The 260,702-nt window shown below is 45.2% G+C and overlaps 7 protein-coding genes across 12 annotated transcripts; 5 read left to right on the top strand and 2 right to left on the bottom strand.

The window, feature by feature from the left end:
- Positions 1-26,243: 26,243 nt before the first annotated feature.
- On the top strand, positions 26,244-113,898 carry LOC136746497 (connector enhancer of kinase suppressor of ras 2). 4 transcript variants are annotated; one of them, XM_066699030.1, is made up of 22 exons: positions 26,244-26,837; positions 53,259-53,422; positions 58,200-58,402; positions 64,084-64,171; positions 67,243-67,284; positions 69,178-69,297; positions 70,729-70,788; positions 72,647-72,715; positions 76,704-76,850; positions 82,760-82,893; positions 83,273-83,484; positions 87,168-87,257; positions 88,891-89,105; positions 96,412-96,460; positions 97,158-97,330; positions 98,411-98,484; positions 99,235-99,306; positions 101,207-101,274; positions 102,207-102,307; positions 105,533-106,073; positions 111,577-111,776; positions 113,501-113,898. In XM_066699030.1, the coding sequence occupies exons 1-22, from the start codon at positions 26,774-26,776 to the stop codon at positions 113,714-113,716; spliced, it is 3,102 nt and encodes a 1,033-aa protein (XP_066555127.1). In that variant the 5' UTR covers positions 26,244-26,773; the 3' UTR covers positions 113,717-113,898. The 4 variants fall into 4 exon arrangements, with proteins under 4 accessions (XP_066555127.1, XP_066555125.1, XP_066555126.1 ...); XM_066699028.1 differs by having other exon boundaries at positions 82,760-82,911; XM_066699029.1 differs by having other exon boundaries at positions 64,066-64,171.
- A 3,609-nt stretch (positions 113,899-117,507) lies between these two features.
- On the bottom strand, positions 117,508-121,411 carry klhl34 (kelch-like family member 34). Its single transcript, XM_066699026.1, has one exon. It carries the CDS (start codon positions 121,049-121,051, stop codon positions 119,303-119,305), a length of 1,749 nt encoding a protein of 582 aa, XP_066555123.1. The 5' UTR covers positions 121,052-121,411; the 3' UTR covers positions 117,508-119,302.
- Positions 121,412-124,781: 3,370 nt separating this feature from the next.
- On the bottom strand, positions 124,782-140,433 carry smpx (small muscle protein X-linked). Of its 3 annotated transcripts, XM_066699024.1 has the most exons (6): positions 140,297-140,433; positions 139,220-139,312; positions 134,281-134,343; positions 131,372-131,458; positions 128,156-128,298; positions 124,782-127,323 (listed from the first exon to the last, which is right to left on the bottom strand). In XM_066699024.1, the coding sequence occupies exons 3-5, from the start codon at positions 134,317-134,319 to the stop codon at positions 128,164-128,166; spliced, it is 261 nt and encodes an 86-aa protein (XP_066555121.1). In that variant the 5' UTR covers positions 134,320-134,343; positions 139,220-139,312; positions 140,297-140,433; the 3' UTR covers positions 124,782-127,323; positions 128,156-128,163. The 3 variants fall into 3 exon arrangements, with proteins under 3 accessions (XP_066555121.1, XP_066555119.1, XP_066555120.1); XM_066699022.1 differs by lacking the exons at positions 139,220-139,312; positions 140,297-140,433 and adding an exon at positions 137,738-137,882; XM_066699023.1 differs by lacking the exons at positions 139,220-139,312; positions 140,297-140,433 and adding an exon at positions 137,790-137,874.
- Positions 140,434-140,543: 110 nt separating this feature from the next.
- mbtps2 (membrane-bound transcription factor peptidase, site 2) lies at positions 140,544-151,789 on the top strand. The gene is made up of 11 exons (XM_066699021.1): positions 140,544-140,767; positions 141,427-141,575; positions 142,178-142,316; positions 142,789-142,892; positions 143,359-143,486; positions 144,071-144,189; positions 147,990-148,170; positions 148,341-148,435; positions 148,913-149,108; positions 149,373-149,448; positions 149,742-151,789. The coding sequence occupies exons 1-11, from the start codon at positions 140,693-140,695 to the stop codon at positions 149,962-149,964; spliced, it is 1,485 nt and encodes a 494-aa protein (XP_066555118.1). The 5' UTR covers positions 140,544-140,692; the 3' UTR covers positions 149,965-151,789.
- Positions 151,790-153,109: 1,320 nt separating this feature from the next.
- sms (spermine synthase) lies at positions 153,110-168,507 on the top strand. The gene is made up of 11 exons (XM_066699020.1): positions 153,110-153,355; positions 157,092-157,212; positions 160,143-160,230; positions 161,009-161,073; positions 161,227-161,402; positions 162,796-162,952; positions 163,280-163,367; positions 163,516-163,630; positions 163,996-164,075; positions 164,961-165,076; positions 165,893-168,507. Exons 1-11 carry the CDS (start codon positions 153,133-153,135, stop codon positions 165,921-165,923), a joined length of 1,260 nt encoding a protein of 419 aa, XP_066555117.1. The 5' UTR covers positions 153,110-153,132; the 3' UTR covers positions 165,924-168,507.
- Positions 168,508-172,879: 4,372 nt separating this feature from the next.
- phex (phosphate regulating endopeptidase homolog, X-linked) lies at positions 172,880-187,644 on the top strand. The gene is made up of 22 exons (XM_066699019.1): positions 172,880-173,202; positions 175,447-175,512; positions 175,887-176,048; positions 177,012-177,095; positions 177,302-177,528; positions 177,717-177,785; positions 178,066-178,182; positions 178,592-178,675; positions 179,009-179,154; positions 180,241-180,334; positions 180,680-180,808; positions 181,640-181,741; positions 181,979-182,056; positions 182,164-182,267; positions 183,210-183,268; positions 183,861-183,915; positions 184,333-184,400; positions 184,647-184,777; positions 185,730-185,795; positions 186,188-186,292; positions 186,707-186,783; positions 187,169-187,644. The coding sequence occupies exons 1-22, from the start codon at positions 173,079-173,081 to the stop codon at positions 187,269-187,271; spliced, it is 2,250 nt and encodes a 749-aa protein (XP_066555116.1). The 5' UTR covers positions 172,880-173,078; the 3' UTR covers positions 187,272-187,644.
- A 51,378-nt stretch (positions 187,645-239,022) lies between these two features.
- Positions 239,023-255,715, top strand: ptchd1 (patched domain containing 1). Its single transcript, XM_066699018.1, has 3 exons — positions 239,023-240,901; positions 246,213-246,873; positions 252,925-255,715. The coding sequence occupies exons 1-3, from the start codon at positions 240,473-240,475 to the stop codon at positions 254,571-254,573; spliced, it is 2,739 nt and encodes a 912-aa protein (XP_066555115.1). The 5' UTR covers positions 239,023-240,472; the 3' UTR covers positions 254,574-255,715.
- The last annotated feature ends 4,987 nt before the right edge of the window (positions 255,716-260,702 follow it).

Below are 260,702 nucleotides of genomic sequence, written 5' to 3'. Positions count from 1 at the left end.
GGAGGGTTGACTCCAGTGCACAGAGGACCAGGTCTTGACTGGGGCATTGCTGTGGCCTGTGCTGGGACTTCATGTGTACAATCAGACATTAATTAATTAATTAATTAATTAATTCAGTTAAACCTCGATTCATTTCAGAAGGGCACACATGTACACACTCGATGTATATATGATATTAATGTATGTATGTGTGTTTGCATGTAGGGTGACAGGCCTGCTTGGACCTGGATGCCCCCCAGCTGCTGCCATCACGAGGAGAGAGAGAGAGAGGGCCGGTCTGTGAACTTGTGGGGGTGGGACCCCTATTATAATCCCCTACCATTATACTAGGGGTCCCGCCCCCGCAAGTTCACGGACCAGCCCTCTCTCTCTCTCTCTCTCTCTCTCTATCCTTGTGATGGCAGCAGCTGGGGGGCCTCCTTTAAGTGTCTTAAAGCCCAAGAGCCAGGAGGATCAATGAGTACGAAGGGCCCCTGTCACGGTCCTCAGCTGGTACTCCGGAAACAAAATCACCCTGGTTACGAGCATCGTGACTTTTTCTTCTCTTTCTTTCTGTCCCTTGTGTTGCTTGGTTTTGTCTTGTCCTATTTTGTGTGCATCTGTGACTTTAAAGTCCTGCACTCACAGACCGGCTGGTGTCCCTGCCGGTACTCGTGGTCCAGCCCACTGGTTTGTGGGAGCCACCATGAAGCAGCCAAGGGGGCTTATGTAATGCTAATTGTTCAGCATGTGGGATAATGACACCGCGTTCCTCCCGGACCGGAGAGCCCCGCTCGCCGCGAGTGCCTTTCTCTGGCAGCAGCTTGCGTAACACACTTGACCTTTCAGCACGCAGAGCTGTACATGTGCAAATCGGGGCCTGACGGGGGAATCTGTTGCCTTTAAATAAGAGGGTAGTTCTCTGCCTGGGTGGGGGGGGTGGGGGGAGTGGGGGAAGGGAATGGCCATGGTGAGGCGCACTGAACGCTGTGAGTCTTCAGAGGGAAGGAGAGGAATGAGAGCAGGCTGCTGTGGACAGGAGGATGCTCTGCTCTGCCCCGGCTGCGTGTCTCGATGAGGTTGAAGCTTGGTCTGCCATCCTGCTGGACCCAGGTCCCTGTCTGGACACGTCACACAGCAGGGCAGCCACACACACAGGCAGAGAGCCGACAGCTGTGGCCCGGTTATAATAACCCACAACAACAACAAAATACTGCAAAACAAACTGTGTAATAAGGAGAAATGGGTCAGAGGAGGCTGGCTGGCAGGCAGGCAGGCAGGCAGCAGGCCGGGCCCGGTGGTGCTCCTGGAGGGTTGTCTTACTTGGACAGGGACAGCACCCCTACTTCTCCTCACCACACCCCCAATCCCTCTTGGGCAGGATGGAGTCCTGGAATGACTGTGGGTGCTTCCCCCCTGCCTCCATAACACTGGGGCGGTTCTCTTGCACTGAGACCTTTTTCCTTGTTAGAAGCAACCCCCTTCCTGTGGCACCCTGCCCTGTTACCTTCCCACCCTCTCCTTCCCCTGCCCAGGTCGGCACCACATGAGTTAAAGCAGCACTGAATGTGGTCCTGATGTTTGGACCCTATGAGACACTGGGCATGCATGGCCTGTCCACTTTCAGTGCCTTCATAAGGACTTCAGAGAACTGCCTGTGCTGGACTGGAGTGCACTGTCTAATCCTGATCTGTGTGTGTGTGTCAGCGTCAGCGTCTGTGTGTGGGTGGGTGAGTGAGTCTGTAAGTGAACGCTGAACTCCTCTCTCTGTTTTCCTCTGCTCTTTCATTTACTCAGTTAAATCGTAGGCTGGAAACTGTTACCTAATTTATATTATCTGATTTTGAAATGTATAACTAACAAACAAACAAACTAACTAACTAACTAACTAAATAAATAACTAAATACATACATACATACATACATACATACATACATACATACATACATACATACATACATAAAATACAAATTCAATGTTTAAAATATAAAAAGCAGACAACAAATGCACACAATAATTTAAATGTACAGATACAATGTTATTGTGATCAATCAATCAATCAATCAATCAATTTTTATTTGTAAAAGCCCTTCGCAGGGTAGCCACAGAGCACTTTACAGACTGGTAAACATACAACAAACGTACAGCAAAATAAAATCCATAAATACAATAAAATAAAATATAGACCTGTAAACATTTTACATGATCTAGAATAAAGTGAGTGAACATTTAAGTAAATAAACCATTTAGGCACGGAGGAGAGAAAAACTAAAAAACTGCTATGGATGGCATGTAGGAGAAAATGAATCTCTGGGGGTCCACGGCTTAGGGCCTAGGCCTAATGGTTGCCTCCCCTCCAGGCAGTATAGTTATTACAGCAGCAAGGAGATCAGAAAGTTCTTTATCAGTGCAGATGCTCATCTGTTTACTAGTATAGGGGTACAGAGCGGGAGACGCATTCCCATCACACCTGAGTAACAGACCAGAAATCACTGCCGTGTGTGTGTGCGTGTGTGCGTGCGTGCGTGCGTGCGTGCGTGCGTGCGTGTCATTTCAAAATAATAACAGTAAGAATAATTTAAAAAAAGTTCAAATCTTCAAAGAAAATCAATGTTTCTCATATCAGGGTCATGTCTGTTGGGGGCCCTGGGAGAGAGGGAGCGTGCTGTGCGCTGTGTTGTGCGCAGTGACATCACGCCCCGTGGCCTATTTCTGCAGGAGCCTGGAACAGAACGCCCCGCTCTGTCCCTGGTTATTCTGGGCATTGCCGTCATTAGTCAATCCCGTGTTCATCTGGGTGACACCTTTATTCGAGGGCGACTGGTATTGATAGCAGGCACTAGGGACGACGGGAGGAAGATACAAGGGGTACATGCAGCTGGGTACAGCCTGCGATGCTCAGTGACTGCATCTCCCCAGGACCAGGAAGTGGATCATTGTGCCTGCTGGTGCTGCACTGTGTCTGGCACAATCCTCGCCACAGCACTTACTGCTCCAATTCTGTTGACTTTGCGCGCTGATATCTCTCAGCAGCCTGATACAAGGACAAACGCATCTGTGGAATATTAGATATGTTCTCAAGATATGAATTGTATTCATGGATATATTGATACATATTTAAATGTATAGATTAATATATCAAAATACAGTAGACAGGTATGTGTGCTTATGTGTACACGAGTATATTGTGTATATGTGTGTGCTTGTGCAGGCGTGTGCGTCTGTGTGAGAGACTGAGTCAACCTCCAACCTCCCACAGTTTCCCGTTGTTCTGCGTGTGGCTCTGTGGTGCCGGGGCCTGCGTCCTCTCAGTGAGAGCAGGAGTAGCTGTGAGCCGACGCTTACGCGCGGGGCTGAGAGTGCTGTGATTTACCTGCGGGCCATAAGCTGCTCTATACAATTTGTCAGAAAAACAGCATTTCCCGGATTCATTGCATTTTTTTATTGCATCACAATGAGCGTCGTGCCCTTGAAGCAGAGAGATTAAGTTTCTGTATACGCACATGTGGAGCCCCGGTACTGGCCTGCCTCTCGGCTTTCTGCTTTTAAATCCTCCCTCAGAGCTGCCTTGGGGGCCGGAAACATTCAATTAATTTGTTTCTCCTGCTCTTTTCTCCTGGTGTGGGCATTTGCCTGATAGTGTCTCCCTGAGGTCTGCTCTGCCCGTCTTGTTACGTCCCAGTGGGGTTAGAAACGCCAGGCTCATTCCCCACATGGCCTGGGCGTTCTCACTGGAATGTCGAAGAGTGTGTGCGTGTGCGCAGACGGTGCTGGGCAGCAGACTCAGACCAGTGGGGCGGTGGGCTGGCAGCAGCATGGCTCGGCTCCAGGCTGCACCAGGGCACCGAGCTGCCGGAAGGGCGGGGCGGGGGATTAGCCATCTGCTCTGCGGATATTTAAGATATCCAGGCTCTCGGCCACCGCCCACGGCCCTGGCCCCGCTCCCCCTGCCATCTCGGCCGCCTGTCCCTTCGTTCGGTCGCTCTGCGTCTTCTCTCTGTGCGGACCGGCCCTTGTAGTGGGCAGCTCTCTCTGCGCGGACCTTGCACTCATGAGTTTTCATTGCGTGCTGAAAAACTACAATTTTATTTATTTGTTAATTTATTAATGTGCTTTTAATTTGTTTATTGCAGTCGATCATTTACAATACACTGCTGAATCGAGATACAGTACCCAACACAGAAGTGTTTGAAAATCTGGAGGGAAGTCTTGAATTCATCCATTCTGTCCTGTAACTGGACCAGTCCAGTAGCCAATTGAGCTGGCAGGGTCTGGCGGTGACTCTGTCAGGGCTGGCCAGGGGACGAGACGAAAGCTCACAGCCCGTCCCCCACAAGTATAAACACACCTGGAGGTTCTGCTTGCCCTGTTCCAGATCCCATTAGGATGTCTGCTAATTGCTTATTAAACCGCATCGTTTTACGAGAATTCCCATCGTATCTAATGAGATGCTTCACTCCCTTGACTGCAATAAGTGCATAAATTGACTCCTTTACAAAGAACATTTCCAACTCCCTCCCTCCCTCTTTCTCAAACACACACTCACAAACACACACACTCTCACACTCACAAACACTCTCACCCACACTCACACACACACACACACACACACACACACACACTTATACACTCACACTCACACACACACACACACAACTCTGCTGATTAGGAGAAGTGCTCCAATTAAGGTTAATGCAACTTGGCACAAGGGTCTTCTTGTTAAGAGACTCTATTCTGCTGTGCTTCTGTTTTTAACAATGAGAATCTGTTCTGCTTCACAAGCCAGGGGACAACAGCGTGTCAGGAATGCATTGATTTCAAATTGATCTTGAGGATGTTTGATTTATAACGCGGGACCCTAATTGTGATTCTGTGTGGGATCTGCAGGAGCGGTATTGATATAAAAATTGAGGGCTGGAATCTTAGTCCACCTCCCTCTGTCTCTCTAATTGGCTCCTTCGTAAAGAGAGAGGGGGCAAAGCATTCTGCCCAGACTTTATTAACCCTGAGACACTAGTCAGGAATCTCAGAGGAGAGGATTTAATCATGATTTCTGGTAGTATTGTGATGGCTCAGTCAGAATACATAGACACACACCCACATTCACTCTGGCACACACACACAAACATGGATAGCAATACATATAGTCATGTACGCTGTAACCACACACACATTCTCCTGTCCCCTATGACACGCCTTGTATCATAAGCTACTTGGCTATTGCTATTGCCTACTGTAGCCCTTGTCTAAGGGAAGAGACTAAAAACGAAATTAATTAAAATACACCAATGCATAAATATCTGTTTAATTTTTCCTCACAAACATTTTCGCAGCTATACCCACATCTCTGAGCACAGTACAGAAGGCGTCTCCAGCTCTGGCACAGTACAGAGAGAGAGAGAGAGAGAGTTCTACAGATACACCTGCAGTATATGCTACACACACACACATGCACACGCACACTCACCACATCCCAAATTATATTGATGTAATGTAGTTTTTGTGGATATTGCAACTGGCATTTTGCACACACACACACACCTGTGACAAACATGCACAATGGCACGCTGCTTGGTTGGTTGAACTTCACGTGTATGTCTGTCTTTTTTGTCTCTTAAAGCCTAATGTTCTTTAATGAGATTAGAGCCCTGGAAGTTTAACCTTCTCATATTTTCCCAAGCGCCTTATTATTAGCTTTGTCTCTTTTGTACGAGCTGAGATTTTAATCTATGAATGAAACAACGAGGAGATGGTTACGGGTGTTGAAGCTGAGGAGACGGTCCACATGGACAATCAGACTACATCTATACCTGTCCTTCTCGGCTACGGTTGCTGCTTTTTGAACACAAACTGGACATACAGTTAGGTCCATAAATATTTGGACAGTGACACAATTTTCATCAATTTGGCTCTGTACGCCACCACAATGCATTTGAAAGGAAATTAAACAATCAACATGTGCTTTAAGTGTAGACTTTCATCTTTAATTTTGAGGGTAGTTACATCCAAATTGGGTGAACGGTGTAGGAATTACACCCATTTTTATATGTGGTCTCCCCAATTTTAGGGGCTCAAAAGTATTTGGACAAACTAACATCATCATGAATTAAATTGTGAGTTCCAATACTTAGTTGCAATCCTTTGGAGTCAATGACTGCCTGAAGTCTGGAACCCATAGACATCACCAGATGCTGGGTTTCTTCCCTGGTGATGCTCTGCCAGGCCTGCACTGCAGCTGTCTTTAGTTCCTGCTTGTATTTGGGGCATTTTGCCTTCAGTTTTGTCTTCAGCAAGTGAAATGCTGCTCAAAGGGATTCAGGTCAGGTGATTGACTTGGCCATTGCAGAACTTTCCACTTCTTCGCCTTAGAAAGTCTTGGGTTGCTTTCACAGTATGCTTCGGGTCATTGTCCATAGCATTTGGCTAAATCTGAGCAGATAATATAACAGTCACATCATCAATAAATACAAGGGAACCAGTTCCCTTGGCAGCCATACATGTCCATGCCATAACACTACCTCCACCATGCTTCACAGATGAGGTGGTATGCTTCAGATCATGAGCAGTTCTTTCCCTTCTCCATACTCTTCTCTTCCCATCATTCTGGTAGTTGATCGTTGGCTCATCTGCCCATAGGATGTTGTTCCAGAACTGTACACGGTTCTTTAGATGTTTTTTGGCAAACTCTAATCTGGTTTCCATTTAGTGGTAAACCCTCTGTATTTACTCTGGTGAAGTCTTCTCTTGATTGTTGACTTTGACACAGATATGCCTCCCTCCTGGAGGTTGTTCTTTATCTGGCCAACTGTTGTGAAGGGGTTTTTCTTCACCAGGGAAAGAATTCTTCTGTCATCCACCACAGTTGTTTTCCATGGCCTTCCAGGCCTTTTGGTGATCCTGAGCTCACCAGTGCATTCAGAATGTACCACTGATTTGGCCACACCTAATGATTTTGCTATCTCTCTGATTGGTTTGTTTTGATTTCTAAGGCAAAATTGAAGTCAAAACACCCCAAGAACAAGCAGGAACTAAAGACAGCTGCAGTGCAGGCCTGGCAGAGCATCACCAGGGAAGAAACCCAGCATCTGGTGATGTCTATCGATTCCAGACTTCAGGCAGTCATTGGGGGGGGCCACATATAAAAATAGGTGTAATTCCTACACCATTCACCCAATTTCAACTACTACATTAAGATGAAAGTCTACACTTAAAGCACATATTGATTGTTTCCTTTCAAATGCATTGTGGTGGCGTACACAGCCAAAATGATCACAATTGTGTCACTGTCTAAATATTTGTGGACCTAACTGTAGTTCCGACATAGACTGATGCTTTAAATGCCCTCTCCCGACCCCTGTTCCTTTTAGTTCCACACATTCCTCTCAAAGATAGAGGGTTGAAAACTGCCCTCACATTATTCATTCTTATTCTAGGTGTTGTCGCATTTACTTAAATGATCAGTTTTGAAGTAATCCAACCCACTATTTCCGGTTGTACCTGGCATTTGATTTTGCAGCTGTCAGGAGTTGTTTGTATGTCAATGCCAAATCCTGAAATTCCTCACAAGAAACTTTGAAATCCAATCTGACGCTAATTTCCGATTTGACCAGGTTTGATGACATTCGATTTGATAGATACCTGACATTTGAAGTTCGATGATAGCTAGCAGGCGTGCCGTATTCTCAGAGGATTAACATAGAACAACACAAAAACAAATCCCCAGATCAGATTGTTTAATGAATTAAGCTATTTATTAGTAATATACTGGTAGAAATCTCACGGTTTGGGATTTGCATATGAGCTTTGGGCTTTCCTTATTGGTTCCTGGACACAGAAGCAGAAGACTGGACTGTGGGGGTAAAGATTTGAGTTGAACAATGTGGTTTCCATGACAACGCGACTGTCTTCACGAGACTGAGCACTCTGCGATAACCGTGAATAAGATCTGAACCCCCCTATACTGCCCAGGACCAGGCTGTCTTACCCCTGGGGTGCCTAATATCTGACTATAATGATGAGAACCATCATTAGAAATAAACCTTAGAAAACCTTAGGACTAGGAGTAATGACAGCGGAGATTCCGAAATTCAGAACATGCTGCACCCATGACTCCCTAATGCAGATCTGAACAGGGCTGCGCGTGTCTCTATCACTTTTCTCTCTTCTCTTTCCCCCCACAGTTTAAACCCAATGCATTTGATAACCGCTGTGGCCTGAACGCTGACACACACAACCACAACCTCTGTAACACTAGTGTTAGAGGAATCGCAGGGCTGTATCGTTTATTGATGTCACTGTTTGCACTTCATCAGTGGAACACAGTACAACACTGTGTTCCCCTTCAGCCTCCCTCCCTGTTCCCCGCACCTGGGCAGACGCAGTTTTCTTCAGGGACTAAATGATTAATGATGTGCGCTTCCTCAAATGCATATAAAAGCAGCATGCAGGAGCTCTCCGATGAAGCCCTCTGAAACCTTCACACCGCACAGCACTTCCTGGCTCGATAAGGAAAGCTCTTTTAAATTACTGTTTAAAACCTAATTGAGCACATTTAAAATAGAGGCTGTGTGGCTCATTAATGCAGCAGCCCATGAAGCGCAATTAATGACAAGGCGCGTGAAGGAGGTGCCGGTGCAATGTAAACAAATGACAGGCAATCAGAGGCACAGATGCAACGGGCAAGGTGCCAACCTGCTCCACGAGAGTCTAACGATGAGATTATAGATGTAGTGGAGGCCCCTCAGCTGTCTGAATTGAGCGTGAAGATAACTTGATCCACAGCAAATTTTGTTGTTGTTTTGTTTCGTGCTTTAATTCTCTTCCACCATTTAAAAAGTTCTGCAGGCTAATGTCACTCGCCTGAGATCAGATCCCAGAGCCCATAGTGATTGCAGGTGATAAAGGCATTGAAGCTGTTAGCCGAGTTGTAAAAATGACAGAAAACACTGTTCCTACATCAGTTGCCAACTGCTTACCTGAGATCTGGCTCCTTCTCCTTTTATATCATCTCTACTTTAATTTCCTCTCCATCTTTCTTTTTCTCTCTCTCGTCAGCCTGCAGTCCTCTTTCACCGTCCCTGCTTCGGTAATCTGTGATGAAATCATCAGCCACTGCTATCTGTGCTCCGACCAAATTTGATTGATTTTATTTCAATATGGGTTTGATTGTGTGTTCTGTTTCTGCGTTTGTTTGTGAAACTCTTCATCAAACAATGCACCGTCCCCCATTCAGAGAAACACACAGAAAAATCAAATCCAGCATTGTACTCCATGCTGACCGCTGGCAGGAAGGAAGGTCCTGTGTCGAAGTTGGACCATGAGGCCAGCTGTGGCTTTGTGAACTGACACTGAAAGGCCTGCTTTCTGTCTGTGGTGTCTCTATATCTTGAACCTGAGGCTCAGGGTACAATTTAATTATAACAGAAGGAATCGATAGACAATCTCTGAAAGTCAGTTCAAGACCGTGATCTTGGAAAAGCCTGTTGTTCAGGATATGTGTGTGTCTTCTCTGTCATGGTATTCATGAATCATCTAAGCCATGTGTTCAAAGGTTATAGGAGTCAAACAGCTTGGCTGAGGCCATAATAAAAAGATGAATTTGCCTGTTGAACTGGGGAAGCAAGGAAGTATTTGTGTCATCTTAGGGTGATTAAATGATGTTTAGTTAAAGCTCCTTGTCGCTTTAAATGTACATATATATATATATATATATATATATATATATATATATATATATCAGGAGAGCCAACATGCACAGGTAATACTATCATTATAAAGTGTATGACAAGTGAAAACCACAAAACAAACAAAAACTTTTCTGGCTGAATCAAGAGAACTGGTTTCTGGCTCAGCTTAGTCCCACCAAGATTATTTTTTTGTATTTGCTTGTTTTATTAGTTTATGACTTGGCAGCAACATTGCCAGAGTATTTTATCCCTTAATCACACTTAAACACATTATCCCCACTGATCTTCGCACACTTCTCAGTTTGGCACATCTGTTGCCCAGTGGAGTTAACACAACTATTTATTTATTTATGTTTCTTGCATTTGAGAGAAAAAGTGAATCTGCAGCAGTTGGCTGCCCTACCTTGCCAGAAAGCAATGCCCCGTCAGGTGCACGGGCAACATTACAGCTGGACAGGGGAGCTGTGAGCGGAGGCACACCTGTGCAGTGGACACAGGGGACCACCAGACCAGCAGAGGCTGGGAAAACAGGCTTAGAGAACCTCAGTTTATTAACTCGAGAAGGTCACAGGCCTGGACTGGCAGGACTTCATTCAACAAGTCTCTTTTTCTTTCTTTTTCCATCCAAGGCAAGTGAAAAAGAAAGATGTTCAGGAGCCTCTTTTGCTATTGTGAATGTCCCCACTTTTCCCCTGAGGAACTGGACTCTATTTGGTGGTCTCGTGGTGCTTAAAGTGTGCCGGCCTGGCCTCTCTCTCTGCGTGTCCTCGGTAGTAGAAATTATTCACTGAAGAGCACTCCATTGCCTCGTCCTTGGGCAGCTTTCCACCTGAGCCAGGCGTGTCCTGTTCCACTCCATTTCATCTCCCTCGGTTCTGATTCTTTCCATTCCATCGTACTCCATTCCCCACCGCACGTCTGTGATCCAGTACTCCCCGATCATTTCAGCACTCGTCACATGCAGGTTAATATACAATAAAACCAATACAAGTGGATAAATACAGGCATAAATGAATAATACAATATAAAGGCAATTGCTGGCTGGGTAGAAGCCTGCTAGTGGAATGTGATCGTATGGATCGGGGGCTCCAGGTTTTCCCTGCCTCCCTGCAGTGCCGCTCCCATTGACGATGCTATGCGTGCTCATGCTGCGGAGAGCTGCTGCAGCAGGTGAGAGCCTGGGGAGACTGCCTTATTAAAACAGCGCCGTCTGGAAATCAGCCATCTAGGTGTTAAACTGACAGATCTTCTTAGCTCAGTGGTTCCCCATAATGTATCCATTAAAAAACACACAATCCAATTTTAGACTTGCAGAAATTAATTAAAGAGTGCTTCACATTATTTAATTCAATCAAATCACCATTTGAGGTCTTTGAAGTGTATCTTGGGCAAGTTTCTTTCTTTTTATAACAGCCACCATGAAACCCCGCTCTTATTTTCTCTCTCGCCGTGTCTCTCTTTCTCTGAGTTAAATCTCCTGTGATCTCAGCAAGACATCCCTCGATAGGCAAATGCTTAAGCTCGATCACACAGAATCAGCACAGAACAGAGAGCTGCAGAGATAGAGGAAGAGGCTCCTGTGCAAGTGGACCGTGGCTGACCGTGACCCCTGCGAAGGGCGTCCCCTGGGAAACCCCATTAATTAGGACTGACTGAGCAGCTGCTGTTTTCACACAGTAAACCTGGAGCTAAAACAACACTTGCATGACGCATAATTATATTGGTTGTATACAGCGCTGGAGACACTGAGAAATGTACCGCTGGTTACATATTTGTTGGGAGGGCAACCTAGAAAGAGACATCAACTCTCAGGAACATGATGTAGTTGACAGTGTATTCAACAGCAATGCACTGCAGACATATAGATTTCCTCATACTAAGGCACTCAACGATCTCCCCTCATACTGATTTATGACATTTATAATCCTCTTGTCGTGAGGCATTTCTTGTCAAGTTTGTTCTCAAGACTTCACAGTTTGTTTCCTCCCTCATTGACCCTCGTGTCGCCTGCCAGCTCTCTCTCTCCCCTTTCCTCCCACTCCCTCTCTATCTCCCTCCCTCTCTCGGGGTTCATTATGCTGTTTTAAAGTGCTTAGGATTTGATGTGCTCTGTGTACCAGAGCGGTTCCGTCACTTTTGTTCCTTTGATAAAATTTCTCAAGAACCTAATGGTCCTACTGGGACTTTTTCTGTCTTTTTCTGGAGAACCACCTGAAGCTGTTGTTCTTTCTTCCTCTGTGCAAATTTATATTTTATGCAAGTCACTCTGGGGGAAGAATCACTTTTAACAAGTAACCTACAAACCTGAATTACAATCTGAAATTCTTTTCACAGCATGCTGAAATTGAGCTTTTTTTCATTGATGTATTTTGCCGCTGTACTACTGGTGCATGGTCTCAACATTTAAATCTTGCCCAGTGTTCTCTAGGGGCAAATTTTATAAACAGAAATCCAACTTTAAAAACTAGTTTCAACTGACATCATGATATGTTATTAAATATTCATTTAAAGTCTCTAAAAAACTGCCAAATTCACTGATGATATGTGGTCTGGCTGGGATGAAGCAGATGAGTGCTTAAAACAGATGGGTGGTTTTAAACCCTACACTTTCTGACCAAGAAATATGGAAAATCTATTTCATTTGGACTGTGATTACTTTGTCCCATTCTTCCTAATTAATAGGGTGGCATATACAATAAATGGATAACTGGTTATGGAAAAATTAAGATAAATACATTTCCTTAGAGGTATAATAAAAAATGTATATGCATTACAATGTTATAAACACATGTAATTAGCATGTTACAACACTGTATCGCTTGAGTAGCTTGTGTTAATAATCTAGGTGTAATGTATTTATACTAAATTAAGCACATTTACAGGCAAAGGGACCTGTTAGTGCAGGATGCCTCTTGAACCAGCAGCAGTCCTCAAACCCCCTCTGCTGAGCAGAAAGGGATCCCTGTTAGCTCTTTATAAGAAATGGCAGTTCATCATCAATTCATGCTAATCATGTGAATTACTGTGGATTAGGTCATTATTGCCTCTACGTCAGTTTGAAATTTCGGCACTGGTATGCCACAACAGAGATCAGTCAGAAAATAGAGCAGGTTGATACCTGTGCAGCTCTATACCTTATCACACACACATGAGAGAGAAAGAGAGAGAGAGAGAGAATCAATACGAAATCGATCTTTCATTTGTTCTCTGTACCTTTGTTTTCCTGCACTGCAGGTTTCTATTTTTGTGACGGTTACATAAAAACCTCAATTTCTGGACTTAATCACCCACAACTGCAACAATTATTCTCAACACACTGCCCACCTTACAGAAACAAACAAATCAATAAATTAAAGGGAAAATAAACAAGGGGCAAATGTGATTCTGTTGAGCAGATTTTCTTTAAAAACAAAACATCAAGCCACTATGAAATATAACTTTACAGAGAAGGAAAGAAGGGAGAAAATAGGTGAAAGTACAGATTTGTGTTTCAGTGTTTCTGGTAATGTAAGTGAAAGCTGCTGATGGTCCTGGGGTCTATCTTATAACCCAGGGACTTAGCAGAAACTGTCATTGCCCAGCCTGCCCCCAATTATACCATATCCTGTGAGACTCTTGACACAGCTGAGCAGTGCAGGGAGGAGGGAGGTGACAGATTGAGCTGTGACGACAGTGTCTCAGTTTTATTTGCTGTAAGACCCGGCAGCCTGCAGATGAGTAGGAAGTTTGGCTCTCTGAGAGAGCTTTCAAGATGTGGCTGCTTAGGAAGGGGGGGTGGTGTAGGGTAAACTTTACAAAAACTTTCTAAATGATAGTTCCCGTTAAAAAGAAAACAACAATGAATAAGTAAATAGATAAAGAAACTAACTGAAAGGCTATAAGGTGATTGTGTTTTTATCTTTCTTGTGCCCTTCCTGTTTAAAGGGAATCATGTTGCCCCAACGCAGTGAAGCTGAAGTGAAGGTGAAGCTGAGCAGTGGTGCCAAGGTTTTCTCAGGTTTTCCAGAGCTCTGAATATCTCCCGGCTGTGTGCAGTTATTTCACCGTGGCCGAAACCAGAATTATTTCTACTTTGCTTTTTCAGTTTTCTCAGTGGATGTTTTTACAGTTGTAGAATGCTATAGGCCCATTGCCGTCATAAATCACGATGCTTAACTGTGTATAAGGAGACAATGGGCCAATGAATGTGTAATATGACAGATCAATTATCCCTTTAATTATTCAGGGCCAAGAATGCATAGACAAGTTAACATAAGTATAGGAAAACTAGCAAAACTAGTCCTGCATTGTGCTTTCTTTCTGTTGAATGATTTTATATATATATATATATGGTGGTACCATGGCGGATTGGACCTGATCTCAGATGGGGACTTAGGAGGCATAAAGGCAGGTTACAATTCAAATAAATGATTCTATTATATACAGTGCACCATGCTCAAAATCAACAGACAGACAGACAGACAGAAACTCCAAAACAAAACCCTAGCTCATCTCAAGCCTAAACTAAACACGTTGAGACAGTTGATCTACTTATATAACTAAGCAAAACACATATAAGACAAACCACTACCATACAAAGTCCATGATCCAAAGTTGTGGTCATGTTCCTTAAACAAATTCCCATATTCCATAATCAAGCCTTCTGTCTTAAAGAAGCAAACAAAATGTTGAATACAATTTAGAATACAATCCAATCTGCAATGAAAAGACAGACAAGAAAACAAGTTGGCATGGGTTACTCACAGAGCCCAGCCGGACACACTCACTCCCACTCTACCACTCCTACTCTGTGAAGCACACCCTTATGCTGGTTTACTGCAGTAAACCGTGGTACACACAGTAAAGTGTTGGACAGCAAAAGGGAGAGCTGGTAAAGCACAGAGAGGTGAAGTGTAGTGAATCAGGATACCAACCACAGAAAACTGTGGATGCTGCTGTGCACGCCCACAGCAAAAACATGGGTAAAGCACAGGAATGCTGCCGAATCACCGTGCCAGTTACTGTGGTAAACTATCATTGGGGACAGCACTCTCACTGATGGATGGGCTGCAGCAGATCTCCTCAGCACTGAGGAACAGGCCCCGGAGCCAGCGCACTCTTCAGCAGGAAGCCTGTCTCAACACATTTGTCATCTCTCCTGTCGCAAGCCTTTCTCGAGATGCTGCTGTTTGTGTTGGCAGGGCTTTTGATAGGTTTTTATTGTGTTTGTTTTTTCTCCTTCCAGAGTCTTTGGCTGAGTATGCAAGACAATGCCAATTACATGTGAATCTGACTAACTGAATTCAAAGTTCTTTCCATGTCATATCGTGGACAGTTACATTTGTTTTAACACAATATTTAAACAAACGCAGATATTTGTTAACAGCCTCAGCCTGACACCTCTAAAGCTCCACAGCTCATCTGTAGCCATCAGAGAGGCAGAGAGGCACGCTGTGTCTAAACACTGATCTGTATTTGAAGCCGGAAGAGCAGTGCAGGAGGAACATGCACAGACGGTCCTTTCTCCAAAACCAATTTTTTGTCTTGATATTTCTCAGCTCACATTTTCTCCTCCCCTAGGAGTAAGGAGGCCTTGCCAAATCTGATCGTGTCCTTTTTAAGCTGGCAATCCAATGGCTTCGATACACATTGAGCCTTCCATACAACACAATGCAAAGAGCTTTGTCTCTGCTCCTCCTGAGGGATTTACAGCTCCTCATTTGCCTTTTTTTTTTCTATTTTCTGCCATGCAGTCTTAACTGCCAAGAAGTTGAGACTGTCCATCAACGAGGCAGGGAGCGGGGTGTGCTGTGTGAATGTGTGGATTTGGGCTCTCTACCCACTGGGCTTGTGTTTCCTCATCCTTGTTGAGGAGGGAACCACCCCCCAATCTGAACCAGTCAGGGAATTAAAGGCTAGGGGGGGGGGGGGGGGCGTGGCGTGGCGCCCTATGAGAAGTGGATAGTGTGGCGGGAGGAAGGGACTGGGGGGAGGTGTAGGAATGCAGTTCACACGACAGGAGAGGCAGAGATCTATGGGATATATCCTCCTTTTGTACAGAGTTTAACTAGCTGATCAGCTGACGGTTCTGTCTGTAGAAAGATATTTGTGCGCAATGAGGAGAGCAGGAGTGTAAACTGTAATTCTCTGCTCTAGAGCAGACGCTACAACTTTGAAACTATGTAATTACATAAAAACTGTGTAACTGAAAGCATTAAAGCATTTGGATTTCCCAAACAATCACTGGCAGCATTTCTAACACATGCTGGAATCAGCCACCATCTTAATTACTACAGCTCCTCTAATTACTCTCTGGGTCTTAATAGGATGCAATTAAATCAGGACATGATTCCCACACTTGAGCACACTGTAAAAGCCAAGATTTGCTTTATCCCCCAAACTTCCTTCCTGAACAAATTGAATTTCCATGCTGTTACTTATTAGAAGAGAATAACTCTATTCCTTGTGTCTGCTGCAGAACCGAGTGAAAATTTGTCTCCTTGATTGATACAATTTTAAACCTGCCATTACTGGGGCTGGATAAAAATGGCCAGTGTTGTCACTGAAATTGGTTTTAAATTTACCATCCTAATTCCCGTGTGATTGATCTGAGATGTGAAGACATTACTCTGTGCAGCGTTTGGGACTGGCTTTCCCAGGACTGATTTACTGCAGCCATCATTCTCAGAGAAGAGAAGGCCTCTGGTTCACCAGCAGAATCACTCTGTCTCTGTGCAACTAGGGCTGGCTCCTTCTTATTTATTTTTTGTTTTGTTACTTGAGCAGTAAAAATGTCCAGCCCCCTGTAGTGGGTCCTGGGATTATAAAATAAAAATGAAATGAAATAGGGATGTTGATTTTATTATGAAATCAATCAGATTTATATTGAATCTGCCATTTCCCCTGATGGAGGCTTCTTCACATTTATGGGATGGATTGAACATTGGGGGGGCTTAATTGTCACTAAACAGCGTAACATAACACTAACATAACCCACCCTCTTGCTGCATAACAAATTGTATAATAACGGTGCCCTCCAAAACATCTGCATAGTCTGCTAGTATGGATGCCAAGGTCAGGAGAGAGGACTTCTGCATGTTCCACCTGTTGCATTAGCCCAGCGCAGCAACATGGAAACTCTTTTAACTCCCAGAGCAAACGCCTTGGAAGGACTTCTAAACTCCAGAAGCACACTGCCAGCTACGAGTCTCGTACATTCAACACTCAACCGACGTCCTCTGATATAAGACAATCGAGCTAAAGTGACAGAAATGACACACTGATCACACTCGGGAGGCTCATGGGACATTTTGAGCTGCTTCTTTGCGAGCTCATGACATTTCCTTTATATATTACTCTTTTAAAAATTGTTTGGCATGTTTGCAGTTGTAGTGAACAAAGTCTCTTGCACCCTTTAAATCCTTCTCTGACTCTGAAGTGTTAATAGCCAGAGCGTGCGTCCCTGCCACCAGTCAGCCCTCGCCTTGCAGAGCATAGCATAGCAGAGCAGAGGAGGTCTTGGCCAGGAAATAAGACACTTCCGTGCTGTTTACTGACTCAAAACAAGTCTTTAATTTCCCCATCTCTATCCCCCCGAGGCTTCCTCAGACCCACCTGAGGAGCTTAGGCAGCATCGCTGATCGATGGAGCTGCTGCAGCAACCATTCGAATTAGCCACAACCGCCTCTCCTGTGAAATTGCATTCATTTTTCAAGTGACAAAAGCAAATATATATATATATATATGGTATTCCCCTCCAAGTGAAAATAGCAGGTTTAAAAGCAATAGGAAAAGGAGAAGAAGGCAATTCACATTTTTGCAGCACCAGGTCGAAATTCGAAGGTGGAGCATGTGCATTTGCTGGTGTTACATGTATGTCTTGAAAAGATGGTGAATTACAGGTTGCACTTCTCCAGGGGGAGAAGGCAGTCTCCTCTAATCTCCCATTAGTGATCTCACTCCTGGGCTGAGCTGTGGAGGCGGTGGTCAATCCTCGGGCTGATCCCTGTGTTTGGTGTTTGCAAGCCCCACATTTTGCTCAAGTGAAAAGCCCAGCAAATTAGCCAAGCTCGTTAACGTTTTGTACTCCCCTGCCTTCGACGTGAAACAATTAGCCTGTCTCCCGAGCAGCTCCTGTCAGTCCACTGGGAGGCGAGGGATTGCTGGGAGACCTCAGCCTGGTCCTCTCCGGATGGGAGACTGTGCCGGAGCCATAAGGACGGAGCCTGCTGGTGTATTGCTGTGGTCCATAGCACCAGAACCGCAGGCATGCAGTTTTCTGGGCCATGTGGGGAACATAGAGGTCACCACACGGCCACTGCTTTAATCCCACAGCATACACCTAGCATAAAACCAGGTGTTTCTCATTTATGTGTTGAATGGATAACATGGAATCCTCCAACAAATATTGATGCATCTAACTAGGCCAGCAGTTTAGTCAACTCTTCTGCTGCACTCTGTGGCAATTCCTTATGAAGGGCGCTATATGGAGAAAAACATGATTGATTGCTTGAATGGTAGGTACAGGCACAGCTGACCTTTGTTCTTAGGGGTGCTGCCTGAGAAAAAATACTCTGACTTGTGCATGTCAGGAATACCCTCAATGCCCTCCCTTTCCTTCTCTTGAATTTACAGGGAAGAAGGGGAGAAGGAATGGGATCATGCTGGGGAATTAAAGACAAACTAATCTACCGGGTATTTAACACTGCCAGACATCTTGGATCACTTCATCACTGTAGATGAAGTGGGAACCATTGGCTACAGCTGTGTCTTCACAGAGCAAACAGTAAACAACACACTAGGATGACAAAACAAGTGTCCCTAGCACGAGGATATATTTTTACTGTACATTTGTAAAGTTCAAAAAACTAATTCTGGAAACAAACACAAGTTCAGATTTGAGTTCTGTTCTCTGCCTGCCCTTAATTCAAATGTGCCACGTTTGTCCCCAAGTGTAAATTACTTTGTCAAAGACAGTTGATATTTCTTCGCTTTTTTAGCAGTTGTTAACCACAGTCCTCTTAACCCACTTACATAAAAAAACAACTGGCGCTCCCGCTGCATGAATCAGAGATGGAGAGCTATTTTCGAGATACCAGATTAGGCCAACACACCAAGCTAAATGCATGTCAGCCACAATTCTTTATTAAGAATTAGGTCACATTGGTCCACAGCTTATTTTGTCAGTTGCTGAAGGCAGCTAGTTTATTTTTTAATAGTCCAATATGGCTTAGAATATCTGTGCTTTAAAATGACAATATATGCATCAGAAGGGCTTGGGTACAATCTGACTACAAGCAAATTTAAGATGTATAATATAATATTAATTAGAAAGCAAATTTTACCTAAATACAAATGTAAATCAATAATGGTTTTTCTTCATAACACAGTAGGCTGCTTTTCCTGTAATCGGTTACTGAACAAACACAAACTGCCGATATAAGGCAAACAGTGAGTCCAGAGAACAGGACATCTTGCGGGCATCTTGCATTGAGACCCATCTGCTACACCCATAAAGTATGGATGGGCTGGCTGGGTGTCATGGTTGGAATAAGGGTGCCGTTTAGAATATGTGAGCATAAGGGATAGGAGGACCAATCTGTAGTACAGGGGGAGTAAATCCCAAAACTCAAAGACTTGGGTTCTCACAGACTTTAAGACTTTAATTAGCTGCTGAGACATACCTGGAATAAACTTTGTATCCTAATAAGCCAAATCCACACCCCCTTCAACACTGGAGGACTGACATCACCAGCCTCTGGTAGTGCCCTACAATGGACTCTGTTTCTTAGCAGACAATTACAATTGTTATGATATACTACATTATATTTATTAGTAACAACAGCAGTGGCCACATCTAGGATCAAACCCACAACCCTCTGCTCTAGAGTCCAGAGCCCTAACCACTACCCCACACTACTGCCAGTGAGTCTACTCACTGCCTCTGCTTCACAGTATGCAGCGTTTGCACGTATTATGTCATCTTTCATGGTGAAGTACAGTAGAGGAATCTTGACTGGAGCCCAATTTAAAGTAGCAGAGAGCTGTTCTTGCTTTTTGCTGAGTGCTGAGTACTTTTAGGCTCTGATATAAATGCTAGTCTTTTATGCAGAACTATCATGTTCAGCAGTCGATGAAGCACCTAACATTTTCTGAAATGCAAGATGCGTAATTGCTACCTAAGACGTCAGGGTGGATAATAAGCGAGCTATTCCTAGAGCTGATTTTTTTTTCTTTTTTTGGGCAGGCAGCCAAAAAATGATAAGATTTCTTTTTCTTTTTTGCTCTTACTCGTCTCCTATAGAAAAAGCTTTCAGTTTCTCCCTGAAACGTTATGCGATGCTTTATTCTGTGGGTTACAGTTTTTCACATGCCTCCTCTCAGTCCTGTGATGTCCCTTTCACCTGAAGAGGACTGGCCCCAGGAGAGGCCCTCACACTGGACATTGAGCACTGGGCATCAGACAGGTTTTTCAAAGGGGCTCAGGTGAAATGTAACCTTGTTGGATGTGAATGCGTAATGAATTCGGCCACTGGATGAAATGAGAACAAGTGTACGGTGATGATGATGATGGTGATGGATCTTCCTTTTATAATTTTTTACAAAGAAACAACATTAAAGAGGCATTCCCTGAAGTCTTATGATGATAATCCTTGATAATTGTTATTTATATGGGAAAATTTAATTCTCAGAAATACATTTCTCAGCAGTTAAATTCTCAGAATTACCCTCATATTTTCTTAGGGACCAGTCTTCTCATTGTGTCAGGACTGCACTGTTTCAAAGGAGACTGTGAAGAAAAAGAGAAAAAATGTGAAGCAACATTAATAAAGAAACTGGAGCACTGTGTGTTTTGGGCTTCATATATAAACGCTGAATGTTTACAGCCCCCGCTTTCACAATCCAAATGCACTCTTAAGCTTGGGATGTTCAGGCAGTTGGCATGGAAACGGCATCACAGAGTGAAGGGCAGCCCTTCCGTGGGTTCACATTTCCAAAAATACGCGTAAAGCAGCCGGATTTAACAGCACACCTCGCTAAAAATGGCACCAGAGCACCACTGTAGGGGCTACTTGTCAGTGTAACGCAGCACAGTGTTACTCAATGCTCTGACTCAGTGATGGAAAACAATGAAAGCTTTGAATAACTGAGCCACAGACATCGATCTGCTCTTCACTGGCTCACCAGTGCCAGCAGGCCCTCTGCCCTGTGCCCTGAGCCCTGAGCCCTGAGCCCTGAGCCCTGTGTCCTGTGTTTGCACCACATTGCATTGCACTTCACTGTGTTTGCCTTGCATTGATTCGTTTTGCTCCACAGGCAAACTAGTCTGTAGTCAAGTGGCTGTTTATCACTGATAAACGCAGTCAGGATTTATCTTATCCACCTTATATTCCTCACCTTGCTTTTATCTTTTTTTGTTTTCATGCATTTTAAGATCTCTGCATATTCCATCTGCATGGCAAGACAGTATGAAAAGTCATGCAACTAAAATACAGACTGGGTGGGGCTCCCATCTGAGCTCTTATCAACCCAGTCAATGAATCGTCAACCTCATTGCTCTAAATGAACATGGTTTCCAAGTCTTCAGCAAATGGACAACTTGTAAGACCCACGCAAGACCAGGAAAGAGCATAATTTCTGAACGCTGCTTTGAGAATCCTATAGCAGCTTTAAGCCTGGACCTGTTGCCTAGTCTTTCACAAAGCAGCAGAATGCAAAACCTCTGCCAGGCCAATACTCCCAAGCAGGTGTGTCCCCTTGTCCTTTCAATCCAAAAGAAAGGTCAGTGCTGCTAAAGATCACCAAGCGAGAGTGTCAACCTACATGTGAAGGTGTCCACATTGTTCTGCATTAGCATCCCACCACAAGACCCTGGTGGTTCGATTCCCTCTTATCAGCTGCTAGATCTTAATTTAATTAAAGACCAGCTCTGGTGCTGGAGCACTGGGACTGATCTTTCATGTGGATAGAGGCTGGGATGATATTAAAGTGTCTGCTGCTGATGGCATTCCCGATACAGTATATGAAATGGTTTAGAAAAAAAAGTGAAAAATGCTCATTCACAACCAGAGGCAGGAAAGGATAAAAAATGACTTTCACTCATTCCCCAGTTCTCCAGTGCAAATATAATTTTACTACCTACTAAATCTGTTGAAGGCGTCACTCCAAAGTACCTCATTAGATAGACTTGATAATTCATGCAGGATTGTTTGTTTTTTCTGTCAGCCACTCACAGAAGTACATTTGCACGTATTATCGCATGTTTCTGTACACTTTGCTGCTGCAGCGTTAACTTCCAGCCCTGGTGTGAGTGTCTTGCACACTCGCTCCCTTCAAATGGTAAAACATCCAGCTGGTGTGACATCTGGTCCCGTACACAGCAACCTAACAAGCAGTGATTCACACCTTTTTGTTTATGAAGTGAAAATCAGTGTGTTTCTGCAGTTTTTCAGGAATTGTCAACTTTTGTGAGAGTACAATTACGCCAGCATTATTTATATATATATATATATATATATATATACACTCACCTAAAGGATTATTAGGAACACCTGTTCAATTTCTCATTAATGCAATTATCTAACCAACCAATCACATGGCAGTTGCTTCAATGCATTTAGGGGTGTGGTCCTGGTCAAGACAATCTCCTGAACTCCAAACTGAATGTCTGAATGGGAAAGAAAGGTGATTTAAGCAATTTTGAGCGTGGCATGGTTGTTGGTGCCAGACGGGCCGGTCTGAGTATTTCACAATCTGCTCAGTTACTGGGAATTTCACGCACAACCATTTCTAGGGTTTACAAAGAATGGTGTGAAAAGGGAAAAACATCCAGTATGCGGCAGTCCTGTGGGCGAAAATGCCTTGTTGATGCTAGAGGTCAGAGGAGAATGGGCCGACTGATTCAAGCTGATAGAAGAGCAACTTTGACTGAAATAACCACTCGTTACAACCGAGGTATGCAGCAAAGCATTTGTGAAGCCACAACACGTACAACCTTGAGGCGGATGGGCTACAACAGCAGAAGACCCCACCGGGTACCACTCATCTCCACTACAAAGAGGCTACAATTTGCACAAGCTCACCAAAATTGGACAGTTGAAGACTGGAAAAATGTTGCCTGGTCTGATGAGTCTCGATTTCTGTTGAGACATTCAGATGGTAGAGTCAGAATTTGGCGTAAACAGAATGAGAACATGGATCCATCATGCCTTGTTACCACTGTGCAGGCTGGTGGTGGTGGTGTAATGGTGTGGGGGATGTTTTCTTGGCACACTTTAGGCCCCTTAATGTTTTTTTTGTAGGGTACAAGGGTCACCTTTGTGAAGATGTGAACATAAAAATAAAGAACGAGAGGAGGCCATTCGACCCATGGTGCTCGTTTGGTGTCCATTAATAACTAAGTGATCCAAGGATGCTATCCAGTCTATTTTTAAATTTTCCCAAATTTTCAGCATCTACCACATCATTGGGGAGTTTGTTCAGATTGTGACGCCTCTCTGTGTGAAGAAGTGTCTCCTGTTTTCTGTTTTGAAGCCCAATTTCCATTAGTGTCCCTGGGTCTGTGTGTCCCTGCTGATCTGGAAAAGCTCCTCTGGTTTGATGTGGTCGATGCCTTTCATGATTTTAAAGACTTGGATCAAGTCCCCACGTAGTCTCCTCTGTTCCAGGGTGAAAAGGTTCAGTTCCCTCAGTCTCTCAGTAGGACTTTCCCTTCAGACCTGGAATAAGTCTGGTTGCTCTCCTCTGAACTGCCTCTAGAGCAGCGATATCTTTCTTGAAGTGTGGAGCCCAGAACTGTCCACAGTATCCAGATGAGCTCTAACTAGTGCATTGTACAGTCTGAACATCACTGCCCTTGTGCTCAATTCTACACTTTTGACAATATACCCTAACATTGTGTTTGCCTTTTTTATTGCTTCCCCACATTGTTTGGATGGAGAAAGTGAGGAGTCCACGTAGACTCCTAGGTCTTTCTCATGCGTTACTTCCTCTAGTTCTATTCCCCCCATAATGTAATTATAGTGGACATTTTTGTTACCTGCATGTATTACATTGAATTTCATCTGCCAGGTGTCGGCCCACGACTGAATATTATCTAAGTCCCTTTGAATAGCCTGTGCTGCCGAGATTGTATCTGCTGAGCCACCTATTTTAGTATCATCTGCATATTTGACAAGTTTGCTAACTATCCCAGAGTCCAGATCATTAATGTGGAAATGTACTGGAAGGATGCGATGAGGAACTTACCTGTAACAGTTAACTGCATCTCATCCTGTGATGCTGGGATCATATTGGTCACAATTCTTAACACACAGCAGCTGTACTATTGTGGAAGGCAAAGAGTCCCGCAGCCCTCATAGTGAATCATATTCCACTGGTGCTCTAGATGTGTCTCTGTCTCCAGTTCCTTGTTAGGTGGGACAGGTGTTTGCACAGGGATATCGGCAGGCAGCCTGGCCCCTGGCTGCTCCGGCCTGCTTTAGAGAAATGACTTGACAGACGTGCGTGTGTGTCCTTGTGCGTGTGCGTGTCACTTTAAATATCAATTACGACACGCCCGCCGCTCTGTGTCTCTCCACTCCTGTAATCTGTGCTCGAACGCCGACACCTAACCTTGTGGAGCACAAAAGCATCCATCTCTGCCGGCGTGCTGCAGCTCAAGGCTGACTCTGTATGAGGTCTGTTGTCTCCCAGGCAGGAGTCACATTCAGTGATTCACGTCTGCCAAGGCTAGCCCATACAGAGACGCCCACGGTCTTTCTCTGCTCTGCAATGTCCGGCCTCGGCACAATGATAAAGGTCTTCTTTGTGCTATTGGCTTTATTGAAGAACGTTAGGTTGCGAATAGAGGATACCACCCAAACACTGCAAGGTCACGCATGAGCCTTTTGGGTTCTGACAAAAAAGAGACTGAGTCACTGTAATTGTCACTGTATATACCCAGCAGGGGAGGGCTGCTTGAATGACAGAGTACAGTGGCCTATAGGCAGCTTTGTTAGATAACTTCAGTTCACAGATCCCATGGTAACGACATAAGTCCCTCCCTCTCTGGGTAGTATCCTCTTTCTCAGATACCAGGGTTAATCTGTTAGGGCAGGAGTGGTCTTGGGGCTCTGCGGAGATGAGACCATGGCTGTAATGATGGAGTCCAACAGAGGAACGGCCACCAGACCTGCCTCCTGCGTTCCCTGTATGCGGCAGAAAGCCTCACTGCCGCACAGGGGTTTAGGGGGGCAGGGGAGGATGCCAGGTGACCCCAGGATGCCTGAACCTCGACCAAGAAGTCGGGCAGCAGGAGGAAGGCCCATGGAGGCTGCTGTGGGGCCTTGGGTCCTCAGCGCACTGAACAAGGACCAGGAATTCCCTGGTGCATTGGGAGGAGGAGGAGGAGGAAGGTCATCTCCCACTGTGGCAGACATGGCTGAGGCAGGCCTTTCCTACTCCGCTCTCTCGATTGCCTGTAGCGCCTCTGAGCTGGAGCCCTGAAGGGTGGTGCGTCGACGCTTCGATGGATATGAGCGGGACTGGCACTCGTGGCAGCTCAAGCTCCACTGTGGCTGGTGCAGGCGGAGGGAGGGGGAATGGTGTAGCTCGGGCCACTGCCTGGAGGTGAAGGAGCTTGATCACCTGGTCCATCCTGTCGTTCAGGCCGACCATGGCAGCATCGCGGGCCGGAGAGGTGGGGACTGCTTGAGTGACGGAGTACAGTGGTCTATAGGCAGCTCAGGTAGATAACTTCCATTCACAGATCCCGTGGTAACGACAGAGGCCCTTCCCCCTTTGGGTAGTATCCTCAATTCCAAAGATGTCATATCTGCGTTTCACTGTGTGTCACTGTGTGTTTGTGTCTGTGTGCCTGTATGGGAATGTATGTGCCAATTCAAAATAAAAAGCATGTGGATATATGGAGGCTGGACAGCTCAGATGGTTTGATCCTGGTTCTTATTATAAGGATTCGGACCCGATTCCCTGCCATAGTGACAGCCCATGCTTTTCTCATAGCCATAGGACTTGTCTGTCTTCATTCATTATCTGCATGATTACACCATGATTACAATTACCAATAATAACATTCATAATAATAAAAAACATAATCCTGAGAAAACAATTCGCAGTTCTTTGCATGCGCACAGTGTTTGCTTGACAAAATGGAAAGATTAAATCGGGCTTTAATTCAAAAGGGACCATTCTTGTATTGTAACTTAAAACTAAGGACACGCACAGAATTCTGAATTCGGATATTCCCAACAGACAGTAGGTTCATGTCAAATAGTAAACGCATCATTACAAAGTCGTAAGGGGGGAAACTCATACTCAAGAGAAATGGAAATGAGAACAATTTGGGCATTAACGGTGCTGGTTAACTGAATTCAGTCTGCGTTGTTTTGATTTAACCCCCCCACGCAGATGGACGGAAGATGCATTGCAATAGTGGGTACTGTACTCCGAAGATGCACGAAATGTGATCTGCTGCTACGCTCCCCATCTCCACTAGGGTGCGTTCTACTGACGGAGAAGAGGGAGGGAGAGAGAGAGAGAGAGGGAGAGGGGATGAGCTGAGGAAACGCAAGCAGTGTGTAACAGGAGAGAGAGAGGGAGGCAGGCAAGCAGGCATGTCAGCGGATAGCGAGCGGTGAGCGGCGTGCATCAACGTCAGTGCATTCAGCGGCAGTAACAGCGATGCGCTCCTCCAAGAATCAACATATGGCATTCATTCCTCTGTGCTTCTGAGACATCCCTAAAACCAGGCTGATCACATACGGGAGGAGGGGTAGAGGGGCCGAGAGAGAGAGAAAAAGACACACAGAGGGAGGCAGACAGGGGGAGGACTGCCTGGAATAATAAGAGAGCTGCCCGGGCTGAGTGCCGCTGGAGACGGGCTGTGCGCCGCGGCGAGATGCGCGCAACTGACCGCAGCGCTTCTGCACAGAAACCCGGTGGAGAGGAGGAGTAAAGCCTGCGCTGCGCACACCACAGCAAAACTACACTTTACAACAGACCAGCAAAACCAGCGGCAACAGCAGCTTAAAGTGGCGACTTGAAGCTACACATCGGAACAGTGGGGTTGGGGGTTTTTAGACGTTTTTCTTGCCCCTTTTGTCCGGCGAAAACTGCCCAAACTTTCCCAATGGCACTGATTATGGAACCTGTTAGCAAATGGACCCCGAGTCAAGTAGTCGATTGGATGAAAGGTAACGTTTTTCTTTATGATCTCTCACCAGAATAAGTGCTACTATTAATATGAATACTAATTACACATGCACGCACATATGGCACAGCAGTGTTGCGCTGAGATTTGCAGTATGTGGGTGTTCAAGTGAAGGTATCTCTATACAATCGGTTTGCTGAGTATCAGTGGTGTATATTGATGGGGAAATGTATTGTGTTGTTCTATGTGCTTTAACGCTATTCATATGAATCATGAGTTATTATAATAATTATTATTAATAATAATATTGGGTATGAATTGTGTCTCAGAAAAAGCAGGTATTGCTTTTATGGGCGAGTAGCCTAGGTTTTTCATCACTGCCTGTGTCACCTGCTTAATCTAGGAACAGGTGTTTATAAATGCGCAATAAATAAATAAATTAATGTTACACATCACCAAGATGCGTTGTCTACGTATCATTTCATGTAGCCTTTGCGTTGTAATTGTAATAGTGGGTTGCCCACGCATGCTGCCTCTATCTGTTATATTCGTACACATCTAAATCATTTTCTTTCCCTCCCTCTCTTTTCTTAGTTAAATGCTATCGATTGTCTAATTGACTAACTCTATCATAATTGCATCTCTTATATTTGCTTAATCAATCGTCCGTTGATCATACATTAAGACTGGCAAAGTGCCCACTGGCACCTTATCGCCTACAGGTGTGCAGGGAAGCTGCTGGAGGCTCTACAGAGTAAAGCACAGCCGCCAGTGGACGTCGAGTGGCATTAGTCGAGCGAGCAGCCGAGAGCAGATCCGGTCAGCCGGCCGGTACAGGTCCAGTGCCCTTGCGCAGGTGATGGAGAGCTCGGTGGCTCGTCGTGCGTAATCGCGGTGCTGTGACCCCCAAGGAAGCAGGAGAGCGGGGTGTTGTTGTGCGGATGCAGGAAGGGCGGATTGTGCGTGCTTTAAGGGAGATACGAACACACACATGAATGAAGTACAAAGTTACACTATACAAAGTGATAAACTAAAGCATAGTTTGCAGGACAGGACTCGTGACAGCGGGGGCTGCGCGGCGGGAGGTGCAGACGCGCTCGGACCACTGGCGCCCCTGGGGAGGCGTGAGAGGCGCTATATTCCCCAGAGCAGAGGCAGGCTGGATCTCACAGTGACAGTGGACGGTGTTCAGATATTTGTTACAAATAAAATACAAAAATACGCACCTCTTTCATAAAAAAGGTACTAGTTGTACTAGATACTAGAGCAGTTATAATTACAGAAGTTTACAGATAATTAGTCTGTTGTTTCAGCTCTGTTTAATAGCAAAATGGCTGACTTTCTGAGCCTGTTAACTTAGGAGGTTGTACTAGTTTTGAATTAAATTCTCTCTATTTTCATCTTGTTCAAATGATAAACAAATAAAACCCATATAAACATTGCACCATCACATCATGATCATTCATTGCCTTTAAAAAACTTGCCCAATGATATAATGCTGGCGTCAGAGAGAGACTGTGTGGCTGATAGAAGACAACTCCAGCCCCCCCCCACCCCCGTTTACAATTGTCAGATGTGTGATTAGCTATTAGAGCTACTTCAGTATAATGTCCTTGCCTGTGTGTGTACTCATCCCCAGTACAGCTCTTTGGAGAGAGAGAGAGAGAGAGAGAGAGAGAGAGAGAGCGCAGTGGTTTACCTGGAAGAGATCTGTACGAGTGGGTGCCCACAATGTAAGTAGGTTTGGTAAACAGACCCCGCTCTGCTGTGGGAGTGGGAGGGGGCGTGGGAATTCCCACACATGTGACACTCAAGCCTACTCTCTGAAAGATCCTGGCTGAGGCTGCAGGGAGACAGTGCGATGTGGTTGTGTCCACCTCCGGAGGTAATGAGATTACAGCTGTGGTGGACCAGGTTATACTTTTGACCTTCTGTGAAAAGTACACACACACACACACTGACACAAAATCACCCCACTCCTCGAATCACCGGTTTGATGGGTCTGCGTGGGAAGCATGTGTTGGAATGGGTGCGGGCACAAAGGATTCTTGGGAAACCCTAGACGAGCCCCCAAAGCCTTTGTTGTACCTTGGGCAAGGGTTTACATGGCGGGAGCTGTAGTTCTTTCACAGTCTGTCTGTCAGTAGTGGGGTCACATCATGTGTGTGGCCCTTTCTTGCCTTTGTTGCTGCTGGTGTTTGTTCTTTCTGAGTCTGTGACTGTCAGCTGGGATGGGCCTGCCCAGAGTATAGCAAGAGCAGTGCACTGTGAAACATGGGACACGGTGGACTCCCAGCACAGAGGAGTCTCTGCAGTGCAGGTGCACGGGGGGAGGCAGGGAGTGATGCAGTGCGAGTGATGTAGGAGATTCTTTCAAAATCCGAGGTGATTCTGTTCATTTGTCTGATTTGATTTATTTTTCACCGTGTTGAATCCTTAGCTGGCACTGGCGTGCAGCGAAAGTGCTCAGTGTGCGTAAGGACAGACAAACAACTCGCTGGTGTCCGAACGCAGAAGGAAGTCTGTCCTGGCAGTGGCAAAGGTTGCAAAAACACACAAAAAACCCCACAGAGATGCAGATGGTAAGTTTTTGACTCAGTGGCCGATGAAAATGGATATACACTGAGCATTTGAGTTGCCATTGAGTGGGAAGCCAAGAGGTCAGATTAAGAGTTGTTGGGCTTTATGAAACAATGTCACGTACAGCACAGTGCGAGCAGATAACAGCACCAGTCGCAGACATGGCCTAATGGCAGCCCTTGCCTGGTGGAGACCTGCAGAGATCCGAATCCCACAGCACAGCGTTTAATGAGTCTCCATGCACAGTCTTCTGGGAGGATTTATGTAACAGGGAGTTCTATTCTGAGTCTGTCTGCACTCCCGCTCTGTGCTCCAGAGGAGGGTGGGGGGGGAAATGACAGTCCTGCCCACGGCTCAGCTCTAGGTGTAGCTTCCAGTTCTTACTGTTAATGACTGTCAAGACTGTTACACAGAACCGCAGCCGAAATATTTGCTGTGCAATCTGTCAGGAACGTAAAGACAATGTTTGCAATTTAAGAACGTTAAACTTTCTGTAGGAGAAAAAAAAAAACGGATCTTGTTCAATTAAATTCTCCAGATGACAAGACAGAGAGAGTGTCGGAGCTCTGCTTCTGCGATGAATAAGAACTTGTGGGGGATAAAATCAAATAAAAAACACAGTGTTCTGTTTCCTTAGCGCCCACTTCTTGAACATGTCTGAATGTTGAGCCAGGAAATGGCTTATGAAGCAGAGTGATAAAAGAGGACAGGACTGCACATCCCACATGACTTTTCACACCAGTCGCCTGGTGACGCAGTCTGTCACAGAGCTGGGCCCTATTACTGGCACTCAGGGCTGTCTTATTAAAATGACCAGCCTTGACAGAGAGATCTAGTGTGTGTGTGACATCCCGCCACTTTGAGGTGTGGACCCCCGGTCTTGTGCGTGAAGAAGGGCCTGAGGCATACGCTCGGGCAGCAGGCTGATGTTTAGGGTCACTGGACAGTTGAGAGGAAAAATGAACATGCCCCCTGTATTTGGGGGAGCCTGTTTTAATAAGACAAAACTCTCTTCAACATCGCTGTCTTTTCTTTTTAAATGTCATAGTATTCAAACAATGCCTGTTATTGCTCCTATCATCCTGCAGTTTGTTTTCACTGGTATTAAAGATGCCATGTTCAGTGTCTCCCCTCTGTGGATGCAAGGCCAAATATTATTTTATTGGCATTAGCTTCTCATTTGGACACTCATCCGTCTTCCTTAAAGGCAGAAATAAACCCACCTGGCAGATGGAGATTTATGTTTGGTCGCCTCAGTCAACCCAGGGTTTTGTCAACTTCGAGGTCCCATATCAGGGAAGGTAATGCCAGTGTACAGTGTGGTACTAATTCATCTGCTGCTTTGTGATATTGTTGACTCAGTGTGTGTAATTTATGCTTCACTTGCAATATTTTTTCATAAACAGAAACAAATAAAGAAATCTGTCGGTAACTCATGCTAGAAATTCATCCTCGATTCTGGAATGATTTTCGTTTTGCATGTTGGCTGAATTTCTCATCAGAATTGGATTGTTTCTTTCATGTATTTTGATAGGTTTCACGCGCTTTGAATCCATGGTGCTGAAAAGCACAAAAAAACATCAATGGAGCTGAAAAGCACAAAAAAACTACTACGACTACTAATAATTAAAATAACTAAAAACAACTGATTGCATTGTTTAAGCAGTATCATATTAACCTTTAAGATTTTACTCCTGGTTCAATCTGCAGTGGAGTTGTTTTTGCAGATCTGTTGACTCACTAATTGGAGATGTGATTGAGGAGGCAGGCAGTAATGGGCTGGCAGTCCTTTGATAGTACTAGCATCCCATTCCACCAAGCTTCCCTCTTCCTGCTGGACTGTTACACTGATAAAGCATTCATGTGCTGTGGGCTGGAAGAGGCTAGTGGAAAGAGTTGAATCCACTGTAAGTACAGTGCTGGAAAGCTTTCTGTTAACATCTACAGTCCTCAGAACATGCCCTTTTTATTGTATAGTATTCTAATGTAGGTTTGTCAAACTCTCTCATGTTTCCTTTTCCTATTTTTATTTGGAACATTACTTTTGGGAAAGCAAGGTGATAGCACAGTTAATTTTCCATTAGGGATAACTGTTATTAGGGATTTTAGCTTTGCAGGAGTTGTGTTTGTCTGTTCTCAAGGGCTTGGGGTGATACAGTTCATAAAGTACCATATGAGTCTGTCTTGGAATGGCTAATAAAAGGTGCGTGCATGCGTGCGTGTGTATGTGTGTGGGTGCGTCTTCGTGTATGTTTTGTGCATGTGTGTTTGTGTGTGAGTGTGTGTTCTGGTTCCGCAAGGGATGTGGACATCATTGAGTGTAGCTCGGATGAAAAGCCAGGCCATTGGTACAGGCCTTATGCTAGCCTGTTAAGCCGACATAAAGTGGGCAGTGTGGCTGTCCTGACACATGTATGAATAATGGAATTTCCCTCAGAAGGGTGCCTGTTCCCCCGGCGACACGCAGAACGTGCGGAGTAGATTATCTTGGGGCCCCCTGGAGAGAATACCTGTCCGCTGCCTGTGAAGTGGATGGAAAACGTGTTTTCCTGTGAGACTGAGCAGCGTCTCTGCAGCTGTTGGCACTCGGCGGTATTGAATTTAACAACTCTTAAAAGCATGCCTTTGTTCAAGAGCCGAGCCTTAATGGAACTGGAAGTGTGTTCTCGGCTCCGTCTTGCCGCGCTCAAGTCTCGCTCGTTTGGAACGGTGATTAAAATTCATGGGGGTTTCGCTGAAATGGCGGTTTCTGAAGCTCTTGATGCTCGTGGGGACTAATGAACGCTGCACTTGTCACTGATGCAACTGAGAGGCAAGCGTGGCCCCCTGACTCAAAAAGCAGGTCAAGTCGTGCACACTAAAGTGTGTCCGTTCTGAGCAGTGCACTTGTCTCATAGTGCTTTACTACAGTGGGGGATGCAAGGAGCATAACGTAGCTTTTTCAATTAAGTACTGTAATGAAAATTCACACTCATGTTTTATTCACTATTAAAAAATAACAACAGAGAAACAAAACATAACAGAAATTTAATATATGGCGCATTGAAATGGAATTCTCTCCATGTCATATTTTCTTTTTTCACAATGTGTGGCAGTTATTCAGAGCTCAGTACATTCAGTGGAACCTGGATATTTATCTCTCCCCTCTCTCTCTCTCTCTCTCTCTCTCTCTCTCTCTCTCTCTCTCTCTCTCTCTGTGTGTCTCTCCCTGTCTCTCTCTCTCTGCTCCCTGCTCCCTGCGAGTGTGCTGTGTTTACCCTGACCTGTTCAGGAGAGCAGGGCTGTGAACAAGGCCATCAAGCTCCCTGTTAAGAGGGATAAGGGTCATGACCTTTTGAGCTAATGTTTTGAAGTTGCCAATCTGGCCGTGACCCCTCGCGACCCTCACGTTTGTTCGGTTGCAACTTAATCCTGAGTCACCGCAGAACGGTGGTCTGCAGCTGCCAGCGTGAGAAGCTGCGGTGGCTATATTTCACTTCCTCCCATCTTTGTTATGCTAAAGGATGATCTTCTGCAAAAGGGATAAACTTTTAATTACACAGCCGTATTATGAACACATGGGGTCACTCTGTAGTGCTGCCAGTTGAGTAGCTCAAGTGTGTGTCACTGCGCTTTGGTATCGTATAGTGGGGCTTGCTTTGTGGGCAGAAGGTTTCCGGTGGCTTGTGCACCTGACCTTTCTTTCCCACAAAGCAGAGAGAGACAGTGTGAGGAGAACGAGTTAAAGAGCTTGTTGACCCCTCCCTTCCCTGCCTCCCCCTCCCCCCCCCCCAGGGTCAGATGTGTGCCAGTGTGAAGGAAGATACAAAAAACTGCCACAGAAAACCCAACAGCAAGTCAATGACTATCCTGAGTCTGAGCTCCAGATGTCTGTGCAGTTGGGGACAGAGACTTCGGCAGCACAGCTGTTGCTATAATTGGGCATTTTCCCACACAGATCTGAGCAGGGTAGTCCTAGGCCAGGCGTTCTGGCAGCTTGGGCATGTGACGGGCGAGACGCTGCCCACGGCCTCTGACAGCATGTTGCTGCACTTCTCGACTGACGGACTCTCAGCCCTGTGAGGCGCTAACTCTACGAGCGAGCCAATGGACAGCTGTCTCACTAACTGGATGGCCATCGAAGAGTCACACTTTACCCTGCAGTATGGTAGAGCACGCTGCCACAAGGCTTGTCATGCAGTGCAACACTGCAGGAAGCACGTGAAGGACAAGGCCATGAAGTACTCTGCGAACAACTGTTTTTGTATTATTATAATTTTTCTTCTTGACCGCTGCCCCAGTGCCTTTGATCATTTATTCACACACCCTTATAGGTGTTGTTTAATTCCAGAAGCTGCTGACAGACCAGACTACAGAACCTGTCTGGCCATGCCGTCATCTGCAGGGAGGAGATGTCAACCAGTGGGACAACCACACACCATTAGAAATGCTCAGAGTGTGTGTGTCTCGCTGGTGCATGCAGCCGGGCGGCGGTGTCAGTGGGGGTGTGGAGAGGGGAGGTCGGTGTGTTGTTGCTGATGATGCCCATACAGTGGAGCTCTTTTGGTGTCCTCCTCTGGGACTGCCATTGTTGCCAGGGTGTCTCTGGTCCGGGTCGAGCTAGAAATCAGCGCATCAGTGCCCTAGTTAGCCCGCCCTGTCAAGTGCGGTTAGACCACTGTGGCCGCGTCTGAGGCGCAGCCGGGTGTCGGAGCCTGGCCTTCAGGGAGCAGGAGGCAGAGCGGCAGCGTGGCGAGGCTTTCGTTTGCTCGGTTCCTCTGATTAAAAGGTGACATGCCGTTGACATCTCGGCGTGTGGATTTTCAGCAAGGCGGCACGTGATCGCCTGCCAGCAGACAGAGGCTCTCCCGGGAAGGGGCAGCTTTCCCTGCTAAATGACTGACAGGCCGACTGAGTGCCTGCAGCAACCCCCCCCCCCCTCGCGTACGCCGTGGATGAGAAGCCCTGCGCCAAGCAGCCATTTACCTGGATGGTGTAAACAGTTGGATGCTGGTTTCCATGTCTGTTTAGCTGCTCTCAAGTCCAGCTACATGCGTTACGTTTTGCTTCAGTCTTTTTGAATGTGTTTAATATTTGATAAACTGCGTTGTATGTTACAAACGTCCCTGCATCCTGTCAGGCCTCGTGCGTAGCAACCCTAGCAAGCTTCATCCACTGGGGATTCTGTAATTGCTGCTGTTTTTTGCTGGACTGCGCAACTTATTTCATATTCGGTTTCCTCTAACGCAACCTTTTAATGTATTTGTTGCTGAATGTAAGCGGTCGTGGACAAAGCCATCAGCCAGATAAATAATAAATATGCGGTGAAACCGAAGTAGTGTCGCTCTCTCCGTGTCCTGGAATACCCTGCCATGCCAAACACGGGGGACTTTGGGTCGGGATGACGTTCCCATTTGCACTGCTTCAGTCGTCGTGGCTGTTGTTGACTTCCGCATTAGAAATGTTGCATTCCCACCGTGCAGAACATCAGTGTTCATTAGGTACGCTCGTAAATATGCAGACTGGTAAATTAGGATTGAAAGGCTGGTTGATTGTGCTCTGAATTTGATCATTTTTGGTTGAGCACAGTAGATTGGCGCAACTCCATTTTTTTTTTTTTAATATTATTTTAGAATTAAAAAATACACGTGAAATCGCCTTTTAGATGGAGCTTGCTGTGACTCGGCACTCTTCAAAATAAACTCATAATTGCAGCTATTGTGTTTTGCTGAGTATTATGTAATGTGATTCTGGGGGCATTTGGATGTTCTTAGAAGATTGGTTTCCTCCCCTGATAAATTTTAAATTTCACAAGAGCTCTAAAGCTTCATTATTATCTCACATATCAACATAGGATGTTTCAAGATATGGTCCTTAGTTATAATGAGGTGACCTTGTTTCACTTCACTTGGATTGCAGAGTTTCCTTCTACATACTGTAGCATGTAAAAATCACTGATTTGACTTGCTTTATATGTCTCTCTCTCTCTCTCTCTCTCTCTCCCTCTCGCTCTCTCTCAAGCAGCTTTACTTTTAATCAAAAGCTGTTTGGGCTCAGGGTTTTTTAAAAGAACTTGTGAAAGGAAAACCCTTGGTAGATTTAAGTTCTTTCCTTTATGAATATCCCCAGGTCTCAATCTTTCACTTATGGTGGGGAGACAGTGCTCTTGGCGATGTTGGGATGTGTGCTTTGTTCCTCACTGTAGCCGTGGGATTTGCAGAGTTTCTCCCTGGAGTACAAGGTGGTGAGGTCTGGGGCGTGAGCTTGCTCTGTGCTGTGTGTGTGTGTGTGTGTGTGTGTGTGTGTGTGTGTGCGTGCGTGCGTGTGCGTGGGTGCGTGCGTGGAGGAACAGTTTGTTGTGGGTTGTGGTTCTGTGTTAAGTACAGCTGTGCCATGTGGGGTTCGTGAGTTCTCTCGGACTCGGAGGAATGCTGCATAGCTGTGGGTGAGGAAGGATGCTAGACACAGCTCTGCATGTCTGAATGAGAACAACAGACAGTGATCAATCAAGCTGATAGACTTGCACCACATCACGAGTCAATAAACTTTATAAATCATTATAAAGCAATCTGCATCTTCCACTTTTTGCAGTTTTGATCTATTTGAGTTAAAACGGACATATTCTCCTTTTTTACAATTAATCTTTTAGGTCTGGATTATTAAAATGCAACAGTTCAATTCGTAGAAAACTAAAGTAGTAGACTTGTTTCTGCCAGTAGTTGATATTTCTAAGTTAGTAGCTGTTGAAAGAGGTTAAATAAATAAATACACAGACACGCTGCACTGAATGTGACGGGGTGTGTCTCTGTCGCCAGTGTGCTCTAACCGCAGGGAGGTCTGTGAGAAGGGGAATCTACTGTGACATCACAGGGTGGAGATCTTCTTTCCACAAATACTGCCGTGCCTGCGCTCTGCCTCTGTGCCTTCACCCTGCCCTCCCCTCTCACTGTTGCCACTCCCTGCCTGTGAGGATGCAGGGAAAATAGGTTTTGTTGATGGATCTCAAGTTTTAACAGTTAAGAAAGCAGCAACTTTGAGATCCATGCAGTAGTTTCTTGTTTTCTTTGTGTACACCGCATTCTGTTTGCTTTGCATTGTCTACTTATTTTAAACGGAATTGAAGACAAAGTCAGCGTGGGCGTGTGCTCCCGTCAGGAAATGGGACCTTACCTAGGCACCAAAGGGGGTTTCTAGTTTGCTTGGGTCTCATTCAGAGTCTGTATGAGCTTCATGTTCTCATTTGAAACCATTGCACTGTCCCTGGCCCTCTTGTGTATTTATTTAAATGTATATTTAATTATTTGTTTAATGTGCCCACTCCACTGGTAGCTTGGTCTGCTCAGTGCATTGTGTGAGTTTTAACGCGGACTCCTACAGCTCTTACTGCAAGCTGCCTGCTATCCCACCTCACTGTCCCGAGGCTTATCCACTCTGTGGCTGTGGCTGTGGTTGGCCGTGGGAATGTGCGGCCTGTGAAGGGAATGAGGATTTGTTGGGTAGCCATTGCACGGTTATCAAATACATTGAAATTGTCATTATTATTGTTAGCCCAAGGGATGATGCGTTCCTACTGTCCTGTCTTACTGAACACCAAACCTGTAGAACCCCGTTTAGGCCCCCATTCATAGTCTAGGGCTCTGGCTGAGTGAGCTGCTTTGCTTGCACATGGGCAGCTCCAGGCAGAATGCTGCAGCCTGGTTACTGGGGCACGCGGGCGAGCATCTCTCTAATGCAGTGTGTCAGCCACGCTCGCTCCATGCACAGAGAGCAGCAGAGTGTGTGTGTGTGTGTGTGTGTGTGAGTGAGAGAGAGATAGAAAGTGTGTGTGTGTGTGTGTGAAGGGGTCCCATGGCGATTTAATATGCCAACCATAATGGGGCTCTGGTTTCCTGGCTCTGAGTGTTTCTCTCTCCAAAACCACAGGGATTAAATCTCTGTTTTCTGGCCACGTTCGACACAGGTTAATAAATTGGTGGTCTGAACCTCTGTGCTTGGCTTTCCATGCTCTGGGTGTGATTGACTCGGATAGAAAGCCTACCCTCATCCTTTGAGGCCTTGGAGGTCTGATGGTTAGGTTGCTGTGTTCTCACTGGTTTTGTGGGGATGTCAGGAAGATGCCTTTTCCCCCCACCTGGTGCACCTGGAGCCCAGTCGGGATCTCTGATGAGAGCAGGGAAGTGGAACTGGAATGCTGGGTCTCTGGGAATCCCACTGGAGACTTAGTTAAATGTTCTGGGTGACTGAGAGGGACCACTGTTACAGGCACACAAGGAAACCCACTATGCTGCTGCGAAAAACAGACTGCCACAAAAAACAAGAGAGAGAGTGAGAGCGAGTCTCCGCATCTTCTTTTTGTGTCTGATTCCACCCTGCCTGCGGTTCTGCAGTTATAAATCTGCGCTCACTGAGATTGTGAACCCAAGGAGATGGCGCAGGGGACAGCGGGGGGCCTCCCAGTCTGTGAGCTGTCAGTCAGATCTGCAGCTCAGATGGAGAGGTTGCGGTGTTGCCTTTGTTAATAAGAAAATTGAAACTAAAATGTATTTTTTCCCTCTTTTCATTGGGTTTCCCATAATTCTCCACTACTTATTTTTTCTTTTGCTCTGGCGTCCCGACAGGAAATCTTTAAAGGACAGATCCTGGCTCTGTGACTCATCTGGTTGGGTTAATGCTTTCTTAATGTTATGTCATGTTATCTCTGTTTTAAATTCAGTCAAACAATTTATTGCAGCGATTGAACATTATAAACAAGAGCTTCTATTTTTGCCCTCTGTTATCTGATATTAAATCCATTCATTAACTTCAGCGCTCGTTTCAGATTAGGACCGCCCCTCCCTTAGATGTTTGTCTGAGTAAATGCCCAGTCTGCTGATGCCAGAACAATGAAGTGGTTTTGCTCTTCTGTATTCAAAGTATTTCATGCCGGTCTCCAGGGCTTTCTGCACAGCCTGGTCTGTGTATATCTCTTACTCATGAAACATTAATGGCATATTTTGAGTGACAATTGGCAGGGTGAGGCAGACCCGGTGAAGTGTCCTCAAGTATTTCACTTCCAAAGCTGACTGGTTGTGTTAGGCTAAGCTTTTCAACTTCCTAACATAAATGAATGAATAGTATAGGGGTGTGTGTTTTCTGCTTATTGTGCCTTGGACTGCGCCCCAAGGAGTCTTGTTAACCGTGTAGGTGCAAGCGGACATCCTGTTAGCTTCACAGGGTTTTGATAATTGATTTCTCCGGTCAGTCCCGGGGTGACTCTGTGTCTCAGTCTCTCAGTTGCCTGGTCATGTCCTCGTGTGTGCATTTTCTGCATTCCCCCAGTTAAGATGGCTGGAATTTATTTTAGCCTTGACATGAGTGCTTCTTTTTTAGTTGTGAGGTGTTTTTCAAAACATGTTTGACATATAGACTGTATGTAAAACGCACATTATTTACAGTTTATTTTCCAATATAAATGTATACTGCTGAATAATCTGGGCTTAAACAGAGGATAAGATCCCGCATGTTTCCTGACCAGGCCTCTCAGTTCTGTACTGGCCCACCAGCAATCTAATCTCTCAGGAGAGCCCGTCTGCTGCCAGCGTCTCTCCCCGAGATCGAGGCGAGTAACAGATGTTTCATAAGCCAGCTGCTTCTCTGTTGCACTTGAACATGAGAGATCATAATGCGCCATGCGTGCTTCTCCGTGCTCAGTCATGATCCCTGAAGGCCGGGGGCCACGGCCTGGCGGCACATCCATGGCGCGATGCGTGTGCAGGGAAAGGAAGCAGCACTGCCATCTGCCCATGGCATCCTAACTGAGCTCTCGCTTCTGAACATCAAGGTGCCGTGGATTCGGTTTCCACAAAATCAAACACAAAACTTGTGTATATATATAAAACATAAGGCGGAATTTAAAGTAGAGTCTGCTTTCTAGTTCTCAGTGTCTGACCAGACAGACACACAATAAATAACACATACACTAGTGTTAGTTTGGATATATATAGTTTCATGGGAAGAAACATTTTGTGGTCATTTGCTTAAAGTCTTCGTTCATTTTTTTTTGGTGTGAATCAGAATAATTGCGTCACCGGATTATTCATCAATGCTTTCGTATACAAATGTTCAGTTTGTTAACACAGATACAGTACCCTCGTGTGTGTGTGTGCCCATGTATGTGTCTCTGTGTCTCTGCGGGGCTGTGGAGCGTTTACATGAGAGGAAATTTTACCAGTACTGTAAACAGGGGCCTGCAGGTCAGTGTGCAGCGTACTGTGCTGCTTTCTCCTGCAGTCCACAGCACAGCACCCACAGCTGCCCGGCCCCCTGCCCCCCTGCCCCTCTGGTCGGCTTGCAGCTTTGCTGTCACACCGCGCTGAGACTGTCCAGCGTGGGTGTCTGGTTGGCTTTCTGTGATTTTCATTCTGTGGTAAGTAGGAGTGCTTAGAGTGAGTCATAGCTGAGTCACAGATCTGAAACCCAAGAGCAAATTCACTTTCGAAGCGTTAATTTGAAATTTCAAGGGCTGCCCATAGCTACTATCCAAGAGATGTTTATTCTTTATTTTACTTCTGCTTTCCTTTTTTTTTTTTTTTGGTAATGCATCAGTGGTTGACGGGGGCTTGGGCTTTCTTCATTTGAGGGCTTTTCTTGGCTCACATCATATATGTATATATATAAATTAATCTATATTAGTGGTTTATTAGCATATTAATTACATGGGCAAAGGATGAAGCACATTCTCAGTTTTGCATTGGAATAATGAACTAGATATGTGTTCTGTGTGGAACACCACTGGAATTCCGAGTTCTGGTCCCCAATTAGAATGCAATAGACTCGCCTACGGTGTCAGACCAAGATCCCATTGGGAACAACTGTGAGCTTGAAGCCCAGTGACTTATTCACAAAGCCCAGATTTCCCCCCTCGCGTTATCTGTAACCGGTCTTTTTTTCTGTAAATGCAGCAATTTATTTCTACCCTCTGTTGTGGGGTAGACGGGGGGTGGACGAATTTAGGGAGGAAGGGAGGGGGGTGATTCAATTCTGCAGACAAACCCCCAGTTCAGGCTTCTTCAATTCGCTGAATGCTGTGCATCATGCAGGGCTTGGGTGCTGCGGACCTAGCAGACACCGCTGTAGATTCCACTCCGTTCATGTATTATTTATTGATCTATTTAAATGAAATATGTGGAGTAATATAACAGGAAAATTATTTTCTGATTTCGTTACAGGATGGGAGAGAATTCATTACCGTGATTTTAGGCTTCAAAGGTGGTGGGGAGGGAAGGGGAGGGGGCAGCTCATTTGTAGTGTTTTGGGCACTTGTTTGTTTTCCTTATTCCTTAATTGGGGCCCTTTGAAGTTTCTGGATTCAGTCTAAATGCCCGTGTAACTGCAATAGTCTGTAAAAGTTTTCACAATTAAGTTTACGTTTCTGTATATCTTGATTAAGGAGACGTATCCAAGCTGTCATTTTAACTTCGTGAAAGGAGCATCGCTGGGTGTGGCACCGCTTGCGTTTCAACAAACACGCAGAGAGGCCACTTTTCACGCATCTATTCCTTGATATTTCCTTCCAAACACACGTGTTTTCTGCACATCTGGCAGCCAGAGTGACTGTCGAGTCATGGGCACACTGGTGAAGCACCAGTAAGAAACCTCGATTAAGAAGTCACTGAAGCAGGCACAAAAAATAGAAAGAAATTGTGATCGAAAGCCCAATGATTAAAAAACGGGGCCCTGTATTGCAATAAAGGGACGCACAGAACATTACAATTTAAAATAAATGAAGTAGGGGAAACCAAGTAATGGCTGTTTAAAAATTCAAAAGCCCCTGGCTGCGCCCTTCTAGCGTTGTGGCAGCGCGGAGTGAGGGAATCCCGATCAAATCAAACCCACAGCACCCCCACACCCCAGTGAGAAGCTTTCATCACTGTGGCACTAATGAGATGTTTATTGCACAGGAACAAGACTTGTGTACAAGTGCCCGTGAAACACAAATACACAAATAAACAACAATCAAATCGATTTTCTGACTTACCAGGCATTGGATTATTATTATTTATTATTATTGTTGTTTTTGTAGTTATTATTATGATAATTATGATTATTGTTGTTGTTGTTTATTAGAATCGAAAACATTTTCAGAAATATGTACTGGGCAGGAAGCTGCACTCCAGCAGCAATCTCACATTGCCATGGTCTCAACCTGTTCACAGTAGTGCACTTTTCCTACATTTTCCCCTTCCTGAACGGTGCCTGAAGGAGCAGGTTCTTTACGGCAGCTGCACTGATTACCCCAGCAATAGCAGGCAGACAGAGATACTATAAAGGAGCAGTGCCGGGTCACGGTGGTCTGCTGGCTGCACAGTGGGGCTGAGAGCTCCCTGTGCATCAGGAAAGAGCTCCTTACGTATTACTGCCCCCCATCTCTCTAGCAGCTTTGTATAATATGATACATTGGCCTGCTGGTGGTTGAGATCAGCCCACAGATCAGCTGCTGTACTGCACCACAGCTAAACTCAAAGATTAACTGCTGTTTGTACGTTTTTTATTATTCTGCTCCTTTTGTCTACTGCAGTGCTGTCATATAACAACATAAAAAAGAAAAATCAATCCGTGCATTTTGCTTATTCACTTTTTTCCCTCATTTGATTCCTTGTTTTCGCGTGGTCTAAAAGGATTTAATCCGCAGAGGGATTCTTCTCACAGACAGAATGGATGGACTGTGGATTCATTCTAAGTACTTCAAAACTTTTTATTAAATAAAGAAATAATAATTGACGAAAGCAGCCTTGATTTATACTAAACCTGCTCCCCCACCTCCATGTTCCATTCCCACTGATTTCATCCCAAAACAACAAACGTGCCTCTTTATTGAGCAGCGGTCATGTCAGACAGTGACCGATGTGCTTTTCTTTTTCCTTAAGGTTAAAGACTCTTGGAAGTAAATGTGCCTGTAATTCTATGTTTTGCCGCCCTGCTGGCTAAACTAGCTGCCAGGATGATGAAGTAACCTGAAAGCCGATTTTTCTTTCCCACTATTAATCTATTGTGTGAGTGAGTGTTGTTTTGGGGGGGTTGGTTTGATCAGAGGTTGAGATAAAACAAGCGCGTTTAGGCGTGATGAAGACTTTCCTCGCCGCGCTGTGGGAAGTAAACAGAGTGCAGTGAAGGATGAATATCTCAAAGAAGTTTAATCCATCATTTGATTCAGACCTGTCTGGACCGCTTTACCTCAAAGCAAACTGGCATTAAAACAAAGCGCGTGGACAACAAGAGCCATAAACCCGAGCTAAATCGGTCTCTGTCGTTCTCTGTTTATTTCTAATGACTTGACAAAAGCAAGTCGATATCAAGATGAGCAGCCTTTTGTGTGCGTCCATATCTCAGGAAGGAGGAAGTGACCAACAGGAGAGAAAGATCTGATTAAAAAGAAAAAGATGTATTGGCGCGCTATGCTGTAACCTCACATGCTTTTGTATATGTTAAAATTTCCTTCTATTGAGGAGTGAAGAGGCTCAGAGCAGATCCCTGTGCTCTCCTTGTGCTCTGGTCGAGGCTGAATGGAGTCCAAGGACAGCCGACCCTTTGTGCAGGCCTGTGTATCAAACGGCCGTCCCGCTAAGGCTGCCCGAATCACAGCGTGTCCATTCAGAGCACGGTCTGCGTCAGCGGAGGATCGCGGTGCACAAGCTCATGCAGGAGCTCGCTGGCTATTGTATTGGATTGATTGATTGGTTGATTTGATTGATTCGTTAGCCGTTCTGTCTTTAGTTTGTAGTTTTAGCGTAACAGGGCTGCACAAAGGCAGGAATGCTAACCCAGGCCTGAGAGTTTCGCTCTGCACTCCCAGCATTCACCAGCAGCTCTGGGCAGATGGATGAGGAAAAGTTGTCCCTGTGAATGTGTTGTGTGGGGGGGGCGAACAAGTTATAACGCTGCCTTCTAAGCAAAGCAATTAATTCGTTTTCTGGAAGTGTTTTTTTTTGTTTGTTAACTTGCTTCCTCCCCATGTAATTTATGCTGCGTGGGCAGCAGACCAGACCGAACATTGATGCCTGCATCCTTTGAGGCGCTTAAGCTGTAATTTCAAATTTCATTAATGCTGGCGGTCCGTCCATCACTCACCGGGCACAGAGAACGGGGTGGCTTCGTTTTTCTTCCTGTTGACCCTTTTTCTTAATGCAGTGCATTCATGCATTGTTAAAAGGTGCCATTTATATTTGTTTTTACACAGTTTGCCTCATCACTGACCAGCAAGTGACAAGGAAAGGTGCTTTCAAGGAACCAGTGGCCAGCTGCAGAAAAGTAGTTTGAGTTCAGTTTGCTCTGTGTTTTCCTTTTTCTAAAGGAAAACCAAATTATAGTTTCATGCAATTGGCTACTAGGACACTGTGTGTGTGAGAGAGTTTGTGTGTGAGTGACTATATGTGTGGGAGAGTGAGTGTGTGTGTGAGAGAGAGAGAGAGAGAGAGAGAGAGAGAGAGAGTGTGTAGTGTGAGAGAGAGAGTGTGTGTGTGTGTGTGTGTGTGTGAGAGAGTGTGCCTGTGTTAGAGAGTGTGTAGTGTGTGTGAGATTGAGTGTGTGTGTGCATGGATGAGAGTGAGAGAGATTGTGTGTATGTATCTGTGTGTGTGTACATACATGTGTGAGAGTGAAGCAGTGTGGGTGCATGATTGTGTGAGTGTGTGTGTGTTGCCTGGGGTGCTGGGCGGGTCAGTGAGGAAGTTGGATGAGACAATAGCAACTCAGAATTGCCCTTTCACAGTGCCATCTCTGTACCCTGGGAGTTTGCCTTTCAGAGGCTGGACAGTGATGGATGAGGCAGATTAGCATAGTCCGCTGTCTTCTGAATAGAGACCGGCTCTGTCTCCCTGGGGAAGCTGCCAAATAATTCACTTTGGAGAATATGACCGCATCCTGAGTAATTAAGATGCAGTTATTACTGCGATTATTTATCAATTTGTTTGCTTATTTCCCTAATGAAAACATGCTCCCCTGTTTCTCTGTGGTGATTTTTAAAAATGCGAACACTTGGCCTAAAACATGACAGGGTGGCAGGGGCGGGGTGCAGGTGGCAGTGCTGTGACGTGGGTGGGTGGTGGGGCAGGTGGCGGTGCTGTTGTGAGGGTGGGCGGCAACAATGGTGCTGTGGTTCTTTTCAATGTGATCCACGCTCTGCTGCACTGTGGCACCCAGGACAGTCTGCGCAGGGAAAAACACAAGCAAATGTAATATTTCTACACATTGTGTAGATTAGCACTGGAATCGAGAAGCATTCATTCTTTTCACGTTTAAAAATAAAGATAATAATAATAATAATAATAATAATAATAATAATAATAATAATATAAATGGATAAATGAATAAATGAAATCTGTTCTTGCCTAATTCCACCAGTATAACTCATTGTAGTGCACATTTATGTGTAATGCACCCTCCCACACACGCACACACCCAAACAAACACACTTGTGCATCTCTCAGTGTATCTGTACTGGTCGGAGTGTGTCTATGGATGGCCAGTGCCCTGTTGCTGCTGCTGCTGGCTGGGCTGGGCTTCCTCCCGCGTGTTTGCCAGCCATGCTGGGGTGCTGTGAGAAGAGTGCGTGGGAGCCTGGGCCCGCGCTGAAGAGTGTAGTTCTCATTCTGCTGACGAAGCGTTCGTTCTGCTGCATCGGAGCGGGCAGGCTGCTGTTCACAGTTTCTATGGTGACAAGTGATGTGGTGTTGAATCGGCAAGCAGTGTTATTGTCCTTTTATGGGTGTGAGGAATTTTTAATTTGTATTTATTTATATATATCTATTTTAAATAGCTCCTCCCCTCCCCCCCTGGCAGATGAGAGAAGGTTGGTGGCAACTGTGAGACCCAGACCCCCTCACCCTCTTTCATTGAGTCCAGTATCAGCAACTGTTCTGACTTCTGTGGTGGCCGGCGCTGTCACAAAGAGCTGTGGGGTGAACTGTGAATGTCCCCTTCTTTCACAAAGGCCAATACATCTGTTTCTTAGTTCTTATTATGCTGTGTCATACTGTGCTGTGCTGTACTGTGCTGTGCTGTGCTGTGCTGTGCTGTGCTGTGCTGTACTGTGCTGTGCTGTACTGTGCTGTGCTGTGCTGTGCTGTGCTGTGCTGTACTGTGCTGTGCTGTACTGTGCTGTGCTGTGCTGTGCTGTGCTGTGCTGTGTCGTACTGTGCTGTGCTGTGCTGTGTCGTACTGTGCTGTGCTGTGCTGTGTCGTACTGTGCTGTGCTGTGCTGTGCTGTGCTGTGCTGTGCTGTGCTGTGCTGTGCTGTGCTGTGCTGTGCTGTACTGTGCTGTGCTGTACTGTGCTGTGCTGTGCTGTGCTGTGCTGTACTGTGCTGTGTCGTACTGTGCTGTGCTGTGCTGTGTCGTACTGTGCTGTGCTGTGCTGTGCTGTGCTGTGCTGTGCTGTGTCGTACTGTGCTGTGCTGTGCTGTGCTGTGCTGTGCTGTGCTGTGCTGTGTCGTACTGTGCTGTGCTGTGCTGTGCTGTGCTGTGTCGTACTGTGCTGTGCTGTGCTGTGTCGTACTGTGCTGTGCTGTGCTGTGCTGTGCTGTGCTGTGCTGTGTCGTACTGTGCTGTGCTGTGCTGTGCTGTGCTGTGCTGTGCTGTGCTGTGTCGTACTGTGCTGTGCTGTGCTGTGCTGTGCTGTGCTGTGTCGTACTGTGCTCTACTGTACTGTGCTGTGCTGTGCTGTGCTGTGCTGTGCTGTGCTGTGTCGTACTGTGCTGTGCTGTGCTGTGTCGTACTGTGCTGTGCTGTGCTGTGCTGTGCTGTGTCGTACTGTGCTGTGCTGTGCTGTGCTGTGCTGTGTCGTACTGTGCTGTACTGTACTGTGCTGTGCTGTACTGTACTGTACTGTGCTGTGCTGTGCTGTGCTGTGCTGTGCTGTGCTGTGCTGTGTCGTACTGTGCTGTGCTGTGTCGTACTGTGCTGTGCTGTGCTGTACTGTGCTGTGCTGTGCTGTGTCGTACTGTGCTGTGCTGTGCTGTGCTGTGCTGTACTGTGCTGTGCTGTGCTGTGTCGTACTGTGCTGTGTCGTACTGTGCTGTGCTGTGCTGTGCTGTACTGTGCTGTGCTGTGCTGTGTCGTACTGTGCTGTGCTGTGCTGTGCTGTGCTGTGCTGTGCTGTGCTGTGTCGTACTGTGCTGTGTCGTACTGTGCTGTGCTGTGCTGTGCTGTACTGTGCTGTGCTGTGCTGTGTCGTACTGTGCTGTGCTGTGCTGTGCTGTGCTGTGCTGTGCTGTGCAGACTGGGCTGCAGGTAAAGAGTCCTCCTGCCCTGAACTGCTGCCGTGTTGAGTGTCCCAGACTGTGGAGGAAGGACACCCTGTGTCAAGCCTGGGAACAGCGTGTGTAACCAGCTCCTCTCTCAGCTGCAAGGGTGTCCAGTGAGAGGGCTGACACCGCGGGCTGGCAACTGCTTCCCCTCTTTGCAGTAAAGCTTCATTAAAAATAATGCACAATTAATGCCTCTCTCAGTAGTGGCTCCATAATCGTGTTCAATCCGTAACTAAGCCTCAAGTCTGATTGTTGAAGTAATTCTGAGTGGACCAGCTCCACTGCATACAGAACAGCAAGCTGGTTTTTCTCTTTTGTTTTTTCTCTCTCTCCGGAAACAAAACAGAACAGACCCCTGGTTGAAATCACAGGGTTGTGTTCACAGAAGCGTGTTCCTCCCTCCTCCAGAGTCTGCCACATGTGTTTCGACAAAGGAAAAAAACAACAACAATACTCAACAGAAATAAATCTCTAACGCTCTGAAACAAAACTAAAAAACACATATTCAAACGACTCAGAGGAGCTCGCAAATCAGCCCCCTGGAAGATTTTGGCAACAATGGACAACTGTGCTGTGTCGTCATTGTGTTGTGACTGCGATGGCCATGTGACTGCAATGCCCCATCCTCTCCTGAGACACCAGTGCCTGTTTCCAGACTGATCTGAGTTGGGCAGCATGAACACTGAATACAGCAGCGGTGCTGTTATTGCTGTGTGTGAATCCACGACTGTGTGTGATCAGGAACACATCCTTGCGTTGCTGTAGCCTCACTAACCCAAATCCTCCTCGCCCAGCTCTGCACCGCAAGCGGCACAACACGACCCCTCACTTCTCCCTGTTCTGTGCCTATTTAAAGCCTTGCACACTAAAATTAGCTCTTTTATTTTCTTGTTCTTCTTCTCCTCTGACTGGCGTACTCCTGGGTTTTCCGTTTCCCCAGCGCTGCAAAGCTCGTGATAAAGTGCCCGGGCTAATTGCTGGGCGCCAGGGCTGTCACAGAGCCAGCCCCAGCCCGGAGCCCGCCTGTGTGCGGAGTGCTGGCTTGCCAGACACTGACTGATGGTATTTGCACAGCTGCTCCGGGTCAGTCACCATACCTCTTGCAGCCTGCTGGGAACAATGAGCGCGGTCTGCTGCAGCCTCCAGTCTTCCACGGCTGTGAACTTGGCGGTGTGAGGCCGGGCTGCGGCTCGGGTCCTTTCTCACGCTCGCCTCCCTGTTTGACTAATTCCACTGTTCTGCTGAGAGGGGCTGAGCCTGGGGGGGCAGGGCTTTTAAGAGGAGAGTAAAAGCTTGCAGAGTGATTGAAAGGCAAGGGCGGTGGGGGTTTGCTTGTGTGTCGTACTCTCAAAACACATTCTGTGCATTTAAAAACACTAGACACAAAACAACAGGAAACCTTACGGTAAATTATAATTATTCCTGTCTGGGATACGGCATCCACCGGAGTTTGTGCAAGGACCTCAGTTTGTCCCATCTTTGCAGAGGGCTCGTAGCCCTGTGTCGCTTAACTAAGTGAGCTAGTGCTGGCAACAACAGATACTGACAGCCAAGCGCGTGTACTGAGGAACGTCGCATTAAAAATGAATGTGCACATATTCACCGCTACTAAAATATTTATGGCAAAATGCATGTTCTCTCCATGTGGGGTTAAAAGCTCAAACTGTAATCAAACTATAGAAATGTGGCTCTTTCTACGTTGTTTGAGAGTGTGCTTCTCTGCAGTCTGTGCCGCCTCTACAAACTGAATCCTCAAATGTTTCTACGGTAAAGAGGCAGAATAAGGGAGTGCAGAATCAGTATGCCACCCATATTATTATTTCTATTCCATTTGTTTCTGAAATATAGCGTGTACTCCCGGCCAAATATAAATAAATATCCAGTCTATTCAAACTTTCCATGTGCAGTTTTATGGCCTAACAAGATCTGACTCGGTTTCTGAACCTGGGTGTTTCCCTCTCTCTCTCTTTCTAACTGTTGAAGTGTGCGCGTGTGTGTGTGTATGTGTACGCACATACAGGTCACAGGTGGTGCTCTGGCAGGATCAGAGCAGTGCTGGCGAGCGGCTCGGCTGCTTTGCGCACGGTCTTGCTTGTCATTGACCCCCAGGAGAGGGGGCTCCAGAGCGGGAGGCCAAATGGTGAGCTGTGAACAACGCTAATTCATCACAAGGGAATCTTCGCAGCCTTGATGTTGCGAGGACTGGGCTGTAGGTTTGGTGAAAGTGCTGTGATTAAAGGTAGATAGGAAAAGAAAAAGGAGAACAAAGCTCTCCTGCCCATTGTAAAGAGCAGGGATTATCGGGGGAGAGCTGGTGTATAGTTTCCCTCTCTCCTGTGCTGTGAGCCATCGCTGCTTCTGTAGCCTTGACGTTTGCTTTTCAGCATCTGCACAATGCTATTCAGAACATCAATAATCATAAAGGCACATTCTGCGGTCACCTATTTTATGTTCTATCAATAATCCGAGGAGTGTTGTTAGTCTCCGGGGAGGAAATAAACAAACTTTTCTCTCTCTCTCTCGCTTTACAGTCGGCAATTGCAGTGAGGGCAGTCTGATGTTTGCGGTTGTTTTATAATCGTTTTCGTTTTGCACAGTGGGAAATCTTGTTCTTGATTATATGTGAGATTGTGCCTCAACAGGTTCTTGGGTTTGCAGCAGGTGCCCCGGTCTTCTCTGTAGCTCTGTGTTTTCTGAGGCAATGATAAGAAAATGCCGGGCCAGTTAGAGGGATGGGCTGACTGAAGAGCAGGGGAAGGAAATAAAAATATGAGAGGACGAAACCTTTTCTCTTTGGTTCTCAAGGTCGAGTGTTGAGCACTTCACCAGCTGAAGAACTGAAAAGCAAACATAAACAGAAGAGCAGGGCTGCCCACTCCCACTCAAGGGCGGGAGACACAGCACGGCCTGTAATGGCCCTGGGAGAACACGCACCTAGACTGCCTTAGCTCCCAAACACCTCTCTGGAGATACGGATTTCCTTTCCACGCAGCTGTGTGTGAGGAAGGGGTTGTGAGTAGCGACCAGCTCGAGGACCGGCGACACAGTTATGTGAGTGCACCTGTTTTATGGAGGATTGCAGAAAAATGTCAACGCTGACGTCATTCCACAGTCCTCAGTGCAATGTAAATTTATATGTACTCTATATTATTTATATATTGAAGTACAGCGTTTTATACTGTAAACCCTTCCTTCCCTGAGGGCTCTTTCCTTACATTACTATTCTCATGGTGACTCGGTGTACATGCGGTTTGCAGATTGTTGTTCAGTATGATCCTCTTGAACTAGGCTGTGGAGAACAGTTTCCTCTTGTGCAAACCCCTAGATCGGTTTGAAGCCAGGGCAGGTGTTTCAGACTCGGGACATTCCTAGGAGCATTGCGTTTCTGCTCTCTTCCAGACGCTCTGTTTGCCTTGCAGTTGGCGGAGTTCAGACAGGAGTCACGGCGACTTGCATGCTTCCCAGTGGTTGTGGCCCGATGACACACATTCCAGAACGGGCCTGCCAAGGGCGGGGCAGCTGCCATGGGCAGGGTCAGCTACTGCCGAGGGAGGCCTTCATATCCCAACTGTGCTGCTAGGGGAGGTTTATGTTTGCCCTGACACCATATGCAGGATTTAAATTTTGATATGAATATACAGCATCGGACATAGACACCAGTTACTGTAAATCCACACAGATATTTCTCGATGTTGGCAGCAGCAGCATCAATAGAGAGAGAGAGCAGAGAGCTGAGGGGTAGGTCCTAGTGTGGGACAGGACACCCCCAGACAAAGGGCTTTGATGAACAACCTTCGGGTGGTATGGCGCTAAGAAGTGCTGAAAGCTTACCAAGGCTGCACCGAAGTGCTGTAGATTTGCAGTTGTAGCTTCAGTAATGTATTTGGTCATGGGGCAGCCTGTCACCAAAAGTCAGCACTTCTGCGGCTCTGAAATGGTCAGGATTTATTTCCTCGATCATGCTAATCTAGCGTGTGAGATGATCCCGGCTCTGTGGCTGTGATTTCTGCTGGGGGAGGCAACTATAGCCTTATCAGCACAGGCTCCTGTCCTCTCTGCCGCCCCTCCTTTTGGCAGGCCCTGCTGCTATGGGTGGAGGAGGTCCAGCACACTGAGGGTGAGTCTAGCTGCCCGTGACCCCAGGTCACACTGCTCAGTGCTGTGTGAACCAAAGTGGGCCGTACACTTCACACGGCGGTGACAGATTTCTCTTCAGCTGGATGTCCAGTGGAGTGGAGCATGAAAATCTGACAATGTAAGGGGGTCTCCTGACAGAGATTCACAGGGAGGGTTAATGTTGGGTTCATGAAACCTCCAATGCTGGGCGCAGTGTTAGGAACCTGCTCTGAAGGACTCTAATGCATTTCATCTGTAAATGCGTTTGTGATCTGCACTAACATGATTTTAAATCCCCCTTTTCATCCACTGCACTCCTAACCTACCAGCAATAAAGTACCATGGTTTTATAGTGCTGCTCCGCTTAACTAGAAAAAAATACACGCTAAGAATAGGGATTGATTGATGATGGAGTGTATTAAACAAGTAGAACTACTTATCTGCCTAAACAGTGATTCCACATTGACATCAATGAGCAGCAACACAATTGTCTAGTTTGGAGAAGTAAAACAGAATAAGTTCAGGGTGGATCAGCCACAACACAGGAAAACCCCACCTGTGTGAAAGGTGCTTTTTTACACAGCAGTTGCTGGCAAATCTCAATTGTCTGTGAAACTGCCAGTTTGAATCAGGATTCTCTGCAGGAAATGATGTAATGTTCTGCAAGGACTAAAATAAGACCTCAGCCAGGCGGCCCAGTGTGGCAGGCTGTGCGCCGCCTCGAGGGGGACTGTGTGCTCAGTGCAACGTGCGCACACTCGCAGATGGAGACTCGGTACGGAGGGGCAGCAGGGTGGTTGTAGAGGTTGGTGCTGGAACAGTACATTCATCTTCCTGTCCTCTTGGCTTTGGAAGGCTCGTCCCGATAGGCTTCAGTAGAGCACAGAGCAGGACCTTATCCCTGTGAGGTCTGTTACTCCTAAACCCAGACACAGCGACTCACTGGAAGAAAAACAAAACAGAATAAATTACGTTTCATTTTTGCGCCTTGGTGATTATGTGTCAAAATGTACTCGGCAGTCCCTGTTTCTTTTCTGTGAGTCGGTGGCTCGTCCCCTCCGTGGTCGCCTGTCCTTGCCCACTGCTGTAATCTGACCTCAGCGCGGGGCCCCCGGAGGATATCGTGACGGGGGCCAATTAGGTTTCCACTGTCCTGAACCTCAGTGGTACAGGGTGGCTGGCAGGGGCTGCACCACAGTCGTGCGCCTCGCTGTCTTGTGTAGGAAGTTCACCCTGTTTTTTTCCGACATGTCATCCATCCCTTATGGCAGCAGCTCCTGCCCAGACAAACGAAACGGGAGCACAAAGATATCCAATCAGTTCTTCTTTCAGGACTATTTCCAGCTGAGCGTACAACTGAGATGAGTAAAGATGGCGCCTCCTAGATCCTTTACTGGATATTGTGTGACACTTGTTCTTTGTTTTTTTGTGTTTTTTTTTAAACACAAATGAGTAACTTAGTCTTCCCAGCCCTACAGGAGGAATTGATGTAATTGAGATTAGTATTATAGGCTGCCTGTGTGCTGTCCCGTTGTGTGACTAGCGTGCATCAGTCCTTTCGATGGATTGCATGGATGGGCTCTGGCACTGGCACCTCTGTGTTTTTCCTCCAAAGTGCATTCGAATCTCAGGGTGAGATCAGGTCTGCCTCTGTTGGTCTATCACTGTCTTTTAGAACAGGCAGAGAGAGAGACAGACGTTCTCCGGGATTGTAACAGCAGTAAGCGGTGAAACCTGAGTAAACGCAAGCTGTGTGGAATTATCCCCCCTCCGAACACGAGGACATCAAAGCATTCTCTGCCACTTAGGAACCGGCTTTCTTTGCATCCTGTGGAGCAGTGCTGGGATCACACTCTGTGGAGAGGGAGAGGTGTTCTGTGTAGAGGCGCACAATGCTCCTCTCAGCAGTCTAGCACAGAGGGCCCCCAATCAGGCGAACCCGAACAAAAAGAAAGTAAAAGAGAGAAACACTTTACACCGTTATTGTATTTTTTGCACCTGTTTGCATCAGATACCTCTCTGAGGAATGCTGCATTAAATTAAAAGCAAAGCTGTCTCTCTGGGGACAGCGGTGGAACATTTGTGGTGAATGTACTGTGAATTGTTTTCTTATTGTGCCAGTGGATTCATCTGTAGAACATTAATTATTATTGTTTGTTAGCCAGCGTTTGAAGTTGTCCTTTCCAGGGTCACTGGTATGATTTATAATTAAACAGCTATATGATGTCTTCAGAAGCAGAAAAGTCCTCTTAAATTAGGATCTCAAGACAGCACCATGCTATCGTGCCTGAGGACTTTTTAGGAACTGGTGCGCCTCCTACTAACACACTCTGGGGAAATCTGCAGAAACACGACCAGTAATAATAATAGTAGTAATAGTCTTTCAAAGAATTAAGTATCCAGCCAGGCTTTTTCTCATGTGCATTGCTGCTGAGGGGGCGTGGCTGGTGTGGAGTGGCCCCGCCTCAGCTCCTGAGTGACACGTCTGTGTTGGCTTGTCTTTGGCAGGGCTGGATGACTGTCTGCAGCAGTACATCAAGAACTTTGAGCGGGAGAAGATCAGTGGTGACCAGCTGCTGCGCATCACACACCAGGAGCTGGAGGACCTGGGCGTGTCCAGGATCGGACACCAAGAGCTCATCTTGGAGGCTGTGGACCTGCTCTGTGCCCTGGTGAGCTGGTCAGCACACTGTCACCACACTGACATACGCACACTCTCACTGTCTCTGCACTGCCACTGAACTCACATACTGACACTCTCACTGTACTTCACATTAACACACTGACAATGTCACTGCATGGACACTGAATTAACACACTGACAGTGTCACTGCATGGACACTCCATTAACACACTGAAAATGTCACACAATGACACTGCATTGACACACTGACAGTGTCTGTGCACAGACACTGCATTGACACACTGACGCTGTGCAGAAACAGATCTGTGAAAGTCTAATTGTATGCTTCACAGGTGAAAAGAAAAGACAAACCAAAGGTGAAACCAGACAGTTGCTGATTCAAATGTGTTATAGTTCAAATTCTCTCTGTCCTTGGTGGGACCAACATCTAGCGTGCTCTGGTTGCCATGTGGTTTCCCTTAAGTCTTCAAACACTCTCCTGTCGTCACCAAGAGCATTAAACGACGCTCTCTGTTACCTGTGAATCTGTCGTGTGTGTGTTTGCATCCTCACAACCCAGCATGAAGCCAGCTCTCAGTGAGTCTGTCAGTCTCCTTTCTGGTCAGTACTGTGCACAACTCATCGCAGCCACTACAGGCCTGTAACAGAGGTGGCAGGCAGCAAGGGGCTCGGCACAGCACCGCAGGGTTTTATCAGTATGAAAAAAATACAAATGTAATGGTGCCACAGCAGTGCAGTGCGCAACACACTGAGAAGCACACTGAGACACTTGTTTAGCCTGGGGGAGCAGGAAATAAGTTTTTTAATGAATGAGGCAGCAGTTTTAGTGACACTCACAGCGATTCCTCAACATCAAAGGGGGCCATTAAATGAGCGATCCATACTGAACTGGATCCACACCAGACTGGAGGATCGATCACACTCATCAGGTTCCCATTAGACAGGCATCCATTCCTATCCGGGCCCAGGCGGTCTGGGCAGACGAGGGGACCTTTGCCCAACGAGGTTTTTTCCCCCCATACGAAAACCTCCTCCAAAGATAACATCTGCTTACCCGCGGCTGTATCTGCCAGGCTGGCCGAGAGGCTGCAGTCCGCCGACACACAACCGCTGACGTCTCTGCTGGAGCTCTGCTTTCTTCACTGTAGCTTCCACGCTGCCACCGCCCCCCTCTCCCTCGGTGGCGGTGACATCACGCTGCCTAACCAGGGTTTGTGAAAAATCCAAATTTGTTTCTATAAGCAATGACGTCAAACTGAAAAGCAATTAAAAAAAAGCAAAAACCCTGGTAATCTCCTGCGGGTATTATATTGAGTTTATGTAAACGAACGTGTTGTTGTTCATATAGGATTATTATTTTTTTTTATACACGTAGGAACCAGAGGACCGCTTTCAATAACGCCGGGTTTTACAAATAGTGCTGGTCTGGCCCTTGTGTTCAGGGATTATGCACAACATGTCAGTCTTGGTGGTTCAGATACAAAACTGAAAATACATCCTGTAGAGAAAAGAAAAAACACAGCTGTGAATCGAAACAAGAGGAAATATCTATTGGTAGACTAGATCAACCTTTACATGCTGCACACCAGCGTGTCTGTCCCGGGCCCAGGCCTCATCATTCAGCTCTTCTGCAGTCGTGCAACATCTGGCCAGAAGAGAGGATAGTGTGTAGGTGATGCTGGGTGGCAGCAGCAGTGGTTTCTGCAGGGACCCTCGTGTGACACAATGGCGCTGAGGTCTCCCTCCAGCCCACGGCCCTCCCAGGTGTGATGTGCAGCCCCAGCCATGAGCCGGAGAATTGGGCAGCCGTGAGAAGACGTGTTTGTGCCTCATGGTCCTGGCTCTCCTCTTACCCAGGCTTCCTCAGTGCTGCAGCTCGGCGTGTTGGATTTTATTCCAGGAGCATTTAGGGCTTTTTTAAAATTTCTTCTCACTTGTTTCAGGTTTCCCTTTATCAGGAGACATAACATGCTAGAATCCATTTAGTTAAAGAAAACCCCAACAGGTGTCTCATACACACACACACGCTTACACACACACACACACACACACAGTCTCTCATACACACACACACACACACACACACACACAGTCTCTCACACACATAGAGAGTCCTGCACACACACACACGTGAGAGACAGCCAAGGGTGTGTGTGCCCAGGCATATGAGAAGTGTGTGAGTCGATGAGTGTAGCAGAAGTAGGCACCCTACCCCACCTCTGGGCACATACAGAACCCCAGCCCACTAATGCCTCGCTGTAGTTTTAAAGAGGGGGTGGCGGTGACAATATCCTCTCCAGGGACTCGCTCGCTCGCTCCTCGCAGGAAGTGTTCGCTCGGCCGCAGGACCCTCACAGTAACACCTGCGATGTTCAGCGCTGCGGGGCTGCGGAGACGGTTGCCGTGGAAACCAGAAGAGAAAAGAAAGAAAGAAACTTGGCCCGAGCAATTATGTGTGCGTGATCGGAGGGAGAGAAAACAGTGAAACTAGCCCACCGGCCAGTGTTGTTCGTGCCCAGGTTTCCAGAAGCCTTCATTTACATCTGCATGGTGTTAGCAGTGAGGTGCAATGGGTCACACACGCCTAACAAAATCGGTCTAGGACTGTGGCACAGGGATCGCTGTCTGCTGATGTGATGTTTGCTTCTCTTGCGTCTCAGTGGGACTCCGCAGGTCTCTGATCCCTCTTACAGGGGAGAAATGCCTACATCAGCACTGCAGGACTTATAGCACATCTCTGTATTTTCTCTGAGATGCTGATATTTGTGTGCCTATAAAACATAAAAGCCAAGTTTGTTTGTTTTTTATACCAGTTTTGTTCTTCAAGGCGTGGGTTTCCATTTCATTGACAGACAGAAGCCTAAAGCATTTTTTCTTTTCTGCCATTTGAAGAAAAAGAGAACAAGGGGCTTTAAAATTACGAAAAGAAGATTTGCAAGGGAGTGCAGCAGACACATCTCGCGTCGCGACTCCACAGTGCCAGGGCTGTGTCTCTTCCTGTGCCCCCCCATCGGCTGAGAACGTGGCATCGTCATCCCCTGGCACCACTGTCCCCAAACACAGGGGTCATTCACAGCAGCGCTGGCTGTGTCATCAGGCCTCACTTCTGTCAGCAGTGACCAGTGGCTTGATCCAGGGCTGGCACAGAGAGCCCACGGGGCAGCGGGTTGATCCAGGTTGCAGGTGATACAAGCTGCAGGGCTGAAACTTGAAATTAATAATAACTCTACACTTTCAGCATTGCTCTGTGAGGACAGGGGGCAGGGTTGGGGGGCTGCAGGAATTATGCAATAGCACGGGCCTAAGATGAGAACGCTGGCACGTGTGTAAGAGCTGGTCCTCGATGGATGTGCAGTTTAATCGCCAGCCATCAGGGCAGCTCAGTGCTCATATGGTGGTTTAATTCAGGAGCCAGATATTTATGTGGCTTTTAAACTTGAGAGGTGGGTAATTACATAATTTCCAATCTGTTAATTCAGTCCAGATGATTTATCTTTCTTATTACTTCTTCGTGTTTTTGTTTTTTTTGGTTGTTTCTTTTTCGATTTTGCTCTGTGTTTTTTCCCTGAGCTTTCCCTATCAGCCCAGTGGCAGAACTGCCGATGATTGTGTATGCTTTATTTAATTCTGTATTCATATTATATTTAAAGAGACCTAATCCACATGAGCTGCTCCTGCCGGCAGTGTGACTCAACTCAATCATCCTGTCTGCCCAAATATATATATATATATATATATATATATATATAGTTATTTATATACAAACTATTTGTCTGTGTATATAGGACATCATTTAAATATAGATCATGTTATTTTGCTTGAGAGATATTATATGAATGCACTTTATAAGCTGTGTATGTTAGGATGGTCAGACTTGGATCAGTCTCCACCAAAGCCCGGTCTGTGTTTCTCGGCTGACCGCGGTGCCGGCTGGGTCTGTGCGGTCTCAGAGCCGGGGGAGCTGTGGGCTCACTGTGCCTCCCCAGTCCTGCATGGCCTGGCGGCTCTGAATACCCGAATCTTCCGCCTGCTGCACTATTAGAATACAGTGACCTCATTTCTACAGTTGACAGGAGCAGCGCCCGCCGTCTTAGTTTATCGGCGCTTCACGCTGTGTTGCTGTAATTTAAGCACCTGAAGGTTTGTGTATACATGTGTGCACTGAGCCTCGGAGAGCTCGGCAGGATTGCACCGTGGTGTCGGCTGCAAATGATGACATCCTACTCTTTTTATTTAATTGTTTTTTTTATGGGATATATATATCTATATTTGCAAGCCAGCTTTACTAATAAAGATACATTGCACCCTGGGAGTATTCACATGATACTGTAAGGTCTCCCAGAGTATTTTCCAGATTAATCCTCCCACCTGGTGTGAGTTGTGGGCATTGGAAAGATCAGTGTTATATATAATACCACCCCTACAAGCAGGTTTCTAGTTGAAAATGTTCTGTGCCGAGCAGTCAGAAGGTTTTGCATGTTTTTTTGCTTGGCAATTATTTCCCCAGGCTCGCCTCTACAGCGTTGATTGCAGTGAAAGCAGCCTTGTATGTTTCAGAAACCTGCCACGGGTCCACAGGCGCAACGCAATAGCACATTGAAGAACATGAAGCGCCACTGAAAACTGACAGGCTGTTATCTGGGATCTGCTGTTACTGACCCTTCACTTGCCAGCACCCAGACAAGCTGAGTAACTTGGCCAAAACAAAAACGACAAAACACTGGTGTTTTAAATGTTGCCTGGGTTGGATGTGACTAAATGAGTGTCAAAGCTGAGATTTACCGTGCCCTCTGTCTCCTTTGCAGAACTACGGTCTGGAGACGGAGAACCTGAAGACCCTGTCCCACAAGCTCAACGCCTCGGCCAAGAACCTGCAGAACTTCATCACGGGCCGGCGGCGGAGCGGCCACTACGATGGCAGAACAACCAGGAAGCTGCCCAATGACTTCTTGACCTCGGTGGTGGACCTCATTGGGGCAGCCAAGAGCCTCCTGGCGTGGTTGGATAGGTAAGTCTTGCAAAGTGCTGCCCTGCCCAGTTCTGCCCTGCCACGCACTGTCCTGCCACGCACCGCACTCTCCTGCCCTGTCCTGCCACACACTGCATTGTCCTGCCTGCGTTACACTCACCCGCCCCACGGTCTCCAGCGCGTGTGCCTCAGAGTTCAATGTGTTCAGGCTGCTTTGTGTGAGAACTGAAAGGTGCAGGACTGCCAGTGAGTCTGTTCTGCCCAGTGGAGAACAACAGCCACTCCTTGTCATCCTTTACTTGATGATTTACAGCATTTTTACCTAAAAAGTCTGTCCTCGTCATCTGCAGCTGATTTCAGAGAGAGAGAGGAGAGGGAGAGAGAGGGATGCATATTGCACTTAAAGACAGAAAGAGAGGTCCTCATCCAGTGACAACACAATTTAATCAGTAGGAGCACCATTAATAATCACATTTCTTATAATCTAATGTTACTTATAATTAGATTTCTCTGCGGCCCATTCAATCTGGCACAGACTCGTCCTAATGCCTAATGCCCATTTCCTTCTCCTGTGTGCTTCACCCCGGCCCATTGTCTCAGTGAAGCATTTTCATTGCCTCCCCCGTGAGCCGCAGCCCCAGTTTATATTGCACAGTTGACCTTGTGCTGTCCTCCCTCTGGTGAAGGGCTTCCCTGATTTAGACGCACTATTTCAGCAGCCTTAAGACTCTCTCCCCTTTTATTTTTTTCTCTCTCTTTCTCCACTTGCTATTTAATTCATTTAATCCCAGATAATGATCACAGATTCTTAGGCTAGTGTAATGTCTTACCTGTAATATCCCTGCTCAGGAGCTTACGGAGTCTAGAGTTGTGCGTTGGGTGTTTTGAAGTTGTGTTTGATTGATCTCCCATGTTGTTTCTGTTGAGCAGTGAGAGGCAGGACCCACACTGTGATAATCAATGGTTTGTACTGACTGGATCTTCAGTGGCTCGGGTTCTAGTCACTGGGCTGGTCAGGATACACACTTGTCATATCCAGGTAAACACAGTTTCTAGGGGTTTGGGAGTGTTACACTGAGCGACAAAATTGTAACATTTATAGCTACCTTTGAATTAAAACTTAGTTTTAGTTTTGATTGGAGTGATTGATTTAAATTGATTTCTTTAAAAATAAATGTTTTTCCTTGAAAGGCTCACGCACTCAAGCTGAAACCTTGCTCTTCAGCAGTGTAGCAGACTCCACGATAGATTTGTGATGTTTGCTTTAGTGAGACAGAGAACGAGGAAGCCAGGGGGGTAAAGTGTGTCTCTGTGAGTACAGACAGGCAGCAGCGGTGTGCGTGTGTGTGTGCGTGTGTGTGTGTATGTGTGTGTGCGTGCGTGTCCACTTAGACACTACGAGGCCCCAGTGTAGATTCTTGAGTCGAGTCTGAAGAGCCGTGTTGTATTTACTTCCTTACATAACCTCCTGTGAGCCATAGGACAGCAGACAAAACATGACTAAAATGTTATGTAACTTCTTTAGTGTTGGAAAGCACTCTGGTGGCTTGTGATGGATCCCAGCCCCAGTTCGTACCTTGCCCACATGCCAGCGCCACAGCCAGCCTGTCAGTGTTTTTGTCTGTTAAGATCATTAACATCTCTGAATCACAAACGCAGACGTGCCGCTACATTCCCCGCTGTAAATGCTATGCAGATCTCGTTGTATAACACAGTATAGGCAAGGACTGTGAACCAATGCCCACGGCCGGCTGTGGGAACATATCAGCCTTCTTTGACCTTCTTGTAAGAAAGGCACACTGAATGGCTGATTCACTTTCGGAGATGAAGCAGAAACGTAAATGCAGAAGCTTGCATGGGGCTTTGCAAGAGCAAAGATTACAGAAAGCTCTTTTCTGTTCCAGGGCATTGTGCAGTGTGCCTCTTACTTTGAATGACAGGTTTTGTCATTTAAAGAAAATGACTAAAACGGAAGAATAATAAAACAAACAGGGCCGGGATGGTAAGAGGTGGTTTTCCAAGAGTGTGAAGGCTGTGGTCGCCCTGACAGAGACGGGAGAGGAGGCGGGTCAGCCGTCAAAGCCTGGGCTTTAGGAATGACTGTCTTTTGACAGTTTAATTGAAGAATGTGGTGGCATCCAGTGCACTGAAGTCCTCTTAATGTGTTCCGCAAATTTGAGATACACAAGCGGATGCTCTTAACGACCTCCCTACCTCCCTCCGCTCCCTGCCTCTCTGCCAGTCCCTCCCCTCTTTCTCTCTCTGAAACTGTGTGTAATTTTCATTACGCATGGCCCTCTACACACACTTTTCTACTGTATTAAAAGCTTTATTAGGAGATGCATCCTGGAGTACATTGACATGGCTGAAGCAGCTACAGTGTCTTTAGTCCCTCCTATATTACTTTTAAAAAACACCCAAGTGTGTGTGTGTGTGTATGTGTTTGTATGTACGTGTGTGCATGTGTGAAAGTGTGTGTATATGTAAATGTATGTATATATGTCTCTCTGTATGTGTATCTGTGTGTGTGTATATACATTTCAGAACCTCTGCTCAATTCATAAATTAGTTGCTGAGCCAAATTTGCATCCTGTCTGATCTCTCCAAAGGCTCTCCCAGCCCCGATCGCAGGACACGGGCTGTCAGTTTCGCTCCAGTCAGGCAGAGGACTTGCACAGGAAGGCAAGTCCCAGGGCAGCTGAATATATGGGGCAGGATTAGGAGCTTCAGATACCACATAGAAATATTAAGGACAAATAGAAAATTCAAATGGCAATAAGTGTATTAATGTGCTCCCCCGGCACACTCCCTAAACTGCGCTGGTGCCTCCCCACGCTGGCCTCATAGCAAGTGCCAACAAGCTGGCCACAAATGTAACTGGGTCGGACCCGGACGGACCCGCCTCTCCTATTGATTATACTGGAGCCAGTCAGAACCGGCCCGGGGTGCCAGTGGACTGTGAGACTTTCCAAAGGGGCCAAAAGCAGACCTGGAATACGGCTTTGTTTGCTCCTGGCCATGCACAGGCATAAAACTTTTAATGGGCTTAACCTAACCTAATTGCTCTTCGGGTCCTGCAGGATCCAACACAATTAAGTGCAGAGAAGCCGACGCTGGTGAGAAAGAAGAGGCAACGTGAAGGATTTATTATGTTTTCTTGTAACCGCATAAAACCGCATCTGTTTTATGGATGCATTTTAATAACCAGTAACTTAGCTGGGGATTTGCCATCCAAAGTCTCCCTTTTTGTACTGATCAAAAGGACAACAACAAGAAAAAGATCAATTGGTTATTTTTTTGGTGATGGCCTTGATGGCAGTCTGGTTTCTCTGCTCCCGTGGTGCGTTACTTCAGACTGGGGGTGGGAGAGGGTGGGCCTGGGACAGGTTCACGGCATGCATCTCTCAATGACCCTTAAATCAGAGTGTCCCCGGACTTGGGTTTGAAGACCCGTCTCAAGGAACCCTCAAGATCTGTTCGGGTTGTCCCTGTAAAGGCCTGGCAATAGATGCCTTTGTGAAAGAAAAGCAACCCTCTGTACACTTCACATGCACTGGGAAGTCTGCTAGAACTACCTCTGATGTACTTTTAATTTTATTCAACCAATCTGAGGCATGCTTGATTTACTATTTTTGGTACTTTTAGTATACCTTCAGAAAGCAGACTTCAATTTCAGGAGTTCACAGAGTGTTCTTCAGTGTCGCCCTGGGTAAGGGTGTCTGCTAAGAACTAAATAATAATAATCAACATCTATTTACTCTCAATATACTCACCAGCATTGTACATGCATTGCGTATAAGGATGTTAAATTACCTTACCGTAAGTACAAGTACAAGATAGGCACATTTAATGAAGAATGAAAAATCTGCCCTTTGTATTATACTGGATTTATTGGTACTAGCCGTGCGCAATTGTAATTTGGGTGTTATATTGTAATTGACATATTTGCGTTGGTTCAGTTGTCAGTCGAATCTAGAGAAGGGGTCTCCACCGCAGGAGTTATGGAGAACACAGATGCGGCTTATTTTTAAATTGTGCTGTATATATATTATGTTATTTTATGTTTTTTTTTGTTTTACTGCATTACATGCATTTCTGTTGTTGTTTCTCGTGCTACTGGTGGTTATATCTGCGAGCGGCCGTGTGCCCCTGCTTATAAATATTGCTCCGAAGACAAAGAGGTGGAGGAGTTGCCTGGTAATTATACAGGGGAGATTCTCTGGGTGAGTGACTGACAGCAAGTTGGGATCTGCATGCATGTAAGAATGCATTACAATGTATTATTGTCCAAAATAACACTTAATTTTCCCATCAGAATGATTATGCATGCTACACTTTAGGTGACAGAGAGCATATGATTCACACCGCCCAAATTAAAAACACATACTTTACTCTGTCTCGCTTTCTACTTCGTGATTCACCTCTAAGTTATTGTTTCTGCCCCTCATATTCTGTATAAATAATACTGTTTAATCTGGAATTGTGAAGACTGTATTCCCTTGTGAGAGATATAATAGCTTGCTTACAGTGACTTTGTCAATGTCCCCGAGGCGTTGAGGAAGAACGAGGAGTTCTTGCTGCCTGCTACTGTTACTATGCTTGTGTGTGAGAGAGAAAGAGTCCCCCACACAGGGAGCACGGAGCTGGTTCTGCGTCCCTGTGATGCCAGCTAATAACGTTAGCTGTTTTCTAAGTGATATCCTGCTTTAAAACTAAGCAGAAAAATAAAAGGGCAAAAAACAAACACTAAGTCCTATTATCACATGAATAAAATCAACTATAAAGTCACTGAGCACAGCATGATATGATTCTTAGGAAACAGCAGGAAAGATGCACCAGTGAACAGCGAAATGGGTCGAGTGAATCCATTGGTGAGTGAGAACATTGGGGTTCGCTTTGATTTGATGTATTATCATCTTGGAAAGTAAAACTGGGGAACTGTGCAGAAGACTGAATGTTCCTCAAGCAGCTTTCCACCCTGGATGCCAATGGCCTACATTTCCTAACTCGGAGCTGAGATAGCATGAAGGTTAAAAAATAGAGGGGGAAAATGAAATTAATTGAAATCCTGATGTAAAAATATACAGCCTCTCTTGGCCTGGGTGGCAGTTATGTTAAGTCTGGTCTTCGGAGGAATGTGTGTGTGTAATATTTAAAATAGCTTTAGTATTTTTTTCTTCACCTCCAAGCAGACGCGATCCTTGAGCAAGCTCTGTCAGCTGTGCCTGTTCAAAGGGTGTTGTGTCAGGCTGTCAGTGTCAGCAGGTCATCATCAGACACACCCTTACAGCTCTGGCCTAGAGTCCCAGAGTGTGCCAGCTGCCCTCTGGGTACACCCTTGCTCTGGCCCTGGAAAACACCCTCTGTCTTTTGCATTTCCTTTTCTTCAAGTGTTAGGGAGAAGAAGAAGAATAAGAAGAAGAATGTTCTGGAGAATTTCAAGCAAATAAAGTGTCGCGTCAGTCATAGCTGCTTTGACTGGGTGAATTTACAGGTGCTACGTCCAAACAACTGGAGACACGTTCAGGCTGGTTTGCCAGGATGTTCTTTTTGTTTTATTCTATTATTATTTTGGACGTATTTCCGTACAGGTCTCTCTGTCATGCCCAGTGCGGCGATCCTTCCTAGAACAGGCCCCTCGATCTCTGTCGTTGTCTAGTCTTCTCGGCCCGAATAAGAATTTTCTAATGGTTTAATTCCAGGTGCTACTTCTTTTTCAGGTCTCCCTTCGCAGCCGTGACTGATTATTCTGTAACAAGGAACAACGTGATCCAGCTGTGCCTGGAGCTCACGACCATCGTACAACAGGTATTGTCCTGCCTCAGCCTCGCACCTTGTTGAACACCCCCCCCACAAAAAGAGTATTTACATGCTGTATACCCCTCCTCCACACTGGGGATGGCGCTGTGTGGGAATAAATATTTCAACTCCAGTCAATTAGAAAACAACTACGTTTTCTAATACTGTATTCCATATAAAATTGTAATCTTCCTTTTAAGTTTCAGGAGGGCATTTTCAGATGTCCACTAGGGGCTGCTCATTGCCTCATTAAAACCAGGGAGGCCAGGTTCTGATGTTTCACTCCCGATTCCTTTGTTTTCTAGTTTGTAGCATAGATTAAAGTCCTGGTCAAGGGAAATAAACTCTTCCAACTAATTAGATTCCAACACATAAAATAAAAATAAACAATACAATCAATATGTGTCACATCCTGCTGAGTACTGGTGTTAGAAACAAGTAAATAATCATAAAATAATCGACGACGAGAGCCTGTTGGAGCTCCGGGCCCAGCGCTGGTTATCCCTCCTCTCGTTTTCCTTTCTATAGACACATCCGAAAGGAGCAGCAGAAAATCATTAAAAATAATTAGGAGGATAACAACAGATTTATCAAGGACAAAGACTTAATGTGTTTAAACTGTCATGACAGGTAATTCCCCCCCCCAAGTGCATCTCAGTCATTTTCTCAATCAGCAGGGAGTCTGTCACTCTCCCATGTGGGATTTCTGGGATATCATTGTGCCATTAGCATCCGGGATCTGCTCTGTGTCCAAACAGAATTAGGTCAGCAGTACATTGCTGAAGTAGGGGAAGTATTGGGAACAGGAGGGTAGATTTTCTAACAGGAATCTCTCTCTTTCTCTCTCTCATTTGAAAGGAAACGTTTTTCATTTGTATTTTTTTTTTTTAACAATGGGTAGATTGCAGAGGTTTAAAAATAGCATCCTCAGCCAGACCTTGTGTGTCTTGGTGTTCTTGCTACAGGTGTAGGTGGGATTGTCAGAGCTAGGAAGCTTAAGGAAAATTTCCTCAGCACATAACAAAGGATTTGAATTTTGATGCCAACCAAGCAGCAGTAAATACATGCAGGGAGATATTCTGGGTTTGAATCCTCAGATAAGTGACAGGCACCTCTATAACACAGAGACAACCTGCAGCAGGAATTAAACGCCTCAACTGTGAGGAGAGCTGGCTGGCTTTCTTCTGTGTGTGTGACCTCAATATAATTAAAACACAAACACACGCGCGCACACACACTCAAGGAAAGATCTGTGTCCTCCTGGTCTACAGAGAGACTTGCCTGGCTCTTCTCCCTTATAGCCCAGCTAAGTACAGCATTTCTCTGCTTTTTTTTCTTTCTTTCATTGTTTTTCTTTTTAAGAGCCATAAATACAGATGCCTGTAATTACACTGGCAAGCCTGCAGCGTGACGAGGCCTGCAGGTCCAGTCGGTCATTATTGTTATTCTTAATCACAGAGCCACGGAGTGGACCCTGGCAAGGCCGCTGCTCTGAAATAGCTTTATGGAAGTTCACTGAGGGCGGAGCTCCAGCAGCCTCTGTGTATCTGGTACAGAGAGGGGCGAAATACAGACACCCCAGCATTGCTGCACAGCACCTTTTCTAGGTCATCTTCTTCAACACATTTTTATGCTTTTTTTTGTCTTGATTTAATGACATTCTCTGTAGTTTTGCTATTGAGAGGGAATTGCATTCCCCACGTCCCTTATTCCCTTATTACACCTCTTGAAACGTTCCCTTCTCTTTTCTTTCTTTTTTTTTTTTTTAATGGGCCTATTTTTTTCTAAGAAATATAATCTGAGAGTGAGGATTCGATGTCCCTGTGGCTTCCTTCTCGCTTTCTGGAGCTCAGTTGTGGCTGCTATATATAGTATGTCCATCCCTGCGCTTCCTGCCCCCCGGCCGCAGGGCGTCACGCAGGGCTCGGGTCCCCTTTCCCACTGTCCTCTGAGAAGGTGGCCAGAAAACTCTCTCGCCACTTATTCAGCCTGTGGCGACCTGGAGGCTGTTCTTTGAAAGGGAATCATTGCATCATGTCCAGCAGTGATAAAATAAGTGAATAAGCAAGTAATAAAACTACATATCCATGATATGATAGTTATAATAATAATAATAATAATAATAATAATAGAGCATGCATGAGTGCAGCTGTGTGGGAGAGGGTGAGAGATCCCCCCGAATCGTATCCCTGGGCTGCAACTGCCTGAGTGGAGCTCTGCGCGGCACTGAGGTCGCAGGTCACTCAATCCTGACTCATCCGTGGCTGGGCGGCTCACGACTCGCTCCCTTTTATTCAGGTGCTTAGTCACACCACAGTGTTGCGGAGAGAAAAAACACCACCGGGGAACTAAGCCTTTGACAACACAGAGGCTCGCCAGCCATGTGAGGTATAATTCAACAGGTCCTCGTCCTTGCCACGCTGCTCTCTGTAGAGCACCGCCTCCTCTGTGGCATGAGTGTGTCAGCTCCGGTGTGTGATGGGAATGGGTGTCAGTGTGGCATTATTTTGTGTTTCATTAAAAGTGTGTTCAGGACAGTTTAATAAATGGTTAAAAAAACACATACAATGTGCAGTTTAACCCCTCCGTGGCTGCTCTCCTCCAAGTCTAAACTAACCACCAAATTTCTGAAAAAGCGTGAAGCTGCCATCCGGGGGACGACACGTCAGGTCTGGCATTGTTCTCTGCGTGTGGCGTCCATGACATCTTTGTGCTTTATTGGTGTGCTTTGTAAAAAGGGAGAATTAAATTAGACAAAGGAAGTGCTTTGAAAGGCAGCCTGAAGGTGTGCGTTTGTGGGGGAGTGGGCGTGCGGTTCCAGCAGGCCTGGTGACTCAGACTTTGTCACTCCTCTTACAAAACCCACCGGCGCTCGCAAACCCTCTTGTAAGTCATCGCCGCACGTGTTGTGGGGCAACAGCTTTTACACTAATGATAATCGGTGGGGGGGTGCAGGTTCAAAGAATGGCTATTGAGGTGCTGAATCAGATGTTTTTGCAATACATATATCTATTTTTCTATGTATTTGCCCTTGTGTGTGTGTGTATATCCATATATCTTTTCATGCTTCTGTCTTGCAGGACTGTACTGTCTACGAGACAGAGAATAAGATCCTTCATGTGGTAAGTGCTCCTGTCAGGCCCGACTGTTAGCACACAAAGAGAAGCAGTTAATCCAAGAGAGGAAAGCTGGATTCAAGGCCCAAACCCAGCTGTCTGAAATTCCAGCAATAGCTTCAGCCATGGAGAGCAGAGGGCCTGTAAATCCATGAAACTCCTTGGGTTCCATCATGTCTGATGATTGTATATGTAATTTAAATAACAAACAGACACACAAAGACTGACATGCACACGAAGTGCCGGGGAACACGTGGACGTGTGTAATGTGTGTCTGGGACATGCCTTGTCGTTTTGTTTGGTTTTGTGAAAGAGACGCACTGAGCATTTGAATTAATCTGCGGCCAGGCTGTGAATGTGCTGTTAAACACAATGTATAGCTCAAGGCTGGCTATTCCTCAGAGTTATGCATAACACCCTGAGCGGCGCACGACACTGTTGCGTAACCCTCATAAAATGTCAATATTTACACGGGCTGTAATTGATTGAGATTATGAAAGCTCTTAAACCCTACTCTTCGTAATAAATCTGGGTTTATTTGGCAGATAGGTCAGGCTGGTCAATAGCCTGTTATAAATAGACCATCCAGAATGACTCTGACATTGCATCTGAAGTGCCTGTTGGAGACATGCGCGCTGATCACTGTCAATAGGTGCACCGTCCTGTGACACAGAAAATGAAACTCAACCCAAAGCAACGCATGTCAAACATCTTACCTCCTGGTCTGTTCATTATTAATCCCAAAGAAATCAAAATATATAGATGAAATAAATGAATATATATATAAATAAGCACAATGAATATCACAGATCTGTCTATAAATACCTTCAAATGTTTGCCTTTCATTTATGAGCTTATTCTTCCCGCAACAACCCGTTGCCACAACAAAACAGACAAATAAAAAAGGCAGAAGCACATCAAATGCACAGAGAGGCCAGGCTGCAGTGCCAGTTTGTGGTGTGGTCAAAGTGAGAGCCAAAGGACTGACCAACAGTGTTATTTTAGTGTACAGATGTTTGGGCTCTATGGCAAGGGTGTGAACTCTTGGCCGAGCTCTCCAGCTGTTTCTCACGGGAGAATGTTGCCTGTTCCAGCAACTTTCACTGGCCTGATCAGACCGGATCAGAAGCATGAATAGTAATAATACTAGTTTTGTCTGTCTTTCCTTGCTGAAGGTTTTCCCAAAAATCCTGTTCCCCCTTTTTAGGCAAAGCTGAAACCGCTGTGCAGCTCCGTTCAATGACAAATCTGGCCCAATTCTGTATTAGGAATATGCGCTACAGAGATAACATCCACCGATATTGCCAAGCCATAGTACAGCTGAGGTTCATGCACTCCAACGTTTGTCACTTGGCCTGATGTGTGATCTCAAGAGAGAGGTCATTAAAGGGGGGCGCTGCCTGATCATTTCAGATCTGGTTCACGCTGCATTGTCTGGAAGAATATGTCATTGGCTTGACATGAGTTCATATTACATTCTTTAACTTTCTCTTGCAGTGCAGTGGTCTTTGACTGAATGTGCAGATTAAATCGGAAGTGTAATTTTCAGCTGAGAGCTCTCTGAGGTCAGACCTGGAGTAAACTCACCGTGTTCCCAGAATTACCCACCGCACTCTCTCCCTCACTCCACTGATGTCTCAGAGCCCAGAGTATACACTGTGTTGTGTTCTTCTTTTGTACCCGGGCACATGGCAGCAATGACAGGAGTTGGGGCGCCATACTAGTTTGGACGTGAAATCATTGCTTTATACAGCTGTGATCCTGATTCTTCCTAGTTTTCCCGTAAAATGTGCAGTTGTAGGGCACTGAACAAAGCACACTGACTACACAGTTATACTACTTAAAGCTATCTGCAACTGTAGTGGACTCTCTGACCTGTCTGCCGCTGTCTCCCTGCAGTGCAAGACTCTGTCCGGAGTGTGCGACCACATCATCTCGCTGTCCTCCGACCCCCTGGTCTCTCAGTCCGCTCATCTGGAGGTCGTGCAGCTGTCCAACATCAAGCCCAGCGATGGCCTGGTGAGAGACAACACTCCGCTCTCCCCTCTCTCTCCTTTTCCTCCTCTCCTCTCCTCTCCTTTCCCTCCTCCCTCCTCACCCCCACCCTCTTATTCCACTCTCCTCTCTCCACTTCTCCCTGTTCCCTGTCTTTATGATGTGCTGAGACCCAGGTGGTGTGTGAGACACTTCTTAGTCCATGACGTCAGTTTGGCACAGTAGCTCTTTCCACATGCAGCAAGCGGTTGCCACCGGCTTCTGAGAGGCTGTTACCAGTCCAGTCCAGGGGAGAGAGCCCCGTTCTCCTGAGGAAAGATTAATCAGCTCTGTAATTTGAAATGTCAATCCGGCACAGGAGGCGAGCGGAGTGTATTTCGGCGGCACACGGATGCGAGTGTAGGCCTGTACAATACGCTCAAGCTGCCCTCTGGTTTAAGTTATGCATACATTTGTTTGGAATAAAGCAAAAAGGAGACGCTCGTGTTTCTTTCCCCATGAGGCTCTCTTCAACGTTTTGCGACGCAGGGCTGTGTGAAGTGGAGAGAGTTCTCTGAGATTTCACCACAGTTCTGTTGTGCAGGATTACCCTAAAGTGTAGATAAATCTACATCTCCCTAAAAGGATTTGTATGCAAGCTAATATACGATTAAAACCCACCTATTTTATCGCGGAGGAAATGAATCAGTGCTGAGGTGGGGAAGGTGCAGCTTTTTATTAATGAGCGGCACTTACAGTAATACTCGACTTAACATCTGCAGCCGCCGAGAGAGAGAGTGTGTGGATATCCTTATCGCATTGTTGTTGTCGTCGTTGTTCTGTTTCTCTGTTATGACACTTTCACTTCAAGAAAGCCTGAGGCAAGTTTGCATGACACACAGTTTGCATTTGCGGCGTGACATTTGTTAGCAGCAGAGAGGGAGCGAGCGAGCAGGGCTGCCAAGGTAACTTTGTTTCCTATGCAGGATGGTGTTCACTTTAGTGGAAATTATTGCTACTATAAAAACTACAATCAGACAGCAGCGTGTGTTAAACGTGGCAGTCTAGACGGGCACTAAATCTTTCTGACCCAAAGCTGAAATCAGTTCTTCCTCAACACTTCTGGGATTGTTTCCTCTTCCTAAACTTGATAGGGAGTTTAAAGAACTCCTGTAGCCCAGTATTAGCTGGGAAAAGAGGGAAGTGATGACCACCCCTGCTCTGTCTTTTCCCGTACTTTGAAAGCCGCACACATTCATCACAAGTTGCATTGCCACCTGTTAAGAATACCTATCACCCCCCTCTTGTTTCCCTGTCAGCCTGCCTGCCTGCCTCATGTCTCTCTGGGTAGCAATACAGATCAAATGTCCTCTGGGATATTTTGAATAATGGATGCTGAATTACTGCTCTGTATGCTTTGTGTGTTTAAAACTGTTTCTTCTCCGGCTCTCGTTAAAGTGTCTCTCTGTCCTTTAGGGGATGTATATCAAATCTACCTACGATGGACTGCATGTAATCACTGGAACAACAGAAGGCGTAAGCATTCACTTTCAAGACAGACATTTTTACACACTGTGCAGAGTTTGACAGTACAGCAGGCATTCATGTGTAATGTTATAGTTACTGTACATTGTCGTGCAGTGTCTATAATCTGCTGAGGCATTTTTAACAGGAACCCGTGTCTAGGTAATAGGTGTACTGTCCCTTCATACTGTTTGCCTACATTCAGGAAGATGTACTGCCGGATTTTTCTTTTTTCATCCTGAAACAGAACAGAAAAGAAAAATGTCCCATTCATCTTTAATGGGGCTAATGAAACTCTCTTCTCCCACCATTGCCACTTATTATTATTATATTATAATAGGTTGAAAAAATACAGTGTGGTTAATTTCTACAGTATATCTTCAACATATAAAATAAATATATGGATATATTTAAATATATTCCATATATGTTGGCATATAATGTTGTCATATGAACAATATAAGGAGCGCGCAATTCTCCCACATATATATTAATTCCTATCATAGGTGTGTCCTCTCTGTGATTTAAAACAATGTGTAAAAAAAGGAAAAGCAGGAATGTTGTATATGATTCACTGAAGAGACACAATACAAACCTGTAATAAGGAGGAGTGAAAGATGCCTGAGGAGGCCCTGCTGTTTCCAAGTGGAGCTCCCTGCACTGAGATGAGCTGCGCACATCTGCCATTCACATCCTGACTGGCACAGGTCGTGTCGGTATTGCAAGAGACCCGGCGGAACCACGCTGGTATTAAACCTCCGCATCGCAAAGCAATCCTTCAGAGCAGCGGTCGCTCAGGCTGGCTGTCGAAATCTTAATCCCGATCTGGCTTCTAGTCCACCCACGTTCCCTGTGGCTTAGTGTTGCTCATTTAAAGTTATGGTTCTTATTTTAGACTTTGGTTTCACTTGCGAAAGCTCACTCAGTAAATAACGCAGTGCTACGGTATCGTGCCAGCGCATGTGGACCCTCTGATTCAGCACCGTTCTGATGATCCCTGTTTTTCATTCCTTTTTCCACCCATGAGGTGTGCAGTTACACATACATACACTGCGACCGGCATCAGAACAAACCTGGAACTGGACATTTACTTTCTGTGTGACATGGGGCTCCTTTCTCTCTCACCCTTCCCACCTCCTGGCAGAAACCATCAGTCTGGTGTGTCGACGTTTAGGTTTTAATCCTGGCCTTAGTGTTTCTGTGGTCGGAGATTAGTGAGAACAAACCCACAGGGAAGAGAGGCAAGGTGAATGGCAAGAGGAAAGGGGCTTTGTGCTCGGGCTGAGCTCTGATCATGCTCTTCTCCACAGAGAAGGATTTAAATGAGCTCTCTGCTGGCAGAGATAGTTGTGCGCAGTATTTTCTAGAGCAGGGCACCAACATTGAATGGCTGGTGTTGGCATCACCCTGTAAGAATCACAGTGAAGCTGCTCAAATCCTGCAACCCTTATAGTCAATATCTGATTGATTTGATTTATTAATGTTAACAAAGAGGGAGTGGTGGGATTCCAGATTAGTGTTAACCTCTCCTCTGTAGCATCTTTTTTTCCAGAGAAAACAAAAACAAAACCCCATAAACAAACTAACAAAAACAATCTGCAAACCCCCTGGACTGTACTTTGTTCAGCTGGTTGGCAGGGGAGAGGAGGTAATCTGATTACTGGGATGAATGCCGGTGCAGCTGTTTTCCTGTGCAATGCCAGCCCACTGGAACAGCAGGCGGGACGCTGGCTGGTGGGTTCCTGCAGACAGTGCCCAGTGCAGGGGGGCTACAGGGAGAGGGCGGCAGGGTCAGCCTTGGGTAGGGAGAGCGCACAGTTCCCCCTGAAGAGCAGTCTAACATGAAGTCTGTCTGTCTTGCTCTCTTCAGTCTCCTGCAGATCGGTGCAAGAAGATTCACGCAGGGGATGAAGTCATTCAAGTTAATCATCAGACTGTGGTGCGTATCCCTGATCTTATTATCATCTCTCCCTCTCTCTCCCTCTCTCTCTCTCTCTCTCCCTCTCTCTCTCTCTCTCTCTCTCTTTCTCTCTCTATCTACATCTGTATCTACCGATCTACCTACCTATCTAAATTCCCTGTTGCATTTAATGTTTTGTAACATGTTAAAACAGATGTACCAAGTACTTACTTTGAAGTATATATATTAATCATCTGTGTTTTTTTTGTGTTTTGACGAAGGCTGATAATACAGCAGATGGTAGTTTAATGTTAAAGAGATAAATAAAAATAGGAGAAGAATTAAAGCCCACTTGATTTATCTTGCCTTATTTGCCAAGGACCCTGAGCCTCTCAGCTTATATAAACGAATTAACTAATAACTACGGTGGCCCGTTGGGGCCATGACCAATAAAAATACATAACAGATAGAAAGTTTAAAATCCTGAAGAAATGAGATGAAATTATGACAATCGTTCGTGTTGTGGAGATGACGCTGGCTGTCGTCAATGAGCCACACTAGACAAACAGCTGAGCAAGTCATTTTCTTCCTGATGTGGCCTTCCCCAGACTCAGGCTGTGCAGAGCTGTGACGCTGTGCATATTGACTGGTGGCCACATCTGTTCGGTACACACAGACACTTCAGTCGAGATGCTTTCCCAGCTCCCAGTTTCAGAGTCCTGGCTGTTTTATATGCTCTGCATGACGCTGATGGGCTGGCCATTGTCACTGCCTTGCTTGTGTGGGTTGTCCTGAGTGTAGAGGTGTCCAGTACAGGGGGAAAGGTGGCAGGCGGGCCCTGACGCCCCATGTCCTGCTTCACACAGGAAGGCGTTCATTCTGCGCTCTGCGCTCTCCCCAGGGCATAGAGTGAGGGTGCTTTTGACGTGATGCAGGTACAGTGGATTTGTTTGTCACGAGGATCTGCGCATGTATGTTCCGGAGTATAGGAGCACTGTGGTCAATTCTTCCGAATTCCTGAATTGTGCCGCAGGGGGAGCAGCCAGCAGGCAGGACCCTGTGGTGTTCATCACCCTGCTTCATACAGACATGAATGATTCACTGTGACCATATGTGGTTTATTCTGGACTCCCAAAGGGAACCGCTTTAATTTTTGCCGCTCTGGTGGTATAAAACACGGGGGCTGCAGTGAACACAGGGTGTATAAAACAGTGCATATTCTCAATAGGGCATAGCAGGCACCTTTCCAGGGAGAAGAGCAATACTTTACCCCCCCTCCCTTTACACTAATTTAAGAGAATCTCCACCTCTCCCCTTTTCCTACCAGCCTCCTGTAATTGACCACTGTGCATGCAAGGGTTAAACAAAAAAACAAAACATGTATTTATTTATTTAGACGGGCAGTAAATATCTTGTCTGATTTTCTTTAGGCTGTGAATTTAGTCAAGGTAGGGCAGGAAAGCCAGAAGAGGTGCTGTGTGTTTGCTTGTGTCTCCACCAGAAGCCCATAATCAACCGTAATAGTGGGTGGTGGGTTTCTGGTGCTTTGGACTAGAGTAGCGGGAGCTTAATTGCAAATGTGTCCGCATTCGTCTCAGTGCACCTTAATTAAGCAAACAGAAGAGCGTGTCAGTATTGCTGCCCCTCAGGTACTCGACAGGTCAGTGAGATTTACTGTTAGTGATGCCTTTGAGAGAAACAAAACTAAAAATCCACGTCCAGTAAGTGTATTATCCCCTGACAACCATGAAATGTTCTTCCTTCATGAGGATGAGAAGCGATACGTTTATTGAGAGAAGTTGCCGAAAGTGCTGAAGGAGAAGAGAAAGGAACAGGAAAGAGGGATGAAATAAGGAGTGATACAGAAGCAAGTAAAACATGTCTCGATTTTTTTTTTTTTAAAAGGCAGTTTATTTTCTCCTGCCTTCTTTCCAAATACAGAGAAGGGGTGAGGGGGGAGTCTTGACAGGATTTTTCACCTGCTATCTCTGACCCTGTTACTCAGTCAAGTGTGCAGACAAGCTGAGCATCAAGCCAGACAAGATTGATGGGCTGAAACAAGGATCCAATGCAAGCAGGAAGAAAGGAAATCCGCTGCAAATCCAGAGCACAGTGGCAGAAGTGTCAGTTAATTCAGGATGGGGGCGGGGGGGTGGGGGTGGACAAGGGACCAGTTAGCAAAACAATGATTGAGTTTAGATCAGCACCCCAAAGAACATGCATCTGATATGAAGGTCACTTACTCAGTTTCTTTCCTTACCAGGATAGTGAACACAGACTTGGCAAGGAACAGTGCGCTCAGCGGTTCATTGTGGTCCAGTCACACTGGGCAGGGTCTTGTGTTTATTTAATTTTTTTTAATAATTGGTACAGTTGTCAAGTGCAGAGCGAGAGGGGGCTCATAATGTCTCTTTTGGTGAATCTGGGCTTCATAGGCTCAGAGCCTCTGTGGATCTGCAGGTCTGTACTGTGTGTCGCTGTGGGGCTGTCAGAGGGTGGACACTGTTTATCAAAAAGGTTAACTTAATGGAAAGCAGTCTTTAGCTGTGCTGTTATGGATCCTGTCCCGATGATTCTGGAGTCAGAGAACTTCATAGATTTGAATGCCAGTGCTTCTGATCTAAGCAACCCAATGTAGAAGGCAAAATCACCACAGTGGCATGACCTCTGAGCTGCCGCCTTGCTTTTGACATTAAAAAGACAATTCCTCTTTGATTTATTTTGTTGTTGTTGTTTTCAAAGAGCTGCTGAGAGAAAGTGATCTGTGCTTCATGGTTTCCTGCATGTGCTCTTGTTCTCCAGGCACGTGTGTCGTGTGCACTGTGCAGAAGTGCAATACAGGGGCTCCAGCACAGCGATGAATGGCTACTTGAGCAATAACTGTGCATGTAGACAGTTCATATGAACACAAGCAACATTAATGCCCGAGGCACTTTTAGGAGTTTCCACGTCATCAGGAGAATGCAGGATCACTTGAGTTCTGCTGGCAGTAGAATAAATGGTGTGTGTGTGTGTGTGTGTGTGTGTGTGTGTGTGTGTGTGTGTGTGTGTGTGTGTATGGGCACAATTTGTGTCTGTGTGTATGTGTGTGCACACACCTGTGCGCACATACACGTGTGTTTCTGTGTACGTGCACAATTTGTGTCTGTGTGTGTGAGTACATGCACAATTTGTGTCTGTGTGTGTGAGTACATGCACAATTTGTGTCTGTGTGTATGTGTACGTGCACAATTTGTGTCTGTGTGTGCGCATGCTCAACAGTAATATATTAATCTTTATGGAAATCACACATTGATTGCCTTTTAAATGTGCTTTAATGAATACTGGTTTCATGTGCTTTTACAGTAAGTCCTTCAGAACAATTTATCCTCCAGACAGAAATGCATGCTCTGAGCACTGAGATATTTACTGCGCTGTGAAATCGATGATTCTCCTCTTCTGAACAATACAGCTCTAGTGATCGTTCAGGATTTTATATAAATAAAGAGCACCAGCATGCCCATAAATGAAAGATAAACACAAGGGGAGAATGCATAGATTCAAACCTTACTGAATATTGCTGACTCAAGATCTCCAAGTGCAAAATCACTGAACAATCATACTCAAAGCAAATCATAATAATCATCATAATAATCGTATTAATAATCACAATCATAATTTTGAAAACTGAATGAAAGTTATTCAATTATAATTAACTATATATATTTTTCATAAACAATAATCTGGTCCTGCTATCACCAACACAGAAGCTACAGGATCGGGAGGGGGGGAACTGTCTCCAGCTGCCTATGCTGCAGAGGCTGGCCTGGGCTGGGCTGGACTGGGCCGGATTGGGCTGGGCTGGGCTGTGCTGGGCCAGATTGGGCCAGGCTTGGCTGGGCTGGGCTGGGCTGGGCTATATTGGGCTCGGGTGCACAGGGAGGGAGGGAGGCAGGTGGGATGCAGTCAGGGAGGTGTCAGGGCTGGTCTGTGCTGTGATGTGTGCCGTTCACTCTGTTTGTTTGACTTTGTATTTGTTGGTCACTAGGTGGGGTGGCAGTTGAAAAACTTGGTAAACGCACTGCGTGAAGACCCCAGTGGTGTGATCTTGACTTTGAAAAAGCGACCTCAAAGCATGCTAACGTCTGCCCCGGCTTTACTAAAGAACATGAGATGGAAGCCCCTTGCATTGCAGGTGAGGAAGTTTAGCTGTTCTTCTAGCTAGCCTTACGGGCACTGGGCCTGTGACTGCTGATTGATTCATTGATTGAAATGGATAATTAATTAATTGCATTTTAACTGGATAATAGTGGAATGGGGATGGAATTTTCCTAATTAATGTAACTAACCCTGCTTATGAATACACCAATATTAGTTATTTATTATGGTAGATTTAATAAAATAGACAGATATTAGCATCATTATTCAAGCTGCATCACTTGCCTCAATTAATTTGCAGAAGATCAGCTAATGGGTTTTGTGGGGTTTCTCATCCAAGGGGAGTTTTAAAAGTAAAAACACTGACCCCCTGATTCCTGCATCATGCTCTGACCCACTACCGCCGTTACAGAGCAGTTATTGTGAATGCCAGTACAGACTGCCCACCTTTAATGAACACTACAAATGCACTTTCTAGAATAGTTGCTGTTTTTATGTTGTGTTTGTATTTCCCCACGGTCCTACTCAAAGTCGTGTTTACAATATGATATAAAACACGACTGGAAGGACACTGACTCGTGCCTCTTCCTCCTCACCAGTACTTTAACTTTCCTGGTGATGTAATCGCCGCAGAACAACGTTTCCCCTCCAAGCAGCTAAACAATTATGGCAATTTTCATCCAGCCAGAGCTGGCTGTGCGAGGACAGATTTTTATCTAATCTTCTTTGGGCTAAACACTCGATTTAAAGGATTGATTTGGTTCACGTTAAAACTACATAAGTCTCCCCAGCGCAGTGCCAGGATGACATCAGTAACCTCAGATTCAACTTTTTGCATGACACGAAACAAATGTGTAACGTTTACTTTGAGCATCTTCCTCTGAGTCTGGGCTCTCTGAACGAAAGGTTTTTCTGTGCATTGTGCGATGGATGGAGAGATGTGTGTGTCTGGGAGATGCGGTTGTGACTTCAGCATACAGGCCGCAGGGTTCGACACATCTGCCCTGAGACGCTTTTCACCGCATAGTTAAGAACAAAAGATCAGGGCTCTTCTCTCTGTATTGCAAAACTTGCTGTGCTCTGTTCTACCTGCTGATTTAGCCAGAATGGGGGTTCAGGATTTCACCTGCCTCCAGGAAAAGAGTTTGTTAGTGCTTGTTCAGTGGTCCCAGTCTACAATATTTTGCTATCATGCTCAGTTTGAAAGGCACCAAACACAAGCAGAGTTAAAAAACAAAAACAATAGTCATTAAGTCTGCACTCCCTTATGGTCTTTATTTAAACTGAAAATGTTTATTGAAATCTAGCAAGAGGTCTGATTTGTTAATTGATTTTTACTGCCTGCATAAGACTGTGAGGAGCCGCTTCAGAAAGGTCTTTCTCTGCTGGTCTGAGTCAAAAAACAAACATGCATCAAACAAACAAAACAACAGCAACAAGACTGGCCTCTCCGCTCCTTGCATGCTGAGGTAAATTTGAACTGGGAGGGTAGCGTGCATCAGAAGGCGTGGGAGTCTTTAATGGTGTGATATTAAAACTGAGAACACTGCCCGTGCTCGTTCCTGTGTTATAATGAAATGCATAATGGGGTTATGGCTTTTACAGAGAGAGAGGGAGCGGGAGAAAGAGAGGATTCGGCTGAAGCTGTCATAAAGGCCTTGAGAGGGAGGAGAAGCTGCATTTGTTTGTTGTCTTACTCTGCCGCTGTGCTGCAGAAACAGTCACACCTCTTCAAGTTAAAGGCCGCACTCTGCCCCACGAGTTTGCGGGTGCCAGTGCTTCAGCGAACAACAAACCAAGCAGATAGAAGAGCGAATCCCTGAGAGAGAGCGAGAGAGAGAGAAACAGAGGGAGAGAGAGAGAGAGAAACAGAGGGGGAGACAGAGAGAGAGGGAGAGGGAGAGAAACAGAGAGAGGGAGAGGGAAAAGACGGTGAAAAAATAAATACATTGTTCAAATCTTTATAATCCACACTCTTCTGAAACACAGGAAGCAGGCAGCTTGGGCAGGATCTGAATCCCCCCCTTCGGCTGCAAGTACAGCGACATACTAAATATTATGAAATCCAATTAAATCCCAGATTCTGTGGCCCTGCTGTGTTCACAAGCACTCTGTTTCCCTGCCCCGCAGCCCGGCTCCCAGATGCTGCTGCCACTCTGTGCTGTGGTGCTTTTATAAAGGCTGACTAAACTACATTCATTAAAAAAAAACAATTAGGCTGCTAGCTGGGATGCTGTTCAAGTTAGAGCCTTGGAAACATTCTGGTTGTTCACAGGTTTGTTTTGAGTAATTTGTCTACATTAAATTAAGTTTTGTGATCAAATGAGGGTTACATTGTAGATAATCTTAGAGTCACTAGATTTGGACTGGCACAACAGATAAGGTTAGAGGTGGGTTTCTACTGGGTTAACTGGATTGGTTGTCGATGTGTTTGGACCTTCAGGCTGTCACTCAGAGTCATAACAACAACAACAACAACAATAATAATAATAATATTAACAGTAATAGAGAAAGCATTATGTGGTTTTGGATCCAGAGCGTCTGCAGTGTGATGTCATAGGTAGCACTCACACAGACTGCCCAGCAGCTCGGCAGCAGGTTTCTTCGGCGATGTGATTCCATTGACAGCAATTTTCCATTAAGCGGCTGTGACTGCACCAGTCCATGAGGCGAAAGTATGAGTTGCTTTTTTCTTTTCTGTGTGTTGCCTCATGGTGGCCAGCCTGACCCCAGTGAGAGGGCAGGATATTAAGGAGGCGGACTGAAATTGAGGGCCTCCTGCCTGAGATCAGAGACTGGGCTTTGGCTTCCCTGTAAGCGATACCAAGAGATGCCCATAGCACAGAGACTTATCCCAGTCACTGCTTTTGTATCAATGCCCCTGTTCTAGAACCTGTGTGGAAGAAGGCACTCCGATGTAGATAGTCAGTGTCCCCTCGTGTCATTTTTCTTGTATTAGGAACATGTAGGGAGAAAGCGTGTGTGCGTGTGTGTGTGTGTGCATACTTGTGCATATGTATTCGTATTTGTATTCAAGCGCCTCTTCAATATACAATGTACAGAGCATGACTGAAGGAATAGATGTCAGGTTAATCGTGGAGGTTCTTTTCGAGAGGCTTATCTGCAATTCTGTTGATTTCTGCTCATCTCCTGCGCTGACACAGTAGTTTATCAACGCACGCTTGACTGAGGAACCCGGCTATCTATCTGCCAGAGACGGGATGTCTTCCTCTAAATGATCTGCAGTGGCAGTCGGACTGGAGCTGAACCACGGCTCCCATGTGTGTCCCTGCAGGGTGGGGGTGGGGTCGGGGGGTGCTCTGACAGTACAGAGGTGCCCCAGTGGAAACCCCTGCAGTCCTCTGGGGGTCACGCAGTCCCACTGGACACAAGGGAAAATGCACTGCACTGAAATGTGAGGGTGTTATTGATTTGGTAGCAAGGGAGACCCCAGTGTCTCCCCCCTGTGGCTGGACAATGTTTCCTGGAGCTTTTTGGTTTGGTTATTTCTGTTGTTGTTGATCCCTCAGGGAGTGATTTATCCAGCATTGCACGTCAAGAGCAATTCAGTGTAGCGTCCGATCAATGTATCTGAGCTGCACAGCTCTGATGGGCTCTCCATAGCCACCCTGCTGGGATCCCCTTTTTTCCTGCATGGAGAGAGAAAGAGAGAGAGAGAGAGGAGACAGAATCTGTCCTGTCAATCGTTCCGAGGGTTGTCTCTTGGTTCTGTGTTGATCCATGACAATCGTATGCAATTCGACACCTTTGGGAAGCGCCGAGACTGGAACATTGCGACCGGCTTGAGGCTCGTGACATACCTTTCAGATCCAGTGTAACAAATAACCTGCTATTTCTTTTATTTATCTCTCTGAAGAGAGCAAGTAGCCCTTTTTACAGGCATGCAAGCAATGCAGAGTGGTGTTGCCCGCTCTCTGTATGCGAACCACAGGGCCGTGATAATGGAAAGATGAATGCACTCTCAAGACAACAAGGGTAATCAATTTACTGGCCATTTGCTCATGACTGCGAAAACATACTGGGGAAAACCTATGCATATGTTTTTTTTTTAGATGCTCTATTGAACAGTTGGGAGGCAGGCTGTTGACCAGCATCTCTGTAGTGCAGCGCTGCGAGGCAAGCGGGCCGGGCTGACCCAGTTTTCCTCCAGTGATGTGCATTCAGCACACACTCAAGAGTGGCCCATTCCCTGCTCTTTCGAAGATGAGGGCTAATGCAGTGTGGAGACTGCTGGTGGGTGATTAATGGGCCCAACAGCAACCCACAGCAATGTGATCTTGCCGGCCACTTTACTGTCTCTCTGTCTCTCAGTCTCTCTGTCTTTCCGGGCCAGTCTGTGACAAGGCAGTCCTAGAGAACGCTGGCAGTGACCATGACAGATCCGCCATGATAAAGGGCTCATTAATGACACGTAGTGGACAGTGTCATCCTATTAGCTATCTTTCTTGGAGGCAGTTGTAGAGAACAGAGAAACCAAACCCAGAGCAGTCACACTGTTGATAACGGTTGCTGTTGTGCTGGTTGTTGTTTCGTAGTTGCAGTTGTTGTGGAGATAGCGGAGTGCCGGAGCAAGGCTGGCTCTGTTTATTGTGACACTGTGAGAGCTAACGCCTGGCTTGTGCTGTGGCCTCTTGAACAAATGACAGATTTGCCAATGCCTGGGGAGTGCCTAGATCATTTGGAATAGCCAGGCTGTAAATTCTGATCTCACTTGGCACATCCCATAATGCACTGAAAGCACTGAGAAGCAGATTGAGAGAGTGGCTGCCCTGGGACACTGTAATAAATGCTGATTGTAACTTACATCCTACTTCTTCCAGACAGGCATCAATACCCACTGTACGGTGTAGCTGTACCTTCAGCAAATTTGTGCACCAGAGACAGAGCTGTGAAAATGACTGTATGAATGGTTTAATTACATTTTCAAGACCTCTGTAATTTGTGCATTACAAATGGAGGACCATAATGTTCTGTAATTTATTCAAAGCAATAATTAAAGCTGTATTGATGCTTTAACTGAACAGAATCAGTCACAGATAATTGCTTCCGGACTTGGTCTGGAATGCGAAATGTTAAATTTTACAAGACTCTTTCTTTTATCAAGACTCAAAAAAGCTTCCTCTGTTCCTCGGTTCTCATCCCTGGATATGTTAACATGTCGGTGTTTTGAGTCAGGGTCGCTGGCAAAAGAAGAATTAGCCATCCGGGCTCCCTTTCCCCTCCCAGTACCGGAGCGGAGCAATGCTGTAATATAATTCCTTTGTTCACGCATCGCCGGGCACTGGAGGAATTTTGCAGACACCTGCCACTGCAATATTGTGTCCTCTCGTTTAATCCTTAAATGAGTAGCAATTGGCTGACAGGTGGATGCAGTAGCAAGACAAGACAGTGGCATTACTGGCAGGGGGGGTCTCTGCTGAGCTTTATTTTGCTTGGCTGTGGTAGGGCTGCACGGTCGCTGGAAGAGCAGGATGCCTGGCGCTCTGCCCTGCTGGCCGGCACCTCTCCACAACCAATAAATCACTCTCGTTGTGATTAGAGTGGCGGCCCAGCATTTCTTCGCTGTGTGCAACAACCATCGATTAAGATCATTGCCCACAGAAGCACAGGTGGAAACAATGAGTAGATTTATTTTTCTATCTTTGTTTAATTATTCCCCCCCATCCTGTTGGTCAGTGTGCAGCCCGGATGATTTGCGCTTGACGGCTTCATCCAGTTTAGAGCCAAACAGGGTCTTGGGGAGCTCCGTCTGTGGTGGCCATTACACTGATAATATCTGCCTTAGTGACAGGGCTTGCAGGAGCTAGCTGTAGCGAATGAGGATAATTACTGTACCATTAACACCTGCCCTCCCTCTCTCCCTCTCCTTCTCCCTCTCCTCTCTGTCTCTGTCTCTCTCTCTCTCTCTCTCTCTCTCTATTCCAGCCGATCATTCCTAAGAGCCCCACCAGCAGTGTTGCCACCCCCTCCAGCACAATCAGCACCCCCTCCAAGCGAGACAGCTCTGCCCTACAGGACCTGTTCATCCCGCCACCGCCCTCAGAGCCCTACACACCCAGGTACAGAACCCCTCCCAGGTAAGGCCCTCCCCCAGGTACACCACACCCTAAACACCCCAGGTAAGACCCCATCCCAGGCATGAAACCCATCCCTGCCCCCCTACACACTCAAATGCAGAGCTCCTTAGTCCCCCAGGTAGGACCCCATTACAGGTACAGAACAGACATACACATACCAACTGTTTCAGATACAGATCCCTTTACCACCGTAGTTAAAACTGTGCGTAATATAGAGCAAGTAAGCACAAGTGTAGCTGTGTGTCTGTCTGTCCGTGTCAGTGAGTCGGTCTGCCTGTCTGCCCTCCTCCCTCTGGCCCGAGCTGCCTGCCGGTGCCTGCAGGGGGCGGTATGTGAGCTCCCACCTGCATTGCTGTTGCAGGGACGAGAAGGGGAACCTGCCCAGTGACGATGTGGGCCGCCACCACACTGGCATCCCAGTGGCCAAGGGCTCCGAGTCGCCCAACTCCTTCCTGGACCAGGAGTACCGGAAGCGCTTCACCCTGCTGGAGGAGGACACAGTGCTGTACTGCTACGAGTACGACAAGGGCCGGGGGGGCGCCCCCAGCCGCCGAGATGGCACACCCACCTATGGTAAGGCTGGGGCCTGTCTGCTGGGCTGGGTTTATCCTGACATCTTATTTTTTTCTTTCTTTCACATTTTATTGTTTATTTTTCTTTGTCCAATCCCCTTTTTTATTTCTCCCCCTTTCTTTGTGTTCTCAGAAATGCTTTGCAATTGACAATTATGCTGTAACCAACATAGTTAATCATAACAGAGCACAAAGATCTTGTCTCTTATCGGGAATACCTCAGTCCTTATCAAAGTGTGAAGGGACACCACTTTCTTTTTGGCCAGGTTCGTCGGGGTTGTGTAATTAAGTGGCAACACAGAGATCTGGCAAATGTTTGTTGTTGCTGCTATAGAAGAATTAGATTTCGGTCATTAGGGGCCCTCAGAAAGCGCCATGCTGAGCTCTGCATCGGCTGTAGAGCGGGGGCCCCACCCTCTGCTTGATGGCATTGAGGAATTAATAACTAGGGGGACTGGTGAAATGCTAATGAAAGAGAGACGCGGTGCTCTATTTATAAAATGTCATTACGTTCTGTGCCAGGCAACCTGTAGAGACTGCACAGCGAGCGACACCCCCCCACTTCCCCTCAGGCTGCAGCGAGCGGAGAGGGGCGGGGCGGGGGGTTCGAGGGCTCTGGGAGGCACCAGTCTGTGTGTGCTCTGATCTGCTGGCACTCTCCGTGTTTTGCGGCGCTGGGATGCCAGCCTCACTAAAATCTAATACAGCCCCCTCTCGAACTCCTTGTTTTCTCCTACTGCGCACTCCATCTTTACAGCCTGACACACTGAGCCATAGAGGACCCTCTGGAGCTCTTCAATGTCATGAATGTGTGCGCCGCATGTGGTGTCGAGTAGAGCACAATGCTCTTTAGTGCAGCAGAGGACAGCAGTGCATCTGTACTGGCTGTATGTGTGGAAGGGGGCTCCATACAGAGAGCAGCTGCATTGCCTTTCATGTTGGGTATCCTGGAGATGAGACTCAGGAGGAACAAGTGTCCGTGGTTCTGATTACAGATGAGGAGATAACATGAGAATAAAAACACAACAAGAAGAGCAAACAAACAAAAACGCTTTGTGGGGAGCAGATAAGATGACAATTGCTCAACAAATCAAGTTTCTTGTTGCTTTACTGTGAGAATAATTAGCTATTCCTCAGCCTGAGGGCTGCAGTCTACAACTAATTAAACTCAGTTCTCGCTGATTAAGATCATAACAGCTCTGGAATTATCTGGTTCCCATTGAAGTCTGTTAATCAGCGGCGGCAGAGTTTTGTTAGAAGCAGCATTGTAACTTTGTCTCTTTAGTAACTGGGAAATTGATATCTGGAGGAAACCTGGGTCGAGCGGGCATCGCCTGGAAATCACTAGCGAAACTATTTGGGAAAACAAAATTATGTTGACAAATTCAGACAATGGAACCTTGCCAATAAAATATATGTACAGAGCAGAGAGAGAGAGGGAGGAAGGGAGTGAGGAGAGGTATGAGAGTTGGAAATGGAAATGCAGTTTCTAAAGTGAATTCTATGCTCCCAGCTGTCCTGTGGCATCGAGCTTGCTGATTTATAGTTGGGCCCCTTCTCCAGGATTTCAGGAGTGCCCCCCACTCTTCTGGCCTAATGGCTTTGGCTCTGTGTTGCTTAATTCATCCCACTGAAACTCCTAAAGGATGCCGAAGTCAATTTGCCAGTGTGCCCAGATAGTGTCTCTCTCTTTGCCCTGCATTTATGAAGTACAAGCAAAACTGAAACGTTAAACAATCAGTGTAAAGGTCAGGATAACAGTGGTGATATGCAAGTGAAACTTGCCTGACATTTGTGTCTGCTCTTGTTCCTCTGCGAGACGCCCATCCTCGTCCTGAACCAGCTGTTTCTGTAGAGCTTATATTATTAACACTGTGAGATTGGAGGAGATGAGATGTTTCACTGAGGGCCGGAGATGCATTATCGTCTCCAGAGTGAGAGATTCACTTGAAGGAGGGTCTGACTGCTTCCTTGGGTGCCAAACTCTGGTCTTTGGGTACCATTGGCCTTGCAGGTTTTTCATCTCATCGCAGGAGTGGGGAGGGGGATGTGAAAAACACATGGCTTGTGAGCCTGTGCTGAGGTACTGTGGGTAAACCATCTTTCTCTTTTAAAATGATGTGGGGCCACATCTGCTCTCGCATGGCAAACCTGCCACACAAGCGTTGCACACCCAGAGGCTGCTTTTCATGTTTAAACACGCATTAATAAGCACCTTTGGAAAATGCCTGAAGGAAATGCAAGACAGCATATGGTGGAAAGGACATATCGTATTAAAAAAATAAATATATGCTATTTATATATACACACACACAAGCGTTTCTGAGGCTGACTTTTAGATTTAATCTTAATTGCTTCTCAAAAATAGACACGTGCTTCCCTCCCTCAGTCTCTGTGCTTACTGTGCTGAGTTGTGTTTTCTAATGCAGTTAAGGCACAGGTTTACACAGCATCGATATAAGCCTGTTTTTCCCCGGAAAGCCATTGAATACAAGGTGATTGGTCACTGGCATCGGTGGCCTGGGCACAGGCTGCAAATGTGTGGGGATATTTAGCAGCTTATGGTGCGTTTGTGTGTTCAGAAAAACTGAAGGAGCACATACAGCAATATTATTAATATAATAATGAATAACAAGATGAATAATAATTTCAACAGTCCAGTGGCTGAGCATTAATAGCCGCAGTCTTACGGTAATGTTTGGTTGTTATTGTTTCTGCTCCCATGAGATGAGAAACAATTACTCCGCACACAGAGTGTCCCGGGGTCCCTCGAGGTGAGTGGTGAAATTAGAAAGGCTAATGGTGTGCTGGCCTCCTGTTCTCGAGCACCAGGGCTGCGGCAGGAGAGCGCCGGGAGGGACTCGGGTCTTTATAATCCATTTGATGAATCATGGACAGGACAGAGTTCTCAAACCCTCTGTCTCTCTCAAACATTATTAGTAATAGTAGTAGTAGCTGTTGTAGTAGTAGTGGTAGTGGCAGTGGTATTAGTAGTAGCAGCAGTATAGTTTTCCCCTTCTCCCTTTTCCTCCGCCTCCCATGTGCACCTGTCTGCATGGCAGCCTGGCTCTGCCCTCCCGCTGTCTGTGTTTCTCCCAGGAAGACGGGCCGATCACGTGCTGCAGTGTAGTCCGCGCCTCGCAGTGTAATTCATTAGCCTCCGTATCTCTGCTCTGCGACTGTCTGTGGCCGCTTCCTGCCCCTTGACACTCGCTCTGTCACCAGCGCAGCTCTTTGTACACTGATGGATTAAAAGCACCAAGAGTGCTCTTAAATCATGGCTGTATCAATGCCAGTACATGCTTGTCTCCATGGCTCACTTTGGAAGACGTCTCCTCACAGCCGTGGATGTAACAGGAGGCAGGAAGGCATATTGTCAGCAGCCCCCTGCTGGTCTGGCAGCCTGTGTGAAACTTGGTGTACCTACATTCCAGGCAGGAACGCATCATTTAGGTCTTTCCCCATTATGACACCTTCTACTCAGATGAGAAGGGAAAACAAAATTCGTAGGGACCTCAATAAATAACGTTAACACACATGTACTGTGTTGCGCACAGATGAGCACAGCTGTTGCATCGCATAGCAAAATGGCTCTTGGCGTCCCTGTGCGGACAGCCAGGGCTACAGGTTCCCAGGGCCGCCATGAGCCTCCTCTCTCACCCACGTCTGCTCTCTCATTTCCAGGCAGGCTGAGGCCCATCTCCATGCCGGTGGAGTATAATTGGGTGGGTGATTACGAGGACCCGTCGAAGCTAAAGAGGGAAGGAAGGCGAGGTGAGTGACTTTAAGCCGCTGTCAAAGCTGTGATGGCACTTCCCCTCGTGTGCTCAACACCGACTACAGCCTCCGCGGCAGCCGCCAGGAGCTCTCAACTATAAATAGAGCTGAGCTGCTGGAGTGTGTAGGCGGCCCCTCACGGAGGGCAGCGCGGGGGGGGAAGACAACCTAATCGCGATATGTACTCTTTATGGATGTGTCCCTCGGTCAAATTTTGGGGAGGTTAGTTTAGGGAGGATAAGTGGGACAGCAGGTTTTTTATTTGTTATTTAATAATACAAAAAAACTCTCTCTCTCTCTCTCGCTCTCTCTGTGTCTCTGTGTGTATGTTTCTCTCTCTCTCTCCGTGTCTCTCTCTCCACTGGTCGCCTTGCTCTCTCAATCCAATCCGTTTCTTCTCTTTCGAAGGTGTTAGCATTATTACGCTGCAATGTTTTTTAAATGCACTCGGAGGATTCCCACCCCCCCCGCCAGGTGTTTCTTGTATCTCAGAGAACTGCGCTGTCCCCCCCCCACTTCCCCCTGACAGCCCCATCAACAGCGCTGGCAGAGCCGTACTGACAGGACAGTTACGAAACCCTCAATGTTGATAAACAAACGTGTTAATTTCGCTCGGCCAGGGGAGCCGGGGATAGCGCCATGTTATTTCTCTCTCCCTTTATTCGCTCGTTATTGTTCTGATGTATTAAACTGCGTTGTCTCACTGCATTACTCTCAGCAGTTTGAAGTGTGTGCTCTGAGCCTCAGCACGCTGCGTGGGATGTGGCTGCTTATCTGCCACCTGGCACAGCCGCCGTGCTACCTCAGCCTGTATGCCTCGGATCGCAGTCTCTGAATCCCAGCCCTGAGATGACTCTCGAGAGGCTGGGGGTGTCATCCAGCCGGGGAGGCGGGGGTGGGGGGGGTGGTATTCGTGCTTACAGTAAGAGTAGTCTCTGCCACCGAGTCTCTGGAAAAGTGGGCTGTGACTTCTGTAAAAATGACATCGTTTCTCAGGTGGCTTCAGTCGGGTCAGTCCCAGTGACCTTTGTCTTTGCAAATATTTTAAAAGTTTCACAGTATCTTCCTGGGAACAGTCCCTAACAATGTTCCTGCCAGATCACTATGGAATCCCCTCCTTGTTACAGGGTGTTACACGAAGCAATAAGGAACATTCTGCTTTTTAAAGGTGCAGAAGAGAGGTGGTAACAGTAGCGCTAACTGGAGGGAGTAGAGTGTTGTGGGTGTCTTCCCCTCTATTGGCTGCTGTGGGGGCTGGGGGAGGCAGGGGGCAGACACAGCAGTGTTTGGAGGGGCACCGCAAGAGAAGTGACATTATAAACACCGGGGGATCCTTGAAGAGGGGGCAGCTCTTTGCCCTTGTCCAACCTGCATTGACCCTTGCTGGGAAACTTTGCAGCTTTGGAAAACAGCCTGCCTGCCAGGGTTCGATCATGTTAAAACACGATGCACGGCACCTAACCCCCAAAACAGGGATATAACAACATAACAAAGTATAACATCATGAACACATGTCTGAATTTGTGTGCTTGCGGTGTGTGCACCCATGCCAGTTACTGGGGAGTGTTGGGAGATGGCAGTTTCCCAGTCTCTCGTGTTTCCTGACCGGCCTGTGTCGTGTCCCTTGCAGAGAACTCCCTCCTGCGGTACGTGAGCGAGGACAAGGTCCCGCCAGAGGAGTACATGACCCAGCGCAGCAGCAAGCGGGACACGGGCAAGAGGTCCAAGAAGAAGGGCGAGAAGGGGGGCAGCCCCAGCCACTACGCCCTGCTGCCCGCCCTGCAGATGGAGGTGCTGAGACAGGAGTCCCTCTCTACGCCCAACCCCGACTCCTCGCTCTACCACGTGAGTGCAGGAGCCAGCCACCCTAGTCTTCATCTTCTTCACCTTCATCCCTTCCACATCTTCATCTTCTTCTGGTCATATCTGTCTACTTAAGCATCCTCCTGCACCTCCTTCTAATGGAGGAATAGAACTGTTCAATATTATTATTTGTTCATGAAAACCATGATGAATTGAATTCGATGTGTGATTTATTTATATATGTAATTATGCAGTTAATGGCTTCTGTCATCTCACAGTCTGGTAGCACACTCCCTGAACAGATGTTATAGATTGTTGTATCGTCTTCACTTTGCTTGAGGTGAAGTGAATGCTACTATTGATACTACAGAGTGTGAAGGTGCTGTGGAATAATGTCACAATTTTAATTTTAGTTTCTCATTTAGTTTTTTTGCAGTTCACAAAAAAACGAAAAACAATCCCAGGGATGGAGCTTGTAATGGAACTTCAGGTTCTTGCGTTTTGTGTACATTAGTTTCTGGGCTTTTCAAGCAGACTCTGACTGTGCTCCACAGCTCTGGAGTAATGTTGGGGCTCTCCTAAAAAGCTTCTGGCTTCTGATTTTGAGTCATTAAACGCGTATCTGTGTCGCTGGGGAGCAAACGTCCTGCTGCAGGACCGCAATCCCTGTTAATTCTGCCCCTTCTGTTTTCTCCTGGTGTTGGCTGCTGAAATCTCTGACCACGCATCCCTCAGCCTCCCTTGCCTCTCAGGAAGTCTTCTGCATGCTGTTCTTGACACTCCAATTTGCTTTGTGCTACCTGTAACCTTGCCTACAAGGAAAACGTATGAGACCGTGGACCGGAGGACTATCGCACCGGGAAGGATCCTGCCCGACTCCAAAGGGGTGACATCGGTTTCGGTAAAGACCCAGAGTCTGAGGACTTTTCGTTGTGGAATTTTTGAGGGCCTTACGTTGCTGCAAACTTCCTGCTCTTAGGAACCGGTTGGGGGCGGCCGGTTTGTATGGATGTGCTCTCACAGCCGCTGAGATGAAGTATGTTCCTAACAGATGGCCATCCTCTCTGCGTTGGTGGAGCTCGGCAAGCTGTTCTCCTGCTTGTAACGCCGGGCTGCGTTCCCCTTGTCTTTAATCCTGACACGTGTCAGACACATTGCAAGCAGGGAGAGGGGGACGGGCGAGCGCAAGGTGAGGCTGCTCTTGCTGTGGTTTCATTACAGAGTGCTGCAAGGTGGGGGGGACCATACTGGAGAACTCTGCAGATCTGGCCCAGAGACTTTGCAAATTCAGGAACTGTCCTGGCATACAAATCAGCTTTTAATTATATTCTTTTCACACACCCTTTTATTTAGACGAACTCCGGCTCATAACCTTTCCTATCTGGCGCATCTCCCCATTTTATATGCAAGGGAATTTGCAGAGCCATCCTCACTGCCACACATTTGGAGAAATATCTGGCAGGTTCAGCAATGCAGACTACATTGATAGTGATGCTCTGCCAGGCTCAGGGCTCGGCTGAGGCTGTCCTGCACGCAAATCCGCGTCAGATCTAAACCATCCATTATACTGCAATAAAATGTGTTATATTTGTTTTCCTCTGAATATGTTCTCCTTCTTTTTCCTTGACCTACTCGTCTGATCCAGTCGGATCGCGAGTTGTAATCCTTGCTGATGGGCGAAAAGGAAAGAGAGGAAAACAAACAAAACCAAAACTCAACAGCCGATTGTACCGGGCGCTGGGACTCCGCATCTCCTTCCCTGTGAAGAATAAGGCTGTGGTTCAAAAGACATTGAGCTTTCTTCTCTCTGGCACACAGTAAAACATTTAATAAGTGTTCTGTGTGCTGCATGACAGGCCAGAGCCGGGGAGCACCTGTGTGTGGACCGGGAGGGCCGAGCCATGGACAGTGCGCAGTGACAGTTATCTGCACCGCCTTTTTATATAGTTATTTATTTATTTTTCTGGATCACCTACCTGCAGTTAATCAGCATAAAGGTGCATTTTATGTTATTACTGTTATTTCTTTCCTGTAATGTCAAGTGATGATTAAATTGTAAGTCCTGTTGTACTTTTTATTTATTCAGAGAAATGTCTTAAGAACATTCACCAAATAAGATCGGCAGTATTATACACAAGTTAAGCCATACCCTTGGTTTTTCACTGGGACTATTTATTTCCACTGTATAGCCATTACTGGGCAGGAACTGTGAATGAAAGCCCTCATAATGGCTGTTCTCTTCTGCACTCCTGACACTCTATGCTTTCCAAGACAAAGTGGAGATCATCTGGGCTGGAGTGAGCCCTATAGTGTTTCATTCATTCACAGGCTGCCATGCACCTCGATGAAACTCCTGAAGTAAGACCAGTCCCCAGACCTCTTAAAGGCATCGTTCTTCAGCTGTGTTTACATTCGGGCAGGAGCGGAGAGTGTCATGCTCGGCTGTGATGAACGCCGCTGCAGGGTAGGGACACAGAAGGTCACAGATTAATAGGAGAGCTTTTCGCAGGCAAGAGACAGAGTGCTGTGCGGGTCCCGGGGAAAACGGGGCTCCAGCCAAGCGTGAGAGATCGCGGGTTAAAATGCTCTGAATTATTTAGAGATTTCTGTCTTGTCATTTTCAGTTATTGCTGTTAGTAGTGTTGTTGTTGTTGTTGTTTTTGTTGTGGTTACTTTTAAAATTATTGTTAGTAGTAGTAGCAGTAGAAGTATGATGCTGCTACTAATACTAATAACAAAAACGTTTAGACAAAAACTTTTGTAGTCCTCTCATTGTGAGAGCGCTGTATTGGGGTGTCAGCAGGTCCTGAAGTCGAGGTTCTGGTGCTGTACTTGGGTACGGCTCCATCCCCAGTGCGTGGCTTCGGTCCGGCAGCTGGCAGATTTGTATTTACAGCAAGAGCGTAGTTTACTCCAGCCTCCTGTGCCAAAAGATGAGTACCGTCAGAGCAGGACAAGTGTGCCGAGCATGTGTCCTCCACCACCCCTCACACAGACTGGGTGCCAGAGAGGCCTGTTGCTCCCCCACCTCCTACACCCAGCCTTTCCTACCCGAGGCCCTGTCCTGGAGAGCACCTGTCCAGCAGGTTTTATAGGTAACCCCTAATAGATCAATTTATAAAAGTCTGGAGACCATTGATGTTCTGATCAGGTTCAGCCGGGCTTGGAGTGGCAAGCTGCTTCAAAAGCAGCAAAACAACTAAACATTCCTTAATAGCCAGGAACGGCTGTCGATTCGTTTGGAAGATTCATGGTTGCTTAATAACCGCCAGTGTGCGCCTCCAGACCCGGGTGTCAGTGTGGTGCTGAAGGGGGAAGATTAATAGCAGTTTCAGAGCAGCAGGAGATAATTGTTCTATTGGTGACAGGTCCTTCGCCCTGCAGGGGATTTCTCACAGAGGAAGGATTGATTAAGGTCCCAACAGGGCTTTCACACCCTAGCCAGACACTTCCAGTCCTGCCCTGCTAGCAGCTCTGTAGTTCCTCTTACCGGCCTGGCGCTACAGCAGGTGGAAGAAAATCCGTTCGAACGGAGCCAAAAAAACTGCGCCACAGTGCACAGCCTCGTGGAAACAGACTTTGCCATGTTCTCGGACTCCCTCTCTGCTGTGAGGCTGAGGTTTTTGCAGTCCCCCCCCACACCCCGGCTGCATTAGTGAGTGCTTGAAATTGCAGATGACAAACCCTGAAGATGCAGCATGAGGATGCATCAAAGACAGCTGGCATCACTGAACTATAAGAAACAGAATGATACGAACAAAACAGGGATATTCTTGAAAATCTGAGGAATGGGACCAACTAATTACATTCAGGTGATATATTGTTAAAAACTTCTAATCTGATTGTTCCTCATCAGTCCAGATCGGCCCTGATTGGTCGAGGGTTTTTGGGTTTCACTTCTGAAAAAGCACAAAGTCCTTAATACATGGGGCTATTCCCAGGAACACAGTGTTATGATTATGCTCTAGAAATGTCCCCTGCTTGGCTCAGGGCTGATCCTTCACTGCTGTTGAGGGAGCAGGGCAGCGTTAAACACTGCAGGTGCAGCAGAATTCACACCCATGCTCGTCGTTATTGGTTCCCATTTTTGGTTCCCATTTTATCCTGAGCGGCCCTCACAGGCCCCCTATTCTTCATACCGCAGGCTTTTACAATACAGGAGTGTTTGACAAAAAAAGCTTTGTTGCAAATACCAAGCATTGTTATTCTAGTTTGTCATGTGACTATTTAATACTTGACCTTAAACATTCAAACAATAAGGCAGTGTTTGTGTGTGTGTGTGTGAGAGAGAGTGAGTGTTTGTGTGAGAGTGTGTGTCAGAGTGGGTTGGTTTATGTGGTTTACGAGGACTTTTTTTTAGGTTACAAACTGGTAATTACAAGGTTATTATGCAAAAACGGTGGTTTATGAGGACATTGCCAATGCTTAAAAAACATACTAAATGATGTTTTTTTGAAAATGTAAAAATGCAGAAAGTTTTTTAAGGGGGTTAGGTTTAGGGTTAGGGTTAGGGTTAGGGGATAGAATATATAGTTTGTACAGTATAAAAGTCATTATGTCTATGGAGAGTCCTCATAATGGTAGCAGCACCCTTGTGACGTGTTTGTGAAGCGGCTACACCGAACCCCAGCCACACTGATGCAGATCATTCAGAGCTCAGCCGAGGCCTGTGAGGCTCCCTTAATAAAAACACAAGCAACCCATTAAAATATCTTGCCTCCTGATGTGGCAACTAACAATCAATCCAGTTAGAGAGTCCGAAACAGACTGCAATTATCGCCGCGCTGCGAGAGCTGCCGTCGCTGGAGGTGCTGATGGCAACTACTCCCTAATGCCAGCCGTGTCCTTATTGACATATGCTCCTGTCAGCGCAGGGCAATTAAAGTAACTGCAGACTGTAAAAGTTAAATGTATCACTTGGTAGGAAGAGGACTGGGACTCGGACTGCAGCTGGTCTGTTCTGCATTGTGCTGGAATGAGCAATGCCATCTCACTGGAGTGTGCATTAGCATCGTGCCACTGCGGCTGGAGGAGATGATGATGATGATGATTAAAACTACTCCTACTCCTACTACCACTAATATTAGTACTACCACTGCTTATCTGTCTACAGGGCTTTCCACATTTTAGCCCATGACATGTCTCCCTCAGTCTCTTAATTTGAGACTGTGGTGCTCATTGCCCTTCAGTTAACTGACTCTCCTGAAGTCACGCTGCTCTGTTTCTCTTCATGAGAGCGGGCAGCAGAAAACAGAAACGCTCCCATCTGTACCATTTTTTTACTGGATGTTGTCAAGCAAAATAAAGAAACAAACAAACAATAAAACGTCACACTGCCGTTCCTCTGCTGAGCCCATGGCAGACAAAACAAAACAGAGAAGAGATTGAAGGCCCAGGGAAAGCAGGGGTTCCGGGGAGGCTGACCCCCGAGCAGGGCATTCAGGGTCCATGGCCATCCAGCTGCACACGTGTGTCCGTGTCCCGAGAGCCTGGAGAGGAGAGCAGCCACTCTGAGGAGGCATGTGCTGAAGTGAATGCAGCATCCTTAACAAGCGCGATTATATTTTGGATGCGGTGCGTTTTCTGACTGCCTGGGGCGCCCCTGCCTGACCTAATTCAGCACTCGACATCAGGAGTGACTTCCTGTTTTCTCTGCTGCTGTTGTGACACAGAATACAGCTTCTAGCATGGAAGCGTGTTTTTTTTGTTCTGTTTTTTTCCAGTTGTGTTAGTTGTTGTCCCGTATATTTATTTTGTAGTCCTCCTTTGCTGACCCACAAGGGGTAGTGCACCCCAGGGGTTCTGCTCCACTCCACTTCCCTCGTCTCCGACCTAAATTAAAGACATGAGACGGGGCCTACAGGGTGCATATTTGTAAGTCAGCACAGGAGGCATTTTAACATCCAAACCCTGTCAGAGAGCGTCCTGCCTCTGGAGTAGTGTGCTGTTGGCGGCAGTCTGCAATAGAAATGCTACAGTTACTAAGAGATTCCAAGATGTGTTTTCTTTGGTGATGACAGAACACTTTTAAACGTGTGTGTGTGTGTGTGAGAGTGTCTGTGTCTGTTTCTGTGTATGTGTTCGTTTGCCTGTCTGTCTGTGTGTCAGTGAGAGTCTGTGTCTGCTGGAAGGCAATGGGAGCTGGAGTGAGGGTTAGAGTGTAATTCCTGCCTGCAAACCTTATTGAGATGTTTCTTTTCCGGCGAGACGTTCCCTCTCCTCTCCCTGCAGCAGTTGACATAGTATGTGCAGCAGCGCAGTTCGATTAAGTACAGTACGATGTGCTCTGTTTCAATGTCTCCTAATGATGACATAAAACCCGGCAAAGAGCTGAGAACGAGTCCCCAGGGCGCGTGTGGTGTCCCTGTGGGGCACATTGCGATTCAGTCAATTAAGCCCCGATAACTGGAGATGGGGGGAGCGCAGGAAGCATAGAGTACAGAACTCATCACTCGATTCCCATCCTTTCTTTCTATTTGGCGATGTCTGAAGACTTCGCTGAACCGTGACAAGCCACAGACGCTTGTTGCTGTGTCGGTGTGGGGAGCCAGGGGGATACTTTCATGGCTTAATGGGTCATCCAGCAGCGGGATGACAAGGCAGTGATGATGTGTCAGTGCAGATTCAGGTCTGTGGACACTTTATTTCCAAAAAGAGCCAACCTCTGATTCAGTAATAACTGCGCACCCAGGTACTCCTGGAGCTGCAGTGCTGCGACAGCAAAAGGTTAGTGATTATCCCAGCGTGAGAAGGGAAATTATAAAATGTCAAACAAACAAGTCCTGGAGTCGAGTCCCACAGTGTTTTACCGCAGCGGTTAAATGTTAAATTGTCACCGTCGGAGGAATGTGAAAGCCGGCACCCTTCAAGGGAGGAAACGGGGAACCTGGTCTGAGTGACAGCCCTTGTTCTCCCACAGAGGGCTGCTGCTCGCAGTAAATCCTGCGCCCTGGGCGTCTGGCTTTCTCAGTTTGAACGGGCATGCCTTTCTCTTCAGGCCTCCGAGGCAAACTCTGACTTTAATCTGTCACAACAAGATGGATTAATGGCTGTGGATCATTGCTTCAACAACAACAACAAAACAATGAAGCTCTTGTGATTCCAAGCGGGCTCTGCATGTGCTCAAATATCATTCTCTGCCAGTGTGTGTGTCCTACCTCCCATACCTTGTCCAGCCAGCCTGCGGTTAGTTCATGTGTGTATGTGTTCGAATGGAGTGTATTTCTTTCATTTCCTTTGTAGGAGATGTCATGCCTTGTAATGAGTTCTCTCTGAGATTTGTCAGCGTTTGTTCAGGAAACCCTCCTGTGCTCAATGATTTAGTCTCTGTTTTGTTTCTTCTTCCTAGACCTTTCAACAGTCATCACTGCATCATAAGTCCAAAAAGAAGAACAAAGGTGGGTGAGCTCACTGCCACGACTACGCCCTCGCATTCAGTATAAACACTGTATTCACAGCCTTTCTTTCCATTGTCCCTGTGCACGATAAATGGTGATGGGATTCAGCACAATCCCAGTCCTCTGTGTGCCATCTGCTGGAGCAGTGCTGTTTTTGACATGCGGACATTTTCCCAATGCCCTTGCCATCCCTTATATCCTGTTCGTTTTACCACCAGCCTCGCTATCCCTTATATCCTGTTAGATTAGAATGCCTACATGTCCAACCTTCCTCTGAGTGTGTTCAACATGTTGGCCATAGATCGTTGACCTCCCTGGCTTTTGCTCTTAAAGGAAATTGCTCTTTAGCCACACAATAAACACTGTGTAGCACACCTGAAAGGCTAAGGCCGAGTTAACTGATTCTGTATGTCAGAGGTGTGAGTGACGGACAGATCGGGCCCCCGTGGAGGGCAGTTCAAAGCAGAGGGGGCTGATCAAAGGGCAGGTTAAAGGCCAGCAGTGTGGGAGGAGGGACCAGAGCGCAGATGAAAGAAGTCTGAATCACCTGGGGCGTAGTCAGACCTCGCTTTCCCCTGCAGCCAAGCAGAGAGCTGACAGAGCAGGGCAGTTCGAGGCTAGGGCATCGCAGTGCAGGGCAGCGTGGTACTGTACCTGACCTGCTCCTCTAAAAACGACCCCTTCCGGCTTTTCACAGCGACCCCGGCTTCCATGAGCAAGAGGCGGATCTCGTGCAAAGACCTGGGCCGCGGCGACTGCGAGGGCTGGCTGTGGAAGAAGAAAGACGCCAAGAGCTACTTCTCGCAGAAGTGGAAGAAGTACTGGTTCGTCCTGAAAGATGCCTCTCTGTACTGGTACATGAATGAAGAGGTAAGTCAGCTTGTGATTGGTTTGTTTAAATTTTTGTTTGCTTTTTACAGTTCATTGAATTGGTTCGCTTTGTTAATTGATTTAGTTAATTGATTTATTTGTATATTGATGAGAGGACTGGGAATCCACACTTTTGGAGAAATCAAAACAAAAGCAACGACTTCTAGCTGAATTGACCGTTTAGCATTGGAAGCAGGAGGAGCTTCTCTGAGGAGCAGTGAGCGTCTGTCATACAACATCCTGCCATGTTTTTTTAGCTGCTACCAGCAAACAAACCAGCAAGACATGCGAAGAGGCCTCCTCTCATTTGATACCCTTTCTTGTGTCATTATGTTCCTGAGACTTACATATGCCAGATGTGTATGCCTGTGCACACAGAGCAGGGAAACTTTGGGCTGGCTCTACTCCTGCAGACCAGCAGAATGGTAAACAGGCCGCCGTGATCTGGCCCATCTGTTCAAACTAAATGCTGCCCCGGCCTGGCTCTGCTGCACCTGTCACTCACCGTGTGATGCGGGCCCCAGCAGGCGGAGCAGCAAGAGGCTTTTGTGTGCACATCCTGTCACCCATTCTGGGGTGTTGGAACAGAGCCCCTGCATCTCGATGGATCCATGCGTTTGCTGAAACACCATCGCATCAGATGGGATTCCACAGCTGATCACCAGGCATCCTCAGCCTCCTTCGGCATGTCTTCTCTTCCCTCCTGTCCTGTCCTCCCCCACCCTAAAGAAAAGGTCGAGAGCTCTGTGGAAACATGCCAGACAAAACCTTGAAAAACTGTCTGTGCAGGTGTGTCTTGGGGGATTCAGGAAGGTTAGGCGTTATGAGTATTTCCTCCCAAAGAGCCCATGCATGAGTCTTCATGGCTAATTAACGATGACAGCAGCTCTGAGCTCTCTGTGCTTTTGAATTGCTGGATAGCTGATCTGTACCAACCATGAAAGCACAGCCATAATCACTTCTTTCTTTCTTTCCATCTGTGGCACATCTGTGCCAGAATTCCAAAAGGCCATCTTTCAGTGCACCATTGACTGGCTTTCTGTGGATGAACCCTAACACAGTATTGTTTCTCCCCCCCAGGATGAGAAGGCAGAGGGCTTCATCAGTCTTCCAGAGTTCAAGATTGACAGAGCCAATGAGTGCCGCAAGAAATAGTAAGTATATCGTCCTGCTGTGGTGTGTGTTGCCATGTTGCTGTGTGTTGCCCTACTGCGGTATGTTGTCCTACTGTCGTATGTGTTGCCCTGCTGTGGTGTGTGATGTCTGGGGATGCAGTCTGTGCCAAGAGCGTAATTCAAGGTTGAGCGAGAATGGGAGAGATCGGTAAATAGTCTGTTTGCTGCGTCTCCCTACCTGGGCTCATTTTAAAGTATTGAAAGTATTCAGGCTCCTCATATGAATGGTTGGCATTTCACCCTCTAGAAGGGGAGCATGTGTTTCCGTCTGTGTCCCTGTCAGCCCCGCATCATATTCTGCGGGCTGCAGCAGCTGCTGGATAAATTCCAGTTTGTCCAAGGCTGTTATTACAGATTTGAGTTATTGAGATAATAGGTGGAGTGCTGCTTATATCCCTCAGTCTCTGCCGTGGCCAATAGCCAGTGCGCTGTGATCGTCCTCCCATAGCCACACAGCTGATAGGAAGAGGGTTTAACAATTACTGATTTCCTTGGGACTCACAGTGACTGCCAATCCATGCATGAAATTGGCATTCCTGGGGTAATGGTATCTTCTCTGGCAGCGGCACTAACATAGTGAGACTTTCACTTCTTCAGCACAGCTTACCCACCTCAGTGTGGCGATGTGTTGCAGGTTTTTCGGGCAGATTGAAAGCATGAGTTGCTTGCATGCAGTGCATTGCCTGACATCTGATGCCAATTTCCACATCCTTGTTTGTCTCATTCCAGCGCTTTCAAGGCCTGCCACCCCAAGATCAAAAGCTTCTATTTTGCAGCTGATGGTGTGGATGATATGAACAGGTGAGTGAATCACACTTGACACACTGACATACTAACACACACAGAGACACATTGATACAATTATATATTAACACACAGATACACTGACACACACACACTCACTCACTCATGGACACACTAACACACAAGCGCTTTCATACTCACTCACTGACACACTGACACACGTAACATAACCAGATCAACACACGTACAGACACAAACTAACATACACTGACACATTAACACACAACACATACCCTGATCAACTCACTCACCCACAGATAGAGTGACAGAGATAGAGAACAAACATTTGTACTCCCACATCCCTGGATTCACATTTCAGGGGTTGTCCCCAGAAACGTGTTCAGATAAAGATCACAGTGATGTGCGATTACAGTGTTCCAACACAAGGGGGCACTACACACTGACTGAACCGGTCGCCAGTCTCACACACACACACTCACTCGCTGTAGGCAAGCTGCCTTTAATTCTATTAGTATCCAGCAAGGGCCCTGGGAACATAACCTTCACAAAGCCCATGTGTCTGCAGGTCACTCTTCACATCTAGCCGACCGAAAGGAGAGGAGAGAACGGCAGCTCAGTGTTAACTGGCATGGGTTTTATATGCATTTTATTTTGTTGTTTTATTGGGTATTTCTGTCTCCTACACAAATAATATCGGGTTCACCCCTCATATGATGCCTTCTCATCAGGCAGGCAGACTGTACTGTCTTTGGGTTTCTGTCACCTGGCGTTACCGTTCACAGCTGTCACAAAGCCCCCGCCTGACAGGAAACACCGAGCCGTGTTAGCAGAAACACGCCCCCCCGGCCCCACGGCCCTCGCTGTGCAACACGCACGCCTGCCTGACGCTGGCAGCTCTCCATTCCCTTTCGACGCAGAATGAAAGTGACACTTTTGTTTGTGAAAAGGCAGACACTCTGGCCCAGACAGTGGATTACCAAGAGACACGGCCCCTAATGGCTGCTGTTAAGTAATGATGTGGCAGCTACAGTGTAGTGAAAGATAGCGGGGGAGTGCCGAGTACCCTGGTGAACTGTCTGCAGAGCCGCACAGTGGGAGACACCAGGATGTTTCTCGGACCCTGCTGTGTGTTTGCCGTACCTGTTCCCGCGTAGAGGGAGCAGCACGAGAGGAGAGCCTCCCAGGCACGCTGTAGCCTATAACTAACCTAATGTGAATCGACGTGTTGCTTCATGGCACTCTCGGACACCCTGTGACGTGATTGATGTGATGTGATGTGACGTGATGTGACAGTTGCAGGGCTCCTGAGGGAGGGGGTGGGGCTGGACCTGAACACAGAGGTGTGGACTAGGGATGGCGGGGATAGCTGGGTGGCACAAGCAATTAACAGCTTAGGTAATACACATGAGGGAACTTAGCACTGCTGCCCAGGGCTTTGCACCCACTCAGAAGTGTCCGCCAGAGCGAGCCGAAACAGCACTAGGAGACAGATGGGAAGGGTGGTGCAATGAAGGGCTGAGGCAGGCCGTGTTCTCAGGTGCTCCAGGGTCTGCTCGTCCTGCCTTGCTCAACCCGTCTGTGGGCAAAACCTATCCGAATGGTGACGTCAGCCTTCTGGGGCTTTTGGGCCACTGGGATGAGAGGTCAATGCAGGTGGACATTTCCTGCGCGATACAGATATGTGATCAAAGCCCAATAGTCAACAGCTGGTATTATAGGCTGACCTGAACATTTTATTAATGGACAATTTGTCCTCCCCACTGTATTCCACAATAAACAACCAAACTCAAACACACAGAAACACAAGAGAAGGATGCGGCAGCCTTCACCCCAGCAGTGAACACTATTTAAGATTTAAAATAATCTGTTCTTAATATTAGCATCGCGTCCCTCCCGGGGGCACTAATTACATTTCCCTGCCTCTCTCTGCACACAGGTGGCTCAGCAGACTCAACATGGCGGCGGCAGGGTACGCGGAGCGCGAGAGGATAAAGCAGGATCAAGGTGAGGGCAAGCAAAGAAAGGCTGATTGATATCATGAGACTGATTAAACAACAAAATCAAACCTTTTTGGTGGAAAGGAGGAAATGTTAGTGTCACATAGCAGAGCCGCAGGGGTCCCAGCCCCACTCTAATGCGCTGCGGTGTCCTCAGTCTGGCAGTGGGCCGCTCGGTTCTGAGAGATGCAGGAAGCTGTGCTGCACGCTGTGTGTCTATAGATCGGTGCAGCCGGTGCCGTCCATCTTCATTCCAGCCATAGCCATTCAATTGACCAGCTACGGTGCCCCTGAAATCCACTGGATTTTCAACAGCATCCCTAAAGTAAACCTGCTGCTCTTTACTTGACAAGCCTTCAAATAAATGCACACAGAGGACAATAAAACTAATATTAAGCTCCCAACTCAAAGGGATTAGACTGTTCTTGCGGGTCCTCAATTGCAGGCTTCAGTTGCAGCTCTTGGGGTCCCACTGGGGCTCTCACTGCAGCTGTAGGGACGTGTGCTGGTGTGTGTCTGGAGTTTCCAGGTCTACCCCTTCACTGGCCTCCTCTACCTCTGCTGCCCCCAAAGGTTCCTGCTGGAACTGCACTGAAGTGAACAGAGAATAGCATCCAGGGGATCTCAGCAAGAGGGCTTGGTCTTATACAGCTAACGAGGATACGAGGCCTGCCTCAACTACCTTTCCCTAAACCCATCTCAGTCATGCCCAGTCCCTTCTACCCATTTCCTGTAGACTCCTGTGCCTGCTCTCTAGAGTCCAGAGTAGAGCTATGTTCTATTAGTAAACAAAATCAATCGATCCACCAGTCTATCAAATTTCGATGTGTACAGTAGTTTAGCCCTTTCACTCAGCCCCAGTTTCCCAGTTACACCCCACCAGTGTCCCATGTCTCAAGGCCCCTTTTTCCCTAATGTTGTGCTTGTTAATGTTTGCAGACTACTGGAGCGAGAGTGAACACGAGGACAATGATACACCTTCAACCCCCAAGCAGGATAGCCCTCCGCCGCCCTACGACACCTACCCCCGGCCTCCTTCTGTGAGTATCAAGCTCTCTAGGTGTTGGGTATCGAAGCGGGGGTCCTTTCCTGCGCTCCTCCAAAGCACCAGCCAGAGGTGCTGCTGGAAGTCACGCTTTTGACCTCCAGCATCCAAATGTTTGTAAACGCCTATTAGGCACCTAGATGGTGGACGGCCCTGTGTATCTCAGCACCCCGGGGGAATGGGAGTTGCTGTGCTGTGGCCACGTGGAGTAGTAAACCACAATGCGCACTTGAACAGATTAAAATGCAATTAAAAAATAGAAAACAAAACAAAATAGAAAAGCTCAAGCCCCCGGGGATTCTGTTGAGGAATGCGTGATCAAAACAAACCTCACACACAAACACAGCTGAATATTGCTGAGGTCCCCCCTTGTTTAACTCAGAAGAGCTCTGTGTAGGTAATGAGGGTATTCTGCTCACACTGGAGGAAAAGCATTTTATGGAAAAGGTGCACACATGAATCACACATTCTGGGCACCTCGTTCACACTCGCAGATTACTTGTAAAATGTTGGAAAAAATTATTAGACAGAAAATAGAGGAGCATCTTAATGAAAACCATATTCTTGGAGATAGTCAACATGGGTTTAGATGAGGCAGATCATGTCTTACTAATTTTTTGAACATGCAACTGCAGCTGTAGATCACGTGAAAGCATATGATATGATATACTTAGATTTTCAAAAAGCTTTTGATAAGGTTGATAAAATTGGAAGCTGTAGGTATTCAGGGTAATGTAAGTAGATGGATTATGAACTGGTTGATGTATAGGAAACAGAGGGTGTCGATTAGAGGAGTCGCTTCTAACTGGAGTGAGGTTGTTAGTGGAGTTCCACAGGGATCAGTACTAGGACCTTTGCTTTTTCTAATCTATATTAATGATCTGGACTCTGGGATAGTTAGCAAACTTGTCAAATTTGCAGATGATACTAAAATAGGTGGCTCAGCAGATGCAATCTCGGCTGCACAGGTTATTCAAAGGGACTTAGATAATATTCAGTTGTGGGCCGACACCTGGCAGATGAAACTCAATGTGGACAAGTGCAAGGTAATACATGCAGGTAACAACAATGTCCACTATAATTACACTATGGGAGGAATAGAACTAGATGAAGTAACGCAAGAGAAAGACCTAGGAGTCTATGTGGACTCCTCACTTTCTCCATCCAAACAATGTGGGGAAGCAATAAAAAAGGCAAACACAATGCTAGGGTATATTGTCAAAAGAATTGAGAACAAGGGCAGTAATGTTCAGACTGTACAATGCACTAGTTAGAGCTCATCTGGATACTGTGTGCAGCTCTGGGCTCCACACTTCAAGAAAGATATCGCTGCTCTAGAGGCAGTTCAGAGGAGAGCAACCAGACTTATTCCAGGTCTGAAGGGAAAGTCCTACTGAGAGACTGAGGAACTGAACCTTTTCACCCTGGAACAGAGGAGACAGATCAGCAGGGACACACGCACCCGGGGACACAAATGGAAATTGGGCTTCAAAACAGAAAACAGGAGACACTTCTTCACACAGGGAGTTGTCACCATCTGGAACAAACTACCCAGCAATGTGGTTGAAGCTGAAAATTTGGGAACATTTAAAAATAGACTGGATAGGATCCTTGGATCACTTAATTATTAATGGACACCAAACAAGCACGATGGGCTGAATGGCCTCCTCTTGTTTTAAAGTTTCTTATGTTCTTATGTTCTTCTTAAGTTCTAACAAGACTGGGGATCAGGGAGTACAGAGCCAGCCTGTCAAAGTCCCCAGTGTGATTATAACTCTCATTACTTCAACCCACATCCCACAGACACTGTCCAGAAGTCTCCAGAAGTAAAAAAAAATATTTTTCTTCTGTGAGGATTGCATGAGCAAGGCTTCCAAGCCCAGAGAGATTCTTGGCAAGCTTGTCATCCATTCTGAAGAGGAAGTTAAATACCATCCCTTGGTTTAAATTCTAACCCACAAAATATGACAAAAATGATCTAAATCTGGATTCTCATAATGCACTTGAAAAGCAAATCCCTGCTGAAAAATCTCCCCATAGATTGATTCATAATTACACAGATAATACAGATTCTTGTTTCTTCATGGGTGCGGTATATTTACTTCAATTCAGCTCTCATTAACATTAAGGCATGTTCAGCAACAGTGCTGCACCTCAGTAAACAAGCCCCAGCCAGCAGCCCCCACACGCTAGTCCATAACATAAGAACATTAGAACATAAGAACATAAGAAAGTTTACAAACGAGAGGAGGTCATTCGACCCATCGTGCTCATTTGGTGTCCATTAATAACTGAGTGATCCAAGGATCCTATCCAGTCTATTTTTAAATGTTCCCAAATTGTTGTCTTCAACCACATTGCTGGGGAGTTTGTTCCAAATTCTGACGACTCTGTGTGAAGAAGTGTCTTCTGTTTTCTGTCTTGAATGCCTTGAGTTTGCTAACTATCCCAGAGTCCAGATCATTAATATAGATTAGAAAAAGCAAAGGTCCTAGTACTGATCCCTGTGGAACTCCACTAACAACCTCACTCCAGTTAGAAGCGACTCCTCTAATCAACACCCTCTGTTTCCTAGACATCAACCAGTTCATAATCCATCTCCTTACTTACATAAAAACCTACAGTTCCAATTTTATCAACCTTATCAAAAGCTTTCTGAAAATCTACGTATATCATATCATATGCTTTCACGTGATCTACAGCTGCAGTTGCATGTTCAAAAAATTAGTAAGACATGATCTGCCTCATCTAAACCCATGTTGACTATCTCCAAGAATATGGTTTTCATTAAGATGCTCCTCTATTTTCTGTCTAATAATTTTTTCCAACATTTTACAAGTAATCTGCGAGTGTGAACGAGGTGCCCAGAATGTGTGATTCATGTGTGCACCTTTTCCATAAAATGCTTTTCCTCCAGTGTGAGCAGAATACCCTCATTACCTACACAGAGCTCTTCTGAGTTAAACAAGGGGGGACCTCAGCAATATTCAGCTGTGTTTGTGTGTGAGGTTTGTTTGATCACGCATTCCTCAACAGAATCCCCGGGGGCTTGAGCTTTTCTATTTTGTTTTTTTTTCTATTTTTTGGTGTGGAACCTTATCAAAAGCTTTCTGAAAGTCTAAGTATATCATATCATATGCTTTCACATGATCTACAGCTGCAGTTGCATGTTCAAAGAACTCTAATAAATTAGTGACATCCGTGTCTACCTGTGTTCCAGATGAGCTGTGCCAGCCCATACCTGGAGCCCAAGCACGGCCGCCTGTCGTCCACAGAGACATCACAGTCGCACTCGTCGCACGAGGAGTTCCGGCACGAGCAGACGGACCGCAGCAGCACCGACTCGCCGGTGCGCAAGTCCGCCAGCCATCGCCGCTCCTGGCAGGACCTGATCGAGACGCCGCTCACCAGCTCGGGGCTGCACTACCTGCAGACGCTGCCCCTGGAGGACTCCGTGTTCTGCGAGTCGGGGGGCTGTGGGGGAGGAGTGTCCGCCGTGTCCCCCGAGCAGCGTCGCCAGTCCACCCTGCCCGCCCAGCGCAGCCTCCTGCACGACCACTACGGTCCCTTTCCCATGCCGGAGGGCGAGCGGCTGCGGGAGCTGGGTGGCGGGGGCGGCAGGGGCGGGGGGAAGCCGCGAAGCTTCACGCTGCCCCGGGACGGCGCCCTCAGCCACGGCTGCCTCACGCCCTCCATCAGCGCCTCCGAGTACAGGGACTGCGCCCGCCGCAATGCTGGGAAGCTGCAGGACCAGGAGTCAGGTGAGACGGCCGCTCTGATAAGAGGTTTCTCCTCAGGATGCTCAGTCATTAACTAATTCCAAGTCATGAAATGTTTTGATTGGGGGGATATCGGTCTCTCAGAGTGCTGTGGTCAGACGTTCTCAAGTCCATGCACCGCTCTTTCACTCCCTTCATTGTCTTCACTTCTTGCAGCAGTTGACAGCTCAGTCAGGCTTTCATTACATAACATAATAATTCTGGGAGCTCGGCACTGTGGCCAGGTCTCGGGGAGCTGCCAGAGCCAGGACTGTGAAACACAATTAGGGCAGATGACAGGACAGCCCAATATGTCCAGTAGGGTTTGTGGTCAACAAAGGCTGACAGAAGAGGGGCTTTGTGCTTCAGTGGATACATTGCCTCTGATCTTCTCTGCTGACATAATGTTATTCACTGCAAGTATGTGGAGGTTTGTTTACAGATGTTTTTACTCCTCTGATGCTGTGTTTATGTAACGCGCTTGTATGTCAGCAGTTAGTTTTCAAATTCTGCATTGAGTACCACAGAGATGTATACCTATGACTAATTAATTAAAAAAACGTAAAGATAGATGCCGCCTTAAAATGAATTTAATAAATATATATTTTAACTCCTCCTAACCCACCTTCAAACTTTGTAAAGACTTAATATATATACGAAATCAATAAACTTTATGAATCATCCATAACATCTGTTTTGTGTAGCTCAGTGAATTAGTAGGATTTTTGCCTGCGTTTTATTCCTGTTGTATCCATTTTTTTTTACCTGTTCCCTTCCACCATGCAGGCAACAAATATTGTAAAAGTTTTCTATGCTGTCTCTTCTGGTCCAATTAATTCAGGTAACCCAACAGATATGCTGAGATGTGCAAAAACAAAACGAAAAGCTCATAAAGGGCTTCGATCCACATTTGCATTAAATTGCTTTTCTCCTCCACTGTTACACCTACGTCAAAGAAATCCTTTATAAAACTCAATCTCATTTAAGATGATGCTACCTGTCTCAGAGAGCACTTTAATATAGCCCTGTTGTAGTGCAATCTGTGTTGATAAATCCTCCTACAGTGAATTTTGGGCGTCTTTATACACACCGATTGAACAGTAACTAAATGTTTTTAGTCTGCAAAGTAATGAAGGATGCTATAAAAACATTAAGCATCTGCCCACATAGATCATTTCATAGATCAGGCATTGTTCACCCTTTCTTTGTCTTTCTTCCTCCCTCTCCTCTTTCACACATCCCACAAAGTAAGGTCTCGCAGTGCAGTTGACGCCCCTGTGTGTCAGTGTCAGTGCCTGATGCAAGCTGACAGCACACTGGCCCCCAGGAGGCAGGGTGGCACATGCCAGTGTGTGTCTCTGTGCTCGGCTAATTGAGAAGTGACCTGTCATTGCGCTCAGAGGATTTCAGTCTCAGAGGCCTGTTGATGCCACGTGTTTAATTTAATTAATTGAGGGAACAGTTGTGTTGTTATTACTATTATTATTATTAGCAGTAGTAGTGGTTGTAGTAATCCTGATATTTAGAATAAATGAAATAATCTACAAACTTCGCTTCCTCAAGTGTATAAGGTTTATTTTTTGTTTTTATGTTTTTAGGTACAGTTAACCCCCCCGGCAGATTTGGTTTTAGTCCCATTATCATCTGACTGCTCCCTCTTCATAGTGGTAGTTATTATTGCCCATTTCGTTTAACCGAGGACTAAAATCAATCTGTAATCTGTTTTGCATTCCCTGCACTGGTGATTTGAAGGAATACAAAACTATTCTATATCCCCCCCAACGACTGGCATTCAGCACAAACGCCGACACACACTGTCTTGCATAAAGCGAGATCTTTCTGAAATTATTCCGCCCTGCTTGATTTCAAATAAAATGAGTGATTCACTCTGCGCGGCTTCGTCTGTGCGGAGAGACGGCCATTGTCCTGCTCTCTTTAGAAATAATCCATTGCCCGTCAGTAACAGAAATTCTCAACCCTTTCCTAATAAGTTTGATTTTTTCAGTGTATAATGGTATATTTATTTTAAAAGACCAGTAAAATGAATCACGTAGGAAAATTAATTCCACAAATCTTTCTTAAAAAAAATCTTTTTCAGTGTACAGTGCGTCAGAGTCCATCTGTCACAGAGTTACAGGTCCCTCTAGAGAGAATATCTCGGCAGGGAAGTTAATCATAAATACTGCAATAAACTGTGTGTCTGAGAATGTCTGTGCAGCAGCTCTCAAGTGCTGCTATGTAGAGTAAATTAGAAAAAAGCTCATAACATAAATACAGAGACTGCCTCTCCCCATCCGACTCCGTGCCCCCAGGAAAGCACAGCGTTCTTCACAGTAAGGCCTTTCCACAATGCAACCATGTACTTAATGCCAGCTTGTGTCTTCTCTTGTGGGACTCAATATAGAATCATCTGCCACAGGAACCTCCTCTCACAGCAGACAGAGCACTGGTCTCCCGGCTCTCTCTCTCTCTTTCTCTCTCACACACACACACACACACACACACACGTACACGTTCGACAGAGCTCCAGCCCGGCCTATGAAATAATGAGAGCCAAACAGGGATTAAAATGCAGATCCGACATACAATTTTTACGGCACAGTTATGTCAACAGCATCAGTAAAGCGTTGTAACACCGTGGGCAATATTCTGACAGTTCCCCCCCACAGAGAATTCATCTTGCTTTCATGACACTCCGGCATGCGCTAGAGGAAATACCCCCCAGGGAAACCCCCCACCATGCACGGAGGGCCCGGACAGGGTTGAGCTGGTAGAGGTCTTACAACATTTACCAGCAGAATGGGAATAAACGCCTTGGGATTGAATCAATAAAGGAATAAATATATAAAGGAGTGGGGGAAAATACAGCAAATCATTGTTATTTATAGTATAGAATATGATTATTGTTGTTGTTATTAATGCTTGCAGAGAGCGTCTGTGATTGCTGTGGTAGTTCAGTCCCTGGTGAGAGATCTTGCTGCCCCCTGGTGGTGGGGACCAGGGCGTTGAAGTGTCGTGAAGATCTTCCAGTTCCCTTCAGGTGTCAATGATGAGGATGAAATATGATGATTATTATTCCCTTTTATGTGTCCCCTGCCTTGGGCCCTGTGCCCACTGGGTTGGGCGCACGCTCACTGTGACCCCGAACTGGAGGAAGCGGGTATTGAATGGAAGGATGGGTGGATGGGTCAGAAAGATTGCTGAAGTCACACATGGGAACACACAGGCTTCACACAGGGTGCTGTAAGAGGCTTTGTGACACAACGCAACAAGCAAAGCAAGGCGTGAAGGAGCTGGAAGGGACAGGTGTTCTGGATGAGCTCCTCTGTGCCGCTGCACCTCAGGGCCCCCGCACGTGCCTGTTAATGTGGCTGAGAGAGAGAGAGAGACGGGCTGTAGCAGCTCCAGAAGAAAGCAGCATTGACACCTTCCCCCAATGCAGCCTGTGATTAATAGATTTCACTTAGCATCGCTTTGAGTGGTGACAAGGAGCCATCCCAGTTCAAGGATATTAGGATCGTCTAGAAATGATTTTGCATCTCCTGCCCAGGCTGATGAGGTGTCGGGGTCTGTGAGCGATCTGTCTGAGAAACCTCGGGAACCTGACTAAAATCTTAATAAGGCCGGTTTTTTTTGTGTGAAAAAGAGGAAAAGAAAAGAAACTAAAAAGATGAGCTGAGGATGAGAATGAGCAGAGTCCAGCACTTAGCCGGGATCTGTTTCCCCTGCTGGCAGAGTCTTCCTTAACTGTGCGTGTTTCTGACAGCTACTGCTTCAGTGAGGAACAAAATATAAATTAAAAATACACAAAGGAAAGAAGAATCGCCCGTTTGTTGTCCTTCTCTGAACCTGTTTAAGCTCCTCATTCATCTCTGGAGTCCTGCTGTGTTGCCCCATCACTCGTCCCGTCCTGCGCTGCTACTCACTCCACACTGGGAGGGGTACGCGTCTGTCGGCTGGTCTTGCAGGTGTAGCAGTCCTGGATGTCCTCTGACTTGAGCATTACTTGAAAGCAGTCCACACTAATGACTTCTGACTGCTTTTCAGAAGTTAATTGCAATGCCTCTGGAACGAGAAGACAAAACAAAAACACACGCACTGAGAGCACACTCTGGAATGCATTTCATGTGAGGAATCTCAAGGGGGTGGGGGGGATACAATGAATTCCTGGAAACAGCTGCTGTAGGAGCGCAGGGACGGCATTGTGGATAGTTGCTGGCAGAGCCGGCAGCTGTGTTGTATTTGTATTGTTTTTTAGCAAGCACGCCGGTGGCGCGGAGGTCTCTGTGTATCTGCGAGGTTTACTTCATTAAGCTGCTGAGCCGCTCGGTGGATCCAAGAATAAATGAGCTGGAATGAAAATGGTAATTCAGGAATGGGGCGTCTTGACATTTAAAGGGCTGGGCTCGGGTAAGCGGAGCCCCGGCGCTAATGAAGTCCCTGTACACTTTCCATTCCCCTTAATCAGGTATTTAAGAGAGGCTAGTGCAATGTGATGCGCTCAGCATTCACAGACACGGCGCAGGTTGTTTATTTAGCAAGGTGTTTACCGTGCCTCTCAACCGCCTGACCTCGCTCAATACACATCACACCCTCCTTGTCACCAGCAGCAGGATGAATACAGAGTGCAGAAACGCAGGTGTCCTCTTCATGTCTCCAGAAAGGCAGTGCGTAGGATGGGAATTCAAATTTCTTATTTGTGACCCTTAAAGAAAAAAATAAAAGAAGAAAAGTTTGCATTTGCAGTGGTGCTTTTTACTCAGCTGACTTTTCTGTGGGAGTGAGTTCAAAATTATTTTCTGCCAGTGGAATTATGCATATGTGAGTGCTCAGGGCTGCAGAAAGAAGCACTTAATGGATGTGATTCCTACTCAAATAACTTGAACGTGATGAAACAGGGTGAAAAGTTATCCAGCTCAAAGCACAGGGCAGAGAGGGAATGCCAGGCTGGGTCCAGTTAGTGTGCAGGCTGATGAGAGACTAAATGGCTGTGCTAAAGCGGGCAGGTTCCCTGGAGGGAGACGAGAGGGGTGGAGTGGTCTGGGAGCCCAGCGGGATCTCGTTTGTTTAAGTCATCACTCGCCGTAATTGGTCAGAAGTCAAAAGAGCTGCGGTGGAGCTGTGAGGGCGGGGCTGTCTGACTGGCCAACCTTATTGCCTGGCTGTGGGCCAGAGATGGATATAGAGCGGCGGACACAGGCCCGGCATGGCCCCTCAGCTGTGGTCTGTGTTGTGCTTGGCCTTTACCAGGTTGAGCTGAGGCACACAGTGATACACTTACTGTGTGTTAATATTGTTGTGTAGAGGGTGCAACCGCGCCGCACTCTTTGAAGGGAGGTTTGGTGTTGCCTCGTGTCCATTACTGCTACCATTAAAGCACACACTTATAAGAGCTCATGGCAGGCACCATGATCTGACTCAGTGAAGTTGTATCAGGGATCGCCACACTGTGCTCTGATCCCCGGTGAGCCAGTAATGTGACCCGTGTGCCGCTGTCTGTCCGCAGGAAGTGAGCGGGAGGAGGAGCGAACCGGCGACTCCCTCAGGGACCTGTACCGGGCCCTGGAGCGGGCCAGCCTGTCCCCGATGGGAGAGCGCCGCCTGTCAACCAAGCTGGAGTACAAGCGCTCGTTCATCAAGCGCTGCAACGACCCTGTCATCAATGAGAAGCTGCATCGCCTGCGCATCCTCAGAAGCACTTTAAAGGTAGGGACTCGCCGACCGGAGACAGAGAGGGGCAACTGCCCTGCTCTTTGTCATTACTGGAGCTCTGGTTGTCTCGCCAACACTGGTCCAGCCTGGGCTTGAAAACAGTCTGTTCTGTGCCAGTAGTTTACAGTGCAGGTACTCTGCAAATTCGATTTTCAAATTCAATTCAAGGCTGGTAGCATTTCCCAGCTTCAGAAATTATACAATGTGAAAAAAGAATTAACAAAGCCCAGCTTCACTATAATAGCATTAATTCCAGATAAATGTATTCACTCCAGGGGCTGTTTTGACATTCACTCTCATATATATATGTATCCAACCTGTCACACAGGAGGAAAACAATTCACTGTTTAAATATTTGTTATTAGATCGAGGGAAGCTAATCTGGTTTCTCAATGGCACCCCAGGCACTTCCCAGTACTGGCTGGTGAGAGTGGGCCCCATTACTTTCAAAGGGAGCACACCGTGCATTATTCATATCCTCTCAGACTGCGGCTGCCTGGGTTCGCACGGCTGCTCTGACTGGCGCTGAGCTCTCTGCCAGGGCGCTGTGCTGTGCTGTGGCTGTCTGCGCTAACTTGCTTTGGACACATGGTTGCCTGTGTCTGTGTGCTTTGGTCAAACTTTGGCTGTGGCTTTGATCTCTGGTTGTGTCCAGCTTTGCTTTGGCAAACAGTGTATTTATTTATTTATTGATTTGTTTGTTTGTTTGTGTGGTCATTTATCTATCGTGTTTGCATTTATTTTTTAGAGATCGTTTTGCAGTGTTTTTATGCCCGTCTTGATATCGGTATCTCGTGGGTTTTGGCTGAGCCCGTGTGCGCTGGCCGCGGTCCTTGGATGACCTGTGTGTTGTGCCGTCGCTGTCGCTCTGCATTGCGTTCGACCTTTTCACCCGCTGCTCTCCCTGTGTGTGCTAAGAGCCTCTGCCGAGCTTTCTGCGTCCGGCTCGAGCAAGATGTGAGAACGCAGCCAAAGGTGTGATGCGATTACGTCACGTTTGTTTTCGGTGGTTCACTGTTCCCGCCGTGTCTGTGATGAGGCCCAGTCACTCCTTCCTCCTCTCTCTGTCGGCGCAGCAGTGCTTCCTGCCGGGCTGGTGACATTCGTTGCCAAGGGCAGAAACAATGTCCTGAACAGACTTCAAATCTGCATGCAGAATCTGTTCCCAAAACCACAGTGGTTTAAAGCAGTGTTTCCCTGCCTCCTCAAGCCAAGTTGCACTTAAACTTAAATTTGTGGCACTCCGGACCCTCCTGCTCACCCACATGTTATAAACTTAAACACAAATCTGACTTTCAGGGAGAGACTCACACACACTCACACACACACACTCACGCACACGCACGCAGGCAGGCACGAACACGCACGGCCAGCAAATACAATCAACAACAAATTATTGTCAGAATGCGTCGGCAGGATTTGAAACACACAGCTGTACTGTACTGTACACAGACCTTGTACTGGCTTCTACCAGATCCTGCTGCTGGGAGAACTTGAACGCTGCTCCCAGATCCCACACACTGAGAGCAGCCCTTATGTCATGTGTTCAGCATGGACTGTCTGATAGCCGCTTCCCTTTCCTGTCTGTACTGTACCAGGAAGGATGGAGAGAGATGGAGAGACTGTGAGAGAGAGGGGGAGGAGGAGGAGTGAGTGGCGCCAGAGCGTGCCATGGGAGCCCCTCCTGTTTTAACACCCGCTGTCTCTTTCTGTTGTAGGCTAGAGAGGGAGAGATAGCCATCATAGACAAGCTGCTGGACAATCCCAAGCTGACCTCCTCAGAATTTCAGGAGTGGAAAAAAATGTACCTTGAGCTTTTTTTAGATATCTGCCCGCAGAGTTCCAGTAAAGAACCAGCCAATGGCACCCCAGACCGGCCCTCTCCCATCCCGACACTGGCCCACACTCACTCGTACATTGAGACACACGTCTGAACTCTGCCGCACGTCCCGGCCTGGCGTCCTCCACGAGACTAGCCAACGGTGTCCAGGATACAATCACAATCGATCGAACTGTATAATACATATTGTATTGTTCTGTCTCAATTCAAACACTTGTGTTCAACTTGGTCTTGATGCCATTTGTCAGTGATGGTACGGTACCCACATATTTTGATTGGAGTTTTGTTAATATAAATAATTCTTTATATGTGTATATATATATATATATATATATATATATATATACACAGTATATTTAAAGAGTATAAAATAAGGCACTGTATTCCTGAAATATACTGTACAGGGATTGGGATGAGGGGGTGACATTCTTTGTTACATTATCTCCAATAGCCTGATAAGCAATTTCTGGATGTGATTTTTCAGTGTTTCAGACACAATACACTGTCTGATAGAAGCTGCCTTGTACAGTTAATGGGCATTTTATTTATTATGAAAAAGCAATTGAATTGGGCTGGAACCCGCCATAGCTCAGCTGTATCTAGTCTTACTAGAGCTAATAGTAATGTTCTGTTTACCTCTTAAAAAAACTAAAGGAGAACAAAAAAAAACGTATTTTCTCAATAGTTACCGTGAAAGAATTGTGTATTTTAAAAATGAGGGTGGCTGTGTGTTCTGTTCGTTTTGTTTCGTCCATCCTGTTCACCAAAAGCAATGTTTTAATGGTGGCTCCTGCAGATCGAGCTCTCCGTCCTGTGTAGTTTCCAGTATAACCACTGCCTGTAGAAGCTGCTTTTAGCCTTTATTAATGATTCATTTTTATTTTGTTTTGTTCTACTTTATTTGTTGTAATCTGTGCTGATGATGTCTTGACCAGACTGCTATAAGCCTGCAGCCGGGTTTGGTTCGGCTTTGAAGTTGTGGTCCTAGGCGTTACTGGTGCCACTTCCCTGATGGACAGAGGCAGCTCGGCTGACTGGACAGTGTGTGGCCCAGTTCATGGCTTTGAGGGTTTATGGGACTGAACTGCTGCACTTTGGATCATTGTGTTATAGCTGGCCGGTGAAATCTTGAGAGACCTCTGGAGTCGAATGTAACTAGAATGTATTACGTTCTCGCCTGGTGTATAGTTTGTGCATTCTTCATTTACACAAGAAAAAGACCCTCCCCAGCGCAGCTTGCCTGTCCAGTGTTGTGTGGCCTGTTTGAGCAGCGGCCTGGGGCTCACCTGTGTCCTCTCACTGCAGGGAATCCTGGAAAATTGCCTCTTGGATTCTGCGGCGTTTGGCGGAGAATAAAGGCCCGGTTTTGTTTTGTTCTAATTTATTGTTTAATTTATTTGTTTTTGAATAGATATGTACATTTCAAGAGCACTGCATTAATAGTGGAGAAATGTTTATTTGCAATAAATTAGTTGAAAAAATAAGAATGTATATGAGCTAGAAATATGAGGTTTGTCTTGATATCTGCTTGTGGTTCTGCCTGAATGTTCGGTTTTGTTTTGTTTTCAGATTGCCTTTTGAATACTTTTACATCTTGAATCGTGGATGCAAGTGCTATTTTCCCTTCAAACCCGTTTATAGTGAACACCTTGATAATGTATGAATCATGTAGACAGGGAAGTCACTTTGAAAATGATGAACAATAATTGCCGAATGTCTGAGGTCCTTATTCGGAGAGCTCTGAGAATAAGGACACTGTTACACACCTCTGTGCCAGATATCTCACAATGCCAACCTCACTGAAAAAGGCCCTGATTTCCATGTTTCTGATGCTATCTGACAGCGCAGCGCTACCTGTTTTGTTTGCCTGCTTGGCTCGGTGCCAAGTCCTGCAGCTGTCTAAAAAGCCTCACTTGTTTATGAGATGTCTTTATTGTTCCTATCTGATCACCTTGTTCCTGAAAAGTGCATGAGTTTATGCTGTTTAGAAGCAGCACCATATCATCTGTGACTGATAGGCTTCAGAGAACAGTGCGTGCCTGAAGAAGCTCTCTCCGTGCCTGGCAGGCCGATCAGCTGCCCGCGTGTCGCTGCATGTTTCCCACACACTGCGGCTGCATTACACAGAAGGAACATCAGGACGAGTTGCACAGCGGCCCCCGCCTCTCGAATGTTACATGTTGTAATAAGTGAATAATTGCAGACTTTGTGGCCTTCGCTCCCAAACTTACATCAATTCTTAAACCTTAAAAAGAAGAAGAAAAGAAGTAGAAATACCCTCCTATATTTGTACAGATGTTTTGTGTCAGGGTGATATTTGTATAAGCTGAGGAAAATAAAATAAAATCTTATATATATATATATATATATATATATATATATATATAGTAGCCTTCAACAAGGCTATACATACATCTGGAGGCTATATATATATATATATATATATATATATATATATATATATATATCTCACTATGCAAATACACAAACAAACAATAGTAACTGGCCCTTGTTGTTCTGCATGACTATATGTTTTACATGTTGTGAGGTTTAACTGCAGCTGCCAAATAGTCTTGGAAACAATTGTTCTCCTTTAAAATGTAACTAATTTATATACAAATGGTATTGGACCAAAAGCAAATGTATTCCCACACGCCCGGACGGAGGCGGTGTATTGCCAATGCTATGGGTGACTCAGTGTAAAGACTGTGGCCAACAAGTATGTTGTTGAAAACAATTAATACTATTCTTATTATTAATTTGTTAAGAAAGACCTTCTGTTGCCATGCAACAGCCTTTTTGACTGCACTTTACAGAAAGGGGCTCTTCATGCTTTCAGAGATGAAATCTGTCCCTTCGCAAATAAAAGCATCTGAAGCATTATTGAGTGTACAATAGCATGGGATTACTATCAACCATCCTTGCAGTGTGTGGACCTGTTCTTCAGCATTCTTTCAAGAATACAATATACTGTATTATTCTATAATTCTATACATTTTTATTGTACTGATTTTTTTCCAGCTTTTAAGCACCTGTGGTTATAACTGGAGTCAATAAAATTTAGCTCTTAACATGAACACTGGTGTGTTTGACTTTGCTGCATCTCTGTAAACAGATAGAATAAATTTATTTACTGTATTTATTATTATTATTATTATTATTATTATTATTATTATTATTATTATTATTATTATTATTATTATTATTATTCAAGAGGTTTTGCTTTGCTCCCCTGCTGGAAGTTGCCCAGTAGATGGCGCTGTTACACACAGAGCAGTAGCCTGCAGCCACCCTGCTGCTCAGCCCCTCTTTCTCACTCGAGCCAGGGCGCACAATCAACATGTGAATATGTTAGCAGATCAGATGGTGTGTGTAATAACACAGGCGCTGTTTAGGCTTTTCTGGGAAATTGTATTCCGTCAATGTGATACAGTGAAATTAAATCAAAATAAATATCTGTCAGTGCCATCTGATCACTCCTCTGTACGCCCTGAGCCAGGCTGATTTTACTAAATTAAAAATACCTCAAACACCTCTGTCAGCAGCGGGATTTCAAATACCTCTGCACTCTCCTGGACCTGCATGAGTAGGGATTTGTATTTTACCCTAGTGATTCGATCAATGTTTATGATATATGTGCATATGACATTATACTTGTGCACAAGACAATTTGATTGTATAGGAAATAATGACAGTCTCTTGACCTTGGGCCGAGGGTGAGTGTCATTACCAAATGTGTGTGTCTGTCAGGCTGAGTTTTGACAAGAAATCTTTGAAATTTCCTGTCTTCCCTGGCGTAGGGAAAAGAGCAGCTGTCAAACACACATGCCCAGAGCCTGCACTGAACACGGCACTGAGCAAACTCATTCAGACCAGTGCGTGCACTCGAACAAAATCAGTTTATTCCTTTTCCAAACTAGATCTTGCTATGTAATGAATGCAGGAAAAAACAAAGCAATAGAACACCTCGAAAACAGTCCAGTATGAACGACTCTGCTATGTTCAACATTAATGTGGCACACCGTAACCCTGCTGGCACAGTATTGGAATTCAGAGTCATATCCGTGCCGAAATATGGAGATCACAGCATCATTGTCTTGAAGCCCCTACTTATAGTTTTCCCACTTCATAACCCTTCATAACCCTCCCACTCTCACCTCCTCTTCCCCTCAGGGCTGTTGTCTTGGCCTCCAGGCAGCTGTTCATTAATAGAACATTTCCATCAGTATTAATTTTCAGGATACCTCTCTAAAGTCATGCCACTGATCTGATTTTGTGTTATTTACTTCTGTCTTCATTTGATTGTCAATCTGGCTTTAAATGAACCACTCAGAATAAAACATTAACAGTAATTTAACTAATTTAGGTTTGCTTGTATTTCTCTGTAGGGTGACCATGGTCTGAGAAGTGAAAAACTGTGTTGAATACAGTTATTGCTCACAGCTCTTCACTTCAATGAGTGTCAGACAAATGAACACAAAACCACGTGAAGCTCTTTTGATGTGTTGGTTGAGTCATTTTACATTTCTTACAGTCACATACTATTGTATAGTAGTACACACCTGGTGAGCAGGTAACCACTGTAATGTGCACTACAGTTGTTTCACAGCAAACTTTCCAATGAAGCAAACATGTTCTATGTATTTTAAACAAAACTAAACAAAACAAAAAGTAGATTTTGTTATCTACCTGCTACTTACAGCCTGAACTTGCCTACATTCATTCATGGTTTGGTTCATTAAGGCTTTTTTATCACTCTTCAATCATCAGTCACATCATTGGAAGATTGCGTAGTCATCTAAACAGACGTACTTGACTCTCCCTGTGTCTCTGGTGTGCATTGCCTCTGCCTCTGCCTCTGTCCCCGAGGGAGGGCAAGACCGCCTTGCTCCTCTCAGCAGCTTCTCCACTTTCCGTTCCCGGCTGTCGCTGACTTCTCTTCCACAATCTTCCCGTGCCTCTCTCAGCAGTGGAGCTGAGCTACTGAAATAGAAAATAATAAAATAAAGCGCTTGAGTCTTCTTCCTTTTCACTGAACCTCTTCTCACTGCTTCCCATTCCTCTTTTTTTCTCTGAGCACAAAGGACCCTGTGGCTCTGTCTCTGGCCGTGAGGATGTCCAGATGGCGTTGCTTGCCTGTGTATGCGAGATGGATAATTCTGCTCAGTGGGGCGCTGCTTGTTCCCAGGTGTCCTGTGAGGTGCGGCCAGCCCGGGACTGGGTGGAGTCGCAGGGTTGACACTACATTGGCAATGCTCCTGAGGATTTATCTTTCTTCCCACCTCTAAGAAAAGCGAAATTCATTAATTCTTTAATTAGCAATTCAACTTTCTTGTTAGCTGCTTGCATGAAGTGGCACTCCACAGTAAAGATGGTCTTGCCCCTCAGCGGGGCAGATATCGTCTCACATCTTTTTAATTCCCCTCCTTGCAGCTTTTGCAGTTTTCCCTCCTTTGCACAATCTTTAATTTTTTCTTTTCCACTTCCATTTTTTAATTATTATTATTATTATTAATAATTGGTTTTATTGTTGATTTAATGTTTTTACTTATTTTAAGCTGTGCAGAAGTGTAAGCTACTGGAAACAGAATCATCCTATCTTGCTGCCATGGATCAAACTCAAAGGCTGCGCTTTACTGTACTAGCTGCTGCAGACACTGCCTGATCAATGCCTTGTTATTTAGGTCTCTAAGGGCTCTGGGAGCTGCATGAGGGCACACTGCATCCCATACAGTGGACGGGGAAGCCTGCACAACTCCTTCCAGCTGTCTCCGTCCACATCGTATTCAAGGATGCTTGGGGTAGGCACCTCCTGAGAATTGTGCCACTTCTTCCCACCAATCAGGAGAACGCTGTCTTCCACCAAGGCCATGCCATAGGAGAATCTGTCATTCAGCAGAGGCTTCAACCTCGTCCACTGATTCTCTACCGGGTCGTACTTCTCGATGTCACAGAAGGGTTCGTACATCCCCAGGAACGTGTAGATCTTCTCCTTGATGGTGGCCATTTGGTGGCCGAAGCGAGCGATGGACATGGCAGCACGCTTCTTCCACTGATCCTCCAGCATGCTGAAGCTGTACACATCCCTGCTGCTCTCTCTCTGCTGGGCGAACATCCCTCCTGAGGTAAAAATGGTGTCCTTGTAGACACAGCTGGCCTGGCCGTGCATCTTCTGCGGAAGGTCTCTGGCTTTCTGCCATTTGTCAGTCTTGATATTGTATACCTCCACAGAAGAGAGTGGCGACTCAATCCCACCCCTGCCACCAATGGCGCATATCTTGCCATCTACTACGCAGCACGAAAACTGAGCCCTCCTATCAATCATCCCGGCTGTCTCGACCCATATGTTGAACCGGGGATCGTAGCGGTGGACCTGATTAGTGACCAGCGTGGTCACTGCCTTTTCATTCTCGTTGACCTGCAAGACCTCCCCGCCCAGCACATACAGGAAATTCCCTACCACACAAACACAGTGGCTCTGAACTTTGCTCCGGAGCTCAGTGAGGGGCCTGAATTTCTTGAAATAGGGGTCGAAGGCCAGGACTTCGCTCACAAGCCCCTCAGCCTGAGTGCCGCCCCCTGTGAGAAGGATCTGGGTACCACGGCTCCTGAGGGTTGTCTGTGTGCTCTGAACCAGTGGCTGCTGGTGACCCAAGGAATGGTAATTCAGTGCCTTTAGAATCAGGCCCTTTATGAAGGGAGTTTGCAGGGCACTGTTGGTAGAGTAGAGGTTGGTGAGCTCCTCTGCGGGGATGAGCCCGTACCTGATCTTGCTCAGCACGAGGTTGCTCCTCACAGTGGAGAGCTTGTTGCTCCTCAACCACTGCAGCACTAGGGTCAGGAGTGGGAGCTCCCTGACTCTGGGCATTTCCTCGGAATCCAGAACTTCTAGGAAAGATTCTGAGTTGAGCTCCAGAAGCCCGGTGGAATCCACAGCGCAGCGAAGCAGCTCACCCAGCTTGCTGCCGATGTATCTGTTCGCAGCAGACAAAGCCCCGCGGATGCCATACCTGGAGGCGACATTGGCGAAGAAGCAGCAGTTCTCCGGGCTGAGGTTGTCGGTGATATACTGGCCACACAGCTCGATGGCTTCGATGACTTGAAGGTAGCTGGCTGCTTCTAAAGTGTCCTCCAAGGTGCCCGGGGAGACGGAGAGCCAGGAGGTGTAGATGAAATCCAGGATGTGCTGGAGTCCCACAGAAGAGATCACCTGCAGGTTTATCAGTTTGGCTTTGGATTCTCTGGTGTAGTCCTTGAAGAGTGACCTGAAATAGTCACTGGAGCACGCCAGGAGAGTCCTGTGTGCTGGGAACTCTGTGCCGCCAGCCACCAGCACTATATCACAGAGCGCATGATCTTCCCTCAGTCGCTGGTACTGTGACAGGATCGTTTCTCCATGGGTCTTGCTCAGCACCAGAAAATAGCTCATGATGCATAGTATTTAAGCAAATGTTGACGGCTGGCAGTAAAAAAGGAAATAATTAAAATTGAAATCAAGCCCTGAAATCCAGCAGGAAAGAATCAAGAGAATCACCCGGTGACAGCTTACACTCCTACAAGATTTCGGCCACACAGCCCTTCAGGCATCTGACAAATTAACAGGCTAATTTGAGCTAATCAGTTCTCTCACCATCTCTTGTTCCTTTTTTTAAGCATGTGATCCGTTCTGGGGGTCCTGACTCGATGGCCCTGCATTGCAGAGCAAATGACTTGCACTTAATGGTCACCAGGCTCCGTTTATGAATGTCGAGGAAAGAAAAAAAGTCCTGTCAGGAGCCTGGCAATAGGCTGCCTGCATCCCGTGATGCCCCTGCTGTCTGTTCCTGATGTAGCATGCTTACTCTTTTAGCTTCCCGAGCCTCTGGAGTGCAGATACCCTCTAGTGAGGTGAAATTACTGGGCTGCCCTTTATCAGCCTTCCTGAGGATATCTGGGAATGGGCAGATAAACACAGTGGGCTTAGGCGCTTAGCTTTCTGAACTCACTGGTAGTAAATAAGCTGGTTAGTCACCGGTAAAATTTATCTTGAATGCCTGTGACCCTGATGTTTTGGTATCAATGTAGCTCACAGCTACAGGAATAGAATACACAAACACACACACTCATTTGGGCGGGATCAGTGAGGCTGCAGGGGGTGTGAGCAGTGCTGCACAATATCTGCGCCCTAAGTTCGGAGAAGGCAAACCGAGGGGCAGACCGGACTTGGGTTTCTGTTTTTCCAGAAATGGATGAGTAGATTAAAGGCTTTTTTGTTCGTTTGTTTTTGATTCATCCAGATTTCAGTGCAGCTTCAGGATTCAGATTAATTATCTTCTACAAATAGCAAGTGGCTTTAGTTTACAACTCAGTGTGAAAGAGCCAAGGGCAACCGGACCACCTTACAGCCCGGCACAGTTTCACAGGCTGATGTTAAGTGAGAATTAATGCCTGGCTGGTGATTATGAGCGAGGCTGAAAGCCTGCCAGGATTAATCACATAACAATACAGAGAGTCCACTCTGACGCTTTACCGTTCTTTCATAAGTGATTAAAAGTGTGCCAGAGCTGTCTCCTCTGGTCCGTATCCCGATTATCCTAACTAAGGGATAGTTAAGAAACCCTGTCTAAATTTCCTTGAAAATCAGAAATGCTGTCTATATATAAATATATATATATAGATTGTATGTTTAAACGGAACCAAACTGTGTTGAAAAGCGCACATTTTAAAAAATTGTACCACTTTACATCCGTTCCAAATGATTTCTAGTGCTCTTTCTGCCAGTGCGCTGGTGTCCGTCGACTTTCCTGGCTCTGGGGTCAGTCGTGATTTCATCCTGTGCGTTCGGCACCTCCTTTGGACTCCTCGCTCTCCAGGTTGTTTGTGCCCGGGCTCTCTAAATGTCAGAGGTCACACTGGTGGGTTTGTGGCCAGTTTCCTCCCTGCCGTCCTGCTCTGACAGACTGTCCTCTCAGTTTACCTTATTGTAGCTGATTAAGTACTCTCAAACTCAGCTAGGGAGCCAATTTATACTAACAGTACAACACATACTCCAATTACCTGTAAACACACACACATACACACAAGGATTGAAGTGTGAGAATAATTACCATACAGTTGTCATTCTCTAATAACTGTGAGAGCCAGGGGCCTGCAGACCTCCCTACTGCACCACCTGGGTATTGGGTTTATGCCTGCTCAGTGCCTGCTCAGGAGACCTAGTTGGTTTTTAGCCTTTTTTATTTGACAGCTTTCTTTGTGATGTGCACAGTTTGCAAGAAGCATGGAAGAAGTTTTTTTATGTACCCAGTTTATTGTGGATGGTTGAAATAGCAGGAACAAATGTGGTTTTTTGATTGTTTGTTTTTACAATGCTTTTGTAAAAATGCACTAAACGTGTCATCTATTTGGAGACAGTGAGTCTTAGGCATTCATGCTTATACATTCTCTCAGCCAGGATAATGTTCTGGCAAAGTCATCTCCAGTGGATGTGAATATCTGGGGGTTCGGGGCAGGGCTTTCACAGTCCTGCTGGATTCACTGTTAACCCATTACAAGCAGAACAACTGTTTACATGCTGTACTTCCAAAAGCGCGTCCTCTCCCCTACCAGTGCTAACTGTAAATCCAGCCCGTCTCATCGGCACTTTGAGCAATGCTCTGTCACGGCTCCGGGAACACGGGGAATGCAGTGGCAGCAGACAGTAACCGAGACTGTTGTGCAACGATCTGGACAACATGAGGTTGAATCTGAGTCCCTGTCCCCTCTCCCCTCTGCTCTGACCTGTGCTCACACTGCTCCACTACAGAGCTCTGCTGCCGGGGTGCAGGGTTGTTTACATGCCTAAAATTAGCTGTTCCGGGCCCAGGATCCTCAGAATAAAGAGCCACGCTTGAAGGGAAATTCAAGAGCTTTTTGCATTGCAACCAAAAACGCTGTATGGTAAAAGGTAAATTTATGGCAACAGCGATCGCCTGACCCCCGTGTCACGAGGAGTGAGGCTGAGGCATTTACAATCTGTTTTTAAGCGGAGAGCTCAGCTGGCCTCGCAGTGTCCAGTACCTCTTCCCTTTGATTTCCTGCACTCTGAGCCCTGAGACCTGTCTCTTTTGGGCTTTCATAAAAAAAGTGAACCAAGCTAGCTATAATCATAGCGGTTTACATATATATCTATATATGTATATCTATATCTAATGCTGTGTCAAAGGGCTTTCTGTTCATAGCACAATGATGTGTTGACTCTTGTCAACACACAAGCAGTCAGACTAATCAGACCCAGTGTATGTGTAAGGGGCAGCTTTGGGCACCTCTCTCGATGTGATTGAGTCCTGGTCCTGCAGTGCTCAATGCCAGCCTGCACTTTCAGGGTGTGCGTAGGGTTGACAGCCCTCCGTCAACACTGGCACTGCCCCTGCAAGGAGGAGCTGCATGTGACAGATCTAGCAGATTAACCGCACAGATGGGTCGGCCCTGTGCTGTTCAGAATGTGTATTATTGCGGATTTGTGCATTACGGAGCTGAGCCAGTCGGAGACTGTGCTTGCAAGCCTTGCCAAAATATGTGAAGCCGGCTGTCGGCTCCCCCGCGGTCCCTCGTGAGGCATGACTCATTCGACACAGAATTAGCCTGGTTTGTCAGATCTGTGTGGCTCCTGTCACAGCCCGGCCCTGGCCTCTCGCAGGCCCCCACTGCGGCCCTGTGTGTCCGACCTCCCAGCCCACACTGCCACTCTCCCAGCGAATCCTTTAAACTCTTGCTGTCTGAGACTTCACTGAAACTGCGTCAGAAAAACAGGCAGTGTGTCCACCAAGATATTGCTGTGATTTCCATACGTATAGTATATACATATGAAGATAGATGCCTGCATACATACATACATAAATACATACATACATACAATTATAACACTAATTAATATGAAAAGCTGCATTCTTGGCTATATGTACCTGCTCTAGACACGCTAAGATGCCTTCAGTATTGCAGGTATTGTTAATGATAATGTGTGGGGATGTGGGTTTTACAAGAGCTGCTCAATGCGACCACTGCACCACGGTGGAGGTGTGATTCCCGTGGAGTGCGCTCTGTTCGCACAAGCTTCCATCACCGCAGAGATCTGCTTCAGTGATTAATTGATTTAACATAGGAAAATACCTGAGAAATGTGAGAATGGATTAAAACACAAGTTTAGTTTCTGAGAAATCAGCTAGTTTTATTTATTCTTTTCTCAAAGTCCATGATGCGTATAACAAGGTCAGTGCAGCAGTCCCTTGTTCAGATGTAATACAGTATATTGCCAGAATTCACAATTAAGGACACTTTCAAATGGACCCTCTGAAAGAAACCTCTAACTGAAAATATTTATACAACAAAATTAAACCATAACCAAGTCGACACACAGCCTATAGTTCAGCCTTGCACCACATATGTAAACAAACCTTACTACCACCCTTACACCTGAGGTTTAGAAGTGAAATAAAATAAATACAATTTAAAAAAGCTCTGAAAATGTGTTGATTCTTCAGTTTTGTCTTGCGTTGCTCTTCACAGCTTCTGCTCAGGTTGTGGAGGCTGCAGGTTGTGTTGAGGGGTTGTTTCCCAATACGCTCTCCTCTGCAGTGTGGGGATAACACTTCTCCTTACAGAGGGAGTCCGAGGGAGTGGGCTGGCTTTCAGGATGAGAACAGATTTATTCCAATTCCGGTTTTGTATTTCCAATTTTAATAAAGGAGTCTAATGAAAGTCATCGGCACTACAGAGTCAATCAGACCTCCTACAATCCCCCATTCACCAGATATTATCTCTATGTGTTTACCTAAATCTTAGGTAACCGGCTTTGTAGAGAGACAAATTGCTGCTCTGAAGCATGAATGACATGTAACCTTAAAGATGCCGTACTTTTAGGGTTTTATCTCCTGAGGGGCAGAAACGAATGACTGGTTTACAGCAAGTACAGCAAGAGATGATTGTGGACCTGGACGAGCACAGAGAGAAGCGCAGTTGAACATATCCCTGCTTTCACATTCTCTAGTACACAAAAAACTACACACAGATCGATTTCTGATATAATAAAACACAATATGAAACAGTATTCATTCTCAATGCTGTGTATTTGTACGCAGCCACCCAGGTATTAGAACTGAAAATCCTGCTTAGCGACTTGAGTCTTGTTTAAAACCTCCAGCCCGAATTAATGACCTATGAAATGCTGAAACTAAAGACAAATATCTCTGTGCTTCTCGCAACAGGACTTACAACAGTGACATAGTAATCATCATCATCAGAACAATAATATCTGCAATAATAACAATAATACAACAGTGAAGATAAAATATTCAGCACAATCAAGCAGTGAAATTGTAACGCCGAAAACACAACACAGGGATAGCTGGATGCGACTCTTCAGCTATAACTTATAAAGATAAGCTTTACATTAGCATGCTTAAACACAGAAATGTAGTAATGATAATAAAAGGAACACAATGAACTGAGAATTCCTTCTTCTGAGTGCCCTGCTGTTCACAGAAAGCTTTTAGCTGAGGGCTGGAAATACCTGGGATGTTTTTAAGCTACAAGGCACTGACACTGGAGATGGCTGTCTGGGCCACATGTTGCCGATTCGTGGTCAATAGCCCAGCCTGTGTTACAGAGCACTGAGCTGCAGCAGCCACTGGGGGGCATGACACCTTAAAGCCCAGAGGTGGGGTGTCACTGATTGTGTTTGTCAAACCTAAAGTGGAAAATCTCTCAGAGTAAATAAAAAAGTCAAGAAGTGAATTGTTTAAGCATTGCATGTGGTTTCTGTAGAACAGTCGGTCAGTCAATCAGTCAGTCAGTGTGTCAGTGTGTCAGTCAGTCAGTGTGTCAGTGTGTCAGTGTGCTTGCTTGCTTATCACCGTCTACATTTTGCTCCAGTCTAAAAAACATGCAGTTGAAATCTTCCCCTTGTTTCCTGTCAGCAGGTTATAAACAATGCAGTTGATGTGTAAGCAGACAATCCCAAGGAAATATTGAAGGCAGGCAGACAGGCAGGCAGTGGATGTGTTAATGCCCACCATCCTGATCCCTCTGAGTCTGTCTGTGGCGAATTAGGACACGCCTGGACCTTCACTGCTGTGTGCAAATGATAGGGGCTGTATTTTCCCAGGAATTTAAGCTTAACTAAGCATGCAAAATTATATTTGTATGAAAGGGAATTGTGGAGCTTTAGTCCACACTGTATCCCTGGGGCACCTCTGAGGTGTTTGGTGTTGCAAAAAGCTTCTACATGCATATTTCCATGTGTCTGTGAAGGGCTACAGTGCCTCAGACATCACCAGAATAACTTCCCTATATATAGTTAGATATAGATTTGTATATATTTATTTTTATAATTATATTTATAGCCTAATAGTTAAAAATAGACATTCAATTTTCAGCAGGATTAAGTTGATAACAAAAAATATTTCTCAAAGGCTCGTCTGGGGCAGGCTCTCAAACATGGGCCACTCACTGGTATATTTAACAATGATTATTATTATTATTATTATTATTATTATTATTATTATTATTATTATTATTATTATTTTCTTACTAAATTGCTTTTGAATGGGATGCCAGCCCCTGCTCAGGGTCTATAGAAGGTAGTCATTCATCTTTATAGACAGTTTTACGAAGCTGTTAGAATGCAGTGGAGTTCTTGCAGTCTGTCTTGAGTCTCTGAACAGCTCTCCCAGCCCGGCCCCAGTCCTGGGGAAGAGACAACATGAGCACACGGTCACTTGGAGGTACTGCAACCCGGCCCGGCGCGCTTGTGTTTTCACTGTGTGTGTCTGTGCGCTGCGTGTGATTCTGCTCACTGTGCGTTTCCATTGCCTGTGTATTGTGTGTGTAGCTCAGGGCAGCCGTGATCCTCAAAGAGTGCAGAACACTCTGGTTTGCACAGGGCACTCTGACAGAAGTTAAAGATGAGGAGCTGGCCAGATATCACATTCACAAAAACAAGAACATGCAAATGAAGGTGTTCAGCTTTGGGTCTGGTGGTGGCGCTGGAATCCTGCCCCCCGGTGGCAGAGGGAACTGTCACGACCCCAGAAGGGCAGGAGTGATAGTGTGAATGGAAACACAGCACTACAGAAGATCTGCAGGAGCACCGCAGCCTACATCCTGGCATCGCAGGGCCAGTAATCAGAGCGTGTGCAGCAGGACTACAGCGGCAGGGATCCACATTCTCCAAACAGGGACCTGCTCTCTGACCAGCCTCTCAGGGGTCGGACACTGACACCGTGTGGCTGCAGGAGCACAGCGAGTGGAGTCGGGTGTCAGGGACTCCAGTGTCTGTTCCTCTATTGTGATAAGGAACGATAGTAAGTCCCTGTGTGCTGCATCCCCAGCCCGGGTTGCAAAGGCAACTTCCGGAACTAAACCATTTAAAAATGAAGTGAATCAATAAATAACTACACACATGCATAAATGAATACCTTATAGTAGAGAATAACAATCGCAAATGATAGGACCTATTTTCCACTGTGGCAAACTGTCTCTCTGACGTCTGTAATGGAGAACACCGTAAGGGCTGTACCTGTTGCCTTAGTCTTTAGTCACCCATCGCAGCTCGCTCTTCACGTTCTGGATCTCGGACAGGTTGACCGCTGGTCCAGGCAGCTTGACCGCCCCGGGGAGCTGCGGCTGCTTCTTCTCTGCGACCACATCGGCGGGAATGTGCTGGGAGACACATACACACACACACACACACACAGAGACAGATACAGAGACACAGAGAGACACACACAGAGACAGAGACACACATGGACACACACCCACACACACACACACACAATTACAGAGACATAGAGGACTAGTTAGGTTTCAATATCGTTTTTAATCTAGATTTTGGCTCATTAAAGGCATTCACTGTCATCTGTACACTTTCACAGTTTAACTCGTAGTCTTTTGATTGATTAGGCAGCAAATCTTTATTTTTCTTTATTTTTTTATTCCAATACCTTTTACTACTGTACCTTTACCCAAGCACAGCAGGCTTTTGCACAGAAATCCAACACTCCCTGCTCTCCTATTTTCAGTCTGCTGTCCTTGTTGTATTTTCTCGTTCTTTTTGTCGCCAGCCTGTTCTAGTATGAGCTTTTTATTTAAAAGCATTTCTTCATGTCTCCATGTAAATGTTCATGACCTCAGGTAATGAGAAGGGCAATGCACAGTGTAGCTGTGTGTCCAAATACGTCAGGACCCACCCCCTGTGGTTCACATTTCAGTAATTTGTTAAAAAAAAAAAAAAAAAAAAACTGATTTGAAAGTCAAAACAAGACTTTATATTCTTTTTTTTTTTTTTTTACATATGTACAGTGAGGGAAAAAAGTATTTGATCCCCTGCTGATTTTGTACATTTGCCCACTGACAAAGAAATGATCAGTCTATAATTTTAATGGTAGGTGTATTTTAACAGTGAGAGACAGAATAACAACAAAAAAATCCAGAAAAACGCATTTCAAAAAAGTTATAAATTGATTTGCATGTTAATGAGGGAAATAAGTATTTGACCCCTTCGACTTAGTACTTGGTGGCAAAACCCTTGTTGGCAATCACAGAGGTCAGACGTTTCTTGTAGTTGGCCACCAGGTTTGCACACATCTCAGGAGGGATTTTGTCCCACTCCTCTTTGCAGATCCTCTCCAAGTCATTAAGGTTTCGAGGCTGACGTTTGGCAACTCGAACCTTCAGCTCCCTCCACAGATTTTCTATGGGATTAAGGTCTGGAGACTGGCTAGGCCACTCCAGGACCTTAATGTGCTTCTTCTTGAGCCACTCCTTTGTTGCCTTGGCTGTGTGTTTTGGGTCATTGTCATGCTGGAATACCCATCCACGACCCATTTTCAATGCCCTGGCTGAGGGAAGGAGGTTCTCACACAAGATTTGACGGTACATGGCCCCGTCCATCGTCCCTTTGATGCGGTGCAGTTGTCCTGTCCCCTTAGCAGAAAAACACCCCCAAAGCATAATGTCTCCACCTCCATGTTTGACGTGGGGATGGTGTTCTTGGGGTCATTCCTCCTCCTCCAAACACGGCGAGTTGAGTTGATGCCAAAGAGCTCGATTTTGGTCTCATCTGACCACAACACTTTCACCCGGTTCTCCTCTGAATCATTCAGATGTTCATCGGCAAACTTCAGACGGGCCTGTACATGTGCTTTCTTGAGCAGGGGGACCTTTCGGGCGCTGCAGGATTTCAGTCCTTCACGGCGTAGTGTGTTACCAATTGTTTTCTTGGTGACTATGGTCCCAGCTGCCTTGAGATCATTAACAAGATCCTCCCGTGTAGTTCTGGGCTGATTCCTCACCGTTCTCATGATCATTGAAACTCCACGAGGTGAGATCTTGCATGGAGCCCCAGACCGAGGGAGACTGACAGTTATTTTGTGTTTCTTCCATTTGCGAATAATCGCACCAACTGTTGTCACCTTCTCACCAAGCTGCTTGGCGATGGTCTTGTAGCCCATTCCAGCCTTGTGTAGGTCTACAATCTTGTCCCTGACATCCTTGGACAGCTCTTTGGTCTTGGCCATGGTGGAGAGTTTGGAATCTGATTGATTGATTGCTTCTGTGGACAGGTGTCTTTTATACAGGTAACGAGCTGAGATTAGGAGCACTCCCTTTAAGAGAGTGCTCCTAATCTCAGCTCGTTACCTGTATAAAAGACACCTGGGAGCCAGAAATCTTGCTGATTGATAGGGGATCAAATACTTATTTCCCTCATTAACATGCAAATCAATTTATAACTTTTTTGAAATGCGTTTTTCTGGATTTTTTTGCTGTTATTCTGTCTCTCGCTGTTAAAATACACCTACCATTAAAATTATAGACTGATCATTTCTTTGTCAGTGGGCAAACGTACAAAATCAGCAGGGGATCAAATACTTTTTTCCCTCACTGTAGTTTTGTCTCCTGGTCTCAGAGTGTGTGTTGTGGAAACTGCTCTGCTCTGCTGGGCTATACTGTGCTGTACTGGGCTGGGCTGTACTGTGCTGTGCTGGGCTGATCTGTACTGGGCTAGGCTGTACTGTCCTATACAGGACTGGGCTGTACTGTGCTGTACTGGTTTGGGCTGAGCTGTACTATGCTTTACTGGGTTGGGCTGTGCTGTGCAGTGCTGCTTTTTTCCTTTTCCTTCATCTTAACAGGTCAAGGGATACGATGTTGCTCAAAATGTATAAACATTATTATACGGTCAAACATTGAAGTGTTTTTCCTATAGCTAAAGAAGCTTTTCTGTAGGCTATATGATGAATTGACCAGCTCTACCTGAATGGATATGTGTGCAAATGTTTTATGGTTGTTTGAAAAATGTTCATAATATATTGCCATCAGTCTGGTGGTAAATTCAGATGCATGCAGTAATTTTTATTTGTAGTTTTGTGTATTTTGCATGTAGTGATGTGCATGATCTAACTTTTTTGAGGGGGGGTTGTCTTCTCATAACAAAGTGTTTACATTTATGTGCAAAAATGAAAGAAAAAATGCAAGTCCTGTCGGTCTAAGAGAGTTTAAGAAATGTGGAGCCAGACAGTAACACACTGACTGACTGACTGACAGTAACATGAGCAGGCATGTGTGTGTGTGAGAGAGTGTGTATGTGTGTGTGTGTGAGAGAGTGTTTATGTGTGTGTGTGTGTGAGAGAGTGTGTATATGTGTGTGTGTGTGTGTGTGAGAGTGTGTAAGTGCGTGAGTGTATGTGTGTGTACAGGTGAGCACTGTGTGTTGTTCCGGGGATCTGGGTCTCACCTCCTCCGCTTCCACTGACTCCTCTCTCCTCTTCACAGGATGTCCCACTCCCGGACGCAGACCCCCCATCGGGATATTGAGGTTGGCCTGCAGACAGAACACAGAGGAGACGCCGAGTTTAGATCCCGTTCCGGCGCGGCACCGGCCACCGCTCTCCTCCTGCTCCCACACACCTGCCGCGCAGCTCAGCCTGCCAGGAACCTGTCCACAGAGGAACTGCTTTCCAGCAATAATCGCAGAGCAGAAGGACAGTACCTGCAGCCTGGGAAGACTTGGCAACTAAAATATGAGCTGGGAATAATTCCTGAAGGACAGACTGACTTCTTTTCCCAGCATCCTGCTCTGTGAGGTGACAGGTCTTGTGATGATGCCGACGCTTGTTCAGAAGCCTACACCTACTGCAAGTGTATTTCACTGTTGTCTGCATTCATGGATTGCAGATTTGGCTCTATCCCTCCTTCGGTTATTTAGCTGAGCAATGTTATGCTGCTGCCTCAAATTGTGTTTATCTTTCCCAGTTTACACCGACTCTCCCCCTGTTGCCATAATTTAATGAAAGTCAGGCTCTTTTCCCAGGGTATCACGGGGTGGATTCCTCTGTGGCTCTTCTAAAGTCATTTCTGCACGTTAATTACTTTACATTATTAAGAGTAAGATGCCGGACACCAGCTTCCTCTTGTAATCCAAGCACAGCAGCCCTGCTGGGGTTTCACATCTTTTGGAAGAATACATCGGCCACGGTAGATCTTCCCATTCAGATTTTAGAAAAGTGAGGAACCGCCTGAACAGAAAGTCGAGAGTTCCTTGTCTAACCAGGTTTCTTACAAAGCTGGTGGGGAAGCTCCTGTGAAAGCGGAGTTGCCCCCTGGCCCACTGACACACAGGGAGATGAGACAGTCTGAGGACTTTAGGAAGGAGTTGGTCTCCTGCAGTGCCTTATTATAAACACCACTTGTTTGACAAGTTTATTTATTTATTATTTTCACAGGTGTATTTTGTTTTCATTTTGATAGACTTCCCTGGACTTTCATTTTTATTTTTTAATTTTGTTTGTTTTTTGTTGCCCTGGAACAACAGTTGCCAGGTAACTGTCTTATTTCTCCTATAGATAACGGGTATGTCATAACAGGAAAGGGTTAATTAAAAGGCTTCTTTAATTATATTTTATTTTATTGTATAGTATCCACTAGAACAGAATGCAGCCTGTCATTCACTTATTTCCAATCTGAAAGGTCATCTGAACGCGTGCCTTGTCATTGTGCCATGCTGGTGTGGAGCTGGGCTTTGGGAGGGATGCTGGGAATCCTGGGACGTGCTAGATGGTGAACACCATCGCAGCTGCCCTGCTCATCCATGACCTGAACTCCACATTATCTTCCTTGCCCCAGATGTTTAATAAAAGCATCCTCTGTCATCACAACATGTTGTTTGTCGTTCCAAACACCGTCAGTTACTTTTTTCACCCTTGTTCCGTTCTGTACATTTAATATATGAAATATTCAAGATTTAAAGCCCTGATTTTAGAAACAATTTCTAACTGTGCTCCTTTAACACTCCCACCCTTCATATTCAGACCCTTGGCACAAACACACAAACACAAGAAGACACAGAAACACACTGGTGGTCAGAGCACAAAGCCCGCTTGGGTTTCAGTTTACAGCACGATACACCGCACCTCACCTGCCCGGTGGTCAGAGGTGTTTTAAATATCGCAAATGGATGCATTTTGTAGATATGTTAATTGCACACCAAAATATCCTTTGCCTGCATGGATGTTATTCATTTTATCTCTTTATGTACATAGTGTTATTATACACTCGCTCTATCTTTGTTAAAAAACAAAACAAAAAAAGTCACATAGTTTTTAACAAAATATAAAAAGATATGTGTCTATTTTCAACTGATGTATGTAGTGTGTGTGTGTGTCTATACACACATATAAGATATATATATATATATATATATATATATATATATATATATATATACACAGTATATTATATTGTTGCTACTATCCAGTTGCCTCTATGGTTAAGGTAAGCTGTTTCAGTATGGCCTGCTAATTTAAAGACATGTATTTTTAGTTCTGTGATGTACACTTGAAGATGGATATATAGGGTTTGCAATAATACAAATATAAGTATATTACATTGTTGAGCTGCACATACTATAACAGGGTCTATTTTTGTATGCATTATAATTAACCGAATGTCTGGGATTGTTTTAATACTCTGACACTAAGTGTATTTAATAGGGCAGCATTGTTAATCAGCGCTGAGGGATGGAGACGATACTTGTCATTGCACGGAGACACAAGCCAGTCTGATACTCAGTGAATGTCCTGTGTGCATTAACCGGTTTTGTATCAGATATTTTAGCATTGTTAAAACTGTATTGTAAAAAGAAAAGGGTTCCTTGAAGAGTTCTAAAGTCAGGTTTTTTTTTTTTTTGTCTTGGTGTACAAAACATACTTTTATTAATAAATTGTTTAATGTTTAACTGCTCTGCGTGTCTGATCTCTGAGGTGTGGGCGAGGCCTTCACAGCAGATACGTGCTATTGGCCAGGGAGGCTGTTGTTCAGCAGGTTCGTCTGAGAGTGTCATATATACCACTGGATACCAGAGCAGTGGCCTCAGTGTGTACAGAGCCTAGACTGGATTCTGGAGCCCCCTGTTGAGCAGTTTAAAAATATACTTTACACTTTACTCTTACGGGGTCTTCACTTCATTTTGATACCAATCAACTCGGAATGAGGCAACAAACGCACAACTGTACAAGAGTCTCCCTGCACACCTTTCTTCAACTGTCTAATCTGCATGTTTTGTACAGCTGCACGATGGGCTTCAGGAACTCAGCACCTGATTAATCCCACAGCTGCCCAAACATTGCTACCCTTTGATTGGCTTACCTGCAAGGCCTTGACGTTGGATGACGGCTGCTTGGACATTTTTGCACAGGGAAGTCCGGAGTCCTGCAACGCAACGAGACACAAAATGCACAATCATTTAATGTGCGGAGCAGGCGAGTTCAGAGAGGCGCGCAGGAGGACACTGCCTCTGAGTCCTGCCTGCCAGGGGCACCGATGGTCTTTGGGCTTCTGTTTCAGGGTTGCTTAGCTACTCCTGTGGAGAAGAGAGGCAGTGTGCTGGACCTAAATCATTCATGGGCAGAAACGCTGATACCCCTCATGGGCCTGCTATCCAGGCTGAGACCCGGACAGGCTGGCCTACGCAGCTACAGGGGAAGACACCAGATGATAGTTTGTGTTTCCTTTCATTTTCAGTTTAAATAGATTTAAAATGTGAAAATAACTCCTTAATGTGACAAAATGAACTCCTTAACACAGTGACAGTGACAGTGAGTGAGTATGAGACAGTAGAGAGTAGACAGTAGACAGTAGACACAATAGACAGTGAGTGTTGCACAGGGAGCAGGCAGCTGCAACAGAAACACTGATACCCGGACACCCATCTCCGGCACTCCTCTGCCTCTGGGTGCTGATAACCTCTGCAGGTCAAACTGCTTTTCTGACTTTCAAAAGCACCTCAGAGTTGTGATCCTGAGGATATCCTTACTTTTCAAATATTTAAACCACTAGTGTAGTCTATGTATACAGCTGAATGGGATAGGTGTGCCTGTGCCTGTGCCTGTGCCAGTGCATTTTGCAGGACACATATTCTCTGTTAACCCCCAATGTCGAAGACCTGTTGCTTCGTTGGTTAACAAATGTTTTTCCAGTGCAAACCGAGAGGAATTGCACAGAAGCAATGTGTCTGCCATTTTTTTGTCACACTTTCATTGTCGTTTTCACTGCGCTAGCGGCACATGTTTATGACATGCCATAGAATCATTAATTATGTCACTTGTGTTTCATTCTGCTGTATGCTCACACACCCAATCAAACAAGAAATTGCTTTTAAGCTCTGAAAGAAAAGCCCTGAAAAATGTGTGTGTGTCTGTGCTTGTATTAACCCAGTTTGAGGCGCTATCCTCACAGGAGCTGCAGGGCTGTGTTCTCATTGGAACTGGTAGTGTGTCACGCCACAGTCCATGGAGATGGCCTTTATTAAATTAAATCCCGACAAAACTTATTATGTCCAATCCCCCTCTGAAACACCCTCGCCACCGCACTCAGAGCTGCTCATCTGAACGTGAAAAAAATAATCTCTGACAAGGTTTTGTGCATGTGGGCGTCTCTGTCTGTGTGCCTGTACGTGTGTTTTTGCATGTGTCTGTACCGGAATGAATCTGTCTCGGTGCGTGTGCAGATGTATTTACATGCATGTGTACCAGAATGTGTCTGTCTGTGTGCCTGCAGGCAGTTTTTCTTATTCCTAATTCTCCTGTTAGTTTTCTATCAATAATCCCAGCTTCAAGTTAACGAGGCATTTTGTCAACATTTGTGGCTCATTAGGTGTCAGATTTTATACGGTTCACTGGCTAATTTAGTGGCATCTCAAACATGTATATATTTGTAGGAATCTAGCCTCATCCTTGTGTAGTACGATCCAAGGTCTGACAGTGCAGTGCTCGGCCTGCTGGCTGTGGTTGGCTGATTTACATTTGCACCACCCTGTCAATCGCACAACTGTATGTATACCATCGGCCCACATACTGGGCTGAACACACACTTGTGCTTTTTTATGTGTGTGTATGAAATGTTTTGTAATACTAATGATGATAATAACAATAGTATAATAATAATAAATAATAACAACAACATGAAGGTATCCCATGCTGCAAAAACTCCTAGCCAGTTGAGTGTTCATGTGCTATTAATGAACTTGCTGCCGTGTTTTTTGCACGTTGTTGTAAAGTATACCAAGTAAGCGACCACTTTAACAGGGCTTTCAGCTCAGGAAGGAACCCCTGGCACATGGACACAGCCCACCAGCCTGCCTGCCATGGTATCCAAGGTGCTGTTATTTACACGTCAACACAGAAGTCAGCAAGGCGGACAGAGACCAGGCCTCGGCTATTTATAACTCCTAAAAGCAGCTGTCTGCACAGCCTCTCTCCCTGATCCAACAGGCCCCGCCTCGCTGCCTCTCGTCACTCTTTCCATTATTCAAATACCATGTAAAAGGATAATAACAAACACCCTGCATCCTAATAAGGTTGTTTTTTGTTTTTTCCTTATCAGATGAAAGAAACGATGAATGCACATGCATGCTGTATGGGATACTTTCCCCATCATGCAAAGCAGATCTCATCATTCATTTTATTTTCATTTCAGGACAGCGACTGTGGACAAACACCAGAAAAAGTCAGCTCTCTAAATAATGAGAACAACCAGAGGAAGACAAGGAGGAAGAAGAAGAAGAAGGAGGTTTGGCTGTCCCAACACTTTTCTCAGGATCATTAAGACAGCAGAGCCAACGTGATGAAATACAATAAGGAAATGCAAATCAACCCAATGTCTCTGTGCAGCATTCTCACACTTCTACACTTCTATTTAATTTATTTAAGTATGTATTTATTTATGTATCTGATTATTTATTTATTTTAATTACGTCCTTATGCCTTAATAACTCTTGGGAAACTTATTTTAATCTTGGAAGCATCAGACCCAGCTGTGCGATACTACACAATACTACAACTAACGTCCAGTAAATGCCAGATCTTCTCTGAACACCTAGTGCCTCCCCGGACCCGGGGTGGGGTGCTGTGTATCAGAGCAACAGCCCCAGTCACCGCGACTCTCTTGGGTGGGAGTGCAGGGCGCAGGGAACACAGGAAGGTACATCATCTGTAATTATATTTCTCACAGGACAAAATAAAACCATGGGCGACTAGGTTCTCTCATTACAGCCCTCGATGACTCAACAGGTTTTAACAGTAAGCTATTGTATTTATTTATTTTTAGAGGTTGTTTTTTGGCCTCCTAACACTCAGGAACGCTGCTGTTGTATTATACGCTCGGTGCAAGTGAGTCGCAGGGAAAATTAAACACATTGTTCACTTAAACACAGCAACAGAGCAGAGTAATCACTATTATTGACATCTAATGCGGCTAAGGTTGTTTCTGGATTTGATTATACATCGCAAGACACGGTCCCCCTAACATGTAATTCATTCTAAAGGAGTCAATCAGTCCTTTAATTTATATTGACATTATAATCTTTTCTCTACAGCAGTCTTCTACATCACAAAAGAAACAAAAACTTACTTTTTCTGTCTGGGTTCGTGACCCTGAAGACTTTTACATAGATACGCTAAAAATGACAACATATTAAACTCAATAAAAGTTTTTTTCCTTTAATTTAAGTACAAAGAATTACTCATCTCTTCTTGAATGAAACCTCTAATATGTATTAATACAGCTGCATCTGCTAAACAGCTGGACTACTCTGGACTTCTCCTACCTGAATGCAGAATGGCACAGGTTTGTAAAGCCTTTGAGTGCAGTTTTCCCACCTGGACGCACAGGGCTGGACTAGGAGAACGGGTCACAAGCCTCTCCTGGATCTGGGAGTGAACAGTGCTGCTGCTCAGGGCTGATGCTCTCTCTGGGCTGAAGGCAGTTTGGTAGGCACTTGCAAAGGGATTCCTCTCATTACTTGCATTTGTTCTTCCTAAATATAGCCTTTGATACACGGAGGGGCCTGTCTCTCCTGCAGCTAGAGAGGCAGTGGGAGAGGCAGAGGGCCCAGGCTCCAGAGGGAGGGGCTCAGATGTCAGTTGAGGAGAAGGGGAGCCGAGGCTAGAGGAGGTGGCGGAGGAGTGCGGCGCACAGTCACTCGCTATACTGGGGGCCTGGCCTCACACTCTCATAGACACCAAAGGTCACGGCAGTAGGTAGAGTCCTTGCAAATGTTCTACTCAAATGCTTGGCTGTTGCAAATGTTCATTGACAAATAATGTGTAAGCACTATATCCAAGGAAGGGGGAAAAAAAAGGATTTAAATAATTCAAAGCCACCTAATCTCACCAATTTGCATCCTTAATTACCATGAGGCGGACTACTTGTAGTATCACTGTAAGGAGGAAAAGGAACTGCATTTAATCTCAAAAACAATACAACACACACACACACACACACACAAACACTCAAATTCACACTCACACACACACTATTAACATGAACGGCTTCCAAAAATTACATTCTACAGCACCTGGATGCCTATTACTGTCCTTCTAATTGATAACACTATCTATTTCCTCACTGGAGGCTTGTGAGGTTTCCCCTGTGTCGACTAATTTTCATAAAGAAGTATATAGCTCAAGCGCTTACCTGTGTCTGGTTAAAACACTATCGATATTGCAGCCATAGTCGTCTCAAATATCACCACAAGCGCTCGCCTCCAACCTGCTCAGTCAGGACGTTGCTGCTCTGCTCCTCGCTTATTAAAAATCTGACCTAATTGAAAATCTGAGACACATAGTGGGTGTACGTGTTTCAGATCCACCAAATGATTGGATCTCAGTTTGATGTCTGGCATCGGAGAGCCAATGCTGGGAGCACAAACTGTCAACTTTGAAACCCTGGAAGCTATTCCGATGTTATTCTTGTTCTACCTAAATAAATATAAAATTTTTCAGACTTTACACCTTGATGTGGCGGCTTGTGTTGATGATAAAACATATACAGTGCAAAAATACAAACAAACAAACACCACATGCAGTTGAAGAGCGCTATCAACTGAGTTGCCCTGAGCACATGGAAGTGTTTGGACTCAAATATGCTAAGAAGAAGAAGAAGAAGAAGAAGAAGAAGAAGAAGAAGCAAATGTCATTTACATTTACTTTTTAGACAGCATACCTCATTTATAGGAATATCTGGCAGTTGAAAAGTTATGTAGCTAGCCAGCACAGAGGCCAGGTCACAAAATGAGCGCAGCACATACCCCAGATATAAAGCCTGGTCCTGTTCAAGGTTCAGTCAGCCTCTTCACCCTGTCGTCCTCGCCTGCACTGTGTCCTGCTCTGCCAGAGGATGACTGAAAGGTAAAGCATAGGGCCTGCCTGGGCTAAGCTGCACATGCAAATTCAGATTTCCAGGCACCATTGTAACACTTCCTCCATGAGCAGAGAAACAGTGTCTCCTGTGTTTGGCACATTTTAGTTGCTGTTTTCCTTCAAAAAGCAAAGCCTGCCATAAATAGTGTTGATTGAGAACAGTTTCATACTTTGGTTTAAATTATTTTCTGATCATAGGTGCTGGTGATACCATTCAACATGCGGTAGCAGGTTCACAATCTTTTCTTTTTGGCAGATTGGCAGTGCTTTAAAGATTAGTTAAATTAAGTACAAATGTGGTAAAACTATGGGGAAATGATGGTAAAATCATTACAAAATCTAAAAACGTTAAATACGTGGCATAATATTGTTACACATGTGGTACAATAATAGTAAAAGCATGGTAAAAACATGGGGGGCATTCGTAAGGGACAAGGGGCTGGGAGAGAAGTGTAATCTTTGTCAAATAAAATGTGTAGATCAGTCATTCATTAAAGTGTTGTAGAGGGCAATGGTGTGTCAGGGCTCTGATTAAAAATGGGGGCCATATGGTCTGTGTATGTATTTGTGTGTATTACTATACCATATTTTTACTGTGTTACACCACTCTACACAATACCATTTTTAACTATATGGTAAACATGGTAAACTATACTTTACCACTTGTTTACCACGCTACATCACATTACACCTTACTATATTTTAACCACAGTACACCACACTCTAATAGTATTTTTACCACAGTACACCACACTACAGACAAAAGTGTCACAGCTGCATACTATGCCCATGCTGTAGGACATTTCTTGTTCCCTTACGACACTTTTAAGCTGCCTTTTGCCACACATCATTTCTTTATTGGGCTTGTATTTGCATATTACAGAAGGTTTATGATATGACAACAGCTTAATTACTCTTGGGGCTATTTACATTGTCTGATTAGTAATGATAACAATAATACTTACTAACTGACAGACTCTGATCATGAACATATTACTATCCTACTTAATGTTACAGACTATTCCCGATGCATACTAATTAAAAACTAAATGATACAGAATTGCAATTGGAAACTATCCCTGATCTTAACCTGCACACCACACACAATAACACACGCTAGAACACCTGCGGCGAACGGCGTGAGGAACGTCACATCCGGTCTCCTGCCTTGACGTCACGCGTGACGTGGACAGCACGGCGCACACTGATGACGCGTTGTGTACATCGGCCCCGGGTTCGTTAGAGCGGCTTGAAAACGGCATGGCTGCGAAACTGAGTGAGGATATGAAGTAGCTAGAACTGGGTGTTTCTGTCAGGCAGTAGCGAAAACAGACCCGTCTCTCTCCCTGTCAGCCGCTGCGATGATCCCTATCCCGGTCGTGGTGGTCGTCCTGGGCGGCTGGTGTGCGGTCTACCTCGCAGACACTTTACTGAAGGTAAGAGATGGAGGAATGAATGTGTGTTTTCCGATTATTTCTTCATGAGAGGTATTTTGTTAACTGACTGTATTTGCTTTGCTTTCCGTGCTGCATTGCCGCAGGGAACACAAGGTAGCAGCGTGTGGAAATCCAGAGACGGATGCATGCTTTTTACTCAATTTCCAAAATGTCAACAAACAACCCTGCTAACAGATGTCAAAACAATGTTGCTTGAATAAATACCAAGCATTTCTACACATCACACTAGTACAATACAATATTTCTGTTCAGTGTGTTTTTCCCTAGGACGTTATATATAACGTGATGGAAAATGTTGGAAATAGATTCACTGGATCACACTGGCATCCTTTTTACTCGGAGCTGGTCTTGTCAGTGAAAACTGGTACTCGGACCAATACCAATATCCAAACCTGTGGACATTAAGTGTGATGAGTAGGAAAGAGTAAGATAAATAAATAGAGAATAGAAGGCATCACATTAGACACAATCCTGCTATGCACCCATAAAGACACAAAATACTGCATGTGTTGCCAAGCATTCGGAGAATAATTGTTTGTTTGAGGATGGATGTTTTGCATGACTGTGATGGTGATGCTATTATGGGGTCATTGATTATTTGATGGACTGGGCCTCTGGACCTTGTCTTCTCTCCTCAGTCATCGAGCAGCCTGAAGACCTCATATGAAGGCTGGCTGTCCTCCAATGGCCTGAGTCTGTCTCCCTTCCACGTCCGGTGGCAGACTGGCCTCTTCAATCGCCTCTTTGCCAAATGGGGACACTGGAATCCCCAGTTCCTGCTCCGCTGGTGAGCTCTGCTGTGAAGCTAGTCAGTATTTACATTGACCCAGGCCTCTCGGGCTCTCTTACACCATCTCCAGGAAGTGGGAGTGATATCACATATGATGCGACGCCATGCTGTGCAGTGCAGCGATCTCCAATGTCTGCTTGCAAGAGTCTGTGCTTTGTGTATCTAGAGTGGCGGATGCAGATATTCTAGCCAGGCTATGTGGTATTGATATAGTGGAGGAGGGTGAGAGAGAGTGTTGTAATGACTGCCCCTGGTCTGTTTGTTTTGGGATTTAAGGGTCAATCTGGACCCTATTGAACTTGTTTCTTTAAGCAATATCTGGATAAGCTGCTTACACGTGCCCCACTGCTTTAATCACTGAATTGTGAGCGTTTACCAAAGCCATGGGTTTGAACCCGTGTAGAAGCCACAGAGGAAAAACACTGAAGAGCTCTTTTTGTTCTCTTTGTGCTTCCTGTAATTTCAGTATTTTTTTGTGGCACAGCATTGAATTTACTTCCCATGACTTCTCTTTACTGGCCCTTATGAGAACCGAGTGTGTGTGTGCTCTTCTACAAGGCACTCCCAGTCCCTGTGTTAGTGTTAGTGTGTGCCTGCAGGTTTAACATGGGTATGGTGTTTGGAGTGCTGGCCATGTTCGGCTCCATCGTGCTGCTGGCGAAGACGCTGATGCAGACTCTGTCGCAGATGATGTCCGAGAGTCCAGAGGGCTCCAACGAGCAGGTCCTGCAAGTCGTGGTAAGGAAACTTGACTCATGCTGAATGTTTAGCTCTCCTCAAAATGTCTGCAACTGTAATGCAAGGAGAACTGGGTCTTGCAGTGTAGGGTGTTCTAATCAAGATAGATGGGAGTAATTTTAGACCTCCCCCACCCCTGCACATATATTTCTCATACCCACACTTACTGTATGTAGGAGTCAGTATTTAGCTGTTGTTTATTGAATGGCAGTTTAAGGACTTGTAGGACAGCAGACTGTTTTACTGATGGAACAGTGCATCATGCTTATAATTTAATGAGCATTGTATCTAGTAAGGAGGGCAGTACTTTAATTTTACTGCCCAGGATTTCTTCTGGAAAAGCTGTGTGTGTGTACACATGAGTATGTTTGGGGTCGTTGTCATGTGAGTAGAGGGTCAGGTGTTTGCATTGCATGTGTGCCGTGCCAGCTATTGTCTTCTGAGTTTTGTTGTGCTTTGTTGACATCGACAGGTGCCCGGCGTCAACCTCCCTGTCAGCCAGCTGGCGTACTTCTTCACCGCCATTCTCATCAGCGGTGTCATTCACGAGTTTGGCCATGGGGTGGCAGCAATCAGGTAAAGGCCTGGTATCCCTGTGTCTTGCTAGAGAGTAAACTGCGGCCGGCCTTTCACCAGCGTGTCTCATCCCCGCAGGACTGTCTTGGAGATTAATCTCCTGCATGCTTCTGAGCTCGGCTCAGAAGGGGGATTAATTGCTGCAGTGATCTCATTGTCCATTGAACAGTGATTTAGATCGATCCTATTACTAGCATCCCAGTTGTTGCATACACAGGCAGAACGATAAAGATACCTACCAGTTAGTTTCATGTGTATTTATGTAATACGTTTACGATAATAAAAAATAAAGATCAGCCTAGTTGTTATATTAAGATGTGAGGTGTTCCGTTAAAGGTACACTTTCTCCTCTCCCTCTCCCTCTCCCTCTGGACTAATGATTTATATTTTTATATTTAAAATGCTCACTTTTTTCCTCTTCCTCTCTCTCTCTCTCCCTTGCTACCTCCCTCCCCATCTTCCTCAGGGAGCAGGTGAGATTCAATGGCTTTGGCATGTTCATCTTCATCATCTACCCCGGGGCATTCGTGGACCTGTTCACCACTCACCTGCAGCTCATCTCTCCGGTGCAGCAGCTGCGGATCTTCTGTGCCGGTGAGGTGGTGTGTGGCGGTCGCTCTCCCAGGGCTGGCTTTGAGCGCGAGGCGGAATGAGCTTTTAACAGTGTTGAACTGAACGTCTGTTTCTGTGTCTGTAAATCAGGGTAGTAACACTGTCTGTGTTGCTCAAGTCATCTTCTGTTGCAGCGCATGGGAACCGCCACCACGGGGTAGTGTTTCCTTACCGACCACACAGCTGGTCTGCAGTGCAGTCAGTTTATTAGCAGAATAGAAGCGTTTTTGACTAACTACTGCAGCGGGCAGCATAGGGTCTGTAGGGCCTCACCCACAGCTCGATCAGCTGCTTAATCTGTGAAAGGGGAGGATGTCCAGAGACACAAACCCCAAGCCCTGGTGGAGGAGTTGCCTGCTGTCTAATGTAACACCTTTATGGCAGCTTGATTTCCCTGAATTTAAACAGTACCTGTGTTTTGTGTGCACACTCAGTGTTATGTATATACACTGTGTTTGTGTATCAGATGTACAGCTTCATGCTGGCTTGCCCTGCCCTCATGCCCGGTGGCAGCTGGCTCCTGATTGCCCTAACCTGACGGTCCCTGTCCTGTTGCTTCTCTCCAGGTGTGTGGCACAACTTTGTCCTGTGCGTGGCCGCTCTGACCTTCCTCCTCCTGCTGCCCTTCTGCCTCTTCCCATTCTACTACACCGGTGCCGGGGCACTCATCACGGAGGTCGTAGAGGTCAGTGTGTCCCCGCTGCTGTCCGCCACTCGTGTCTGCTAGGGTGGAATATAACGCAAGAGAGGCTAAGTGTGAAAATGGGCTCCATGGCCCGTCTTTCTCTCATGGTCCTGCCACTCATTCGCTTCATTGATCCAGGGGTTTTCATCCAGCTGTTTCCAGTAGGGATCCTGGGCTGTCTGGGTCAATGGCGGGACTGGGCAGTTTGTTCCAGCAGCTCCATATTAAGAGGTGCTTCAGGCAGGCAGACACACAACTGCTTTTCTTAGCAAAGTATGAAAAGTTTGAATTTTAGAAATCAAAACAGCACAACCCTTCCAACAAGGTATAGTTGTTCAAAACATGCAGGAGGAATTTCTACAATCTCTCTCTCTCCCAGAGGTCTCCTACTGAGATCTTGTATAGCCTAGCCTCAATAGAACCTCCCCCCGAATAACCCATTCATTAAAACAGGGTCTCTCTAAATATACATATTCCACATGTCAATAAATCTAATATTGATCATATTAAAACATTCACTGTACATAAATACCCTTTAATACCCAGAACCCCATGAACCTTTTATTAACATGCATTATACATTAGTGACAGCTCAGGTGCACGCCCTACACTTAGTTAAAACAAAGACCTGCTCCTGAGAAGCCGCTTCCCAGTTCAGTATTATTCCATCACAAAAACATTTATACTTTTATTTGCACAGTCTAATACTTTAAATGAAAGATTAAATATCTAAATATGTATTTCCCCACAACATCATTTCAATTAAACTCTCCAAATATACAGTACTGTGCAAACGTTTCAGACAGATGTGAAAAAATGCTATAAAGTAAGAATGCTTTCAAAAATAGACATGTTAACAGATTATATTTATCAATTAACTAAATGCAAAGTGAGTGAAAAGAAGAAAAATCTACATCAAATCCATATTTGCTGTGACCACCCTTTGCCTTCAAAACAGCATCAATTCTCCTAGGTACACTTGCACACAGTTTTTGAAGGATCTCGGCAGGTAGGTTGACCCAAACATCTTGGAGAACTAACCACAGTTCTTCTGTGGATTTAGGCAGCCTCAGTTGCTTCTCTCTTCATGTAATCCAAGACAGACTCAATGATCAATGAGATCAGGGCTCTGTGGGGGCCATACCATCACTTCCAGGACTCCTTGTTCTGCTTTACGCTGAAGATAGTTCTTAATGACTTCGCTGTATGTTTGGGGTCGTTGTCATGCTGCAGAATAAATTTGGGGCCAATCAGATGCCTCCCTGATGGTATTGCATGATGGATAAATATCTGCCTGTACTTCTCAGCATTGAGGAGACCATTAATTCTGACCAAATCCCCAACTCCATTTGCAGAAATGCAGCCCCAAACTTGCAAGGAACCTCCACCATGCTTCACTGTTGCCTGCTGACACTAATTTGTGTACCGCTCTCCAGCCCTTCCGTGAACAAACTGCCTTTGCTACAGCCAAATATTTCAGATTTTGACTCATCAGTCCAGAGCACCTGCTGCCATTTTTCTGCACCCCAGTTCCTGTGTTTTCGTGCATAGTTGAGTCGCTTGGCCTTGTTTCTATGTCAGAGGTATGGCTTTTTGGCCGCAAGTCTTCCATGAAGGTCACTTCTGACCAGACTTCTCCGGACAGTAGATGGGTGTACCAGGGTCCCACTGTTTTCTGCCAGTTCTGAGCTGATGACACTGCTGGACATCTTCTGATTGTGAAGGGAAGTGAGCATGATGCGTCTTTCATCTGCTGCAGTAAGTTTCCTTGGCCGACCACTACAGTCCTCAACGTTGCCCATTTCTTTGTGCTTCTTCAAAAGAGCTTGGACAGCACATCTGGAAACCCCTGTCTGCCTTGAAATGTCTGCCTGGGAGAGACCTTGCTGATGCAGTATAACTACCTTGTGTCTTGTTGCTGTGCTCAGTCTTGCCATGGTGTATGACTTTTGACAGTAAACTGTCTTCAGCAGCCTCACCTTGTTAGCTGAGTTTGGCTGTTCCTCACCCAGTTTTATTCCTCCTGCACAGCTGTTTCTGTTTCAGATAATGATTGTGTTTCAACTGACATTGAATTGATGATCATTAGCACCCGTTTGGTATAATTATTTAATCATACACCTGACTATATGCCTACAAAATCCCTGACTGTGTGCAAGTGTACCTAGAAGAATTGATGCCGTTTTGAAGGCAAAGGGTGGTCACACCAAATATGGATTTGATTTAGATTTTTCTTTTCAGAATCTGTGTATATATTAAAGTCATCACCTTTTACCTGAGTCACGACACTCCGTCAAACTGTGCACAGATGCCAACTGACTGTTTTTCAAATGTTTACATTCAGGAACATGCTAAATGTATAAGCCGCTTGTCGGAAATTAAATAATTCACAAGCAGTGGTACTGTTTCCACTCCAGCCTCAGAGTTACTGAGGGAAACGGGCGTGGGTCTGATTGATTCTGACAGATATTAATTCACTTCAACTGCAAAGTCTCAGACATTATGGTCAGTAAATACCACTCTGAGTTTTTGTTTTTTGGTGAGATTGTGAGGACTGGCAGTGTGGTATCAGTTTTTACAGTTTAGCTAACCTCGTCCCCTTCAGCTTTATTACTTTCTTTTTTCCCCCCCTGTACATGAATAATATTCTCCTTTCATTAGAGCCGTGAGAGGTGTATGTCTGTGAAAGTCACAGAGTGAGTCTGTTGGTCTCTGTTGGGCTCTTATGACCCGCTTCCAGTGGTTCAAGAGCAGCTCCTGTTAATGTTGAAAGCTTTTGGCCCAACTGCAATACAGTGGTCAAGTGGCGGATTCTTTATAATCCATCTCTCACTATCAAGCCCCACTATCCCAGCCAACTTCCGTCATCTTTGGCTAGTGTGATGGAGGCAGAGCTGATAAAGAGCATTTACTTGCCCTCCCCTCTCTCTTTTAAAACTATCATATATATATCAAAAACCTTTCGCTCCTAATCCCCGGGAAGCACTCCGCACATTTGTTAAAACCACTCGAGGGTCGATGCCAATGAATAATAAGGAAATGCCAACAGAGTTCCCAAAACCCCTGCAGGTGGGCATCTGCTGGGGAAGCCCAGTGCTGTTGGAGTTAATGCAGATAAACACCGCAGAGTTTGTTAACATCTTGCCGAGCATATATGTATGTATTTTTTAACATCTGTCTCGGTTCAAGCCCTGATCAGGATAATAGTAAAGTCGGATCAGAGAAAAGGTTTAGCTGTATAGGACAAGAAGAAGTAATCTGAACCGGGTTCATCCCTCATAGCATCTTGCTTAATCTCTTTGACACAATCCTTGATTTTTAAGTGCGGCAACATTTGTGGATTTGTGAAAAGCATCTCATTTACCATTAGCCTTGTGGTTTAAAAAACAATTGTTTGTGTGTGTGTTTTAACTGGTTTGGGGAGGAGGGTGTAAACTGCAGTCTATGTTTACATGAGATTCTTATCTTTTATTATTTATTTCTTTGCAGACACTCTTGTGCAGGGAGACTTACTCTTTACATCAGAAGCATTACAAAGTGCAGTAATGCAAACAGTATATAGAATAAGCATACACCCCAGTACAGAGAGCTTATAAGTGACAACTTACTAGAGCAGACATTTGTTTTCCTTCTAAATTATATTGAATTTAAGTTAAGAATATATCTTTCTCCTTAATCCCCTCCAGTAGCATATTTAACCAATTCGGGCTCAGCTTAGTGGATTGAAACACTAGTCCTGAAATGCGAAGCCTTTGCACTGTACTGTGTGACCCATGACCCCTGGTCCACCTCTCCCGCAGGACTCCCCAGCCAGCGGGCCGCGGGGGTTGTTCGTTGGCGATCTGGTGACCCGGTTGGAGGACTGTGCTGTGCGCGGCGTGGAGGACTGGCACAGCTGCCTCAAGGACATCTCGCACCGGGGACAGACAGGGTACTGCGTCAACGCGGCCTCCATTCAGCATGGCCGCGGGAACAGCAGAGGTAGAGGAGGAGCGGAGAGGGTGGGTGGGAGAGAGTCCTGTTGAAAACGACATATACGTGCAGGGGGCTTTCTCGGGCCTGCTTTCCGTCTTGCTGTGGTTTGTCTGTTACGGTTTAGGACAGGACATTAAACCCATTAACCGCCAGTATTTTACATAACAATCACACAGGATACAGGAGGCTGGACGGCAGCATGGAGTGCTGCAGCAACAACAGCCTGACTGACGTCTGCTTCTCCTACAGCAACAACCTGGAGAGCCGGCTGGTGAGTGTTGGGGGGGGTGGGGGTTTGCTGGGTCTTCATGGTCTAAAAAAAGTTCAAGTAACTTCCTCTCCCTGCTCAGTGAAAAAAAAACAATTGGATTAAGTAAAAGCGAAACAATTGCACTTCATAGCACAGAAGACCTCCCTGCAGCGCTCGGTGCCAGAAAGCGGTTTCGCATTGTTGCTGAGCCTTGAACCGGTGCCGTTCCACTCATGAACTCCGGCATATTGTTCTGCTCTGGGATCATTGTGCCTTTAAATCCCCAGCTATTTATATCCCTCCATCCCAATGCTACTCTGCTGGAAAATATCTGGATGACCTGCAAGTCCCCTTGGCTCAGTAACTCTCCCCTTTCGTGAACAGTATAGTATACCATGACCCAGGCAGGTGCGCTTAAGTGGGCCCTGCGGTGCCGTCAATCAGAGGTTGACGGTCGTCTGTGTTAGTCTTACGGTTTCCCCCCCTCGTCTCCGTCAGTTCGCCTGTCTGCCGGCCAGGAAGACCATCGAGCTGAGCCAGACCTGCCGCTCCAACACGGACTGCCAGAAAGACTTTGTCCCCAGCCTGTGTGTCTTCCCTTCCCTGGAGAACCAGACGCGCCTCATCCGGGTGAAGCACCAGCCCCAGGGGGACATGCTGTTTGTGGGGTACCCGCTCCACCTCCAGTATGCAGGTCAGCACCGATGTCGAGAGGGCGGGAGTGGGAGTGGGGAATGAGGCTCCCGTTGCACCGCAGTTTTGTGGGTTACAAGGAATCGCACACCCTTGGGCATGAGAGCTCTGGGGGCAGTATATTTTGTTTGATGCTATGCTTTGTGTTTCTGTGGTAAAAGGTTTTTTGTTTGTTAGTTTGTTAGGTGTTGCTTTTGTTAATGTTTTAATGTCAGCTCTGTCTTTCTCCAGTACCCTGGCTAATGCCATCTCTTTCTTTCTTCAGTGAGTCTTACCAACTTCGTACCTCGCTATGGATTCCTCCACTTCGACCTGCCTGTAGTGATTGAAACCTTTTGCAAGTATCCTTTCTGGAGTGCGTGCATGCATGTAGTGTCTTAAACAGTATGCAGCATGAGTTTGTCAGCTGTGTCTATTACAGCTGATAATGTGTTCCTTGTGTTCTGTATCATGCACAATAGCTGTTATACCACTCTCTGATATATAATTGCATGTTCCCATCTCCTGAATCGCTAGAAAGTAGCTCTTTCTGATTAGCGAGGTGAGGGAGGGAGAAAATGTACAATGGGCTCATTCATGAAACGCTCTTTGTCAGCAGTGGATTGCCAGTCTGACCTTGACTGCACTTGCACAGATATCTGGTTTCCCTCTCGGGGGCACTGGCTGTCATCAACGCCGTGCCGTGCTTCGCTCTGGATGGCCAGTGGATGCTGAGCTCTTTCCTTGAGGCCACCCTGAGCTCCCTCATCGTGGAGAAGCACAACCGGGAGCTGCTGGGCTTCTTCATCCTGCTGGGGGGCAGTGCCCTCCTGGCCTCCAACGTGGCCCTGGGCCTGTGGATGGTCACGGCTCGGTAGCGTTCTGCTTTCTTTGAAGCGAGGAGGACAGTGGAGGGTTCTCTTCTGGTGTCAGCAGGAGGACATTGGTTTTACTCGCACTGTACAGGAAAGACCGATCCAGGACCTTGTGCCAGTGTTTCGGGGTTGTCGATCTGTAGCCACTGGTGCCGCAGAGAGCAGGGCCTCGGGAGCTGGGGCAGCCCGGCGCTCCGTGGCAAACATTCCCAGTGTGCCCCTCAGCCAGCTGGCTGCCACTCGCTCACAGGGGCTCTACACAGCTGCTAAACCACACGGTGTCATCGCAGTTCTCTCTCCAAGCTGTCGAAAACAGGCTCGGGCCAGAGACCTGCTTATTTCATTTGTGCCGAGAGTGCGTCACAATATGGGCTCTGACGGGCCGAGACTGGCACCTTTTCACAGAGAGTGTTTGTTCCCAACATGGTTCCATTTTGTTATTATGTTTTTATGTTTTTTTTAAAGGGGATAATGATGACTGGTTCTTTTTATTTATGATTTTTTTTTTTTTTTTATATATATATTTTTTAAACTTTCCCACGTCTAACCAGACTTGTTCTGTTACAGCTGTTCCCACGATCACAAGTCGCAGGTTCGTCCCCCCTCCCAAGCTCAGAATGCCAGGTCTGGCATCTTGCTCTGCGACAGTCCCTAGACAAGTTGCCTCCAGTACTGGTCGTGGAGAGCCTGTATCCAGCAGGTTTTGTCACCCTTCTGTCACACATTTTTAGAAACCTGAAACAATTAAGCAGGTGGTAAATTTGGTCATTTAGAAACTATTGGAGCATCATCTGAATACCTTCAGATTCCTGTAATTCCCTTGCCTGACTTGCTTAATTGATTAATAACTCCCATGTGTTCCCAGTATTTAGAAATGGGTGATTTAAGGTGACCTGTAAGATGAAGAGGATTGGGGCACTCCAGGACCAGGGTTAGAGACCCCTGCCCAAGAGCCATGGTCAGGACACTGGCGCTGTGGAGAGCTGAGCTCCGTCTTTTACTTCCTCCGGTGCTTGTGTCTGCACTGTCGATTCAGGCATCACCGCGGTTGTGTCCTGACCATCGCCGTCCACACAGCTGTGCACGCTCCTGCTGGGATCCACCTTTGTGCGGAGAAGAATCGAGCCACATACCAAAGGGGTTCTTTAAAAGGAAATCAACATTATATGAATAAATACATGAAATTCAAGAATATGTAGAATAGTCTTAAAAGAAAATCTCAATTGTGTTTAATGTCCTGTTGTTGTGGTAGCTGAAGTCATCTGTAAGTGTTCCTTTAGAGCTCAGTTTACAGTCCAGAGACGTGAAGTGGAGAGACCACATTCTCGCACTGATCCTGTATAACGTGCTTTTTTTTTTTTTTTTTTTTTTTTACTTATCTTTTTACTTATTCCAAAACACAGAACATGAAAACAATATCCACCTTTTAAATGTGAATTGATGTACTGCATTGCGGCGCATATTTGAACACGCTGATGAACTTCTGCTGTATTATTTTGGGTGTTTTTCACATTTGATGCCTTCGGGGCCATGTCAGCCACACCCTGTATGTGACTATTTTAATGTTTTTCCATTTATTTTATTTAAATTTTTTCCCTAAACTGAAAACCGCAGACTTTGTTCCCCTCATTTCCAAAAGCTGTTTGATTTGGGTAACGCACAGTGAGTTTATTGACCTTGAGCATATTCAGAAACGAATCAAAAAGTAAGTTGATAAAAGATTTTAATTTCCTCCATTGTAACTGCACATTCCTGTTTTTTATTGTATTTAATTATGTTGTATTCATTCCATACAGTGTGTGTGAAAATATAATATATACTTCCTCAATGGGTAAACAGCTACATTTTATTAATATTTTTCCTTTGCACCAAACAAAATTTGTCTGAGCGTGATAACGACAGGCTGCGTTACAGCTCTGAAGTCGTTTATCATCGGGATTGCCGCAGCCAATCAGATTTAAAAAGCAGCATTGTTACAGAGGCCTTAGGGGCTGGGGTGGGCTTGAAATTATTGTGCAAAACAATTCAAAGGCTATTTCACAGGACCCGCTCCTTAAAATAACCATACCACCCCCCTTCACAGTCACGCATCGTTTTACTGATCGCACTGCAGCCCCCAGGGAGGTTGTCTGCCCAGGCCCTTTTTGAGGATGTGTGACAGTGAGCTGGATTGTCTGTGCATGACCGCCCTACAGCGGCTGTGTCTGAGGGCCCGGGGCTCTGAGATACTTCTGAGAAGCCACCCTACTGGATGGGGGACAATATTGAGAGAGATATAGATCTCTATACGCCTGCTTCCAACCATTTACGTTCCTCCCTGTTACCCTTTGTAGACAGACGCACATATACAGATATGGCTGACTTAAGCCTCTCTAGCCCGGCTGTTGAGGGTGGGTTGGGGTCGGGTAGCAAGAAGGAATGAGCCCCAGGCAAGGCAACTGGAATGGCAGCGAGTGCTGGGTTTTGGTTTGGTTCCTAGTCGGTGAAATCCAGGTTGAACCCGCCTTCACCTGCATGCACATTTTTGCTGTGAGGAATCTGAGTTTGGGGGGGTGGTGGTGGAGATGTTTGTTTCCAATTCCAGTGAAAACTGACGATCTGGGTGAAGATACATGGGGGGAAGGGGGGAGGGGGTAGGTAACACACACAAAACTGGTGCTAGAAGTTGTCATTCCAGTTGTATTGTATCTTCATACCATCATGCGTCAGTGAGGAAGCCGTGGCAGCTCGGGGCCCACCACTGCGCTCTGTACTTCTGCATTTCACAACACGCTCACCCACCCCAAGGCTTGGTCTCCATGGTTACTTTTTCTCTCATTTGAGGAACTTCACAGTCAGTGCAGTAAGTGTGTGCTACACAAATTGCAGCTGGGGCAGGGGGAAAACAATGGTCCCAGCCTCAGGATTGTGATTCCCAGTTCAACAAACCCATCTCCCCCCACATCATCATCCGTGTAGTGTGTGTGTGTGTGGGGGGGGGTGTTAATAAACGTGCATGCTGCTTTATTCCAGTGTCCTCCATGTGTGCTGGGGATTTGAATACAAATTCAGCTCCGACCAAACACATCAATGCCATTGCACGCCGCTGTCGGAGGCCGTGGCTGCAGCCCGTGCTGAGCTCAGTCCGTCCCTGCGCGGCTGCACATGACGAGGCTGCGCCACAGGCAGGCGATGCAGCTGCAGCTGCAGCAGCTGCGCCTCTGCGCGTCTCACACATGCTCGCAGGCCCCTCCCCCGCCCGCCGCACGGAGAGAGAGCACCTCCAGCGTGTCCTCACTGTCAAACACAGGCTCCCTCGCCCTCACTACGGCTGCCTCCACCAGGCATGGCTGCGGGCTGCTTCCCATCATGGCCGTGCGACATTACACCCTCGACTTCCAGCTCTCGGAGCCAGGTACGGAGCGAGAGAGGGGGACACGCGTGTCGGCCGCCCATGCGGGACCGCGGCGCTCGGCCTCATTGCCTCGGTGCACCGTTTTCATTGTGTGTCCCGGCAGCGCTGCGGGTTTTATCTGCGCTGTCGCCTGTGCTGCAGTCTCCATAGAGCCTAATTATATTGACCTTCCCGTATTTATAACCCTGCCGTGTGTGATATAGCTGTGCTGTCGTCTGCGTGTGAGGCGGAGAGTGTCTTTAGGGTGGCGGTGAGCTGCAGTCACCTCTTCTCGCTGTAGTCGGCGGGCTGCTGCCGCGCCTGTGTATCCCCTGCCCTTGCTGTGCTGTGCAGTGGGCGAGCAGGGGGTTATTGGAGGCTGGCCCGGCTGCGGCCCCGGACACAGGCTCCCCCAGCGCCGGGGCTGCCTTTATATAGACGCGGCGCCGCGGCTCCGTGTGAAGGACAGCAGCGTGGAGCCGCAACACCGCTGGACACAGTTGCAGCTGTGTATTAAACATCCGTCTGTTTTTATTGTTCCCTGTAAGTGTTTTGAAATCTCAATATAGCTCTGCTAAAGAATGGCATGTTTCATAATAAGCAGGTCACGAATGCATGGTTTAACTCCCAGTGAGCTTGTGTCACTTTACACTGAAGTTTGTATTGTGTTTTATGACCAAGACACCTTGTAGCTGTAAGATGTACCAAAGTGCAGTGTAGTGAGAGCGCTGTTTACACTGTTGTCCTGGTGAGGACATACTGCACAGGTCTGGGATGGGTTTATTCCAAATTACAGTGCATATTGTTTGTAACCCAGGTGCTGACTGGCATGTATGTGCCACTTTCTACACTGTGTAGTCTAGGCCAGATGTGGGGAAAGGTGTACACAGCTCTGTCCTTGACAGTGCTGTCTGGATTTTGCATCTCTGTCTCCCACAGGGTGCTGGCTATGCGAATGTCGGCGGGGCCAGATTGAGTGTCCTTGTCGGCTGGGGTCAGGCTCCACCCCCACGGTTTGAACCATGAAATATTAATTTCAGTCCTGAAAACCCTCAAGCTTCTGAGAGCTGAAAGAGCTTTTAGCAAATTAGTTTTAAAGATTGTATTGATGTGAACAAAACCATTGCAAAAGAAGGCCAAAGCTTTGGTTGCATTATCACACTGTATCCATTGGGGTTTTGAATATGACCCAATGGAATGAATTCCCTGATTGTTTGCTTTGCTATTCTAGTTTCAATGCATTCGTTTTCATGTGGAAGCAGTTCCAGATGGAAACCTGTGCATGGTATGTCTGTCAAGAATGGGAAAGGTGATCAGGACATTGCCTGCAGAAGCAGAGTATTCCTCAGGGCTGTCCATGTGACACAGGGAATTGACTTAAGAGATTTACATCCTGACTCCTCGTGGGACAGTGGGGGTTTTGATTGTGGAAAAGTAGCTGAGCAGAAGACTCCATTTTGGACCTTAACCCTCTGGTTATGTTTTATATGTATTACGTGTGTTTCTAGGGGTTAAAGAACACTGTAAATTGGGTGTAAAACTGTCCTGTCCCAGAAAAATAAACTTGTAGTTGATGGTGCTGCAGTCTGTTGTGCAATCAGAGATGCTGATAAGCAGCAGTTTTGGTGATGTTGCTGAGAGGGGTTGGCCACAGTGTACACTTACAGTGCTGTTATGAATTGAACAGTAGGTCTTTGCAAACAGGATGCATCCTGTGGTTTATGCAGGGCTTCTGGGCAAGGGCTTCAGAATGCATTTCTGAAGTTGGCTACACGTTGGCTTGGGGCTCACACTGTGTAGCTGCCACATGTGCGGTTTCTGAGTCCTGAACGAGGAGTCCTCACTTTGAGCCAAACCGCAACACCTGCGTGGCACGTCGAGAAGGCCAACCTTCGTGATTTCAGCCTCCGGTTTACGGTTTTGGGCATGTATCATTGCAACTCACACTTGCTATGGTCAAGCTTGACTAACAGGATCTATGGGGTGTGCTAATTGTGATTGTCCTGCTCTGGTGAAAGGGCAGCGATTGAAGCTGGGCCCGGCAGTGCATGTAGACAATGTGTGCTTCGGGCAGCAGTGTGTTGAATTAATAAGTTCATTTATAATGTGGACATGGGCAGGGTGGGTTCCTTTTCTGTCTTATTGTAGTGGCCTGTGCAGGGGAGTGTTCATGCTGATAGCTAGAGTAGCACAGTTCAGAATAAAGTTTTATCTATTCATGCAGATGGTGGTATAACTGGTATTACAGTTACATTTAGGTTGTGTAGGGAGCATTATTTTAAGGAATTCAGCTGCATTTTGCCATTAAACCAAGTATAATCCTCAACTATTCCTTCCTGTGTGTTTTCTTGGCCTTGAGATGCCACACTCCTCTCTGTAGCCTTGAAGAATGTGCCCAGAGCCCCTCCTGTTAAAAATACATGATTGTCCGGTGTGTGTTTCATTGCACCACACATTGCTTCACTGTCATCTGCATGGCCAGGATGGAGACAGATGTGGGTTTCTTGTGTGCAGGTTTTTCCAAGAAGCTTTGTCCATTCTAAGTAAATAAAGGTCAAGATGTTAGAAATGTTTATTCTGAAAAGGGAACTTTCTGGTTCAGATGTAAATGCTACTGTAACTGTACTAATGACTTGCATGGTGTGCGTGCGTGCGGTGTCTGGGATAACTTGAATGGTGATTATTGCACTACTGTGCGGTGGTAAAGGTGAATTGGGGTGAAGGCTGCCCCTGGGTAGCAGGTGTATGAGTATGCTGAGTCGTGATGTGGGGCAGCAGAGCAGGCGGGCTTGTTATGATTTGCAAAGCAAGTCTATTTCCATTTCAGAGCAGGATCTTAAAAACAATGGAACTGTTTGGGAAATAGTGTTTCTTTGCAGTGCTTTTTGTTTTGCTCCAGTGCGTGGGAAGGTCAAGCAGCTGAAGCTCACAGGAGTAGTGCTCTTATTTTTTTCATTTATTATCTGCATCACAGTGAATAGACAAACAACCCCTTCCCCCCCCAGGAATGTTAGCAGGAAGGTACATTATTTGGTTATCTCTGGCCACCCGCATTGTTCTAGTCTTGCCTCAGCTGTTTTTCTGCTGTAATGGCTGCACGGCCGCCAGCGCCTCACCTGGGCGTGCGGCCGTCTTCTGCCCTGTGCTTTGCAGCGTGCTGTTGGTGCGTGAGTACAGCTGCGCACTGTAGCAGGGCCCGTGAGACAGGAGGAAGCGACTCACTCACAGACGCTCGTTTGTGTGTGGACACCATCGGCATAATCCAGCGATCTCTGCCTCCCCAGTACTGAGAAGAGCTGGTTGAGGCCTAGCTCTAGCCACACGTTCAGCCTGTGTTCAGTACAGTGTAGGGCTGTCCCTATGCAGAAAGTTCATTCAGATGGTCTCGACATTGTTTGCATTTGTCTGGGATGCAGCTCCAAGAATAGACTTGCAATTTTACACTTTGGGAATGACACCGCCAAATAAATAAATAAATCCAAACCTAAAGACAAGAATGCAAACTTGCTTACATAGCTTGAGTGAACACAGTAGGGGTCATGGAAATCCTGGGGTCAAAAGGGTGTCATTTGTTTAATTTTGCATCTCTGCACCTGGCAGTGTGCGCCGCGCTGCACACATCCTGCCGCGTTCCCTCCCTCACCTGCTTTTTCACGTCTGGATGGGATTTTGGGCTTCTTGTACTGATTTCAAGCAGTGATCGTACAGGTTAGTGGGATTTATCCTGCATTAAAACAAAATATTTTTCTCCCAACAGCTGACTGCACCACCTCTGCCCAGGGCCTGCAGGCAATTTTTCAAGAGCAAGAAATGACAGAAACCTTTCACGGCACTGACGACCATGGCTACTACGCAACGTTCACTGGCAGAAATGGCAGGTAAGAGTTTTCGTGGTTCTAGTAGTGTGATGATTTTTGTACATTTTGTCGAAGAGGCTTCATCCTTTACAGAAACGTGTTGTTGTTCTCGTTGTGTGTGTGGTGTTACTGCACTGTCCCATGTGTGTTGCCGCCTCCTGTGAGTATTGGAGCCGAGTAATTAGGACACCCAACTGTTGCCTTGATGCGTTTTGATGTCAGCGATCTATTCAGTGCGCTTCTGCAAAAACACGATGTGAACGTACTGCTGCGTATCCCAGGGGATAAATTGATTTATTCAGAGCTCATTTGGGATACATTTGCTGCTCTATTTACCTTGGTGCAGTGCATATAATGGCACGTATCGACACACATGCGGTCGCGCCTTGTGCTCAGCGGGTTTACCTGCCGCAGGTGAAGTACTTCTCGAGCCTTAGGCCACTGCACAGCATGCTCTTCCTCATGGATGCAGGTTCTTTTTTTGTGCAGTGTTCAGGGGAGCAGAGCTGGGGATGCCCTGCTCAAGCCCTGACTTTTTCCCCCAGCCCAGACTGAAGGGAATGGGGGCAGGACGTCTGGATAAATAAAAACCACATGAGCCGTAATGTGAGAAATAATGCAGGACTGGGGTTTAATTTGTTGGTAAAGCGTTTCCTATGCTGCCGCATGCACACACTGAGCTGCAGAGTGGCCCGAGGTTTAGACAGACAAACCCCGTCATAATGGCAGAACAAAGGACTATCTGATTTGGGGATTTCGCTATTATTTCCTGTTTTCTCTACACAATCAAAACATCTGCAGTCTGCATTGTTACTGCCTAAGCTGGGGTGAATCACATTTGGCAGCTGCACCTGTTTCATTCAGTAAACAGTGCGCGCGGATCGGGCAGAGGGGCAGCCACGGGAGCCGTTCCAGAGACCTGAGAGTCACAGAGTGGCATTGTTTGTGACTCAATCAAAAGCACATCTGATTCAGAAGTGGTTATACTGCGAATTAGAAGTGAACCCTGAGGCAAAGTCATCCGTCTCATACTGGAAGGTCATCGCCCCCCGCCTTCACTGTCGTGTGTGGAGAGATTTCCTGTACTGCATGAATCACGGTATTAAGTGCACAATTAGGCGTGTGCTACATCTGTGCCCTTCAGAGTGAGGGGTTATTATGGCCCTGTGTCACCCTTTCCCTCACTTTAAAGATGATAATTTAACGTATATTGTGGCACGACGTGAGGTGTGTGCTCTGTCCGGTCGGTGTTGTCACTTTGGGTTGATATAATATGGCAATGTTTTGGAGAATTTGGCAGTTTGGTGGTTGTCAGTCAAAGCCATGTGGTCTCTTTCCATCTCTCCATCCTTGCTTTTCCCTTCTGGTACTGTAGACTGAGTGGTATGCGTGATGTGCTTTTATGTTGGAGCTTGACGTGAGACAAGGGTGTGCACTCTGTACCGGCTAACAGGTGCCTGACGTGTATACATCACTATCAGGAAGCATGTAGAAAGGATGATGGGGATACCTTGTGGTCCTAAAATACCTCCCTTCATGCACCACTCCCTGCAGGCTGCGTGCGTGTGGGTGTGTGTGATGGGTGACAAATAAAAGGAAAAACCTGAATAAATGAGTGGAGGAACATAACAAATGCAGATGCCTCCAAACAGGTGTACTGCATGATACAGTTAAGCAATGAACATCCTATCATGCTCTGTGGCATGTATAAAAATGCTGAGCAGGCCCAGTTGACCTCGATTTTGGATCAAGATGGCAAGAAGAAAGGATCTAAGTGACTTTGAAAGAGGGGTCATTACTGGGGTAGGAGCTTCAGTCACAAAGACAGGCAAGTGCATGTGTGGCGATATCAAGGAACGGTACAGGCCCAACTGCTTGACCCCTACAGTGACGGGTCCGGAGGCTCTGTTATGCTGTGCGGGGTATTTTTCTGGCATGGTTTGGGTCCACTTGTCCCCTTAGATGGAAGGGTCATTGCAAATCATTACAAAGTTATTCTGAGTGATCACCTTTATCCTAAGATGACACATTTCTCTCCTGATGGGAGTGGTCTCTTCCAGGATGACAATGCCCCATCCACAGGGCACGAGGGCTCACTGAATGGTTTGATGAGTGTGAAAATGATGTGAATCACATGTTATGGCCTTCGCAGTCACCAGATCTCAACCCAATTGAACACCTATGGGAGATTTTGGACCGACGTGTTAGACAGCGCTCTCCACCACCATCATCAAAACACAAATGAGGGAATATCTTTTGGAAGAATGGTGTTCATCCCTCCAGTAGCGTCCAGAGACTCTAGAATCTGTGCCAAGAGCATTGAAGCTGTTCTGGAGGCTCGTGGTGCCCAACACCTCACTGAGACACTGGTTTTTTCTTTAATTTGTCACCCGTCTGTATATGTATATAATATCATCACTATTGGCCTATATTGATCCACTGCTGGATGAAGGCTTCCCCAAGATGTTTCCACTTTCCTCGATCTACAGCCTCTCTCCTCCATGTCACGCCTGCAACGTGTATGATTTCATCGTGGTCGTCTTCTCTTGAGATCCATTCGATGTCGTCCTTTGATCATATACTTTGGTTTATTTTATTAACTTTTGATCTATGCTTAGGCTGATAATTTGTTTGCATGTTTATATATATATATATATATATATATATATATATATATATATATATATATAGCATAGTGAACGACTGTTATTTTAAAACTGTAAAATCAGATGCAAGTAATAAATCTGTTGTTCTGAAGTAAAATAATAACCCCGGGCTGCATGAAATCAATTTTTTCTCGCAGACTGTAATGAATTGTCCCGAGTCCACTAAAGCTTAGAGCTCATGGTCTGTGATAATGGGTGTCTGTGACCCCTCCTCTTAACCTGGTTTGTGTCCTTGCAGGTTTGTAGTGCCCTGGTTGTGTGTAAGCCCATTTTGTGTGCTTGCAGGTTTGTTGTTCTCCGGCTGCACTCGCACGGGTTTGTGTCTGTGGACCTGCAGAGCTGCGCTGGAGACGATGCCACACAGGTGGATGACGTAAGTGTTCCTGCCATCGCTGCGGGGAGAGCAGAGGTCCCGGGCCTGTGTCTACTGGGCCTGTGTCTAGAGCACAATTTCTAACACAGCTCTCATATTCTCAATAGTCTGTGTTTTACTTTTTCATGTGATAAAATTTAGCAGTTTAGACCGTTTTTGTCATTCAATCCACCATAAATGGGGGGAGGGTATGCAGAAATTTGTAATTGAGGATGTGAAAAATTGTGCAGAATTCACTTGTCCTTCCTGTACACACCCATGTGGGAAACAAACAAATTATAGTTTAATCGCTTTAAAATGGAATGTCAAATGTCACAGATTTTACCATAACTAGTATTGGTACCTGCAAAACACAGAACTATAGAAGAAACCCAGGAAACCAAACACCACTGATCAAGACTGGAGCCAGAGGCGGTGGCATGACCTGCCCTCGGTGGCTGTCCTTGGTGCCCATGCAGTCAGAGGCGGTAGCCCGGCCTCCAAAGAACGCACCCTTTCAGCCCCAATTCCACCCCAGTGCATTCCATGATTCGGGAGCCCACTGATTTTTTTGCCAGATGTTGCAGCTGCTGCCCTGCCACGATGGTGATGTCCACGGGCAGTTGGCCCCATTAACGTGATGACAATGTTTGCTTGTGTGTTGAAGAGAAACCCGTGAAATCCAAACAATTTCTGAGCACTTACTCTAGTTAAGAATTAAGGCATTCTTTTATTTCTCTCATTTAAATGGGGGATTATTCAATATTTGATCAATTAATGTATTTATTTTTGATTGCAGCTACTAAATGCACTGGAAGAAAAAATGAAAGTTCTTTTGCACGGCAAAATTAAAAGGAGTAAAAGGTAAGACTGAAAGTTGCATCTGTTTAAATCATCTGTGATGGCAGAGTGTGGGCAGTATGTCCAGTATGTCCTGTGCAGCTGGTGAGCTCTGTGTGTGGGGCATTGTGCGTGGTTCTCTTGCAGGCTGTGAACTCTGTGCCTCTGTGTGTCCAGGCTGCCAGCCCTTCTGCGGGGGGAGGAGGTGGATCGATACTGGCCCACGGCGGACGGCCGACTGGTAGAGTATGACATCGACAAGGCTGTGTACGAGCAGGACTCGCCCTACCAGAACATCAAGATCCTGCACTCCAGGCAGTTTGGCAACATTCTCATCCTCAATGGAGATGTCAGTAAGTGAACAATAAAAAAAAAAAAAAAAATTGCACCAGCTGCTACCAGAGTGACCGGTCTAAGAGCAGCTTCCCTTCCGCCTCCTGTAGTGACCAGGCAGCGTCTTGCAAGCCAAGTGACCCTTATCATTTGTAGGAGCTGAATTATCAGCTGGATTTCACTCCCAGCAGCCAGTGTTCTTGGTCTGCAGTGCCACTCTTGCGCACTCCCTCCATCTCTGCTGATCCCTGAGCAACGGTCGGCTCCCCGGCCTGCTTGGAAATTTCCGGCCCCCCTCTGCAGAGAGCCCCTCCCTCGAGCAGCGGGGTGTGGAGGGTTTAGCTCGAGAACGAGCGCCGGGCGGGAGAGGGCTGCTGTTCTACTCGGCGTCCCACAGTCGAAGCTTTTCAACTGCACTCTCCTGCCGGTCCTGGGGTATAACGGAAAACCTTGCCTTGATTACTGGAGGAGAAATGGAATCAAATACAAAATTGGAAGCAGCTGCGATTGTTTTGCTTTTTTATCAGAGGCAAACAAATTAAGCAGTTAGATTGCAGGTGTTTTTAAAATAATATAATCAGATGACAATGGAAATAAAAAACAAGCTTCTCTCCGGCGCTCAGTGTCAGTGCGTTTAAATGAGCAGCGCACTGGAGGGGGTTTGTTCAGGCTGCGCTGCGACAGGAAATAGCAGGGTGTAGGGCGTAGGGCTACTGTGATCATATATCATGTGCTTGAATAACTGCAAACCACAGCCAAGTATAGCCCTTTATATATCTTCTTAATCACTTGCCTTAATTATGAAATAAGGGACTGTGGGCTGAGACCAGACTTGGGCTCACATACATTTCCCGATGCTCTCTAAGTACTTTGAATTTGTAATCGGCTTTGTTTATCAAGGTGAGGGCTTTCTAGGCAGCTTGGCATGATTACCGGCCGCACTGTGCGACCACTTCAGCGCTGTCGCCGCTGCAGACGGGCTCAGACTGATTGAGTTGAATGAGTTGACTGGATTAGGCCTGCCTTCGAAAAAGCAAGGCTGGAAACAGCCTCCAAAGGACCGGTTCCAGAGGGGTTGAAAGGCCGAACGTTTTGCAATTCTACAATATCTTGTTTACCCTGAACCTGAGTGGATCTGTTGCTGCTGCCATGCACTGCAGCCCCCCCTGGTGGAAGGAACAAGACATGACACAAAGGAATTGGTTGTATCAAGACTTTATAAGGCCCGGTTTTATATCACTGTGTACGTCGATGCCACTGTCTAGCATATTGTGACAGATCTGTTTAATTTATTCTTATTCTACACACAAAACATAGAGGACATAGAATTCTTATTCACTGTAGAAATCGTTTTTGTCCTCGCTCTGTCCCACCACCATCTCCTTTTCCCTCTCTCTGTCCTACCCCTCTCAGACCTGGCAGAGAGTGACCTCCCATACACCAGGGCCATCATGGGCAGTGGGAAGGAGGACTATGCCGGGAAGGAGATCCTGATCCTGGGTGGCGGTGATGGTGGGATCCTGTGTGAGGCAGTCAAGCTGAAACCAAAGATGATCACCATGGTGGAGATATCCTTCACTTTCTGCGTTGCTGCACGGCCCGCTCTCGTGGTGCCTTCTCTAACTGGGTGCAGAGATTAATGTCCCTGAGGAAAACCGATCCCCCAGCTAAAACAACTAGCATTATTAGATTTTTTTGGCCAATCTGAATAGTCTTTGATTTCTATTTATTGGTGAGATTGGGGTGTTTTCATGGAAGTAATAAAGGACACCTGTTGGATAACTGTCCGATTCATGACTACTCTTAAGGAATGCTAAGATTAATAATGTGTGATGTGGTCAGTGAACATGGGTACGAATATGGGTTTTTGGATCTTTCCTTAACGGCGTATTCACATTGACCAGCTGGTAATCGATGGGTGTAAGAAGCACATGCGCAAGACCTGCGGGGACGTGCTGGACAATCTGAAAGGAGACTGCTACGAGGTAGGTATCGCTGCCCAACCAAGAGTAGTGCAGCGCGGTTTTATGAAAGTCCTTCCTGTTTTGGGCCTGTGTTCTAGAACTTGCCTAAGCGGGTACAGTTCCATACTCTGCTCCGCCCACACGCACTCACGGCTCTCTTGCGCTCCAGGTGTTGGTCGAGGACTGCGTCCCCGTGCTGAAGAAGTTTGCCAATGAAGGGAAGACGTTCGATTATGTGATCAATGACCTCACAGCGGTGCCCATCTCCACGGCCCCAGAGGAAGGTATGCTAGAAACCAACACTTGTACACCTTTGTATTATTTTGAATTTGAAAGCACTGGGAGAACGGGGGGTGGGGTGGGGAAGAAACGCCGCACTAACCAGCCTGCAGTGCAGTGAGCATCTCAGAGCTTGGGTTGGGAAAATAGGAAGCCCGCTGTCACCGTTAGTGGCCACTAGAGGGAAGTGTGACTCTCTCAAAGCACCACACATGACATCTGTCGCCCCGGAGTGGAGCTGTGTGATCTGCCTTTCTCCTGTCGACAGCTCTTGACTGGTACCCTGTGTCCAAAGTGGCACAGGTGTGGGGAAGTGGCTCAGGCAGTGATGAGCTTAAACACTCAATGGTGCCAAACCTGTTCGTTTCAGATTCGACGTGGGAGTTTCTGCGGCTGATCCTTGACCTCTCCATCAGGGTCCTGAAGCCCAGTGGGAAATACTTCACACAGGTGAGGAGTGCAGCCTGAGGTCTACACTGGATAATAGTTGTATTAATAATATAATTTAGCAGAGTCCTTTATTTGCAGCAGCTCCCGGGGGGCAGCTGGGTACGATTTCAATCAGATTACTAACCGACGATCCAGGGGGCATTGTGTGCGTGTTCTTGTGTTGCGTATAAAACGGTTAACTCACTCTCGCTCTCCGCTGGTCTGGTTTGAGTTAACGGCGTGAGGTCATTAATGTAATCCTATCAGTGTCACAGATGCACCCCACTTGATGAGGATTGTTGTTCTGTGTGTGGGGGGGGGGGTTGTGTTTTTTTCTTCCCAAAGCCACCATGAGAAAAGTTGCGCAGTCCTCGTTGTGTGTGAACACTGAGGACCTCTGGGGACGGTGACCGTGTACGGTTCTATTTTTAAAGGAGTTAATCACATAGGGAGACTTTTTTTTCCCTTCCCTTTCCTCTCTCCCTCTCTCCCCCTCCAGGAAGACTTGCTGAAACTCTGCTCTCTGGGCTATTTTTTAAATCTGTTGTTCCTGCCATTAAAGGGCTCATTATAGTGTAAAAAAAGCAACGCTGTTAACTGCAGTTACCTCTTCCCCTGCTGCGGTATTTAATGCCAGTGATGGGAGAGGGGTGTGTGTGTGTGTGTGAGACAGTAGCCGAGACTAGAATCCCAGTCGCCCGTTCCTTAGAGTTCCACAGCCTGTTTATTGCCACACATAATCCCTCTTTCTTTTTTTAGTTTGCTTTGTTGTGTTGTGTAATCTGTAATCTGTAATCTGTTCAATTAAACCTCTTGGTCTGTCCATTTAGGATGAAAAGACAGACTTGGCTGGGGGGGGGATGGACACAGAAACGAACCTCAACCATGTGCTCTCTTGCCCTTTAGGGAAACTGTGTCAACTTGACTGAGGCGCTCTGTCTGTACGAGGAGCAGCTGGGCCGGCTGTGCTGCCCGGTGGAGTTTTCCAAGGAAGTGGTTTGCGTTCCGTCGTACATGGAATTGTATCCTTTTGGAAAGACGGAGAGACAGGGATGAATAGAGACGAGAATCTTGGCACTCAGGGATGGGGGTTGAAAGCAGGCTGAAGTTGGGGATAGAGGTTCGAGTTTTGCCTGTTTTGTTCATCCCAGGTATCGGCAGTCACGGTCAGCACTGCGTTTTGTTATCTGTGTCTGGGCGCAGCAGCTCAAGAGGGCAGCAGCCCGTCTATGGAGCGGGGGTCCGCTGACACAGTCTACACCGAGCGTCCACAATTATTTACCCATATAGGCTTCAACCCACGGTTCGTCTGAGGAGAGGAAAAACAAGCCGCCAGACAAAAACATGCTGGTAATCATGGAGTCTGTGAGTGTGGAAGAGGCGCGTGCATTTTAAATGATCTTTATAGGTGTGATTACGTGTGGCAGCAGGATGCACACTTTTCCTAATGTCAAGCTTTCTGTAACCGGCTCCGTAATTACGTCCAAGTGTTTTTGCGTGAGTGTGGGACGCTTCCTTGGGAAAGCAGTCCCAGAGGGGGAGAGGGACAGAGCCAGTGTAATAGTAAGGTCAGCTTATACAGTCCTCTTCCAGAATGGAAATAGAAACCCGGAAGAGGACGAGGAATGCATCTCCTATGTGCCTGTGGTAGATTAAACCGGACAGATTAAGCAGGATTGAGAATGCTAATGAGAGAGGATGGGCTTGGGTTTTAATGAAGGTTAACGGGCCCTGTAGCTTAGTTTTTCTGTCTCGCGGTGCTCAATGGCAGATCTCCTGTACAAATGAAACCCCAGGTAAAACAAATTCCCCACGTGATCCTTGACTGATCCCTCCAGGTGGGTTTTCTACACGATATGGAAGAAGTAAATCCAGTTTGTTGCTGGAGCTCCACGCTGCATGAAGCCCCTGGGAGCAGTACGCTGTCTACCAGAGCTCCGCGTTTCAGATGCACTGTAAAGAGAAACAGAAAGTAGTCTGGCTGGTTTTTCAGTTTTGTACATCTGCGTTATAATTTTCTTTTGTATGTTGGATTTTATTTTATTTTTTTCAGTTGGTGTTTGTTATTTTGTTGTGTGTAGGTTGGGTAATAACGCTGTAAGTTGCTGAGCTTGTGGTTGGCTTGGCGACTCGAAGATGAAAGCTGCTGCACAGAGGGGCGGGACGTGATCTGTCTTTTCAACAGGACATTCGAAAGGTTCCTCTGTTGTTCTTGCTGTATTTGCTCAATGTACGATCTTGTGTATAGGTTAAGAAGTCACTCTGCTTTCAGACCTTTCTTTATTATTATTTTATAAATGAATGTTGGTTTTGATTTATGGTGCTTTCAGTGTGCAGCCAAGGAACTGGTATTAACTTGGGCTTCCAGTTTGACATTGATGCGTTTTAAACTTGTTTTAAAAGGGAAATGTTTTTTGTTTGTTTTTCTTCCCCCCATTCCCCTTGCTCGCTCTCCCCGCTCTGGATAGCACCTGGCCATCGATCTCTTTAGGAAGCCTCTGACCCCTGTCGACCCTGCTGGGGTCCTTGACTACACTCTGGTTAGGCCTGATATAGCAGCCTATCCTCCTGACAGTAACTTTCTTTTTTTTTTTTTTTTCTTCTTTTTAAATAAAAGTTCCCCTCATTTCTTAGTCACACAGATCCCCTGTGGATGTTTTCCTCAGCAACACAGTGCTTTTGTCACATTCCAAGATAACTAACATGTCCTTTTTAAACAATAAAATACAATTTTTAAATATGCGAGAGTCGAAACCTCCAGGCGAATCACGGCAGCCGGGAGCATGGCGCCCAAGGGGGGCCCTTTAAAGGAACTGGGGGACCTCAGTTAGCAGACTGGAGGTTTAGCAGAGAGCCGATGAGCATCTCACCTGGACAGAGCAGCAGCACAGGGGCCAGCTGTGTGTGTGTGTCCATTGCTCTGTAAACTGTGTCTGTTGCTGTGTAAACCCTGCTGGAATATAGGTACTACATGTAACACAAGACAGCCAAGATTGTTGTTTTAGAAGTGTGTGTGTGTGTGTGTGTGTGTATATGTCTATCTCCTTCCCGCTCGAGGATGCTGCCCCTGGGCGCCTGCGTCTTGTCTTTCTCAGATGACATGTTTATCGTGCTCTTCCCCCCCGGCCTGTGTTCTCTGTTCATTTGTTTTATAATTAAATTCAAAGCGGTTTGAGACACTGGGATCTGTTGGTAAGAACAGGCCTGCTTACACCAGCAACCTCCAGGTGTGCTTAAACAAGACCGGGATCTGGTTTGAACATTGGATAATTAAGTCTTTATTTTCATTTGATGTGATTTGTGTAGGGACTCTCACATAATCCTTTGCAAATTATGCGATTCATGGAGCCTTGTTTTTAAGTATGTAAACGTCTTGGTCTTCAATTAAAGCTTAGAAAAGCTGATCTAATGGAAAAACAAAATAAATGCAAGTCTTCAAAAAAGTGAAATTATAATGGTGGGGGGGCATAACGAGGGCTAAGTGTTTAATACTGTTAATTTTGTGTTTGGCACTGTGGCACTCCAGGCCCAGGTCTTGGCATTGAATCAGGAGCAGGAGGAGTGAACATCCCTGGCTGATTGACACGGCTGAAGTAGGGCTGTTCTGTATTTATGTCTTGTGCTTAAAATAGGCATAATGTTTAAACCTCTATTTTTGGCTTTTAAGAGGGGCGGCACTTTTTAGCCACCAAAAAGGGAGTATTGTGTGCGTTTATACATTGATGTCAAACATAATTTCATGGGCCTGGACCACTCGGTTCCCATTGATTTAAAACTGAGTGGATCATTTGTTTTCTTTGCTCAGTTAATGAACATGATCGATGGCCTCCATGTTTTAATTCAACCCAATATATCCTCCCCTCCTCCACTGTGTCGCTGCCCACCAAGCACCAGCTGAGATTTATACCCGATGTGACTGATCGAGATCACTGCATCCTGCATCTTCTGAGATTGACTTAACTGATAATGAGCTTTACATTTAATTTAGATCTCAGACATGAGACTCAAAATGCCCCAAGTAATAATAATAAAAACATCTTGGCTGTACCAAAATCAGCAAAAAACAAGCCGTTCAAGTGGACATTCCTGGATATTAAGGAGAATAGTTCGAGCAGTGCCCTGGGCATCTGCGAAACCTGCTGACGATCAGAGCTCGTGTAAAGTGTGATGTGTTGCATTACAGTCCGGAGATGTGGGTGATGCTTTTTTCCCCTCTGTCTCTGCTTCCCCGATCGTTCTCCAGTCTGGGTAGTCTGACTGTAGTGACCTTATGAACAGAAGAGGCCAGACCCCATTTATAATATCCGTGGACTCCAAAATTGGGTTTGGGTGCTGTTAGTTCACAGGAACGCTTTTATTATCATTATGATTGTTTTTATTTTGTTATTGGTGTTCTGTGTGTGTTGTGTACAGAAAATTGGTCATTGGGCAATAAAATAAAATAAAATCTGAATTGTGTTCCACCGCTATTTTATGATCATCTGTGGGAGTGGGAGCAACTTATGGTGGTGCAAGTTGAAAAGATTGTAGCTGTTTTAGGATTTACTGTCTTGCCCCCACCCCCATGCTGGAAATATCATGTCTAAGCAGATGTGCTGCTGTGGCTTTTTCAATATGTAGGACAGAAACCTGGCATCTGGCTTTTTTCCTTTCATTATTGCTGCCACTATACCTTCACTCTTGGCTCCATTGTATCATAAATGTGGTTTGATATTACAGTAATTAAATAGAAAAAAGGTCTGGGTGTTTCCAGCTCATTCTGCAGATCTGTTAGTGTGTGTGTGTGTGTGTGTGTCTGTACACCTGCAAAAAACACCACTTGTTCAGTCTGTACCTTTTGTTTGCACTAACTTCTGCTTCCGCCAAAGTGAAGATGTTTCAGAGTATTTTATCTTGGCACTGAAGAGTTGGGTGGACTGCTGTTGCAGTACACTATTATAGAAACATTGATGGAAAGTTGGTGGAATGTTTATTAAAAAATAAAAATAAATCTGGTGTTTGTTTGTTTGTTTATAGTCAATGCAGCCTGCCTTTTGTTAATGCACAATGCCTACTATTATTGGGGTCACAGCACTTTTTTTTTTCAGCTGTCTTAGGATTCTTATATTAGTTGATCAAGACACTTAGCCATTGATATATTTTATATAATGTTGTATATTACTGAAGGGAGCATATCTGTGTGTGTGTGTGTGTGTAGGTCTTTGCGTTTATGGATGCATTCCTTGTGATTGAGATGTTGCATTTTAATCATTTCCAGATTTGAAAGAAACATCAGCTTTGCAGAAACAATTCAAATTACAACTCTCACTTGCATCAACTGCTCTGGCCGCAGCTCGATCGCCCAGAAAAGGAAGCAGAGGTTTCTGATCCCATCAGGTCACTGTGTCACAGCGGGAATGCACCGTGACTCAAAATAGTGGCACAAAAATAACCATTTCCACCATTTTATTTCATATAGAACAGAGGTGACACTCAAACTCTTTATTGATGAATGGAAATTCAATGCGTCAATTTTGAGATGCTGGTAATTCTGTGGGTTCATTTTAGTCACAGGTTTTTTTGCTGCTATATCTGATTTCTTAGTCGATGCATCAGAATTACTCAAGGTTAACTGAGGCTATTTCCTGCTCATTATCTTATTTTGAACTCCCTGATCTAAGAAGCAAATTGGCCTGTTCCCCATCTCACTCCTTGGAGGGGCGCCTTCCTTTGAGTTTTGGATCCTATCATTGTTGTGACTTCACATTGATGCAACGCTCTGGCTTTTTGCGGCAGTGTGAGCAGGTATGATTGCAGACTCGGGCTTTAATTGGTTTTGATGGGTGATTGCTGACCCCAGACCTATGATGTGCAATACACCTTATGACTAAAGACCGTTTAATGCGAAGACCAAAATGGAACGAGACAATAAACCCCCGATTGTGAAATCTTGCCACTAAGACCGGTTGTGCTCTGAACTGCAATACCAGCCAGGGTCACGAGCAAACTGATTAATTTAGTTACTTCCTTCGTCATATCTATCTTGTTTTTGTTATGTAATGTAAAATACTATAAACAATAAAACAGTATATCTATCTTGAAATTGAATGTGAACATTTGTTTTCAAGGCAGGTCAATACATCCCCATTGATTTGTTTTCCACAGTCTGCTTTGATGTATTTGGCCTTTACTGTCCAGCCATTATTTCTGTGCAAACCCCACGTGCTTGGTAAAGCAAGCCCTTCATATTATTACCAAATAATATTAAATGAAAGTGTGAGTGGTTATTTTTTTTCCTCATTGCCCAACTGCATATTATGACGGTTGATTGTTGATATGATATGATGATTATGATATTAAACCAATTTGTTCTTTCACATGTTTATTACGTTTGCAAGCTGCGAGGGATACCTTTAAATATAGGCTAAATGTTTTGGGGTGACTGGATTTTGGGGTGGTGGAGGACAAAAAAAAACAAATCTTCAAGTGGAATTGACGTGTGTCTGGGAAGCGCTGCTCCTGTCTCGCCTGAAGGCTGCAGTTATTGGCACCAGCCACAGGCAGGGCCAGGACAGCAGCAGTCTGATCTTAAATCACTGGAAGGAGCGTTTGATAGGAAAGGCAAACGAAATGACGGGGAGAAGCAACGGGACCAAAGATGTGATTGAATGCATAACCCCTCCCACGCAACCTCCCCCCTTCCCTATCCTTTATCTAGAGAAGCATGGGTGCTTGTTGTTTAAAGATAACATTCTCACAGTTGGACAGACGAGTCCTTCAAAGAGGTCAGGACTAGTGAATTCTGCCAGATCGCCCTTCGCTCTTGCGCTGCAGTTATTTATGTGAGGCCCCTGACTGTGCTGTATGTCCCAATTAAGACAGAACGACTCTGAGGAGAAGCGTTTGGTCTCTGTTTATGCATCCTGTATCTGTGCGCTTTTGTCTTGGTCTCGAGAAATAGGAGTCACTTCCTGCCAAGTGATAAGCTGCTAATGATGTACGGTTTCTCCTATCTCTCCCCCACTCCCCCCTTTCCCTTTCTCCCCTCCCACCATCTCTTTCATTTTCTCTCTCTCTCATTATATTAGATGGCAAATCTCAAACTTGGTAGCATATGACAAAAAAAAGTTAGTTTGTACTTTGCAAGATTTTGCTGATCTCCAATAGTGTTTGAAAGCCACCCTGTCTACCACATGGTTAATAACACGGCCTGTCGAGCCTTTCCACGGCAGAAGCAGGGAGTGAAAACAGGAGTTATTGGAGTGAACAGAGGTGGAGTTGTTACAGCGGTGGTATAGTCTGAATTTTATCTGCGGTTTAGCTTGAGGAAGTTAAGTGAACCCTCTTCAGGAATTGCGTTTTATAGTAGAGTGTTTTACTGCAGATAAGGACATTAAAAAATAATTAATCTGAACCAAGGCACGAAATAGGAGTCATTCATGTGGCCTGCAGAGAAAGGGCCAAGCTTAACTTCCTCCGGGTGTCGGATGCCAGCAGGTGGTCTGGCAACACAGTTGCTGACACCCCGAACACATCTGAGTTCCCGTGAAACAATCTCAAAAGATGGGCTAGAGAGCGGCTGGAGAGAGCCTCCGTGAGGGTGCATGCACGCTTCCACACTCGCACATCGATAGAGACAGATGGGCCGAGCAATAGATTAGACAGATGGATAGGGAGGTGTGATTCATAATTCATACCCCCTGAAACACTGTTGCGCTGTTCTGAACCCCAGCACAGATTGTTTCCCCAGTTCTCTCTCCAGCTGTGGCACTCTGAGATCCCCTCGGGATCCTGTGGGCAGCGGGCACAGTTGCTCGGTCCTCTGGCACAGACGCGCACACCCAGGGCGTGCTCAGAACACCAGGACAGAGTTTGACCAGCCAGTGTAGTCAATTAGTAGCTACAGTTCTTCAGCTCAGTTAAAGGTTGTCCCAGACCTCAGCTGTTGTGATCCATGGTTTGTTTTTAGTTTTTGCATCCCCCCTACAGAGTGTACTTTCTTTCTCATTGGGGAGAAGATTATTTGTAGGCTTCAGACTAATGTCAGGTTGAAAAAAGAAGAAAGGATAGACCATTGTGTAAGTGAAATCATGTTATGATTGTGCCAGATGTGCAAGATCAGCTTCTAAGTATTAGAGAGAAGAATATGAAATGCTAAACCGTACACTTGCTTCAGTTCCCGTTTATTCCCAAACTTCTTTTGACCCTCCAACAATGTTGACTGTTTTTACACTAAATAACTACTATATGATCCATATAAGGAGATGTTTAGGATGTATAGTAACTTGTGGAAGTTCCTATAAAAACTGCCTGCATGCTGAATAAAGTGTATTGACTGTTTCAGACACATCTGATGTGAAGCCTCATTTCTTCAACATCATAAATACATGTTCTCAGAATAAATACTGTTTTTTGGGGTATGTTTTTTTTTTTGTTTTGTTTTGTTTTAATTACAGATGAGGTAGACATGTCTTTATGCGTGAGCGGCACATTCCACGTCTACCTGAATATAAAGCCTGATGCCGCGCAAACCCGGGGACAGCTGAAAACTCCCCACCGCCAACACACGGACGAGAGGAGCACCAGACCTTTTCATTACTGCACTGATAACACTGCCTGCTGTTTGTTTTTCTTTTCTCTGCTCATGTCCGAGACGGAGCTGCAGTTCCCTCTGACCCCACTGGAATATCTGACCTGGCACTGCAGAGGGCTGTGGGTACAGTAAATCACAGCAGGTCTTAGAAGACGTGTGCGCCCTCCCCTGGAGTCTGGCCCTATGGCTGTGTGTAATTTGAGGGAGGCTGGAGTGAGCAGTGACTACTGACAGATTTATTTATTTTCCTCTCTTCTCGCCAGTGTGGAGGACACTGACAGCAGCCTCTCTTGCTCAGAAGACAGGAGGTGAAGACCAGTGGGACTGATGGTATCGCTATGACCCAGTGACAGAGCTGACTCTTAAAAATAGATATATAATTATCGTTTAATTTGTTTTCTTTACTTTTTTTTCTTGTTTTTTTTGTTATCCACAAACTTCTCTCGGGCAGCATGGAGATGGAAAGACTGGGTAGCACTGGCTCGAAGCCTGCCACCACTTCCAACAAGTTGCTGAAAGCAGGGCTGGCAGTCTCCGTGTGCCTTTCTCTGGCTTTTTTGCTTGTATTGATCCTCGGTAAGTGTCTATCATGAAGATTGGGAAGAGGTTGTCTAATTGGTGGTGAGATCTGAGTTTGCCGAGTGAGTGTTTGCATCCAACTGTATATCTGTGTGTTTCAATTGCCAGTGTAGACGTGCAGGTTGCACACTATTTCTATAATTGCTACATTACAGACAATTTAATGGGTATTTTGTGCATGCTATGAATTACATGATTTCAGATGAGCTTATTGAATTCACCACATGCTTGCTACTGCCAAGTGAATTCTATGCATTTTATACTTTATGCTGCAGGCAGTATGTATCAGATAATCATCTTGTTCCACATAGAAAGCTGAAGGTCACTCAGGTCCACAGAGGTTCAGTATCTGGCAAACTACAAAGTGAATATCATGTTTTAACTGTGTGCTCCAGATAGGATGATTGATTTTCTGATGGAGGTATCAAGAAAGTGTGGAGGAAGTTTTTAAAAGGTGAAAGATGAGTCATATTTGAGCTGATCTTGTGATTATACAGAGTTAATGTTCTTCTGGCTGATTCAGCAATTCATTGATTAATTCCATCTCTGCTCACTTACGGGTCATGCACACATTACATGCATGTTCTCCCACACATACTGCACAACATGCCCAGTGCTGAATTGGGAACCACTGTCCAGCGTTTGAGTAATTCAGTGTATTCAATAGTATTAATATACATTTCTGTAACACATTTAAACAAAAACTATAGAATTCATTTCATAACCATTGCAGTTTGTTTCTTAAGAAAACTCTCTATTTATCTAGCTATATCATATATATAGGAAAAAAGTGACAATTTTATTTTGCTAAATTTCTCATTCAGAACTTAATAATTATTCAATTTTACAGCTCTTGGAAAAAAATGAGAGACCAGTTAACATTGATTTCTGAACTTTGAGTCGTCTCTTAATTTTTTCCAGAGCTTTATACTTAATATCCTTCAGTATTGGTACACATTTAAAATCCAGTCAGGCTCCCAGGCTTTCAAAAACAGTTGTTCTTGCATTATGCATTGTGGCTGAGAACAGTCATGTTGAAACAGAAGGGTTGTCTTCAGTGAAAGTTCAAGCTCTGTCCTGGCTGGCCTCGCAGGGAGCTCAGCTAAATCTTCAGCCATTTCTGCTGATTCGTGTTTATCTCAGAAATAACTGTTTTAATAAAGCAGTTGTCTGGCTTTCGGTGTGGTGCATGCCTTGCTGATGTAAAACAAAATCCGATGTTGCAAAAGCAAAGTTAAACAAATCTGCGCAGTCGGCAAGTTCTTCCGTTAGTTTTCTTTGTCATGAATAGTTCTGACTGGCTCTCTCTGTAGTAGGAAAAACAAGATGTCCTGTGCCTCATGGCTGAAGCCAGTATGGTCATTCTGGGTCCGTTAGTGCGGTCTGTGTGCCGTGGGGCTCCGAAGCTGTTTCAGCAGGTTTCTGACATTTAAAACCTGAGAAAGCTGAGAGGGCTGGAGGAACCTCACCATGGCACAGTTCCAACTGGCAGTATCCAACTGAGAGTGGGACTTATAACCAGAGAGGGCCTAATTGTTTAATTTGTTAATTCATTTTTCATTCATGATCATATTTTCACACAGGAGTCTGAGTTTTTAGGCTTGTAAGTGACCAAGACTAATGAGATGAATTTGAAAGGGCCATCGTGTCATTGTTAAGTGGCTGTGTCCTTCAGGACTGTCCGTCCATCTGTCTGTCTGATATCATTCCCAGCTGTTGGGACTTCTCCATGTACTTCCATTTACATCGCAGTGTCAGAAACAACATTTCTGCGGCAGCTGCGAGGGACGGTACACAGGCGGCCAGATTTGAGATACTTGCCCTGCCTTGCACATCAGCTGACCTCTCGAAAATGATTGCAATCAGACTGGAAAACCTGTATAGCAATACAAATAAAAAATCATCAGGGTGTGATAAATGAAAAAGAAAAAAAGATGGTGCAGGTATGTTACCAACACACGCTGACATGTAATTTACAAACCTTTAATTAGCACTTTCGAACAATTTATAAACAGGGTAATGAGGGTAATGGATCAAAATAACACACAACACACACACGGCGCTGAACAAGTCTGTGCACTGACAAGTCAGTCAGCGGGGAGAAACGCTTCCCTCTTCGGAGCACCTTCACACTGCGCCAATGTGCTGGATCACAAACACCGGTTCTTGCCCTTTCATGCGCACACTATTTTTATTGTAATCCTTTCTGAGAGTAATCATTGTTTTCTGTTCTTCTCCTAGTGTCTCGAGGCTCCATTAGTCTCCACTCTGAAGAGCACTGCCTGACGCAGGAATGCATTGAGGCTGGTGTGTTACTTTCTTCCCTCTTCAGTCCCATAGAATTTGCCTAAGAACACAGTACCTGCCACTCCACCGCACTCTGCTCTATAGGTTTTTATGTTGGTTCTTGGAAGCAGGAGGACCAGTCAGGCCTGGTTTGGTAAAGAAATCAAAGTCGTTCATCAGAAGCGTAAGCACATTTGGTAACTTAAACATCAAAGCAAGGATGTAGGTTTATTTTTAAGAAACCAGGGGCGAAAGAGCAGTGAGGTGGATGCGCTCCTGAGTATCTCTGTCACAGCCACCTCACCCATGTTCAACAAATTGTTTTAATTTGCATAAAGACTTCTCACAGTGCTCACAGAGCTGACAGACACCTGCTTGCTCCCCCTCTCTCCCAGCGGGCTCCATCATCAACAAGATGGACCCCTCTGTGCCGCCCTGCGTTGATTTCTACCAGTACGCCTGCGGGGGCTGGCTGCGCGAGAACCCCATCCCCGAGGACTCCTCCAGCTACGGCATCTACCCCTGGCTGCGGCAGAACGTTGACATCAAGCTGAAAGGTGAGCACCAAGATGCAGCCTCACAGCACCGAGGCCGGAGACGGGAGGCAGAAACTATGCAGGGGATACAACCATAAGGCCCTGGGACCCCAAACTGATTGTCTCCTCTGGGAGTTCTTGTCTTTCTGTCCTTCTCCATGCCTGATGGCTGATTACTACCTGTACCTCATGTATGCATTGACTTGAGCTTCATGTATCCATTCTTCATGGCAATTCCTTTGTGGACCTATAGTAAATCAACACTGACTGACTGATGGGTTGGTTGAACCCTGCAGCTCACTGTGCCACCTTCTGTGTCTGCAGCTAAAGCTTTCTCTGTTGGGTTTCACTTTGAGCACAACAGTCCTGTTCCAGTTGGCTTCTCCTCCTCTCCTCCTCAACTGCTCTCCCTACAAAAATTTCACAAACAGGTTCACAAAAATGTAACTTTGTCCGTAGCTTTTGCAATGCGACTGTCACAAACACCCTCAATTGTATTTATTATCCTTGTCTGGCATTGCCCAGGCTTTGGGTGAGCAGCGAGGGCTGTCAGCATTTGGAACCGTTTGCATTCACAGGTGCTTTTATTCTTTTAAGGAATAAGCTAGCAAGGCAGCAGGCAGCTTTTGCAGGTCACAAAGGGACAACATGTGTTATTTTTAAACGGGAATGCAGCATCGGTGGCAATGATCCACGCTCTGCAGAAGCGTCTCTGCATTTTCATTCCCTCCCTGATTAGCAGAGCTTCCAGGGGTGGGTACAATTCAGTAATTAAAGTCAGCACACTGTGGAGAGTATTGGCTGACTTGAAGGCCTGCAAGGGGGGTGCAGGTGAAGGTGGCAAGATCACCTCCTGATGATCTAGAGCTCACACGGGAATGTTTGGTTTGTAGCAGTTAAACAGTCTCATGAGCAGCTCAGCCTAGTCCAGCGTCAGAGCTCATGGTGAACCCCTTTAATCGCTGTTCTCTGTGATTCCTCTAGAGCTGCTGGAGGAGCCCATACAGCCTGCGGAAATGGAGGCCATCCAGAAAGCAAAGATCCTGTACCGGTCATGTATGAATGAAAGTAGGTGCCAGTGTGTGCACGCAGGGCAGGCCTTAGATTCCTGCAGATTATTTCCTGCAGCGCGAAATTTGAGCCATGTTCACTAGCGTGAACTTGTTCCCATGAAAAATACGTAATTTGCGCCTTCTCTTCTTTCACATCTTGTAATCCCTCTGTCCCTCTTTCCGTCTCCCTCTCCCTGTGTCCCCCTGTCCTGCCCTGCTCAGCTGCAATAGAGATGGAGGATGCAAAGCCGTTGTTGAAGCAGCTGCGGCAGGTGGAGCTGCGCTGGCCGGTGCTGGGCAGCAGCCTGGGCGCACAGTGGCAGTGGGACGAGAGCCGCTTCAGCCTGATGGACACGCTGTCCATGCTGCGGAGCCAGTACGGCAAGTCCGTCCTGCTGCGCATGTACGTTGCCCCCGATGACAAGAACTCCAACCAGTACATCATAAAGGTGATCTGACTTCTGCCGTTCCCCCGGGGGGTCGGTGGGGTGGTGAGAGGGCGGGGGCCTCTGTGTCCTCCATTGGATAACCATGTCGTAGCTCTCCCGTCCACGAGTGGTGTCAGTGTTTCCTCAGGCGGATCACGTCTCTTCTGTGCTGCAGCGTATTAAGTGTATGTTGCTCTGTGCTTGTTTAGCTGGACCAAGCCTCCTTGTCCCTGTCTTCGAGGGAGGACTACATCACCAACACCACAGAGGCAGAAGCGGTAAGCCCGACTGCTTATGACCACCAGTGCACCGCAGTGGCATTTGCCTCTAAAACCCCTGAGAGTGTTCCTGGCTGCTTCTCCACTTGATTTATCCTGTTGTTATCCTCCTACTGTCTCCGATTGGGAGTGAGGGAGCGGGGATGGGAATGGGACGAGCACTAGTGTCCACAGACCCTGGGTTAGTGGAGTGAGTGAGTGTGTGTGTGTTGAGTGAAAGTGAGAGCTGTTCTCCCAGTTCTCCCTGAGACTCTGCACCGCTCTCCTCCCTGTCCCCCAGTACCGAGACGCCCTGCTGAAACTTATGGTGGACGTGGCTGTCATGCTGGGAGCCACACAGGTCGACGCTGAGACACAGATGAAGGAGGTTCTTGCTTTTGAGGTGAAACTGGCCGAGGTGAGTGGAGAACAGAAGGCATTCTGGGAAACAAACGTCCAATGCTGAAATGCGAGTGACTTCTCACTCACACTGGTAAACTTTTTTCTTTCCATTTTCAGTAATTAAACAGTATAAGGGGTTCATGACCTGGGAAAAAATAAGCTGAAGGATTAGGTGCTCCAAGTAAACCCTCCAGATCCAAGTGGTGCCAGAACACAGAAGCCATTGATGTTTGTAGCAAAAAACATGAGAACAAAAAAAAAGTTTGAGATATTTTGCTAGAGAAGTCCAGGGAACATTTGACTGTGTTCGAGCACCTCCAGGTTTGGGAATGTTTGCTTGGGACTTTCTGCTCTCCTTATTCCAGCTGTAAGCCCTTCACAATGGACCGTGACTCTAAGTGACCCTGGAGGTGATCTCTCCACAGATCCTGATTCCCTTCGAGAACAGAACCAGCGAGCTGATGTACAACAAGTACAGCCTTTCCCGACTGCAGAAAACAGTGCCGCAGGTAACCATGCTTTCAGTGCAGCTTCCTTCAATGCCAGAATTAAACCAAAAGTTTTCCTCTTGTTTTAGATGGGAGGGGAGTTTTCAAAGCGTGTGATCCAGAGCAAAATGTCTGCTCCGTTTTCCCAGAAGTATGTTAACTGTCAAAGTGTACAGTTGTAGGCACTAAACAAGAATATACATTTAATGCAGTTTAAAGATAATTCAGCCAATTTCACTTCCTCAGAACACTTTTCTTTGTTGTCTGTCAGGGAAAGGAGTGGGTGTGTGCGTGGGTTTGTGTTTGTGTGTCTGTGGGCAGTGCAGCTGGACTGACCTCTTCCTGTCTTTCTAGTTCAACTGGCTGACGTACATCAAGGCTGTGGTGGACACCAAGCTGTACCCCGAGCTGAGGAGCCTGTCCTCGTCCGAGCATGTGATCGTGCGCGTGCCGCAGTACTTTAAGGACCTGTTCAAGCTGCTGGAGAACACAAGCAAAAGGTGTGTAGCATTGAAACAGACACACATACTAAATCATCCTCATCACCGTAATAATATACAGGCAGCAGCAGTTCAAGGTGAAGGTTTGGAACAGCTATCCCTGTGAGGACCGTGCGTTTGGGTGTAGGTGGACAGGAAAGGCTGGACTCGGTGGGCCCCTCTGAAGGCGGCCCAGATTGCCGGTGTGTCAGACATGATGTCAGATGCTAAATTCTAGAGCACGTCCTAGCATGGGCGGAATCCCGGAACCCTGACGGAGACCCTGGTTGGCTATTGTTGAGACCCAGCCCGGACGTTCTCCAGGGAAAATGACACGTTGTTGATTTTACACTGGCTTATTACACAGCACGGTGAGCCTTATTTAGAACGTGTCATTAGGGAGCCGCGGCCCCCGCACAGCGGAATGGACTTACGAGTTTTGTCTGTGTAAATAAGAGAAAGTAAAAAAAATAATAACAAAAGAATGACAACAAATCTATTATTGAACATTCAAATAATTGAAAAGTAATGTCCATTCAAAAACAACCTACCACTTAAATATTCTATGAGAAACACAGCTGTTCAAAATGTGTGTTAGTCCTTTAACTCCGCTTCTACCACCTCCCTGATTTATAAATGGAATCTGTTTGTTTTTTTGGTAGTATGTATATATTTGCTTATTTATGTTTTATTTTTGTCTTTATGATAAATGTGTGTTAATGACTGTGTGTCCCCTCCGGGCCGCAGTCTGGTGTGGATGCTGTCAGCGTGTCTGAGTTGTTTTGGGTCAGTGGCCTCTCTGATAATGGTGCATGTGAGGCACAACTGTACACAATGTTCCCGCTCTGCCTTCGCTCCTCTCACTTTATTTACTTTTTGGACATCCTGACAGCGTCCTTCAGGGTGTTATCTGCAGGGATCTGATGGCGAGGCAATCTGGGCCTGAGTGTAATATACAGTGTCATCTGTTTTTTTTTTTTTTTTTTGGCAGTGCAGCTCAGGTTAAGTACACATAATTGAATAAGAGAACAGGGATGCAGATATTAACTACGGGTGTTGTACTCTAATCTATCTAATCCATCTATTGACTTATTTGTCTCACTTTAGGACTGTGGCCAACTATATCATCTGGACCAAAGTCTACTCCAGGATCATGACTCTCAGCCGACGCTTTCTCTACAGATATCTGGATTTTGTCAGGGTAATTGATTGATTGATTAATACAAATTCACAGCCTTGAAAGGAAACTATTCTGAACTGGCCAGGCTTCGTGGAAGGTTCAACAGACGCTCAGTCTATATATGGGTCCCGTTACCCCCATTTTCAGCTGGTTAAATGTGGAGTAACTGTGGTCGGGTTTGAGGGTGTGGGGAGGGCGGGCCGAGTTGAGGTTACTGCTACATACTTTCCTGAGAACAACAGGATATTTCTGACAGCATGTTTAGAGGGAGGATGTTCTGGGGCTTGCCCTGGATGAGGGATAATGAAGGATGATGGTGGCCTCTTAAGTCATGTTTCTGGGTGTCTTTGCCCCCATGTCCCACAGGTGACGGCTGGGACCACTTCCTTACCTCCACGCTGGGACAAATGCGTGAACTACGTGGAAAACAGCCTCATCTACGCCTCCGGGAGAATGTTTGTGGACAAGCACTTTCAAGAGGACAAGAAACTCATGGTAATCATGTAGTCCTGTCATAAGAGCATGCAGATTTCACAGACAAACCAGGAGCTTCCAGAGGTGGTGACTGCTGCCCCCTAGAGGTTCAGATAAACCTATGCTTAATTAAAACCACCAAGCACACTTGGAAAAGAGAGCTTTCACGTTTTGAATGTTTTTAAATATAATCAAACAAAACACCATAAAGAAGCCCTGTAGTTAGTGACCCCAGGCTCGCTCAGTGCCTATACTAAACTGTTCTCCCCCCCCCACTTAATTTTAATAAATTAATAAATCATTATTTAAGAAGTATCTGTCAATGGGATAAGATAATTATCACAATGAGATTTCTAGGTGGGAAAAAAGTCCTGTTTAACAAAATACTCATCATCATTTTAAACTGCTTTTATCTCCTTGATGTAGGCTAATTATCTCACTAGATTTCTGCTAGTCCGTCTTTTGTAAGAAGAAAACAATCGCCTGATCTGAGACATAAAATACAGGAACAGGACCATATCCTGCCTCAGGATTTGGACACAGCCCCTCTTTACCTAGCTGAGTGAATTCCTTTTCAAATCCTTGATCCTCGTCCAGGATGTGCAGAGGTGTAGAGCCAGAGACCTCTAGTGGTGGAGTGTGTGAAGTCGGCCAGCAGGATGGTGTCTGTTTCCCTGGCTGTGCAGCACGTGAAAGGTCATGAGAGGCTGCTGTGCAGTCTCCTGCCTGTCAGCCGTCTCCTGGGTCTCCACTTCAAATATTAAATTAGAATTAAATGAGAATTGGAGCTGACACTAGAACTGGAATCAGAGATAGGAGTAGAAGTGGAATGAGAATTGTAACTGTGTACAGATGGAGGAGCTGATTGATGGAATTCGCTGGGCTTTCATTGACATGCTGGAGAAGGAAAACACATGGATGGACAGGGACACGAAGGACAAAGCCAAACAGAAGGTAAGGAGGCACCATACCTCTTGACTTCTCAACATGCAACAATTGCAACATTGGCAATTAACATGACATAGACAAGGGAGTGTGGGGACATCATATATCCCAGCATTGCAGTCGTTCCAGTTAGTTTAAAATGAAGATTTAAGTGCTCTGCTGTGCTGTGCTGTGCTGTGCTTGGCTGTCCTGTCCTTACACTGTTTCTGATGGAATGACCATTGGCCACCTGTCCTTGCTCTACAGGCTCATGCAGTCCTGGCGAAAGTGGGCTACCCTGATTTCATCATGAACGACACCTACATCAGCGAAGACATTAAAAGGGTGTGTCTGTGCATTTGTCATGCAATTACTAGACCATTCAAAAATATATACAGTTTTGTGTTGCTTGTTGGGGGGGGTTTGGGCTGACTGTGTCTTTTCTCTCACAGTTGTCATTCTCGGAGAAGGACTACTTTGGGAACGTGCAGCAGACCCTGCGATTCATTGCCCAGTTGGACATTGGTTGGCTACGCAAGAGCGTTCCCAAAACTCAGTGAGTATTGAGCATGGGCAGAGTGCTTTATTGACAGGGGTCTTCTGTTACTGTATCACCACTGAGGGCTCTGCAGTTCACTGATTTACACTTGCAGTGTGGATGTGTTTCTTCTATTCCCCTCCTCCTTCACAGAGTCCTAATTTACTCTGCTAGATACACAGCCCTCAGGGGCCTTGCTTCTGATTGGCCTGCACTGCCCACAGGCATCGCATCTCCACAGCATAGCTTACTGTCTTGGTCAGAGGAGACATGGCAGCCACACAGGAGAGTCAATCAAACTGGAACTAAATGTTGTGAATTAAACCATGACTATAGCGCTTATATCCTAAGGGGGTTGTATGGAGTGCGGGGGCTGGGGAAATGGGATATATGCCAGATATTATGTAGTAAATTATGAAGTAAATTATGAGGATGAATCATGTGTAGTGTAGTTTGTTGTGAGATTATACATACAACACAATGTAGTTTGATTATACATACAACAATATTACTGTGAATTGAAAGGGTAATTTGTTTTTATTCTTTATGTGTTGTTGTTACGGCTGTAAAACCAGCTTGGCAGTGCCAGTCCCCCCGCTAGAGAGTGCAGCACTTTGATCTCATTGGGTCTGGTTTTGAATGTAATCTAACAGACTCATCTTCCAGTCAAGGAGCTACAGTGCTTATGAATGGCAGCTGGAGAGAGCCGCCCATAGCAGTGAACCCCAGTGCATAAACCCATAATGCCGGAGGGTCATTTGCTTTGTATGTAATGGTCTGCAGAGGTGCCAATTGCGACAGCACCTGTTCATGCGAGGTCACTTAAAAGCAAAATGAAAGTGAAACATGTGCATTAGGATTGGTCACAGCTCATAAAGACTTCAGAAGACTCTTAATGGGTTCTAGTGGTGCTCATTCAATTTTTTTCCCCCCTTTAGTCAATTACTGTTCTCTTCACAGATGGTTCACAAATCCTACCACCGTTAATGCATTCTACAGCTCCTCTACCAACCAGATCCGTAAGTAAAAAAATATATTTTCTATACTGAACCTGTAAAAATGTATCCAAAAAACATGTTAATATATTTTAATTTATAAAATTTAAAAAAGCCATAGTGGTCATCATCATTTTTTCAATGCGCTGGATGAAGACCTTTCCAGTATGTATGTATGTATGTATGTATGTATATATATAGAAGCCATTCACGCCCCAATGTGCTTCTGTGTCAGATGGGCCAGTGTTTTAATAAGCCGCACCCACCCATGCTGGAGAAGAAAATATGCTCTCCAACAGGGGAATAGTAACGAATGAAACAAATTAAATAATTAAAGAAAGTAAAAAAATAACTGAATTAAATAAACTAATAGGGAGCAGAAAATCTGGTTCCTGAATGTGGTATAATGCTCTTTCTGTGCAGCTACAGCAAGGCCGCACCCACACAGTAGTTCTCCGCTCCCTGGCACTTCTGCTGGTTCCTTGGGGGGGGCTCTCTGGCTGACTGGCAGACCTGTTATCTCTCGTTATTAAAATGGGATTATCACAGGGAGATACTGCTGTTATGCAGTGGTGTAGCTCATGCGCAGTAATATCAGCCGTTGTCCCTTTTGCAGGATTCCCCGCTGGCGAACTCCAGAAGCCGTTCTTTTGGGGATCCAAGTACCCGCGGTAAGAGGACCCACACTGGGGCAGACAGAGGCGAGCACAGGGAGCCATACGACTTCCTGTGTAGAAACTGAGGAGGCGGGAGCTTGTCTTACATGCTACAAACATTAATCAGGAGCTGCGCCCTGGCTCCTGCGCTGTGCAAACTCTTTCAGGACGCCGGCTCCTTCCTGCCTTCAGTGCAGTGCAGTGGTCTGAACTCCTGTCTTGATGAATAGATCTTTAACGACACTCCCGAATAAAGACCTCACACAGCTGCACAGTGCTGCAGTAGTGGTAAATACATACAGACTACCCCTGTGCAGTGGGTAGTAAGATCACAGCCCTTTGGCGTAAAATCAAAAATAAACATTTCATTACTCTTCATGTTCAAGTACTGTGTTTTTGCTGGCCCTACCCTCACTGTTCTTGTGCACGCAGGTCGCTGAGCTACGGTGCCATCGGAGTGATCGTGGGACACGAGCTCACCCACGGCTTTGATAATAACGGTAAGCAGCCAAAGGGATGTGGTCATGCATTTTGATCAAGCTGCACCATCGAGCCGCTGAAAGTGAGATTCCAAAAACCTGATCTTCGTGCTTCGGCTCAGAGACGAATCCTTGTTAAAGTAGCAGGTTCTTGTCCATAGAGATCTAAACTGACAGTCGAGCTGGGGAACAGCTGATTCACAGATTTAGAACACGGCAGAGCAAGATATATGCATATTTGTATAATTCATGCGTTTTTGTTCTTAGGCCGGAAGTACGACAAAGATGGCAATTTGGACCAGTGGTGGAGCAACACTTCCATCTCCAGCTTCAATGAGAAGACACAGTGCATGATTGACCAGTACAACAGCTACCACTGGAGCGAGGCTGGCATGAATGTAGGCTGGCCGCCCTCCTGCACACTCACCATGCTGAATTTACCACAGTGCAGTTTTGCACCCTCTGATATGGTTGTACTGTTGTTTTCAGCACGCCTCCACTGTGCTTTACCGTCACTTGTCCAGGCTTTAGAAGCTTTAGAAAGTTGTGTCCTAGCATGTCATGGTATCCCCCTGCTGGAATAAGATGTTAAAAGTGATATCTTTCTATGCATGATTCACAAGAGTAACCTTGCACTAGGGTGCACTGTACTGCAGAGAGCACCCACTGCACTCTCTCACTGTGCTCTCTCTGGAAGTGTGGTTGGGATCTCTTACAGAGAGCCGTGTAGCATGCCTTGTTCTGTGACACTCTTGTCTCTCCAGGCGTGCGAGAACAATTCCAGCAGTGTGACCCCGCCGCTGCTGTCAGGCTGCGTTTTGCGGTTTACACTGGTGACCCAAGAGATCCACTGAAAAAGAGAGGGGAAAATTAAAGTTTACCGCCTTGTGCACATATCTGTGCAGACAGTGCTTTGGGCCCACCTGAAAATGGCAGGCACGTTCTGGGACCCGTACACAGTGCAGTATATATTTTCAGGACGCACTTAGACTGACTCTCTCTCTCAGTTCATCATGAAGTGCTTGGTGTGACGGAGTGACAAAGGGGGCCTGTTGCCAAGAGCCACTGATGTAAAAGGCCCTACTGTGCAAACCCCCCCTGTGCCCCCTGTGCAAACCCCATACCTGCAGACAGACTCCGAATACAAAAGTTGCTGTGTGCGACTGAATTCATAAGACTAATACTGATTTCAGAGCGAGAGATACCCAGTTCCAGTCTCTGTCTCTCGACAGCCCCATCGTTTCTGTGTTTTGTTTTTCACTTCTCTAGCTTTTACACATCAGTGTCTATGTGAAGGTTTGCCTGGACTCTTTGAGTGAGACGGGACTGACGGTTTGTGTGTTTCTGCAGGTGAGAGGCAAGCGAACGCTGGCAGAGAACATTGCAGACAACGGGGGGATGCGAGAGGCCTTCAGGGTACGATGCTGAGCTCGTTGGTGCTCCACTTTGACCAGCACAGCACACAGCGAGTGTTCATGTCAGGATTCCTGCTAATGACAAAGCTGACTTTGCTCCTCTAAAAGAATGAATGAGCTTTTCTTTTTTTGTTTTAGTTTTTAATTGTAGGGAAGAATGCAGGGACCAGAACACAATTGTATGGTTTGATGCCTGTGGCTGCAAGCTGTTTGGCGTATGAGAATACCTTATGATTTTGCGGACAGGTCATAATTTAATATTTAAACACCTGTAGTGTATACAGCAAACATATTAGCATGAGGGAGGGTGGGTGACAACCCTGATGCAGAAGTTCATTGCAGAACAGGCTGTGGGCTCTTGCTGACTTAGCGTGTCATGTCTGCATCCCCCAGGCCTACAGGAGGTGGGTTGAAAAAGAGCAGAATGGCAGAGAGGAGCCCCTGTTGCCTGGCATTGGCCTCACCAACAACCAGCTGTTCTTCCTCAGCTACGCTCATGTAAGTGCCCCCTTTGTGTTTGCGTGTGACAGCGATGGAGATTATCTGCACTTGAGGATCGTCTCCAGGGTCTCGACGTTGTGTCACACTAGATCACCAACAGCGCCCACACTCCTCAGAGCGAAGCATAAACGCGTCCAGCACATATTTCATATTTACAAACACCCTCTCTCCCATTTTACTATTAAAACCAGTAATTCCCACAAGCAAGGCTGACTTCTCTTCCTCAGTCAGCATTTCCGGAAACGTACAGCCAAAAGGAAAAATCACAAGGAAAAAAAACACGACAATAAAGAACAAATAATAAAATGGTCACAGCTCTTCCAAATGAACGCTGTCTTGAGTCGCCGCTCTGTCCCGAGTCTCTCCTGCTGTGAGGAGCAGAGGTGACTCCCGTGTGGATCTGTGTTCCAGGTCCGCTGCAACTCCTACCGGCCAGAGGCTGCCAGGGACCAGATCCAGAGTGGAGCCCACAGCCCGCCAAAGTTCAGGTAAGAGGGTCGCCGGGAGGCATTTTGGGTCACAGAGTGCGTGAGAGCCAGACAGAGACTGGATCGGTCCCTTCCCGGTCCCTTGTCCTCTGTCTGCTGTGATGGATTTCATCTTGCAAATGCTCCAGAGACCCCGGAGACAAAGGGGCCGCACAGTCTTACAGCACACAGTCACAGATCATGCCTGCATGACTCACCGCGTGATTTATTGCCACATGGATTGAAAACGTTTGACTCCGTTCCAGGCACAACTGACACTTGAACTGTTGTTTCTTATTCTGGACATTTTATGTTTTTTTTTTTCAATTTTTTCCTGTTGTTTGTTTGTTTTTCTGTTGTTGTTCAAAGTGATCGACTTTTTTTCTTTTTTCTTCTGTTCATCCAGAGTAATAGGGGCCATGAGCAACTATGAGGAGTTCAGAAAAGCCTTCAACTGCCCAGAGACCTCCGTGATGAACCGCGGCTCAGAGTCCTGTCGAATCTGGTAGCGATTAGTTCACCTGCCAGGAGCCAGCAGTTGCAACTTGGACATCTGACTCCGCAATACACTGTAACCTCAGCAAAGAAATTGAGCAACTGTCTTAATATTAAAATCTACTTTAGCATTTTTATGGTATATTATATATATATTATAGTGTTTATGGCATTTTTGTAATTGCCTTTGTTTAGGTAGTTTTCTACTTGATGTTCTGTAAGAATAAGAAGTGAACTTTTGTGTCAGTGCAACCAATACGGATTTATTTATTTTGTTTAGTTTTTTAAATTTGTAACAGTATGTAGGTAGAGTATAATCCACCTTAATAGAGAAGGATTCATTTAAGACTTGAGATACAAACCATTAATAAATCCATTTAAAATCGATATTGTAAAGTCCTCAAGGCTTTCTTAAGGAACAGGAAACTGGTAAAGGAGAACATTTGCACACCAGACAACTGCGACTTCCTGTCCCCCAAGGAATGTATTGGAGATGGGTACCGGCTGCCTTTGCTGGACATGAGGTTCGCCTTGTTGGCTTTAACATCATCAAGCGCCAGACAGCAGGTTGTTGTTTGGAAGCGTTAGAGGGAGGAGAATAATCCGGATCGCAGACATGAAAAGCTGAGGTGTTTTTCAGGTAGCTTTCTGACACAGGTCTGGGTCGGTGCTGAGAGTTGTGCCTGGTGCACAGAAATTCGGCACAGAAATATACATTTGTAGTCCAATACAGCAGCTTTGAAATTCAGGGCACTGCTGTGGCCATCCACTCTCAGTGTGAGTATCCTCTTCTTTTTGTCCCATAACCCCTCCTGAATACATGCTATGCTCTCGGTTTAAAAGAGCGGTGTAGATTTAACTGTAATCTTTTTTTTAACAATACTATATATAAAATATAAAACTCAAGTTTATAGAATGCCATTTCCAGCCAATGGAGGTTCTGCTGCCAGAAGGGCAGAGCGCTGGGGTCTGTTGTGCCAGAGCTGTTTTCAATTTTAATTTCTTGATTGAGAAGTTCGAAGAGTGAGAGTCTTGCCAGGCAGAGAGAATTAAAAACATGTGGAGTCGGTCAGTTTATTCACCAAGCAGGTTCCTGGCTCCTTTGAAGTGACCAGTCTGTCGTACTGTATAATAGGTTTTACAGTCAGCCAGAGGAGCTTGGCAATCAGCCATGAACATCTACTGTACTTTTATGTGTAAGGCTTAGGCACCGAGCCTGTGCCTGATATAGTGCAGCCAGCCTCCGCCGTGCAAGCAGCAGAGTACGAGTCATTCTGACGCCCACATACACAGCCGTAACACTTTGAAAACCTGATCTGGAGTTAATAATTTAGATCAACAACAACAGATTAACTTAGATTAACTTCCTCTGATTAGTTTATTTCTATCTTTCTATATGTGTATTTGTATTTGCCGTACCTATTTTTGACTTTCCAACCAAGGCAATAAGCCATATGAATTGACCCATTATTATTATTATTATTAATAATAATAATAATAATAATAATAATAATAATAATAATATTATGTTTCCTTCTGCTGTGCCATACACTGACACTTTAATTATCTGAGACAGGGTGGTCATCTGTGTGGGACAACGAATAGAAAAAGGAGAAACTGGCAAGTTTTAACACTAGCAAACTGGACAAGCATTGGAGTCCTTGTCTTGCAGCTCCGCAACTCATTCTCCTGCAATGTCTGGTAGAGGCCAGAAGAGGGCAGCTGAAACAAAATGTAAAGCTATGTTAACCATCGTCACACACGCCAAGTCATAAACATGAAGGTATCTAACTGATAAATTACAAATATTAAAATAATATGGTATGTCTCACCATATGTTACATACTAAAAGGAAAACAAAGGGACACAAATGTTTTAAAAAAGGCCAGTGAACTAAAATGATCTGAAATAGATCAATTACAAGGTGTGTTATGCAACTAATTTTCAGGGTCACATTTTAAAATAAACTGGTGTGATTGCTCTTGATCTAATATATGTTGACCCCAGGATTAAAACATCAATATCTCATTCACATCCTCAGTTCTGATATTGTACACATGGACCCTAAATCTGTTATACGTTATATGTTATATGTTCTTATATATTGTTATATATATACTCATATTGTTAATTTTCAACACGGCCTCAATTAAAGGCTTTGTACATAATCTAGAGTTCCTGTGATGTGTTTCAAATGAAAGAAGTCTATAATTGCACTAGGTGTCCTTAAAGTCTGTGACAGGAACTCATGTAGACTTAAGTAAAAAAATAAAATAAAGAAGTTAAAAAAAATCTGATTTAAAGAACATTTTGCTTTGAAAGTCTGCTTTGATTTCCTATTGTTTTTGTCTTTGTAAAGTCTCTCCAGCACACAGAAAAGGCTCCTCAGATTTAAAGCAGTTCACATTGCCCCAGTTTCACACAGCCCGGAGTTGGCAGAGCCTCCCACACAGCGGCATCACTTTCAACAATAGGAAGAGTCATTTTCATACAGAGATGAAGTAAAACCTGATTAAGTGGTTAAAAGCTCGCAACAAATAGGAATTTGCAAAGCACTCCATTATCATTAGGCCTCACTTGCCTGAGACATGCGCTCATCTCTCACTCCCACTGGCATACACCTCAGGTCACCATGGTAAAATGAGCACATTTCAAAAAGGTAATCTATTGAGACCTTTCTAAAAATACATGCATAAATAAATACTAAATTTTTCAACTGAATCCGAGTGAAGCTGAGATAGCTCTTACATTTCTCCAGTGCTACGGAAACTGAAGATTTTTTTTTTTTTACAATACAAAGAAGCATGTCTTGTTAAATCCAGTGCATTTGGCTTCTCTCTTCCCGATTCAACTGGAATCTCTCTCCCATTCCCTGGGTACGGCCGGGGAATGGGAGGGGTACCAGAGGAGAACCACTCGGCAGGACCATCTGCAGCTCCCTGGTTCTGCTCAGCCCAGCATCCCCTATGACTGTACTGAGGCACTGCATTGCAACGTCGGGTGTCCGTAGCAGAGGATCACTGTGTAGCCTAATTAACAGCAGCAGCGCAGTGTTTGAGCTCCGACAGGGGCACGGCTGAGAAATGGCTGTGTAGGCCACACATTTCACAATATTTATGGGAATTTCCCACGTCCATGCCACACTTTCCAGGAAACTCATCTGCCCCCCTTTCCTATTAAATGGTAATTTAATCCTTTTAAAAGTGCCGCGTTAACTTCCGCCTGAAATAAAACATTTATTGAGCCAGTGCAGGATGAGTGATAACGGACGATAAAACTGCGGCAGCTCAGGTTAGTCATTCCACGCATAAACCGCAAGGTGATGTATTTAAGAGCACACAGTTAATTCACTGGAGATTAGAAGTATATTGGCATTTACAAAAAGGTCATTGCTATATAATTTAAACCTTTTCTATGTTTCATTGTCTGAAGCCTTGTTAAAGATCACAGAGCATTATGGCAAATGTGCTGTGAAATAATAGACAGAGACATCTTACTGAGAACCAATTTATTTTCATTACCCTGTTTAATGACACATGGGCCCATTAAAAATAAAGTACATTAAGTGTGTAAAAAACTACCAGTATGTTTATAAATAACTACCAGTGTATATATATATATATATATATATATATATATAAATAAAAATAAAGTACATTAAAGTATATTTCAGAAGTTCAGACAACCCCAATAGATGCTAATTGGAGTTATAAACAGAAATTTGGGAGAAGGCAGACCCTGACCCCACCCACAGCTCATATAAATACGGGATCAAATACTAATCTCCCTGCATTCCTCGCATCACATCCCTCCATCCTCTTGCATAAATTCACTGGCTAATCCACACCGCGGTGGCGGGGGGGGTTTGATGCCTCGTCCACATGGCCAAGACATTAGCCCAATCTAAATACATTAAACAACATGCATTCTCACTAGGATTTCGCCAAAACTCCTGAAATACTGTTTATTTTGGCCTAGACTCGCTTGACTATGGGACCACAGACCTGACATTGAGGACAAGGCCATCGGACCCCCACACTAGGTGGAATGAGTCGAGGAGCTTCTGCAGGGGCGTTGGGGGTGGAGGAGGGATGCACAGTGATGAATGCTGGGAAAGTGTGTTTGTTGCTGGATAATTATGCTTGGAGGCACGAGATTGGGTCCATCTTCCTCATAAACTGATTTAAATCTCCATCTCTATATACTGGATTAATTAATTATGCAGTGGCCAATTGGCTGGATACTTTCATGTGTATTAATTGAATGCTGTATTTTCACTCAATTCTATCTGTGTGTGTGTTGATGATAAGGTATTTGTTTTTGTATTCTTCTTCAGATATTATTCTTCCGCTGTGAAATGAAATGACTGATTTGATTTGATGGTGAAGTGCTGTGCAATCGTGGTGATTAAAGGAGGGTGCTATAGCAATGCAATTTGTATTTATATTGAACGCAGCAGGTGCCTAAGGAAGCATGTGTCCAGAAAAGAAGGACTACGCATCAGCCAGGGTCTTAGAGGTTTCCCTGGAAAGATCAATATGTGTTCAGTGGTTCAATTTCCTGCCAGTTAAAGCCCACTCTCTCTCATGTGAAATGAACAGCCCCAGTGGCCAACTGGCCATTTCGTTCCCTTTGGTGGGTTTATTCCTGAATTTCATTCGTCCGCAGTTTCTGTAATATCCGTGCGCTCAGTGAACGGAGTTTAACGGACACTGGATGCTGAGGATACCGATAGCAGAGTGAGATTTGCACGGTCTGGCTGCAGCTGTATCTACAGATAGCGGGCAGGCCAGTGAAAATCTCTCCAGCACTAAAGAGAGTTGGGGCGTGAGAGAGATTTTGTGAAATCAGAAATGGCTGTAACTCCTGCCTGATGAGGTACAGTGTAAACTATTGTACAAGGGGTTGGGGACACTCTGGGGCAATTAAAGTGCTTATATACAATGCTAACACTGTCTTGTAGGGAATATATATATATATATATACACACTCACCTAAAGGATTATTAGGAACACCATACACCATCCAAGATGCTCTATTGGGTTGAGATCTGGTGACTGTGGGGGCCAGTTTAGTACAGTGAACTCATTGTCATGTTCAAGAAACCAATTTGAAATGATTCGACCTTTGTGACATGGTGCATTATCCTGCTGGAAGTAGCCATCAGAGGATGGGTACATGGTGGTCATAAAGGGATGGACATGGTCAGAAACAATGCTCAGGTAGGCCGTGGCATTTAAACGATGCCCAATTGGCACTAAGGGGCCTAAAGTGTGCCAAGAAAACATCCCCCACACCATTACACCACCACCACCAGCCTGCACAGTGGTAACAAGGCATGATGGATCCATGTTCTCATTCTGTTTACGCCAAATTCTGACTCTACCATCTGAATGTCTCAACAGAAATCGAGACTCATCAGACCAGGCAACATTTTTCCAGTCTTCAACTGTCCAATTTTGGTGAGCTTGTGCAAATTGTAGCCTCTTTTTCCTATTTGTAGTGGAGATGAGTGGTACCCGGTGGGGTCTTCTGCTGTTGTAGCCCATCCGCCTCAAGGTTGTACGTGTTGTGGCTTCACAAATGCTTTGCTGCATACCTCGGTTGTAACGAGTGCTTATTTCAGTCAAAGTTGCTCTTCTATCAGCTTGAATCAGTCGGCCCATTCTCCTCTGACCTCTAGCATCAACAAGGCATTTTCGCCCACAGGACTGCCGCATACTGGATGTTTTTCCCTTTTCACACCATTCTTTGTAAACCCTAGAAATGGTTGTGCGTGAAAATCCCAGTAACTGAGCAGATTGTGAAATACTCAGACCGGCCCGTCTGGCACAACAACCATGCCACGCTCAAAATTGCTTAAATCACCTTTCTTTCCCATTCAGACATTCAGTTTGGAGTTCAGGAGATTGTCTTGACCAGGACCACACCCCTAAATGCATTGAAGCAACTGCCATGTGATTGGTTGGTTAGATAATTGCATTAATGAGAAAGTGAACAGGTGTTCCTAATAATCCTTTAGGTGAGTGTGTATATATATATATATATATATATATATATATATATATATATATATATATATACACACACACACACACACAATTGAATAAGGGTGAAAACTGAAATATTGGAGTGACTTTTGTCGAGAAGTACTTTGATGTGTGAGCTGGTTTGGCCGCTTGTTTTTTCTGTTAACAGTGACAGGCTGGAGCTCTGACCCCAGATGACCCTCCTCAGCTGGGCAGAAACCAGGAGCGTAAAAACACATCTTTTTGCTGATGTGGTAGAGTGATTTGGGAAAAAACAAACAGAGAATGAGACACATAGAGAGAGTGAGACAGACAGGAACATGACAGAGCTGGAAAAAGAAATCACATCCTCCTGAGTTACAGCAAAGTAACTTTTGCTTGGAAAAGAAGAGAGAAACTAAAAATAGCAGCAGCCAATGAAGTTAAATAAATCACTGTCGCAGCACCCAGACACATGCTAATGGATTCTCAAGCTAATCTTTATTTATTTATGTATTTATTTATTTATTATTTTATTCCTTGTCTGTTGCTTAGACAAGCAGAGACTTTGCACATTAGAAAATCCAACTAAGGACTGTATCCCAGCAGGGGATGAAACACAGAGAAGAAGAAAATGACTAAAATGCTGCACATAAGAACATAAAGGAGTGAGAGGATGATGCGAATCACAGGAATATTCTCTGGCTGTCAGTCTGCATGTCTGGGCCAGGAGGGAAGCAAATCCATGTGGTTCCAATCCAATTCATGTTGTTAGATGTTTTCATACATTTGTAATATATTTAGATTACCATATCAAATTATAACCATAGATTATAAATACATGAGTTTTCCTGCTCCTTCATTATGCCACTGAATTCATCAGAAGTTGTGCAGTTTATAAAGCAACAGTGCGTTATATCTCTTTTTCATTTATTATTTGTTTTAAGTCTGCTTCACCCCTAATAGCTCACATTAGAGTCCGTTTGGGGGGTGCACTTGTTGAGCTACAAAACATCATCCAGTTACAGCCTTTGATACAGCCCTGCCTGTTGACATCGTGTCATGCCGCTGAGACCTTAGATATAGCTGTAGTCCACCTCTCCTCAGAACCAGACAAGACGACTGAAAGGAAAGGGATTTGCTTTTGCTCAAAAATGTACAAAATTGTATTTTCTCACACTCACACACACATCAACATATAAACAAAAGAATTGCTGTTTGAACTGCTTTGCTTTCATGACTCACGCCTGTCAGTGCCTCACGCTGAACTGCACCCCGGCGAGGTTTTATTGCTTAATTGGCATTCATCGGATATGTGCTTATGTGATGTAAGTGGAAATCCCTGCGGAACTCAGATCAGAACATTAACTGTGATTTTCCTGAAGCACGTCTTAGCCTTATAAAACGATGCCCCTATAATAATCATTGGCTGTGCATTCAGAGCCGGAGTTGGCACAGCAAACAGGTGTGGACAGACCTGCGGAGCACAGTTCTGTGAAGGTATATTTACATATATTTATGATGAGCCCCTACCACTTTTACTGGACACTCGTGCCTGGCCTGTGTTTCTAACCCCACCTGAAAGCCACCCTTTCCACATCTAAGAATATCTATATAATTATAACAGACTAATAAAATATCCAGAGAAGTGTCCCCAACCTGGGGAATTTCTGGGGCATTGTTTAACAGTGCCGTAGTCGAGTCCAAGTCAAGACCAAGACCAGGACTGTCCGAGTCCGATTCAAGACCGAGACCGGATGGGTCTAAGTCCGAGTCTAGACCTCGGGACCAACAAAACATTTATTAGCTATGTGGACAGTACAATTGAGAATAATTACTACTTTTACTAATAATAATAGTAAGAAACACCAGCACTACACAATACTAAATTAAATATCCACATCTTTATTCCACATTCTTTCATCTCTATTGGGTTCAGAAAGTTGTTAATCTTCTTCTATGCAATTCAAATGTAGACCTTAAAGTAAATGTGTACCAATCTACTTATTCTACTTACATTGCCGTCTGAGCCCCATGCAGAAAAATTATGACTTCACTTAGGGGAGATATATATATTCATTCACAGGTCGGATGGAGTCTAGTGGAAGGCCATATCTTGGCAAAGGGCCAAATGCTGTGCGCCCATGACCTACAGTATGTGTGTTTTGTGTATAAGAACATAGAACATAAGAAAGTGTCCAATCGAGAGGAGGCCATACGACCCATCGTGCTCGTTTGGTGTCCATTAATAACTAAGTGATCCAAGGATCCTATCCAGTCTATTTTTAAATGTTCCAAAATGTTCAGCTTCAACCACAGAGCTGGGGAGTTTGTTCAGATTGTGACGCCTCTCTGTGTGAAGAAGTGTCTCCTGTTTTCAGTCTTGAATGCCTTGAAGCCCAATTTCCATTTGTGTCCCCGGGTGTGTGTGTCCCTGCTGATCTGGAGAAGCTCCGCTGGTTTGATGTGGTCGATGCCTTTCATGATTTTGAAGACTTGGATCAAGTCCCCATGTAGTCTCCTCTGTTCCAGGGTGAAAAGGTTCAGTTCCCTCAGTCTCTCAGTAGGACATTCCCTTCAGACCTGGAATAAGTCTGGTTGCTCTCCTCTGAACTGCCTCTAGAGCAGCGATATCTTTCTTGAAGTGTGGAGCCCAGAACTGTCCACAGTATCCAGATGAGCTCTAACTAGTGCATTGTACAGTCTGAACATCACTGCCCTTGTTCTCAATTCTACACTTTTGACAATATACCATAACATCCTGTTTGCCTTTTTTATTGCTTCCCCACATTGTTTGGATGGAAAAGTGAGGAGTCCACATAGACTCCTAGGTCTTTCTCATGCGTTACTTCATCTAGTTCTATTCCTCCCATAGTGTAATTATAGTGGACATTGTTGTTACCTGCATATAATACCTTGCACTTGTCCACATTGAATTTCATCTGCCAGGTGTCGGCCCACAACTGAATATTATCTAAGTCCCTTTGAATAACCTGTGCAGCCGAGATTGCATCTGCTGAGCCACCTATTTTAGTATCATCTGCAAATTTGACAAGTTTGATAACTATCCCAGAGTCCAGATCATTAATATAGATTAGAAAAAGCACAGGCCCTAGTACTGATCCCTGTGGAACTCCACTAACAACCTCACTCCAGTTAGAAGCAACTCCTCTAATCGACACCCTCTGTTTCCTATACATCAACCAGTTCATAATCCATCTACTTACATTACCCTGAATGCCTACAGCTTCCAATTTGAGGACCAGTCTTTGGTGTGGAACCTTATCAAAAGACATGGAAATTACTCAAGAAAAAAACAAATGGCAAAATCAAGCAGTTCTTAAAACTGTCAAATGGCTCCAATATTAAAATGTAATGCTGACCTATGATTGTATTAATAATACTGTGTCTGATGAGGAAATAAGGTGTAAAACTGAATTTCAGCTTAATTTAATACAGAACACTACCCTGCAGCATCAGGGCAGGTCAAAAGGAAATACACACTGGACAGTACAGCCAATAGAGAGGTAATACACATAGCATAAAATATGTTAGCACAGCATTTGGTGGTTTAAAAAAGTGCTGGTAAGCAATGTTATTGCATTGCCTCATTGTGATACATAACAAAACAAATCAAAAAACAGTAATTTAAGAGACGTATCTGGACTGGTTTGTTTTAACGTCAATCTCAGACTTTGGAAATTATACATCACATGCTTCACACTAATAATTAATTTAATCCATTTTGGAATAAGGCTGTAACATAACAAAATGTGGAAATAGTGAAGCGCTGTGAATACTTTCCGGATGCACTGTATGTATTGTGTATGTGTGTTGTTGTTTTTACCGGTATGGCATACTGCCCTTTTTAACGATATGCATATGCGCAGACCGCCCCACGTTAACTGCTGAGTTAGCATATATTTTGTTGTATTCTGCTGCTTTTACCCATGAACAAACAAACAAACAAAAAAAATCGACTTCCTTAAGTTCTGCTCTGTCTGTGATTTAACCCCTTCTTTACACAGTATACAGAGCATGCTCTCCCAGGCAAAGTATAACTGTTTTTGTCAGGGTTAGAGAAGATGAAACACATACATCTCTCTCTGGGAAAATGGGATATTAAAGGCTGCTCTGTACCATTGTCCTTCTGTGCTAAGCCACAAAATACCTGTTTAATTCTTTCATCTTCTGAAAGAAAAAACAAAAACATGACAATTACATCCACTTATTTTATTCCCCTGTTTCTACGGTAACCAGGATGGAACTCGAGCACAGGCAAAGTTCCGTGAGGATTCCGAACGCCTGGCTCGCTCACACTGTGCAAATGGCAACGTATTGTGAATCCTGATAACAGCATCCATTCTCTGCAAGGATCTTTTGATTCAGGCTAGTAGTTTTCAATATGCTAAGGGTGTAGGACTACAAAAACAAACAAAAGATAGAACATTATTTTTATAAATACCAACAAATAGAGATAGATAGAGAGAGAGAGAGAGCTTTGACAACCAAGTAAATTTTACCACTTGGGCAACTGGAAAGCCTAACAGAATTGTATACATATTTAGCACTGTATGGTGCACTCTATCTGTCTGCACATATCTTCTATCCCTACAGTCTGGGTTTTCAGACTTTTTATTGTAGAAGGTTCTTTTAGGTTTTCTTTAATTTTCACTAGTGGGTAAAATCATGTGAGTGGCTACGTTTTTTTGTTTTGTTTTGCTTTTTCTGTCTGTGGTTTGGCATTGAGTCTTACAGTGAGCATCTGATCTTCAGTGTAGAGTAGGAGGCTCTTTATGTTCACTGCACCTGCCCCTCCGGCCTCTTGCTGTGGGGAGACTCTCAGGCACTCCGATCACCCGTGTGAAAAGGTGAGTGTACAATACAGAGGTGGGAAACAAACCGATAACACAAGATAAGGTGGAGACAGCCCTCTCACACTGCCTGGCACACTGCACCCCAATCAAAGCTCGCTGTCCTGGTAAAACCCCAGCAAAACGTGGGAAGTGAAATCGGGTCAAGCTTCGGTGAATCAGCGGTGTAGTGAGCCATGTTATAGGCTGGGGAGAAACCCTGGGGAGGCAAGGAATGCTTATACAGGAGTCCTGCTAATTTACTGTGGTAAACCTGCCTTGGGGAGAGTCCTCAAAAAAGAGTCACCCCATTAATGAACCATCGGCACCCCGTACACGACCACACAAAAATGTGCATTGTTAGGGTGAGAAAATAGGCACAATCCCACTGTCACATCTTACTTTCCATTCAAATTCAAATCCTGACATTTTTGCATGCGGACCGCTGCCGGTTTCTATCTGCAAGACAGTTCGTCAGCGATGCTGGGAAGTCCAGTTCAATCTGCAGCAGCATATTGCTGTTCATTGTTACTGTAGGTGCAGAGATTACATTCTCACAGGTTAATAATACCTCTGGCTGCCTTGGTGATGATGTCTTTGTCAGCATTGCCTGATTTCAGGCATTCTGAATTGGGCCTGATAATAAAGGGAAACATTTTGAAAGACGCAAGGAAGAAGAAGATATTTTTTTCTTTCTTTCTTTTTCATTCTTTTCTTTCTGTTGCTTAACTTCTAGAGATGTGCTGTATGTGGCTTTGGAAATCTGCAGAGGATTTGTACATTTTCCTTCCATCAGGAAACTATAAACAGCATAAAGCGTGTTGCACCCGTGAGATTTCAGCAAGCCGTCAGACCCCACACGCTGTTCCCTCAGTCCCCAGGGGCACAAAAACACCAGGGCAGCCTGGGATGTGGAGTTCAGTACAAGATGCCCATCGGCTCTACATAACCTCTCCTGGGTTTTCTTCTTCTATTACGCAGAAAACTTACATTGTCATCCCACATGGGCATGAACGTTTGTTCCGCACAGACAGTAGGTAATGCAAGATTGTTTTTGTTGCATTCGGTGTCAGTTCTTGAACCCCCCACCCAAGAAAACCTTCTGTAAGTGTCAGACTTAACCCCCCCTCTACCTGCAACTGTCTGAAAGCATATTCCCAGAAAGTATTAAACAGCAAAGCTCTGCCAGGAACCCAGGCTGCACATAACCAGCCCCAGGGTGTTGCTGTATAAGGAAGGAGCTCTTAAAAGTCTCCAGCGTGTTTTTTCCTAATTTTCCGATGCTGACACTCAGTAGCTTTCAAGCCAAGCCTTTCATCTTTGCATCTCCTGTCCTCCTGCTCTCTCTGCCTGGCTCCTCCAGGGCTGGAGTGGCTTCAAGTAACACCATACACTACACTTTCTGTTCCATCAGTCACAATTACCAAGTTCGTTTTATGGCCTGTGTAAGTGTGTGCGGCTGTGTGTGTAATGAGTGTGAATATATTTGCGGTTGTGTAACTGTGAATGTGTGTGTGGAGTGTGTGTGGAGTGTATGTGTACATGTGTGTTGTAAGTGTGTGTGTTAGTTTGTGTTAGTCTTTAAATCCCTTTAAATATGTAACATAGAGCTCAGCTGAAACAAAAGTCAGAAGACACTGTGGCCCCTGATAACTGGATCTGGGCGCCATTACATTAATTCTATATATTAACTGATCTAAATAGAAGTGGACTCTTCTATAAAACTGGCTAATTAATCTAATTGACTAATTAATCTTACTGACTGAGGGAAACATACTCACTATACATTGTCTATTTGTTATGATCTTTCCCCTTTAAGACTGAATCTACCTTTAGTCTGGATCTTCTAGAAGTCTCTTCGTATTTCTTGACAAATTAATCTGCACTCAGCCTGCAAACTGCCCCAGTCCTGCAGATAAAATCCTGACAGCAGACTGAGGAGGCCTTCCTGACATGACCAGAGCCTAATTAAATCACAGGAACTCGCAGATCCTCCAAACACTCCAATTAAACAGAATTGATTCATCATTAGCAACCTATTTTCACATTTGCCACAGATTGCTGATCACTCATTAAGGATTCTTCCCCTGCTTTCCTGGCATTAAGCATCTCATAATAATGATTTTAAATCCCCATTTCCACCTTTTGAACACCGCAGACGCTCCCGTCTGACTGAATGTGTGTTACAAAACGGCGGCCTGCAAGTGAAAATCTGAAATCAGTCACGCGTTCCCGATTCCTGTAAACTTATTTAAATTGATGTCTTTCCTGACCATTTCATTTCTGTAAAAGCTTTGCAGGGCTTAAAGAACAATATGAATCAGGCAAATAGATGTGAAATTGTATTAAAGGAGAACCTATTGATTAAAATAAAATATATATTAAATTCTTTCAAAACAGTAGACATACTTTTCCATAAATATGACAACTGTTATCAGATTTATTCTGCAATTTGTGAAAAATATTTTATGGGAACATTGCAAAGTATAGGTGCCTTAACATTGCTGTAGTTGTGTAGTGTGTACGCACTGTGGAAGTAATGCAGTTGGAAAATTCATTACTAGTAGCTGAAATAAAATCCTATTTCAAAGCGTACTTGCTGTGTAAGCTTGCTTTCTTAAAGTAACAAACATGTATTTAATCTTAATTATGCTTCCTCTAGACCAGAGAGTCAATATCATTGATGAACCAATATTCCCACATGGTTACAAACACTCCATTAAAAACCATTAGCCCAATAAAACATCTGGTTAAAATTTTACCAGAGTGCCCAAGGATTAATTTGCAAGCAACTCAGTGTTGAGGAATGTTGATGACTGTGCTGTTGATGACTTAGAGTGTGGAGTGAGGTTTTCATAGGTGTGGAGGTTACCGGTTTTACAAATTTGACAATTTTTTCCATTTTACAGGGCTGTGTATTTGCTGGCTGACTGTTGAGTGCAGACTGTCTTGTAATTGTAGCCCAAGATACCCCAGCCTGTAGGTGGGGTATCCTGTAGCAATTAGTCAAGAATGGCGGCAAGCATTGTTATAAATTGGCGCTTTTCATTCTTCTTTCCCTCCCTGGGCCCCCTCTATAAATGCCGTTGCTGTATCTTTGTCAGCAGAAAACAATGTGCTTCTCCTCCAGTCGCAGGCCTAGAGGTGCTGGAAACCCATTGAAGGCTGTAGAGACTACATGAACACACGTTCTGTGAGAGAGCTGTGATGTGTACACTCTTATTGGGGTCCCTGCTGTATCGCCTGTATGTGTTTCAGTGTTTGTGTTTGTGTGTATATTCTCTGCTGAAGATGGTAGTGAATTACACTTTGCTAAAAATACATGTTTTTTAAGGCCTATATAGACTTCTTTCCTCTATTTTTTTTAAACTAGAGTTCTGCAGGAGGATGACCCCAATCTCACACCTGACCTCACCTTCCTGAGCATCAGTATCTGGCAACAAACGCACTTTCCCAGAATTCCCTGCCTGGCCTCCGTCCTCCACCCCTGACAGCAGCCCTGCAGCAGCTCCTTGGCTCATTCCATCTAGTGGGGGGATCCGCTGGCCTCGTCCTCAGGGCCAGGTCCAGCGAGTCTAGGTGAAAATAAACTCCATTTACCTTCTACTACATCCATCTATTGGAGTTGTCTGAACCCCTGAGACCAAACAAAATGCATTGTACCCTTACCAGTGAGCTCTTGAATCAATATGGGGATATTTTGCTAGAGGATATACAGACCAATAGAGTCCTGTCTCTGTGTCGTTAATCTAGGGGGAAACGCATGGCTGAATTAGACCTGAGCGTTTTGTGAATGTCAAATAAAGGAAGGGATCCTTAAACTTAATTTTGATGAGGATGTTTAGTGTAGGAAGGTTACAGAATAATTGATTATGAAGGTCAAGGGGAAAGTCTCTCTGGCAATTAAATCTGCTTTTAAAGCTCCGTGTTGCAGGCAATTAGTCTCAGTGAAGCTTTTTTTTTTTTTTCTGTTTTAAGGCTGCTTTTGATGCTTGGGAGTATAATTCATTATGAATTTTGTGCACCCTATGAAAGTATCTGGAAATTGTTATTATAATACAAACCCAATACACAGCCACAGTGTAATTATTTACAATTTGCTGATGCTGTAGACACTGATAATTTAAGGCAAAAGAGGTCCAAACTGATAACGGCTCTTTGTAGTTGATATGACTTCCTGTACAGGGAGTTAAAAATCCCTTGATGAAATATTCTCAGCAGAATGTAACCAATAGATACATCAGGAGGAATAACACTTTGCGTCAATGACAGTATCTGACAGCTCCTTTGTAACACTTTGGCTGGCTGCAATACAATTACATTTCAGTAATATAGCAGGGACAACCCCATAGCTGTCCTTGGAAAGAAAAGGTTTTTGTATTCTTTTTGTTAATTAAATGCAATAATTGAAGCAGTAATGATTTCTGCTGTCATGGCTTTTGCTCCATATTGGCATAACAATCCATTGCCTCAGTAATTGTGTCATGCAAAATTTAATACAGCTTTGACATATTTAAAATTCACTGTTCAGCGTTTTACAACAAAATGGTTTCTTATTATTTGAAGGTTTCTTTATGTGTCTGTCTGTCCAAACTGAAGAATGGGGATCATGACATGATAGCACGGGCTTTAGCATGCAAACAAATAAAAAAACAAACAGCTTACTTGTTACTTTTGGTTACTTTGATTGATGCTGAAATGTAAAAATACTTTTCGTTAAATAATGATAAAGCATCAGTTTCACAGTTAAGTAGCTTTATACCTTATATTGACATTTTACTGTGATTTATATACATTTTTAATTAAATTGTGCAGAGAAATGAACATTTTAATAATAATAATAATCATCATTTATGTAATAAAACTATAAAAGATGAATTCTGTTCCTCTACATTATAAAGCGATGAACTGAGTGAAGCGATGAAGTGGATTGATTTTCCAGGGCTTTGAGGCTCCCCTGGTATTAATCAAGTGTCGTGAAGGTCAGTTCTGAAGGTCACGCAGTAAAAAGAAACCCTTTTCAAAGGAAGCGCACACAGCATCTTAAAAGCCCTGGTGTTAATGAAAGGGAACATGGTGTTCTGTATTATTTTTATTTTATTTTTCTCCTACTTAAGGTCAATAAATAGGTCTGAGTTCTTCACATATTTTTTTTCAAAGGGAATCGTAAGGTTGGGAACACACCTCCTCTTGCACAAAGACTTGCAGAGAAAGCCACGTTGTTGTCTCTTTGGGTGCCTTGCCTCCCCAACGGGCACCACCTGGATAGCTGGCCCTTCTGTTCAGCTCAGTGGATTGCTGATGTGTAATTCGAAGCAGACTTATTTCCCTGTGGTAAGGGGGATCAGGTAATATCAGAAGCTATTTTTATTGATGGGCTCCACACCTGCCATGTTGGGTGTGGAAAAAAAGTGCACTGTCAGAATTCAAGAAAGGGAATCTACTGGCACAAAAAGGCTACGACAGACAGATGTAGTTCCAGGAGAAAAATGCTGAATTTAATTGCCTGTTTAGAGGCCTGACCTCAGTCTACCAGAACACCTTTGGGATCCACTAAAGAACAAAATCAAAAAAACACACTCAAAGACTATAGATTATCTTGCTGTAATTTCCCTCCAGCCATCCACTGTACAAAATGGATTGCTGCCGTTATTCTGCACAAACACACACTGAGCAGCTGTCTGTTGGCATGTCTGCTGTACCAACACCATGTGCAATACAGTAATCCTTAGTATCAAGGCCTAATGCCACATGGGTACTGATTGTTGCAGTATGCACAGAATTACAATAATTAAAACAACTCTCCACTATATCCACAGCTATACCCAGGACTGTGCCAAGGGTCATGTAGTGGGCAAGGGCCCAGCAACCATCTGTCTGTCTGTCCTTCTGTCTGTCTGTCCGACTGTCTGCCTGTGGGAATGATTGTCCTGCCATAGCTGTCAGGTCTATTGCAGGATGTCATCTCACAGATCTCCCTCTGATCTCATCAGTGGAGACACAAACCCTGTTCTGTTAATTTATTTATTTATATATGTATTATGGCAGCCAAACACTCCCTACAGCTCCAGCTTCCAAAAACAAAACCATCAGTGGAAGAATGAAGACTTAATTTCTCTCAATTTTAAAGCTGAACTGTGTGGTGGTTATCGTGGTAGAGGAGAGCAGTCAAGGTGGAAAGGTTACAAATTAGATTTCAGAAAGATACAAGAAAGGAATAAGGAATCGATAAGACATCAGATGATCAGGAAGCTCCAGCACATTGCATGTGTATGTATACCTATGAGAAAACATCATGTTACTTTGCACAAAAAACGCTTTGAAAGAAAACAGAGTACTCAGACTAAACTGGAGCTACAGTCTCTTTATTTTAAACCCACTCATCAACACCTCCCAGTCCCTTCACATGTTCCTGCCCCTCCTTTCCACTTTGTCAGCTTCTGCTACATCCTTTCCAATTAGAGCTCTGCCTGCTATCGCTATCATCGTACCTCTGCGTTCAGCTCATGCTAACGCTGTCACTTTCACTGCTTCACTTGTGGAATATCTCCTCCTAATGGCGCCGCTGTGAGAACATCTCCCTGAGGTCATTGCAGGTGTCATAGTTTATCTGCTTCAAGTGCCATCTCCAAACTTTATTATTATAATTATTAGTCTGCAGATGAGAACATGCAACATCTTGTTTTCTAGCAAAATCCTTAATCTGATTCTAATTCTTCTGTTCATCTAAACACTAACTCTTCCTACAGTTCTTGCACTACACATACCACTCTTCGGTGGTTTGCCATGCTATGTTCAATAATGACAATATTTGTAGTCATAATAATACTGACATATACTTATACTAACTGACATACAAAACCTACTGGCCATCCTGTGCTTAAGTGCTAAAGTCTCTGCAGGGCGTTTGACGCTGTGGCTGTCTCCAGAAAACCCTGCCTGGTTTGAATCCTTCGCCAGCTGCTCCTGGGGAAATATAAAACACTGTGCTTGCTTGACTAATGCAGCCGTCACCTCCTCTGGCTTCTCTGCAGAGCAAACTGACTGAGGTAAATGCTGCCCCCTGAACCACGGCTGCCAGGGATGACAAGGGCACCACCCACACGGGGGCAGCCTGTGAGGTCCGTGGTACTGAACCTATGTGGCTGCAGCCTTAGAGCAGGTTTAAACAGTCTCTCCAAACCCTTTAGCTATCTTCAGACCTGGGTAAGTGAATAATTAGTTCAATTAGCTAACTCAACCAAGAGACCCTGCTCTCGTCGAGGACCAGATCTGAAGAACACCATTAAAGACCCTCTTGATGTTGTACTGTCGGCCCACACACAGTGTGAGGATGGCTGACTATTATCGTGTGCTCTCGGAATCAGGCAGTACTTCATTCAACCGTAATGAACCCTTTTTTCAGGTTCTAAGTAAAACCTCTTTGAGTCCTTTAAAGGATCTTTTGTCCTTTTTGTCTGTGTAATCTGTTGACCTAATATCGAAATATCTGTGAGGCTTTCAAAAAATACATTAAAGAAATCAAAGCCTTCTTGTGGCACCAATCATGGGAGACAAGTAGAACAGCATGGCTAGGTTCAGACAGTGCCCTGGATGACAACCATGTTAATGAGAGAAACTAGTTATTTAAGCAACAAACAAACCAAGAAACAAATCAAGCAAACCCACAAGAAGGAACAAGAATGTGAAAATGGACAATATTGCCCTCTCTCTCTCTTGCTGGCTGAAATGAGATGCTTCTGTAGATTTTCCCCTTCATGGTAAACAGAACAAGAATGCGGGGGGAGGAGAGGCAAAATGCAAATTGAACTCTAAGTGTCGCCAACAAGACAGTGAGGTTATTAGGAAATAAGCTTGCGATGCAATGCAATCAGTCTGGAGCTGCTCTAAGTCTCCTGTAATGCTGCTCTGACAACCAACAGGCAGGACTCTTGGCAGCGTGAAAGCAGCCCCTGAGATAATTAATGGGCACCAATCAGGGACTCAGAAAAGGAAGAAAAAGAAGACCAAGAAAGAATGGCTCGGGATCCGGCCTTCAGGAGAACATGTTGACAGAGTTGAGTGTGAGGTGATTAATAAACTTGCCATCTGCACACCAGAATGTCCATTTACACCAAATTCCCTAGAAAATCATGATTGGTTTCCAAGAAACCTTGAACCAAGTAGACATGTTACATCAGTAGACATATGTTAAATCAGCACTTTCAAGCTCTTTAACAAATGGGACTTTTAGGGAGCTCCCAAAGATACAGACGACTCTTAAAATCTGATTGGCATTGCAGCTCACAGGGTGTCATCGTCACAGTATTCACATACAAAGATATCTGTTCTGAAGATGAAATTGTGTATTTCAAGAAAATATTTCCATAAGCTGCCAGTTTGGAATCACCAATTGTTATTTAAGTCACTTCCTCACTACAACCCTGGCATTGACAATTTTTCAGGCCCCCATTGTATTGCATCCTAATTAAATAATAATCCAAATTGAAATACCATAGTAATAGCACTATGATAGCAGATTAATTGATTACCCAAAGGAAGAATAAGAAATAACAATAACAAAACACTTTTCAAAATCGCTTACAGAGCTCTATCCATTTTGCAGAGGCAATATAAATATTTCATGTCACGTGTGGATATTTATTGTTGCGGCTATCGCACTTTTCCAAGACTCCTGAGGAAAATGATGGAGTGTATTTTCTATAAATATATTCTGCATGTACAGTGTTGCAGTGTCAGAGCCCTGTTCACTTAGGAGAGCCAGCAGATTGACTTGACTTTTATTATGTGCTGGCAAAACGTCTAACGTCATGACAGAGGGATGTATTAGACTTGCATTGTCAGTGTCATGTGATTCCCAGAGCAGGCCTGGCTTTCTGCTGGCTGTTTTGTGAACAAGAAGTATTGGAAAATGAACTTGTTTAATAAGCTGTGGTCCAACTGAGCCCACTTCTATTTTCACACGCTTTCTTTTGATTTCATCTGGAATTAATTTGCTGTGCGTCTGGGTTGCTGGCTGTATTGTTTGGGATGCTGTTGTTGTTTTTAACAGCTGCCCTTCTTGAGAACAATTGATAACACAGCCTTGTCAACCTCTGTAAAACCTACAACCCTTCTGAATATACATGAGGCTTATATTCTTTATTCAGTTTCCATTAGGGTCTTCTAGGGATGGGAATTAAAAATAAAAAGCAACAACAACAACAGCAATAATACTACTATGACTAATAAAACATTGATAAGAACACTGCCTACATTTAAAGCAAACACATCCCTATTGTTGTGTGTGTGTTGAATTATCTATGCTATTAAATCTCACTCTCACGAACAGAATAAAGAGTCTCGGACAATTGTAGACCAGTGTTGACAAGTTGTTGTCCCCCCCTTCGACCCTGCTGTCACGTTTATGATCTCCAGCACACAACAGGAATGGGAATGATTTTTAAACAGCCGCGTTTGAAACGTGATTAGCATGCTTTGAAAGCGTTGAGGTCAGGGTATGAAGTGTAAATCCACACAGTATCTGCTAATGCTTACCCTCACCAGAGACTTACTACATTGTTTCTTCAGTACAGTCATTACCTCAGCAGTGCACGGCCATACCATAAAAAGAGCTGGTGCCACTAGTAGTGTGCATCTGATTGTGCGTCTGATTTCAGATCAACAGCGCATCCTGCTCCCGTCAGTGTGACACGACATCAAACCGACTTGGCTGAGAGACTCTAGTTTAAAAGCCACGCCAAGCTTTCTCACAGCTGTGGCGTCTCTGCTATTATTAGCTCCTCACTTCTACACCTGCTAATTCCTGCAGCCTACAAACAAACTGCCATCTGCTGATATGACAAACTAGTGATAATGTAATCACAGCTGCTTTTTTCTTTTTCTGTTTGCAATTTCTACGTCGAGAACCCCAAGAACAGAACAAAGATAAGGATGGATACATACAGTTGCAGCAGAGTTATCTCACCCTTCATCTGAAACTGTGTTACTCTGTGATTTATGTAGTTTAAAAAGTATTGTGCAATAACTATAAGTAATTAATTTCTATGGAGTGGCAGTCAAAAGTGTACACACTTGTTGTCTTTTTCATGAGTGCAAAAATATATGTTGCTGGAGAAAAGCAGCCCAGCTCTCCAAGGTTTTGCACTTTTATTCATGTTATGGCAATTTAATTTATCCTTTAAAAAAAGACTATGTAGCCTTTAGTGAGAAAAAAAAAAACCTACCCCATAATGCAATAAGCAACGATTTATCAGGCCTCTCCACGCCATGGAAATGCAGTTGTGTATTTCTCTGGAGGAAGGCCTGTGTGAAGCAGTGGCAGCTGACAGTGACTCCCTGCTCTGTACTCAGATACAGAGACACAGCAGCTGTCAGGCCGACCCCCCACTGCCCCCTGACCTGGCCTGAGAGAGGGAGAGAGAGAGAGAGGGGGGGGGGGGGATGTGAGAGTACCACGCAGCACAGAGCAGCAAGGATAACAAACACAAACAAATCAGCAGACTCACTTCAGAGGTGTAACTGTTATCGCCGTGCCGTATCCGCAGTGTGATTCTCGCTCTCTTGCGATCCCGAAGCACAAAACCAAACAAACAAACAAACAGAGCTGCAAACAAACAGGAGACTGACAGGAGTCTGCAGAGTTTTTCATTAACATATTTTATTATCAGTCTCTCTGTAAATATTTGATTATGTTTAACCAGGTTCTTTCTGCTCTAACCAAATTAGCCTACTGCATAAATAACAGATGCTCATGTCGATCTGTTAATCATTTTTGTTGTTGAAATACATATATACACACACAGCAAGCAGCAATCAAAACACATCCATGTGATGGCACTAACTGTGTTGTTGGCAGTTTGACAAGGAGGATGGGGACATCGTGTCAAAAAGCAAAGCAGGAAAACAACCTGCTAACTGTGCCGAAGCGTCATGGCAACGAGCACATTCGGACCATTTCACGATGCACTGCAGTGCCTTACAAAGCATCTCTCCCTTTAAGATACATGCTAAAAATACCCCCTTTGGTGAACTAATAGATTTTATGATCACGATGTATTGAAATCATTCGCAGACTGCTGCAGCAGGTCTGGAGCCACTACAGAGGAGCAGACGGCCGCTCATAACATATCACTCGGAGATCAATCAGCCACACTTTCCACGCAGCCAGCGGACCGGACAGTCTGAAGCTGAAGCGGTATCTTGCACCTCTAGAGTAGGAACCGTGGGGGGGGGATGTTGGGTGGAACTCACGAGCGAAATGCGTCAGAGACGGGGGTGCCAGCGAATTGCATCTGCACGCGTGATGGCGGAACACAAATCAGTTCCCGGAGGCTGCCATGCATGGAGGGGTAGCGCTGATGGTCTCTCAGTGTGGGCTGTGCTCCTCTCTAGTGTGTTGTATAACATACGGGGGCCTGGTCTCCGGCACTCATTTGTAAGCAACGCCTGTAAATTAAGGATGAGGTTGTAATTTCAGCGCCCGCATTACACATTGCATGCATGACTGTATAAACCACTCACACTCGGGCCTGCGTAGGGTGAACTGCAGTTCTGTTTAGCTGATTTCCATTCAATCGTTTATTTATTTCTTTATTCTAATGTCAGTTTCATTCATTTTATTTATGTGTGCCCTTCACAACAAAATGCCACAGGCTCTACACACACTGAGAGAAACAGAGACGCACAACACAGATATACGCATTGGTAATGATACTGACGACAGCACCAAACCCGCAGTGATAATATAGCCAAGGAGCAGAGCTGGCACTGTGTCCCTTTGGTTTGGCTTGACACAATCCGGGCTTCAGAGAGCTGGTGTCAGGACACCGTCTTGAGTCAGCAATGAGTGCTGTGATTTTAAGTGGCCTGAAGTGCTTCCCTAGAGGTTGAAAGGTGAGAAGAACAGATTAAGGAAAGATCTATGGATGACTGAAGTACTGTATTTCCCTCTCTCTCTCTCTCTCTCTTTCTCTCTTTCCCCCCTGCTGCAATATTAACTTCCCCTGATAAGCGCAATGAATCTCACACTCGTCTGTATTTCTGCTGCTGGGAGAACTCATTCTGTGCACCAGTAGCAGGGAAAGTGGACAGCTTGGTGTGCTCCAGGGAGCCTTCCTCCTCCTCATCTTGCAGGTTATCATGAATGACATTTCTTTTATTTTCCACTATAGCTTTCCCCCCGGGTTGATGTAATTGGTGGCCTGCGATTCACGGTGTATGTGCCACACACATTTGTGTGTATCTCATTGTACGGGGTTACTAAGAGTCAATTGTATTTGTATGATTCTGTATTGTATTGCACCTGGGTATGTGATTCTGTGCACAATGAAAAGATCTCTCTCTATTAACCTGAAGCAGGAATATGTTAAGACCTCCTAGAAGGACTGCTCTGTTCTATTGCAATGATTAATGTATTTCTTTTTGTAAGGTATATTATGTAAAATTCTAAAGTGTGTGTATATATATATATATATACAGTATATATACATTATTATGTGAATTGCAGTGCAATGCGAGGATGACACTCTTTCGTGTGGTTTGCAAATGCTGCTTTCTTCTTTTTAAGAGCACAGAAATCAGATCTGTGTGTATCAGAGCTGTGGTCTCAGGATTACTCTGCTTACAAAACTAAACCCTTGTAAAGCCAAGTGGATTTTATTATCAGGGAGGATATGGACTACAGCCAGATTGAATGGGTTTCACTCAAATCTCTCATTTTGCGCACTGACAGGATGCACACGTTTGGCTAATGCACCGTTTTTAGTCACAATTCCTGAGTGATTGTGGTCACGCCAAACCAGACATCATTAATTGATCCTAATGATGCCAAATTGTTTATGTTGGGTTTTTTGTTTTGTTTGTTGGTTGGTTTTGTTTAAACAAACAAATCATTTTGTGAATTCTCTTTAATGCCGTTTTTAAAGTCCGTGACATAGTTGTTAAAAACATTTATAAATTTCTCTGAATCATTTTTTGAAAATCCCAAATCAGCTGAATTCACATAATAATACACGCCTTATACATTCACAGATAAATGTTGATAGTGCGCTGCTACACTCACTCTCACAGTGTGGAGTATAACAGTCAAGCAGTCAATCTAGCCAGATTCAATCTTGATGTCCCAATATGAATTGACATTCATTTTAATATTATGGTTTTATTTCTTTGTTTCTCTTAATCCCACAAAGAAAACAGGGGCCTTAAGCTGAGCAATTTCATGAAAATCTGAAACTTCCTAAAATTAGAATTCTAAATAAAAATATAAAAACAAATCAAAAGCGAATTAATGACAGAACCTGCGAATCCTGCTGAGCTTTGGATTTACAGTAGCTCCGAGACCTGGCAGCACTTGGCACAGCTGGGTCTGACTGTATACATAGATAGATATCTCGATAATGGCTTAAAGAACCTTATTTATTTTTTTACACAGAGAACTGCTGAGAGGAAGGTGGACGGCCTGACTGAGTGGTATTGGCAAAATGCTCACTTAGAAGAAATCAATAATAACTCAGTTGCATCTCATTATCAGTACAATAAAGACAGCAGCCTTATCGACAGGATACAAAGAGCCGGCAGCCCCCTCAGGCCATAAATCCTAACAGCACTTTGGGCTGATATAACAGGGGGTTATTTATAAGAGTGCTATTAGTCCTTGCCAGCACAAACGATGATGTGACAGGCAACATAATCCATGCCCACGCAACCTTTGGAACAGCCCATTTATCTTTCATAAATTATGGTCGTGCAAACTGCTGGGGTAGAAGGGATTTGCAGATTTAAAGCCCACAAAAGTGCAATGCATTACAGTGCCACGGATGTATAGAGAGAAAGAGACACAGAGAGACACAGAGAGAGAGAGCGCGCGCAGTGCAGAGCAGATTATTTACAAAACACTTGATTGAACTAAACAAAGACATTAAATCAAAAATATGAAATCAACTTGAAGGAAAAAAGTTTTAAAAAAATACCGGAGGGCCTGCTGCCAGGTGCCGATGACTGCATGGACACCCCAGAGTGTGTGGGAGGAGTCCAGTGCTTGGTGAGGGTGCAAACCCTGTGGTCTGTCAGAAGTCTGACCTTCATTAGCCCTGTAAACAGCTCCACTACGTTCTGCCTGGCCATTTCAGCCCCGTGGGCCAGTTGCTCAGCTCTCTTTCGCACTGCGCACCACAGATAAAACCAGAGTGGCTGAAAACCTGATTAAGAGCATTAACAACAATCTCCACAGCTCTCGGGAGGGGCTTTAGTCAGGTACAGTATACAAAACACAGAGAAAGAGAGGGAGAGATGGAGCATCCCCTGCCATCTGCTTGGGAGGAAGAAAAAATCTGGTAAACTTTGCCCCATCCCGATCAAGTACCTTTACCACTGCAATGAATCAACAGATAAGCATGCTCTCTGCTGTGTGTATAGGGGATTCTCTCTCTCTCTCTCTCTCTCTCTCTCTCTCTCTCTCAGGTAAAGCACAGACACAAAACACAGAAAAGAAACCCACTGCCTCAGTGAACAGAGCGGGCTCATGAATATGCATGGTCAAAGCTCTGTTTTTCTGAGCATTGCTGTGCAGGTTGGAGAGCACTTCAGTGTCACAGAAATGCACAGAGTCTCATACCTGGAAGGCCTATCATGTAACCAGAGACAGGGATTAAAAACCTACAGATATTCAGGGTGAAATGAAGGTATTTAATCATGTGTTGCTTTCCTCTTAATTAGGGCTAATAAAACAGACAAAGTGAAATGAAGGCAGAGGGTGAAAGGCAGGGATTCACGCTATGAACTGCAGGTGCAGGTCTTTACAATAAAGAGTGCTTTCCCGACGCCTTTTATTCCCAGCTCATCCGACTCCCCGTGAGAGACGAGCAAGCCAGACAGGAGCTGCAGAGCCATGACGCTGGTGCAGAAATGCAGTGCAGTAATCCTATTTACCTTGGCAGGGCCTGTCGTGACTGCCCCGCTGACTGCAGAAGACACTTAAACCTGACTCAGCTCCACAGCGGCCCATCTCTGCGGCGCCTGCTGACTGCCTGAGCATCCCTGCGTGTCATCCAGTGGGGGGATAATAGCTGCAGGTTATGGAGGTTAGATTTACCATTGTAATTGCTTGGCGGCAGGATGAGGCATAATACCTCCTTTTAATGGAGTTAAAGTAATTTACCCGAATCAGTAACAACGGTGTTTTTAATGAACTTGAAGATACCAGGCTTAATGGGGAGAAATGTGTTTCTGATTACCCCTGATATATTACTGCACAGCCCCATTCCTCATCCTGCCTGCCACCGAGCAGAGCAACTTCACGTTGTTTATGATTGCTGTCTTAATTAGAGGCTCTTAAACCACACGTGTGCAGCTCCCAGCCATTATGTAATAAATATTAAAATGTGTAGATGCCTTTGTGCCTCACAGTATGATCCCGAACAGTAAACCAGGAGAGCTGGTTAGTAAAAAACAAAACAAAGCCTGCTGAAAAATATGCTCTTCTACAAGTTCACACACTGCTGTTCTCCAGACATGCTGCCCTGGTATGTGCATCTCTGTTGTCCGTCCTAGTCCTCCCAGATCCTCCAGCTGGGTTCATGCTCTTCATCTCCATTACAGACTTCATGGTCAAACGGTCACTGTAATTTTCTCATTTCACTCTTGTGAGGGTGAAACAGTATAGAAAGCACTGGTTTACAAAGGTGGGGACTGACAGTTAAGAATCCAGATCTTCCTGGTGCAACAAAAAAGGGAGGGATTCAGATTCAAAAATACATGAGTTGTGCATGAACCTTTAACACTCAGTTTTTTGTTTGTTTTCATTGTCCTGGGTCTTTTGTGTACTTTTTATTCTCATTTGGAAGCTCAAAACAGGAACTCACCCTTCAGCGTACGAAACATTCAGCTGAGCCCCAAGAAACTATGACGTGCTCTATCTTATATGGAAAACACTGAACGAAACACTCAGGGGTCTTTAGATTTTTAGCACAAACCAGCACCTGCACAAAAACAGTGTGAGGAAAACCCCGGTGCAGACGAACCACAGGACCAAACATTCTGCACATAAAAGGGCATGGATTTAATTCCAGTCAAATTCCAAAACCACAATCTTCACAGCCTGGTGCTTGGTCTTACGTGATGACACTTTTTACATTTGTTTTCCTCATCCATCGTGCAGTGAAGCCAGTCCACCTGAGAATCGCACAGTGATTGCTCAGGCCAGTGGGGGGAGCTGGAGATGGGTCGATACATGTGTGTGCAAGCAGCATTAACGGAGACCCCTTTCAGCCCGCTGCTCCCCGATCTTGAACTCTCAAAGTGGCCTGCCAGGATCTCCAGCAGATGCGTCATCATCTCAAGCGCCTCTTCTCCCTTTTCAGACCACAGGACGGGGGCCCCTGAGCCAGCACCAGCTTTTGATGGGTTTCGTCAGAAGATTGCCTCTTGCTGCTGCCCATCACATCCTGAAAGAGAGGTGTGAGTGATTTCGGTATGAAAATAAAAGATGAAAGCCTACCAGGGGATTAAACAGACCCTCGGCTCATGAACTCAAACCAGCAATCCAGTAGAATTAAACTGATCCAAAATACATCAGTTCAAACTGAGAATTATTTATTTATTTATTTGTAATTATTTGATTGTTGTGTCAGGATGCCCTTGCAGTACAAAACCATTCAACGCAAAGTAAAGAAATAAATCCTTGGTAGGCGAGGTGCTTCGGATTACTCTCTTCCACCTTTTTACAAGTATTTTGTAATATGTACAATCTAATGTATGTGTACATCCGTGTGTGTCTCAGGTCGCTCAGAGGTTTGTTCACAGCTCGTAAGCAAAGGGACTTTGAGCTGCATATGAGGAGCAATAGAGGTCTCACTGTCAGCGAAGTAAATGGCACGCATTCTGTTGCTAATGGCGACAGGCTATTTATCAGGGTTGGTAAGGGATTAATAATCTTTAAGCATGTTGTGACTGCATGTCATGCCGAGGAGCTGTCACTGTCAGAACATCATCCTAACTGCTGAGAGTTCAGAGGGACATTTCACTTCATTACTGTGCCAGGGAAGATTTCTGAAAAGTGCAAAACAGACACCAGTTATGAATTTTCTATTCATTTTCTCCACTGGTACAAGCTCATACAAGATGGACTCCAAAGCAAATCCAGGGTGAAGTCAGCTTCCTTTGTATGATCAGAAAGCTCAGACGTTCAGGACAGCTCTGATGTTCCCCTAACACACAAGAACCTTCTGCATTTCTCCCCCATCTGAGCGTGTGCAGCAGCTCTGCTCTATGGCACAGTGTTTCTGCGGTTACAGTTGGTGTAGCTGGGGCTCTCTGGGCTTGTCTGGCCTGTGGGGAGTCTCCCTGTGCTGCAGCTGCTCTCTCAGTGCTGTGGTGCTCCAGCTTGTTTTGAACATGTGTGTCTTATAGGCAACCCCACAAAAAAGGCTCAAAATCTCTCTCTCTGTACAAATCAGACTGATAGATTTTCTGCCGGTGTGAAATGGGAGGGACACATGCCCTGTCCCACCACAGTCATCCCATTCTCCTTTCCCCCAGCTCAAGGAATAAGAAACTCTGGCCCGGGATTTGACGCTTGCATCACTCCATAAGGCTGTTACCTCACACTGCTTACCAGAGTGCTGTTGCAGCATCAGCACCAACACATCCAGACAGCCGGACAGAAACCTGAACCGAAAGCCTGAGACAAGCACATCTTTGTGTGTGTGTGTGTGTGTGTGTGTGTGTGTGTGTGTGTGCGTGTGTGTGTGTGTGTGTGTGCATGTGTGTGTGTGCATCGTCTGCACTGAGGCTGACAGGCAAAACCGGCAAAACAGGCAACACCCGTTGGATCAGGCAAAAGACTAATCTAACAAACCAAAAAAACACATCATCAGACTTCCTCACATAAATCCTTTTTGAGTACAACATGACAAATCCCATTCTCACACCGCTGACTTGCAGACCCTGCTCTCCATAGAGCGCCCCCCGGGAGGGCTAAATAATTGCGTCCTCCGAGATGGATAAATAATGCAAATGAAATCAATATCAGATTCTAATTACCATTAATGATCATATTATTAATTGTCTCAGAGCTCTGCTGTATTAATTGATTGACATTTGTTTAGTGATTTACTGCTCACTGTTAAGATAGATGCTTCTTGGTAACTCTTTATAATTAAGTGCATTTTGAAAATGACCCCACGTGAGCTCGGTTAAAAGAAATCGCTGGCAGGTGCACTGGACGTTTCTTACACTCGGTCGTTCTTCATGCAATCTATGTGACAAGAAAAGCACTTAGGGTGAATAAAAATGGGGTAGGTGTTTCCAACAGCTGAAAAGGGGTTTTCTTTACATCTTATGCTCGTGTTCCAGGGGAAATGGATGCATTATTTCAGGTAATAGAAAAAGAAAAACTTAACAAGACATTTAAAAAAACAAATTGCCATGACTGGACCAGTTAAGTCAATGAGGGAGTCACTGTCAGTGCATGTTAGATGGGAACGATGTGTAGGTGATTTTGCGGTGTAATTATGGAGAGAAAAAACACAATTGTACTCAATACATTTGGACAGCTAAACTAGGAAACCAAGGATTGGTTTTCTTTGCCTTTTCAGATTCTACAAGAAGCAGAGACAAAATAATTCCTCTGCACTGTAAAGGTGTTGAAGGAATTAAACACTTTGCAGGAACATTGTGCTGCTGGCTTCAGCTGTCCTGGGTTATGATTATAATGTATTATATGATATTATATTTAGATCAGTGTGAATTTCCTGGCTTTTATCCTCGTTTCTCTCACCCTCTCCTCCTACACTCTCTCTCGCTCTCTCTCTTCCATCATTAAGCCAAAGTGATGCGCTTTTTTAATTGAAACGTTCCTGGCGATGGGAAGAACAGAGCGGTGGTGGCCAGTGCCCCCACCTCTGACACTCAGCAGGCGTTCATGTCATCACACCACCAGGGTTACAGTCAGTTTTTCAGTGACAAACCAGCAAGATTAAATGAGCAATTATGCCATGAACACAGGAACCACAAAGGCATGTGTTATCAGGTCGGCCCTGTTCTATATCAGGAGACGGTGTGTGGGAGGAATCCCTGAGGATCACAGGGAAAGTATTTATATACATGTGCACACATTCTTTTACAACATGTACATTACATGCTATAGTTCACTGATTCACAAGAAATGCGACATGTGCATGAACTCTGAGCGGCAGGTAACAACCATAACATTATGACCACCTGCCTAATATTGGTCCCAAAACATTGGTCCCAAAACAGCCCTGACCCGTCGAGGCATGGACTCCACTAGACCTCTGAAGGTGTGCTGTGGTATCTGGCACCAAGACGTTAGCAGCAGATCCTTTAAGTCCTGTAAGTTGCGAGGTGGGGCCTCCATGGATCGGACTTGTTTGTCCAGCACATCCCACAGATGCTCGATTGGATTGAGATCTGGGGAATTTGGAGGCCAAGTCAACACCTTGAACTCGTGATTCATCAGACCAGGCCACCTTCTTCCATTGCTCCATGGTCCAGTTTTGATGCTCACGTGCCCATTGTAGGCACTTTCGGCAGTGGACAGGGGTCAGCATGGGCACCCTGACTGGTCTGCGGCTACGCAGCCCCATACGCAACAAACTGCGATGCACTGTGTGTTCTGACACCTTTCTATCAGAACCAACATTCACTTTTTCATCAATTTGAGCTACAGTAGATCTGTTGGATCAGACCACACGGGCCAGCCTTCGCTCCCCACGTGCATCAATGAGTCTTGGCCGCCCATGACCCTGTCGCCGGTTCACCGCTTTTCCTTCCTTGGACCACTTTTGATAAGTACTGACCACTGCAGACTGGGAACACCCCACAAGAGCTGCAGTTTTGGAGATGCTCTGACCCAGTCCTCTAGCCATCACAATGTGGCCCTTGTCAAAGTCGCTCAGATCCTTACGCTGCCCATTTTTCCTGCTTCTAACACATCAACTTTGAGGACAAAATGTTCACTTGCTGCTTAATATATCCAACCCACTGACAGGTGCCATGATAACGAGATTATCAGTGTTATTCACTTCACCTGTCAGTGGTCATAATGTTATGGCTGATCGGTGTATATTATTTGGGTATTCTGTTAGGTATAGTTACTTATTCTGTCACTACTGAAATGCTCCCTAGTACTTTATAGTGTTTTCTGGGAGTTGCAACCAGACAGACTATGAGCAGAAAAGTGCTGTTAAAAAACTGACTGCAGATGAAAACAGCAACAATGACAAAAAAGACAAATACAAATCAGCACAACCTTCGTGCATTTTGGATTTAATTAAATAATGTGACGACAGTGGGGCACAGCTCCACTACTGTCCTAATGACCAGCAGACCCATTTCACAAGCAAAGTCATCAGGGAGTCGGCGCACTCACTGGCACTTGTACGGTGGTGTGTTAAACCATCTGCATTAGCCATCATCAGTGTTGTCCTCTCCTTTAGTAAAGGGATTTCGTTAATTACAACCAAATCAACATGAAATTATAGGGTGGGGTTTGCGGAAAGTTCGAAGGACCCCTGCCGGAGGTAAGCACACAGAATGCAACCACAGCCGAATACACAGATCCCCCCATTTCAGCAGCTGAGATCTTATCCCTACAGTTTTCCTGAAAAGCAGAAATGACTTCTGTGTTTCTTTAAAGGGAGCTGAGTAGAGTAAACACCACGGGGGTCCTGGGATTATTCTCCACAGCTGTGTAAGCCCTCCCTACCCTGTCGAAGGCAGAGAGCAACAAATGGACTGGCGGCTAGGGAAGCAGAGCGGTTTCCTCCATGTCTGGGAGAGTCACGGATCCTCTGTAGCATAGCAACCGGAGGGACAGAGCAGCAGGGGTGGGGAAGGCGAGCGGCGCACGTGGCTCCCGGCACTGGAGCGGGGAGGATTGCGAGGGTTACCGCAGAGAGAAGCCTGCACAGGGCAACAAGCAGGACATGGACATTGGTACGAAGTGCTGTTTCACACAGCAGGACAGCCCCCACGTCCCCACGGCCGGGGAAATCAGCGAGACCGGAGTCAGGAAGAGCGCCTCTGCTTTGGGAGAGATGGAGGTCACCAGGACTGCAGTATGAATGGGTTTTGTTGAAAGAAATGGACACATCATTAGAGACACATTTAAATAAACACCATGTTTTTAAAGGCAGGCACTTAAATTGTCTGTCAGTTTCACATAATGCCTCCAAATGTACACAACTCTGTCATGTAAATTGACAAAAAAATATTAGAAGCTGCCCAAATGTATCTCTGCACTTGATATATACAGCTCTGGAAAACTCTGGAGACCACTCCAAATTCAGAAATCAATGTTAAGTGGTCTCTTAATTTTTTCCCAGAGCTGTAATATTTATATAATTAATAACGTAGGCCTAAAAAGGCAATCATCAGCTTACTACTAATGTCAATACTGGACATCGCAAACAGTCTCCAGCAAGGCAAGAGTGTTGAATGCAAAAGTAGAGAAACATCTGGTTTCAACCTGTCGCAAGTTATTTGGCTTTAATGATAAGATAGCACTCTTATCGATAGATGCCCAGGCCAGAATAATTAACTGAGAAATTGCATGAAAGAGCATGTCTCCCTGTCATATTAAATGCAATATCCAATTCATGAAAGCTACTCCGTTAAAGTGTCACACACAGACAACATTAATATCATCCCGGGCTGTATTATTTCAAGCAGGGTGCTTTAGTGCTTATGGAGATTTATGCTAACAAAGACCCATACTTTGCTTTTGAAAAAGAGGCTCCCTTGTGCTCATCTCCCTGTTTAGCGGAGGCACTTGAGCGGAATTGTGTTTCTCATTTCTTCCTCGATACCCTCGCAGACCTTTTGATCTCTTGCTCTTGGGTCTGAATATGGGAAAACATCACAAATACATCCCTAAAGCAAGGCTCTTAGGATAGATCGTTTTCCTTTCTAGAGCTGTATTGGCTTTTTGCCACAGAGACTTTTCAAACAGAATGCATCTGAATGAGAATTGTCTGCAGAACGAGTTGCTTGTTTGTATGTGTTTTGTTATTTTGTTAATGTTGTTATTGTTTTCAATCAGACCATGGTTTTGCCAAAGAGCTATACATCATATCATCAACAGTGAGTCAGCTGGGGTTTTCTTAGTTGACAACCAAATACCTGACACTGTGCCTGTGTAAAGTTTAATTTGAAAGCCCCAGCTTTTCAGATACAATAACAGATGTTACTGAATAATTAGCTTAAGACAGAAGATGGGGATGTTTGCGGTTTCATTTTTGGAGGTCTTGGTTTTCCTCTATTAATTTTAACTCACACTCTCTAACATTTACACTCACACTCACACACACATATACACTCACCTAAAGGATTATTAGGAACACCTGTTCAATTTCTCATTAATGCAATTATCTAACCAACCAATCACATGGCAGTTGCTTCAATGCATTTAGGGGTGTGGTCCTGGTCAAGACAATCTCCTGAACTCCAAACTGAATGTCTGAATGGGAAAGAAAGGTGATTTAAGCAATTTTGAGCGTGGCATGGTTGTTGGTGCCAGACGGGCCGGACTGAGTATTTCACAATCTGCTCAGTTACTGGGATTTTCACGCACAACCATTTCTAGGGTTTACAAAGAATGGTGTGAAAAGGGAAAAACATCCAGTATGCGGCAGTCCTGTGGGCGAAAATGCCTTGTTGATGCTAGAGGTCAGAGGAGAATGGGCCGACTAATTCAAGCTGATAGAAGAGCAACTTTGACTGAAATACCCACTCGTTACAACCGAGGTATGCAGCAAAGCATTTGTGAAGCCACAACACGTACAACCTTGAGGCGGATGGGCTACAACAGCAGAAGACCCCACCGGGTACCACTCATCTCCACTACAAATAGGAAAAAGAGGCTACAATTTGCACAAGCTCACCAAAATTGGACAGTTGAAGACTGGAAAAATGTTGCCTGGTCTGATGAGTCTCGATTTCTGTTGAGACATTCAGATGGTACAGAGTCAGAATTTGGCGTAAACAGAATGAGAACATGGATCCATCATGCCTTGTTACCACTGTGCAGGCTGGTGGTGGTGGTGTAATGGTGTGGGGGATGTTTTCTTGGCACACTTTAGGCCCCTTAGTGCCAATTGGGCATCGTTTAAATGCCACGGCCTACCTGAGCATTGTTTCTGACCATGTCCATCCCTTTATGACCACCATGTACCCATCCTCTGATGGCTACTTCCAGCAGGATAATGCACCATGTCACAAAGGTCGAATCATTTCAAATTGGTTTCTTGAACATGACAATGAGTTCACTGTACTAAACTGGCCCCCACAGTCACCAGATCTCAACCCAATAGAGCATCTTTGGGATGTGGTGGAACGGGAGCTTCGTGCCCTGGATGTGCATCCCACAAATCTCCATCAACTGCAAGATGCTATCCTATCAATATGGGCCAACATTTCTAAAGAATGCTTTCAGCACCTTGTTGAATCAATGCCACGTAGAATTAAGGCAGCTCTGAAGGTGAAAGGGGGTCAAACACAGTATTAGTATGGTGTTCCTAATAATCCTTTAGGTGAGTGTATATACATATATATATATATATATATATATATATATATATATACATACACACATATACTCAAATCAATATAATTAAATCAATCATATGTAATGTACTGTAGTGTAGATAGAAAACAGCTTAAATTCACTTATTATTTATATTATTATTGAAATATATATTGTTAGTAAGGAAGATTGATAAGAAGGGAATGTAATACAGATGCATTCTATTTTAATTACTATTATTACTAACTTGTATTACTACTATTATTATTATTATTACTATTATTAGTAACTTCAAGTGCAATATAACACACAATGCAACATACTACAGACAACTTCTTAGCCCAGGTCCAGATCTCGACAACATGCACAGTCTGTTGATTAATAGTCGGATGTGAAATGAGAAACAGCCTTTTGAACGTTCATTCCTAATAAACACATCAGGCATTTCATTCCAACAATGTCATGTGGTTGCAGTGTGTGCATACCAATCAGCTCTGGCAGCGCGTGTGTATCTGGCTAATTATATGCAAAGCCAAACATGTTTTGAGGAGTGTGTTCGCAGAATACACATAGAGAAGGCAGCAGTGGTTACTGTTGCTTAGGTTTTGCTTATTGACCATGAATTCATAAGTTGTACAGCCATGTGCAGCTCACACACCAACATATGGATTATGTCCAATTTGTCCCTGAGGAATTCCTAAACAGGTATGGCTACAAACATGCATAATGAATATCTGCACACATATAGAGAAACATGACTTCCCCCCCCCAACAAAAAAATACAAATACATATCACAAGAACCTGTAGTGAAAGCACGGTTTTCCAGTACTCTCCAGAACACTAATCTGCATTACAATGCACTAGTTAGATGCCTCCCTTCTCAGACCTAAAGCACTTCATCAGTCCTGACAGCAGGTTTCGCACAAACAATATGATCTCAGGGCCTCCGGTGTCATCAGGTCCCCGTTCCAGTGTGGCCGCCTGCGGTAACATCGCCCTGTTGCCTGTAGCCTAATGTTTTATTACATTCAGATGAGCAAACATCTTCGGAGACCATAACCTCGGAGTTAATATATCTGGGCTGCTTCTCTGTGTGTGGCGTCCAACTGGGAGGCAGACTGAGGCTATTTCCGGCGGCGGGATAAGGCTAATATGTTTCCCGCTGATGAGTAGCTCGCAATCTTTTATTTATTTCTCAATGACCGAGTTATGGACACCTCTGTTGACGGAGAGCTGAAAGCCAGATGACCGCTGAGCTGATACTCTCATCATTAGGGACAAAGGTCAAACGGTCAGGGGTTGCAGGCGGGAGACTGGGGTTCATAACAGACTCACACCCAATGAACAGTCATGTCTTTCAGTGACTCTGAGAACTCATTAAAATCCTATTAAGCAATTAAGATAGACCAGAAAGGCACACGTGAGAGCATTAGAGGGTGCATTGGGGGTGCGGTATGCACTGAAAGTTGGGTTTTGTGTACAAACAGGAACAGCTGTTACAGTGTGTCTGTTTATCTGTTAGAAGCCCAGGGTTCCTGTGGAGGAAGTTTTCTGCATTTTCTTTCCCCTGAGCTATCAGTTACACAACCAAACTAATAGCATATAGAAGGATAAATTCATGCTGATATTGCCAGGAAAGGGGTGTTTTTTAAGGGATACTTGATGTCCCTTGAGAAACAAGAGGAGACCAGACTTGTTAAAATCTCAGCTGGATGAAGGAAAGTTTCAGAACCGTAATGGTGCCTTTTTTTGGCCTGCATTTTTCCTGTTCTCCAGAAGGGGGAGATCACAGAGCTTCTGCCAGCTTTGTTAGGAGGAAAACAACAATTCTGGGAGGATGCTGCACCTGTTTGTAGGAAGAACAGACATTTTACAGTGCTGCAGAAAAAAAATATTTTAAAAACTAGACAGGGATTGAAGAAGCCCGGCAAGTGAGGCCATTCCAGTCTCTCTTAGGCAGACAGGAAAGATAGGACAGGGCAGGGAGAGGAAGTACTGGTTGTGCATGGCTTTTCATGCCAAAGAAAGGGTGATCTAACAGGAGGCAAAGAAAAGATACAACCATGTAAAGAAATGTGTGAATAAATTAATGTTGTTAAGCTGAGCAGAAAAGGCTGACAGATGATGAAGAAAGTGTGTTAGCAAGAAAGTATATATAAAAGAAAAAAGAATAGAAACATAGAATCCACTAATGTGACAAAATCTTGATATAGGGAAACAAAGGTTCAATAAACGCTTCAAACATTGTGAAAGAAAATACAATTTTTTGAAGTTGCCGGCTATGTGGTCTTCAACAGACCTTGTCAACGAGATGAGAATGAAAGGCTGCAGAATCTCGTCTTTCCAAGAAGGGTTAGTTTTATATCATCTTTATTATTTCACTTAATCAGAGAAAACTTGACAATTTACTTGAGGAGCGCGCATTCATTGCAATGTGAAAATGAGATTAATTAGTTCTACACTTTCATGAATAACAAATTCCAATCCCTTTACTGCCTTCTTTCGTGGTAATTAGAGTAATTGTGCTTAATTATGTGTGCTTCATTATAAGTGATTTCCTAACCCTCCATGACAGGAGACATTTATTTATTTATTTATTTATTTATTTATTTATTATAGTTTCTGGTGGGGGGGTCTGTGTATTCAGGAACTGTGTTGTGTTGGTGCCTATGTGAAACTGAATGAACAAGGAGTGCTAATCCGATTCCTAACCAGACACTGACGTGACTGACGCGTTGTTTGGAGAGAGCCCATGTAATTGGGCCGATTGTGTAGGTTACATATTAAGCATTTGCTGCAAGAACACAAAGTGGAGCAAACAGTGGGACCCAAAATATATATATGTATGTTTTGAATTAACTACTACAGAGAGCTGTCATTCTGCCACTTGCCATATATATATAACAAATATACAGGGCAAGTGGCAGAATGACGGCTCTCTGTAGTAGTTAATTCAAAACTGCCACTCTGAAGTTCTTGCTCTCACAGCTGGGACTGATTCACATGCTCCACACCCTGGTAAAGATCTCACACTCACACACAGGTGATAACCATGCAGACAGTTATACAGTATGTGTGTGGTATTGCGGTCAGTTCTCTTTCTCAGAGAGTATATTGGCTCAGACCACTTGTTCAGCACATGTCAGGAGATGTCAGAGTTTTCAGAGTGGGGCTGTGCCACAACATGGTCAATTAATACATTAATTAAATACATATTGGTGGTTTCAAGTCATTGCTGCCAAAGAGAAAGAAACAACACAAAAACAACCTATATCTAAAGAAGGTCGAATGAATTATGGCACCTCTGGTGAGTGAGCTCATCTTCTGTGAGGCCGAAGACCTGTAATGATATTCAAATATCTAATTTCTCTGCTCCCACTGATGTAACCTCTCTCTCTGTGCTGGCTGTCAGAGAACCTCTTCAGTCTCTCCAGCTTTAATGCCTCGCGCCCGATGTTGTCCTAATCCCCACACTACTCCTACAGCTCCTGTGTGACACCTCCTATCCTGGCTCAGCTCACATGCACCCGCGCAGCCATGATTAGTGCTTTACCATTTCTATAAGAAAGCCCGGCTCTCGGGAGAATCCAATTAGATAAACGACCACATGCAGAGCAGGTGAATGCTCTCACCCCTTATCTCACTTTCAGATTAATTTCATTTAACTGGGAAAGGATACTTATCAATTATTCCACCATGCAGGACCTGGGCCCCACTGCACTCGCTGAGCTGAACTACGCCCAGTGACTGGCCTCAGCACCCACAAGTATTAACTGGCACCCAATCCACTGAGCATCCCACGTGCATCACATCGGTCTGCACCGTCATTTGCATTGAAAACTAAGACAGCACTGCCCACCAAGCAACAATAGTAGATGATGTTTTGTTTCCCAGCGGCAGTTCTTACAATCCTACACACTGCCGATACACGGCTCCCCACCCTTTATTTTTGGCACCTCTTGCAACTTAAGTCTGCATAAACAATTCTATAATTTGTGGTAGTTCTTATATTTACATATACTGTATATATATATATATATATATATATATATATACACACACACTCACCTAAAGGATTATTAGGAACACCTGTTCAATTTCTCATTAATGCAATTATCTAACCAACCAATCACATGGCAGTTGCTTCAATGCATTTAGGGGTGTGGTCCTGGTCAAGACAATCTCCTGAACTCCAAACTGAATGTCTGAATGGGAAAGAAAGGTGATTTAAGCAATTTTGAGCGTGGCATGGTTGTTGGTGCCAGACGGGCCGGTCTGAGTATTTCACAATCTGCTCAGTTACTGGGATTTTCACGCACAACCATTTCTAGGGTTTACAAAGAATGGTGTGAAAAGGGAAAAACATCCAGTATGCGGCAGTCCTGTGGGCGAAAATGCCTTGTTGATGCTAGAGGTCAGAGGAGAATGGGCCGACTGATTCAAGCTGATAGAAGAGCAACTTTGACTGAAATAACCACTCGTTACAACCGAGGTATGCAGCAAAGCATTTGTGAAGCCACAACACGTACAACCTTGAGGCGGATGGGCTACAACAGCAGAAGACCCCACCGGGTACCACTCATCTCCACTACAAATAGGAAAAAGAGGCTACAATTTGCACAAGCTCACCAAAATTGGACAGTTGAAGACTGGAAAAATGTTGCCTGGTCTGATGAGTCTCGATTTCTGTTGAGACATTCAGATGGTAGAGTCAGAATTTGGCGTAAACAGAATGAGAACATGGATCCATCATGCCTTGTTACCACTGTGCAGGCTGGTGGTGGTGGTGTAATGGTGTGGGGGATGTTTTCTTGGCACACTTTAGGCCCTTTAGTGCCAACTGGGCATCGTTTAAATGCCACGGCCTACCTGAGCATTGTTTCTGACCATGTCCATCCCTTTATGACCACCATGTACCCATCCTCTGATGGCTACTTCCAGCAGGATAATGCACCATGTCACAAAGGTCGAATCATTTCAAATTGGTTTCTTGAACATGACAATGAGTTCACTGTACTAAACTGGCCCCCACAGTCACCAGATCTCAACCCAATAGAGCATCTTTGGGATGTGGTGGAACGGGAGCTTCGTGCCCTGGATGTGCATCCCACAAATCTCCATCAACTGCAAGATGCTATCCTATCAATATGGGCCAACATTTCTAAAGAATGCTTTCAGCACCTTGTTGAATCAATGCCACGTAGAATTAAGGCAGTTCTGAAGGCGAAAGGGGGTCAAACACAATATATATCTAATTGTTTATGCAGACTTAACTTTATTTTATTATGTATATATATAGACACACACGCAGACAATGCAAACTGGTGTACAAATGAAGTGTGTAGCATTTCTCCCTGTGTTCCTTTGTAAATCAGTCACTTCAGCCTGTCTGTCAGCGTAATTGCAAATGAAATAACTTAAGCACTGTAGGAAATTGCAGTGTTTTTCACAGCATTCCTCATAAACAGCTGCAGCATCAGATTGCCCGTGTAAGCCTGGGCCTGCATTTCATTACCTTCTCTGTAGGGCTATAAAACTGCTCTCCACTATGCATTTCCAATTGTTCATGTCAGACCTCATAACGTATGACTTACTGACAACGACATGTTCGCCGTTTGCTTTGAAGTTCAATGCAGCTGAACTGCAGGCTTACTTGGCCTCTGAAGAGCGAACTGTCACAGATCGCTTTTCCATCTATTCTTCAGGCTAGACGAGCACGACAATAATTCTCCCCTCCTCAGAAAAATACGAGCGGTTTAAGCAGGATTTAAACTCGCCATGACAAACTGCACGGCAGTCGTGGGCTCGTCCGCCGTGCTGCACTGGCTGCTAAACTTTTGCAGAAAGCGCCGGACCGCCGGTGACCTGCACTGTAGGACACAAGCAGGATGCGGAGGACACTTTTAGGGAGGGGAGGGCTGTCTGTGCAAAACACTCTGCAGGGCTGAAAGCTTATTTTTTCAGGGTGGGATCTATGGTGGGTCTGGGCTCACAATGTCGAGAGGAAAGAGGATTTTTGCTGGTGTCCCAGTTCAGCCCTATTCCCAGAGTCCCCCGCCCTCTCTGCCCGCAGCGCCAGTGCACACACACACCTCCAGGTATGGCACATGGGAGCTACAGTGCGCCGTGCATCTGCTGCAGATCCCACACTGAGTCAGCAATGCCAGACACCAGCCTCGCATCTGATTTATATTCATGGAGTTCATTTACACTCCGCGCATGCACACCCAGAGGGCTACTGTAGTATTAAAATTTCAGCTTTGTCAATATCAGTGTTACACCACGAGTCCTTGTTAGTCTGCATGTGAAAACATTCAGAGCCTTGTTCTCTTGCATTATTATTATGATTATTATGATTATTATTAATACGCTCTGACCAGCACTAACTCCTCCCACAGCTTTTACGCTAAGCAGAAAAATGATTGATTGATTGATGCCTGATTTCTAACTGATTCAAATGAGGCTGGGACAGTTTGTCCCCTGGGACAGTAAAGTGTATTATAAGCGCTCTGAAATGTTTCTGTCCTGTATGGCACTGCTATGCTGCAGTATGACATGTTTTGGTCTCCTACAACATGCAGTGGTCGTGTATGATATTTTTATGGTCACTTATGACATTATTTAGTACCGTGTGGCATTTTCGGTCCCAATATGATACTCTGTGGTCCCATGGCATTTCCTGTCCCTGTGTGACACTCCCTGCCTGTACCACACTTTATCTGTCTTCTCCTTACTGGGTTGATGTGCATATTAAAGGGGTGGTGATGTGTAAAACCATGTAATTCGTCTAGGGGGTCTATAAGATCCGGTATGATCCGGTCGACTGTAGAAGGAATCCTCTTATCACTTCTCTTTTGTAGTGTTATACAACACAGCGCAATGTAATACACTATAGTGCAGCACAGGACTGTAGTGTTATATAAGGCAGTGACATGCAATGTATTGTACTGACATGCAGTTTATCCATCCATTTTTGAAACCGCTTATCCTGGTGAGGGTCACGGGGAAGCCGGAGCCAATCCCACATGCAGTTTAGTGCAGTGTAATATACTGTAGTGCCATGTTTTACTGTTGCAAACATACTGATGTGTTCTTCTGACATCTACCACATTTGCACACTCTCACGGTCACTAACATACACGCTGTTCACTTGTGCCCCACCTCATTTATATTACTTACACTAACCTACATACCACATTTTTTAATAATAATCAATTAAAATATATAAAAATAACTGCCTCACAAGGCTGTCCACCCAGATACCTTCGGCAGCTACATAACCTGCAAACAGGACTACATGTTCACGTTGGGCCGCTTAGATAGACTTGGTGTGATAAACAGGATGGACTCGTGCTCTAGGCCACAGCACAATGCAATTCTCCACACCCCAAGCTTAAATACATTTCACAGCATCACAGCAGACATTATGTTCACGCCGACCTTGTGTTTTTGCTGACCACGTTACTGAATCACCGCCAGTTGATAGCCGCTGGGCCAATTATAGCACTCATTGTTACCATGATTAAAGTCAAGGTCACAGAGATCAATGAAAGTGTGTTTGAGTACATTGCTGAAGATTTACACACATACACATTTCCTCCCATAAATGCATTACAAAATATTGGAGCTGTGAAATAATTGGTGGGATTCACACTAATGCAGCAGTACTCCGCAGTCAGGCTCTTATACAACGATCCTCATGTCAAGCCTCTCAGGAATGCCAGAGTCAAACAGCAAAATTCAACTCACAAATCCAGCTGCACTCGCATACACCTAGATAAACACCTTCCATTTTAACAGCAGTAATTGCACATTAACAAATATGATTGACCAGCGAAGCAAATTATAATTATCTTCTGTGTGTAGTAGTTGAAGTTGGATATGGAAAACCAAAACCAATCAATGCGTTTTCCTTCCGAGCTGAGCCCAAGTCACGCGCTGATATTCTGCTCAGAGATCAAAGAGCCACGAGGAACTGGTCCAAATAAGCACTCCGGGCTCCTTTCTGTTCAACTCCTCTGCGCGGCTCTTTCTTGATCTACTTTTTTCCTTTCTTTCTCTCTCCCACCCTCCCATTTCCCTCCACACCAAGAACCAGACCAGCTGCATGTAAGGCAATTGGAATTCAGGTCAGCCACGCTATCTGGGCTAGTAGTTTACACTGCATTCAGCTGCCTGTCACAATACCCAGGGTGTCAGACGCTGACTATAATGGAAAGCCGGCCCTTGAAATAAATGAGCTTGCATTTGAAGAGGGATTCGGCAATTCAGACCCTTTTATTAAAATTCTCTATCACATCTGTCGCCTTGCACATGTGCACTAAGCCGTCCTGAAAAGCTTGTGATGTCATTAATTCTGACAACACATATTGCAAAATTAACTAAACGTGTGGTGGCTCAGATAGAAATGTTTCTGCCTGGGAATCCCATGCTAATTTTATTTCTGCAGGAGCTGGAGGGGAAGGGGGAGAGGGGTGGCAGAGAAAAGAAAACAAATTCTCAACAATCTGGGGATTTTATTCTAGTTTTAAGCGAGGAAAGCATCTACCTCACACAACTGATGTATTCTCTTCATTGCAGATTCTTGTTTAAATCATCACCATCTTCACACAAGCCTGTGCTGTCCTTCATTTACAACACACAGGTGAAGCCCCTTTCAGATTCTCTAACAACTGCAAACCCTGCTCATAGAGAGACACCCGGGGCCCTGTTATGTTACAAGAGGCTATATCTGTTTCCCCTGTAGGTAATGCTCAGGACAGCCACGTCCGGACTTGGGGGCCCTACCAGTACCAAGCACGGCCTGTTGTCTCAGTGTGGTCGTCACCTTTGAAGCTGTGGCCGTGTGGTGTGACTCACCACACGGCTGCTGTCATCCTCAGCACTGAGGCAAACTTACCACAGAAATCATGCTTCCTCACAGTCCACAAACTATATTGTAACAAGTGTCCTTTCATTGCCACACCTTTTGCCAACAAATGTCATCGAAATAGTTTAACAAAGGAGTGAAAAAATAATAAAGTTCCAAGCTGAAGGTGCCTAAAATCTTTTTTAGGATGCAGCCATTGTGTTCCTTTCTCATAATGTGCAGATTTTACAGTTCACTTGGACTCCTGCTTAAAGCTTATGTAACATGATGCTGCACATTTGAAATACATTTTAATGTTTCTTTGCTTTTTATGCATTAAAATTAGTTCTTGGATGTGGGAGGCACAATTCTGCAGCACTCGCTCCCAGTCTCCCCACGGAGATGGATCTAATTGTGCACATCTCCTTCCACTGTAAACACATCAGCTTTTGTTCCTTTTAGCATTTGCTGTGTCCTCCAGCTCTCTGCTTCAAGTGGCCCTGCTGCCCCGCTGACACACCAAATCAACCCCACCCCCCCGGCACACCCCTGGCATCCTCCTCTCTCCCTGCCTGCTGTTCAGGTCCGCTATAAGCAGGTCAAGCTGTCCTTTTGCTCAACATGTGGGTGAGCCACATCCCATCAGATAAAACCTGTCCCAGTTTTGTAAATAAATAAACAACCAGGCAAAGAAATTGTGCAGAGCTTTGACCATGAATCTGTTTCTTTCATTCTTTATTTTTTGGAGGGGAAAACATGTCTCAGGCGTTTGTTTCTGACTAAACGCTGCAATGCTGGTCAGAACAGTGAAAAATAAGTGTCAGACAGGGAGGCGTTAATATAGAAATAAACCGGGAAAACTGAAGGATGCTTCATTGAAACACACCACAGTATGGGTGTTAATGGGATGTGACCCCTTAAGAAAGCCATCATCTCCTACTTACAACATGTGCTTTTGGCCCCCTTCATCCCGACAGAGCCTCTACAGAGCTAAGCATGCTGTTCTGTGAATTATTGTCTGAGAAGAATAAGCACAGCACGGCAAAGCAGGGCAATGGCAGTTTATAGGATTAGACTGGTGTACGAACTGCATGTATATTTTTGTCCAGAAAGCATTTTCTCTCTTCTTATGCATTCAGAAGAAAAAAATACAATCCTGCTATCAAAGCTGTGTATATTTTCATGCAGACTATTTGAGTTACACTAATAGCTTAAAATCCTTCAGCCTGTAGCTATACAATATTTGCTCAATGCACAAGAGGATGAAACAGACCACCCTGCACTATTCAGAGTCCAGGAGTTTTCATCAGCAGTGTAGCTCGGGATTGAGTTGAATTACAGACAGACAGATGTGTTGGGATGAGCGAGTGCCGGGGATGCAGAGGTGCCCTTTGCATCGGAGGAGTGGCGGGCAGCAGCAGTAACTCCTCGAGCGCAGCACCAGACTGTCTGGCTGCAGGAGGCTGTGGTGACTGCAATGAATGACTGACGTCACAAGGTTTCTTATTTGATCAGATTAAGTTTCCATACCCAGCAGCTCAAGATTGTGCTGAAATACTGCTGCAGATAGTGTGTGTGGGGTGGGGGGCACACCAGGACCCCGGGAGATGTATTCTTCTCCCAGGAAGTGTTTGTGTGTTTCTCTCTCCTCTGTGTCTGGCGGTTATTTTCACTCTGATGGTGACACTGTTACTGTCCTTGCTGGTCCTCATTCTGTGAAAGCAAGCGTTCTGTGGCAGCTCATTGTGAGGACAGTTATATCAAATACAAAACGATTGATTGTTATGGTGACTGGGGAAGGAACTGTATTTTGTGACAACTACCAATGATTATTTTGTGTTGATTTGTTTTGCTCTCATATTTATATCTGTTTTCAAATATAATTACAATCTAAATGTTGTGCAATTACACTTATACTTTATATAACATGCTGCATGTGAGTTCTCTCGAGTGTTTTTACATTTGTTTTATTTTAAACAGGATTAATGAAATCCTACTGAAGCTAATATATACAAAAACAACAACAAATATTTCCCAATCCGACAAATTCAATAACATAAAATGACGGACTGGCTCCACAACAAAACAGTCGCTTCGAATGTGTAACCGATTGTATATATCTAGTACCTTCCAGCCTGAATCCCATATTTCATTCTATTATTTTCAGTTTTGTTCCTGACCTTTCTAAGCCCTCTTGATTAAAAAGGTTAATTCCTGGATCAGCTGTGCTGAATGCTCAGACAGTAATTCTTAAACAAATATGTCATGGCAAGCTACCTCCCTCTCCACAGATTACTCCACACCGAAAAGAAAATTATCGCCATGGGAACCGCGGTGTGTCAGTTGCTGGTTGAAAGGCAACACCCGCCAGCGAAATCAGCCCAGAGCAACCGATGGGAGCCGAGCAAGAGCACACCAATCAAGGGTGGTTTTCTCCATTCACAGACTGAGCTTGGAGGAAATCCAGTGCCCACAGTGTGGTTGTGGCACACATTCTGAGGTCTCTCTCATACTGACACCCTGCCCAGCCAGGAGTAATTGAACGATCCAGACACTGTGGGACACAACACTGACCACGAAACCAGGCAGACACACACACACAACCACAGCCCTCTGTGGTTGGGCCTTGTGTCTCAGGCAAGTTCAGAAGCAGATAAAGAGCATCACTTACAAGGGATTGCAGTCTTTCCTATGCTGCCCAATATGGCTATTTCACTGAGCACTGACTTCACATTCCCAAACTGGCTTCATCCTCCGCACCCTGCAGGTCTCCTCTCAGCTGTTTGAACTGAATGTCACAAAAGCAAAGGCAGAGTCAGCACTCAGTCTGGTCACATTGTAACCTCATGCCTGTGCCCTAGAGCATGCCTGGAGCCCTGACTGAAAACAGCCACCCTGCCGTCCTGTCCTTATCTCTGCTCAGACTGCACCCTGTGTCTGAGATTGGCACCCTTTGGCCAAATTCATTCATATATGTATATAGCACAGTTCAGCGTATTACGAATAATTAGAACTCTTAGCCACTGAAGGTGAACTTAAAAATCAGCCAACTGATATGATTCTCTGAATCCATTGACTTACAACTTACCCGCTTACAACCCGACTGTGGCTAAAACCCCATCTGTCTAAAAACAGGCAAATCAAAATATATATAAAAGACATAAACAAAAGACAAACGACAAACACACAATGGAAACACTGCACAATACACACTCAGACCACGGGTGAGCCTGTATGCATGATTCCATAGCTGCTGATCTGACGCCTCAGAGGGTCCGAGACCGAGACAGAAGCTGGTATTGAGCACCCTGTCCCCAGAGAGACTCAGTTACTTGGCTCATGCTTATACCCTTACTGGAGATTAAATGGGACCCCACGGGACCCCTGCCATCCTGCTGTTTAACCCTCGCCCTCTGCTCCACCGCACGAGCAGCGAGTCCCCAGCTGCTCCATTCTCACATGCTCTCCCTAGCAACAGGAGAGGAGCTGCCGTCCTCACGGCTCTCACTGACAGCACGTTCCTCTGTCTTGCCGGGAAACATCCCCGCTGCCACTTCACTCTGCCGTTACATTGGGCTTTATCTCCTATTCATTTCATGATTAGCTAATGCTTGAGTAAGTCATAACATGTGCACACCCACACACAGACACATTTTGTGCTATCTATTTATTTATCTATCTATCTATATTGTCTATCTATCTATCCATTCATCCATCATTATAATGCTCTTTTTAGTGAGACACTATACTATACAAACAGACAGACAGACAGACTTTGGTGCATTCTCTTTCTTTCCTTGTGACAATGCTGTGGCAGTGAAAGTGCGTCTGAGCTGATTTAGTGGCAGTCATCTGTCAATGCTGGTCTGGGCTTTAGATGAGTAAGGTGGCAAGAATTATGCAGCATGACAGTTTTGCCCTTGACTACAGACAGCACAGATCGGTGGAAGAAGCAGGAGAAACTGAACTGTAAATGCTGTGTCACACTGAGGACTAAAAACAACAGGTGGATTGCATGCTGAATTTGTCACAGGTGAAAGAAGCATACTTAACCATGAAATAACATACGAGCACGACTCATAATTAATAAAATGTAGAACACACAAACACACACACAAAAACATACATATTTCTTCCAATCTCTAATATTCAGTTTTTATTATTTACTAAAAGCTATTTCTTAAAACCCATGTCTTTTTTTAAGCGTTAAATACAGTTTATGTGATTTGAGAACAAAGTCAAGGGTTGCTTCAGACTCACAGGTTATTAACTGCCCGGCTCCATGAGTCACCACTGATGAGCAGCAGACGCGCGAGCAGCGGGCGAAGCAGCTGTGATTGTGTGAGTGTCGAATCCAACGACACGCTGGTGATTTCTGAATGTATTGAGACACTGCCAGGCTATTTTTGATCTAACTGACCTGAGAGCTGTGACGGAGTCAGAGAGGAGGCTGGAGCCAGGACCCATCTCAGGGACTCCCTGCACCCCCCGTCGCAGAGCTGTGAGGCAGTGGTGGCTTCTGAAGGAGTCTAAAGGAGGAAAGCCCAACAGGATGGAGCATGCTTTCTCTTGCCTGGAAGTGCTGCCTTGCCTCCTAATGAAGTTGCAGTCTATTAATAACTCTCCCGACTGACAGGTCGCCCAACGAACTGGCACCTCTACAATAGCACTGAGCCACAGTGGATCAGAGCACATGCGTGCATGCATGTGTAAATTGGTTCTGTGCACAGACCAAGCCCTCACTCCTCTCTCTCTCTCTCTCTCTCTCTCTCTCTCTCTGCCCCTCTCTCCCAGGTGCTTGAGAATGGTTGAGTGCAGGTGAGTGTTAGTGTGAACATGTTTCCCTGTTTCACTATGATGCTCCAACTTAACACTTGCCTCTGAATGTAATTAATCCTTTGGCGCACAATGTGTGGCACACTCAAAATGTAAAATATCATACTCCATACAATTTTAAGGATTTTAAATCAATTACATTTTTGTGCACTTTGTATTGTTGTTGTTTAACACTGAATGCAAATAATCTTTTGACTCACAATACATAGTGCACTTAAAAAAAGTCCATGCAGCATACACATTTATTGGATTTATTATTATAATCCTTTTAACTTCAATGTTTGTGCCAGCGATCACTCCCATGGTCAGCCTGCTTCCTACTGATTAAATAAAGATTTGATTGATTAAGGTTAAGGGGACAGTGAGCCACTCAGGTCACCCCAGAGAGAGATACCAAACAGCAAATCGAGGAGCAGCTGCAGCACGGTGAGAGAGGGACAGGAGGGAGAACTTCTGCACATTCAGATTTATGTATGACCATCTGTAGATCCAAAGGGAGAAAAGTATAGAAAAGCTGAAACATTAATATTATTTTTCCATCACACTCATCTCAGTGCTTTCGGGATGTATTCATGATAAACTGGTTAGCTATGCTTTCTGAAGGACTCAAAGACTACTTAAATAAAAGATTAGTCTGCGTAACACAAAGTGGAAGGAGGGTTCAGTTTTATGTACAGCCATTTTGTTCCATTCAGAATAATTTATTTAAATCTCTTAAGTGGTCTTTTTATTATTGAAAGATATTTAAATGGAATAACATAAAATCTCTTCTGGGCCGATGCAATCGTGTTTATTTAGGCCTGACTCAAGGGCATTATGAAGAATGCAATCTGCTAAATAAACACTTGTATTGCTCTGAATTAATAATTTCTTTGGTTACCAGCTCTCACTTTATGCTGTGGTGCTTCTTATGGGTGTAAATGTGCCCCAGCTGATTTTGGGTGGGATCTGGGACAAGGTCTTGTACGTACAGGTGTCCTGCCTGCACAGTCAATCAGCCTGTTGTCAGTGACCAACACAACAGGGTAAATATACTTTGTTGCAAAATCATCTAAAGTAGTGCTTCATATTGTTTTAATTATATGCAAATAATGTCACTTCATACAATATTCATGCATATTGTATAATACTAAAAATGTTTTTCTCTGATTTAAACTGATGTAAATATATTTTTAGCAAACCATACTGTTGTTGTATTAGCAGATGAAATTTACTTTTAACAGTATTTCAATGAATAGAAAATCCAATGGGAGACTATTACCTTCTCTTCCCGTAAGAGGTTATTATTAGGTTATTATTACATTACTCTGAAAGCCTGAGAAAAGGGTCAAAGTGCAACCATTTTATCTCATTGAGAATCAGTGAGATCAGTACATTACCACTAAACCGTGGACCATATGACCCGCTCTTTTCATCAGCTCAGAAACACCAGAGAATAAATATAATAGGAGAAAAATTACCAATGAAACGTATGACACTTTATAAACTATACACTAAATATTATGGGTTTGATGGGTATTAGGAGTCAATTTAGCCATTTATATAGATATAGTCTCAAAAACATGTGGACATCGTCATTCAGAAAGCAACAAACTGACTTTGAAATGGGTTCGATACACACAAGGAAATATACATTAATAAACTGTACAAATTAATACAATAAAATACAATGCAATCATCACTGCCCTACAGGTTTTGTTAAGTGCAAAAATGCGTAAAACTACTGTTTTAAAACGTTCAGATTGTGTATGTATGTATGCATTTATTTATGTATTATTGTGTCTTCATCTTACACATTTGCACATGGTTTTCTAGCAGTTCCTCGAATACTGGGGGGTTGGCATCCGTGCTGAAGCGCTGAATGTGCAGCAGCTGCGGGAGACGGGAGAAGCGCTGACCGAGGTGCTGAAATGCGCCACACAGGCGGGCTCTGCTGTACAGCCGCCTCACCGGCTCTGAATGTCTTGAGAACCAAATCTGTAGCAGGCAAAATCATTGTAATGTATTTGTACTTTTATTATAATTATAATTATTAGTTCATTTTAATTTCCACTGAAAGCTTTTGGAGCGCCAGTGGGGAATGAAGGGAAGATCAGTCCGGTTTTGAAAACATTGTAATTCCCACCCATGTGCCACCGCCTACAAGACACCCTGTAAATGCGATAATTAGTGCAAAGCCCCATCGATTTAACAGCGCACGACGTTCTTCCTTCAAACGTGGCCCTCAGCACACAGCCACGCCAGCCTTACGCGGGCTTATCGTGTGTCTGGTTTACACTAGCACACCGGTATGTGTTTACAGTGGCCAACACCTGAGTCGAGACAGAACCGAACCGTGACCCTCCAGCCTGTAGAGCATACCTGTTCTGACTCGGAGCTGAAGAGGCTGTGGGTGGGGTGACAAAGAACTGAATTATTTCAGTTTTAATACTTAACTCAAAGTAGTGTCACAATTATGTATGCCCTGAACTGTTGCTGATGTGGCTTTTTTTGTCTTTTATAAATAACGATATGCAGTCCTTGAGTCGTAAAGAAGTGAGCAAGTGGACCTCGAAATATTTCCCTTCTCTTTCAGCAGGATCACAGATCCAACAGCCAACTGCACAATCAAGTGATAGAAGTATCTTGACTGTCGTATTAATTAAAATGAAGGATTTTGGGGCATGCCTACAGGGACAGTAGAAGGACACATTTTTTACAATCAAAAAGTCTGTGAAATGGGAAGATTGGTTCTTCTACAAATTAACTGATCATACAGTGAAAAATAGCTTCACACAGTTCTTTAACATGTCAGTACTGACTGGGCAACAGTGACGTACAGAAATGGCCGAATATCAACTACATGTGACTTCTAATACAAACACAAACTTTGAATTAATGAAAAATCATTTGAAAAAACACAAAAAGCAACAAAACGTCGATCGCAGTAAAATATCAAAATTAATATTATTCATATTAATAATATTAGTATTTATAATAAATATGATTACGCAATATCTATCTATCTATCTATCTATCTATCTATCTATCTATCTATCTATCTATATCTATATATATATATATATATATATATATATATATATATATAACACTCTCTCTCCGCGGTCACTGGACAATATGAATGAACCCATGCCTATTCTCCTACAATTGTAAGAATACAAGACTGCTATAGCAGCAGCTTTAAATTCTCTCTCTCTCTTTCTCTCTCTCTCTCACACACACAAACTCTCTCACACATACACTCTCTCTCTTTCTCGCTCTCTCTTCCTCTCTCTGCCTTTTTGTCTCTAAGTGTAAGCCTCTCGATTTATTCGCCTATCGTTAAACGTCCAATCAGGAGATATCTTATCCTGGCTCCCAATCTCAGCCATCAGTAGGGTGGCTAATGTTGCACACGGGAGAGACGGGGAGAGAAACTGCGTGTCTCCGTGACGCGGCGTGGACAGACCCGGCGCCGGGGTTTCCGCTGGCAGTGAATCAGCACACGCCACTCCTCGGGGCTGCAGTGTGCAGTTAGAGAGCTTTATTTTTCACCATTCAAAAAAGTGAGCCTTTGTTTTCAGCCCACGATTGGCTTCAAATTGATCGCGCAAACTGTGCAGTGTGTGCTCTTAGCTGAGGGGGGGGGGGGGGGGGGGTGTTTGCGTGTATGTGTAAGTGTGTGTGAGAGAGAGAGATCTGCTGCAAGCTCTTATTCTCCCTCTTTCTCGAGCAACAGCCGTCGGATGAGGTCCGAAGGAAGGGATTTCCCGGTATTTTCAAAGAAATGCACTGTGTGTTTTGGGCACTGATGGGAGAAACTTCTCCGAGTGACGCCGAGGATCTCACCGATTCACTCCTGAGCTGCAATGGACCGGCAGGCCGGCTGATATTCGTCACAGTGGATGGGATCCACCTGTGCACAAACTGACCGGCTCGGAGACTGATCCAAAGTGGGGATGAATCGCTCCCAGTTGCGCATCTCACTGTTTGCCTGGCAATGATGCACAGGAGGGAAGAAAAGGCTGCATCCTCCATCAACGAAACCGCGCTGCTGGAATAGCATTTTCCACTACCAGCTTCACATGGGGGGGACATGAGGAGCATATAGAACAAATGAAATACACAAAGTTGTATTTATGCATTGATCCGTATGAAGCCACGGAACGCAGATTGAATGCAGTTAGTCACCAAAACACACCAGCCATGCATTGACGATGTCTGCAACCGTCCTGTTTGGGTTTTGTATTTATTTATGTATGTCTTTATTTTTAGGGGTTTAACGCATGCATGGACCGTTTGGAAAAGGCAGGTTTGTAGCTGACGGATTGTGCGAGTGTCGAGAGAAATGAACGAGCAGGGCTTCACCTAGAGTCGGATGAGGATTGTGTCTGTGGACATGTTCGAGCTCGGTTCCGATATGACATAGCAAGACATCTGCAGCGACATGACTGCTCAACATTAAGCCTTCTCTTACAATCGGACGAGATATCTGCTTGCAGAGTGGCGACGCATTGTTTATGGGGCCAGTGTTGCGTTATGTTTGCAGGCTAGTTGCATTTGCTATCACTAGCCACATCCCAGTAAGAGACGCATGCCATTGTCCGGCCACACAGAGGCACTTTGCAGTCTTTTTTTATATTTTGTATTATTATTTTTCGTAGGTTCTGGCGTTATTCTGCTTGTGACCACAACAGCGTCCCCCGCCCCCCTAAATAAATCTCTGCCACAAGTCTATAGCAACCTGTCCGAATCCCCCACTTAGAGGCTTAGTAAGTGTGTTGGAACTGGGGGAGGATAAACGCCCTTAGGATCAGAGCACCATCACTATAATCGACAGACATGCATTCAGGAAATACGAATGGGGATAAAATGGAGCGAGAACACAAAAACCAAACCGTGTGGCCATGAGCATATTTTGATACAGTCTACCTTTGTTTGCTGTATTTATTGGTTTGTTAGTTTGCTGTAATTCAGACGACCTTTCGGCGTCAATATGCAGAGAATGAACAGAGAAGCAACAGTGCTGAGAAAGTGGATGCGCCTCAACAGGAGGAACTTGGATCAGATCGTGTGTGCCCCCCCAGCCGCTTTGCCCTGTGTCCCCCTTTCCAATTAGATATTATTTACCTGCGGTCGTGGCCCCCGATGGTCTTGCCCTGGCCCAGGGAGAGGCTCGGATCCTGCGGACTGTTCCTCGCCCTCCCGGTCTGTCTCTTCTCTAGCATGTTGCGGCAGGTTTTGCACGGAGGACTGAGGACGTCTTTCTCCAAACTCGGCCACTTTGTCGCCAACCACCCGGTGTTCTTCGCCTCCGCCCCCGTCCTCGTCTCCATCCTGCTGGGAGCCAGCTTCAGCCGGTACCGGGTCGAGGAGAACGTGGAGTACCTGTTGGCCCCCAAACACAGCCTGGCAAAAATCGAGGGCAACCTGGTGGACAGCCTGTTTCCCGTAAACAGATCCAAACACACGCTGTACTCGGATCTGCAGACCCCCGGGAGGTACGGCCGGGTGATTATCACCTCCTCCGGGAGAGGGAACATGCTGGATCAGCACCACATTGACCTCATCCTCAAGGTATGAGTGGTATAGTGGGGTTGAGGAGAAGGTGTGGGGTGAGACGGGCGGGCAGGCGGGCAAGCAAGCGGGCTGGTGGGCAGGCTGGTGTGTGGAGGAATGTGGAGGATCAGTAACACCTGTATTGGTTGCCGAGCAGAACAGAAGCAGCAGCTCTGACATCCACTCTGCCTGTCTGTCTGTCTTGGGCACTGTGTTTGCTTCATTGGTTGGGTGTGCCCTCTTCACCAATATATATATATATATATATATATATATATATATATATATATATATATATATATATAATTTTTTGTTTTTTTAAAGGAGTTAGAGAGGAGAGGGAGATTTGACATCAAAGACTCAGTTGGAAAATCAACTGAAAACGGAACCATGCAAATGTCAAAATGTCACACACACTGCTGTCTTATCAGCTTTTAAAATGTCCCAGTGTGTGTTTCTACATGCGTGTGTGTATGCTTTAGTTCTAGCTTTATAAGGCTCACGTATTTTACTTAATCTCTCTATAAACAGTTTACATGCCTTTTTTGTTGATTTGCGATTTTATTGGAACAATCAGGGGACTAAAACACGAAGTGAATCCAGTTAACTGCAATGAAGGGACCAAATGAATGATTAAATAAATAAATATCTCCCACAATGTAAATTTTATAGGTATTATCAGTATGCACAGGCCATCTTACCCCACTTGTATTAAATGGACATAATAAACCACAGATAAAATGAGCAAAAACACCCTGCAGCTACAAAATACATTATAATCCCAAGAATTATTTGGTTTCATACTAAAGTATAATTTTAATTTCGTGAATAACAGTAAACTCGATATATGTGGCCGCTGTTAAATTGAGAAGTGAATCATATTAATATGGTTATGTTTATTATTGTAAAAAGAAAACACAATATCTATTTTATAGTTGTTTTTAAGACAAAGAGAACAGTGTATTTATTGTATTATCTACCTTTAAAGTGAAGTAATGTCATTATCTCAAAATAGTTATCAAACATTATAGTGTGCATTTGCCACAATTGTATGCATTATTATAAAGTAATTACAAACCCAGATTGTTTATCTTAGACATAACTGGCCTGCTCTAAATACAGGCAAGAAACTCTTCCTCAGGACAGATTATTGGAGCTCCCTGTTGCTCACACATATCCCACAGGAGAGCAGCGTCAGGTACCTTGAACCCTTTCATGTAATATTCAATCACAGCAGGAGCAACATTTTAAAATCTCTGTGCCGGAACTGTATTGTAAATATGTTTTAACACTAATGGTTGCAATAAAGGGATTTTGTTATAGTAAGTAGATTTTAATTACGCAGCTCACTGGGGAACTGTGACAGGCCCGTGGAAGTCTTCCAGAGGGACACTTAGGCCGGCTGCCGGCTCCGTCTCACTCTGGCGCTGTCAGGAATGGTGCAATTACTGCACACCTGGGTACAGTTGATTATATCTCTGTCTGAAGGTCTGGGGTTAGAGTCCGCGGGCATTGTCACTCAGGTCCATGAGCACATTTTGTAGTGCCTGCACTGGCAGTCACCCCAGGAAATGTAGTCGAGGGGGACGGTTGCCATAGGAAGTCTCAGTGATACAAATTAACGGAAGCGTTGCCAATCTGGAGTCCCGGCTCTTTCTGCCAATTACACTGCTGCCCTTGGGTATTTATCATCAGGTGTAATATGAAATGCTTTTCCTTTTACAAATCAGTCTGCCCTTTACATGTCAGTGAAGCCTCTGACAGTACAAGACTGTGAAGCCAGGGGATCCTTTTAAGTTTTCACATTAGTGCAACAGCAAAATATGGGGAAGTGTGTGTCAGACAGGAATTGTTGCAAACCACCGTTTGCTTTAGATCTTCAGAGAGAGAGAGAGAGAGAGAGAGAGAGAGAGAGAGAGAGAGAGAAAAAGAGAGAATCTGTATTTCTCTTCCTCACAGGAATGACAGTACGGTGTTTGTGTGAGGTGCTGCTTCAAAGGCATAGTCTCTGTTACCACCTTTGTTGTTGTTTTGAATTGGAAAGTGTTCTTGTCATGTGCGTCTGTAACTTACAGACAGGACCTACACTTGAAAATGTGATAAAACAGTCAAGTACAAAAATATATCTATTAAAAGGAGACCTAGCATACAGAGCTGTGATTAACGCACAGATAAGTTCCCACAACTGCATGTAAAAGGAAAAGAGGAAAGAGGGTGTTCTTTGATTTACATCAAATTACAGTAACGGATTAGTGCATTAAAGAGTTATACTTGTAAAGGGTAAGGATCGTTTCAAAAACAATTACATGAGACAGAATGGAGTAGATTAAAGTAAGGCCAAAATAATTATCTCCATCATTCTAAACCGAAGAAATTACAATTATATGAAATATGACTTATGGGAAATCTGTCTTTCAGGCCATATCTCAGTGCAGTACTCTCCCTCTCTGGTAATATGTATGTGTAGTTGCTGAAACTGCACAATTTCAAATCTAAAATGTGCAGAAATCCTGAAGTAATTCTTCACTTCTGCAATCTCCTAAGGCATTCAGACAGTTTCATAGAATCAATGTCACAACGTTCACTACTGGCTGCAGATTCTACTGCCTAGTTTTTGTGTATCCGTGCACCCAACTTTCATGAGAAACGCACTTAGTTTTCTATGCCTTTCAGGAGAAGAAAATGGAGCAGACAGATGTTTCTGTCATTTGATAACATTTTCTAATCCATAAAACCACAACAGACCAGATAAGAAGAGAGGAAGTAATACCATTCTGTCTAACTAAACTACAGGTGGACATGCAGAGAGACACCTCCTTCTCTTTCCAGGCAGTGTCTGTGGAGGTATTGACTGAGAGTACAGTGCACACCCATGACTCTAGGGGATCGCTGTGCACCTAAACACTGGCCAATGAGGTCCTGTTTCTATCAATGGTCTGAAACTCCAGAATCCTCCCACTGTTTATGGCTACTGAGCTACTGACCTCACTGGGACAACATCTTAGTCTCATCCATGGCCATAACCTAAAGGGGATCTGTTTTCCCAATTAAAATCAGAATATAAATACCGTAAAACTTAAATTAAACGCGTTTATTCCAAATAACTGCAAGAAGCCCTCGCGTCAACTGGAGACCGGCCATTGTAGGAGACCAGCGTTTGTATTAAACATTCATAAATAAAAAGACATTGTGAACTCATGCAGGGTAAGAAAAAGTGATAAATAAATTAATAAAAACACAAGTGACGGTGTTTTGTTAAATTAATCTACGGTATATATATTTACTGAAAACAAGAAAGACGCATAACCGGACGTTTATTAGAGACCGGCATTTGTTTACATGATTATGCACATCAACCCGGCGACTATTGGAGACCGGCTGCTATTTGAGACCCGGCGAGTATTGTAAGTTTTACAGTATATTCACCGATCAGCCATAACATTATGACCACTGACAGGTGACGTGAATAACACTGATAATCTCGTTATCATGGCACCTGTCAGTGGGTGGGATATATTAAGCAGCAAGTGAACATTTTGTCCTCAAAGTTGATGTGTTAGAAGCAGGAAAAATGGGCAAGCGTAAGGATCTGAGCAACTTTGACAAGGGCCACATTGTGATGGCTAGACGACTGGGTCAGAGCATCTCTAAAACTGCAGCTCTTGTGGGGTGTTCCCGGTCTGCAGTGGTCAGTACCTATCAAAAGTGGTCCAAGGAAGGAAAAGCGGTGAACCGGCGACGGGGTCATGGGTGGCCAAGGTTCATTGATGCACGTGGGGAGTGAAGGCTGGCCTGTGTGGTCCGATCCAACAGACGAGCTACTTAATGCTGGTTCTGATAGAAAGGTGTCAGAACACACAGTGCATCGCAGTTTGTTGCGTATGGGGCTGCGTAGCTGCAGACAAGTCAGGGTGCCCATGCTGACCCCTGTCCACTGCCGAATGCGCCTACAATGGGCACGCGGGCATCAGAACTGGACTACGGAGCAATGGAAGAAGGTGGCCTGGTCTGATGAATCACGAGTTCAAGGTGTTGACTTGGCCTCCAAATTCCCCAGATCTCAATCCAATCGAGCATCTGTGGGATGTGCTGGACAAACAAGTCCGATCCATGGAGGCCCCACCTCGCAACTTACAGGACTTAAAGGATCTGCTGCTAACGTCTTGGTGCCAGATACCACAGCACACCTTCAGAGGTCTAGTGGAGTCCATGCCTCGACGGGTCAGGGCTGTTTTGGGACCAATGTTTTGGGACCAATATTAGGCAGGTGGTCATAATGTTATGGTTGTTACCTGCCGCTCAGAGTTCATGCACATGTCGCATTTCTTGTGAATCAGTGAACTATAGCATGTAATGTACATGTTGCAAAAGAATGTGTGCACATGTATATAAATACTTTCCCTGTGATCCTCAGGGATTCCTCCCACACACCGTCTCCTGATATAGAACAGGGCCGACCTGATAACACATGCCTTTGTGGTTCCTGTGTTCATGGCATAATTGCTCATTTAATCTTGCTGGTTTGTCACTGAAAAACTGACTGTAACCCTGGTGGTGCGATGACATGAACGCCTGCTGAGTGTCAGAGGTGGGGGCACTGGCCACCACCGCTCTGTTCTTCCCATCACCAGGAACGTTTCAATTAAAAAAGCGCATCACTTTGACTTAATGATGGAAGAGAGAGAGAGTGTAGGAGGAGAGGGTGAGAGAAACGAGGACACCTTCAGAGGTCTAGTGGAGTCCATGCCTTGATGGATCAGGGCTGTTTTGGCGGCAAAAGGGGGACCTACACAATAGTAGGCCGGGGGTCATAATGTTATGGCTGATCGGTGTATATCACATGTAACGAACTGAAGAGCTGTAATGAGAGTTTGACTAAAGGTTTCACTTATATAACCGCAATAAAATGTCTTGTTACATAATTTCTGTCGGGTGTGCCTACAGGTACACAGCACATGTGTGTTCTAGTCAGGGGCCCATAAAGAGCCACTCATGTTCGTTTGCTGTAAAGGGGTTCAGGACATCGTTACGTCCCTAGAAATGGAGCCCCACCATGTTCCAATGGAAAAACAAACATAGCAGTATGGGGCAGCTGACATAGATGCACATGCACACAGGACAGTGCCACCATGTTCACAGTGTCGGGGTGGGGTTCAGAACCACTGTGTTCACTGGTTTGGGGCAGGGTTCAGTACCACCGTGTTTTTGCTGTGTCAGGGTAGGGTAGGGGTAGGGTGGGTGAGGGTCTTCAGTTTTCCTTGTTTAAATGGCAAGCCATTTAGTATAAATCCTATTTTAATCCCTGACGTGTTTCCTCCTCCTTTCCCAGCTACACAGCCTGGTGACCAAGATTCAGGTGCACATGCTTGGCATCAACTACACCTTCGCCCACATGTGCATCCTAGATGACAACAAGAGCTGCATCGTGGACGACATCCTGCAGGTGCTGGAGGAACTGAAGGGGGCGCGGCTAGCCAACCGCACAGGCTTCGCCATCCGATACCCGATCACCTACTTGAGGGACGGCCGCGAAGTCTACATCGGCCACCAGCTGGGGGGGGTGCAGCCGCCGGGGAAGGAGCGAGTGAAGTTTGCGGAGGCAGTGCAGCTCACTTACTACCTGCAGGCCGTCAACTCCCTGAACGACGTGGTGGCGGCCAAGTGGGAGGCCAAATTCTGCGAGACAGTGGAGGGCTTCCAGGAGGAGAACAGCGAGCTCAGGGTGTTCCCCTTCACCTCATCCTCGCTGCAGAGGGACTTTCAGAAGACCAGCAAGGTGTCCGAGCGGCCACTCCTCACCAGCCTCTCGCTGTGCGTCTCGCTGGCGGTGCTCTTCTGCTCCATGCGGGACTGCGTGCGCACCAAACCCTGGCTGGGCCTGCTGGCCGTGGTCACCATGAGTCTAGCCACCCTCACCTCCGCCGGCATCGTCAACCTGACCGGCGGGAAGTACAATTCCACCTTCCTGGGCATCCCCTTCATTGTTCTAGGTAAGGGACTCTGGAGACTCTGTCGTGTATCTGTTCATGTTTGTTTCTCTTGTTAAATCTCACACACAATCAGGTTTTTAGTTTGCCTTGCTGCAAAGACGGAATTGTATCTTATTTTTCAAATGAAGGAAATAATAGGATCCCTCAGAGTTCAGATAAACATGCTTGGTCTTTTGAGATTTATACGTATCTGGAAAAATGCAAAATGCTGAAATACAATCGATAGTTTGTCTTGCTCAGAACAAGTCTGCAGTGCTCAGCAGGACCCGTATCAGGAGCGCTGTGATGAGCGCAGACAAACTTTCTCATCAGATGCTTCAGGGAATAATACCAGTGGTGAAGCACACTCATATAAAAACAAAATAATAACAATTCATACAAATAGATTTGCTGCCACCCGAGATGCAAATTTTCTTCATATCTGTGCAGAATAGGGCCCGATTTCTGCTGAGATTCCTGTGTAAATTACTAAATTGTTGGGTGGAAACTCATTAATTCGTCTGATTGGGCACGGAGCCAACATGCAATAATTGCCTGTAAGAACGCATTCTCATTTCAGTGGCACACAAAAGAAATAGCAACCTCTGGCCCTCATTAAAGGCCTGCAGACACCGAGCACCCGTCATTTCATCAGGTTTCTCTCAGTGTTTTTTAAAAAGTGCTGTACTGTAATTACAGTATTAGAACTGTCGAGCAGCTCAATGGTTCTTATCTCCCACATGATGAGCGCTTTATTTGAAAAATTAATTCCATTACCCAGACATTAGCCTACAAATGGCTTTGCATTATAGTATACAAATTGTGATAGTAGAGATAAGGATGCCTCTGGAAATCTAATTGCTTAAATGAATAGTACATTTACAGAGACGCGGTGTGGAAAATTCTGCAAGGAATGCACAGGAGTGGAGGCACACATGACGTACACTGCGATCCATGCAGTAGGTCACGTGGTGTGGGGTTTACGTGAACATGCAGGTGCTACAGTGTTGGAGAATAGGCATGTGCGTACATATTCCTGGCGTGCAACAACAATCAGGTGTGAGATTTTTCCTTACAAATATGACAAACACTGAGCACGCAATGGAGCAGTCACGAACTCCTGTTCCCGGAAGCCTGGCCTAGTGCACGACACAGGGCAGAAATCCAATATCCATACAGCTGCAGTGTAAGTGCTGAGGAAAGACTGGCTGATACTACAGTTTTGGAAGAGCGCTCATTTTTCGTTGGCATGGCTGTGTATATAGCGTGTTTTAGTGACTGCCATGGCTCTCCAGGTACGATACATTGAAACAAATGAGCCTTCTCACCTGGGGGGGCACAGCTCTCCTCTGCAGCAATACTTCCCGTGTCCTGGATGTAACAAAAAATACAAAACTGAAATATATTTACTTGACAGAAAAGCTGTGGAAATATTGCTGTAAACAGTGAGAGGAGATGGATGTGTTGCCACCTGCTGTGCAGATTCAGGGTAAATGAAAGACTCTGTACTCCTGCTCCCACACAGTAACATACGCCCCTGCTTACACACACACGCTCACACACACACACACAATAGCGAACACCCACACAGCCTTGAAATACACAGCCTCAGCACTGACTTGACAACACACACACTGACATTGTGTGGCTGTGTGGCTGACATTTTCTTAAGCTCTCTGTGGCCCAGATCTGCCTGAGCTTCACAGTCCCATGAAACCTCCATTCTTAACACCAGTTCTCCGGTGAGGAATGCCAAAGCAACCACACTGCACAACCCAAAGACCCCGTGATGAATCAGATTTGGTACAATTGGTTGTTGCTGTTGCTGTGGTTGGTGTGCTTGCTTTATGGCTGTAGAAATGCAGGTCTGTATGCTGGGTTCAAAGTGCAGAAAAAACACACACTATAATATATTTGTCCCCTGCATCACTTACCAATGTAAAGTAGATGTTTTTGACAGCCACAAATATATATACAGTATATATTTCTTTAAAGTAATAAACCGCTGTAAGCCAGACAGTCGTGATTGTGTTCAAGACCATCTTGAATGTTAAGTACCTTTAGCTTTGCTCCCAAACCCATTTAATCCGGATCATTAACTTCCAAATGACTGAAAGTCAGCCACATGCTATTGTTTAACCCTGTGGTGGACATGCTTTATATCAGGGGCTCTGAGGGGGATTCCTGTGAGTTGGACTGTCGTTCCAGCCCACCTCACTGTTACTGAATTGGTCCGGCTGTATGTAATAATTCTGTACAGGCTGCAAATGATGTTACAGTTATCAAAACAATCGTTTACGCCATCCACTGCAAAGAACTGTAAAACAATATTACATACGTGTCATAGAGATAAAATCTGGGTGTCAGGTAATGGAAAGCTCCAGTAATTAATCACAGGAACCAGAAGAGTCTGGCCCTTCAGTAACTGAATCTGAGACCCCTTATTCTCTGCATCCAGATAAGGAGAGGAACATTTCAGAACAGAAACTCGCATTTTGTTTTATACAGACTGCTTTCCTTTTTTCTTTTTTCTTTTTAAAATATAATTATTTAAATAACCCAAATAATCCCTTTGAAGTTTCTCTGGGGTGGGTTGGATTGATCAGCTCACTGCGAAAAGCATCTATGCTAAATCTGTCCATTTCCCCTCTGTGCCATCTTTCCTCGTCAGTTTTTTTAAACCGTTAAATCCACCAGGTAATAATAAAGCTGCGGGTTTCAGAATTAATTTGGATGTCACCCACCAACCACTGCCCAGTGTTATGTACTGTATGTATACATTAATGGGTTTCTCTATGCTCAGAGAGGACTGCTCTCTTTCTAGCTGTAGAGCCTTCTATATTTTCCTAAAGCAGTGTCTCATTGCCCTCTCTAAAGCTATACTGCAGAGGCTATCCCATGCAGAGGGGAAATTCCCCAGCCAGGCATCATCAGACTAAAGATTGTATTCCTGCCAAACACCCCCCCCCCCCCACACCCCCATTCCCGGCCATGCCTTTGCATTGCGTCAGGTTTCATATGTACTGTAAAATCCTTTGCCTTTTTTCAGCCAGATACAGTGCAGGCGATGCAAGATTGATGCAATGCTAAATAATCAAGTGCGCCAGGGCCCTGAGAAGTGTGTACAGTATGTTTGTTTTCGCTCAGCATATAATGACAAACGCAGCGCCTGCATGCATGGGTAGCCTTGCAACGCTTGGTGTGAGAAAAGCCGTAGCGAATGATGCCACAGGAATTGCCTCTTCCCTCTGCAGTCCCGGTGTCCTGCTGTGTTTTTACTGAAGGAGGAGAGAGTCGGGTTGCTTACTGGGGTCAGTGTCTTGCGGACAGTGGTTTATATTTCACTTTAAATCGCCCAGACGACAAGGTGGCAAAGCATTACTCTGTAAATTAATCCAAAGCCCAGAGCAAAAAGGAGGGCTATTTTGCTTTATTATTTGTGTTACCAATTGATGTGCGTCTATTTCTGATATAAGCCAAGGCCCAGGGGGTTTGAACACTGAGCTTTTAAGATAGTGTTTTATGGTTCTTCTTCTCCATTTTTTTTTTTTTTGTCCCATATCATATCTTTCTTCTTTATTAAATCTCCTCGCTCTGTAATTTAAAAGGTACAGCCACTACATGGCTGTGTTTCATTTCTGAAGCAGGTTATTAATCCATGTTCAGGGCGGCAGGGTCCATAGCTCACAGGCCCGGCATTGAGTGTTGAGCCGAACTGGTCCTGTGAAAGTGGTGAGGAGCAGGCCGCTGCCCGAGGCGTGGGGTTCTGGCAGTCTGTGCACCGTGATGAGCCTTCCTGCCACTCAATCTCTTTTTGATGAGTTATATAACATGGACCAACTATTGATGGTATGTGTTGCACTCTATGGTGCTTACACATGTGTGCACTAGGATTTATTTGTGTTGCTGTTGTAAAGTCTCTAGTCTCTCAGATCATCTTTGAAAACTGCACAGCCCTGGCCCGTTATGTCTGCCTCTACAGCTAGTGTCCTCCCTGCAGACACAGAGAGCAGAGAGACCCCACCCAGCTCCTCTCTGCCCCAGAACCCCCAGGTAACCTCCTAAGAGCCGCCAGGGAGAGCGTGTGCAGCATGACTTGGATACTGTCATATTACATTTGTCTCTAATTGGAATTAAGGCCGAGTCCGGAAAACTATCTGGTCTCTTTTAATCAATTAATATGTATATCTGGTTTCCTCCTGCCTGAAATTCAACCCATGCTTCCAGACTGCAGACTGTCTGGTGTAAATAACTGCTTTTAAAACTAAAAGCACTTGTCTTAGTTAATCTATTATAGACTGCTGTCCTGGCTGGCAACGTATCTAATCTTAAAATGCTTTATGACCCACTTAGTAGTCCTGATGTACTCTTGTATTGTACAGAGCATAGTGTCAGCTTGTATTTCCGTATCTGAGTACAGGAATGTGCGTGCTTTGTTTATTATTGAACTCCAGAGCTACCTGTTGAATTGTATTAACAAAAAGATACAAAATAAAGGTTGAGACTTCAGAACAGCATGCATGTTTGTTTGCGGTTCAAAATGATGTTCTTGCAATCACACTGAAACAGGCAAAATGCGCTTGGCCATAAAACAAAACAAGAAGAAAGAAACATCTAAAACCTTTTCACTTGACTCTTGTTAATGTATCTTAGAGCTTCTTCCAAAATGTTCATTCAATGATTCAAGTGTCCAACCGCCCACAAAGATGAGCATGGTTTTGGAAACTAAAATGCTGTATATGGAAGCTTGGCAGAGGTTCCCCACAGCATTCGCCTCCAGGCATTTAAAACCTCCTATAGGAAAGATAAGATCAGTCTGCATGATTATAAAAATAAGTAAATAAATAAAAAATGCATGGAGGAACCGTTGCAGATTAGAAGTGTGTTCAAAATGTTCAAAGTTATTCTTTTATTTGTTTTTTAAGATACATCTACAAATGAATAACATGAAAATCATATGGAATATGACAAGAGTGGTGAAGCTTTATGAAGCAGCCCTGGGCGACAGCTGACAGGACTTTGCTGTCTGTTATTCCCAGTAACTGCATGCAGTTTTAAACACCCAACTCTTACAACCAGTCCATCTCCCTGGGCCCTGGTATCTCAGAGAGACAGGCCACCGTGCTGCATCACAGGGTCTGAATACTCAAAAAGACAGACTGGCACTTGGTATTTGTTTCACGGACTGTCATAAAACAATGCCCCCCAACTCCCCTTCCCTGGATCCCCACTCCCCGAACCCACACCCAGCCATGTGTTTCTTTAAATTTCCAAGAAGGCACATCGAATCTCAAGACCGCTCCCCATCATGACCCACCCAGCTCTGCTCCTGAGTACTGGTATATCTTTATTATTGCTCCCAGAGCACTCTGTATGAAGTGACCTACAAACACAGGGTTTACAAGGCTCTGTAATTATATTATAAGATCGTATGTTACCTTACACACACAAACACACACACACACACACACACACACACACACACACACACACACACACACACTCGTAGAGACACAAACTGCTTTATCAATAACAAGTGCCTGGAGGGTTAAGATCCTGTCTTATCTACCTACCATGAACAATAAAAGTAATTTGTTCATATCTGCATTCGATTTCAAAAGTACTGGTTATAGCATGAAAGCATGCAGAACCACCTGACTCCACCTAAGGAGAACCTGACAAGCAGGAGTGGTTTATTGATGGTCTGCTAGTACTCTGTTAATATACACCATGTCATAGAGTGTTTATAAATCCAACTTGTGCCAATCTGAAGTGTCTCTAGGTTATTAACTGGATTAGCATCTTCCTATGATGTCAACCACATCATTAAATCATCTGTCTTTAGAACACACAATATCGTAATTAACAACATTTAAACAACAAAAACAACTAAAATATTTATTTATTTTTTGGCATTGAGGGGAAATGGTTAAAAACAAAAAGACATTCAAATTAAATAGCTGGTGCCTCATATTCTTTTACTTGTGGCCAGTTTAAATGAAGACGATGTACTGGCAGAATAATCCTGTTGAGTAGTAACGCTTGTCCAACTCTGTCTGCCCTCTCTGCCAGGCCATGGGCTGTACGGGACGTTTGAGATGCTGTCATCGTGGCGGCGGACGCGGGAGGACCAGCATGTGAAGGAGCGTGTAGCGGCAGTATTCGGCGACTGCGTGTTGCCCCTCACGGCAAGCACCGCCATGTACATGGTTACCTTCGGGATTGGGGCCAGCCCCTTCACCAACATCGAGGCTGTGCGCATCTTCTGCCGGAACACCTGCATCTCCGTCTTCTTCAACTACCTCTATATTCTCACCTTCTACGGCTCCAACCTGGTATTCACAGGCTACCTAGAGAACAACTACCAGCACAACATCTTCTGCAAGAAGGTGCCCAGGCCGGAGCTGCTGCAACAGAAGCCCATGTGGTACCGGTTTCTCATGTACACACAGTACAACGAGGAAGGGGCCGAGGCAACTGACATGAACGCCTATGAGAGCCACCTGCTGGTGTCCTTCATGAAGCGCTACTACTGCGACTGGATAACCAACACCTACGTCAAGCCCTTTGTCGTCCTCTTCTACCTTGTCTACATCTCCTTCGCCTTAATGGGCTACCTGCAGGTCAGCGAGGGCTCCGACCTCAGCAACGTGGTCGCCACGGAGACCAGCACCATCGCTTACACCACCGCCCAGCAGAAGTACTTCAGCAACTACAGCCCAGTCATCGGCTTCTACATCTACGAGTCCATCGAGTACTGGAATGCTAGCGTGCAGGAGGACGTGCTGGAGTACACCAAGGGTTTTGTCAGGATCTCCTGGTTTGAGAGCTACCTGAGTTTCCTGCGCAAGCTCAACATGACCACCGGTCTGCCCAAGAGGAACTTCACTGAGCTGCTGAGGAACGCCTTCCTCAAGCTGCCGCAGTTCTACCACTTCTCGGACGACATCATCTTCGGCAAGAGGTCGGGCGGCGAGGTGGACGTGGTGGCCTCCCGCATGTTCCTGGTTGCCAAGACGACTGAGAACAAGCGCGAGGAGATGTACATCCTGTTGGACACGCTGCGCAAGCTCTCACTGACCTCCAAGGTCAAGTTCATCATCTTTAATCCCTCTTTTGTCTACATGGACCGTTACGCCTCCTCAGTGGGCGCCCCACTGAAGAACTCCTGCATCAGTGCCCTCTTCCTCCTCTTCTTCTCCGCCTTCCTGGTGGCCGACTCACTCATCAATGTGTGGGTCACCCTGGTGGTGGCGTCCGTGGAGTTTGGGGTCATAGGGTTCATGACCCTGTGGAAGGTGGAGCTGGACTGCATCTCGGTGCTCTGCCTGATCTACGGGGTGAACTACACCATTGACAGCTGTGCCCCACTCATCTCCACCTTTGTGCTGGGCAGGGACTTCACCAGGACTAAGTGGGTGAAGATCACCCTGGAGCGCCACGGTGTCTCCATGCTCCAGAGCTACCTGTGCTACACAGTCAGCCTCCTCCCGCTGGCAGGCGTGCCTTCCAACCTCACCCGCACACTGTTCAGGTGCCTGTTTCTGACTGCCTTCATCACCTTCTTTCATTGCCTGGCCATCCTGCCCATCATGCTCACCTTCCTGCCCCCCTCCAAGAAGAAGAGGAAAGAGAAGAAATCTGCAGAGAGCCGCGAGGAGATTGAGTGTGTGGAGATGGTGGACAGCACGCGCGTGGTTGACCAAATCACCACTGTCTAAGGCAGGGATGGAGTGCGAGACAGACAGAGAAGGAGGACAGAGAGAAAGACAAGAAAGAATTTGTGCAGGGAAGCATCAGGATAAAAGAGTGTGCTTACCAGACAGCCCGAGTGGCAATGTTAAGATGTGCTTTGACTTGGGGGTGTCCCCAAGCACAGAGAAGGAGAGCATTAAAGCAGTCTGCAGTGCAGTGATAAAAGTAGCCTGAATGTTAAAGAAAGCTGTCACTGACAGTCTGATAGCCAGCAGTCTAGGCTGATAAAAGGTCACAGTAAACAGCAGAGTGAAACACCAGTAAAGATAAAAACGTGGGTTGTCCTAATTACTTGATTAATAAGTCAGCTGTCAGGGTTACTAACTTGGAAGCATGTGGGCTGACTGCTCTTCAGAGAGTTGGGGGCTGTTGATATAGCTATGACAGAAGTTCTGGGTAGGTTGCTCAGGTCAGCCCGTGATTTTGTCATTGCTTGTTTTTTTTTATTTTTTACGAAAGTGTAGCACCAGGCATCGCTTGCAAAAATGTCTGATCCCAGATTAAGATGGCAAAACAGCTGCAGATAATTACAGAGAGCGGTGGTGTTAGCGGATTGTGTGAAATGAGCAAGTTAGTGTTCCACTAGAGTGCGAGAGCCATCCTTACAAACGTAAACCCTTATTAGACTCACAGACACTACCAGCTGATAGCCTATAATAAGCTGTTTCACTTTTTAATGAGAACAACATTACCGTCGCACAAAAGAGCCGCAACTGACATCTTCCGACAGCTCCACACCATTCCCTGAAACCATTAGAGCTCCTTAATCCAATGGCTGGCCTGACTTTGTGACAGGACATTCATAGAAGGCATGGATTACAACATTATCCTCTCATGTCTCCTTAGTTTGCAGGACTATCTAGTGCTGAACTAGTTCAGGAATCTGGGGGAAAACTGGACAGTTTTGACAGTTTTAAATACCTTTTTTATAACAACAATTTAAATTGAAATTTCAGAATGAAACGCATGATGTCTTTGCAAGTATATTTCAGGGATGCCAAACAGAGAACGTGTTGCCTGTATTATGCCATAATTGTTTTATATTTTTGCTTTTTTCTCTTTTCTCCCCATGTTCTTAGTGCAGACGAAATTAAACATGTCAGAATGAGCAGACATAAACAAAGCACAGTTCTTGTCATAACATTTATTTATTTTAAAATTTTATTTATTTTTCTTGTTTACCAAAGTCCCCAGATAAGAAAAAGAGAAAATAAAAATATGAACACTGGATCCTGCAATATGGACACTTAGGTTACGCAAATTGTTCATCCTCTCCATAAAGGAAAGTGCTCCTGTTCCACCAAAATCTCACCATGACAGCTTCATTTATTGGTCAATAATCGCATAAAAGTAAAAGTAGAACACAACTCCTATTTTTATTTATTTTGGGCTACGGTCTGAAGATAGCTTAGCTATTATGCAAGGCCACAGCATGCCCACTAGTCTGTGTCAGCCTTCGTAACATCACCTGTACAAAAGATGCCTGCTATAACTTGCTATGAGAGATGAATAGACAAAACTTTTGAGAAGTTGCTGGAGGCATTGTATGATGCCTTGAAGCTATCTTTGGGAAATGATGGCTGGTTGACCCTGCCTGCACTGTTCAGAGAAATGCTGGTTTTTGTTTTCCCCCTGCCTAGTTCTCAATTATTTTCCAAAAAGACCCATGTCAGGTAATTCAATTTACCTTCAGTTAATGTAAGAAAGAGCACACAAGCCCGGTTTTTGTTTTCCTCAGCAAAGAACTGCATTTTGAAAATTAAACAGCAGGAGGCGAGATTTGTTGATATTCATGAGACAGTCAGCTATGAGATGAAGTGTCTGGTGTTGTTCCCCCCAGTTCATTTGTGTTTTGTGTTATTAGTGCAGGCCACACTCTGGCTGGTTTGTGCAGTGTGCACAGAGAGGGGGAAGAGTGGAGGAAATCGATACAAGATGACACCAGTGGCCCGGTCAGCTGACCCCCACGTTTCACAGACGAGATAATTCTTATTTGATCAATTCACCCTGTGGTGTTCTATAGATCGTAGCCGATCCGCAGTGCAGCCACACTCTGCGATTGCTTGGTGTACTATATATAAAAATTACAGCTGCTGTACATGGTGTCCAGGGGCCACGTATGCTGTGTAGGGGAACAACGAGCACATTACAAAACACGTCTTGAGGAATAAGTTAAAACTTGAAGACAGGCAATTCTTCCAAAATTTTACCAGTCCATGACAAGTTTGGTTTTGGTCCAAGAGTGAGAATTTACATCCACTTGAAATGGTGCCCAAAGATGTGGATCACAGCTATCAATGGTTTTGAAATACGCACATATCAATAGACATAGATATATGTAATATTTTGCTGTGTAAGTCTGGATTGCAATTTCCACATTAATCAAGTACTTCAAACCCCACAGGTCCACAACAGCCAACTCGTTTAATTTGACCATGCCAGTAAACACACACGTGTGCACACACACACACATAGATCTGGATGCAGTCTTCTGTCTTCACAGGGAGTGAGCTGTACTGAACCCTGGTAAGATCAATACCTTATTTCTTGGACGCAAAAATCTGTTAATAAAATTACCAAAAGCCTGCCAAAACACTTCAGAAGCCACAACAGGCTAAAGCCGGGCAGCATCAACGCTCAAACAACGACTCAGCGAGGACACCCAGCTGTCCCGCCAGGTCGGCCATCCATATGTAGTCCGAGAGTCTGAAAACACATTGGCAGTCAGTGTAGTTTCACGGCTCCTTCACTGTTACTGACTATATACACACATTGAATAGCATGGCATTGTGGGACACAGAGGAGGGCTGGATGGCCTGTTCTGCCCCAGAGGTATTGTGAGGCTTCAGACTGCTTCTGTCTGATCGTGGTTTTAGTGAAATGTTTCAGTAACGTTGCTTATTAAACTAATATATATATATATATATATATATATATATATATATATATATATATATATATATCTAATTATGTTTTAATTTTGTCAGGTGTAGGTTTGTCAGACATGGGTCTGAGTAGCAGTGAGATTTGTGGGGCATGCTGGGGGCAGGCCTGAGTCCAGTCAGATTCCCATTGTGAGTCTGTGCTGCAGCTGATGAAATAGTTCATTAGGGACTGTTATCTGGTCAGTGCTCATAGACTCTGATGCTCCTCTCTGTTGCTTTTGCCTCATTTGCAGGCATAGCTGATTTTATTTATTTATTTTCTTGCTTTTAATTGCAGAATTGCCCTGTTCGTCATTGCAAGGTTAAATGGCTGAGAATGCTTCAGCAATTATTAATAAGCCCAATACACCCTTCAGGTTGAGGATTGGGGTGGGTTGGGGTTGAGATGGGGGGGGTATGTGCTCACAAGAAGCAGGCTGTCAGATGAAGAAAACTAAAAACAAAAGAGTGACAGCATGTGAACAGAGTCCAGGGTTACTTTTAACCAGAGACATTTCTCTGGGTTCTGAGCCTCTGTATGATGTTCCCAGCTTCCACGGATCACTTAGTCACCCCTTAGTTAATTTCAGAGGAAAACCTCCCGCAGGGAAGAGATATCTTGTCGGGAGAACTGGGAGCAAAAACAGGAGTGTCAGCACGCAGCAGGAACTCTAGTGGAGGTCAGGAAAAAAAGAGAAAAAGCATCGAATAAGCCTCGGAAATGACAGCACTGAAAATGACATTCAGAGAGACGTTCAGATCGCATGCTCATGCAAAGAATTAGAACTAGATATAGATATAAAACTGGTACTGCAATTGGTTTGTTTTTTATACTTTACTATGCATCAACAAACAAAAAGCTTGGATGAATATTATAATAAAATAATAATAATAATAATAATAATGATGATGATGATTAAAAAGAGGAACAGTTGGATGGGTGTGACTCTATGGCCTTTCATTCTGGTGTGAAGAAGCGATGTTAAGTGTGGATGTTAAGATCAGGATCAATGTGCTTCGTTCTTTGCTTTACGCACTCCCTCACTTCAAGCATGCAGCACCTCTGTGTGCCTGAAGGTGAGGTGAGGTGGGCCTACTGACATCCAGGGGGAGTCGGGAGCATCTCCAGTAAGAGAACTGCCTTGATCCCACAGTGTGCATCTGAGGCAAGACTGTCAAGGAGCTATAGGAGCTACTGAATTAGATTGGTCTGCGTTTTTACATTTAAACTACCAATCTCATGCATGGGAAGAGATCATTAATTATGCTTTAAAAAAAAGCAATGATCTTGCTGAAAACATCTGGAGGTCAACATCTGTCAACACTAGTCAGGAGAGCTGGAATAGAGGTCAGATATAATAAGGGCCTGGGGTCACTGGCAGTCACACGCACACATACACACAGTAAGGAATGGATAGAGAACAAATTCCCCTTTTGTCTTATGTTACAAGCTTTACTGGTGTTTCCTGCCGAGTGTTGATTAAAACTGTGAATGCTGGTGATTGTTTTCAGGCAAAGTCCTGGAATTGAATTAGCAGGACTCTAATGCAGTCGTGCTCATGTACAATCACTACAGTGGGAGTGAAAGGTTGTATTTTACTTTCTGCTCTACACGGACAGGTCAGTGAAAATGATATGTGTTGGTACCACTTTCATACCATGAAACCACTGCTAAAGTGTCTTTTCCATGACCGGGAAGGTGAACAAAAAAAAAGTGAATGTTTTTGCATAAAAGCAGGTCATTTTTTTGTTGCCACTTTCTTACAGTGACAAGAGTTAAAAATAACAACTAAAAGATCTCCTATCTCCAAACCATGGCAGCGTCTGCTTTCAAAGTGAAAGACAAGTGCAATCTGGGTCGATTATCCACATGGAAGGAAGGCAGTGGCTCTGAGGAACAGCTGGGGTTATCTTCCCAATGACTCTTGGGTATCATTGTCAATGATGTGAGGGCACCTCCGGCTAACACACAGCAGAAGGCAGCGAAACACAGTCATGTGGACATGCTGAAAGAAGCATCTTCTCTCATCCGGGATTCAAGGAAACAAATCCCCGCTCAAACCCAACTGCAAAACTACTACTTCAAATTATATATATGATAATATAATATAATATATATCTATTATATATTAAAGGATATTATACTATATATAGACACACACACACACACACACACACACACATGTGCAGTATTTGCCTGATTTAAAACCGGAGTGGGAGAGGGACTCACTCGTGCATTGTCATTTTTCGAGCACAGTCCCACACCTACCAGAGCATGGAAGTGCAGCTGAAATATAAAAGACTGAAAAGAATCAAGGGTTCAGACCTGTGCTAGATGGTCTGACATAGCATGACCTCAAACTTTCACCCTTGAGGGGAACAGGAGGAAGCAGTAAGTGCCAAGCTGTACTTGAAAGCTTTTACCCTTTAATGTATCTCTTTATGGGAATCTTCATTTTATAAATGAGCAAGAAACCTCATGCTTATTGTTACCGAGTACCAGAAGACAACTGGCCACCATGTCCACGGGACTCCCCTTCCATCCTTGCCTTTTCAATGTTACAAAACTTGCATATCACATTTCACTATGTTATAAGCACTCAGGGCTCCAAGAAGGCTGAATGGGTACAGCTTTTGAACTCTTCACGTGTGATGTGACCGAGTTAAATAAATAAATAAATAGATAAATAGGTAAATGGACCGGTGGATGGACACAGCAACCTCGGCAACGACAACCACAAAAATATCTGTCAATTCAAAACATGGTTACTCTTGGTTCCGACTTCAGTGACAATGCAAGATTTAGCCTGCAAAACGTATGAACTGTCAATTTTGTATCTATTTATACAGGTTTCAGAAAAATAAAACACACAGTGATTAAAAGACAAAAATAATTACTTGTCTTGCTTTCTAGAACTGTGTGAATCTCTGGTACCATTTATTTTCCCCTCCAATACAGATAATCTGCATCAGCCTAAAACCCACATGGTTGTTCCGGTTTCATATCAGTTCATATGATTATTAAAATGCCATCAGGTGCACCACTGTGGAGGTTACTGTAATTCATGCTTTATTCTTCTGTTTCTTTCCTTCAGGCTTTTATAAATGATAAGAAGTTATTTACCAGAGTTATTAACCAGAGAGGGAACCTGCTTGGAAATAATCACAATT

The sequence above is a fragment of the Amia ocellicauda genome, chromosome 3 (assembly GCF_036373705.1).
Source record: "Amia ocellicauda isolate fAmiCal2 chromosome 3, fAmiCal2.hap1, whole genome shotgun sequence".
NCBI classification, from domain to species: Eukaryota; Metazoa; Chordata; class Actinopteri; order Amiiformes; family Amiidae; genus Amia; species Amia ocellicauda.
The sequence above is the reverse complement of the archived record's forward strand: the minus strand, read 5'-3'. Positions and strand labels throughout refer to the sequence as shown.

Coding starts and splice junctions, on each gene's coding strand:
- LOC136746497 (XM_066699027.1), top strand. CDS start 26,774: ATGGCACTGATTATGGAACCTGTTAGCAAATGGACCCCGAGTCAAGTA. Junction 101,275..102,206: donor GAGGATAAAGCAGGATCAAG/GTGAGGGCAAGC, acceptor TAATGTTTGCAG/ACTACTGGAGCGAGAGTGAA. Junction 102,308..105,532: donor CCTACCCCCGGCCTCCTTCT/GTGAGTATCAAG, acceptor CCTGTGTTCCAG/ATGAGCTGTGCCAGCCCATA.
- klhl34 (XM_066699026.1), bottom strand. CDS start 121,051: ATGAGCTATTTTCTGGTGCTGAGCAAGACCCATGGAGAAACGATCCTG.
- smpx (XM_066699024.1), bottom strand. CDS start 134,319: ATGTCCAAGCAGCCGTCATCCAACGTCAAGGCCTTGCAG. Junction 131,459..134,280: donor CCAACGTCAAGGCCTTGCAG/GTAAGCCAATCA, acceptor TTCTGTCTGCAG/GCCAACCTCAATATCCCGAT. Junction 128,299..131,371: donor AGTCAGTGGAAGCGGAGGAG/GTGAGACCCAGA, acceptor TGTGTCTCCCAG/CACATTCCCGCCGATGTGGT.
- mbtps2 (XM_066699021.1), top strand. CDS start 140,693: ATGATCCCTATCCCGGTCGTGGTGGTCGTCCTGGGCGGCTGGTGTGCG. Junction 148,171..148,340: donor TGGCCGCGGGAACAGCAGAG/GTAGAGGAGGAG, acceptor ACAATCACACAG/GATACAGGAGGCTGGACGGC. Junction 149,109..149,372: donor GCTCCACCTCCAGTATGCAG/GTCAGCACCGAT, acceptor TTCTTTCTTCAG/TGAGTCTTACCAACTTCGTA.
- sms (XM_066699020.1), top strand. CDS start 153,133: ATGCAGCTGCAGCTGCAGCAGCTGCGCCTCTGCGCGTCTCACACATGC. Junction 160,231..161,008: donor ATGCCACACAGGTGGATGAC/GTAAGTGTTCCT, acceptor TTTTGATTGCAG/CTACTAAATGCACTGGAAGA. Junction 163,631..163,995: donor CTCCACGGCCCCAGAGGAAG/GTATGCTAGAAA, acceptor TGTTCGTTTCAG/ATTCGACGTGGGAGTTTCTG.
- phex (XM_066699019.1), top strand. CDS start 173,079: ATGGAGATGGAAAGACTGGGTAGCACTGGCTCGAAGCCTGCCACCACT. Junction 177,786..178,065: donor ACACCACAGAGGCAGAAGCG/GTAAGCCCGACT, acceptor CCTGTCCCCCAG/TACCGAGACGCCCTGCTGAA. Junction 186,293..186,706: donor TCTTCCTCAGCTACGCTCAT/GTAAGTGCCCCC, acceptor TCTGTGTTCCAG/GTCCGCTGCAACTCCTACCG.
- ptchd1 (XM_066699018.1), top strand. CDS start 240,473: ATGGTCTTGCCCTGGCCCAGGGAGAGGCTCGGATCCTGCGGACTGTTC. Junction 240,902..246,212: donor ACATTGACCTCATCCTCAAG/GTATGAGTGGTA, acceptor CTCCTTTCCCAG/CTACACAGCCTGGTGACCAA. Junction 246,874..252,924: donor CATCCCCTTCATTGTTCTAG/GTAAGGGACTCT, acceptor CCTCTCTGCCAG/GCCATGGGCTGTACGGGACG.